The sequence below is a fragment of the Hydractinia symbiolongicarpus genome, chromosome 9 (assembly GCF_029227915.1).
Source record: "Hydractinia symbiolongicarpus strain clone_291-10 chromosome 9, HSymV2.1, whole genome shotgun sequence".
NCBI classification, from domain to species: Eukaryota; Metazoa; Cnidaria; class Hydrozoa; order Anthoathecata; family Hydractiniidae; genus Hydractinia; species Hydractinia symbiolongicarpus.
Genome location: NC_079883.1, coordinates 6,570,195 through 6,855,419, shown reverse-complemented (window position 1 = coordinate 6,855,419; position 285,225 = coordinate 6,570,195). Strand labels below are relative to the sequence as shown.

Here is a 285,225-nt window from a genome sequence, read left to right as displayed (position 1 = left end):
CTTATCGGACTTTATGCTTTTATTTGGTTTTTCTCTTTAATCTGGTCCGTCTTTTATCCTGCACGCAATCGTCGTATACAGATCATGCAACCTTGTCCCTAGCGCTTTATTGTTCCTTTCCACTCCTTTCACAATATACAGGGCATAAGAAATCACTGAGGTCGAGGTTGATAACCATAAACAGTTCAAGGTTAAACAAAGCTCTTACATTGTGATTAAGTGATTTTAAGTATTGAAAGACAACCCTGTCCAATATTGTATTATCACCTGCAAACTATGTTGTTTTAATTTTTTATTAACACGTATTTTAAAAGTTAAGAAAGTTAAAAAATTGTAGTCCGGTATTAAAAAATGCTATACGTATTTCATTTGTCTAATTCACTTGTCTGCGACATCCTTGTCCCCCGGGGTTTCCTTGTTCCCTTATCTCAAAGCTGCTTTTTTTTCGGAGCTAACCCAATTAAAGTCCACACTGATCATTCACAAGTGAATTTAGACACTTTTAAAATGCGTCAATCTTGTATAGAAATAGCCTACGCAATTACTTGTGGCGGCTAAAAATAGCAACCCTGTCTCAACATATTACCACTACGATTGTAGTTTGTACTTCATTTCTTTTTAATAGTAAGAACACAACTTTAGAGTTCTGCCATGTTTTGTTGTTATTGATGGAATTTTTTCTTTGAGACTTAGAGGTTGTATAAAAAAATAGACGTTTTTGTTATTAATAGAGATCTATAATTGTGTTCATTAACAATCGAATCAGGATAAAACGATCGCGATTATTTGCTTGGTTGCTTCATTTTTTCGTATTCAGGATTAAAAACCTCCTGAGCCATTTAGGAGTGTTTTTTCAATATTTTTTGGATAGGAAAACCGTGGATACAAAGAAGGAACAGACGTTGGTTCTTTAAAAGACCAGTCCAGGTTCGGTTTGAGCTGTTACGATGTAAACATCATCCAGTTTGATACAGAAAATGAAAGTAAAATACGTGTAAACTTTGGTAAGTTGTTGATCGCGTATCAGAATGGGAAATAGAACTGGCGAGAACTCTTCACGCATAAAAAGACAAACTTAGACTTGCTCCATAATTGTAAAAAAACAACAACAAAAAAACAAATATCTTTCAAGCAAGTCTCCAGATAACATAACTTAGAAAATATTGGAAGAGAATTTACATTGTAAAGTTTAAACTCAGCCCCGAAAACAATAATTTGAGCCTAAACTGTTCTTATTGTGTTTTTATTTTTGGCAAAATTGAGTTCTTTTTTAGACAAGCGTATTATGCTTTCATCAATATTTGTTGCATTCTTTTCATATGGTTAGCACAACATGTTGCCGAATATCTATAGCTCAATTTATCATTACCGAATGTTATTACCCTCATTATTTTTCAAAAAAAAAAAGAAAAAGAAAACCAACTTCGGATTGTTTTCCCACGATGGATAATAAATTTAATTCGGGTTAACAGTGAGAAATTTATGGGATTGTGTTATATAGCTCAAAAACATTTTAAGGGAGATTATTTTGCTGAAATTAACCATTATTGCAGAGTGAAAATATTCGCCGTGAAAACATCTTAAAAAAATATTTCTGCTTCTGTCATTCGGGTTTTTCAAATCACAGTTGGAACCTTGTCCCGTGGAATTGCGCTTTCGTGGTAATTCGCGAAGTATTGCTCTAAAAAAGAAACTTCCCTTAAGATAATCAGAAAAATCCTGCTTTGACCACAAAATTAAAAAAAAAAAAAAGTTAGCTACAAATCATTTGTGATCGAACATTCCGCAAATAATCTGTTTTGGCTGGATTCTAGTACACAGAATGTATGAAATGGTTTTAAACGAATTTATAAAGTTGTGGGGACCTTTTTTACGTCAGCTTTTATTCCGCCTGTCCCAAAAATTACTCGATGTAGAAGAAAAAACAACTACTATTGATGACATACGATTTTTCTTAACAGAATTGATAAATTAGGTCAATCAATTACATTTTGTTTTATTTTGTGTTTTTTTCTTCAATTTCGTTTTTTATGAACTTCTTTGAAACTTTGTTATTTCTGAAATTTCTAAGACCTAAAATTGCATGCTTTCATAAAGTTAGCGCCGTTGTTTTAAAAAAAATTTCTGTCCTTTTGGCGCCGGCCATTTTACGCTGATCCTTTATAACACCACCCATCGAAAATTAACACTATTTAAAAACATCGGCTAAGGTATTGGAGCGAAATAGAGGATGGAAAAGGCAAGTTTTTTAAGAAGAAAATCCTTCTGAATATTATCTTACAACTTAATCACGTACATAAGCGTGAAAAATTAATAAATAAAAATGAAATGAGTATAATGTAGATTTTGTTCTTCTTCTCATTGCAATGTTATTTCAAGTAGTTCAGTTAAAATTTTTTCTAAATCTTCGTAGAGCTTGTCACATAAAGGATCCCTACTGTTGTAACATTCTGGGAAACTTTTCTTCAGCTTCTGCACAAAGGATGTTTCCTTTTTTGTTTCATCGTTGACTTCGTCTTTTAGAATGTCAAAAATTGATTTTTTGTGCAGAAACGAATCCTGCATTCTCTTGCCATGGTGTCGCAGCCAGTCCTTACCCAATCGTGACGCTCTCCACTGTCGCTTGGTAAACTCTTCTTCAACTTTTTCCATCAAATCTCTTTTTAATGTGTGAAGAAAACTATCTTGCATGTCGTCATAATACGCTCTTCCTATTCTTGGGGGCATGGCACCTCTGTTGTATAACTCTCGGCCAGGACGTGGTCGTTCTCGTTTCGAACTAAGTGCTGAAATTAGATCTTCTATGTCATTATCATTTCCGTGCGGAGCCGCGGAAATGGTGACAGCCAAAACAAACGCGATTGATAAGGCTAGCATTGTCGTATCTAAAACGATATTGAGAAAGTTATAATAAAATTTAACGCCATAACAAAATTTTGTGTAATGTAACATCTAAATGATGCAAATTCCATATCAAAACTTTAACAGGTCTGGCTACTTTTTAACACCACAAGAGCAGAAGTAGTTAAGTTTTTCTAAATTACAAAATAACATAAAACATTTAAATCAAAAATTTTAAAAAATCTTACAATTTTCACCAGTATAAATGTATCCGATATGTTGCTGTGACGTTTGTTTCATATGTTATCACTCAGTGAATAATCAGTCAATTTATAGTATCCACACCAGCTGTGTTTAAAACTTTTATAAAGATTGTACGAATATCCTTTCTAATTGTTTTAAATGAATTTTTAAAGTCGTAAACATGCAAATTTATAGAAATCGATAATATGACCAATTTTTTTTGTTTCCGTAAGTACGCCCTTCCATCTGTGAAAATGTGTAATTTTTAGCATCTGTCTTGTTAGAGTCGATGTGAAAAAATCAGGAGCACAAAACAACTGGAAATTTGAAAAACACACAGAAGCTGAAATTGATCAAACAACATCTCAAATGTTCGCTTTGTTAGTAGCTGTTTGATTGAATCATAGACACATTGCAATAAAAAATTCTTAAAATCAAAAATATTCTAGTTATTTGGTATCCATCTTTTAAGATCTACTCATTTTAGAAAAAAAAATCTGCAAAGTTTTTAAAGAGGTTTAAGAAGACCTCATTTGATTACTCATTTCTCTTTTCACCTATGTGAAGAGAAATGGCAAAAATTTTATTACACCTGTCAATAGACAGCCAAAAAAAAGGGTTTCCAAAGGAAGTCTTAAAATAATATTTTTGAAACAAACTTCCTGAGGAAAAGTAAAACAGACAAAACAGAAAATAAAAGGTCGTAAAAATTATATATTCCAGATAAAAAAAATAATCATAAATGAAGAAGTTATACATTATAGTACTTACTTCTATTATTTTTATTTCCTTGATGCTATACAAAGGAAATAAGTATTTATATACGTTAAATGAAATATCAAGGAGGAATTGGTCAAAATGGGCTTTCTACGGATCGAATTTACACCTAAATTGTTTATACCAATTTGAAGATGCACCGGTTGAACTCAAATTTTCGCCAGATCTTAGACGATCATAGCTCTACATGTCCGTCGATACGATAATAAAAACGGAGGGCTATATTTTATTGACGTTGATGGGACCACTATGGTAGAATCTGACATAGCAGAATTTTTTTAACCTTTTACTTTGTTAAATGGAAAAACCCTTCTACCTCGAGGTGTTATTGTTAAAAATAAAAATTTGAACAAAACACGTAAAGAAATGAAAATATGAAAAAAGAACAATTTCTTTGTGACAATTTTAATAACAACATTGACGTGTACAAACACACTTTATATGAACTTTATACCCACCATATTAGCAACGTGTACTGATGTTGAAAACTTTATGGAAAATGTCCCCTGGCCCCCCATTATCAAAGGCCCTGCTCTAAATTCTATCAGAAAATACAATAACAAAGAATTGAGCGGTTAAAAATCTATAATTTATTGGCCTTTAAGATATTAGACGCGATAGTACTGTGTTATTTACTCTTCAGTTTTTTAATTCCTTTTCTATAGAATAGTGAGCAATGACCACTTTTCTCTTTTCAAATGTTTCTTTACTTAAATAGTCAAATAGTAATTCAATCAAGAAAAGTAAAATATTCAATTAATATGATATTTTTATATAAATCAAATAATACAACAGGCGGAACACAAGGGGAAGCTGGGTTAGCGGGGGTAACTTTGGTCTGTCACTTTGTTGACAGTTCTTTTGACAATCATGAAAGTTTGATATGAGATTGACCGTTTGTCAACTTCAATATAGTGAAAACATAGTCATAAATCAGTGAAATATTTAGAGAACTTTGACAACTTTCAACAGTGACAAAAACAAAGGATTTAATTGGTGCAAAAATATAACCTTTACCCACTAAAGAAAACAATTTTTTCTTTAAAAGGCAGTTTTATTTTTTCTATCTTAATTTCACAAACAATTTCATTGGACATAGTTTTGTTGAAAGCTGAAACTGTATCAAATTTTTAAAAATGGTAAGTGTGTTTATTGTTTTTTTTTTTAAAATACTTTGTTTTACTTTTGTTTCAAGTTTCTTGTGCCTTCAAATAAAAAAAACAATTTGCATTTTTGCCATTTTTTGTGAAGACAATAGAACTGGTATATTTTTGATTGATCAACATCACAGAGATATTTCGCCTAAATAAACATGAATACATTAGTTTTCAACATAAAATGTATGATGTTTAAAAAGATGGCAGAAGCAAGTAGAAGACATCATCATGTTTTTCACCAAACTTCTTTAGTGAGTAAAACAATATTTACAAAAACTTTACAATCACTACTCTTGAATATAAAAACAAAAAAGTGATAGCATGTACGTAAAGAAAAAGTCATCTAGAAGGTTGTTCCTAGAAGAATATAAAATTATATAAAATTATAGTTTGTGTTCTTTCACTTATAAAAAAGCATTCAGTAGGAAAGGTCCTCTGTGATTAATTGAAAATGTACAGTATTTTAGATATTTTTGCGGTATAGTGAAATTGTTTCGTGAATACTTTGTTGGTTGTTTGTGTTCAATTGGTGAGAATCAATTAGAAAATAGTTTTGGTGACATGCCATATTTTGTTTTATACAAGAATAATAATACCTAGTGGATGATTAGTTGAAACATCCACCAGGTATTGACGACAGTTTCCTGTACATAACTTACCTAATAAACCTTCTTTACAGAAAGTTTGCAAAACCTTCTTAAAACTGTTAAAATTTAAGACAACTCTTGACACCGTGTTTTTTTTTAAAATTTTTGTGTACTGAAAGAAATCCTTGTATTTGAAAGGCTAAATTAGCATGCGTTTAAATTTTCAGCTTAGTTGAGATTCATAGTATACCTTTTTTGGTGTAGTTATTGTCACGATAAAAGTCTCCATAAAGTCGTCTCATGCAAAACAAGCAAACATTATAAAGTCATCATAAAATATGCACTTTTCATTGCTCTACACGTTGGTATATATATTTACCTAACATTAGCTGGAAGGCTCAAAAAATAATTTTCTGCAAAAGTTTAAAATTATCTTCACATATATTATCTTCACATTTATTATCCTTAAATGTATTGTCCACATATACTACCTTCATATACCATCTTTACATAAAATATGTCCCTATATGCATATATGCCATTTCCACATATACTATCTATATGCAATTTATCTTCTTCAAATATACTGCCTTCATATATATCATCTTCCCATATAACCACATAACCATATTCATATACAGCATATGCATATATATCGCTTTCATATATATCATCTCCACATATACTTTATATATATCATTTCTTTATATATATCATTTCCATATATACTATCTTCATATAAATCGTCTCCACATCCCATCTTCACATACACCATCTATATACAGCATATTCACATATATCGCTTTCATGTATATTATATTTATACAACAATTTTTTTTTCATTTGTTTACTTAGTTTTTTTTACATTATAGCGTGAATGTATTTCGGTACACGTTGGACAAGCTGGATGTCAAATTGGCAAAGCATGTTGGGAGTTGTATTGTTTGGAGCATGGTATCCAACCGGACGGGCTAATGGCAGGCTTCGACACATCTTCAGACAGCTATGATGAGCCGTTAAACACTTTTTTTGCTGAGACCAGATCTCGTCATCATATACCACGTGCTGTTTTCGTTGACATGGAACCATTGGTAATTGGTAAGTTCATTCTCAGTAATTTTTTTTTTAGTTTCAGTGAGAGAAGCGACCTCGCGCTTTTTTTATACCGAACGACGAGAATAAATAGCCTCAGGTCTGATGTTTGTATGATTACAGGCCGTACAGGCGTGATAAACTAGCAGACAAGTTTGTCGAGTGTGCAATAGCACTTGATTGTTATGGTTAAGCCATTTATATACCTATTGAAAAATAAATTATATTTAGCTAACGTTATAACATTACATAATTTTGTGATTGGCAACCAGCGTCTTTATTCATCACATTTAGTGTTCGTTCGTCATGTTTCAAATTGCATTAAACGTGGACCCTCAGTGCAAAATTCCATGATTCATTAGATCTTTTTTGGTGTATTTCATTTTTTCATTTCATTTCATTTCTTCTAGAATTTTGCAGCAACTTTTTTATTGAGAATATTATCCACTACCGGTAAATTTTCATATTTGCAAAGTTTAAGCGATAAAATTGTTTTTATAAAATGGGCATGTAAGGGTGCATACATAAATAAATGGTAGCTACAACTGTACTATTCGTTTGTTTGATATTTTTCGATATAGATTGTATACTTTTTAAATGAAATATTAAAAATTTAACCACTTTACAGAATTAAAACGTGCTACTTACAACTACCCAGTGCAAGCCTCCCCCCTCTCCTCTTCATTGGCGATATTATGGAATAAAGTGTTTATGATATTCTTAATGGAGATACAATTTAATAACAAATGCAAAACAAAATTTCTTTAATATTAATTTACGAAGCTCGGGAACTTTATAGCATTTTTTTTAAATAAATAAATAGCTAATTTCATAAACGCTCAAATACGTACCGCCATTTTGCTTTTGCATTGCACACTTGTCGCAGGACAATCTTTGTAAAACTATTGGCGCTCTTTTTCTTTCTCGCTATCCCGCTAAAAAGGGTTCTGAAGTCGAGATTGTGCGAGAAGTGATCATCTTTTTATAAATATCTTATTACACAGAGAAGAAAAAAGTTACATACTCGCGGTTTCATTTTACTTTTAGATGAGATCCGAAATGGACCCTACCAATACTTATTTCAAACAGAGCAGCTCATTAACGGAAATGAAAACACTGGTAACCTTTACGCACGTGCGTATCACAATGTTGGCGAGAAACTAGTTGATCAAACCATCGACCAGATTAGAAAACTTACGGATCAATGTGGTTCCTTACAGGGATTTCTTTTGTTCCGCTCTCTTGGTGGAGGGACTGGGTCTGGATTTTACTCCCTACTGATAGATCGATTAACTGAATATTATGGAAGAAAGGTAAACATTGAATTCGCAGTTTACCCAACTCCTGAGATCAGTACCTCAGTTTTGGAACCGTATAATTCTATTCTTACTGCACATGCCTCGCGTAGGCTAGTTGATTGCATTTTTATGATAGATAACAAGGTTTTCTACGATATTTGTAACCTTTCTTTTCGGTGCAGATCTTATACGAGATTAAATCACTTAATAAGTCAAGTATTGTCAAGCATCACAACTTCGTTACGTTTTGGTGGTTCATTGAATGCAAATTTAGACGACATCCGGAGAAATTTGATTCCGCATCCAAATTTCAACTTCTCTAAGGTATCATACGCATCTCACACTTTTAAAGGTTTCACTACATTTGGAGATTTCACTAAAAAAAATTATTCTGTTACTGAGTTAACCGACCAATGTTTTGAAAAAACAAATCACGCCAAAGAAAAATTCATATCTTGTTGTTTACTTTACCGAGGTGATGTTGTATCAAAAGATGTCAATGCCAGTATCGCTGCAATCAAAACAAAACGTACCATACAATTTGTTGATTGGTGTCCAGCTGGATTTAAAATTGATATCAATTACCAACCAGTATCGTCTATTCCTGAATTTGGATTTCCTACAGCTTCGAGAGCTGTGTGTATGTTAAGCAATACAACAGCTATTGCTGAAGCCTGGAATGCTTTGGCTTTAAAGTTTGATCGCATGTATTCGATGCGTGCATTTGTGCATTGGTATGTTGGTGAAGGTATGGAGGAAAGAGAATTTTCAGATGCAAGAGAAGATTTAGCAATGCTAGAAGATGATTACTCAGAAGCTGAGATGCAATTGGGTGGCGATGATGAGAACGAATTGCGAACACGATCACGAACATCATCGTACTCTGGCACCAAGGTTTAGAATGTTGTAAAGCGATCGATGCAAAAAGACACTCACATTTTGTTTCTTACTTTTTTCACGAGTACATAACGTGCGTTAAAGTAATTATGATCAAAAACTGCCCTGAAAAGGGAATTTTGGGTAGAGAGGATTTGGCGAATCTTATTAATAATAGCCGTAGTTTGCCTGTTTGTCTGCGAGAAAAACATCGTGTTACGGAAACAAAAAATGCGTTATATAAAGGACGGGCAACGATGTTTATACAACAATCATCAGCAAAACAAGTGTTACAATAAAGTTTATTTTAAAATTTGTTATATTTTTATAAAATGCGTACCATGTAGTACAGTGCAACGTTCTTTTTCATTCAAAAATGACTTTTTGTAATTTGCATAGTTCGCATTGTTTTTCCTCAATTTTGAGAAGAAATATCTACCCATTTTATTTACTGCTTCATCTGATATTTTCACTCCTTCTGTCCGTAGAGTTTTTGGATGCCAAGATTTTCTCAAGGCCTGTTCTCTAATCTGATTTTCATGAGTACCAATGACAATTTGATCCCGAATAGATGTTTCTTCAGCTGTGCATGTCGGGCTTACAAACTTAAAATTACAATGTTTGACTTTCTTCTGGACACGATTGCAAAAGGCTGAAAAAGTTTCATCATTGTTTGAGTAAGTGCTCGGAAATGGAAATTCATTAATGTAGGATTTTCTGTAGATTTGTAAAAGTTATGCATGGTGTCTTTAAAAACATCCCAATTTACTCCTTTACATGCCTTCTCATTTGGCTGTGCAACTGTCCAATCAGTGTATAACCTGTTGGAAGAGAAAATACCAAGTAGCTTCACCACTTTTTCTCTTGAGCGCCATGGATCTCGTATTGCATCATATTGCACTAAGTTTGGTCTGGGTTTGTGTCTGTAGTTGATGCTCCACCTTCCACCTTTGTAAGGCTGCGTCCATAGACACTTTAGGGGGATCTGTGACCTGTGCATCATATCGCAGCTCACATATTTCACAGATACCTTCGAATTCGTGTATCTTCTGGATATGTATCTGGGTCAAAAAAAGGTTGTTGACCAGTATATCGGGGCTCCGTTATTTTTTGAAATTAATAATTGCTTCAACGAAATTTAAAATGTAAATCTTGTCTCACCGCAATAATCACCGTGTATTTTATTTGCAAAACCCGGTGTAATGTTGCTTCATTTTAGGAAGTAGGTGTAGCCAAGGTTGATGATACTTGGAAGAAATATAACCAAATAATGATGGCAGTGTGAAATTGTCTGAAATATCCCCTTGTTGGCTGGAGCAGCATTTTTTGGATAGTGAAACTGGAACAAATTTTCAATCTCAAACGACCCTTGTGGAAAGGGAAGAGGGAGAGGAAGAAGCTGAACGGGTTAAAGATTATGATTTAACCGATGCACCTGTTGCATCAATTAACAAATCACACGAAGTAAACGTATCAAAAGTGACTGGCCGAAAACCTTTTAAAAGACATAAAAGAAAATCACCGGAGCAATATGATATTGAGCTCATGGATACGATTGAAATTAACATCAGAAAGAGATGAAGAAACACTTTATGAAAATCTGCTGACGATCAAGTTGCGAAAATTGCCTAACGTCAACAGATTGCGAGCTAAGCATGAAATTGACAATATCATGTTTAAATACATGCTCCAGAATGAGAAAAAAAGACAGTTCCATCGTTAACTAGTCCTCCACTGACCCCATCGCCAATCATTCAGACCAGTGGCCCTGTGTATCCTCAATATCAGTCGCAAACACCACAGTCGTCATTTCAGTTCCCTGATATCAACTCCTTTAATACCCAACAAGAAATGAATAGGAGTTATTCAAACATGCTTTCTTCAAATACAGTAGCGACTTATTTAGGAGATTAAAGGAAAATAACTAGCCATACATTTTGATTGTCCATGATATTTTTCATCTTATATTTTGTTACATGTAGTATATAACATAATTACATGTATCACCATTATATATTAAGATAACGTGCAATTTGTGCATCACTGAAAAATACCATATAATAACATCCAAACTGAAATTACTAAACAAAAGAACAGAATTAATATCGAAGTGTCGTCATAGCAACAAGTTTTATTTGAACAATTTTAAATCTATCTCTCCGGACAAATAATTCTTTACGTCTTCCTTTTAACTGTTTTAATCAATTGTATTACTCTTCTATGTCTATGACTTGTGTATATTCCCACCGGATTTACACAGTTTTTTATAAAATTTTTGAAGTAGTTTATCACTGTACATTTGATAATCGTTCAGCGTGAAACTGACAGTTATGTACTTTTAACTTATCTTTAAATACATTGCATTGTAACATCACTCTACTTTATCTTTGTTGGTATTGAGCACTTTCTCAACAGAAATAACTTTTGAAAACTATATTAAGATATATAAAAACTTCTATCATACTTTGTCTTGTTGTGATACCATTACTTATCTCTAAATACCGTCGTCTGTCTGTCTCTGCGCAGACCCCCCGCTGAGTTAGAAAATCATGTTGCAGAAACACGAATATCAAATGCGACTTTGTTGCGACGGGCGGCTTCGTGGATTTTTTCACGGGCAACGACTAGTCTATATTATAATATCTGTATACGTCTGTTTATCTGTCTGTCTGTCACGCAAAATAGTAGCTTAGCTGCGCAAGTAGCGAGACGCACGCAATGCGGTATAAAAAGGGCGGGCGAACCCGTGGATTTTTCCATTGGCTACCGAATAGTAGTAATAAAACACCAGTTCTTTTCGCTATATGGAACATAACCTCGGCTTTTTACATGATTCTATTGCCATAGTGCACACCTTCCATCGAATTAACATAAGACATCATAGTATTTCGAGTGCGGATGTTGATGGTTGTGATCCTCGGACAGCGATGTTTCCCGATTTCAAAGATTGCGGGAAACAAAGTTTCTTTTCGGGATCTGCACTGCAATTAGTGCGTAAATTACGAGCATCATTGTTTAGAGCGCGTTTAATATATATTCAACAGTTAAATACTGTTCTTTCTCTCTCGCAACAAGCTGTTATCGTTAACTTCAGTACTTAACAATTGTTTTCTTTCTTTTATATACTAAATCCGAACTCGAAGAACGCGACGAAACAAGTCACCACATAATCAATTCAAAAACAAGAGACATCTCCCAAAACAGATCTTAGAGATAAAGGATGACACAACAAACAACGATAGTTCAATATTTATTATTCTGTCTTAACATTGTTAAATAGGAAATTACGTTAGTAATTGCTTGCGTCGTCATTGAATAGCAATCTCAAAGGTTCTCCCAACCGAAAAAAGCAATAAGAACCTCAAGCTCGGCTAATACAGAGTACGGTAGTTTTTATCCTGGAGTAGGAGGCGATTACAATAAAAGTAATCGTCTTCGTGCAATGATCTCACGTCGACGTTCTCCTTGTAAACTTTGCTGGTATTACTCCTACTAGTGCATTATTCACGATGGAGTCAACTATTCCAGCCAGCGCGAAATTCTCGGATTTCAGCCAGCGCGAAATACCAATGTTCACCAAAAAAGTAGTTTTTTGTGTTGTCAGGAAGATGTAAATCGCAGTTACTAAAAATACGGGACTTTACCCAGCGATGATGAATCTTCAAAAACTTCAAATTTGGTAAACTCATTTCACCTTCAAAAAAAGCTTTTCCCAAAGCTGAATTTCGAAAAACTCCACTATCATTGTTAGAACCAAAACTACCGTCTACGAGATGCCTACGAGAGTAAAGATCATTAAAATTGTGCTAAAAAAGCTTTTATAGTTAAGATACTGGGATCCACTGTTTGTCAGTGCCTTAATAGAAATGTGCTTTCCAACTATAGCTCCTATACAATGTGACAAATTCCATATATCTTCAAAATCTTTAGCTATACGCTTCCAATCACAACTTGTTCTTGGTGGTCATACTGTTCACATACAATCCCATATAGCTTTGCAAGTCTCGTTGATCATGACGCTTATTGTCGATTTAGCGATTCTGGAAGAAAAGTTCAATAACTGTTGACTACCTACATGGGCAAGATAACGTAATGTCAAAAATAGGCGTTCAGCTGCTGAAATTGCTTTGGGGAATCTTTTATCTTCTTTGAAAATGATGGGACTCATTACGTTTAATAAGTATTGGAACGATTAAGGAGACATACGGACATACCTATAAAATAACATAGAGTCTGTATTAGAAACATGTGGTCAATAACAAAACAGTACAGTGATCCTGGAAACTTACCTGAAATACAGCTCTCTATCCCCTAATGTTATCTCTTGAACCAATTAATGGTAAATTCCCTTTTCATTTCTTTGTTTGTAGATCTCTCTAACCCATAATTTTTTTTTTTCTAACTTCTCGTTCTTTTTTTGTACGAATATTTCGTTTTAGTAATAAATGACCAATGGCGAAAAAATTATTTTCTTCGTCCATCTTAGATTACTTCTTGTACACAAGTGTGAACGACTTGCTTTATTGCTTGCTTTATGCTTCTATCTAATGCGCATGCTTACTTCTGCTTTTGCTTCAAAAAATCTTCCGCATTAATTATCTTTTTAACATAATTTCAAAAAGCTGTACACACAATCTCATTGGTTAAGTAAGTCTGTTGTAGCATGGCCTCGTACGCGTTTCATCCTCATATAAAAAAAAACGCTACAGACCCTGGGATTGAGGTTGCCCAATATCTCTGAAACCGTTTGTCAAAGATACATAATTATATACATTCTCTTAAACAGCATTAAAAGACCTATACAATGATAGCAACAGGTATACAAACTTTTGTGCTTTTGCGTCCTTATATTTTGCAACACAGGAAAATATTGGTAAGCAACTCAAAACTAACTGACTCTTAGAGGGCTGTAAAGAATCTCTGTCACAAGTTGTTGTTTTTTATATCACTGTGGTGCTGACAATAGTAATACATTTAGAAGGAAATATGTTAATTTTGGTTCTATTTTTGAAGCTACAGTACATTAATTTTACACAATCTGAACCTGAGAAACTTCCCTGGATAAAAATTGTTATTGCAACAATTCTTATGTCTTAATTTTCTAGAATTTTAAATTTGGAAGGATAATGATACAGCAAATAGCCATTTTATAAACTTTTACGTGGTATTCTTTATGCCTATGATACTTACGAAGTTTTTATAATCATCTATTAAACACCAGCTGGGCTCCTGCACCCCTTAGAGTCTTGGATATTAGTCATTACTCGAAACTAACCCTTACATTTCTATGAAGTCCTTGTAATCGGGAAAAGTTTTACAACTTTCCTTAGGGATTATCCATATTGAAACGTGCAACGCAACTTTATTTCATCAAGAGGAATCGTTCTGCAAAAATTGGACTTTATTTTCCAATTTACTTCTCGCATTGTCAGAGAATTAATTTTAGTAGCTAGATTTAGCTTTTTAATGTCACATATATACGAAGTTCACTTTTCTTTCATTGAACAGTTTTGAGTTGTTACTTGTGCGATGTGCATGCTTAGGCTATAATCATTGAGTAAGGTAGATTTTCAAATTCACACGGACGTGTTGTTTGCTTTTTGATGTTTGCATGCCTGTTGCATGGATTAGAAGAGAAATACAATGGATTCGTCCACAGGTATATAGCTAGTCTATTATAATAATACAGAGACTGCTGGCGAAAAATTTATCTCTCAAATTCTGATCGGCAAATTAACCGTCACAACGTCAATAACATTATTTAACGTCAATAACTTAACTTGAACTTATAAAGCGATTACAATGCACCTATAATTTTATAGCCAAATAACGTTGAAACGAGGTGGTGGCGCCAGTCATTTCTTACCGAGTGGATAACTAGGAACAAACTGACACTAAGTGGAGTACGTTTCCCAAATCCCAAGGGTCTCCGAATCCGTTTCGGTGGAAAGGTTAATGACGTCATCAAAAACCCTTTAAACCCTACTATCACTGAAACCGTTGCTGCAAAGTGCACGATCCTATACTTATTCTTGATCAACGTGTTCAGCTCTTTACCAGGACGGCAACGAGTACCTAAATTTTATATGAAAAAAATTATATTTTGGGGGTCTTTCCTAACATTAGAAAATTTTTGAACCCTTATATTTCCTTAAACGTTCGTAAATAGCGCATGATACTATCCATTTTATTTATCAGCGTTTCAATCGTTACATAATACAGGCAATGGGTAAAGGAATATCGCAAAAAAAAATTTGTACATGCACTGCTGGCGTCAGAAAAACTCCTAAAACAACTTATATGTTTTCCATTGTTCTTCTGCCTACTTAGATTTTTTAGCGGGCTTATCCACTGATTGAGTGATATTAGAAGTTTCAATATATCATTTAAAGAAACCATCGCAGGGAAAGAAAAATGTAACAATCACAGATATGCTCGACATTAATGATGCGTAATTTTTTGCTATGCAGTCGTTTAATTTTTTTTCTATAGAATAGTGAGCAATGACCACCGTTCTTTTATCAAATGATTTTTTTACGTAAATCCTCAAATAGTAATTCAATCAAGAAAAGTAAAATATTTATTTAATATGATATTTTTATATAAATCAAATATTACAACAGGCGGAACACAAGTGGAAGCTGGGTTAACGGGGGTAACATTTGGCATGTCACTTTGTTGACAGTTCTTTTGACTATCATGAAAGTTTGATATGAGATTGTACCGTTTGTCAACTTCAATATAGTCAAAACATAGTCATAAATCAGTGAAATATTTAGAGAACTTTGACAACCTTCAACGGTGACAAAAACAAAGGATTTAATTGGTGCAAAAATATAACCTTTACTCACTAAAGAAAACAATTTTTTTCTTTAAAAGGCAGTTTTATTTTTTCTATCTTAATTTTACAAACAATTTCATTGGACATAGTTTTAACATAGAAAGCTGAAACTGTATCAAATTTTTAAAAATGGTAAGTGTGTTTATTGTTTTTTTATAATACTTTGTTTTACTTTTGTTTCAAGTTTCTTGTGCCTTTAAATCAAAAAATCAATTTGCATTTTTGCCATTTTTTGTGAAGACAATAGAACTGGTATATTTTTGATTGATCAACATCACAGAGATATTTCACCTAAATAAACATGAATACATTAGTTTTTAATATAAAATGTATGATGTTTAAAAAAGATGGCAGAAGTAAGTAGAAGACATCATCACGGCTTATCACAAACTCGTTTTGTGAGTCAAACAATATTTTGAAACCCTTCATTATCGCTACTGTTGAATATAAAAAATTAGTGATAGTATATAGTTAAATAAAAAGAAGAGTTATAACGTTATTACTTAAAAATATCTTTTATATCCGTTCTAATTTGTTCATAGCTTTAAAAAAAATAGAACAAAATTATTGGGAAGGTCCTCTGTAATTAGAAAGTGATATTCTCGCGTTATGGTAAAATAGTTTTGCGAATATCTTGTTTGTGTTTACTTGGTGAGAATCGATAAGTAAATAGCAGACATGCCATTTTTCGTTATAGACATATCATATAATAATTCCTAGTGGATGTTTTCAACGCTGTCCGCCTGGCCCATGTGTGTGCAGAAATAGCCAACCTCGACCCCAGGGCCTGTAAATTTTTTGATAAAGAATAAAACGCAAATAAAAAAAACGCTACAGGTCCTGGGATCGAGGTTGAAAAGTAGCGACTTTGCAGCATGCAGGCTGCAGCGCATTGATTGTTACACATTTTTCTCCATATTTAAAAAATGACGAGAGTGTCCTTTGTGTCAATATTGTTGTCTGGGTTGTAAATGATAAAGAAATTGAGTAAAAAGCAAATTACCGTGTTTTTTATTTTTGTTTTTTTTGCACTTATTCATGCGAAACCCAAAGACAGCCGACTTTTTTTCTATTTCACCTAAAAATAAAAATCTTGATAAGTCATACTTTATAAGAAAATCCGAGTTATCGAGACTTTGGATACCTTGCACATTTGCAAAGTTGAACGAATACCCACTCCCTACTGAGGGTCTGAATTAGAGGTATTCTACTGTATGTGTATTGAAAAAGCAAGGCTAAATCAGCTTAATTTACATTCATAAAATACCTTTTTTTGTAGTTTTTGTCATGGTTAAAGTCTCTATAGAGTCATAAAGTTATCTTTCCATGCAAAAACAAATGAATGTGGAAAGTACATATTATAGAGTTATGAAAGAATACACATTTCAATTTTCAGACTTTCTAATATTTCTCTAAATATCTAGGAATACAATAAATAGCTAGTGAATAAGAGTCGGCGGTGCATCTGAAGCCCCTAACGAAGACTCGTAAAATAATTTTCTGCAAAAGTTGAAGAAAAAATATCACATATTTATTATCCTTAAATATATCATCTTGTCATTTTCATATATACTATCTTGACATACATCTTTACATATATTATCTTCATATATTATCTCCACATATACTGCCTTCATATATATCACACGTAAATATCTTCGTAAATGTCGTCTTAACATATCCTTTTTTCATATATATCATCTCCACATATACCATCTTTTCATATATATCAACTCCACATATACTATTATATTATATATATTATTTCCAAATATACTATCTTTATATATATCGTCTCCACATCTCATCTTCACATATACCATAATCTATATACAGCATATTCACATATATCGCTTTCATGTATATCATATTTATACAACAATTTTTTTTTTCATTTGTTTACTTAGTTTTTTTACATTAAAGACAATTAATTCTGATATATATCACAACCAAATCTCGGTAGAGGTTAAGGGAAATAGCAAAGCACGGTTTTTTTGTTATGTGGTGTCATTCGTAAAGAGTGAGCCAATGCCATAAATTTTTAGGATTTACGTACAGGGCACTTTGATTACACTCATAAGCGCAAGAAATGCACACATAAATTTTGGTACTTATTACAAAAATACCACTGGGTTTGTTTACAAAAGAGAACAGCCTCGACGTTGTTTTATGTTGTTCCTACAGGTAGCTTAGCTACCCTATATAGCTACATTAAGGATTAAACTAGCATTTATTACTTAATACTCAGTAAAATAGGTCAAGTTTAAATATTAAATTTTTTTCGCTATAGCTAGCTAGACTAAGTATGAAAGGACAAGGCTGAGCTTTTTAGCTCGGTTTAAAATCAAAACTTAAGAGGAAAATTACATCGCAGTTTTTAAAATTATATTACACATACTACAGAACACCTGCGGGAAATCTCATTGTTCATCAAGTTACCCCATATGGGTAATATGGAAGATTTCTTCATAAAAAACCTCAGAAACCTTTTCAAGTGGATTACTTTCACATTAACAAAAACTGAAAATATTTAAGATGAACTTTTGCGATTTTGTCATTTATTAGTTTTCAAATTTCTCGCTGGAAATTTATAAGGTTTAAAACCCATGTCGCACAGTAACTTTTTCGTCCTTATCATAATGTGATATACATAAGCTATGGAACAACTTTTGCAGAAAAATAAAAACACATAAATAGAAAAAGGTTGTTATAAAAATAATATAAATTAATTTCAAACCGATTAGTCCCTGCAGCCATTTTGGTGTCAGCAGTATGAAAAATTAAGCTAAAACCATAATAAGTAAAAGTCCTATTACTTCAGTAAAAATTGAAATAATGACTTGAAACTTAGTATTTTATGTTTTTAGACCAGTTTGATGAAATGAACCCAAAAAATTTTTTTGCTACTATTATAGTTCTTGAGTTCCTGAATTTAGCCATTTTTGGGGACGCCGATAAACCTTTTTTGAAAGCATATTATTTTGACAAGCCATGTGTACAGATAACATTCAAAGTGATTCTCAGGATTTAAAATAATTCAAACAGATAAAATGTGTCCCAGGTTTAGGACCATATACCTTATCCAGCTCTATAAATACAAAGTTGTTAGAAGTTATTTTTTTGTCCACCTGGATCTGCAACACGTTTACTTGCACTAATCGCTCAGCCTGGTGCCACTCACAATTAATTTTTGAATATCTACAGGAACTTATTATGCAAAATGAAAAATGCTAAACAACTGTATTTGCTTTGCAGAAGTAACAATAGGCTTCATCATAAGTCCTGTGAATGTTGGTTTATGAAAAATGTATTATACCTTTATGCTATAAGCACTCCACTGGATTTGTAACACATTACACTAAGTGTCCTCCGTATGACACACAGTTTACCCTTTACTAAGTCTTAACCTGGACAGAGACTTTACGTCTTCCGGCTCCAAGCGAATATTACTTCTGGCTATACTTTCCAAAATTTTGTTATTTCATAAAAGAAACCTGAAAATCTACAAATATTTATTTATGAAAAACAGGTTTCTGTTCGATAAAAGAAACCTGGACATTTGCAGAAATTTATTTATGAAATATAGGTTTCTGTTTGTCGTGACAACATATTTAACCAACATGCAATGCCTTGCACACCTAACTAGCTATATACTCAAGTCTTTACTGTTCACTGTTATGGGAGGTCCAAATTGCTAGCAAGTAGCTATCTTTATTTAAAATGACAGAATGCCTTGAAAAATCTTTTGTATAGCTAGCCTCATAAAACTAATATATTTAGCTCTTGTACTTTATCACTTAATTATTTAATAACAAATGTGCCCCTCAAGTGCTGGCATGGTATTAGCTAGGTAGCTTAAAATCACAAAATAAATATTATCCAGATGTGACCATCCCTCATCATCAGACATCAGAAAGGCGTTTCTGTTCTTTACTTCTCATTCTGGGGTACCTCAAATTCTTGTAAATCCAATGAAAAAAAATTACTAAGACTTCCTCTCCTTTCTCTTGCACGACTCATGGCATTTCTCAGCATGTCTTCAGTTCGAAGCCACGATTCCTTAGCTTCCAACTGCGTCTCGTTCACAAATTTCAGCGCTAGCCAATGTGATGGACAACGTCGAGGAACCCTGGGTAACTTTGAAAAAATGTGGTTCTGCCTTATGATGTTCAGATTTTTGCTGCTGATATCAGCATATTTTAGCCCTTGAGTGCCACACCTCCGTATATATAGGAGTTAATTATCTTTAGCGTGAATGTATTTCGGTACACGTTGGACAAGCTGGTTGTCAAATTGGCAATGCATGTTGGGAGTTGTATTGTTTGGAGCATGGTATCGAACCGGACGGACGAATGCTATCTGATACAACTTTCTACAGGAATGATGAGCCGTTTAACACTTTTTTTGCTGAGACCAGATTCCGTCATTATATCCCACGCGCTGTTTTCGTTGACATGGAACCATTGGTAATTGGTAAGTTCATTCTCAATAATTTGCTTGTTAGTTTCAGTGAGAGAAACAACCTTAAGCCTTTTTTTATACTTGACGACGAGAATAAATAGCCTTTAATATGCTACGTGTTAAAAAATGCCCTATTTTAGGTGAGTGAGACAAACTAGCAGACAAGCCTGTCGAGAGTGCACTAGCACTTGATCATCTTATGAAGTGTAAAGATGTTGTAGCTGTTCTTTTTATATACCTACTGAAAAAGAAGAAAAATTAAGTTGAGACATCGTTAAAAACTCGCTTAGTTTTATAATTGACGATGAAATGTATTATCAGCGTTATTCAACACTAATCTATCAAACTTCGTGAATGCTGTTCAAACAACTTACACAAAGATTTTTAAAAATACTTTTAACTAGCTACAGCTCGGAGAAATGGTGTAAATAAATACTACTGTACACTCTGCTAACCTACATACTTGGGAGAAATGCTATACTATCGATATTATCAAACGTCTGGTGCAGTTATTTGTTGATACCTTGTTGGTAAAAAACCCATCGGTCCTTAATTTCGCCAGTAAAAATTTTCGTCACTTAACAAAAAAATCGTCATCTTTAAAAGAGAGGCGAGCTGCGCACTGAATAAAAGTTCATGATGACAGTGTTGATTTTTTGATGACTAGACCGACTGTTTTGGTCTGCTCAATATAAATCAGTTTACATGTTAGCCATCATAACAAAAAAATGTCCTGAAACAAAGACTAACAATGTTTTGATATTAAAAATGTTCGTACAGATATAACTGACGTAAAAACGGTATTTTCACTTAAAACTTTGCAGAACGACAACACACTAGACCCAAAGTATAAAACAGTCTGCTAAAAATACCAGTATTGTTTACATCTAAGCGAGTGCTGAATTATTTATAATTAATTATAATTGACATTTACCAAACCGGTGGCTATATTACAAAAACAATGGAATACATTTCTCCGTATTGTCATGGTTAACACGCACAAAATTAAAAGTTAAGTTTTTTATGACATATTTTTTGGCTTTGTCGAATTCTTTAGCATCGAGTCCGAGAGGATCTTTTAAATAAGTTTTTAATGATCTTCTGTCTTCAGTGCTTAGAAAATCGTCTATAACGACATCAAAATCTGATTGAGTTATCGCCTCTTCGATTTAAGCAGCTGTAAGTGTGCGCCCTTCAATAAAACACAACATTATTGTTCGTTACATGTCATTAAAATGTTGTGTTTTATTGTAGATGTACATGTGGATTTTTCCACGTGTTGACGACTAGTTATGGTATATAACATACCCCACAACTAGCTCAGTAGTATGTTGTGCAATTGGGGTGGGACTTAAAACATGAGAAAACTATTGTTGTTGATCATGACAACTATTTTTTAAGTTCAGAGGAGGTTAAACGAAATGCTGTTACTACTATAGTACGTATAATACTCTTGGTTATCTCGAGTCAAAGATGGTGCTTATTTTTTTACATTTACAGGTAAGTACATCCAAAACCTACGTATTAAAATTCTGTAAAAATGTTACTAAGAAGGTATATAAATACTTAGTCGTGAAATATAGTTATTTATTTGTTAATAAAGTATAAGTTTTTGTCCCCGCTTAAAATTTATTTTTTGGCTGCCACAAATAAAATCCTTGTCCACACATATGAAGATAAATTGAACAAGATTTAAAGGAATAGATATAAGTTGTTATTCGGAAGAAAAACTTTTGTTGTCTTTTTAGGGTAGCTTTCACTGCTACAATATATATGTACACAATATTGCATAGTTCATTGTACTGGCCACTGTATAACGATCGATCATAGGTTACAAATTGTGGAAAGAGGTTAATACTAAATATCTTCAAAATTCAAAAATGTTAAGAAAAAGTTCAAAAATCGTTTTTAGGTCAATGTATTGTGATCATTAAAAAGCAAATAGCAAACATGAGAATCTAGCAGGTTTGTAAAGATCTCATTTGTAAAAGAGGGATCATTTTTTATCAGTGTTTATTAAATAAATAATTTTTATACCATTAAATAGGAAATCACATAAGCTTTCTATAAATATAAACATTAATGGCTCAGAATTCGTGAATTAAAAGCATTTTAAAAGGTCACACCTTTATTGTATACTCACGCCTTAACTGAAATATTGTGGAACAGAAAGAATACCATATGATGAATCAAAGCATTTAGCCATTTTAGAAACTTATTTCTTTAACAAGGAAACACACAGGGTCCGCAGCACAGTTTACTGGCTCTGCACCTGTCCTCCAACAATAGGTTCCATGGGGAACATTTTTAACAATAAAAAATCTCTCAAAGATATTATGGGATAAAGTGTTTATGATAAAATTTAATAGCAAATGCAAGGCGAAGACTTCTTTAAGGTGGCAGTAACCCTTTTTTAGCTGTCCAAATAGTTAAATTATTTACTTAGTGTTTTATTTATACCATTTTTTTTTACTATTTCTCAAAATGATTTTAACTTAACACTAAAATTGCTGAGTCAGCAGAAATTTCCATTTACAAATGTATCATTACCGAGAAAAAAATCGGCTTCTACGAGCTCCAACTTTTTACAATCTCGTTATTTTTCATCAGCTTCTGTTTTTAAATGAACCTTGGGTTAAGCCTGTTAAAACGGTGTGCGGATTTTTTTTGTTCATTCTTATTTTTTTAACAATAACTTTTGTTTTTTTCAAAAGATTATTTGTTAGCATCCCTTGCTGCATCGAACGTTGTTAAAAGAATAATATTCCAAATAAAAAGATTTCCGCACACCGTATCATGGCTGCATGGTTCACCAAGCATGTCCAAAAATTTTAAAATAAAACGAAAATGCTATCGAAAGTTCTACACAATGCGCCATCTTTGTTGTTATTAACGTTTCTCTTTAATAATTACGTCATTTCTTTCTGTACAATTAAGCAAGCGCGTAGGCTTAAACTATATTCGGCAGAACTAATTAATTATTCATGAATTTTGTTTTAAAGAGATATTGTCGAGGCTGAATATTTTTGGTGAAAGATAATAGTATTTCAGCTATAAAATCGTGACAAATGTGTTATAACAAAAAAATATGAATATATAGTCTTAAAATAACCTTTCGTAACTGATTGTGCAAAAAAAATATTCCCGGTTTTTAAAAGAGTTACTGCCACCTTATTACTAATTTACGAGGCTTGGAACCTTTATAACTTCTTAGTTCAAGTTAACCAAAACGCGATTTTTAAACAAGTTACAATTTTATTATACGCTCCATAGCGTACTGCCATTTTGTTTTTGCATTGCACACATGCCATAAACGTTTCTCCCACCAGCCAGAGTCAGGGGCTTTTTCTTCTCGTCGTCCCAATATTAGAGGGTTCCTGAAGTCGAAGCTGTAAGGTCATCTTTTCAGAAATATCTTATTACACAGGAAAAAACACTCGCAGTTTCATTTTACTTTTAGATGAGATCCGAAATGGAACCTATCGAGACTTATTTCAAACAGAGCAGCTCATTAACGGAAATGAAAACACTGGTAATCTTTATGCACGTGCGTATTACAATGTTGGCGAGAAATTAGTTGATCAAACCATCGGCCAGATTAGAAAACTTGCGGATGAATGTGATTCCTTACAGGGATTTCTTTTTTTTCGCTCCCTTGGTGGAGGGACTGGGTCTGGATTTTACTCCCTACTAATAGAACGATTATCGGAATATTATGGAAAAAATAAAGTAAACATAGAATTCGCAGTTTACCCAAATCCTGTGATCAGTACCTTAGTTTTGGAACCGTACAATTCTATTCTTACTGCACATGCCTCGCGTAGTCTAGTTGATTGCATTTTTATGATAGATAACGAGGTTTTCTATGATGTCTGTAAATTTTATTCTCGGGGCAGATCTTATACGAGATTAAATCATTTAATAAGTCAAGTATTGTCAAGCATCACAACTTCGTTACGTTTTGGTGGTTCACTGAATGCAGATTTGGAGGACATTCGGAAAAATTTGATTCCCCATCCAAATCTCAACATGTCTAAGGTATCATATGCATCTGAAGCTTTCCTAGATCCTTCTAATAAAACACATTATTCTGTTGCTGAGTTAACCAACCAATGTTTTAAGACAGAAAATCGATACAAAGAAAAATACATGTCTTGTTGTTTGCTTTTTCGAGGTGATGTTGTACCAAAAGATGTTAATGCCAGTATTGCTGAAATCCAAACAAAACGTACCATACAATTTGTTGACTGGTGTCCAACTAAGTTTGAGGTTGATATTAACTACCAGCCAGTAACGTCTATTCCTGGTGTTAAATTTCCCAAAGCTTCAAGAGCTGTGTGTATGCTAAGCAATACAACAGCTATATTTGAAGCTTGGGATAGATTGGCTTGTAAGTTTGATCTCATGTATGCGAAACGTGCATTTGTGCATTGGTATGTTGGTGAAGGTATGGAAGAAGAAGAATTTTTAGAGGCACGAGAAGATTTAGAATATCTAAAAAAAGTTGAGAACAAAACTATCAACTATATGGGTATTCCTTTGAAGAGGAGCGAAAAAGTTAAATATCTTGGGGTAACATTTGATCAAAAAATGCAATGGGAAAAGCACATTAATGACATAAATAGAAAAATACTAATTAAATATTCTAAAATTAGAACCATTGCATCCTGTTTAACACCTCACACAAAAAACCTTTTAATTAATGCACTTGTCATGCCATATTTCAACTACTGCTCCTCGGCATGGGCTTGTGCCACCCAAGGTAGATTGGGAAAACTAGAAAAACGATTAAAATGTGTCCGTACCTTTCTTGGGAAAGAGAGGGAATATTCAATGAATAATTTACTCATCAAAAACGATGCCATATTAGTTTTCAAAGCCATGAATCACATTGCTCCTGATTACATGCGCTCAAAATTCCTTTTGACAAAAAACTGTCATAATCATCAAACAAGAGGAGCTTCAAAAAACAGGTTCACACTTCCCTTGGTCAACACGGAATTTGGCAAAAAAGCCTTCCCATTTAGAGCTGCAAAAGTGTGGAATAATCTTCCAGACCAAGTGACCTGTGATGGAAGTCTGCTTTCGTTTAAGACTTCCATCTCTAATGTATTTGGCAAATTCTAATGGAGATCACTTTTGAATTTTTTAATTTTTGTTTTTTATTCTTTTTCTTTTCAATTTTCACAGATTATAAATGTTACTATGTTTGATTGAGCTGAGGCAGTCTAAGGTTTATCATTTTTTGTTTCTTTTTTGTTCTAGTGGCCCCCAGTGGAAACAATCCACTAACTATAGGTTTTTGTGATTTTCTGGGCTAGCCACTTTAAATATTTATTATTATTATTATTATTAAGATTGGATTACTTACAAGCTTCTGAAGAGCCATTGCCTAAGGAAGATGAAAACAAATGGTAAACACGAACAGGGTTTAAAAAACATTTCCTTAATGTTTATGTAAAATTCCGAAAGAACTTTTGTGTGAAGGAAATTCCATGGTTGCGTATAAACTTTATGGGGGATAATTAATATTTAATGTATTTAAATTGCGTTCCTTTACTATTCTGTGTTAAGATTTTGTGGAAAAAGGCAATATGTAGAATGGCAGAAAAACTAATTTTTTGTTGATTTGGGTTTACTTGAAAATTCCTGCTGAACTTTTTGAAAGAAATGCTGCAAATGCAATGATGAGAGGACTGTTTTTTATAAATTCTTATTTTTAAAAAGCTTTCTGACAATTTGCTGGGAAACTCACTTGGATATTTGACAATTTGAGTAAATTATGTACAAAAGAGTATGGTATTAGTTAGGAAGGAATTCTTACGGATTTAAAGATTTTAAAAAATTTTCAAAATTAAAATTCCAGGGAATATACGGTAGGACTTTTTGTAATTTGGAAAGAAAATTCTGGGAAACGTATGAAAGTATTAAGTCACAAACTTTTATTCGGAAAAAATGTAAAAAGTTTTCACCAAAAAAAATAAATTCCTCAATATTCTCGAATCCTAAATTTTTCTTCCTGCTAAATATTTATTTTTGCTAGATACCCTTTGAAAAATCTTAAAATGTGTACTCAGATTATAAAAAATGTTGGAACATCCTTAAAATCCTTGCCAAAACTGATTTTTATTAATTTGAAAATACTTACACATTTTTTTTATATTTTATAAAAGTTATATGCATATGGCCATATTCAATACACCAAAGTGTAGAACCTATTTTGTTAATTTGTGGGCTTTTGTTTTTCTTTTTTTTAAAAGATTAGATCAGAATATTGTAGTAAAGTATTGAATTTTGGACATTTCTCTTTGACTGCTCAATTTTTACATTTTGTGTATATTTTTGTGAAAGAGGATGGTATAGACCGGAATACCTGATTTTAGTCCACTTTTATTCTATAAGATGTGAGTTTTGAAACTTTGAGATAAAAATTTTTGTAAAAGACATTAACTATACTAAAAGGATTGATCTGTTGTTTTAGATGTTATGATGTTATGATTAAACTTTTTTTTTTGACAATTCATGGTAACTTTTGTGAGAGATATCATATAGAATGTATCAAAAAACTTATTAAACACATTGCAAACTGTGTTTTTTTAATATTTTGTATATACTCTTGCGTATACCGACTGATTCTTCTTGATATAAATTTGATGAGTTGGAGATGATGTTTTTTTTTAAATTTTGTGTAAGCTTTTATGGGTAAAAACAATATGCAAAATGTCAAAAGATTTTCTTTTATTCGGGTTTACTCTTGCAAACCTTCTTTTTACATTTTGTGTAAGCTTTTTTAGAGAAAGACATTATGCTATATCACAGAAATAACTTTTTTTTATTGGTTAAGACCTAAAAACTGTTTTTCTTTGACATTTTGGATTGAAATATTGTTGTAGAGGGCACATGCAATTATACAACATTGTTGATGCGACAATACATATATACTAGTCGTTAGCCCGTGGAAAAAATCCACGGATTTGACCGTCCTTTTTATACCGCATCGCGTGCGTCTCGCTACTTGCGCAGCTTAGCTACCATTTTGCGTGACAGACAGATAGACAGACGTATACGAGTATTATAATATATATAACACACATCACATATCCTATACAACGTATTACTAACATAACTTTTCATTTTAAAGCATATTAACGATACTTAATTTCTAAAAAAAACATTACCAAATTATGTACGGCAGCTTGCCCCGTTTATAAACAGAGCAGAAAATACATAATCAGGGCAATATAATCAGAACTGGCCGGCTTATGTACAACACTTTTACGTTATTCCTTACTTATAGAACGAACATAATCGGGCCCACGGACTTTCATATCATTTGACATCACTTCTGACAAGCATATAGCCCCTGGTGGCAAAGTTGTTGTTGTTTTCAAATAAAACGAAATTTCGTGGAAAATAAATCTTCGGATTCGCAAGTTTAATAACCTTTTTAATAAACTTAATTCTAATTCTAACTTAAACTAATATTTCGGACATTCCCACAATTTTAGTTCCGTGAAATTTAGCTACTTCAATGTATATTATGTTGAAATGTACTCACAAGAGGAGTTTATACTAAAAAATTACGTCGAGACTTTTGTTTCACTATGCCCATTCTCGACCTCAGAGCTCTTTGAAAAAAAAATCGAAAGTAGTACTTTCGAGGTTTTAATCTCAAAGAACTCTGAAGACTAAAATGCGCTATGCTTAGTTTTTAATGGTGTTTTATCTTCCAGAAGTTGTTTTCTTGCTTACAAAAGTTCGAAGAAAATGCCAATCACAACCTGCCTGGCCAGCCATTATATCAGGTTAATAGTCCGGTCACCGCGATATAAAAAGGCGAAAAAAGCACAATCAGGCCATGCTACCTTTATCACTCCTCCCCCTCCCACTCCCTCCCCAATCGTAACGGTCCTGCTCTAAACTTTATCAAGAAATACAATAAAAGTAAAATGAGCTGTTGAAAACTTGTTCATTAGCCTCTAATATATTGGATGCGACAGTAGTAATTCGTGAATTTTATAATGTAGTCGTTTAATTCTTTTTCTATAAAATAGTGAGCAGTGACCACCTTTTATTCAAGTGTTTTTTTTTTTTGCTAAACTGAAATAGTAGCTAATTCAATAAAGATAAAAGTCAAATATTCAAACAAAACAATAATTTTTTATAAATCAAATAATACAACAGGCGGAACACAGGTGAAAGCTGAGTTAACGGGGGTAACATTTGGCATGTCACTTTGTTGACAGTTGTTTTGACTATCATGAAAGTTTGATACGAGATTGTACCGTTTGTCAACTTCAATATAGTCAAAACATAGTCATAAATCAGTAAAATATTTAGAAAGCTTTGACAACTTTCAACAGTGACGAAAACAAAGGATTTAATTGGTGCAGAAATATAACCTTTGCTCACTAAAGAAAACAAGTTTTTTTAAAAGGTAGTTTTATTTTCTCTCTCCTAATTTCACAAACGATTCAATTGGACCCAGTTCTGGTTAAAGGTGAAACTGTATCAAATTTTCAAAAAATGGTACGCGTATTTATTTTAAAGATTTTAAATAATATCATACTTTGTTTTAGTTTTATGTCCCTTCAACTAAAAAAAAATAATTACGTTTTTGACAATTTTTGTGAATGCAATAGAACTATAGTTGAATCTCTCTGTCTCGACTACTCTCTGTCTCGACTACTCTCTGTCTCGACTACTCTCTATCTCGACTACTCTCTATCTCGACTACTCTCTACCTCGACTACTCTCTATCTCGACTACTCTCTATCTCGAGCTTCTCTCTATCTCGAACTTCTCTCTATCTCGAACTTTTCTTTATCTCGAACTAAAGTCTGGGTCTCTTTGTGGTCCGCCTAAAGTATTTTCCTTTCTTTATCTCAAACTTTCTCTATCTCGAACAAATTTTTTGGTCCCTTACGAGTTTGAGATAGAGAGATTCCACTGTGGTAAGATTTCTCAACATCGAACATCTATCGTCTCCACATATATAACACCTTTCCCATACAACACCTTCACATATTCAGATATCTCATCTTCACATTTACCATCTTCACACAACCATATTCATATACAGCATATTCACATATCGCCTTCACATCTTCCACTATAACATATATCTACATATATGCTCTTCATATTTACAGGCTGGTCATTCTACTATGTAAATCTTTTGATGACAATAAGTATATGCTAGAAATTTTTATTAATCTAAGCAAAGCGTTCGACACTGTAGATCATAGATCTATTATATGGTTTGAAAGTTATTTATCTAACAGGAAACAATACATTCCTTATGACGAGGGAAGAACAAATTACAAAACAATCATCTGTGAAGTTCTGTAATATTATGACCACTAATATTCCTTAAATATATATATGATCTCAACAAAGCTTTAAATATCTTACATTCAATTCTATTCGCAGATGTTACCAATCTGTTTTATGTACATAAAGATATAAAAAGATATACATTCTCCATACATGATGCACCATTAATACTCCCTTATTTGTCTATTTATAATATAAAAGAGCACTATCCATGAAATTCTTGATATAAATCTTATTTGGAGAAAAGATATAAATGTCGTAGAAGAAATGTCGCAAAGAATATTGGCATCCTTTTTATAGCAAAGTTCGTATTAGATAGAACTTATTTAAAAACTTATATTTTTCTTTTATACACATTTAAATTATGCAAGCATTGCTTAGTGCAGCACTATCGTTGCAAAATTGACAAATTGAGAAAATCTCAAAAACATGCAATCAAACTTATTTTAAGTATTGACAGATACACTCGCTTCAAAGTTTTATTGCAAAAACTAAATATACTATATATATTGCCAGCTAAACATTTATCAGGTTCTTATTTTTATTTTTAAACTTGAGAACAATCTGATACCAAGAGTATTTAAACCAATGTTTTAGAAGATACAACATAAGTATCCTTCCCGATTCTCACGTAATAACTTCTTTCAACACAGAAGTAACTATAAAATCGTAAAGCTCTCTATTACTAGTAGAGGACATAAACCGGGAACAAATTTCTCGACAACGACATAAAAACTCTTTTAACTCTTGCCCAATTTAAAAAGAAAGTACTGACTATTAACTGCTGACAATGAACGACATCCTTTTTAGATAAAAAAAAGGATATGCTGCACCTAAGGATATGCAATAACACATTTCTAGGTTCTACAATGTGAATTCTTTAACGAATTCTTTAACGGCGAAATGACAATAATAGTAATGAGATATTATTGTCACCCAACCATCTTCATAATACATCACATTCACATGTATCGCTTTCATGTATATCATTTTCATACAACCATTTCTTGTTCATATTTTTACTTAGTTTTTTTTACATTATAGCGTGAATGTATTTCAGTACACGTTGGACAAGCTGGATGTCAAATTGGCAATGCATGCTGGCAATTGTATTGTTTGGAGCATGGTATCCAACCGGATGGATATATACCATCCGATACAATTGTCGACGAGGGCAATGACACGTTTAACACTTTTTTTGCAAAGAGCCCATCTGGTAGATATCGACCACGCGCTGTTTTTGTCGACTTTGACCCATTGGTAATTGGTAAGTTCATCGGCTATAATAATACGAGAGTTTTACCAATTAATACATTAGCTTGACGCCGATAACTGATTTTTTTATTATTATTATATAATATAATACACAAATTATGCTTTAGCCAAAAACAAAAACAAAAATTAAAAAATAAAAAAAATAAAAATATTTAACGGTACGTTGCGTTCTCGTTCACACGTTAATTCTACCAACTGACTTGGACATAAGGATGTTTCATGGATCAGTTGGCATGTCATTCCTTTCCAAAGTTCTCGATCCTCTTATACACAAGATTGCTGATTTCAATAGCGTGAATGAGATTTTCGTTCGTAACCAGCTCATCACAAACACCTTCTTTTGTTCCTTGTCTACGCGTTAACTTCAACGAAAGTTCCTTAATGACTCGTTCTGTCTCACGACTACAACCACCATGACTCGAAAACACCAAAGGAGTAAATGAGCCGTGCTCTATTTCAATCACTCGTTGGTTGTATTATCATTTCTTCTCCTTTTCATTGTTGAAAAATACCCTCTGAAGATTCTGATTAACATGGCTTGAAGCGAACGGGTTGAAAACCCTTACATCAAAGAATGCTCTTTGACCATGTTGCCAGAAACTTCTAACTTCAATATCTAGTCTAGCTTTATCCCCTTGAATAGCATTTGGTGGAAGAGCTTCTCCAGTCAGAGGGATTAGTCGCGGCTCTATCTCAACGTCTTTGCATGTTTCTTGCAAAAGATTGGCGATCGAATGTTTCATTTCATTGAATTACCATTAGTGAATCATTGCATTTCACAAGTTTAAGGCTTAATAACTTTGAAACGGGTTGAAATAATTGACGTCAATAAATTAAGTTTAAATTAACGAAGCCATTGTAATGCATCTATACCTTTGAGACTAAATAACTTCTCGTGATGGTCGGTCATTTTTCACTGCATGGGTAACTAGGGACAACCTGGGACCAAATTGGGTAAGTTTTCCAAACCTAGGTCCCAAATTCTGTTTGAGAATGAACGAATTGATGACGTCAACAAAAAACAATAAAACCCTAATATCTCTGTAACCATCTGTCAAATGCACATCATCCTATACGTTTTCTAAATTAGCGTTTTAAACTTTACAGAATAGGGGAAATGTGGAAACAAGGTTCTAAAAAAATTTTTGTATATGGACGGTCATTGCTGACGTCATAAAAATTCAAATACCGTTTTTTTTTATTTTATCCCACGATATTATCGACTAGTATCTGGTTGTTAGTTTCCGTGTTTTAAACAAACTCAACCTTTTCTTTATACTGAACGAAGAGAATAAATAGCCCCAAACTGGTGTTTGCCCGATGACAAGCCCTATTTTAAGCAGGTGAGACTAGCTACTAGGCAAGCCTGTCGAGAGTTCACTAGCACTTGATGATCTTATGAAGTGTAAAGATGTTGTAGCTGTTCTTTTTTATATACCCATTAAAAAAAGAGGAAAAGTTATGTTGAGCTATTGTTATAAGCCCACTTAGTTCTATATTTGGCAATATTACAATACTGTACACTCTGCTAACCTACATACTTAAAAGAAGAAACCTCAGGACAAAGCAAACAGACCTGACAATAGTTGCTGAACATGTTTAGAAACATCTTCCTTGCTGATTGCCCACAGACATGTATTGCGTTAGTAATATATACATTGACAAAACATCAAATTGTTTTACCTTAATATCTATTTAACCCTAACCGAGAGGCCTCTTGTTTTGGGGTGTTTTCAGACTAATCTATTGAAATCACTATGTAAAAGCATGCTTCTTGAGTCTTAGTCTTACTTCACGTCCCGATATTAAGAAGAAAAAAAAAGTTCTGTCATTCAGAGATATAATGTGACATAGAGCAGAAATAAAATTAAGCTACTCTCTGTTTCAATATACTTTTAGATGACATCCGAAGTACCAACCGTTACTTATTCTATTATCATCAGCTTCTTAAAAGTAATGAAAGCACTGGTAATCTTTATGCACGTGCGTATTACAATGTTGGCGAGAAACTAGTTGATCAAACCATCGACCAGATTAGAAAGCTTGTGGATGAATGTGATTCCTTACAGGGATTTCTTTTTTTTCGCTCCCTTGGTGGAGGGACTGGGTCTGGATTTTACTCCCTACTGATACATCGATTAACTGAATATTATGGAAGGAAGAAAGTAAACATTGAATTCGCAGTTTACCCAACTCTTGATGCTACTACTACCGTTTTGGAACCGTATAATTCCATTCTTACTGCACGTGCCTCGCGTAGTCTAGTTGACTGCATTTTTATGATAGATAACAAGGCTTTCTATGATATCTTCAAGTTTTATGATGGCTTTTACAGTAAAACTTATAGGAATTTGAATGGCTTATTAAGTGAAGTATTGTCAAGCATCACAACTTCGTTACGTTTTGGTGGTTCATTGAATGCAAATTTGGAAGAAATCCAAATAAATTTAATTCCCCATCCAACACTCAACTTTTCTAAGGTCTCATATGCATGTCAAGATTTTGAATATCCTAGGATTAAAACACTTTATTCTGCAGCCGAGTTAACCAAACAATGTTTTTTTTCAACAAATCGAAACAGAGAAAAATACTTATCTTGTTGTTTGCTGTACCGAGGTGATGTTGTATCAAAAGATGTCAATGCCAGTATTGCTGAAATCAAAACAAAACGTACCATACAATTTGTTGATTGGTGTCCAACTGATTTCAAAATTGATATTAACTACCACCCATCAACAGCTATTCCTAATTTTATATTTTCCAAAACGCCGAGAGCTGTATGTTTGTTGGGCAATACAACAGCTATGGCTGAAGTCTGGGGTAGATTATTTGATAAGTTTGATCTCATGTATGCGAAACGTGCATTTGTTCATTGGTATGTTCGTGAAGGTATGGAAGAAGGAGAATTTTTAGAAGCACGAGAAGATTTAGAAATGCTAGAATGGGAGTACTTACAAGCTAACAAAGATTCATTTGATAGCGAAGATGAAAACACACAGGAATATACTCACGGAATGTTTCGCCAAAGAAGTGGCAAACAGTGCTTTGACGAACTGCGCTGTGGCTCGCCGGACAGATACTTATAAAGTTCCAAGAAGTAATACAAAATGCGGGTGCTACAGTTGTATGTAAAATATTTTTGGTTATCGATCTTGGAAATCTTATTTTTGATGTTTACTGGAAAATACATTTAATCTGAGTAGATTATAGGGTTTGCCACAAAATGGTTTATTGTTTGTCTCTTCTTTACAAATTTGTAAAATAATTACTGCAAACACATCTTCTTAGAGTTTTCCACTATATTCTTTATTGTGAGTTGGTGCGTGCGTTAAAGTGATTGGTGAATAAAAAGTACCCTGAATAATATAGATATTATCATTTCATGAACAGGCGAGTTTATTCTAGGCTACGTTTCGACAGCTACAGCTCACATTGACGGGTAATGATCGTAATCATTTTTGGTTATTTATTAGTTGAGGAGATAATAAGAGGATCGAAGTTAACTAATCAGATCATATCAATTAGAGTAATTAACTTTTTTACGGACCTAGATAGACGCAATAGATTGAATAGAATCTTTCCTTTTTTAAAAAATACCCTGATTGGATAACTTTTGAACTGCAGAGCGAGAAAGTTCGACGTGACGAGAATTTGACGGATTAAATTAAATCTATTTATAATCTATATACGAATGCCAGCAAAAGTAACCAAAAATCACTTTTCGTGCTTTTTCTTATCTCAAACGCACATTAATGCGCAAATATACACGTTTTTTAATTTGCTGTCTGGTGTTTCAGTTTTGCGACGTACTGACGTGTTTTTATGTTTTTGCATGTTTAAGCATCCTTATATTGTGTAACATAGGGCAATATTGGTAAGCACGTCGTAACTATGTCTCTAATTTGCTATATTGATTAAAATTCTTTGTCATAAGCTGCTGTTAATTTTTCTACTGTGCGGTGCAGACAATAGTAATACATTAAGAAGACAATCTTTTAATTTGCCACAAACAGGACCTGAAAAAGCTTCCCTGGTAAGTGATTGCAATTGCAACAATTTCTGTGTCCTAACTTTTGGAATTTTGGATTTGAAGGTAAATGAAATTTGGGCCAGCAATTAACAACTTAACCAAACCTAAAAGTGAGACTTGTATATCTTGTTGTCCCCAAGGTTTGTTGCCCAATATCAAAACCGCTAGCGTTTACTTGACGCCTCTTTACGGTGCCAGCCTCGATGTCAAAAAGTCCTGAATTCCTGAGGACGCACTTTTGTGTTGCTGATTTCCGCCGACCTCAATGCGAAGCGGAATCTTTAAAATCGTCTTGACGGATACAGAGAGAGAGACTTTGTGATATTTAGGCTAAAACATTTGCGCGAACCGTGGTCCTTGTTATTATTGATCTATTTATTAATTTTTGATTGTACCTAAAAAGCCAATAGGAAAGCTTCGTTTCGTTTTCAACTAATAAGAATACATATTGTAAATAATCTTTTCTTCACGAACTTCTAGTATTCTACGTTCCTTGGCCAAATCATAGTCGCTTTGAACATGACTAAAAGCACTTTGAATTCCGTTTGAACTGAATCGTTCTTTGGCTATGGGGAACTTCTTTTAGGATTGGCTTGTTGGTGAGGATTCCAGAGTAGCTTATATTATAATAGTATACTTGACATGATATTATCTGTTCAAAATCGAGTAATTTGATCACCGAGACTTACCAGGTGAAAATATATTCTATTTTGAATAGCTAAGTGAGAGAAGGTTAGCTGATCTGCACATGTCTTTATCTAGTCATCAAGGTAAACAATAGTTAGTAGAGAGTTACCAGAAAAGCAAAGTTTTTAGTTGGGTTAATAGGATTTTAATTATTCATTTGGGTAATCTTCAGGTCTTTCATCTGTAAGCTTGGGCACTTTGTTAAACCTGCTTGGTAAATTGCCTAACCCACGACAGGCATTCACAAAATATTTTTCCAGGCTTCGATTAAATAAATATATACTTGAATTTTGTATAAACTAGTCGGTGGCTTGTGGAAAAATCAACGGGTTCGCCCGTTCATTTTAGGCCGCATTGCGTGCTTCTCGCTACTTGCGGTACCATTTTGCGTGACAGACGGACAGACATGTACGGGTATTATAACATAGATCACTTGTCTTTAACTACACCTAACCCCGTCATATAGTTGGTAACTAGCTAGACATAAGCATTGTGCCACGGTGGTGTTTTTATTTCCATCCCTAAACGTAAATTATAAATGTATTAATTGTTTTTACAACTATAATATAACTGGGATCATGTTGACTCTAGATCATGTATTTATACGTTCTCCATAAGCTGATAAAATATACCACGTATGTGCATTTAGCCAATCCAATTCACGTCGACACTCGGCAATTACCTAGGTGAATGCCTAGGTGTAAACAAAAATTCATGTCGGTATGTAACTGCCAACATGGTTTTAATTGCAGTTGGATGTGACTTAAACTTACAAAAGTTTTGTTCTCATTTTCTTATAAATTTAACTGGTATTCGGGTAATAGAACAAACGATCGCAAACAAAATATAAATTTCTTACGTAAAATACAAGTTTGCCGACGTAGAGCAGGCAAATGGTAGTTCATGTCGGCAATTTTTCCCGACGTGAAATAAATTGAATGAGAAAGGCTGACGTTTGACTTTGTATAATTTATTTGTTTATAAGAAACTAGTTTATAAGGACACGAGGTGAAAATAACTTGGTTTCCTATGTATTTTACCAGAAAAAATAAGGTAAGATCTTTGACTTGAGATAACTATTAAATATAGCTAGCTAGATGGCTGAAAACAACCATATGTACAATGTAATGTATGTTTGGCTATGGCTGCAACAAGGACAACCAAAAAGAATTAGAGCTAGCTAGCTTATTGTTGCAAAATTAAAAGAAATGGATAATCAAATATCAAGCTAAAAGAATCAAGATATGAATAATTATCAAAGAATATTTTTAAATTTGGACGAAGGGTTATTAAAAATGCCACAACTGCATATGTAGCTTATATATACTGTCCTTATTACGTGATTATCTAAAAGCGAATATTTAACCCGCCAACTGCATAATTTTATGGTTTAGCATCTCTAAAAAAAACTTTGAAAAATTTGTGATTGAATTGGAAGTCATCGGATGAAAAGCGAATTAGTAAAAACATTCAAACATCCATTTAGCTACTATAATTTTGTTATTTTGATGTAGAAAAGTTGTGGATGCCGAAAAGACGTAAAGGATGAAATGTTGGACTGGTTTGCCCCCGCCTTAACAGATTCATTGTTAATCCCCTTGGGTTTAAAATAGAATTTTTCTGGCTAACGTTTTTTTTGAGGAAAAGATTTTGAGGATAAAGGTAATCTTCAAAAGATAGATTTTTGCAGAAAGAAGTTTTCATGAGTTTTTTAGGTTTTTTTTCTTTAGTTTACATATTCACAACAAATTTTAACAGTCAGTCATGTGTTTGCATGTGTTTACAACTTATTCGCTGAAATAAATTCTTGTCAATAAGTTTAAAGAGAGCATTTTCTTACTTGCATGTAATTTTGCTATGATATCTTTCCAGCCTTTTCCTATCCTTTGTCAGAAAAATTTGACCCACCATTCCCCTTTTAATGCTAGATTCCTAACCAATTATATATATGCAATATTAAATTTTAGCTAATCTGGCAATTTTGGAGTTTTTTGCAAGAATTAAGAAGTATTCACAGTGATGTTTTCCTTGTCCCTGCACACTGGCCAGGCTAACTAAAGCTAAATGGCTTAAACTACACCTTTCACCACACCTTTCGTCAGCTATTTACCTAGCTAGTTAGCTAACTGCACTTGCTTTGTTTTGAAATATAGTGGTAGTAACTATTGGGGACAATACTTTTTAAACAATAAAAATTAGCACTGTGGTGCCAACAATAACATGTCTTTCTGGTAACACGTTGGATACTTGACTTTTAGCTAGGCTAACCTTCAGACGGAATCAGCAGTCTTTAGTCATTTAATAACCTTGAATTTTGTGCTTTTTGGACAGAATACAGTCCATAAACTATTAAAGAGTACACTTCTTTAATTTTAGTGTTATAATAGTAAAGCAGGGAGGTATAACAGTTATTTATGGGTAAGCCTCAAGTTAAATTTTCTGTTAATGTTGTTGTTGTTTTCCTTTTGTTGCGCTACCATTATGAAAAATTTGTCCCTACAAGCGCTTTACTCGTGCCCAGACTGCGCTGTATGAAAGTCGGTAATAACTTCAGTTGCATTTGTTTCTTTTCATGTTTTATTAATACCCCATTCACATCTAACATAACTGGTTTTAAGTTAAACTGGTTTTCACACCTAAAGTTTATAACACATTTTCCACGATCAAAAATAAATTGATTCTGCTCAAGAATTCAGATTGAAAAGATAAAAAAATATTCTCTGGCCAGCTCATGAATAAAGATTACGAAGAAACGCTCTGCTGCAGCTGAAGCTAGGTTAGACCATAATAATGTTCCATAAAAGATATCTTCAGATGTACAGTCTCATGTTTTCTTTGAGCTAGCCAATACTTTTTTCGTGTGTCTCCTCTTGGTTACATAGCAATTACGCAACCAACACAAATACATCAAAGAGGATTTCTCCTAAATAACAACTTAATCCGAATATATGTGATTAATTACGTTAAATCCTTTATATTTTGCCCCCCCCCCTATCTTCTAATGTTATGAACAATTTTTACATTTTGCACGAGCACGTCAGTGATTCGCCATATTTGTTTATGTTTAACCAAGAATACGAAACACGAATGTTTTCCCGCGATAATTTTTATTGAGCTTTATTACGTTAAATTCAATGCATTAATGAGCATTAAAACTAGGTTAAATTGTCATCTATGTACAGAATTTTTGAGTCCTCAAAACTGACATGTTTTGAGCATTCTTCTTTCTTACATTGTGCTTTATATTATTAACATTCTTTCTGCTTGTTCACCGCAATTTTTTTCGCAGTTCTCGCGCGCTAATTCACATACAACTCGTGTTTTCATATTTGTTTTCTTACGCGATGATTTGCTATTACACAGGATTTTTAAGTATTGTATCTTTGTGTGTACAAACTTCATATTAAATCGTTTATGCTTCTAGACATGTTTTCTAAAATATCTTTTTCACATAATGTTGTAATCAAGTTATTGTCATCATCTATTTTACCATCTAAGGTTTCACTTTATTGTTTTGTCAACTTTAATTTGGATTACACAGCTAAATTCCATGTAGTTCAAACAAATGTAAATGAAAATAACTTTGTGCTAACAATAAAAAACAATAAAAAATCTTTCTTTCTATTTGGAACGCATGTGGACAAAAAATGTTATTAAAATATGTATTATAGATCGCTATACTTATGAGGCCGCTCATAACTTTCGCACTTAAGTTGAGAATGATTGTGAAAAAAAGGAGAAGGGAGAAATTCTCCTTAAAAATATATTCCTCATTTATTTTGTTTTTTGTTTTTGATAAAAGAAGTGTCCCTCTAATTGTAGGTTATCTTTCCTCTAATTGCCCACCATTTCGACATTAAAATTAAGCCACCAGGGGGGTTAGTAAGATAAGATATACGGTGGCATCAGGCAAAATACAGTAGAAGTTTTATTGACTTGGGTTTATTCCACAAATTATGCGCAAAGACTTTTTTGGACCATTTCGTGTACTCTTATCAACTGGTAACTTTATTTTTAGAGAGGGAGGTAATCGCTTCCTTATTATTCAGATAGAAAACTGAATTTTAGAAGAATTGGTGAATGGAAGCAAATGACGTTTTTTCCTTAAGTAACACAAGTACCCAGGTCAGGTCACAAGTACCCAGGTCTCTGTTGACACACATTGATAATAGTAAACGTTTGAAGTCAGCAAGCTTTCGAGTTTCAGGGGTGGCAATGCTTTTTGTTTGTTGTACAAAGTCATTATTTCATCACTGACGAAGTAATTGTATTGAGTAATGCTAATTCTAATCCAACCGCTTATCTGATTAAGAAGGTTAAAAAATGATCAATTAAGCTATTGTCTTCTATCCTATGCTTTGACTACCAAGGCTTTACATAAATATGTTGCTTTGACCGTGTGATATGCAGTACACAGATAACTAAAACAGTGAACGCTTGCCAGTATGAATCTACTGTTGTTGATTAACATTCTTGCAAGTTTTTCCAGTCTTATTGTCGCTGACGTGCACGACTGGTTTTCGAATACGACATGCGCAGTACGATTTGATCAGGTGGCAAAAGTAAAGAAGTCCATAAATTGTACGCTTGTAAAAACGTTAAATCACATGTGTAATAAGGGTTTAACAATTGGTTACTCAGACTTACCACCATATGTGTTCACCAGAAAAGATGGCACAGTTGATGGATTGTTACCACGTAAGCAACGCTTTTTTATTTATATCTATGCTAGAAAATCTTTTTTATTCTTCCAGCTGTGTGTTAACGCCACAGAGCATGGGTATGGTTGAAATAATAGATATTTTTTTTGAAAATGTTTAGCTAGGTGTGAACTATATTGGGAAGGCTCTTCTATTCGGTAAACATATGACCTGTATTTCTTACTTTCAAATTGAAAGAAAAGAAAAATTTTCACCAGGGAGGAAATAAATTATGGGACAGCGCACATTTTCAGAATGTTTCCATGCTCATTCTAGTAATTTTTGTTCCAATATCGCAAGCACCAATAAATAACTCTTTTAAATCTAACTTCTAAAACTAGTTAGTGACCACGTGTAGATGCAGCGGTGGTCACTGTGGATACTGTTAGTACCCATAGCCTAGTTGTATGCATAATTTGAAGCCTGGACTAATAAAAACTAGGTTGCTTATAAAATAATTACTTATTTTGAAGCGCCATTGTTGTTTACATTGTTGCGTCAAAATTCGATAATTATGTGATTAAAAGTTACATAATTAACATAATAAAAACATATTTAACATAATAAAAGCGTTAGATAAGACGGAGTTCTATAAAAACTCATTACTTTGCAGGTTCTTTCTTCTAAACCAGCTGGAACCTCCTTAAAGCGGAAACCTTTTTTTTTGCAAGGGACGATTCCTTAATAAACCCTTGTAATAAAACTTCTCTAAAGCACACAGGCTAAGGCGGACATTTACTTAAAGGGAACATTTTTCTTAGGTCCCGCACGGCTATCTATAAAGCAGACAAAGAAAAATTTTGACCAAAATATCAAAATTCAATATTCTATTTTCTTTATTTTTTTTTTTGTCTGAACGTCTGTTTACAATACTTTTGTGTGACAACCTAAAATGTCAAACTATGTTTAGAAGAATTTCTTCAGACCAAATTGTTTTCAAAAAATCTTTCTGGGGAGGGGTAAAGGGTAACATGTAATGAATTCCGACTTAGGAGTAAAAATCTTTTCACAAATTTCTTATAAAAATATCTGCTTTGAAAATTCGTTTCATTTTTATTACATCAAATTGCTGCTAATTATTCACGTTTGTGGTATTTCAGGTATTCTCAAATCCGTCTTAGTTGATACTTGTTGTCTTGGCTGCACAAAAGTGACGTATTACCCGTATGATGGCTACAAACTAATCTATGATGCAATCATTCCGAGAGAGAACGGATTGAACTCGGAAACATATTATGGATATCCCTATACAACATTAAGTCAATTAAAAACTGTAACATTTTTTGGAAAAAATAAGAAACATGAACCAGTAAATCTAATTTCGGAACTGTTTAAAAGTATAGGAAAGACTTGGTCTTTACTGGTGGTAGCACTCTCAATGGCAGTGTGCTCTGGAACTCTCATATGGATCATGGTAGGTTTAAATTATACTGAAAAAATTTAATCAAATTTCAAATTTTTGCATGTCTTGTTTAAGCTAGGTTCACAGCAGTGCGAATGATGTAATTCTCATGGTATTTCGCATGGAATAAGAATTATATTTTTTGGTGTGAACAGTTCTCTTATTTGCATATCCTTCGCATGTTATTTGTACGAATTACATAAGAAGAATTAGCATGCAAATTAATATAAATTTTTTTTGATTATTTTTTATGCAAAAAACAAGTGAATTGGGAACATCAAAGCAACGCCCTGACCTTTCTTCATCTATTACATAATCAGTGCCGTAGCCTCCACCCAAAAAATAAATAAATAAAAATAAAAATAAAATGAAAAAGTAAAAGTAGTAAAAGAAATTTGATATTAATCATTGACTTAACGTCATATACAACGATATCCATATGCTGCAGCATTAATTTTTTCTCCCCATGTTTTGTTTGCAGAATATCTATGGTTCTTTTTCTTTTTGCAATGAGCTGTGTATGTTCCAGGCACTACAAGCCCATTATAGAACTTCTTCTGTTAGATGAAGATGATGATGAAACAGATGAAGTTAACATTATGAATTAATTTGAAAAATAGATTTGTGTTTGAAATTCTATTGTTTATTTAGCCCCCCAATACCTTCTATTAAGTCCCCCGCCTAAAACCCCGGGGGGATAAAAAGAGGAATTACGGTACTTTTGTTTGAAAGTGGGAAAACTGATGTTAGTTATGCCTACTACAAATGCTGTTAGCGAACGATGTTTTTCAGCTTTGAACCGCATAAAAACTTACCTTCGAGCTACAATCACTGATACACGGATAAATAATCTGATGGTATTACATATTCAAAAATCATACACTGTTCTTATCATTTTTTTATATTATTGTAGTCATGTAATGTAAATATGTATCTTTTTCAATCTTTTGTTTCTGATAGAAATTTTTATCTAAGCCAGTTAAACAATGCAGCTTTTCTAAATTACAAAAACATGTAAACATTCACCGTTGACGTTTGAAAGGGCATTTTCCGCCAATCTGGAAATGTAAAATTTGAAAATTTCCCACTCTGCGCCCACCATGGAGGCGCCTCGAGAAATTCATATTTTGATTGATCTTTTTTTTATCATACGGATCATAAAATTGTTGCACAGAGCATGTCCTCATCGGAAAAATCCAAAGTTTAAAGTCGACTTTTTATTTTTACGAATTCGTGTTCCGTTTGATGTGAACACATGTTTCCTGTTCCGTTTGATGTGAATACATAAGCTTAAAATCGTTCCGCATATTTTTATTTCCGGGACTTCTTATTTGCATGCATAAGAAATAATTTTTCCCACAAGAATAATCTTAATTGCTTTGATGTGAAACTGGTTTAAATTTTTGTTATCTGTTTCTTGAGAAGCGGTGTATGAAATCCAATTAGAATATTCTCACGTATGTTAAAATTACAAGGACTCGTTTTAGCGTTTTTCTTTCGTCCGCTAAAATGCGCGTTCTATATGTTATAAAACTGTAATTAAACTTCTTTAGGACACTTGGTTCAATAAAACTGAATTTCCAAGACCTTTCATAAGAGGATCTTTCGAAGGATTTTGGTGGGCATTTGTTTCTATGACAACCGTAGGGTAATTACATTTATAATCTTATTACCTGATAAGTGGAATTATCTTTTTGGTTTAACCACAAAACAAAATGACATCCAATAAACCTTAGGAACTTGTCTTCTGCTTACTGCTTTAGATATGGCGACCGCACTCCACGTTCTATTTTAGCAAGACTTTTCGCCATCTTCTGGATTCTGCTTGGGATCACCATCTTTAATATGTACACCGCTGCAATTACGTCATCCTTAACTGCTGAAATTACCAAGTCCGCAGAAATAGATCTGCATGGAAAAGAGGTTAAATGATACAATTTTATAACTTATCGAATGGATAATATTTTTGTTGCCGCAAGCGTGGTTAAATATGCGTATATTTTGCTGTGGTAAATCCACTAGGGATTGAGAGGACATAAGTCTAAAGCACGGAAGAACCTACAGTCTTATCTTAGGGGGGAGTGGTTGGTGGGTGGTTGTAGATCCAAGGAAAAAAGAACTAAGTTTCGTTGTTAAAAACTTATTCACCGAACAGCGTCCTAATATGTTCGTGAAATTCAAGCTTAAGTTAATTACACGACTTACCCACTCACTGCGTTTAAAATTGAATTGATTGAAAGTAACTTGACTATTTAACTTGACCAGTAATTTGACCCCAAGCCGGTACTAAAATTCTCCCATTTTTACGGTCAAACTCTTACAGATATGTATATGACGCCTGTCAGCTTTAAAACCTCCACAGTGTAATGAGCACCAGCAAAGTACTGCGCCCCACTATTGTGGAAACTAACCATAGCAATATCCTGCTTGCAGGTTGGTGTGCTGGCTAATTCGACGGCGCCATACTCCGGAGTGTTGTTAAATCAAGCGCATCCAAGAGGTAGGAATACACGAATCATTTTATCTCGGTAAGAAAATATAATCCTGCATTTTGTGGATAATAAAACTGATACTGAAAACTGACAAGAAAATACAAAGAAATATTTTCTGGAGAGAATTAATTTTCCTAAATTTTGTAAGTCCCTAAAGTTTAGATTCACATATTATATGGATAAATCAGAAGAAAAAATTCATTTTGAATCGTATTTTTAACAGAAAAAAATCTATATTTCGCGGGTAATAATTTTAGCAAGAATTAACTTTAACGAAATGGACAAAAAAGAAGTAATTTCCTTAGGGTATCATTTTTCATATGTTATAGCTTACAACTCAATCGAAGAACTGAAAAAAGCACTGAGCTCCGATAAAGTTACTGGTGAGTATACACGTCTCTAAGTTCGTTTTTTTGACTTCATGAGCGTTGCTATCTTAGCATTTAATTATCTCAAATAAAAGATGGCTAACGATTATATTTTTTATGTCAGCGAGACGTTACAACATTATGGTCAAGAGACTTTGGGGACAAAATAAAAGAATGTAACATATAACTCTAATTGTTACATCATTTGGTCTTTTTCCATTTTGAATCAAAAATGATTGCGTAGGCGACGCCCAGCCTACAACAAATTGAAATAGTATAACGAAATCAGTTTTGTTGTCTTTTAGCGGTTGCTTTTGAAGGGTATATGGCGATGCATTACACTGACGAATTCAAACGCATCAGTGATGAAGTCGCCGTAATAAAGAAGACATCATTGGTAAAGAATGGAATTGGATTGGTATCGACAGAAAACATTATACAGCTTATCAAATCATTCGCGGTACATAACGAAGACAGTATAGATGTCGTGATCACGCAAGCGATGACAAATATTGTGGTAAATATATTACTTTATATGACCTTGTAAACTTTACAGGCTAGACACGAAAATATATTTCATGCTTTTCCATGATTTTACCAGAAAATCTCAGTGTGTTAACAATGAGGTCCAGTAGTTTTTAGATGTTTCCCCCGTGGTTGTAATATTAGCCGTATTATCAATATCCATCTTACTAGGAAGATAACCATGACTTTGAGTTCACGACTAAAAAATAGAAAGTGCAACCTCTCTTTGAGATGTGCAATCACTCCTTCTGGAGAGTTGAAATTGAGAAAATTTGAGGATGTTAGAAGAAGCGTGGAAACCCTGTATCAAACGATCGAACGTAAAAACCTTACCAAAAATATATCTTTTTAGGAATTTACCAGGAGTGAAGAGGTTGTCAAAGATACGTACTCACCGACCAACGAAGCTTTCTACGCGTCTGTCATCATCACATTGAGCGCTGCTGTAATCTGCATGCTGATTGGTGCAACTATGTCCTACTTTAAAGCGAGAATAAAGAACAAAGAAGGAAGTGTTCAGAGAAATGAAAACGCTGAGAAAGATGTCACACAAATGAACGACTACACAAATAATTAATGATAACCGATGTCAACTTTTATGATGACTATCTATCGTAGTCAATAAACTCTCACTCCTTATTCATAATATCAATTTTTTTTTAATATTAAAATAGCTACTATTAAGCGTTAATTTTGATTCCATATTTGAAGATTATGAAAACCAGCAGCTCTAGTATCCGACTTTCTTGTGTTGTACAACAAATAAAAATACAACCACTTGTGTAATTTCTTTGATAAAAAAATACATTTTTATCAATACAATGGCTTTTACAGTGCGTTTACGTTAACCAATGAGAACTCGTGGAGGTGATTTTAGCCAACATTTCTTCAATTATTTTCGCCGACTAAATTTAGTAAACATACCATCGCGAAAAATGTTTTTCGGACAAAGCTGTTACGATTTGTCACTCTCCGTGAGTTTTCTTTTTGAGGCCGCCCGGGGAGATTCCTTTACATCAGCTTTTCGTTTTCTACTTTCGCTGCTCGAATATGTCGCTGATAAGTCGTCGGCATTCGTTGATGACGAAGGTTTCTCTTCTTTTTCAAGAAGTTGCAACACTGTTTTCGGTATGTGTGATCGCTACATAGGGAAAAATTAAGCTTGTAAGTTCCGATTAGGAATTTTTAACTCAATATTGAAATCATAAAATTTTAACTTTCTTACTTGATTAGATGTCAAATTTCCAACGTGATTTTCAAGTTGTTCTTTTACATCTGGAGCAATCTAAAATAAACACCAATTTTTAGTCGTTCGTTTCAAGGACATCATATTAGTTTATTTTTTTTACTCACTTCAAAAACGCTTTCCAATTGTTTTGGTGGAAGTTGAAGCAATACTGGAAATGATTGAGGCTTTGTCATCTAAAAAATATTTAACTTATTCAAGTATGTTTCGTGACCAACAACAATCAAATTGCAAGAAAATACAAGACTTTTACCTGACAACATTTTACAAAACCTTGCCAAACTTTCGGGTATTTCCAAACCTAAGTTTACAATGTAAATTTATTTAAGTAGTACCTACATCTTTGACTGAAACTCAACCAATGAAATTATAAAAGTTTTCTACAAAACTAATAAATATGAAAGACATAAAACAGAGAAAGGTGTTGCTTATACCAAAAAATCGTGTTTTAGTAAAATCATAATGTCCCAACCCTATACTACGCATAAGTCGAAAGCACAATGTTAGATGCGCAGTTTAAAACGAGCGATACACGACATGTGTATCGCTCGTTTACATGTTTTCAAATTCTAACTTTTTATTCACAATTAATTGAGGGATACACAGTCAATGTTTTTAAATTTGATTTATCGAATACAACCAATTTAGTTCGTATGCCACAATTTTTATCGTCGTCCAACTTGTCAAATTCGAATTTTATTTTAATTTTATTTCGCTTTAAATAAAACCAATTGGCCAACGTTTCTTTCGACAAATCTGGAAATATAAATATGTCCAACTTTTGAAATCTCGAATTTGACAAATTGATTCGACAAGATGAATCGTGTATTCATCTTGTCGATGAATACACGATCCGTGTATTTATCGACACGGATCCGCTTTACGAAATATACTTTTCAATACCTTCACAACAGAAGATAAATTTTTAGCTTAAACTCAGGATTAACAAAAGCAAGCAGGCATTTTGGGGCATTTTCTGAAGCCAAAATGTATTTAACATGAGGTCATCGTAGTTAATTCTGATGGATATAATAACATTTTAATACCTGTTTGTTGATTAACTTTGATAAAATGTTCATAACGAAACCAACTAAGCGAGGACACATTCCGAGTGATTGTATAACCTTGTGAAACGAAATGAAATATGAACATTAAACAACTACTACTAACGTCGAAGTAAACAAAAAAACAGAAAATAAAACGAAACAGCACAGCATAAGTTATAAAAACAACGACAACAACAACAACAAAGACACACTTACAGTTCGCATAAATAAGGTAGGTAGCGGTGAAATATCCATCAGTTGTTGGATAACAACAGCTAAAACTTCTTGTGTGTAGATGTTTTTTTCGCCAAAACATATGTTAATAGCTAAATAGAAAATATGTAGGTATTCGATGATGGAAGATTTAAACAGAAAGTTGGGCAATAAGTGATCCACATTCTTACCTTTCATGACGGCTTTCACATCACTTTTCGATTCCACAGAATGTAAAGCAACAAGCAACTCAGAAGGTGACAGTGGAGGATTCGCAGCAGCTGCGTTTGCTGAAAAATAAAAATATTTAAAATCCTTCATAATTAGAGCAACATCTTTAGAATGTTAATATTACACAAAGAAAAAAATTTAACAAAACATAAGAACACCTACTTTGAGTCGAACCAAGTAATCGATTAAAAACCTCCTTCACTACATTTGGTGTTTGCGAGATGAGTTTGGGTAACACATCTATAATCTCATTCTTAGCCAGACCATTTAAAACAGGGATTAAAAATCTAACATCAGACACACGTTTATGATACAATTCTTTCACCTTTTGTACAAGTTCTTGAGTCGGAGGACCTACACGGAAACATTATATGAATTAAAACCAGAATACACATAATGAGAAAATCATTTCGTTAACGTTCAGAGATTTTTTTAATTCTAATTCTACCTACTAAAATAACGTAACCTACTTTTATCTGTTACAATGTGCAAGACACGAGTAACTAAAGTTTCAGCACCAGTTGGACAGTGTTCAACAAGTCGTAACAACTCCGGAGAATTCATACCAATTGCTCGAACCTACAAGAATAATACTTTTGTGATACACAATTAATGCGACTATGTAAAGAGAAGAAACTTCGAAGAGTGCTATCTGCGAAGTCTTTCAAAAATTTTATAAAATGAAGCTAATCTCGCATGTTAAATTTGGTTCAACCTTGGTTATTTTTAAATAGGTTTGCATATACTGCACTAACTTTCTTTTTTCTTGAAAAGGCAATTTGTTTCACTTACAGGGTGTTCTAAATGACGAAGGACTGTTCTTTTGATGATAGCTGATGCGTCAACATATACCTCTGCAAGACTAAAACAATAAATGTCAGATTCCTTAAGCAGTTCGTGTTAAAAATACGTTTTCTTCCATCTTAATTGTTTGCCTGCAAGTAACTTACTTCAAAAACAGCGCGTGATTCGTTGGAAGAAGAGCTAGGTATAAGTAAAGATACGATTTGATGGATTCTTCTGACCATTCAGATGTTTCCACTTCTAAAGAAAAGAAGAAAACGACACCATTACAAGGAAGAAGGTTTAGCTAAAAATATATATATTTTCAAATAAACATACCAACTTGATTTTCGTCTGAGAACGTTTCCTTTATAGGAGGCGTATCTAGTAATAATCGCTGTAAACTATGAAGCGCGAAATCCTTAAAAAAGATAAATTTCTTAGAATTATTTTTCTTACCACATGCGTTAAAAAATAAGACTAGTGATATTCACCTCTATACTGTCTGCAAAATCAGGTCTGCTGTGCAATTTTTTTGCTGAATGGATTGCTTGCACACGCACCTAAAGAAAAATACCATTAGACTTCAAAACACTTTTAACTCTCTGTTGGAAATGTTTTTATCACCTCGTCGGAGATCACAATACACTACATTTCAACAAAAATGGTCTAAGGAGTTAATGCATCCGATAGGTTTGGTTGCATATAACTTACCTGTTCTTTCTCAGCAGTGGTCAACTCCAACAACAATTGTAACCATTCTTGACAACGAGCTGGTGTTTTACTGATCAATTCACGTAATGTTGAAAAACCAACCATAATCCTCTCCTGGTGGGGAAGTAATGGAAGTTATAAAGGCGTTACTTACATACGACAAACGTTCCTTACATGCGACAAGCGTTTCGTACATGTGATACAATATGATTAGCGAGTTTTTTCAATGCAAAGATCAGCAAAAATAAAATCTTCTTACCGGATCCATACAATATTCTTTTATTATTTTCCGAACACCATCTGACAAGTATGGAGCTTCTAAGATAAATCTAGTGAACAACCTAAAAATAAGCACTGGCAAATTAACCACGCTTTATCACACTGAGCAAAAAGAAGACCAACGAAGAAGAACGACGAAGCACGTACTTGTCACGTGGTTCTAAACAAGTTTTCATCCCATTTATGATACTTTCTAAACATTGCGTGTAACGAAGCATTTTTACATCTCCTTTTGATTCTGCTTTTACGTACTCTTGAAACAACCACAAGATACATAAATCTATTCTTGATCGAAAATCTTCCATCACAAATTCTATCAAATCTATAAAAGAAGTAACACAAATTCAAATTTTTTGACAGATAAGACAAACACAAATCTATTGATGGAATAAGTGAGACGAATTCAAATCTATTGAAGGAATAAGTGAGACAAACTCAAATCTATTGATGGAAGAAGCAAGACAAACACAAATCTATTGATGGAATAAGTGAGACGAATTCAAATCTGTTGATGGAATAAGTGAGACAAATTCAAATCTATTGATGGAACAAGTGAGACAAATTCAAATCTATTGATGGAAGAAGTAAGACGAATACAAATCTATTGATGGAATAAGTGAGACAAATTCAAATCTATTGATGGAATAAGTGAGACGAATTCAAATCTATTGATGGAAGAAGCAAGACGAATTGAAATCTATTGATGGAACAAGTGAGACAAATTCAAATATATTGATGGAATAAGTGAGACAAATTCAAATCTATTGATGGAACAAGTGAGACGAATTCAAATCTGTTGATGAAAGAAGTAAGATGTATTCAAATCTATTGATGGAATAAGTGAGACAAATTCAAATCTATTGATGGAACAAGTGAGACGAATTCAAATCTATTGATGGAAGAAGTAAGACGAATTCAAATCTATTGATGGAATAAGTGAGACAAATTCAAATCTATTGATGGATAAAGTGAGAAAAATTCAAATCTAAAGATGGGATAAGTGAGACGAATTCAAATCTATTGATGGATAAAGTGGGACGAATTCAAATCTGTTGATGAAATAAGTGAGACGAATTCAAATCTATAGATGGGATAAGTGAGACGAATTCAAATCTATTGATGGATAAAGTGGGACGAATTCAAATCTGTTGATGAAATAAGTGAGACGAATTCAAATCTATAGATGGGATAAGTGAGACGAATTCAAATCTATTGATGGATAAAGTGGGACGAATTCAAATCTGTTGATGAAAGAAGTAAGATGTATTCAAATCTATTGATGGAATAAGTGAGACAAATTCAAATCTATTGATGGAATAAGTGAGACAAATTCAAATCTATTGATGGAAGAGGTGAGACAAATTCAAATCTATTGATGGAATAAGTGAGACGAATTCAAATCTATTGATGGAAGAGGTGAGACAAATTCAAATCTGTTGATGGAAGAAGTGAGACGAAATCAAATCTTAGCAGACATAATACAAGTATTTTCAAGAGACAGTCACACTAAAGTTACCTGCAGTTAGTTCTTCGTAAAACTGCATTGCCAATCCAACAATAATTTTATGTTGTTCCTAAGGTGATAAAGTTAAATTTTGTACAAACATATTTTACAACTTTAAATGGAAAGATTTTCATCTAAATACAAGCATTTTCGGCAGAACTAGAATGTGAAAACGACTAACAAATAATGGAGCCTCCTTAATCCATATTAATTTTACCCCTCCCACATCCACCCCCCCCTCAAAAAACAACAACAACAACAAAAAAAAAAACAAGTACACCATAAAAGCATACCGCACTAGATCCACTTATGGACGCTTTCTCTAAGAAATAAATGAAAATAGATTTAAAGATTTGCTGGGGTGAATTAATTAAATGTAGGGAGAAAAAAACCTACTTGTCGCTCGTAAAATTCTTTTATAACTTAAATGTAACATTTTTTTTCGTCCATCTGATTTGAGATTTTGTACTGCGTCTTGTAATCTGAATTGTTTTATCTTCCGCAATCGAGTTGAACTCGAATCTGCGGAGGAGGACGATTTTGAACCTACTTTTAAATCCGATGCGATATCTACAGAGAAGAGTAGTAGTACTTAAAGATAAACAAATAGAGTTCTATTCTGGCCAGTCAATATGGTACACATTCATTTGTCTTACTTCTAAAAATGATTATGACAGATATTGCAGCACATACTTAATTATTGAGGGAAAAAAGGTTTACACCACACCTGAATAAGTTAATCTAGGCCAGTTTCAAATGACCTTATATAAGTTTAATTACTATTTCATTTTGAAGACAACTTGACAGTAAATCTGACAATGTAAGGAGTCAGTATAACTCAACAAAATTAATTAAGGTTTAATTGTTTATATTCTGGGTTAAACATGCATAGTTGAAATCTAGTTTGTATTTCTACAATAAATAAGTCAAAATATACACCTATTCCTCGAAAAAACAAAATATGTTATATATATTACCATACCACGTACTGATCGAGGTTGTTTTGAAGAACTGCTTTTAGTTTTCGTTTGTTCGCCACCTGCTTGTTTCGTAAGGGATGTTTCAACCTTGCCAGATTTTTTTTCTTTCTTCTCTGTTGCAGCTACCTAAAATTATATACTATATCGTAAACATTGACAACAAGACAAATCCCACCCATACTCCATCTTTTGTAACGAAGATTAAATTTTATTGAATAAAAAAATAATACTGAAAAAGAATACATCTCTTTCTTCAAAAAATTCATTGTTATATAAATCTATATAAAAAAGACTAATATATGCAATACCTCTTTGGCCATTTCAACACCAACTCCCACACCAGCGTTTGTCATCTGTGTTGCCATCAACCTACCTAGATGTTCTGCTTGTGTGCTGCTTCCAGCTGCAGCGATGGGTGTGAACGTTTCTTGGAAATGAGATGGCATATTTCGTGGTAGAAACAACATACTAACAAGGACTAAGTTAGTCACTGTTTCTTTTGTTAATCTCGGCACGATGTCAGCTGTAGTCAGTTCTATTGCTTTAGAAAGACTGAATTGGCCGGAAACATCCATTTTGTCTTCCTAAACGATTTTAATAATAAAATCCTTACTGAAAGTCCTTACTGTAAGTCAGTTCATAAAGTCTTTATTGTTAGTCCGTTTAAATATAACATTGCTATATTTGAAAGTATTATTTTTACCGTTTTAATTTTCTTTTTTGACATAACATTTGCGTCTTCATCATTGGTCCTGTTAAAAAATAAAAGGCCTGTCAGAAAAAAAAATGGTATATTTTTTAAGTTGATTAGCATTTGCATGGACTTAGCTGAGTATCAGAATTTAATAGCAAGAAAAAGCTGCGGCGTAGAAACGTACTGTCAAAATAAAAAAATTTTTTTGAGGAAACATCAAATAATGAAAACGCTCTTTTAATTCTATTCACACCTACTATTCAACATGATCAATGACAATGTCAAACATCAAGAATATAGTATGTTTAATTTTCGGATATTCGTTTTATTTTTTGTATTCTTGTGAGTACTATTCAAAAATTTACTTCTTTTTCAGAAAGTTTAGTCTGAATTTGACACATTTAAACGTAAGTGAGAAAATATATATTATTCTGGAAAGGGAAAACAAAGATTTACCAGGACCTGTTAAAATTTCAAGGCAAGAAAATTTTGCAGAAATCATCATAATTTTTCGAGAAACAATGATGCTAAGCATTTGGGATGACACTTCTTCCTTTTTTTTGGCTGGTTACACCTCAAGGAAACATAACCAAAGGCCTTACACTATATTTAAATATGCGTTATGATGCTGTGAGGCGAAACTCTGCATAAATTTTGTTTACATTTCTTTCTTATTTGTGTTCCATTGCATCTACAAAAATTTAAGTAAAATGTTTTTTACAGGACAATAACTAAGTTATCCCTAACCGACCAAGCAATGACACATTTCAAATACATTGTTCTCACTTATAAGCTAAGCAGAATTGAACTGAACAAGACTGTCGATAATTTTAACATTCCAGTTTCTCACCCAGTACAAACAAATAAAAAAATACTTTACCTTGGTTTTTGTGAGCCAAGTTTTGGTAAGCTTTTCTGAATCTGAAAAAACACAAAAAGAGACTGTCATAAACATTTTTAGTTAAAAAGAGCTGTACGGATAAACCATAATAAAGCTTACATTTACTAAAAAACACAGTTAATGTTAAAACAGCATCGGAAGATGTATACGTAGCAAATAAGAATTAAAAACCTCAGGGCCTGTAGCACCAAGATCAGTTAGAAGCGTACCAATCTGTGTGATGTAGGGTTCTATTATAAAATGCATTTTTACTTTTTAGCACTGGTGAGTACGAAAGTCTGCATTGCTTAGTTTGACATGTGTTTAATATATTGACTTACCAGCAGAGGAAAGCCTAATAATTGAAAATAGCTGCAACTAAACATGTAAAAAAAAATAAAGATGATATCATTAAAACTATCATGAAAGTGCTTTTAAGTACAAAATACAAGGCAATTATTTTAGGCAAAGGTACGCAATCACTTGAAGTTCATTATGTCGACGCATGCTGAATTAGATGCCAATAAAATCGAGCAATTCTTGTTCCTTGTTACTTGCAACATTTTATTGCAACCACTAACAATAATCAAAATAGATTTAAATAAGCTGACACATGGCATTATTTTCTAATATAAGATTCTGACGAATAAAAAATGTAAACCCATAGCTTAACAGATACTTCACATAAAAGTAAAATAATTACAAATGTACTTTGAGGTTTTTTCGGACACTGCTGACTTGCGATTTTGATAAAGTCTGTGGAAGATTCGCTGCAATGACAGAAATGTAACATAAAAATTTAGGAAAAACTTTGAAAAAATAAATGTACAAATATTTACATGACCAACTCACCATGTAATGATTCAAATGATTTGACAACAGTTGAAAGAAACATTGGTCTTTGTTTACCAATACTTGCAAGAGAGCTCAACACAGCCATTAGGTTAACACTGAAACAAAAATGTAACAAGACTGCTGCAACATGTCGGAGAAAATTTGACAGTGTAATAAAATTAGTACATTACACCTAAACTTAATGTTCTAATGAAATTATTTAGTTCTATCACAAGCAAGTTCAGAGAAACAAAAAATAAATGAACAAACATGTAACAAAAATATTATTCCACAGAGTTACTGCAAGAAATATGCTTTATCGATCATGCACATGTGCTTATATTGTACAAAGTAACTGTGATATAGAGGATAATACTGCTCATAAACTACACATACCTAGAAATATTGGATGAAGCACACAAAGCAAGTAGAGCTTCTAAAGTAGTAACACCTTCGTCTACCAAATCATCGTACGTCACTAATGGATGATTTTTAGGAACCTTGACAAAAATAGCAGATTGTGATTTACCCAATTTGATATTATTGTGTAGTTAATGATACATCAAATAGAAGAAGGTACTCCTCTATATTAGGCTGATGGTAAACTAAATTTAAAAAAATACAAAATTTCAAATCTTACTATGTCCAGTGAGATATCTGCATCTCTTCTGCGGTCTTCGTTTTGTGATCGAGGAGAATGAACAAGTATTAACATCTCCATAAATTTAATGGCATGGGTACGAACACTGGGTAAAAAACATGTTTTACTATAACTCAACATCGCAATTGATTTCAGTCTTGTCATAGGTCTACTAACAAAACTTATTTGCTCCAACATTTTTTGTCATACATGACGACACACATAAATGTATAGTCTACACAACCAATCATCAACCAGTCTTCTTCTAGTATTTCAGTATTTTAGTATAGTATTTTCTAGTATTTTTACATTTAAAAATGAATGCAAAAAGAAATAATGGACTTTTTAAAAAGCATAATAAATTTTGGACTACATTTTTGCCAGTTAACCAAAAACAAATCTTGGTTTAAAAAAACTTTTATAGTGTTGAGAACAAACCTAGAATATTATCATGCTTACTCTTAAGAAATTAAAAATGTTTGGTAATAAATTAAAAACGTTTGGTAATAAATTAAAAATGTTTGGTGATAAATTAAAAATGTTTGGTGATAAATTAAAAATGTTTGGTGATAAATTAAAAATGTTTGGTGATAAATTAAAAATGTTTGGTGATAAATTAAAAATGTTTGGTGATAAATTAAAAATGTTTGGTAATAATAAATTAAAAATGTTTGGTGATAAATTAAAAATGTTTGATGATAAATTAAAAATGTTTGGTGATAAATTCAATGTCTAATAGATCACACAATGTTATTTCTTGTTGATCCCTGAATCCTTACTGATGTGTGTAGGCAATTAAATAAAATCATACACTAAATTCACAACAAAAAATATTCGATTTTTATTGCATACATTGACCAGTAAAAGGCAGTCTAAAATAAATAGGAATATCTAAAAAATTTTTCTTACCCATCATTATCTGACTCAATCATGCCACATATATGTCTTTTAAGTTCATTCATGTTCTAAAAAATTTCAGAAAAATTTAAATTTCAACTTGCAGTCTTCTATTGCTACATGTTAGAGTTATCAAACAAATATCATGTTGAAAATATTTAGGTATATACCTCCCACATTTCTCGAAGGTCATCTTTAATAGTTCGTACTTTGCAAATAAGCTAAATAAAAAAGATAAATCAATTGCTGCTAGCTGCAAACCACATTATTCTGATGCAAATATTTGTGGTAATATTTTTAAAACAAAATTTCACAGCAACCTTTATGAAACATGTTAAAACTTGTTAAAAAATTGCACAAGATGGAAAAATAATTTTCCTAAAGCTAAATAAATTGCATAATGGTGGCATTATCACTGTTATTAAATTTTTAAAAATAAAAAAGTATGCAAATATATATTGACCATAGTATTTCTTTTTTAAGTTATATTTATTGCATGGATTACCATTTATTGTATGGATCACCTTTACAAGGATACCAGAATCAATTTTTTGGAAAAAAAATTTAAATGTCCCATGAATCCTAAGTGATTTAATAACTGTTTTGTAGTAATAGACACATAAAAAACCTATCAATATCAATAACAATGACGGGTTGAATATAAATGATGAAATTTTCATTAAATACATGTAACCTGTTTATTAGACACATAATACGGATTGGTAAAACATATCTTCTTACCTGTAATGCAAGTTTATATAAGGAATTACAAGCCAACATTACTCTTTTTGATACAGTAGTATTTTCATCACTAAGCATGTATGATAAACAACCAACAGTTTTTGATAACAGTGCTGGATCTTTCTTGCTACAAAAATTAAGGATTTTTTTTAAAAAAAATACAATTGTATTTTCTTTTATATAGTTTTTTGTAGTCTCCTGACCAAAAAAATAGAAAATTTCAAAAAGGGCATAACATGTGAGAACTGAGACGGTTTTCAAGGATGTGTAAATGAAGAATTTACACAGCTTTCCTTGCATCTTTTTTTTAAATAAAATATTACAATATGTCTTTTGTTCTTATATCTTATGCACTTTTCATGGTGGCTGTTTCTATATGATCTTTTATAGGTTTTTCCCTCGCATCATTAACTTACAGCTCACCTGGTAAAAATAAACATATCTTTTTTAAGGAACAAAAATTTTCCCTAGTACATTGTAAGTAATAAGTTCCCTTCCCAATTCTAAACCACTCAAAGGTTTAATTTAGTTTAAACATACCATGCTTCTTCAATAAAAACAACAACAAATTTTCGTATGTCACCAGAACGATCTTGTTGAAAAATTAATATTTCCTAAAATGCAAGTGGAAATACTTTATTTTGCAAGAACAAATGTATCTGATGCTAATTTCCAGGGCTTTGAAACTTAGGTACGCACTCATAAGCATGCACCTAAACGTTTCTCAACGTGTAAATCATGCACATAAAAATCAATTTAGTCATTTTAATTCCATTTACAAATTGGTAGTATGACTTACAAAGTTCAGTGGTCAAATGAGTTTTCTAATGATGAATCAGATATAAATTTCCATTGAAATGTGTGTACTTTACATTTTTAAAAGAGACTTTAAACAAAAACAACATTGTTTATCTTGTTTGAAGGGGAAGCTGAGGGACTGGTAGGAACAAAGTGGACTTACATCTAAGAAATTGTCTAACAATGTAGGATCTTTGTTGACAATCAATTCTTGAACCTATGTAAACGTTAGAATCAAAACACAAAAGATATTAAAGCTGCTAAAATAAAATACAGTGTTCAAAAACAGAATTGAAAACTATAACAATTTTTTTATATATATACTAGTCATTTTATGGAAAAAGAAGTTTATCTAAATAGACTCATTATAATAATCTCTTTGTATAGTTCATGGGTAATCACTCATGCTCAAGGTATAAGACAAAGTATATGTTTCTCACAACATTTGAATGGAGCTGACAGAGTGGAGTTTGTAAAAAACCGAAACATTTAGAATTAAAAATTACATATTTGGAAGTTTCCAAATAAATACTCATGCAATGTTGTTATTTGAAGCAAATCTAATATGCCAGCAGTCCTAGTCAGGAAGCAGGCCTGAACGTACTTGAATTAATTTTAGCCTACTATTTTGCTCACCTCATCTTTGTCATGGTGTGTTTTAAAATGTTAAAATTCCACACTTTTTAGAACACTGCAGCAATTTTGTAAGTCATGTTGGCAAAATTTTGTCAAAATAGTTTTCAAACTTTAAAAACACATTGGTAAAGCTTTCGTCAGCAATCTATATACTTTCACACATTTTATAGCCACAAATTTCTAGCATTGTCACTTTATATAATATAAAGACTTTTGACAATGTAGTATTTTAATTTTAGCCTAATGTTTAATTCGTAAAATGCAAGTTTTTATGTCTCAGCCTCTGAATTTAAAACAAACAGGAAAGTGAAATAGCTTTTCTAATTTTTTTGAAAAAAATTTATCTTATCCTGTTTATAGTATGTTGAGTATTAGCAAATTAACATTTAGTAAAATTCAAATATAAAGTCAAATTTTCTTGTGTCTACAAGATGCTTTCTTGTTAAAAACCTTAAACATGTTGCGGCAAAACTCATGAAACAAACTTAGAGAAAGAGAAGAAGAGTAAATTATTACAACTAAGTTTAATTTTGAGAACAATTATTAAATGTCTACTTTGTGCTATACCTTAGTAGCGCTAAAAAGCATTCTTTTTCGCCTTTTAATACGTAAGAAACAACGAGCAGGGTGGACTCATTAATATAGTAGATGCTCTTCTAAAACAAGTTTTAATATAAAATAAATATCTTTCACCAACTTTTTTGATCATGGCTGGCATAAAGCCTGTGGCAATTTCTAATTTCAGTCCACCTACTCCTGCGCAAATACAGGTGTAGAAGCTTGCTCTTCTTTTCGTTGCGCCTAAGGCTTCTCTTTATACTAGTACAATGCAGGAATTAACAGGCTTCTATTTAGTTCTACTCGCTATTTTCGGCTTGTCGTATGGTGCAACTGCTGCTTTAAGGGATGCACACTCGCTGTTGTTTCCTCTTTCTTTCTTTTTATATTACTTTCTATTTTGTCTAATTTTTTTATTTATGTGGTCGTAATAATTAAGGCTGTTGATAGTCCAGTGATACACTTCCCGAGTGAAACTGTAAACTACAAAATCTCTGTCTATGTGGGCATTTCTGTCCTTTTGCCGGGAAATAGCAAAATAAGTTATTATTCATCTTTAGTAGCTGTTTCAAGCTCATCTTTAGTGAAAACAAAAACAAAAAAAACAACTGCTTGGTATATATAAAACTGCTACGTTATGAGTGATTTAACAAAAGTTTTGTGGTAAGCAATATATACTGTCATTATTTTCTTATAACTGCGAGTTTTACTTATTGAAAAACTTATTGAAAATAAAATCTCCCTTAGGTATTAGCCCAAGTATTAAATTTTATGACTTGTTAACTCCGTGAAGATTAAAATAAATAGCGCAAAAATTGTTTTTAAAAATATTTTTTCACGTTTTTTTATATCTTTTAAACTTGGTCTGTTTTAAAAAAAAAAAATTTTATTATAGGCTTTTTTTCAACAACACATTACACGAAAGAAATCGCGAACAAAACTATTGTTGTTAAAAAAGTTTCATTTAAGTTTGTTTAAAAGGCTTTTCAAAAAACATCCTTTCGAAAATTTTATTGCAATTTTTTTTCTTAACAAAACTTTAGGAATAACTTTAGTAGCATAACTTTAAATACTCTTTATGCATAAAAGTAATTTTTATATTTACTCAGACGCTCTTCCACCTCGTTTTCTATGTTGTCAAGTTTTCAATAACTGTCATATAACAAGCATATTTTTTGTGTACTTTCACATCACGCACACAGATAATTAATAAATTTTTCGTTGCAATAAAAACTTAATAAATTTGTTACCTAACAAAATAAGTAGTTATGCAGCAAGAAGTTTTCTTCTGTTGGTTTGAAAATTATGTGGCAAGAATTATTCTTTGCTGTTTCAAAAGGCAAACAGAATATGTTGTTTCAAAATTTATACCACAAGTTATTCTCCTTTCATTTGTAAAAAACTGAAAAAATTATTTTAATAAAAAATGTTGTTGTTTCTAATGTTTATAAAAAATATATGTCTCACATGGTAAATTTTTTTAAGGAATATAGTATAGGCAAAAAATATGTTATATCATAATGGAGAAGGGTGTTACGACACACATATCTGCGATGTATTTTTTATATTATTTTTTCTAAAAAGCAAACTATTTAAGCAATAGTCAGCAATATTACATTTTAGCTAGCAAACATATTTCACCATTATATAATATATGATCATAATTATAGCGACGGAGGGAGTTACCACAATAACGCGTACAGTACCACCTGAATGTAATATTACATGTGCACGATAGTTATCACCTTCACATGAGCTTTCGGTTAGGTCAGAACTTTCGTTTTATTATATATCCATTGTTAAATAAAGTTCATGTCCCACACGTGAAATTTAACAATCGCATGAAATTTTTGTCTGGCTTATTGTTTTTTATAATTACCGCAGCTGCTAAGGGGATTAACACAAAAAAATGGTTAAAAAGTTAATTACCCTTCATGTCTCTATTGTTTCAGCACAAACATCTTTTATTTACACATGAATTTATTTGTTAAAGTATCTCCGATTTCGTAAACTCGTAAGCAATGTTATTGTTCTGCACACAAAAGAAATGTTATATGTTTTGTCTATACATGCAACGAGTTATAAAAATTGAAACCATATCAAGATGCTAGAATTTTAATTTGTTTTTATTAATAATAAACTTTTGATTAAGAGTATGCAGAGTGTTTGGTAAAGTATGTACTTCTAGTGTTTTACGTCTTGCTTCTTCAGCTACACTTTTCTAGACACTCTGTATATTGACTTCTTTATTTATTTTTTAACCTTTTAACATTTTATTGATAATTTTTATACATTTATTGTAACTTTAAAATATACATTTTTAGTCCAACATTTATAGCAGAATATTACTTTGTGAAGTTTGTAACCAAGTAAAATATTGAATAATAATATCAATTAAAAATTTAAGAATGAAAAGCGGTGATAGAAATGCTTTTTTAAGATCGCATTTTAAAAATTTAAGAACAAAGTTTTTACTAAATATTTATCTTAAAAAAAATTTTTTTTAACGTGATGAAAAAAAAATATTTCTGAGAATATATAAATAAAACTTTTTAGCGTGATAAGAAAAAACACTTGCAAAAAAAGTTTTTTATTTTTTATGATTATAAATATCTAAACTTTTGAGCACAGTAAAAAGAGTGTTAATATTATTCCCGAATATTATAGTTGATATTTTGTGATTGTTAATAATATGCATGTCTTGAATTCGAACAAAAGTTTTTAGTATATATTATTGTTAACACACGCACTTATAGATAATAATAGAAACATGCAAAATACGTGTGATAACAATAGACACAAAGTTTTTTATGTAAACATGACATTGTTACGCGACATCGCGAAATGCGTGTACATGTAACATTACATTCAGGCGGTACTGTATATATCTTGTTTTTTCTTGAGTCTTTTCAGGTTGGCATCACAATTACTCACGTAAGTTACAGTTTTACAAAAATTTAAGGCAATGTATGTAATGAACGATGTATTGAAATCATGCTCCGAAAATATAAGATATTTTAAATCTTCCTTCAAAATAAAAATCAAGATAGTACAGTTATTTTTATTTTTTTGCTTTTGTTTATAAATTCTATAGACTTCGCACCGAAAGTATTCTCAACATTATCACACACAGATTATTGTTATTTATACAATAAGTTCCCCTGACCTTTTCAATTTCTGGCGGTGTAATTATTTTTTCTAAAAGACAATAGTCTATTATGAAAGTAATTATTTATGCGAGTTGTCTCATACTGAAATCATAAGATTGCTTTGTTTTATTTTTTTCGGGAAAGATATTCCTTAGTAATGTTTCAGTAAATAATCTAATATAAAATGGAATTATTAAATCATTGCTTAAGAATCAATTTTGACTCTGTTTCATTGATTTGTGTGATCATTAATCTTGTTTCTGCATGATCAACTCTGCTTTAAGCTACATTAAATAATTCCACTCTGTCACTCTCTGCAAGGAAATATTGTGGACAACTTTGAGGGAACTTATCTGGTAAACTTTCAAGTTTTGGCCAACTAATGTGAGCATAAGCTTTTTAAACATCTTTTGAGACAGGATTTAACATTAAAAAAAAAAAAAAATAGAATTGAATTTAAAAAGCAGATGTTATCATTGATTAAAAATTAAACAACATCAACTTATCCACATACCTGTTTTAAATAACTAAGTTTGTTTTCTGATGATGTTAGTTGTGACTGATTAAGAAGATCAACAACCTAAAGAGTAATTTTTTAACATGACAATAGCGTTCCTTTAATTTTTAGGCTGGAAAGACATGTTTTTGACTTCTAGTTAACAAGATTAATGTACTTGTGGCGCCGTAGATTAGTGGTTATAGCTCTCGTACTCTGTGGGGGAGACCGGGGTTCGATTCCTCTTGACGGTGATTCAACATGGGCGAGTGAATGTTACCATAGCCCTGGGTTAACCCAAGCCATGTGAGGGAAATTGGGAAGATGGCACACTGTGTGGGCCGTTGGATGTTGCCGGGAGTTGTCTAGTAGAGCGCGGGCTCTAATTGGGTCTGCATAGCTCAAAATGAGCATTAAATACTCTAGGACTCTCCATCTACGCCATGGCCCCTCCTGGAAATAATAGACAGAGTATATCCCTCGATATTTGTGAGGCTAGCCATGTAAAATATGCACATCTATCTATCTATCTATCTTGTGGTGCCATAGCTTAGTGGTTATAACTCTCTCACTTTGTGCAGGAGACCAGGGTTTGATTCCCCTTTGGCAGTGATTTAATATGGGTGAGTGAATGTTACCCTTGGCTTTACACCCAAGCCATGAGGGAAATTGGAGAGATGGCACACTGTGTGGGCCCTTGGATGTTGCATGGAGTTTTCTGGTAGGGCGAAGACCCTATTTGGGTCTGTGTAGCTTAAAAAATGAGTATTAATCACTAAGAGGACAATAATAGACAGGGTATTTCCCTCCATATTTTTGAGGCTAGCTAGCTAGCAATGTAAAATGTGCACATCTATCTACCACCTACTGTAGGAAGAAGCCTAGACAATGAACCAAAAACTTCAAAATTCAAGCGAGTACTACTTCAAAAGTTATCTTTCAGTTATCTGGCTGTTAATTTTAGCATTGCTGCTAGCAAGCTAGCTGCAGATGTTTGAAGCACGTAGCCTTAAAAATATTTGTTTCACCTTTTCTGCTGTTGCTTGCAATGAAGCATTTTGAGACTCAACGTCTTGCCCACTAAAAAACTGGGCTGCTTCCCCAGAAGCCTGCTTACCACCTTTCAACGCCATACTAAAATTTCTTCATGTGCCATACGCACGAAAAACATTTAATCGAATTAACGCCCACAATTTTTACCGCCTTTAGCGCCAGGTGCAAAAAGCAAAAACACAAGGTTAACGCATTTAACCTCTTCCCTTTTGTCTCTCTTCGGCGTTGCACTAATAGATATAGTCTGACGAAAAGTGCCTGGAAGAAGCGGGTTTTATCCTGAGCCGTGATCGGTCGAGACTTTTCACCTAATTATGCGGAAGATAAAACGTCACCTACTTTTTATATTTTTATATTTATTATATTATTTTATTATAAATATTTTTATATTTATTATATTTATTATAGAATATTATATATTTATTATAGAATTTGACGGTTAAAGATGGCGGACGTCTCCAATGCCGATTGATCGGAACAAAGTAAATGATCCGTCATGCAAGTTTCAATTAAGTGTCAAAACGCGAAGAATTAATTGAAGTAACGACGAAACATCATTTTCACAGTTTATTGGATAAAAATGGTTAAAAGAGGTCATAAGCAACCATCGTCATCGAATTCAAGAATTGATAGTGTTGAGCAGAGTCAAGAGACTTTTCCGTGTATGAAATGTCACCGAAAGTTTAAAACATATAGAGGTTTGGTACAGCACTTGAAGTATTGTAAAGTGTTGACACAGAACATTGCACAAACAAAACAGGATACAAATCAACAACGTAACGTTCCCGAAGACGCAACTTCATCTCAACATCATTTTGCTGATGCTCCAGAGAAGTTTTATTGGAGTAATGTTAAAGGAAGTGAAGCAGTCAATGACATCGAGGAATGTTACAGCAGAATTGTTTATTGGAAACGAAACTTGTTTATGCTGCCTAATGGAAACGCAGGTAAATCCTACATACGTGATACCACAAGATTGCTCAATGCGTGGATTGAAAACACACCTTTAAGAGCTATAGCATTAAAAGCTATACATATCATGCCTGCTCTGCTGCTGCAAAAACCATCACAAGCATCGAAATCTAAGGAGCACGTAGAAGCATTAAACAGACGTCTAACACAATGGTTTAAAGGAGATTTTATGAGCTTAATGGATGAGGCACAGACGATTCAAAGCCGACTACCTAAAGTAGTAAAAAAGCAAGATATTGCAGTTATTTCAAGGAAGTTCCGGAACCATATGCAAAAAGGAGATGTTCATAAAGCGATTAATGTGGTGACGAACAATATGTCTGGAGGAATACTTCCTTTGAATGACGAAACTATTGAAATGCTAAGACAAAAACATCCTGAAGGAAGTGAATCATACGAAGACACGCTGATACAAGGTCCGATCAAATCAGTTAATGCCGTTGTATATGACGTCATTGACGAAGACATGATAATGCGAGCAGCGAAGACAACAAAAGGCGGCTCCGGACCATCTGGAATGGATGCGAATGGATGGATCAAAATCATAGCGTCTAGAGTTTATGGCGACACTGGAACAGATTTACGGAAAGCGATAGCTAAGTTTGCAAGAAGACTTTGCCATGAAGAAGTAAACGATAATTCTTTAGAGGCGTATTTAGGATGTCGTCTTGTGCCTTTAGACAAGAACCCTGGTCTTAGACCTATCGGAGTAGGAGAGGTTTTAAGACGCATTATTGGAAAAGCCGTGATGTACGCATCAAAGAATGATGTTATTGAATCTTGTTCAAAAATTCAAATGTGCTCCGGTCATGAATCTGGGTGCGAAGCTGCTATACATGCAATGAAAGATGCATACTCTAGTGAAGAAGCCGAATGTGTCTTATTAGTTGATGCTGCAAATGCCTTCAATAGCTTGAACCGTAGTGCAACACTTCATAATACCAAGATCATTTGCCCGATTCTAGCAACATACATCAACAACTGCTACATAAAGCCTGCGAGACTTTTTGTGATTGGTGGAACTGAACTGAGTTCAAGAGAAGGTACCACCCAAGGCGACCCGTTGGGATGGCCATTTACGCAATAGGACTCACACCATTACTTGATAGAATGAAAAACATTGCTGATATTGATATGAAATTGGTAGCTTTTGCTGATGACTTAACAGCTGTTGGAAATTTTTCCACCATTCGGAAATGGTGGGACGAGCTCATTGTGGAAGGCCCAAAATTTGGTTACCAACCACAGCCAAAGAAATCATGGCTAATTGTGAAAGATAAGAACATTGAAGGAGCAAAAACACACTTCAAAGAAACAAATATCCAAATTACATGTATAGGAGAACGACACCTCGGAGCAGTTATTGGCAGTGAGACTTTTCGAAAAGAGTACGTTGATGACATTGTCGCGAAATGGGTGAAAGAAATCACACTAATTTCAGAAATAGCTGTTATCGAACCACAAGCAGCTTACACATGCTATGTTAGTGGATATCAACATCGCTTCACATACTATTTACGGACCATCCCAGAAATATCATCATTACTGCGACCAGTGGAAAGTGTAATAAGACACCAACTGTTGCCGGCTATTACTGGTGGTCATATTGTAAACGATGTAGAGAGGGAGCTAATGTCCTTGCCACCACGTCTCGGGGGTCTAGGAATAAAAATCCTTGAGAATGTTTCTGACACAGAATACGAGAATTCTTGGAAAATGACGACGGAGCTCGTAAATATTCTTCTCAGACAAAATGAAAATGCGAACGAGATCAGCAAAACGAAAAGCCAAATAAAGTCTGAGAGAAATAAAAGCCATCAAAACATTCTGCAAGGACTATTGTCACAAATGGATGAAAGTGCTAAGAGGCAGAACGAAGCAAATCAGGAAATAGGTGCGTCAAAATGGTTGACGACTCTGCCAATAAAAGAGAGTGGTTACTACCTCACAAAGGAGCAGTTTTTCGACGCATTGAGAATTCGATATAACTGGGAATTACCCAGGTTACCATTTGAATGTGCATGTGGCTCAAAGTTTGATCTTGCTCATGCGTTATCCTGCAAAAAGGGTGGGTTTGTCACACAACGTCATAACGAAGTTCGTGATATAACTGCTCAGCTTTTGAAAGAAGTGTGTAAAGACGTACGAATTGAACCGATGCTTGCTCCACTACAAAACGAACGCTTTGAACAGAAAAGTGCGATCACATCCAATGAAGCTCGATTAGATGTTAGCGCACTTGGTTTCTGGATTCCTGGCCAACGGGTATTCTGCGATGTCAGGGTCTTTGACCTTAACGCCCAGAGGTATAGGAACACAGAAATCAAACGTTGCTATGAAAGAAATGAGCAAGAAAAGAAAAGGTTATCCAACGAAAGGGTTTTGCAGGTTGAAAATGGTTCTTTTACACCTTTGGTGTTTTCTACACAAGGTGGGTTAGGAAGAGAATGCAAGAGATTCTATCAACGTCTTGCTGAGTTGATAGCAGATAAACGTGGTATACCAACGTCTATCGCTACGACGTTTGTCAGAACGAAAATTTGCTTTTCGTTACTCCAATCGACATTGCTATGCCTGCGTGGATCAAGATCATTGCGGCGGGATGTTAACATATCTGATATCGACATGTCTTTGACCAACACACTATCGGAAATAAGGGAATTCCGATAGCCGAAATAGTATTATATATATATTATATATTTTGAGCGGCGGTCTCTCGCTATAGAAATAGACCAAAACAAAATTATATAAAATAACGTATGTTTGAATTTTCAAGGTATCAAGCCGAATAAACGGATGATACTATGTAATTTTATAATTTCTAAATATAATATATACCAAGTAAAAAAAGATAAAACGTCACTCGGTCTATGAAATATTCACGATGAAACTAACTGCAAACAATAAAGATGACTGTACATGCATCAGAAAATCTACTGAGACTTTCAATGGAGATGCGTTACAACGTGATGATGACACTGAAAAAATAAGTGACGATGCAGCTTTTGAGAATCAACATTTAAATCTTGCAATTAACGTTACAGTTAAAGCTGTTGCGCAATTTTGCCCTGATAGGAGTTTTAATTTCCTAAATGTCTTTGTTGGAATCGTGAGCCTAAGTATCAATGGCTTCTTGTGATTTCAAATGGTTACATTATCACGTTGAAAAGGACAGTACACTATGTTATTACTGTGTCACACGTTATGATAAACTTACAGCAGAAAATAACAAGGACTATGCTTACATCTCCTCGGGCTTTCGAAGCTGGAAAAAAGCACCGAAGTGTTTCGAGGAACAAGAGCAAAGTAAGTGCCTTACTGCTGCATTAGCATATAAGGAAGTTGTACCAAACTATGGTGATGCTGCTGTCATGCATAATGATGAAATGGAAAGAAAGAGAGAAAAGGAACGTCGTTATATTAAGGTGGTCATGGCAGTACTTCAATTATTGGGAAGGCAAAGAATAGCAATCAGAGGTATTAAAGATGGCAATGATAAGTTCACGTAATTGTTGTTGTTACGCAGAAAGGATAACACCCGGTCATAGTGAACATACTGGGGTCTAATAAACAAGGAGAAAAGAAGTACACGCGTCACGATTATCAAGACGAGTTGCTAAGCAATATAGCAAATCAATTATTACGGAAAAATATATACATAAACATTGTTCTCAATCATGTGTGACGAATACACTGATGTATCCAAGAACAAAAAAAAGCTGTCTTACTGTGTACGTTGGATAGATAGCAACCTCAATGTTTGTTAAAATTTTTTAGGATATTATGAGATTCCTTATTAAAGAAACATTGTTCACGTTATCGGTACGTTTTTCATGTTTTATGTCAAACTTACGAGGACAGACATAGGATGACGCTAGCAACAAGCTTGATTCTAAGTGGCAAAACAAATAAAAGATGTTCAACCAAAAGCAATGGAAATACATTGTCACGGACATTCATTAAACTATCTCTAAAAAATACGACGAAATCAAATAGGCTTATGAATGATCACGGTTCTTGTGAAGTATTCCCAAAAAAAGGGAGAAACTTTTAGTAATATGAGCATCTACATATTTTCAGTCTGCATTTATGTTTACTATTTTAACTGTTCATAAAATATCTTTTACACGTCATTTGTCTAAACGTCTGTGTAGAAGTTTCTTGTCAATATAACTGAAGAACGGACCGAATAGTGAACATCCCGTGGCTGCAGTCACCTGACGATATGAGACACATTAAGAACAATAATAACCATAATAGAAACAGATATTTCATGAACTAAGAACGATAAAGCTCATGGAAAAATTGATTGATATTTGTAAAAAATCTGAATACACACCTCTTTGCCATCAATAACTTTTATAATCTCCTTTTTTCTATCCGGGATCTTTCCTTTTCTAGTTTTACAAACTTTCACTCTGCCAGTTGTTTTAATGTCTCATAATCTGCATCAACAGGATTTATGTATGCAAGAATATCACTCAACAGAGTCAAAAATAGAAAGAAAAAAAAGAAAATGAGAATTATTTTCTTTCTCAACAAGATACTTTAACTATAGTTGTCTTTATAGATTAAATCAGCAATTAATTAAAGGGGCTGTTGGTTTTCGACTTTAGTGACTTTCACGAAAGTCGAGCTGTACAATTATGGAGCTGAAATATAACCGTTATTATTTTTATTATTATTTTTCCGTATGTATGTAATTTACAGACTCGAACATATAGATATATCTGGAATTTTTATCTTCCCTAGCCTTGGTCATTTTTTGTAATATATTTTCCAAAAAAAAAAAAAATTGAACCAGCGAGCAAAGTGCACTGGTCTGTTCATTGCGTAACACGCGTTTGCCTGATTTTTAATATTTGCGCGGGATATACGGAATGTTAGCATTTTAACCGGTTCGTAGCCCCTTAAATAGCCATCTTCGTGTTAAAATTTACGCAAGTATTGTGACTACAAAGTACGCGTTGTATCATCAATCATAGCCAGAGGGAATGAAGAGCCAGGCGTCGGGATGAATTTACTTCAATGACGTGAAACATTTGGTTACTAACTTTACATTATTTTAAATTATCGCTTTAATCAGCTGCAGTAATGTAAAAACCTAATAAGAAATGGAAATGTCACCTGTTAGAATTTATTTCTACGTGTAGTGTAAACTGAAAACAAAACGTGTAGCTGAACTGTCCATATACGAGAGTAATATTCTGTAGGAAAAACCGGAGATTACAAAAGCGTAATGATTACTTTTAAAAGAGCACATTAGGTTTGACTTTCGTGTAAGTCATGAAAGTTGAAATACAGCAATTTGGTAGATTCTAAAGAACGAACGAACTTGACTTTCTTTTGTCATGCGGGTTGCATACGTGCGCTAGAAACTCGTTTTCTATCGAATTGAAACGGGAAATGAGACTCCAAAGAGCAGACACCTCTAACTAGCGGATAAAAAAGTGATTACATCAGAGGCTTGAGAGTCGACTGTTTACCTCGGAAACTTTCAGAAAGTTTCGCGGTAATTTTTAACCCCATTTTCAGCGAAAGTTTCTTTCGCAAAACACGATTTTCTTGAAAAAATACAACTCGTAAGATTTTAGTCAATAAATTAGTATAAAGTTTCGATTTTTATAGTTAAAATCGCAAACTTCGAAAATTTTCCCAGCAAGGTATACGGATCTCTAGAAATCTGCAAAAGTTAATTCCCCCGAAAATTTTTCATAAGATATTGATACTGCGAAAGTACACCTTTTTTGGCAATCAAATGGTTAGAACTTAGACTAAGATTTTTAAAGTGATCAAGCTAAAAAACAAAAAGATAAGCAACTCAAGCTTTTGAATAATCTAACAAACTGAGAGAGTTTTTCAAAAAATCAAAAAGAAAAAACCGAAAACTAACGGGGGTTTGTGATTCATCTAGACAACAAGAGGGAAAGGGCACAGTAGAAACTAAAAAAGGGGTAGTCCTCCTTGGAGGTCAACACACATTAAGGAATGTTTTGGTTAAAAATAACAATGAAACTGCCTATAAGGAGTTAAAGAATGTCAATTCTAAAAATATAGTGAGAAAGCTGAAAACTATACAACTATAAAACTATATTATAACATACAAATTGTATATATATGTCTATATATAAGAACAAGTTGCAGAAGACTGTGTAGGCTTATCATCTCATGCCAAAATTATTTTCACAAAAGCTGATAAATATGGTATATATACATTCTTCAATATTTATAAGTTTATTGCTCCCGCATGAAAAAATAGGATGTCTGCTGCAGCTTTTTTGATGTTCACTTTTCTAATTTGTGTCTTCTCATGCAATTATTAACTTAGACAATCCATATACAACGACTACCCTTTTATCATCCATATGATTTCCAGTTTTAATTGATATCATGACTGAATCTCATAGCTAATCAAGATATTAATATCAATCTTTCTTAGAGTCTGTTAGTTGCTTCATATTTATTTTCCAGATTGGTTCATCAGAATTTGCTGCTTCTTTTAGCGATGAAAAAAGTCTCCTGTTTTGTTCCTCAATTTCTTTCAGTTTGTCTTGTGTCACCATGTCAGCAGGTAACATCTGAAAAGATAAAATTTTAAGCTAGAGAAAAAGAATTGTTTGGGGGTTGGTGTTGGTCATCATTTTGTGCATATTTATCTCTTAATAGCACGATGCTCTCCCTTTTATACAAACGATTGATTTCTTGTACTTGTCCCCAATATTTTTTAGCTTCTGAGAAAAACAATAAAAAAAATCAGAATTAGAATACCATCTTTAAATTTTCTAACACAGTGGGCTGCTTGGAAAACTTTAGTTACAAGAGTCGATTGGTAGGTCCTATTTTTTTTTTATCATGTCGCACTTGCACTGGAGACATGCCGAAGAACATAAAGAAAACTGGAAAAATACCGAACACAAAACAAAACATCAACATAAAATTTTGCGCACATGCTTTTTCTATTTAGTAGAAAAATGTGAGAATTGCTATTTATACAAAATTGATAACTCGTGTTTTTTTAATTTTATTTCATTTCATTTAAAAACGTATTACGATCGATTCGCCTTCATTTTCGCGTGGGGAGGAAAACATATTGGAACGGAAGCACAGGAAATTATTTTTCAACATGAAAATAATACTGACTGGAAATATTCCATCTATAAAAAAGATAAGCTATTCAGCACGAGTGAGTGCAACGTCTATACTTTAAGTATATTCCTGAGAACAATAAAACCTTTTACTTTATTAGGTATATTTTAGGTATAGGTATTAGGTATATTGTTTTATATTTATCTCAGAAAAAATAAACATTGTAAATCACAAGATCCAATTTAAAGACATAGACAACAGAAAAAGGTAAACAGCTGACATTTAACGGAACCTCATTTGTAATCTTGGGTGCAAAATACATGAATTGTTGTCATGGTGTATTGAACGGAATACTTTTCAAAAACAAAAGCGAATGAAGCATTGCGGATGGAACAAAGTCAATAACTGTTACGCATATCTTTCTAAATCTGAAAACAATAGTGTTTAATTTAAAATGGAACCCTTTCCAACCGTTAAATGTTGCGTTGCTGAAGAAAATCTACAACGGTTAAATTATTTTTGCCATACTGCAGAAATAATAACAATAAAGACAAGAATGCAACAAATGTCTAGAATGGTTTCAGAGAAAATGCGAAGACATGCCTTACATGTTTTGCAGTATACTGGCTGACCTTGAATTATTATTTTTCAGCAAAATTTTGAACTTACCAATCGACTCTTGTAACTAATGTTTTCCAACATTCTTGGTAGCAAAGTGCTGGTAGATTTTGATGCAAAATCAAAACATTAAGTCACTCTGCAATCCCATCTATACTCAAATTTAGTATTATTCTAAACAAAGGAGGGTACCACAGGTATCTAAGAATACTAAAAATGAACTAAAGGATGCATAAACGTTAATAAATCTAATTTAACATAGCTAAAAAGTTGACTGTCCAATTTCTAAAGTTGGATGTCCTGAAACGAAATCTTACTCTAAGAAAGTGCGGGACTATTCACCTAAAAAACTTTTATAAGAACTATAATAATAGTTATTACCTGCATCATCTTTTCCCTGTCCGGAGTAGTCGTTTTCATAAGAATATAACCAACAACAGTCACCCCGCCAACAACAGCTGCCGTTCTTGCTACTCCTGCTGCCATTTTATCTGGGCTAGATCGTATTCCTTGCAGTGAAACTAGAGATATGTACATATTTCACATGACTAGCTCACAAATATCAAACATCAAGGAATTTTACCCCGTCTGTTATTTCCAAAAGGAGTCATAGCTTTAGATAGGAAGTCCTACAGTATTTAATGCTCTTTAATGCAATTAGGGTGCTCGCTCTGCCAGACAACTAACTCCCTTCAACATCCAAATGGCTGTGGTTAACTCGAGGCTTTGGCGATGGCTATTCACTCGCCTATATTCAATGATCGCCAAACTTTTAATTTTGTTTTTGTGAATGGTCTAAGAAAAAGTTCAAAAAGTTTAATGATCAAAAGAAATTATAACTACTCACACCGCAGAAAACAAGTCGTTAGAAAATTTAAACTAGAGTCGTTAACCGTACTTTTGCGGCCAGACTATTACTGTCTATACGAAGTAACCAGCGTCTGATTTCGCAGTTCAATCTACCTTTATGAAACTTGTTGACGCATTGCAATTTGTAAACATGTCATTTGAGGTCTTCTGTTTTATCTTATCGCTCTTAATATCAATTGGATTGATTTTTTTAGTAATATGGAATGTAAGTAAATATATTGCGAGCTAGCATGTTTTCTCTTAGTTCCATAGCTAGCCAGCTATAATATAATAAGTAGTAGCAACCTAGCCATTTAGCTTTTCCAGCCATGTCAAAGATCTCAATCAGGGCATATGCAGATTTTTGTAAAATTCTTATCCACATGTAAGGATGGGATTTTATTTACTTTCGTAAGTCCAGGGTTTGTTTCACTTGTCACTTATACTTATTCACTAAAAGAAATCAACACGCAATTCTGGTATTACTAGCTACCTAGCTAGCTACACATTTTTTTTATAAAAAACACGTTTATAAGAAACCTACATGTAGAATCTTCAAAAATTAAGAAACTCTTACTACTACTATTTTATGTCTATTTCTGAAATAAGATACTTGTTTCTAATTAATTCTTACAATTAATTGAAGAAGATGTTACAATCATCACTAGGAAGTAAGTAGTTTTATTACGTTACTGTGTTCCGTACGAAATTGACCCGTTGTACGAGGTTGGTCATTTTTCGCACTTGTACGAAGATGGGCAATTTTGTACGAAGATGGGCATTACAATTGCTGTACAAAAATTATGCAACGAATAATTTGGTTTAGAAATGAATATCTAAGCATTGCTAAATACATTCAATAAACATTATAATATCTTAAATATTCTCTGAACGTTAATTTTTGACCATTATTATCTAACGATTTACCAACTTCGTACAACCTAAATAACTGTGTACAAGGTTGGGCAACGTCATTGCTCCCACTTAAAAATTTATTCTTTTTATCCATACTAACTTCGTACGACTTCAAATACTATATACGAGGTTGGGATTACTTAACTTCTTTTAATTTATTTGAATTTTTCTGATTCGAACCAACTTCATACAACTGAGATAACTTTGTACGACGTTGGGCCTCCATCACTTCTTCTACTTAGGTTGAATTTTTTTTAACAATACCAACTTCGTACAACTTAAATAACTGTGTAAACTTTAATAACGAGGCTGGGCCTACTTCACTTCTTCTACTTAAGTTGAATTTTTTTTAACAATACTAACTTTGTACAATTTGGAATTTTTTACTGCAAAGTTTTCGTTTCATAGCACGTGGAACGTTGTCTATTCTTCCACATAAAAAATACATCATTGTTTTATAAGTCTGTTCGGGTATTATTACGGAATTCCGTTTAGTCATTCCTAAAATGAACATAAAAACACGCGTTAAAAGTTTTAATGTAAATTTAAAAATGTGCGTTCGAAAAAGTACTCGAAGAGGATTCGATATTTACCTACCTTTTCCTATCGTAATAACTTAAAAGGTTAGAAAAAATAATATATTGAAAGTTTTTGCGTTCTTCTCCGTGCTCACTCAATTATTAACAAAACCATGCTTACAAAAACAGTTTCGTACGAGCCACGCAAAGGCACTGGAGACAAGGGTGATTTACAGTTTTTTTGCACGAAAATTCAATATAGCATAAAATTCAAAAGTCACTACCATAAAAACCATGAAAAGCCTAATAGGTCCTGGGGACGAGGTTGATGAGATCCAGACAGGAGTCTAACCTGCTCGCCTCATTAGTATTTTTTCAAATAGACATCTAGATCGTAAAACAAATGTATTCTTTTTGAAAACGAAATAAAAGATAAGAAGATATTTTAAAAACGTTATTATTTTATTATAAAAGTTTATATTTTGACGATGTTCGCCGCTGTACGAAGATGGTCAGTTTTGTACGAGGATGGTCACTCTCAGCGCTACGGCAAAAAAGCCCAACTTCGTACAGTGAATGACATCGTACGGAACAACTGTACCTAAGTTTCCAATGTTAAACTACTTTGAAACGAAAAATGCTATATATTCATTTTGAAACCAACTAGTCCAAAAATTAAAGAAACTTTGGAACTAACTATTTATTTGATATAAAGAAACTCTTATTTTACTAGGAAAATTAAGAAACTAAACAAGAAACTAAATAAAAAACATGGAATTTCAGCTTACAAATAAGAAACTTTTAAAACTTGGACCTTCACCAGGTTTTTTTAAAAAAAAACGTGTATCTTTTTACTTTTTGACTTTTACAATCATTTAGCACATATTTTTGTTTAAATAATCGAGGTTGCACATGGACAAAATCTGAAACTGTTCTTGAAGAAGGATAAGTCATCTATCAGAAGAGATTATTATGGTGCACAATTGTATAAATTCTTGCTGAAGCTCCAAATACAGTACTCATTGTTAAGCCAATCGATTAATTTTCTTGTCATGTAATACCATTCTATGATAGGTTTAGTTATTTAGTTCAATTTTAAACTCAAGCAAGGTTTGTTTATGTTGCTAATATTGTTGGTGATTCACAATTCCGTTCTACATTTGCAGACCCGCACACTAATGTTGAATAGCTGGCTAGTTGTCTGGTATTGAATATGCTATTTTGATTTTTATTCTTTATTTATAAACAACATTGTAAAGAAAACAGAGTTTGGTAAACCTCTATGGCAGTTTAAAAATAGAAATTCAAAATGTCCAACGCAGCCAATCACATGAAAATATTAAAAAAGCAAATATAATTATGGCAGAGCTGATTTTTAATAAAGTTCAAAAAGAGGAACATTTTACCTCTTAATAATGTTTTTCATGTGTTTCCGTAAATGTATTTGTTATCTTTTTAGCATTCTTAACAATACATATGAATTGTTTAAGCGGAAGTTTTTATGCCTAAATAAATGCAATAACAAACATAAGCTACTTCGCTTTCACCTTTGTCACTCTTTCCTGTCAAATTTAAATTTGTCATATGTCACAGTTAGCAATGGGTTGTACAATCTGCATGGGTCATCAAGCAATTCCACAACTCAAAATTTACCTATTCTCATATATTCAGATTTTTACAAAATTCAGGGAATCTATATAATAATACGCTAATGTGTCTGTGTGTCTGTGACAGGCAATGTGGATGTGTTTATTTTCCTTTGATGTTGCCGAAAAATGCATGTCTAATATGTTAAATTTTCTGACATTACGGTGTGACGAAAATAATACTACTTCAACGTCACTATCCTATATTAAATTAATGAATTTATTACAGTGCACCTAAAACTTTAAGGCCAAATAACTTGGAAACGAGGTGGTGACGTCAATGATTTTTCACTGCGTAGGTAACTAGGGACCACCTAGGACCAATTTGGGTAATTTTCCCAAACCTGGGTCCCCAAATTTGTTTTGGAATGGTCGGGTTGATGACGTCATCATAAAACCTTTAAACCCTATTATCTCTGCAACCGTTTGTCAAAAGTACACAATCCTATATATTTTCTTGATCGGCGTTTCAAGATCTACACGATAAAAGCAATAAGTGTACAAATTTTGGGTTTTGACAGGTCATTCCTGTTGTAAGCAAAATATTTAAGCCCTTATATCTCAATAACCGTTCATCAAAACCACACGAACATATACATTTTCTTGATTAGCAGTTTAAGCTGTGGATGGGTTGCTGCCGTCATCAAAACTTTTATTCTGCTTCAGTGGATTTCTCCACGGGCCTTATCGACTAGTTAATTAATAATGTATGTATCCGGATTTCTGATTATTTGAAACTCCATTTATCTCTTATCCATTTTTTTGGCCCACCAACTATGTTTTTGCAACATTTTTTGAAACAAGTTCCATGCTGTTTTGCTGTATCGTTGTGGTTTGTTTTGCTTTTCTTTACATACTAAGCTGAACGAAGAACATTAAATTACCATTGAAAAAGACTTTGGGGAGTAAAAACATTGCAAGCTTACCACAGGCAGTTTTTTTTTTTTTTGAAATTGCTATGTGGTTTTATGGTGACGCCGTAATAATTTCAGCCTGAAACCAGGAATCAGTGGACTTGTACTCAATAAAGTTTAACACATAAATCTAATATCTTTGTAATCATTTATTAAATACAAGTTATATTTTTCAATTATTTCATATTTTTATGATGTTTTTGTGATTTTTTGTAGGTGATTGCTTTTGATGATCTGAGAACTGACTACAAAAATCCGATTGATCTCTGTAATACATTGAATCCAGTAGGTTGTTATTTCTCAAATTATTTCATGCCCACTTAAATGTATAATTTTTCTCAATTTGAAACATAATATTTATTTATACTTTTAGCTTGTTATTCCAGAGTATGGTATCCATGCATTTTTATGTGTGTTGTTTTTATTTGGTGGATTTTGGGTCATGCTGTTATTTAACCTTCCATTATTAGCTTACCATATCCACAGGTAAGTTTGTGTGGAGATGTGCTAACTTTGTTTAGTTCCTTTAACCCTAATTTAGTGTTTATTTCTTCACAGTCGTTAGCCCGTGGAAAGTCTTTTATATATCATATTTCGTGTTTCTGTGACACAATTTTTTGGCGTACAAACAGACAGACGGAATACGGCTATTATTAAAGAGAGATATTTTTCTAGATATCTTTCACGTCCTGTTATGAGTAACGTTGGTATTTACGATGCAACTGAAGTGATGAATTCTGCAGAACTAAATCGATGTCAAAGAGAGGGCTGGGTGAAGCTGGCATTTTTCTTGATTAGTTTTTTTATTTACTTATACAGGTACACACTATCTATTTTTGCTGTCTTGTTGTCACTTGTTTTGGAAGTAAATTAAGCATAGCTATTATTTTTTTATTCGTAACTGCACGCTAGAAACCTAAAACGTTCAACCTTATTTCTACATCAGAGGGGCATTTTGTTTATTTTTTTTACAGAAGGTAATTGTGCAGAATGTTTTTGTTAGTGTTTAGATCATATTCGCAAAATCGTAAAAATACAATCGCAAAAAAGATGTGATTCATTTAATTTTCCTGATTTTCCTTATGCTTAGTAAAAGGCTAGTTAGTTAGGCTACATTAGTTTTTTGGGATATTTCACAACAGTATGTAAATAAATAGACATTAATAGCTATAGAAAAAAAGGTTAAAATAGAATTTTCTCGATATATAGGCCAGGGAACAAGCCGTAGTGACGCCATCTCAAAAGTGCTAAATTCCTTTGGCATATCTATTCTTTGCAATAAGGTGTAATGCCATCCTGTTTTAATATTCAACATGAACGTTGTGTTTTAGAATGCTGTACGCCCTGTTGTCGTGAGAAGCGTCAAGACAGATCTTCAATACTGGCCGTGTATTTTCTTCTTATTGTAAAATTTCTCTTCACCTTTATTGCCTTTAAAACCAGATTTCTCATAAATCTTGTTTCTCATAAATCTTTTTTCATGAAAATTCTCCCCAAATTTTTTTCGTTGAATTTTTACTAACATATTCTTTGTATTTATTTTAGAAGGCTTTGTTTAGAAACGAAATTATTTCCACATTGTTCAACCTTCGTTGTTTTTATTTTACACCCACCACACATCAGTTATTTTTCACCCACCACGCAGCAGTTATTTCATACCCACCACACATCAGTTATTTTACACCCACCACACATCAGTTATTTCATACCGACCACACATCAGTTAGTTTTACACCCACCACACATCAATTATTTTACACCCACCTCACCCACCACATCAGTTAGTTTACACCCACCACACATCACTTAGTTTTCACAATAACAACTACAGTGGAATTGCCAATAGCAATATTTCTAGTGACGGATGTAACTGGTCGTTAATCGGAGGTGACTGTTTAGTTAAATTTTCAGTCCAGGCCGAAATATTGATTACAAGAATTCTGAAATTCAAGCTGTATTTTTATATTTTCACCTTAGTTGCAATGAAATCTGAAAGGTTGTCGCTGTTCTTCCGCCATATTTGATTTTAAAACAACTTTCGCCAAAATACCGATTACATGGAGTTTCAGGCCGATTTTCTTCTATCAACTTGACGTTTATTTTTTTTACATATAATTGAAATTTAATTTCATAACCATAACGCATCTCCTTCCCCCTGTCTGATACCAAGGATAGAGACTAGATGAGGCGCGAGTTGTCAGTTACTAGTTGTCCGTTATGAGTTTTCCGTTCGAGTTATGATTTGCGATATTAAATCAACGAGTTACAAGGGTTTTTTCAGTTTTAAACACGAGTTGTGAGTTGAGTTTCAAAAGTTGGTACAATTTTACGCATTGGTACATAAAATCCACGAGTCGCTTTTAAAGTGCAAGTTGCCAATTTAAAGTACGACTTGAAGATTTAAAGTGCGAAACTATGTTTTAATCCTTTATGTTTCACCGTAATCATTGAGGTTTACCAAAATCTTTTTAAAACAAAAAAATTGAAAAATTCTTTTTTGGCACTCTTACCAGATTAATAATAAATTTGAGGGGCGCCTTCAAAAAAGAAATGTTACGCGGATGTGTAATGGTGTAATATTAACAAACAATTGTATTGCTTTACTTTTCAGGCGGTATTTTTGCGCTAGCTTATAAGGGATACATCTCTACCATTTAAAAACTTTGTCGCTCGTCTGAAATGATATAATATGATAATGTAAAAAGTTTGTTTGTATTTTACTTCAAAACGTTATAAGTTTAAAATACTAAAATGTGTGTCCTCAGACAAACCAAAACCTTAAAGTTTTTTGTAAATTCTTGAGTTTGGTTTACTATTTAAATAAAAGTATTATTTACAATACAAGTTGTCTTTAGGCTCCTTTCCCAAGATCACCCCCTTGACACAACTTACGCTCGAATTTATTTGGCCCTAACACGAGTTTTTTGGCGCAATATAAGCCAATTTGAGAAAATAATCCTATGTAGCGGACATCTTTTTGTGGTCTCGAAGCCTCCCCCATCTTTGTAGAAACCGTGAAGATCATAATATAACTGGTTTACTGAATAATCTGTTTTTCTTATCAGATTTTTTGTATCTGTCTGATAAGATTCCAGTTAATCTTATTTTTGCTGCGTTCTCCCATTACAAATAATTTACCAGTAGAAGTGTCTAAGTCTTATTAGTAAATGCCACTTAGACAAAAAATGCCGATCGGTAAATGCCAATTGGTATGTTGTGTAACAAAAAAGCTAAAACATAACGATGATTTTATGTTCCTTCCAATGGTAATTTTTGCCATCGGTCGTACACCACGTTAAAAATTATTATCTTTTTTGACCCCTGTCAGGTTAATCTACAAGAGCTCACGCTACCTTCTTCAGTTATGGCGCGCAAAACAACCTCGTCCCCAGGTTTTGTAGTGTCTGAGCCTTTTTTAGGCCGCTAGCTATTAAATTTATTAAAAAGGCAAAATGACTTGGGAAAAAGATTGTGCAAACTAAGTATTAAACAAATTTTTGTATTAGACAAAAAAAACATGTGTATTCATATTCACGTGAAAGCTTTCCAACGAAAAAGTATGGCCGTTATAACAATGGTGTTTTTTCACCTTTGCTTTCGACTCTGCTGTCGAAACAGGTTTCGTTGATGGAACAATTTTCAACAACCTCTGAAAATATTCGTCTTCGTTGATCCCGTGGTTTCAAAATATCCTGGAAAATTTCGATTTCATCTTGCCAAGCCGCAGCCATAGTTCGTTGCAAAGGAAGATTTAAACGATTTTCGAGCACTGGGTACACATCCATCATTCGTTCTCTTGCTGCCATAGCGTTTACATACGTCATCAGTGTGACATCATCAGAAAAATGTGTTAGTCGCCCTGCATTGATACTTTCCATTATAAGTTGAACTTTCTTCTTTGCAAATTTCTGCGCAGCATTTTGAATGATTTGTTTGAAATAATAGCGCGCTACTTCTGCTTCGTATGTTGTAAACGTTTCTAAGCTTGGAAGATCGTCAATGGCTATATAAACATATAAAGAAATTTAGGAATTTAACTATTATCCTATATTTTTATAAGTCATTTAAAAAATGAATATCCCTTTATAACAGTAAATCTGAAAGTTAAAAGGTAAGCTTGCTAAAGTCAACGCGATGTCGTTTCTAAGAACACAAATTTTGACCAAAAATGATTATAAGCTACGAATATAGAAAACTTACGATTTTTAAAACATTTCTTAAAGGTCGTAAGTATTGTAAAAAATAGGACAGAAAGAACTACACAAGAAAATCCAATTGTTTGTGATTCTGTACCAGCTGTGGCTACCGCTTCGTAACGAGTAGCGTTTAACCGCCCAACGAAATTATTTTCATATCCAACTTTTGCACATACGTAAAACTTTTTTCTGATCAGGGATATCACGATCCAAGTAATAGGCGCAAGTAAACATCTGATGTAAGCTTTCACAATATCACTATAAACAGACTTCCAATTTAAACGCAACATTTTCTGATTTCTTGAACTTTTCTTCGTAAAACAACCTCTTGCAACTCCTTGTATGTTGTACTGCAACGATTCGTTGTTCAAAATGGCCAAGCAGTAGAACAGTATAGGAGGACCAAACATAGAATACATTGAATATCTGAAGTGAGTGGCATCGTGTGGACAGTGAAAAGCAAATTTTTGATACAGATATTGCAAAACAATCGTTAAAACCATCGCCAGAATTTCAAGAGCATACTTTTTTCTCGCTTCCTGTTTTTCTCCTAAACCTTCTTGAATAAGTGAGAAAGCCTAAACAAATATAAAACTTACAAATTTAGAAAGCAATTTAAAGATGTCTTTCTAAACAATTTTTAAAGTTTATGTTGTAAAATAAAATTATTTTGGATAAAAGTCGAAGCAATTTCTTTATTCAACTTTTTGACATTCAACTGCCTATTATTTCCCTATAATGATATTGAGAAAAAATAAACCTGCTTTCATCAAACATCTTCGATTCAAAAACTTTTTATCTTTTTTACATAAAAAAACCAAAGGTTGCTTTGATACAATTAGCTTTTTTATAAGGATTTTGTCTGGTTAGAAATGTCTCAATAAACGTCTTAATAAACAGATGTTACAAACATAGTGACGCGTCATCCGATTAGGGAATTTCACTTCTTTTTTTTGTTTTACCTCTCTATTTATGTTTTTTTGGAAAATTTAAGTTTTTACTTAAACCAACGCTCTTGTTTCTTTTTATTTCTATCTATCGCAGCAGCCAGCCTCGACTCATTCTCGATAAAAAATGTGAAAGCCCTGAGATCAAGGTTGTATCACCGCAGCAATAGTTTTGCAAAGAAATTCTCTCTAACTACTGAATTTGTGGAAATTGCTAGTAAAGTTTCTGATTCAAACTGAATGTTAAGATCGTTTCAACTTTTCTTACGGACAGAAACGGAAAAAAGAAAAATACAAAAGAATAATTAGACCATAGCTAATTAAATTTAAAAGCATATTTTTCTTGTTCCGTTTCTGATTCGTTTGCTTTCGAGTGGAAATCCAACTGTACGTATATAAGGCAAGAAATTTCTACCTGACTAAATTCTTTCGACATTTTAACTTCTTATTTTCGTCTCTAGAATTTGTTTCTGGTTTATATGGATATACAAATATTTATATGTTATTAACATTGTTTTCACACAACACAATGAAAACATTGAGATTTTCTTCAAAAGCCCGACTCTAGTTGTGAATATAAATGTGTTTGCGTGAAAATCGTAATCATCAAAACCATCGAGAAGTTAGTTCCTCTTTATTGTCTACAGGATTTTTTGTACAAACATAAAATCTTAATTGCAGAAATCTCGAATCGGTTCAAATTTCATTCGGAATAAGATTATCCTCTACGATATGAACCCCACAAAATATCTGATTCATACTTCCTCCCTAGCTTTTTTCCTCTGGCTGGTAATTGCTGACTTCAGAAAAGGACTGGGAACACAAGAGAGGGGGTTGGTGGCAACGAAGGCGCGGGAGGGAACAAGGCCGGAGTCCAATAATGTTTTTGCGTCTTTCGCGCCCGATTATAACTTAAATTTTTTTGTTTTGTTCGGCACAGAAGTTATGCTGGGTCTCTTGGTTACCCAAAATTTTTTTGCACACAGAGCAGAACAATTACAATATCTGATGCTAAACTTCACTCTTTTAACTATGTTAGCGGTAGCTAGCTAACCTGTTGTAGCTAGCTATATAGCTATAATTTTATTTGGTCCAGTTTATTTTTTTCTTACGTTTTATTTTACTAAAAAATGGGTGCCTCCACATGCTAGCGCCATAGCCAGCTACATAGCTAGCTATAGCTACATTTTGAAAAGACTGACTTTTTGAAGAAGATGGAAGAGGAAAAAAAGCCATCTGTATTTCTTGATGCTTCTGCACACTTTTTAGCAGGATGGGTATCAGGTAAGACCTTCTAAATTGAGAGGGGACCCTCCCTTGAAAACACGAGGGTGGCGATAAGCTGCATACGCTGTAAAAAGTGCGGGCGTTTTTGGCTGAGTTCAGTGTTTTGAAAAAAAATCAAGTATTTGCCTGAAAACCCCTGCATAGAACCGAACAATGCCAAGAAAAACAAACACTAATGATTCAAAAAACTATAAAGATTTAAAAAAACTTACTATGTGGTAGTGAAGCTTTTGGACAACAACCGCCAATTTAATTAAAAAATTTGCCCAAACTCGCCTTGATATATGCATGTGTTTATGGCTTACCGGGCGACCTCTTCTGAAAACAACCAGTTTAGGTGATTTTATGGACAAGTAGCTAGGGGAGGGGGAAAAGGGGAGGGGGGAGGCATGCTAACTCTTCCTATTTCCATAGGACACTCTGTACTTTTTACCTCATTCCTAATGATTAAAGGGATTTCTGCTTCCATCATTTTTAAGGCTTTTTAAACCCCTCTAACTATATTACAAATAAACTTAATATTCTCTTGTATATAATTTGTCTTAATAATTATTATTTACATCTATCTTCAACCTTTAAATAAAACCATCTAAAGTTGTATATATCCAACCTGTCTGACATATCAACTACCTACATTTTGCTCCTTGTAGAAAACATAAATTGGCGCAATAAATTTGCATAAATCCATTGAATCATTATGGCGGACTCGTAAAAGCTTGCAACATTAAAAATAAAAACATTTGCCAAATATATACAAAAATGCTTGGTGTACTTAAAGAGCATCTAGGACCATGAAATTCTATTTTTTCCCTAACAAAGGTTTGGCTCCTGATAGATGGTATAATAATTGTAGAGTCTGCCTATGGGGGTTATAAGCAATTCCATGAAAAATCTATTTCTGTTGCGAAAATCTATTTATTCGGACAATGTCAACAAACATGTATCTTTAGATGCTCCAGTACATTTCTTTAAAGTTTGCACCTAAATCATTTGTCCACACATAATTTTTCTGCGAAGAAAAGGGGTGCGTAGAGGGTTGGCCTTCATGGACAAAGTCTGCAAAGCATGACAGCTATTTGTAGCCAGCCCTGAAGAGCTGTCTACAAAGAGATTGTTTTGTTTCACCTCTGCCAAATCTATAGTTATTAGGTTTGCAATGTGTGCATTAACACCCTTGTCAATGATGGGAGAGGATTAAAGCTACTAACACAATCCCACCCACCCACATCAAAACATCAATAACTGACAAATGCAAAACATGTATGAAGATGACAAAATTGTAAAAAAATACTATCACATTATAAAAGTATCAAATTGTGGTACGTCGGAGGCGAGCCTATTCCAAACTTTATTCCTGACTAGAGCCATCTTTCGATCTTGGGCTATCAACAATCGAAATGCATTTTATATTCATATATATTAAACTTCATTACATATATTTACATATATAAGCATATATAACAAATTGTGTTTATAAAAGAGATTTCAGTTTACATAACGATAAAGTTCTTATTTATTTTTCATGTACCGTTATGCAACATGGTTTTTATTAAAGCTCAAAATGGGAAAATCACTTTCCTTCACTATCACACATTTAAACATGTTGTTTTTTGCCAATTTTTTTGTACCAATGTCTTTCTTAACTAAACTGTGTTTCTATCAGCATTTGTAGTTTCTAACCACATCTAACTTTGAGAAACATTTTACTAGCATGTAACTTATACACTTTATTCTTATAAGAATGAGTGATATGTACACATGTAAATGTGGCCTCAGGACCATACCAAGCAGTAAGGAAAAGATAGAGATTATTGGAAGTTTTGCTAAAGCAACAAGAGTAAATAAAATAGTAATAGTATGTTCAGGTAGAATAATCATGTGCTGATAAAACATACCTGCATGTGATCTAATAAAAATAAAGATAACGTCAATTCAAAGACTAGAGTCACTTTAATCCGTCTTGGTTAAAGCAGCATTTTTACTTTACTATTTCCAGGTTGTGCGGGTGTGTTGGTTAGTCATCCATTTGATACAGTCAAGGTATATTACATTGTGTCAAACTGTGTTTTGAGATCATAAATAAATACATTTGTGAAGAATTATTAAGGCTGAAATTTTTGTTAAAAGGTCAGTGTAAGGAATTTTCCAATAACAATGTGCAAAGGAATTCTTGAAACATTAAAAAATTCTTTTAATTAGACTTAAATGAATTGCTTTTATTAAAGATGCATGTGTAAGAGAAATATTATATCTTTCTGATTGATAGAAGAGAAGTGTTCTACTAAGAAAAACATCTGTTTCATTTTTTATAAAATTTGAAACTTTTTTTAGGTGAGGCTTCAAACTCAAGGTGTCGTCCCGAATGTTACTCAACATTATACTGGAACATGGCACTGTTTGGTAGACACCATCAAACGAGAAAGTGTAAGTAGAGTTCCGACAGAGTACTTTTATTCCAAGTGGATTGAGAATTCTTTGAAATAACAATAGACCTCTTTGTTGTTTTTAATATTACAGAATGCATTTCATGTTACTATTGCCGGGTTTGATCAACTATACATCAACTGTATTCGTACTCTGTGCGTGTTTGTCAAAGTGGAGGGTTCTTAAGGAAAAAAAACTTTTTAAGATCTGTTTTGAAATTTTTATGTCCTGGTAAGGATGGTGTCATTTTGGGGGATCACACCTAAAATATCTAGGCAATATTGTTTTTAGTTGTATGGACTTTTTAAAGGGATGTCTTCACCTCTTCTTGGTACAGCTCTTTGGAATGCTGTTGTGTTTGGTACCTATGGAAATACTGTCCGTCTGCTGTCTGGAGGAGACCTTGAGAAACAACATCATATGAAAACTGTGTTTTTAGGAAGTTTAGCAGCAGGAATTGCGCAAACATTTGTCATCTGTCCACTGGAACTGACAAAAACCAGATTGCAGATACAATCTAGTGTAGAGTCGACTGTCTATAAGGGTAAGATATTAATTAGGTAGAAGGTGGTCAATAAGGTATTTTTTCTTGAATTCTAATTAAGATTATTTCGAAAACTATTTTTAGTGTTGTTGGATTTCACTGAAGTTTACATAATCTTCTATTTATATTTGTGGTGATACAAATCATTTTTTTAGGGTTGATAGATTGTGTGAAGAAAATATATCAACAAGATGGCTGGAAAGGAATATTCAATGGATACCAAGCCACTGTGTATCGGGATATAATCGGGTTTCCAGTATATTTTTGTGCTTTTGAAGTACTGTGTCGAATGATGTCAGAGGAGAAACCACCATACAAAGACTTGGGGCCAGTGGCTTTAATTTTGGGGGGAGGATTAGCAGGGGCTTTGTCATGGGCTTGTGCATTTCCCCCAGATGTTATAAAATGTCGAATTCAGGTAGACTATTCTGGAAAATATACTGATTTTTCTGATTGTTTCAAGAAATCATACAAAGAAGAAGGAATGCAGTTATTTCGACGAGGTTTTGCGCCTTGTGTTATTCGTGGTTTTCCAATGAACGCTGCTATATTTAGTATTTATCATCTGTCAATAAGATTTTATGAAGAACGATGGACAGGTACAGATCTTTCCAAAAATTATTCCTAGTATTTTTTGATAATTTATACTCTGTTTTTTTTTGCTGCACTCCTACACCAAGTTTTTGCCGAACTCAACCAAATGATATGTCTTAACCGTAGTTTAGTGAAAGTTGAAAACCTCGGAAAATTTTTTGTGCTTGTGGCGCGGCTGGTACTTATCTCAATCAAAATTAATTCACTAATTTTCCGTCATCGCAAAAGTTTTCGTGGAATAATGCTAAATCTTTTCCAATTTATTTAGTGTAACTGCGAGTGTTGTATCCGGCATAAATTACCTGATACAATTTTTTTCGCGCAAAATTTTTTAAAAATTTAAAATCGGTACGGTCAATACGCGCAAAGAGAGCGAGTGTGTGCTTAAAAATTAAAGTTTTTTGGGGAAAAATGTTATCAAATATTCCCTATCCTCCAAAACTAATTTATCTTTTCTATCGCGATTATCAATAGATGCGAAGGTTCGAAACAGGGCCACGGGTCATTAAATTATGCATGTGACAAAATTAGGGGAAAAGTCATAATATTTGGGGGTAATTCATACAATTTATATATAGCGTTCGTTTATATTTCAAACAAAATATAGAGTTATCATAAATATTTTTCCATTTTAAATGAGAATATAATAATTTTCATAATCGGATATGTGTAATAATCATAGCAGACTTTTAAAATATCAGCTGTTAGTAGTTTGTCTAGAATCCTGCAAAAAGTTTAAAATATATATTTAAAGATTTCAGATTTTTCTTATATATATTTCTTTCTTTCTACTTGAATATTTATACGTGCCAAATTTCCCTATTCCCCTGTGTATAAGTACATACAGTCTTTCCCCTCCGTGCTATATGCTCCGTGCAGAAATCGGTGGTTCATCTTAAAAAGAATTACAATCAACTTTGCTTTATCTAATTGCGTAAATTTAACAAGAATTTCAATCCGTTTTATTGTTGGTTTTTTTCTTTGTTCAGTTGCACCCGTGGTCTTTCTTACACCCACAAAGTGGCAAACATCTAAAATTCAGGTATATGGATATGTAGGAAAATAGTGTACAATTTAATCCGTTGCACAAAAACTGTTACAAGTAATAAACATTAGAAATATTTTTTTAACGTATTATTTGTCGAAAATGTTTTCAGAATTATTGTATAATATTTTAGCACGTAATTTGATAGATACTGTTTTAAAATTTGATACATACTGTTTTAAGCGCAAATAATGTATTTTATTTCTTCTTTTGCAGATCAATTTGTGGCCCAACATAGTGGTTGTTGCGATAATTTTGTAAAACCTGGCCTCCCCTTCTTGAACGCTTGTGTTTTGAAGAGTTTATTAAAGACAAAGTATGGAGAAACTCGCTGAAGTAGACAAAAAATATTATCGCATAAAAATAAACAATTAAAAAAAAATTGATATACAAATTATATTTCAATTGATATCTTAATTAATTTTTTAAGAAATGTGAATTATTTTATTTAATCTCCTTATAACGTCCGATGAAAACGCGTCTTTGAAATTTTACTACCTGTAATAGTACTAAAAAACTAGCTGTTTCCCGTGGAAGAATCCACTGTATTCCATTTAATTTATGTAGCAGATATATGTCCATCAAAAAACAAACAATACAGCAGTGCACATCTTACATCTGCATTATTATATAAATGACCAAAAAAATTAAAGGTTTTCAACAACTGCAGTATTTATGTGACATTTAAAATCTAAATCTACTAAAATTACTTGCTCTGACCATCTGACAAATGCGAAAATTATTCGGAAAGAAGTTTCCAAAAGCATTTCAACATACATCTCACCCATAAAATTTAAATCACTTAAAACGCCACATATATACAAAAAAGCTGATCAATGTCAAACACAAATCTCTCATTGTATATGTTAAAATCAGTTAGTTTATTGCAAACCCTGCCAAAGGTTGACACACAATGTGAAAAATAAACAATAAATTGTGCCTCTGACAGAATTTTTTATCTAAGGTGTAAAAAAAGGGATTTGCAAGGACAAATTATAATGCAATAAAACATTATTTGATATATTGCATACAGTCCCTCCTCACCAAACTTTAGACAAAATGCCAACAAAATAACGGTGTTTAAACCTAAAATTAATAAAGTCCTTTTAGCAATTTGCATGCTGTTTTACCATCAATAAAGTAAACAAAATTTCAAATCTCACATAGTATTCTGTCACAAATTTTCATAAAATATATATATAAGTCATAATGAGTCAAACAACAGCAATCAATCTGTATATAAGTTCATTTTATGTCAATTTTTGCACCAATTTTGCAACACAAAATACAAATTCTAAATAATACTAAAATCTCTTATTTTGGTCCTTCGCATACCGACGGTCTCCCACAAAAGTTTAATCAAAATGTAAAAAATGAGAGGTAACGACAAAATCAAAGTTTGCAAAATTTCACTATTTCAGTACATATATCTACTGCATATGCCCTCTAAAACAATATTTTAATCCAAAATGCCAAAGAAAAACAGTTTGCAACAAAAATCAGTTATTTCGATAATATTGCATACACTCTTTCCTCACAAAAGCTTCACAAACTGTAAAAAAAAGAATGGTTGTAGGGAGTGCTTCTGATTCAACAAAAAAAGTTTTTTTGACACATTGCATCTAGCCCTTACCCATTAAATCTTACACAAAATTTCCAAAACTATATATATACGATTTAGAACACATCAAATTTAAATCGAGAAGGATCAGTCATTTCGATATATTGCACGGAGTCCTCCCCAGTAAGAATTTATACGAAATATAGAAAAACAAAGCTTGCAAGGTGTAAAATTGAATTCTTCTTCTGTGTATATATATATGGTCCTTCCTCGCAAAATTAACATAAAATGTCAAAAAGGTTCAGATATAACATCTAACACAACAAAAATCAGTTCTATCAGTATATGTCATGCCATTGTCTTCAACCAAATGTTCCCCTTAAAGTTTCACAGACACAGCCTGTAAATTAAAAACAACTAAGATCAGGTATTTTGGTCTATTTCATACCATTCTGTTCCAAATAACTTATAAAATGTAAAAATTGAGTGGTAAAACAGAAATTTGCAAAATTCTATTTTTTTATATGCATGTATATTATATGCCTTCTACAACAATAAGTTAATTCAAAATGTCAAAAAGAAGAAAAAAATAGCTTACAAAGAGTATAAAATTGAAATCAACAAAGTAGCTCTTTTGGTGTATTAAATATAAGCCATACGCACAAAAGTTTACACTAAATGTAAGAAAATGGTTGTGTTTAGTAATTCTAAATTAAGAAAAGTCAGTTCTTTTAGCATGCTGATTAAGGGGTTTGCCCACAAATTCTTACATGAAAATGTCAAAACCACAATTTGAAAGAAATTAAATTTACATTTTAAAAATAAGTAATTTCTGAACTTTATTTTCAGAATATTTGGAGGAAAAGAACTTCGCAAACCAAAAAAAACCAGGAAAATGTTTAAAATCTTCAGGGTTAATAACGTTTGATGGGTTTTGTGGGAATATATATACTGGGAATCTTTAGTTTAAAGCTAGCATTAGCTAGCTACAGCAGCTAATAGCTAGTCACTTAAATATAAACTGGAGACTTAGCTAGGTATAAAGAACATGGCTACATATATATATATTCCTAGCTAGCTAGCTAGTTGTTGGTGGTGGTTGGCTTTTATGATGCTAGCTATAAAACATGTCTGGCAACAATAATATAATCAAAACTGAAAATAAAACATGAAAAAACCTTACAGAACCTTGCTATGATTAGTTTATAAAACCATGCTCTTCTTCAAATGTTTTTTTAAAGATTTATTTTGAATGAAAGAGTAGAGAATACTCAAAAAGAACAGCCATCTTTTTCGTAAACACAATTTCCGTTTTATGCTAGGAACTTCATTTAACAGTCCGTATGCTTTGTGAATATCTAATACCGTTTTGCACCCGTGGTCTTTCTTACACCCACAAAGTGGCAAACATCTAAAATTCAGGTATATGGATATGTAGGAAAATAGTGAATATCTAATACCGTTTTGCACCCGTGGTCTTTCTTACACCCACAAAGTGGCAAACATCTAAAATTCAGGTATATGGATATGTAGGAAAATAGTGTACAATTTAATCCGTTGCACAAAAACTGTTACAAGTAATAAACATTAGAAATATTTTTTTAACGTATTATTTGTCGAAAATGTTTTCAGAATTATTGTATAATATTTTAGCACGTAATTTGATAGATACTGTTTTAAAATTTGATACATACTGTTTTAAGCGCAAATAATGTATTTTATTTCTTCTTTTGCAGATCAATTTGTGGCCCAACATAGTGGTTGTTGCGATAATTTTGTAAAACCTGGCCTCCCCTTCTTGAACGCTTGTGTTTTGAAGAGTTTATTAAAGACAAAGTATGGAGAAACTCGCTGAAGTAGACAAAAAATATTATCGCATAAAAATAAACAATTAAAAAAAAATTGATATACAAATTATATTTCAATTGATATCTTAATTAATTTTTTAAGAAATGTGAATTATTTTATTTAATCTCCTTATAACGTCCGATGAAAACGCGTCTTTGAAATTTTACTACCTGTAATAGTACTAAAAAATACATTGTGGTTCAGTTATGTTTACTGCAGGTTTGCGTCTATATATGGACAAAAAATGCGTTTGTTTAATTGTGGAAAAGGGATAAAACTAGATAAACAATTTAATGGGTAAAAAAGCAAGGAAGAACTAGATTTCCAAAAAAAACGGCGTTAGGGTAGAGCTAATCGGGCAAAATAATGTCGGACGAAATTTTCTTCGCCTGAATAAAATCTCGTCACCGTCCATTTTTAAAAATTTATGTGTACACGGCTACACAACAACTAAGTAAGTGATTATGCTAATGCATATTACTTAACAAAAGTCACCCTTGAAAAATGTCGATATTTTTCTCTGATATTCTCACCAGTGGATAAAATTGCAGAAGGTCTGAAGGGGGCGAAGAGACAATTTTACAGAGAAGTTTAACAAAGAGGGACACCTGCGCCATGATATTTGTAGAGGAGTTTAGCTCTAAATGTGAGATTACTGTGAATGGTACCCGCAAAAGAATCAGGTTTAGTCTGTATTGTCATATGCATTATAGATTTTTGTTGAATTAGCTGATCGTTACACCTTGTTCCTGATGGTGATTGAAATCAGTTTCTTTTTCTATTTTTTAATTTTTTTTTTATTTCATAAATCGTACAGATAGTGAATTGATTGGTCGAAGTAAATTTACCATACCAAATCTGTTATGTTTCGCTGAAGTGCTTCGTCTTTTGGGCCTGTTCTGCAACTATTTCTGGAGAGATAACTACTTTATTACCGCAATACACTCATTTTACCAAACTTTTTATCATGCCTGCTAAGAACTGCCCTGCAAATATTCCGTCGTATGCATGCGTTTTTTTCATTACGTAACTTATAAACTTATAGGACTTTTGATAACGATCATGTAAATGTGTTTGTTTTTAACTGGTTTATTAATTTATTAATGGCCAATTTTGTGGGGTGTCTCACATGACCAGTGTTATGCAAGCCCTTGAAACTAAAAATATGAAATTTTAACACATGTCAAAAAATTTGCTTTGAAAGTTGTCGGGTAAATTAACTCTCCTCCTCTTTCCAGTTGAAATAAAGAGATAAGTAGCAAAAACCTCCCAGAGGAAGGGCGTACAAATGTTTTATAGGAAAACTTATCGCATATTTTCACATGCTTCAGAAAAATTGCGTTCCGTGAACAAGATAGCGCCTTTTTTGTTGGTAATTTAGTTTGAATAATAAATCCACGAAAAAATAAATTCTTTTGATAATTCATTCATAAAGAGAAATATTTAGTGAATAAAAAAGTTGATTTGTTTTCGTAAAGGTGCTTCATCTTCTTTATCACTTTCAAAACAAACTAGAGATGTTATAAAGATATATTAAAGTTTTTTATAAGAAGAATATTTTAAACCGATAAAATATGGCGTGCGAGAACTATTTATAGTCGAAGAAAGTTGGTATGTAAACAAAAAGAATAAATAACAGTGATGTGATGCTAAAAGATGACCTCAAGGTCATTCTTACATAAGAAAATTCGTGCTGAGCCACCCATGATTTAAGGAAGTGTTCTGAAAACTTTGACCATTTGTTGTACGAAATTAATACTTATTTATACCTGTTACCAAACCGAAAATGTGAAATGCACAAGAAGTTAACATTACTTGGTATCTTAATAAATTTTATGTTTTTATTTTTGGGCAGGCAGATTAAAGCAATTTAATTAGCCAATAATTCTTTTAGAAGATCTAATTGGTTAAAAAATTGGGTAAAAAAAGTATTTGCCTGCCGGAAAAAATGTAAACAAAGCTTATAGCAAGTCATCTATAAGAATTACTTACATATTTCTTTAAATTTTAAGAAAGACCTTCTCATTTACTTTCTAAAAGCAGTTAAAGGTACTTATATTCTCAGCCTCATATTTCTTATAACATGTTTCTTGTTCCTAAACTGCTTCTTGGACTAAGCACACTTATGAAACCCAAAATTTTAGTAGGATCTGAAGGGAAATCCCTTTGATGCAATAGTAGGCTGCAGACTCCAGTTCATCGGATCATAACAGTTATAATAGAGATGCGCAATTGCCACATAACATCACAATTTACTGACCTGGTCTGCAAAATACACGCATACTAGCGAAGGCTTGTCAATCATAAATTACTGGGAAGCTTCAGATGCTTCGTTAAAATTGACGTTAAAAATTATAGTCTAAACTGAGGGGTTGTGGGTTGGGAAGGAACACACAACCACCCAGCCCCACCCACAACCACCCAGCCCAGTTACGATTAACTAGCCACCTTTTAAAACACATTAAAACTGAGAATATAATATAATATACGTATAAGGGGATTGATAAATGATCATGAAACTCAACACCGTGTTGCGTGACTTGTTTTCATGTCACGCAGAAGCTGAAAGATTAACGTCTTTATGAAATATTATGCAAAATATGTGATTTCACAAAGTGGATAAAAATATTGACAGAAGAAACTAAGTTGTAACAATAATACGATTATAAAGGCTTCGTAGTTAAATTGAATTACTTATGCTTGCGCTGTAGTTTAAATAACATTAAAATTATTATTATAGGTTTGGGAATAGTATGCTTTACGAAACTAAAATGAAATGAGAACTTAATGAGCACAAAGTTTTACGTAAACGCCATCTTTTCAACCTCGAATCCAATTAAACAAAAAGATTAATGTTATTTATAACGAGTATTCGTTTTATCTATTTGGCAGACATGCTTATGGTCGCCATTATTTCAGTTGATTGCAATTTGTACACGCGTATTGTTTATAAAAGCTGTGTATTATTCTAATTTGAATTTACTTTTTAAGAAATAATCAACGCCAAAACATGATGGCCGCTACAACGCAACAACAACATGAAAAGAAGAAGTGCGATGAGGAAGAAGTCGTACACTACAATCAGCAACGACGAAAAAGTGAAATTGAACTGCACGGAGGAGATTACAACGCTTCACCGCCGAGAGTAAAACAAAATTTTATGATTAGATGGAATTCTGAAGTTCCGCAAAATCAAACTTCCCGCATTCGAAATTTTAAAAAGCAAAAAAGTCTTTGCACAGAGAACTATTTCAGTACCGACATTGAAAATGCATCGAAATATCAAACACAAAGACGTGCTTCCGCGTCTGATTTAGAAATTAAACATTTTCAACATGCTTTGAATGTGGGTGCGTTTAAAAGTGAAGCTGAGAGGAGTCGAAAGCAAAGAAGAAAAAGCTTTGAAAAATCAAAAAGAAAAGGAAGCCAGGAGTAAATCGCATGGACTAGTTTCTGTGCAGCGATCTTCTTAGTTGAGTAAACGATATATTTAAATATCAGAAAGACATTATTATGATAAACAAACCGTGTTGGTCAGCCACACTTTTGAGCTAAATACATATCGTTGCTGCATCTGATACCGTTAGAAGTCTTACTTTTTGGAAACTACATTCCTACTCTCCTTTTATATAAATCATGACAATATAAAGAATTGTATATAAGATAAAAAAAAACGAAATCAATTTTGCATTGATGAAGTGTACAGTGTTCAAGTTGTAGAAACATTTATTTTCATTTTTTGGTTTAACTTTTATCAACAAGTGTTATTTGAATAACCTTCTTTATTGTAGAATGCAGTCGGATTTCAAAAACTACCGCTTTTTTCTGCAATCATAATTTTTTTGTGTTTTTAACTCAAAATCTCCAGTTTTTACGATAAATAACTCCAGACTGTTTTGGTGTGTTTGTTTTGGTTAGTTTTATTTGTGTTTTGTTTTGCTTTGTTGTGTTGTGTTTTGTGTTTCGTGTTTCGTGTTTTGTGTTTTGTGTTTCGTGTTTTGTGTTTCGTGTTTCGTGTTTTGTGTTTCGGGTTTCGTGCTTTGTTTTGTGTTTTGCGTTTTGTGTTTTGTGTTTTGTTTTGTTTTGTTTTGTTGTTTCTCTCTGGTTTGACGTAAATTATTTTGTAAGCGTATTAAAGTGTGCTTCCAGCACAGTTTAAAACGCAGCATACTTCACCTGCGCCTCTGAGAAAGAACTGTGGACGCTTCTTTCGAAGTTTGAAAACGTTGCTTCAATATTTTAGTGAAGGGTTGCAGCATGAGATGTAAGCTACTAATACATTTATATATGTTTGTGTGTTTATTTTTGAATCTGACGTGCTTCCTCTTCAGTTTACTCTTTCGTGTGACATTTGACCGTGGATTTGTCTAGGTACATCACAAATCATGCGAGCAACTTGTCAGGTATGTTGACCAAATTAGCCTCATAACTAGTCAGAACTGCATTGAAAACGTTTCAAAATAATACACCTGCACTGTATATTGTATAAGCGCCCCTACACGATAGAGCGCCCCTGCAAGTGAGCGCCCTTTCTCAATTTTAGTGGAAGATATTTAATAAGAATTTTTACGAATGAGCGCCCCTCTATTTTATAAAAGGTCCTAATTTGCTCGGAGGGCCGCTTATTTGGAAATTATTTAATTAAGTCAAATTAATTTTCATTTTCTAATGGTACCCTGTTACAAAGGTTTTCAGACATGTGTTTATGCTCATTTTCATCTTTATTTGCGTAAAAACATAAAAAAAATTGATGTATATTATTGATGTATTAATAAGCGCTCTTGAATTAAGCGCAACTTAAATACAAAGCAAAAGAACCTACAACAGATTAATGCAAATTCAATGAGGAGATTGGCACTTACAATATGGTGCTATCGGCACATCTGGAGTTCTCTACTGACCACGAATCTACTTGTGTGACAGGCAGGCAAGCTAGAGCAATGCTGTACCTAACTCTGGTCGTAGGAAAGGGAAGAAAGAGGGGAGAGTCAGCCGTTAGAATGGAATCTCAAAGAGCGGAAACGACGTTCTCATCGGAATTTGGTTGGTCGTCAAGGAATCAGTCAATTTTATCAAATCATGGTTTTAAAAAATACTTTTGTACTGTAATAGTTTAACCACGTTGAATTATCTAACCTCCTTAATTCTTTGTGGGAAATTCTCGAACGAGACATTAGAAAAGAATCTATCTGTGTACCAACCAATCATCGTCACCTGATTCACAGTGTACTGAAGTATAAAGAAGTCCATTATTAGCGCGCTCTTTTATGATCCCACCTTGGACGAACTTCAAGTGAGTAGTTCTAACCTTGGAGCCAATGGTGAAGAGACATACTACTTTATATTTTTAATTAACCATTGACAACAATAAAAACAACAACAACAAATAAACTTTCTTGTAATATATTGTTATTCCGATTACAAAAAAAAAAGAATTGACAGCGACAATGCACAGCATTTCTTAAATTTATATCATCTTTTCTCATCGTAATATTTTGTAAACTGTAAAGAAAGCGATTGCAATGTTTCCTGATTTCTAAGATTTCGGGAAACAAGGTTTCTTTTCGGATTCTTCAGTGCAATCAGTGCGTAAATTACGCGCATGCACTGTTTGAAGCGCGTCTAATGTATATTCAACAGTTAAATACTGTTCTTTCTCTCTCGCAACAAGCTGTTATCATTAACTCGTGTGAATCAACATGGAAGATATTGAGAATAAGATTCAAAGCATTGTGGACAATGCCCTCTTAAAATACCAAGAACAAACACTGACGGTTACTTCCAAAGTAGCTGAGAAGATTGCCAGCGACCTCCTGGCCAAACAAAGGAAAGACAATGAAGCCCTTCACGATGACATGGAACTGTAGACTCATACTGTGGACCAAAAAAGTAAAGGTAACAGGTCACAATTCCACTTTAGTCGGCAACTTAATTCTACCCTAACTAAGATCGATCGTTAAATCCAGGAACCTGGAATTCACTCAAAAAACCTAAGGAAAGGTAAGAAGTTAATACGCAAACGTGAGAAACTGATAAGATTGGCTGGCAGAGAAAATTGGGCTACAGTTAATGAGTACTTCTTAAGCGACGATATGGCCTCAGACTCTGACGAGGAGAAAAGGATAAACAGGACAATAAGATCAGCCAACGCAAAAATAAAAAAGAGAAAGAAATCCAGAAGTGATAAGAGACGATAATGAGACGATAAGTATAATGCGCATAATCCTTTTAAGTGGAATTACAAAGGTTATTCTAAGCAAAGTTGTTGGGGTTGTGGTAGGATAGGACATTTTTATTTGCAATGACCAGTTCAAGTTCCTTCAGACATCCTGGTTCTTTAACCAGGATATATAAAAGTGAACTAATACTTTTTTGTTACATGTTGTTGTAATTTTTGTTGATTGGATATGCGTTGAAATTTAGATATATATACTCCGAAACGAGCAAATCGCATGTTTTTATTAGGGATAAAGTCGGAGCATCAGGAGACTACGGAAAGCGTGTTATCGGAAACTATCGAAAAAAATACAAATTCTGGCGAAGCGACTTCGTAGCATCACATCAGTAGCATGGTTAAACATGGATATAGATTACCCTTTTCTTCAAGACAAATCCCCTCTTTCTACACCAATAACAACGCGTCTAGTCTAAAACACAGCGATTTCGTTGAGACCAGCATAAACGAGCTTCAACATCAAGGTTGCATCGAAGGGGTGAAAAGTATGACATTTTGCTGCAACCTTTGACAGCTGCTGAAGAGGAAAAGTTGGGATTAGTAATAGATTTGAGGCATGTCAAATTTAAATTTTCAAAGTTTAAATATGAGGATCTAAAAATTGCTAGACAGCATCTCGAAAAAAAAATACTATTTTACTACTTTTGATTTAAAAAGTTTCATTATGACACTTTCTTATCACCATGTTTCTCTATTCATGACGAAGACAAAAAATATTTGGAATTTGCATGGACATATAAAAATGGCACAACAAGACTTTCTTAATTCAAAGTTTTACCTTTTGGCTTAGCCAGCGCATGCTACTGTTCTACTAAGCGTACTAAACCTTTTGTGAAAAAATGAAGAAAACAAGGAATATGGAATGCTATGCACTAACATGACGGAATTTAGTCAACAAAAAGTTTTTACTAGGCAAAACTGCACCCTGATATTGTAAAGAATGATTTAAGAAAAGCCGGACTAACAATAAACGTAAGAAATCAAGCCTTATTTTAAAACATAGCTTGACTTTAATATAGATACAAGCACGATGAAGTTTTCTGTATCTTCAGAAAAAATCGAACATTCGTTTATCTTACATCAAAATTTATATAAAAGAGATTTCGCTTCTCCTAAAGAAGTTTCTAAGGTTTCAGGCAGAATTATCTCCATGCAGATAGCTATCGAACCACTATTGTTTACACGTCAAATGTATGCTTTCATTGACGGATTTCAACCGGCGCGAAATACCCATGTTCACCAAAAAAGTAGTTGTTTTTGTGTTTGTCAGGAAGATGTGAAAAAAGAAGCGGTGCTTATTTGAACGTGGCGCATTTTCGTTCCCAGACCTCTTTGAGGGCGTCTACTAAAGAGAATTGAGAATGAAAAATGCAATTATTTAAAAAAATAGTGCGCTTAATCGACCATTAGCCATTTACCATACATAATGACCTCATCCTAAGCCTTTGTATAAGGATCCTGGGACGAGTTTGTATATATAAGAGATTGTGATGAGAAGAGACAACAGAACGAAGGAATAATTTATTAATTTTACTTATTTATTTTTAAAAAAAAAATTGCTTAAATATTACTTAAACTAATCAACAAAAAGTTAAAAGAAAAAAGTTTGTCGATTTATATTTTTCTATTTTTTCACATTTTCTTGGACAATTAATTTTTTATTTCAAGTTTTCGCCGCTCTAAATTCTAAAATTACGCGTCCTGTTAATGATGCCGGAACAAAATTGATCTCAGTTAACACTTAGAATTATAATGATTGTAACATTTGCCCGGAGTTAAAATTCGTCCCGGACTGTGTCATCTTGATTTCGGAATCAGAGATTGATATATATATATAATAACTATGAAAAGCTTGAGTAATTATTAAAATTTTACACTTAACATTAGCAAATTTTCCAGTTTGTTCATTGACAAGTTCCGGGAGAAATTTTACGGGAAATTCCCATTATAAATTTGATGAAATATGTCTGCTTTATTTTACAAACAGGAAGTTACGTGTACACAAAATGTGCCCAGTCATGCGTAACGTTATTTATTTTATTTTAGATTTCAAAAAGGATTTACAGATTATTCTGATGCAATCAACACGCTGGAGGTAAGTTCTTGTGTGTAAGTGGTCGCAAATAAAAGGTGTGAAAAGTGAGAGCTTAATAAGAATTTAAGAGAAAATGGATTCAGTAAAAAAAAAACTTCTCTTGAAACCTAATTCTGCTCCCACTATTAAATAAATGTTGTTTTAAAATTAAATGTTTTTTAAAACGCGTTTGCTGTTCAGCTATTGAACCGTGACGAAAATCGAGTTTTTCAGTAAAATAATCTACAGTGTATTGAATTTGTATTTTTAAGTATTTAAGTCTTATTTCCTCCTAAAATTAAAGGTTAAATATTTTTACCCTTATCTCAGGATATATCAGGCCTAAAATATCTGTCGAGATGAAAAAGGAACTGAAAAGATTTATACTGTTTTTGTATTTTGTATACAAAAATATGAACGCAATCCAGAGCCGAAGTTAAATCAGGGGAGCATGTCTCCAGAAATTTTGCTATATTATAATTTTTTTTATGTTTTTAAGTGGAAAAATTCCTTGTTTGTCATACACGTGTAGCTAATAGCTTGGTGTTATGGGGCTGTTTTTATAGCAAGAGAACGCTTTTTTACATTTGTTGAGAAAGATGCTTGAGCTTAGTCATTGTTATATTACATTTACGCAGAATGACAAATTTGTGAAACATACTAATATTTGGAATTGTGCGCTCAATGGGCACGCCAGCTAGGCATGCTCGAGATAAATTAAAAACAAATCTTTTTTGTAACTCGTGTTGAGAATGCTTATCGCTATTGTCCACAAAAGTCGATATAAAAACACGATAATGTAAAAAAATAAATTTTGTCGTGCTGGAAGTCTCCGTTGATAATACGAAAATATATTTTTTTAAAACATCCTATGCATTATTCTAAAAATTAATCAAAATCGTATTAATCAAAATCATTTAGGGCAATGTTTAGCCGTGAGGCTACGGTTAGCCTCGATGAGACGAAAATTGCGGATTTGACAGGTCAGATCATCTAAAAACAACGCAAACTACTGGTAGCTTTGTGGTAAAGCATTCGCTTCCAGTCCGGGTTTTAACCCCAGCGTTATGCCAGAGACAATAAAGTATGGATCTATCCTTTCTGCTTAGTGTCCCGCTATTGTGGTTGCACGCCTTTTGTAACTCAAATAGGAGCTTTAAATGATTAGGGCAGGACCCTCGTTGATAGCAGTTATCGACAGGAATTGAAAAGATTATTCTGGGTAAACAATTTCAATAATAATAATAATAATAATAATAATAATAATAATAAGTATTTTAAAATTTAATTATAAGTTTTTAATGATATTTTTCCTAATTATTCAAGTAAGGTCGAATGCTCCAGCTAAACATGTTTTCTCTGAATATAAGCAAATTTATCAAAAAAAAATGTTATTTGTAACAATTCTGTTACAAGTAAAAGTTTAAACTTTTTTTAATTAAACTTTTTTTAGCTGTTTTTAATTAAATGCTAAAAATTTATTCAAATTTTAAACAAAAAAATTATAAGAAAAGTATTTGTTGATGAATATTTTTCTATTTGCTTTACATGTTCATAGTCCAGTTAGGTTCATTTTTATATCGTTCGGATAGCAGACTAATAAAAAAATTCAATACAGCCTGGAGACGAGATTGATGTTATGTCAATTTCCCGGATGCTTGTTACTTATTTATGAAATGAAAATTACTAGTCTTGTTACCAGCTTCTAAATTAAGTGTTTTCTCGATTTGTACGGAGGTACTAATTTTAACTATTTTATACCCTTGTACAATTTAGTCGTTCGTCTATCTTAGTGTCAGTGTCAGTTTAAAAGTAGCCGTCTCAACAAGTGGCAATTCGCTAAGTGCGAGAATATTACATTAACTTCACAAATCTCTCAGTTTGCCTTCATTTGGCGCATTTTAAAACTTGAGTTTTAACTGGAAACTATATATTCCAAAATGTTTGGGTTATTTTTTTTTATTCAAGCTTCTTTCCTGGTGTCAAGTAATTGATGCATGAATATTTACCTAACAGTTTTCGACTTTTAAATGTGTCTTTTATAAAAGTAGGGGAGGTCCTGAGGTGTGTGATGTTGAAGCAATGTCGAAACCAGAGCCTATAGCTACTTGTTTTTTTATATTAGAAACTAGTTTATAATAATGTCGAAGCAGAAGTTTGGACAACAATTAAAAAATAAATCAAAAACGTACTCGGTCTGAATTCCTTCGTCATAGATTAAGGCTGTTTTTCACTTCAATAAATTTTTCCACGGAACGAAACGGACAGGAAAAAAAGCTTCTGAGCATGCGTACTTAATTTCCTAAGAATTGCTCAAGGTATGTTTACTTTCTGTATGGAAATATGCGCAATACTATGAAGTGGAGATTACCAGGAGGAAATGTTTTGTTCTGTCCTGTTTTTGTCTGTTTCGTTCCCCAGAAAATTTTCCTGAAATGGAAAACAGGCTTAAAGAACAAAGTAATGCGATTTTAGAATTACTAAAAAACAATTAATTCTAACAGTTTTACAATGAGACAACTTCAGCACTACCTTTGAGGTGAAGGTGGTGTAGTGGTAGCGCTGTTGACTTGTAATCGAAAGGTTACAGGTTCGAGTCTACATTCCGCGCAATTTAAATGTAGTGTTGTTAGCCCATTACAGAACCATCTACTAACCGCTATCCGGCTTGTGTGGCACGCAAGCAAGTTGGAGCTATGCTTTAAGTATCTCTAAGGGGTAATGTAGCTAGTTACCTTCGGAGGGGATGAAGAGCCAGCTGTTAGAACGGATTACTCGAAGACCTTAAACTTTCCGTTCCTTACTTACGCTTACCCCAATGCTTGTTGAAATATCCAGTGTCACAAAATAGAAAGGGCTCTCATTGTAAATGATCGATTAAGCTTTTGGACTTATTTTTAAAATCACTTTAGAGAATATGCTTATTCTGAAGAAAGGGTTTATTAATTTTTTGCAAAAATATAAATGAATATTTTAAAATAATACCTTGTATTATTTTTTAAAACTAAAGTTAATTGTATATTTATTTTCATCAAATGACTGGAGTATTTGGTCAACAAGTTAGACAATGTTCAGTAACATATGCTTGTTGAAATCCAAACTGTTTTTCATATAAAATGTTATGCTCTAAAAGAAATTTATATAATCTATTGTACCTGATTCGTTCAAGTAATTTTGAGAACCAGAGTAATACGGATATTGGTCTAAAGTTTCTTGGTAACGAGTCGTCTCCAGTTTTAAAAATTGGAGATACTCGTGCTATTATATTGTTGCTTGGGAAAAATACCTTCTTTTTAGAGATATCGAAAAAATGTGTTTTAGTGGTTCAAATAGTTGATCTTGACAGTTCTTAACTACATTTATACTAATATCGTCATACCCTGGATTTTTGTTAGTTTTAAGAGAGAGGAAAGCATCAGTTATTTCTTTATCAGTCAATGTTTCTTGCTTCATGTTTTCTTGATTTCTGTTTACATACGCGTCAAATTTTCGCTGAGTGTTTGGAATTGCTGATGCAAGTTTAGGTTCGACATTAACGAAGAATTTATTGAAAATTTCAGCTATTGTTTTAGCGTCTGTTATTTCTTCACCATTTGAAATCAGTCTCCTTGTGAATGAACTTACTGTCTTTTTATTTCCAAAACTTCTTTTATAATTTTCCATGTTTTCTTAATGTCAAACTGATACTGTTTTAGTCGATCTGCATAGTGTTGTCAAATTTTAGTTTAATAGATTCGAATAAGGTTTTATATGCTTTATAATTATCCTCGTTCAACATAGTTCTCTTTTTAAGAAATTTATCGTATAATTTTTGTTTCCGCTTTGACGACTTTATGAGCCCTCTTGTCATCCACGGACATAGTAAAGAATTAGATTTTGCTTTTATTTCTTTTATTGGAAATGTTTTATCATATAATGAGAGAAATAATTTAATAAATTTGTTGTAGGCTATGTTTGCATCACTTATATTTTTGATATGACCAATCTACGTTACTTAATTTTTCTTTGAAAATTGCAATTGTATTGTCATTTTTACTTCTTTTATATTTTAATTGCGAGGTTTACTTTACGATGGCCCCTGTGGCTCACTTCTCTTCTTAGTCAAAGCGCTTCTCTTCTTTCCTCCAAAATCTTCCTTCTTCCGTTCGAAACGCTTCTCCTCCAAAGTGAGAAACACTTTTCTTCCATGAACTCAAAAAATTCCCAGACCCAATTCCGGTCCGGAATATTGATTGAGCTAGATTTCGCTAAATCACGTTTTTTGAATAAATGACCGACCGTGACCTCCAGGTTTTTTTGCGTTTTTCATATATTAGGGAGACGAGAGTGAATAACTGACGTATCCGTTTAAGGCATTCGTTTATCTTTTTTAATACGCACTTTCTTATAAGAATACCAGAACTTTAACAAGGCTGGCCATTATTTCCTTATTGTTCTGAACAAAATACGGATTGTTTTAATCTAAAATCCTAACCTGACATTTTTGAAAGGAAATGTGCTTTGCTTAGTTGACACCACCATGATTTTGAGGACTCTCGGTAGCCATCTATTTTGCCATTTATTGTGTTTCTTGATAAATAAAATTAATTACTTTGCTACTGATCTGAATTGATTTGTGATATTATTTTATTCATGCACAAGATTCGGGACCTGCTACAGTATTTTAACAACAATATTTTTATTTGTAAATTGAGCACGTGTTAGCCAAGTATGCTTCTTGCGAAAAATGAAAAAAATTATACAGACCATTGGTGTAAAATTGCGGACCAGATTTTTAAAATTACTTGTGAAGAGAAAGTTTGGGGCCACATGCAGTAAAGTGTTAAATGCAGAAGAGAAGTGTCAAAATGCAGTAGAGAAGTGTGAGAATACAGAAGAGAACTGTTCGGATCATAGAAGAGAAGTGTTTTTAAATTGGAAGAAACGTGAGCCATAGGGGCCATCGTATTACTTGCTGAGATCGCGTGATCACAAAAATTGGAAAATGGTCCGGGATATGAGTCTTTATGATACCTGCACTTGTTTTACCATCTAGATTTATATTAGATAACACGTGGTTAATTAAAGTGACACTCCTTCTTGTTACTCTAGTTGGCTTGTTAACCAGAGGAAAATAACTTCTTTCGAAAATAAAATGTATAAATTTTTTAACTTTTGCATTTGTTTCGTGATCTAAGAAGTTTTAGGGGGATTTTCACGAAGCGAATTAAACTGCGAATTCGATGGTCAATTCGCTTTTTAATTTTCACGAAAAAATAAATTAGGCGCCAAATTCATTGTTTACATTAGTTAACCGCGTTCCCTTAAGGTTCAAGTCACCTACAATATAGATTGGTTTGTTATTCAGAACAGCAAGTCTGAGTAAATCTTTCAAGTACAGTTGACTCTCTCTATCTCGACTACCCTCTATCTCGAACATCTCTCTATCTCGAACCAAAGTCTCGGTCCCTTGGACATTTGTGTAGGCTCTAAGCTATTTTCCTCTCTTTATCTCGAACCTCTCTATCTCGAATACCTCTCTATCTCGAACCAAAATCTCGGTCCCGTCTGACTGTTTCTCTCTCTATCTCGAACTTTTCCGGATTTAAGAACCTATTTCCACTAAAAATCGAATTAAAATGTTCCATTTTCGAACGGAAATGTTTGACGTTCGAATTCTAAAGTCACTCACAAAACATTGTTTACAGTGTTTTGAACCAGAAACCTTCTTGAGGTGAAGATGTCGGCTTTAAAAAGAAAACTCAATAACGTTTCTTTAATTCAAAAATGTCAAATAATTCGGGAAATCGAGAAAGGAATGTCAAACAAGGAGGCAGCAGAAAAATACAATTTCAACTTGGATGAAAAAAAAACATAAGATCCTACAAAGCTTGGAAGAACAAAAAACCGCGTCTGGTTCGAAAAAGGTTCGAGGCTGTGATTATGAGCAGATAGACAAGGCTGTTTTCAAATGGTTTACTGTTCAAAGTAGCCAAAACATTCCGATCGATGGCAATTTGATAAAAGAAAAGGCACTCAGTTTTGCTAAAAACTTTGATTGTTCAAGTTTCAAGGCAAATGGAAAAAAAGGTAAATAACATAGTTATAATTTTCATTTCGTGTATAAAAACAACGTGATTACATATCAAACACTAAAATTACAGCTTCTGTTTTTTCAAAATCTCTACCATTGACTTTTGCCCGGATAAGCTTAGAACACAGGGGACCTGCATTCCATCACCATCTCCAAGATCAACTGCCTTTCCAGTAACAGTTATATCACATCTCCCAAATTGATCAGCATGGAGAAAATAAAATATGGTTTTAGCAAACTTTCCATTTTCTCCTAACGGCAAATGTCCGACTAGTTTCCCATCTTTTTTAACGGCTACAGCGTATTTTTCGACAGGGTTGTGAGGTTCCATTTCTCCTTGTAGTTTTTCTTGTTGGACTGGTGTCCATAAACTTTTGTAAACATGGTACCCTTTTATGTAAGATGTAATGTCAGTGGAAGACAAAACGACGAGTGGCATATTTTCAGTTAATTCAATTTCTTGTCCCAGTAAATTTATAGCCATATTGTTCATTACAGATTCTACTACACTCCACGTGTTCAACAATATAATTTGTAAACAGATAAGAATCGAATCGAACCAATCTTAAAATTTATGTTCGATTGTGTTATGTTCGATTAATATTAAGGGCTGCTTTACACAGCATTTCCTTGAAAGTTATCGGTGGTGAATGTAAGTCAGTTACAAATCAAATGACAAGCTCCTGGAACGAAACCACGCTCCCAACCATTCTGTCGAATTACAAATTGGAGGACACTTTCAACGCAGACGAATTTGGTTTGTTTTACCAATGTCTTCCCGAGAAAACATACCACCTCAAAGGAGAAAAGTGTTCTGGGGGGAAGAAGAGTAAGTTGAGATTCACTGGAATGGCCGCAGCAAGTGCTACTGGAGAAAAGTTGCCAATGTTCGTCATTGGCAAATCAAAAAAACCTCGCTGCTTTAATAACATCAAACATCTCCTTTGCCAATACACATCACAAAAGAAAAGTTGGATGGACAGTGAAATATTTGAAAACTGGGTCCGGAAACTGGACCAAAAGTTTCGTGTAGACGGAAGAAAAATTGTTCTTATAATCGACAACTGTCCAGCACACCCATCGATCTCGAACTTAACAAACATTCATCTCGTTTTTTTGCCCCCTAACACAACGTCTGTGTTGCAACCGATGGACCAAGGTGTCATACGAAGTCTAAAAGCGCATTACCGAAGGAGAGTTGTACGTTTGCTGTGCAGTGCTTTGGAGAACAACAAACCTTTGCCAAAGATTTCAATTTTAAGCGGAATGAAGATACTGGCTGATTCTTGGGAGGCTGTAACTAAACAAACCATCATCAATTGTTTTAAGAAATTGGAATCTCTTCTACAGGACAACAGGATGCTATTGCTGATTCGGATGACCCATTTAAAGATCTTCAAGAAAGTTTGGATGATTTAAGAGAGGCTGATCCATCATTGGTACCAAATGATCTCAGTGCTAATGATCTTGTGACCTTGGATGATGAGGTTATCGCAACCGCCCCTCAAATCTCTAATGAGGATATCATTGATGAATTTCGGAAATCTCAGGACGACGAAGCTGAAGACGATGGCAGTGACATGGAGGATGATTCATTTGATATAGTTGTCGAAAAACCATCAAGATCAAAAGTCGAGTGTAGTATTGATCTTTTGAAAGATCTAGCAATGTGTTGCGAAAAAGGCAATGAAATGCAAATGCTTATCTCCAAATTCGAAAAAATGTATAATGAAGACAGAGTGGCATCACTTAAACAAAAAGACACAACCGATTTCTTTAAATGAAGCTGTAAATTTATTTTATGTATTTATTTTAAAAGAAGTCTTGTGCATTGAATATTAACATTTTAACATCTCTCATTGACCTCTATCAACTCCCGATACACTGAAGGTTAAAAATACGTTTTTTACGAAAAAATCCAATTTTTGTCAATTTTTCTCTATCTCGAACTTTCTCTATCTCGAACAAATTTTCTGGTCCCTTGCGAGTTCGAGATAGAGAGAGTCAACTGTAGTTATGAAATGGTTTATATTTGCCAGCAGGTTTCCTGTATGCAGCATTAATAATAATGTTTTTGGTGGGTTTATTGATTATTTCTACAGAAAATGATTCAACATGCTCATTATTAATACTCAACTCAGAACGCACTTTGAACATTAGAGAATTGTGAATAAAAACACTAACTCCTTCCCAAACACTTTTATCTCTAATTTATATTTTGAGGAGTAATTTGGCAAACTGTAAAGAGAGCTTGTCCAATTATCTTCACGACACCATGTCTTTGTTAAACATATTATTTCAAATTCATGTTCTAAATTTGTCAGAAAGTTTTTAAATTTTTCAAAGTACTTTTTTATACTCTTTATATTTAAATGTAAAATAGAAAAAGAAGTTTTATGATGTAGATTTTGTTTTGCATCATCTACGGTGAAGTACTTTGTATCTGATAAAAGAGTTTAGATTTACGTCCGGGTCTGTTGAATTATCTAAGAGGATATTTTGCAAATTAAAAGATTCAAAAACTAATTTTTCAAAATTTTCTCCTATGTTTTCAGCCATCTTGTGAAAAAGCAAACCATTATCTTGTTGCGTAACGGAAACTTATTTATGTTTTTGGTTTGAAATCCCTAGAAAATACTTTTTCATATTTTAAAATTGCATATTTACCAAGTTCCCTAAGTCTCTGAACTTCAATCCATTTCTCCTTTCTGATAAGCCTTGTTGACGCAGAGAAATCTTCATAAATATAAATACCAGTATTTCTGATCTTCTTTGCATTCATTAATATTGCTTCCTTGTCTTCAGCCACTATAGTTCTGGGACCTGCTTTTTCCGTCATCGGTCGCACTCTGTGTTCTTTCGATTATTATATTTTCCAGATTCAGCTTCTGTTTCAAAAGATTTTTTACCATCTGTTTGCAATCTTCCCAACTTTCTTTCTCATGTTCTTTCAAACTGTCAATTCGAAGATTATTCCTTCGTGATCTATCCTCCATTTCACGAAGTTTTTCCTTCAAATCCTTCAGCTTTTCCTCCCGAGTTTTTATATGTGTTTTCGAGATTTCAAGTTTGTCATCCACCATGTTTTTCTGAACTTGAAGACTATCTGCAATTTCTGTTTTTTCCTTGGAAAGCAACTTAACTTCTTCCTTTAAGTCCTCGAGCTCTTGATTTAGTTTGTCCAGTCTTTGATTCATAATAACTGTGTTGGGGCTTATTTTTTGCATTAAGCCTCGTCTTACGTGCTTTCCTATCTTCATCAAACATTTCCTTAAATATGTTTCTAACCAAAGAAATTGACACGTTCATATCAACCACATCCTTTTATGCCATCCTCATACAATTGTGTTATGTAATATAATATAATATAATATAATATAATATCATGTAATATAATATAATATAATATAATATAATATAATATAATATAATATAATATAATATAATATAATATAATATAATATAATATAATATAATATAATATAATATAATATAATATAATATAATATAATATAATATAATATATAATATGTATAATATAATATGTATTATAAAAAGTTTTTTTTTTATTTTTTACTTTCTCTTACGAATTATACTCAATATACAATAGGTGTATTCATAGACTTACAAACCCTTTGACACCGTAGATCACGAAATTCTAATAAAATAACTCGAATCTTATGGTATCAGAAACATATCACTCAATTGGTTTCGTAGTTATCTCTCTCAAAGAAAACAGTTTATAAGCTATGAAAAAGGTAAAACTGACTATGAACACATACGTTGTGGAATACCTCAAGGTTCGATACTTTAATCTAGCTAATAGCAACAAGGATCTATTCGATTCTGTAAATACAGAACTTATCGATATAAATGAGAGATTCCGTGCAAACAAATAAAAAAAAACGAAACATTCCATTCCGAAATCACATTCCTTTGAAACTACCAAAATTAGCGATAAACAATATAGAAATTGAACGGGAAACAGAAAGTAAGTTTCATGGAATAATCCTAGATGAAAATATTACTTGGAATAAACATATTAAATTGGTAGAAAACAAAATCTCGAAAAATATTGGTATTCTTTGTAGAGCTAAATCTATTTTGAACCAGATGTGTTTAAAAAACATATACTTCTCACTAATTCACTCGTACATAAACTATGCAAACATTGCATGGGCAAGTACACACAGGACCAAATTAAAACCAATTCTGAGCAAACAAAAACAAGCAACTAGGATAATTTACCACCAGGATCATGGCACTCACTCAAGGCATTTAATGAAGAATTTAAAGGCGCTTAACGTTTATCAAATAAATACCTATCAACTCTCAATCTTCATGTTTAAAGTTAAAAATAAGTTAGCACCACAAACATTTCACAATAGTTTTGAGCAAATAAATCACAATTTTCCGACTAGATTTCGTGAAAATAATCTAAGGCAGCCAAAAATTATTACGCAGCGAACTAGTTTTGCTATATCTAAAAGAGGACCACGTCTATGGAATAACTTTTTATACAGAGATTTAAGAAAGTTAACATCATTATGTGTTTTTAAGCAGTGTGTGAAAAATTCTATTGCGAAATTTGAAAACGAAGTTACTTTCTTTTAAACAACACCAAGGAATAATAACTCTTTACCCCAACGAAACTTATGATGGGGCTTGGTGATAAGGCAAAATTGCTTTGCGCAAGCTCCAGTCAGTCTTTTAATTTTTTTCGTATGGTTTAAGATCTTTATTTTACTAGCTGATGTATGTATATATTTTCTATTTACTTTTAAACGATACGAGGAACTTGTATATATAAACGAACTTGTAACTCTCTTTGACGAAAAAAAATACACATTAATTCTTCCACTACTAAAGACTAAAAATAGAAAAGAACGTAACAACAAATATAATCAATTTCAATCAACGTAAATTTTCATTTCCATAGACTATAAACATTTGTGGTGCCGCTTCCGTTATTTCTTCTGGGTTTTAGCCATTTCCCAATTTAATTTGTTTTTCTCACAGTTCGAGATCAGCATAACTAGGTTGTTGTTTTTTGAACCAATAAATATCTTTATCGTCACTTCCATCAATGCCTTAAACAATTTAAATGCAGATCATGTTAGATATTAATTGATTCCATGATATAAGAATCCAGTTCACTTCTGTTTTAAAATACTAGTTGATTTACGTCTTGAACGGTTTGTTCTAGGTTACATCTGGTGCCTGAATATACTTGAAAACAGTCACCGGGGACAAAGTTCCATCTTTTTAACCTGGAAATTTTTGAATAATTTGGCAATAAAAACGACATTATATATATTCCCCTACTCTTTCTATAACTTCTCGACATCACATTTATCCTCTTGAATAATATGAAAGATTTCAACTACTTTTCTGTTAACACAACACTTACACAACATTTCACATATCCTATGTTTTCATACCAATAAAAACAACAACATAAAGCTATCGCTATATTGGAATCCATATCCGCAACAAATAGGTTTTTCATCAAATGTTATAATATCAAGTAGTTGGTATGAACACTTGATTCGTAATCTTCTTGCGCGTATTATATAAGACATATTTGTCATTAAATATCAGTGTCTTTTTGCGCTGGTGTATTTTTACTTCCTTCCAATAAGTTGTGTCGTTTTATGAATTTTATAAACCAAACATTGGTTCTTCAAACGTTTTATCATAACAGTCAGGATCGATACGTTTCAAGTCTCTTCATCAATTAAAACTTTTTTTTTATTTTTTTGACGATTTTTCTTGATACACGTAGTTCCTTCACGGGGCGTTCATTGATTCATTCTAGCAATGTTTCCTGTTTTTCTCGCTTTATTCTTGCGAAAAGTATGGTCAATCGCAAAAAAAGAATTTCGCTTCTTTTCATGAATTTTGTAGAACCACAATTTTTTTGGTAGGGCAAAAGTTTTTCTGCAAGCAGTTATAGTTGAATCCGTTTTAAAAAAAAAATTAAATAAAAAAGTGCACAGAACACCATATACTAGGGAAGAATGTTAAGAAGTTTACTAGAAACGTGTGACTTGGATTATAGAATTGAGTTTCTGACAGTTATATCTATGATCACCCTATTTATTGACATTTGGATATCATTCATTGGACAGAAATTGATATGTAAAACAGACACTCAAGAAAAAGCGATGGAATGATAAAAAAAATATCGGTGTTTTTAAATCAGACGATCCTAAAACGCTGGTTGAACATCTTCTAATCGAAATCACATTTTTTTAGAAACATATTTCTTAGAAACGTCTCCTGAAATTAAGCTCATTGCGATTGTAAATGGACAGAGGAAACTGGAAGTTGAACTCATTGTTTCAGTGAAATATGTTGCTCTTACAACAAAACATTTGCATATGTGTTTTAGGAAAGTTACTCGAAAGAAAACATTCAAAGTTTGATTTACTGTATTAAGAAATATCGCAAACACTGTAAATATGAAAAATGGATTCAATACTAATCAAAATCATGTGTTTTAGTATTTTTCTCTTATCTCCTTAGCCAAAATCAAAATTGCCCATGGGAGGCTTATTTAGGAGTGGAGCCGATTTTTCAAAATAACTTTTAAGATTTATTTGATAGAAGAGCTTTACCGATCATTTTCGGTATGACTGTTTTTTTTTAAACAATTTTTCTTTCGCGTCCGCCTTCTTAAGTTTGTGTCGAAATTTTTGTTTTGTTTTTGTTTTTGTTTCTACGCACTTTCACAAGCTTTACGTGGATAGTACTTGTTATGTTTTGAAATTGTCAAGCATTCTATGATTTATCATGTTTACTTAGAAGATTTCTACAGAAATAAAAATACTTTTTTTGTTTTTGCAATAAAGTAAGAATGATTTCTGATAAACTTAAAAATGCTAAAGGTGTATTTGTTACAGAAAAAAATGAGTGTTGTGGAATTCAACTTTTTTGGCAGTGTTATGCATTTGCAGATGTTCATCGACTTTATATCTATTTTGTATTTCAACTTTTTGTTGTTTTTGATGTTGTTATTGTTGTTATTCTCATTGTTGTTGACGTTGCTTTTGTTGTTGTTGTGGTGTACTTTAGAAAAGTCTTTCTCCTAACATTTATATGAACATATCGAGTGACACGTCTATGTGTATTTAGTTGTCATCCCGCTGAAATGAAACATTTAGTTCGAAAATGTATCACCTTAACGACCAGCATCATGTGTGCTATTCTTTTGGCTGTTTCCATGACAACTGAAGAATGGGTGGTGGGTGAAGATGACTTCAAGAAAGGATTATGGCTGACTGTCACTAAAAATTTAACATGGTTGAAGTACGTTCAAGCTTTTATGTTAGCTTCGTTATCCATGTCAATCTTAGTGAATATTTTGATAGTAGTGGCTTTTATAAAAGATCATCATTGTCTGCTGAATATGATTACAATTTTGACATGCTTTGCAAGTAAGATGTGTTTTTTGTTTCTTATTTTGTTTTACTGTAACAATATTGATTATTTGTACTCCTGCTAATCACTTTTTATTGGTCTGCAAAAATTTCGTTTTAAAGTAAAAAATAATTCGAAATTTCACTTTAAAAAATCTAATCTTTCTGCTCCGAGAACCGAGCTAATGAAGGTCCAAAATTTATGCAGCACCTTACTTTGTTATTTTCAACACCCTACCCAACAAACCGTAACAAATTCTTGACCAGTATATGTAACATTTTTAATACCTCTCCCTCCTCTCCTTAAGTCAATGTTTTCGTACACTGATTTTTATTTCCCATACAATTTTTTTTAAATTTTTGCATGAGCCAGACACGAGACACATTCGAGATACAGTTGACTCACTTGGAAAAATAAAAATGTGAGTATACTTGGGATCGTTCAAAATAGGCATGTCTTCTATATTGTGGTACATTTTATATCTTGCATGGACAGGACACAAGACACAAAAAAGACTGTTGTCGTTTTGTTACTCTGTCACTGATCCTCTCTTTTACGTCCAATACACGTTCGGTCGCAAATCTCAAAAAAAAAAATTTTTCTGTTACATAACAAAGGAGATCTGTTCATCCTCCACACTCCTTCATTTGGCCTGGAGACCGGGTTTAATTTTTTTTCTCCACCGGGAAATCGGAATAGTTGAGGTGAGAAAAACTACGCTGGGTCGCAAAAGAATTTCCTCCTGACTGAACTTTTTGAAATTCGGGAAATTCTCTGTTGTTAAAACGCGCATGGCCTCACTCACCCAAGCAAATATAATTAACTCCTGTACATTTTAAGAGGGTACGTTGCGACCACGCTGGCTTTGTGCTTATCTAGCGAATTATTTTCTGTTAATTTGTTGGATTTGAATTTTATGAATTTGTTCTGGCACATTAGTTTGCGTCTAAGCTTTCGTATGAGAGAAACTGAATTTTAATGTCCTCAAAGTAAGCTCAGTTAACTAGACTAGCTTTCATTCCCTACTTCTATTTTACACCAATTTATTGTTTCATTATTTTAGGTTCTTTGTTAACTGGCTCCATCTTCATATACCGTGATTACAATGATTGGACAAACCAAAAGAATGCAACGTTCGGAATTTCAATGCATGTTGCCATGGCAGCAATGATATTCTCATATTTACTGTTGCTGACATTGGTTTATGTGTATATATGTGGCAGTGGACGTGTGACGCCATTACATCTGACGCACTTACATGCTGTCGAAGACAGAAATGACGCGAATACAGATTTAAGTACATTAAGAGAATATGGCACGTAAATACAGCGACTGAAAACTGTTGCGAATTTTTTTTTGTTACAATAATGTTAGATGTTGAAGAAACATGGCTGAATGGATCCACTTATCAACCAAACAGATGTTGTAATAACACGGCAGAAATCTTTCTTAAGGACAGAGTTCCTCGTTGAAAAACTATAAATGAAATGTACATATTTGTTAAATATTATTTATCAAGCTGTTTTGTTTATGGATCATCTTTCATGGAACCTCAAATCTCTTGACCCGTATCACCATAAAAAAGAAAACACGATATTTTTTTATTCGTGCAATTATTCATTTTATTCGCATACACTATCAATTTGATTAATATTATTATGGTTATTATTAACACGATATTTGGTTGCACATGTAGAGGCGTTGGCTATATGGTGGAGATAGACGAGAAGTGAAGGTGGTTACATTGTGGAGATAATTAAAAAGATAAGGTGGTTATATTGTGGAGATTTTCAGAAAAAATAAAGTAGGTTACGCTGTGGAAAGCAAAATGGATTGTTTCCAAAGGAGAGGATTGATCAAGCAAATAACAATTTTTAGGTTCCGTTGGAGAGTGTATAGTTTCATTCTCGGTGTAAATTGGTTGTTTTGGGCGTATATAGAGTTTGAAATAACAGTATCAAGTTATAGTTGGGGCGGGAGCTAACTGACTGTATCGTCTGTCGAAGGTTGGGGAGTGACTATCTGGTTTAGATTTAGGTTAGGGTGAAGGTTTCGTCTATAAAATCAGGTTTAAGTTTTATGTAGTTGGGACAGGACTTTTGGAAGAAAACATTAGAGGTAGAGGTAGATAATAAAAAGGTTTATATGCGATGATAATTAGGGATTATATGAATTTGGACTTCGAGATCTGTGGCACTGTGTAAGAAAGAAAAAGGAAGGGACTGAAATAAGGCATGAACATGTTAAATATGTGGTAAGGTTTGATGAAAGTTTAGTTGATGAAAGAGGTCAACATGCAACCAAAATATCTTACAAAATTATTTCTGCTTTCACGCCAGTAGAATCCTGAATATCAAGCTTGTTGTTTTGAAGGCTACACAAACGAATTTTAAATTTAGCTCTTTCTTGAAGTTGGAATAGACACTGCAAATTTTTTGATAAACATGGCTGCTACGGCTTTATATTAAAAAAAAATTTAAAAATGTGCATAAAAAATGTAAACTAACGCAAAAAATATTAAGAATAAAATTCTCAGTTGTTTGTTTTGATACTTCATACTTCTAATAATCCACACAGTTGTAGCTTAAAAACGTCTGAATGTGATGTCAATTATGATATCAACGATGACAGTGACATTTTGTCCTTATTTAGATGTCAGATTATTTAAACCGTTTGAAAGATAAACTTTAAACCATTTGAAAGATAAACATTAGCATCAAAAAATTTTAGCAAATTTAATAAACGGTTTGCTGCATGCTGTAGCTTTGTTGGTAATCAGTGTCCATTTCATTTCTTGCACCTGGAAATTCTTTTGATTTTCTTAAAAGTTTTGGTTTAGAATGTTTAAAACTTGTGTCCGATCGATTTGATAAAACGCTACTTGCTTTTGATTCGCCGTCACTATCAAATGACGCGTCATTATAAGAGCGGTTGTGTCGGCGATTTTTGTCATGTGATCTTTTAGTACGGCTATAGGCTGAGTCTTCAAACTCTTGTTCACGTGATTCCATTGTGTTATCGCCGTAATAGATTCCTTCGTTGTTTGACGTTGCATGGTATTTCGCGAGTAACTCTGGAGGTGGGACTAACTTTTGAACTGTTATCTCTTCCCTATCAGGATCATAGAGATGCAACCAGAATACACATCTTTGAGAATGATCCACTCCTACTGGTACCTTCGTCTTTCCCATTCTGTGGATATTGGTGATCCAGTCGTTATTTTCTGGCTGGAAGTAACGAGTGCATACGGTGTAGTAAACGGACTCAGTTTCTTGACTGCTGTTATTTTTCGCGCTAACATTATTTTTGCTTTGGATTCTGTTGTTGTTGTTAGTGGAGGAGATATATTCTTCGTTTTGGTAAGAATTATTTTCTTGTTCGTTACTGCGCATACGCTGTTGTTGACTTGAATTTGATTGGTATCCATATTGAGAATCTCGGCTTTGTGAGTAATATGAATTATTGTATTCATGTTCATAAACCGATTTTGTTAATCTATTTTTTGCAGTGTCTGTTATTTTATCATCCTCTCCTTCTTCCATGCACAAAGTGATAACTCCACCTTTCGCCGTCACTTTTATTGATTGATATATGTCTTTCTCGTCCGGTGATGCAGTTTTTGTTTCGGTTCTTTGTTTAATAACTTGCTTTCGTTGTTCCAAATTTCTCTGATCTTTGCGCGATAAATTTGTGTAAGCTTTTGATTGAACAACATCCCTGCTCTTTCTCGATTTCCTCGATTGATTGGCCTGATTGTATTTTGCATCCCTGACCACGTGACTACCGCTTATTATTTTGACATCTGAACCGTTATGGTACTCGACCACGTGACTTTTTTGAGGCTGTTGGTGCGTGACAGGCAGGAACGTTTCTTTAAGCTGCTGCTCCTGGATAGGGTAGGTTTTTCTCGCGTGCTCAAGAAATGGCTGCTGCTGGCCGTATTGATAATCAACTTTGCTTGCGTGCCTTTGTTTTGATTTCTTACTGTCAAACTCGTGAGCTGATTTTGGTCGTTGCACAATTCTTCTTGAGTTTGAATGAGTTTGCTGCGTGGAGGTTTGAATAGCAGAGATGTTTCGTGTGGTTGTTGACGTGGAGTAGTTCTAACGTATGATGAAAATAAAAGTGAAAAAAATATACATTAATTTTTAACATAATAAATGTTTAATGTTTTTAAGAGCTATCTATAGTTAATTTTTAAGACTTGAATTTACATTCATAATTTTTTTCTTTCTCCGATGCAACGACTTAATAATTTTTAAAAATGTTTACATGACTCACCTGACTTCTAGTTTGATTGTTTTGCTCGTAACCAGTAATCCATTCTTGACTTTTTGCTCTCCCAAATCCTCTTGGCAATGTCTTACTTTGGCGTGTGATATCAACAGATTTTGGCCGAATTAATTGAGAAACCATTCTTTTTTCGCCCATCTCAGTGCGACCAAGTATTGTGTTCGAGTTGTGACTGGAAGTTCTTTTGTGAATTCCATCATGCTCATCATTTTCATGCTCGCAAGTGTAACAACTGGCTGAATTCTTTTGCTTTCTGCTGACTTCAGGTGTGTTTGAAGCAGACATACTGAAGCCTTTGTGAAATTTTCGTTGCTGAGAAACGTTTGGTGTGTTATTAGCTGACAAACTTTCTGATGGGTACTGTTTTTTTATTTTCAGATGTCGAGGAAATGTTGACATGTCCTGTTGATAGTCACTCATCTGATTTTCGTTGTAGTACTTTTGAGATTGACTTCTCTGAATACTTTTCTTGAATTGCTGTTGCTGAAATATGTTTTCATCTTTAAATCGTTTCTGTTCTTCCCTTAGTCTCACTTCTTCCATTTTTTGCTGTTCAGACTTTCTTCTTAGTTCGTCTTCAATTCTCCTTCTTCGAATTTCTTCTTCTCTCTTTCTTATTTCCTCCTCTTCGCGTTTTCTCTTCTCGATTTCTTCTCTTCGTCTGATTTCTTCTGCTTCTTTTCTTTTTTGTTCTTCCCATCGTCTCTCTTCTGCCTGTGCTTCTCTCCATCTTCTTTCCTCTTCCTCCCTTCGAATTTTTTCTTCCTCTTCACGCTTTTTTCTTTCAAATTCCTCTCTTTGGCGTATTTCTTGTACCTCGCGCTTTTTTCTTTCCACAGCTTCCCGTCTTCTGTATTCTGCTTCTTCTTCTCTTCTTGCTTGCTCCATTTGTTCTCTCTTTCTTCTTTGTTCCTCTTCCCTCTTCCTCATTTCAATTTTCTGTTGACGTTGATATGCCTCCTGTTGTCTTCGTTTAACTTCCATTTCTTCTTGTTCAATCTTTTTAAGTCGAGCACTTTCCATCCTTTGATGTTCAACACTTCTCCTTCTTCCTTGATCTACTTTTTGCTGGTTTTCAATTTGTCTTCTGTTTCTGTTTGACTCACTGTTGTGTCTAACACTCACATGAGTAGCACTTATTTGGTTTTGTTGGTCTTGATAAACATCATAGCCTTCATTTCTGACATCAAGATCGTAAATCTCTTGAACATGTACCGGCTCTGCGACTATGTTTTTCACTTTAATTATCTCTGTCTTTTCATGTTGCTGCCTGTACAGATCTTTATCGATATCTTGAAAGCTGTTGTAAGCATCGACTGCACTCATGTTTTGTTCAGAGCTTCTTCGTGGCTTTGGTTTGATCTTACCAGATCCTTTCTTGTGTTGTGAAGTAACATCTTCTTGTTGTACACTATAAAAATGGTGGTTTTCATGTCGATGTACCGGTACAAAGCCTACTTCATTTTGCTGTGGTGTTGGTGATACAAGAACTCGAAAGGCGTTTGGTTGTTGCAAGTGATCTCCGTCTCTAGCAATAGTGATATCAATTGGCAGATTTTTTGGATGCAATGGCTTTCTTTGTGGCATCGGAGAATAAATAACATCGACAGGTGTTTGTGGCTCAAAATGAGAGTTGCTATACTCTGAATCAGAACCTGCTTTCAATTGGATGTTTCTTACTTGCCTTTTTTGTTGATAATCCGGTAAATTTCGTGGGGAATATGAATTATTTCCAGATTTTTTGTGATGTTTTATTTCAACTTGTACAGGTTGATATCTTGGATACGGATTTTCATCAACACTAATCGTTTTTGCATCCTGAGAATGTTGGTTATGGTTCGGAATTATTACATTCACTGGTTCGTACACCTGTTGATTTTGTTTCTGTTGATTTCTTCTTTGTTTATTTGAGAATTGTTGTTGCTGGAAATCTTGGCCTTTCTCTTCCTGTGTTGATATCACCATATTAACAGGCTTGTATTGTTTTTTGCTTCGCTGGCTGGGAGGAGTGTTATACTGTTCCACTTGTATTTCAGGGGTCTTTCTTTTTGTGTGGATATCTTTGTTTTGTTTATAGTACTGCCCACTTCCATATTCGTCAGGATTAGCCATGTTGAATTGAAAGTTGACGGGTTGTCCTTTCATAATGTAAGGAGAGGATTGTTCTTCTTCCTGCTTTTGTTGCTCTTCTTTATACATGTCTTCGAAGCTTCGCTCACCAGACACGTCGTACTGAGAAGCATCAGTTGCAACGATTTGAGCTTCATCTATGTATCTTATGTTTTCATCATCATCAACAAACACACTATCTTCTTCATCATCTGAGAATGTTGCACTTTTTGAAAAGTGGTCAATCTTATTTGAACCAGAGCTGACAGTAACCTTCCGGAAACCATCTTTGACAGGAGATTGCATGGATTTACGGTTTGGACCAGGACTCTTCAACGATCTGATAGTAATTGGATTATTGTTGTTAAAATCTTTATTCTGTTCTGCACCGAGATAATTGTTATTGAATCTTGATTCATCAAAATCAAACGATCTATCTTGTTGATTTGATTCAACACTTTCAGCTGCATAACCACTTCTTAATATATTCTGGTTGCTAGACATTGAAGTTGTTGTCTTCGAGCTGCGACTGTAGACACTACTGCTAGTTTTTTCACTACGTCCATAGCTGAAAAAGATACAGACACTTGCATAAGTAAAAGAACAAAAACATAATTAAACACAAAGTATGCTGGTGCCATATTTTTATAAAAAGATTTCCTAGGGAAAACTAAGGAGATACCACGCCTACTCACAATGGTGTTCATTATTATTTATATGAAATTATTGGTCAGTTGAATCAAGTATATCGGTATTGAATTAGTGAAGTTTCACCTAGCAAAAATTGTTTTATTCAATATAGAATACAAATTAAGTATTTAACTCGATTTAAAAATTAAAATGTGACAAATCAAAAAAAATATGAACTTTGACATTGTAACATCGCAATAGAGTCCACTATCATAAGTTCAAAGAAAAAAGAAAAATTAAACCTTCTTTAGCAGGCTTCAAATGTGAATTTAAATAAAAGAAATTTCGTGGATGAAGCAATTTTACTATCAAAAACTTAACTTCCAGGTAGCATTTATTTTTTCGTCAGGTTGTCCGCCTTCGAATAAGAATGTAAATGATTTTCTCTGAATTTATTTCTTATTTACCAGATTTAGTTGGTGTTTCATAACGAAAAAATTTAAAAAAAAGAACACATTTTTTTATTAAATTTCTTACATTGTCAGACTTTAGTCGTAATTGCATCATGAAAAACACTTTCTGGCAACGAATTGGATGAAAAAAGCACTAATTCAATGTTCCAAATACGATAATTTGTTTATTGTGTTTAAAAGTCATTTGCCCTCTTATACGAACATTAACAGTGATGTTAAATCCATAGTTGATCAAAAACATTGGTGTAATTCTTTAAAGTGTTGAGGTAGGGCATTAAGAGTAAAAAGAAATTGACAGTTTGACAGTTGTTAGTAAATAAAAATTATTTAAAAAAAGTTTCCTCACCTCTGACTGTTCGATTTTATGTACGCCATTGCAAACAACTTTAGATGAAGTCAAATCGCTGCTTTGCTTGGAAAGGGCTTGCCTGTAATTTTACAGCTATGCCCAATCTGATGAAGTTTCGCTAGTTGCAAAAAGTTTTCCGAACAGATATGAATTAAACATGTGGAACTTTTTTACGGGGGTGAATAAGTAATATTGAATTGCATTAACACCGAAGGTAAGTCCTCACAATAGTGATTTAATACCCCCGTTCAATATTCACATCATCTCTATATCGATTTAGTTTCATTCATGAATAAGTAAATTTTCACAGTAAAAAATCCGAGCTTAATCATTTTTTCTTTTCCATCAATGACTGATACAAATGTGTGGTTTCTTCGGTTGATCGTGGTACTATACACAGTTGCTAGGATACCATCGCATCCATTGAGAAAAGACAACGAAGGAAGTCATGTTTATTCGAAGCATGCGTAAGTGGGAACAAAATAGATATGGTGTCAATATTAACCATTTGCAGTTTTTTTAAAGTTTGATGTGCTTATAAATATTTGAAATTCTTGAATCGAAGAAGACTCGCTATAATTAGAAAACACGCGTAGCTATCGTAATGTCAAAAATTATCACGATGTCGCTCACGAGAAACATAAGTACATAGACTTGCAAATTTCCGCCGTTTGGATATGTCAGTTTCTAGTGGTCTGTAAAATCTTAAAGTTTTGAAGATGGAATCGTAGAACAGGGATTAAAAATGGTTTAAACTTTCTAAAACAGAAATACAACATCGCTATGCGCTCGCATAATACTGTCTTCTCATCCACGTGCAGTTTTAACCACAAGGAAATCATTAATTTGTTTGAAATTAAACTAGAAATGGAATTTTGTTATTTTTTGGCTGCAATACATTATAGCATATGTACAAAATATTTTTGCGCAGTGAAGGTGATTCACACAACTTAAGATCTATACTGTAAATTTTATAAATGATAAATTCATAAGTGATTAAGTGTTAGTGCTGGCTCAAATTTTCAATTTAAGAAGTTTGGACGTTCTTTAATTCCGCAGGGTTCTATTTTTGCGGACTATACTGTTTTCCATTTCTTTTTAACGGGGATTTCATTTCGCGAAATAACTTGATTTGCTATGTTTATCATTTCACATTTTTATCTTATAACACTTATGCTAATAGAAAAATCAAAGGAACTAACTTTCGCGAATGGCCCCTTTTAAAATTTTTCGCGATAAGTAACTTTGACTAATGTTCTTTTTAATGATTTTTCGCTATGATTAACTTTTGCAGTTGACAGAAACAATATTTTTTGCGCAGAAAATTTTTTTCCAATAAAGTGAGTTCACCATTAAAAATAATTATTCAGGGAGGTAGATATGGGACAACCTCGTCCCCAGGACTACTTTCTTCTCAACGGCGCGGTACGGTACTACGGTAAAAGATGCTGGGGTCGAGCTTAAAGATGGAAGTGTGTGCTGATACTTTAGTTCTAATCACCGTAGAGAAAGCACTCACATAAAATATACAACCCTGAATTGTCGCAATCTGAATATGTTGAAACAAGCGGAACAGCGAAATCTGACGAGTGAAAGTTCAAAATGTTAGTAAGTAAGTAAAGATGGTGGTTATTGAAGCACTTATGGTATTTAACATAGCTACCTGAAACATGAAAAAAATTAATTCTCCTTGTTGACAGCAAACTTTAAACTTTGATTGGTTGGCTAAACCCAAAAATTTTAAAAGGGTAATAAATGTCGCTGATGTAAGCAGCATAATCCCTTTTCCATCTTTCTAGACCTTTCCAGACCCTGAATTAGTTATTTTTAAAGCAGAATGTTAGAAAATGCAACTAGTTTTTCATCTAGCGAATCTATCTGCAAAAGGAATTCTTCCGCAGCATATGAGTTGCAGAGTATTGGCCAATTGGCCAATCAAAATAGTTATAATCACCAGAGGAATTTAAGCATTCTCAGAGGACATCTTTTTCATATTCAATTTTCTGTTTCCCAAACGCGCCTTTAAAAACGCAAAATTAACTTTACGTATATAGTCTAAGGTATGGGCTTTTATTTTAAAAATATTACCACTTATCTGTTCAGTCATTGAATAATATAGATATTATCATGTCATGAACGAGCGAGTTTATTCTAGGCTAGTTTCGACAAAAGAAAAGTTCGCTTTATGGCTTTCTAGATTTCTATGATTCTTGCGATTGTAAAAAATGTGTCACTAGTTAAGAAGTATTAATTATTAAAGTTCAGAAATTCTAACAAAAGGGCGTTTAATAGTTGTCTTATTTGAATGACGTCATCTTTCAGCGCAACAGGGCGCCAATTTTTCTGAGTAAATTAAGAAGAAATAGTTATAAGTGTTATTTTAATTTGCAACACCCTTGTTTGCCAATAACCTAGTTACCTTGTCATTTAAGTGCCACGCAACCTCTTTCTTAGCGCCTGTTGTCTCTTTTTATATTTAGACGGCGAGACAATCGCCGCTCCGATGTCAGAAGAGATATAATATGCCCTAGGAAGAGGTTGTAATATCACGCTATTCATTATACCCGTATTTTGTTTGTTTTTGCGTGGTCTCATAGTCATGCTATGGACACACGTAATATTGATACACCAAATAGCAAATGCGACATATATATACTGTATGGAACAGAACGATATTATTTCAACATTTCATTTCTATATATTCTTGTATACTTTTATTTAAGAACTTTTCGCGGGTGTTATTGTACATGCACCCTCGTCCACAGAGCTTATTCTCTTTCTTCTGGTTCATTTCAGATTCTCAAAATCATCTTATAGGTTACGTTTATAATCCGATATACCTTACTCGTAATATTTTTCAGGAACACTAATTTTTGCACATTTGCAAAGCAACTAAAAACGTACGACCCTAGTTGTTAGGTCTGCCTTTCGCTCGGGACATAAAGGAGTACACGTGCTTTTTAAAAAACAAACCTGTTTATAAGAACTTAGAGGCTGGAGCTTCTTAAAAGTAAGAAACTTTCAGTACTTAATGTTTGATTACCTCTAAATTTTAACGAAGATTTTAAATAACTTGGTCTTCTTACCGTTGTAAAACTTTTATTTATAGCACTGTTACATTTGATTGGTTGGACGAAGGCGTCACTCCTATTTTCTCTTTCACTTAATATTTGGAAAACAAAAGTATTTTTATTTTTCTTCCCGCCACCTCTTCTTTCTATTAAATGAAAATCATCTCATGATAACTGATCTAGCGCAAAGCTTTTCCCGCAAAATAATGCACAAAAAACATAAAATAAGGATTCTTTTAACATATGGTAATCGATTGTCAGTTACACTCTCAATTTGCAGAATTTATAGTTAATATGGCGCAAAGAACAAATGAAGATGCAAAATTAAATCGCGCAATATATTTTCGATTTTTACATGAACGTGCGAGTTGAAGCGAAAGATACTACAGACTTTGTATTATTTTCGCAAACACAAACCATTTAGACTTAAAATAGTCATGTCGAATTGTCAACATCATAAGTAATTTTTTTTAAGAACTTTCCACGACGGCGAACAGCAATAACGCCGACTTGTTACACACCCGTGTGTCAAAATTGTGAATTGACACTACAATGGCATGACAATATGGGTGTTGGTTAATTGGAAACATATGAGTCAACCTTTTTGACAATGACATCTTCAAAAGCCTTTAAAAGCTCACCCAGACCGATTTCGCATAAACTTCTAATCTTCTCTAGTATTGCCAGCAGTTGGTGAGTTAAATTAAAATGATATATATTCTTTACTTATTCTTTGGGGGTTTAGTCACAAGATCTTTTGTTTTTATTTAGAACATGGCGTATTTATCGATTGCAATTCTTCTTCTTGCAACATGCTTGGTGTCTTCTTATAAAACAGAGGATATATCACCTGATGTTGCAGAGAACGCTCTCCCAAAAGAACTAGAAGAAGAAGCTTTTGAGATAAATGGTCCTCGTCTGCAAGATGCGGAATATCAAGATGAAGTATGGAGGAGAAAATGAACTAGCTCGGAGAAGTGGCTTACTGCGCGTTCGCATACCGCCCGTTCGCATACCGCCCGTTCGCATACCGCCCGTTCGCATACCGCCCGTTCGCATACCGCGCGTTCGCATACCGCGCGTTTGAATACCGCGCGTTCGCATTCCGCCTGTTCGTATTCCGCGCATTCGCATACCACGCGTTCCTTTTCGATTTGGCAGAAGAAGATTTTTTTTAAAAAAACAAAAATTAAACGCATAAGTTCTCAAAACAAGAATTTTCGAAATGGTAAGAGTCGATAGTCGTTATTATATACACGTTTTGTTTTCAGTTTTCCTACTATTCATTTATTTTTTGTTCATTATGTTTAGTAAACGTATGAAGACTTTTTTTATTTTTTATTTTACCTCAATGACAAAAACTAACATTCTCGTCCCCAGAGCTCTTTGAGGGAGCATATTTCGATCCTTCGTCTCTCCCGCCGCCATATTTGTTTACAGTTTAATGCAAAATACAATCTTTCGCGGAAAATAATAATAGGCCAATCAGAGTTCATCACGTGACCATACGGGTCTAGAGCTACTTTCGAGTTTATCTCAAAGAGCTCTGGGGTCGAGAATGAAAAACTAAATAACGATAAAAATAATTCTCTTTTGTTTGTATTGTAATTCAGTAGATACTTCTTCTTTACGCAAAGAATATTTATTTGTACGATTTTTTAGTCGTTTTTTCTTTTGTAATATTTAATATGTAAAGAGAAAAAATGAAAGTTATTTGGCTGCATACTTACAGATAAAATAATTTACTATTGCAACTACTTTATGCGAATTTCACGATTTCTTCTCTCGCAGAGCTTTTAAAAATAAAACTTTCTAAATCGTTGATTCGCGAAAGTTTATTTACTAATTGGTTTAAAAAGCCTTTACCTTCAAAAGCCTTCACCTTCGAAAGCCTTCACTTTAGAAAGCCTTCACCTTAGAAAGACTTTAACTTCGAAGACCTTCACTGTCGAAAGCCTTTACCTTCGAAAGCCTTCACATTTGAAAGCAAAAACCTTCGCTTTTCGAAGTTAAAGTCTTTCGAAGGCGAAGGCTTTCGAAGGTAAAGGCTTTCGAAGGTAAAGGCTTTCGAAGGTAAAGGCGTTCGTTAGCGAAGGCTTTCGAAGGTGAAGGCTTCAAAAGTCTTTACCTTCGAGAGCCTTCACCGTAGAAAGCCTTTACCGTAGAAAGCCTTCACCAAACTCTGAAGTATTCTTGATCGCAGCATAAGATATTTTTCTAGTCGCAGCACACGTATTTTGACAGTTTTGGAAGTCTACTTTCAAGCGTGGGTACTTTCTACCATCTTTAACGTAATGGCAATTGAGTATATCTTGCTACTTGTAGTACCATTTTGCGTGACAGACAGACGTAATTATAGATAAGGCGCTGACATTTGAACGCAGGGAGCTGGCGACGTAAAAGTGAAGCGATGATGCTTTATACGTTTTACACCCTTTTTCTTTTCTAAGAATATGCTTTATAAGAAAATCAGGCTGTAGGTGTATTATTTAGAACAATAGAGAAAAAGCCTGGTCAGAATTTTGATATTCTTATAAAAAAAGCGTGCAATGGAATAAAGCTGGATTTCCAATAGAAAAAATCAATACGCGTACCGTATTGTAACGAACAAAAATACGCGTACCGTTATACGCTGTCCAATTTTCAAAAAAATATGCACTTCAATTTTTTGTGGGAAAAAAAGTAAACAAATAAACATGGCGATGTTATGCAGAGAAACTATCTTGCTTTATCTATATTTGAAAAAACGAAATTTATCAGGAAAAAGAAGAAAATTTTAGGTGAGAAAACTGTTTCTAGAAAGAAAAGAAAAACGAGAATGCCATCTTTTGGTCAAAGACATGCTCTTACACGATCAAGAATATTTTTTTAAATATTTTTGAATGACTCCCCATCAATATGAAATTTTGTTATCAAAGGTCGCCCCACGAATTATTAAAGTTATCTTCATAACTTTGATGTTGATCTTGTGTGTTTTCATCAATACCAGTTGTATCACAAGCGAGAAGGTTGTATGGAAGATTCGACGCCATTTTGTTTACAATCTCCAAAACAAAAATTGCTGAGCAAGCAAAAAAGTATTTAACGGTTTTGATTGGTTTAAAATATTTTTCTTATTGCTTGGTACGTCGTATCTCTAAAATGATTTTAACTTTTTCTTCGGTACGTCGTATCGTTTTCCGATACGCATTTTTTTACAAAATATATTCATTGCGCATGCTCATCGACACGATCCGTGTCGATACGCGTATTATTTTTTCTATTGGAAATCCAGCTTAACAAGTATCCACAAATGACTTTCTCCTTTTTTTATTATTAATAATATATGCCACCTTTATCTCTAATAACACAAAAGAAGTTGTTGCATTATTTATAATGATAAGTGTAAAAACAAACAAACAAAGCATGTCTCTCCTTACGATGAATCCTTTGACTCAATTTTCTTTGAATTTGAAAGCACCTCTTTTTTACGCGTTTTTTTCTAAAAGAACCACATCTTCAAAAAAGCCTTCTAATTTAAAGCCTTAAAATGTTCTTAAATTGTTTTTAATAGGGGCCATCGTATATCTTCTGTCGGATATAAACTTTCCTCCTGAACATTTTTCAGTTTGTGAACTTGCCAAAATTTCTCCGATTAATAATATTCGAGGACATGTCATCAGTAAAGAACAAATTATTGCAGTATAAATGCAGCACTTGAACAGACTTTTGATGCAAATGCAACACTTGAACGGAGTTTTGAACAGACTTTTCAAAATTGAGGAGTTTTTAGGAAACATGTTTAAAAAATAAGAAATTTTAAAGGAGGTGCGGCAGTCCTATATCAAGTGGAACAACGATGCTGAAAGATGGTGGATTTGAGTTGTCGACTTCGCGAGTGCGTTAAACAACAACAACATGAAAAATTAACAACTTAATTATTATAATTGTTTAAAATAAAGTTAAGTTTGCATCTCAAATAAAGCCTTTCAACTTCTCACCAGCAAATAATATTATCAAGCTACTAACTCTATTAAAACGCTGTTACTTTCACTGATTTCTGAAATTTATCCCTTCGCAAAAAGTTCACAAACAAACCCCCGTCTGCAATTTTATTTAAAGCAATTGAGATAAATACGTTATCCTTATGGAATGTTTCGTTTAAACACGTATTTAAACTGTAGTACTATTTAAAAAGTAAAACGAAAAAATATAGCTAATTAAGGGAAGAAATTTTGTCGGGAAGAAAGTTGGCGGGAAGAAAGTTGGCGGGAAGAAAGTTGGCGGGAAGAAAGTTGGCGGGAAGAAAGTTGGCGGAACGTAAACTTGGCGGAATTTAATTTGGAGGTTTAAGAAATCTCCTTTTGAAAACAATAGCATGAAAATTTATAGTGTTTTACAATATCAACTACAATTTTTTGTAAAGAAAAAATCAGTCAACGACAAATACTAAAACTTAAGAAGAGCGAAATTAATTTTGGCGGGGATTTATTTGGCGAAATCTAGTTTGGAGTTGAAAAACCTAACTTTGGCGGGAAATTATTAACGGATTTTCGTCAAATTCACCAAATTTTTATTCTGTTAAATTTTTTTGTTTTGAGGTAGATTTTTTAAATTTACATGATACTATCTTCAGTTTCGAAACCCGCGAAATTAAATAAACCAGAAGGTTTTGATTTAATTTGATTGAAGGAAAATAAAATAAATAAAAAATAGGTATTTTTTAAAATCAAAATAAAAATTATAAAAAATATTCGGATGAATATTGTTTTTTTACACTCTCCGTAAATTTCCAACATAATTCTAAATTCTAAAACGAACTGGATATAATCAAGCAATTAATTAAAACCTTGGTTGATAGAAAGAAACTTGACCACCCAGGCAGCCCGAAGCAAGAATTGGAAGCGTCGGTGAAAATCTGGTAGTCAACACGGAATTCTTGTGACTTGTAACGAAACCAATCTCAACCAACGGTGATGGATTTTGATAACATTCGACTAAATCGTTGCAATTTCTGTCATATGCTAAAAGCCGTATGCTGTTTCCAAAAGGCGAACATATAATTCGTCCATCTTGATTATAACACAGTTCTTTTATGAAGCCTGAAGCTAAATTAGGTTCCTCAATGTAACTTTGAAGTCTTGACATCTTAAAAAAAAGCGGACCTGAAATAAAAGTTATCTTAAGTATACCTGGCCAAAGATTTAACAGAGTAATAATATAGTAAAACAATTTTAAAATAATTAAGGATTAATTTTCATGAAAAAAAAATTGGAGCGAAGGTTATTAACAAAATTAACACACAAACTTTCGTGAAATTCGCAGAAGTTAATTCTCTCGAAATTTATTTTTTTCTTAAAAAAACGATATAAACCAATTTTTATTATTTGCTGCTTATACTTGCCTTTCTTATTTTGATAAGTAGTAGTTATTGATGAAATAAAGAATGGACTTCAACTCAAGGGAAAAACAAAGTTCTTTCACATCCATATAGCAAAAAAATTCAAACCGACTTTGACCAGAAGAAGAAATCCCATTATTTACAAGCAGGATACCGGAAGTATTAAAAGACAAATGGAAGATAAAAGAGATGGAGATGGTGATGGGGACTTAATTGATAAAAGATTTTACTTAGTAACCTTCTCAAGTGGACAGTGCCCCTGAAGAAACATAATTGTAAACTCGTGTTTAAACAGCACTATACAAGAGATTTTACTTGTATGTGGACTGTTAATGCTCATATAATAACATATCTACACCTGAAAGAATGTCTGTCTCATACAATTCTCAATTTAAAAAAGAGTAAAAGCCTAAGAAGATTAAAGAATACAAATCTAAACAGGATATGGGAGCTTTTACAGAAATTAACACTTTGAACCTTAATGTACTATACATTAAGGTTTAAAGTGTTAATTTCTGTAGGTAGGTAGAATGTTCCATAAAAAAATTGTTCCTACAGTAACCTGAATTTAATAGCCATATGTTGAGTTAATTTACATCATGAAAGTTCAAACTACACAGTAGTATATATGTATACAGTATATATATTGTGTAATCTAACATGAGTGAAATACAAATAAGCATTAAATCTGTATACCTGTATCTGGTTGTGTGTCATGAATGACTGACCATTCTGAGGAAGCATTCTGATTTGTATATCTCGATAGAATAGTGTTTCCAGAAGGATGTATTTGTATTGATGCAATACACCAAGGTTTACTGTCGCTTGGGTAGTCATTTAAAAACTCAATAGTATTGGTATTTCTTACGTCTTTGAACGGCACTTTTCTTTTTCTTGGGTTAAAACTAGCTGCCAGATTATGAAGTTCTTCCTTTGTATCTAACTTCAGTGTCTTTAAATTTAGATTATGTATTATGAAAAGAAAACCAGTTGTTGTTGCAACAAACAATTGAGATGCATCATTTGAAATTTTAGTTCTCGTAAGATAGGGAACATTTAAAACTTTGTTGCTTTTTACCTCCCCGTTCTTGTAATTTTCGTTCACATTCCATGTTCGAACAGTATCATCAAATGCAGATGAAATAAGCTGTCCTGTTTTGGAACAATAATGAATACTTTTAACCCAACTACTATGTCCTTTAAGGTTGACAATATTTGTTTTTAAATTTCTTACATCCCATAATGAAACAGTTTTGTCGTCTGAACAGCTAGCAAATGTTATTGTGTCAAGAAATGAAATACAATTTACACTGTCTTTGTGTGCATTGTTGACAGAACGCAACTTTTTATGAATGCAAGGGTCAAATAATGTAATATCTGAATTTTCACAAGCTGCAACCAAATATTTACCATCTGGGGAAAACTCTAAGTTAAATATAGCATCTGTTGAAGCATATTGGATCTTATTCAATAATTTCAAAGAAGTGTACCATTTCTTTGTCCAACTACTAGGCACATCGTAAAATCCTAGGGCTCTAAGAGATAGTTGATACTTTAAAAACGTAGGGCATGAACATGTATCTTCAACAAACTTTTTACTTTCAAAAATCTTACGTTCTTTCACTTTTAGCTTTTTTCTTGGTGGTTCAGTATCCGCCATATTGAAAAGAATGTTCACATATTTTTACCGCCGGCAACCGGCAGTTCTTAATCGCCGGACACCAACCTTGCTCCCATCATATACGGCTGCGGCCCAAACACATGTCCTGGTCCCTTTGACTCAATTTTTTTCGAATTTAAAAGCACTTCTCTTTTACGCGTTTTTTCTAAAAGAATCACATCATCAAAGAAGCCTTCTAATTTAAAGCCTTAAAATGTTCTTAAATTGTTTCTAATGTTTCTACTATCTTTTATTACAGCTAATTCGGTGATAATTGCTACAACCATTCATTTTTTCACTCTCCCTTGCGAAAAATATCAACGAATTTAGTTTGTAAGAGTCTTGTCGCAAAATGTCCTGGGAACGAGGTTGCATCTAGACACTAATCTTTATCTTGTGTTACTTTATCATGATGAAAGTCATTAATGGTTTTAGCAGTACCTATAAAAACTCTACAACTGCTTTGATGAATCTTTAATCCCTTGACGGTTGAAAATGTTTTACTGCAGCTTTTGCAGGTGTAGAAACCATGCCGTGGTTGTTTTGTAACTTATGTTCACATGAATATTCTAGCAAAACTTTTTTGAAAATCCAATATATCCGCTAGTATTTGTCACCACAAAAGCTCAACCAAATCAGTTAGCATCACTCCAACGAAAAACGTTGTTTTTTTTGCAATGTTCAAATAATATAACCAAAGAAATCGTTAAAAACAATTATCAATACTTCAAACTTAAAACACGTCAACACTCTTCATAGCTATTTAGCAGCACCTATTGTGTTTCAGTGTAAACAGACCTATCTCTTTTTCAGGCGATCTTGTTTCTTTGATATTGAAAGGGCTGGTGAAATAGAATCGTGAAATAAGCGGTAGTGGTTTGCCATCAAGCAACAAACCCTAGGGTCGAAAGTGACGACCAACAACCCCGAGACTGTCTTGAACTGTTTAAGCAAAGTGTTCGGGCTATCAAGTAGAACACACTGATAAAGAAAGAGAGAATATACTAGTGTTAGGTTAAATGTTGAACAAGTGTGGTTGAAATCGTGCAACTACTGTTGAAGCTTCGCACTCATCCATTATTTTAAGCCTCAATTAAATTATGTTTTTTGCCACTGTCATTTGATACAGACAGCACGTCAATATTTTCTCTTTAAATACAGGCACAAGTTCCTTACGACCCAGTTCAATAAGTACGTATATCTATCGCCGCTATTTCGGCTTATGATAATGACACGATTTAGTGTTAATTTGAGGAGTGTCAAGGAGCATATAATGAAAATTTGCATCGTATAATAATAATTGTTAGCTTAATAAGTTCGTATCGTACAAGAATATCAAGGCTGAAATCCCATCCTGATATTTTTTATAAAGTATATTTTTATAAAAGAAAAAGCATGTAGTGTAAAGTTCGCACCGTATAACCATATTTTGAAAAAAGGGTAAATAGCAATTGTTATTAATGGAACTGCTACACACGTGTGTTTTGTTCAGGATGAAAGAGAAAAACCGAAAAATATAATTTTTTTAACTAATTTCGCGAAAATTTTGTCGAATAAGTCTTTTTTAGTAAATTAGCGACAATTTACTCTAGCGAATTAATCTTTCTAAAAATTCGCGAAAATAAGGTATGTGGTTGAAAAGCCATGTTGAAATGTTTGTAATTTTTTTAAAAGGCTGACAGAATAGTTGGTATTCATTTTTCCCATGTTAAGTAAAATCTTTACGTACATGGGATATTCATATAACAAGCGAGAGCCTTGCTTTGCAGGAAAAAGAGAAACGTTAAGACGAAGGTACCACTGCGAGTTCTATTAAGATTTGTAGGTCTAACCCATGATCTCTTTTTACGACGTGCTTCATTTGCTTTTCTTTGACGACTACAAGCCCTCCATGCTCACACAACAAGAAGATTTGGTAAAACGTGATACTTTCTGATTGCTGTTATGTTTAAGAAATGAAAAACAAAAACCAAGAAGTAGATTTACGTGACTTACGAAGAGACTTATGTGAGGTTTTGTTCACATATACGCGTGTCTCTCACGTAGGGTTCCTTACGTAAAACTACGGGTAAACAAAAAAGCTGCATTTACATGTACGTAAAAATTTACGTACATGTAAATGCAGCTTAAATGATTGTATCAGGAAAATATCATCTCATAAAACTTCTTTTGACTGCTCTAAACTTTTAGTGAGTAGGAAAGAACTTCTTCGTGAAAGAATCCTCCTCAATTAATGTTAAAAAAGGAAAATCGTTGATTTTCCTTTTTTAACATTAATTGAAAATACTTTCGCGCCATACCAACCATTTTTAGATTTAAACACACTCATGCCCCAACCAAGGGTTGACAAAATTTGCTCTTAAAATTTCATTTTTTCCTGACATTTCATAAGACCAAATTTTTCTGACATTTTGCCTATATTTTTAAAGTTCATGACACAGTGGACATCCTGTTTCATGGAGTTTCAAGATGGGAGAACTGGGATGCGGAGGTTTTTACACTTTTTATGCAACAGATTTATAAAAATGTTGTTAAGAAACTGGGTAGGAGGTTGTGGCGTTTGTGTTCTGTTTACATCGTTGGTGGCATGTATTTTTATTTGTGGGTTTTTTCAAGCTTTTAATACAGTGTCCGCGCGGGCGAACTCCCATTTTTACAAAAAAAATATATTAAATTTAAACAATGATTTTATCTCTATTATCGACATATGTTTTTATACGTTATGATGCAAAAATACACGGAAAGCTAAAACTTTTGATTGCTATGCAACGTCATAATGAGGCTGGCGGGGTGTTATCGTTTATTTTACGTATTATAGAACTCTTCTCCACAATGTACAATAATAACGCTAACGGGAGAGACATGCTCATAAAACGTTTTATCGATAAAAGACATCGTAGCAATGTAAAGAAAAGAAGTACTGAATATCATAAGTAGAAAGTGAGATAGTATGGCGAATTTCACCGCTTGTGATAAATTTTTAAAGCAGCTTAAATTGGGTAGTGGTTTCTCCGTCGAACTAACTCATTCGATGATACCTGAGTTGTGCAAAACTATACCTAACAAAAATGGTAGCTTTCAAGAACAATATTTCCACTACGTTTGTTGTCATTCTGCTCGTCCCATCGTTCATCAAAATAAATACGAAATTGTACATGCCGTATGCGCTTACTTGTATCATTCCGAAAATCGCACGGCTGGAGAAGACAACTTTTTACAGGAACATTGTCAGCGAACAAATCTAAGTGAAGAACAGGGCTTGCGTATGAAATTGTGGTTATGCATACTGCTAGTCGTGTTAGCCCTTCTTGGTTTTCTCTTCAACGCACTTTTTGTATACACACACAGTCAGTGCGGAAAGCTGCAAAATACAATAACATTCTTCGTTCGAGGCTTGTCTATCTCCAACATATTCACTATTCTTCAGATGATTTTCTTTTTGATTTATTTTAACAATAAAGAAGTATTGATTGATCAAACGAAGACTTGTTTGCTCACTTCTTTCGATATTTTTTCTGCGACAGCATCGATGTTGTTTGTGTCCGCAATCTCATTCGAGAGAGCAGTTGCGGTATTATATCCAGCAGAGCATGCATTATACTTCAGTCTTGGAAACGTGTGTAAAGTTGTCAAAATGTCGTGGTCATCAGCTGCTGCGTTATTCGCATTATCCATGTTTCAACTATGGATTAGGGATCATCTTTATAAGAACGTCACTTTTTACCTCGCTGTAGTATTATGTTTAGTCGTGCCATCCGTTTTCGTTGCTTCCTCATTCTCCGTTATATCGTATCTCGCAGCAAGGATGTACTTCAATACAAAATATGGAACGAGTGAGGCTCGTGCCAGCAAAATCAAAGCTGGATGCGAAGTATCGTTGCTAACTTTACCAGTTTGTGTTGGGTGGGGTTATTTCATTGTTATGAATGTACATGAGGTAATGGAAGGGAAGCCGACTGAAGGGTTAATAAATTGGTCTATTATTTTGGCACCATTTCTAACTTCGTGTTTAAATGTAATACTATATTCCGTGTTTGTGCCAGCGGTTCGTGCAAACACTTGGAAACTGATCAAAAAACAACTGCGTTGCTTCAACAAAGAAGTGGAAAACTCTGTAAGAGAGAGTCTATCAGAGCAAGATGGAGTTTTTATTTTGTCAGATGTAGACGAGGATGTATAGAATATTAATTTTAAGTTGTAAAATAAATTATGTAAAAACCTGAAAAATAATTTGAGCAATATTTGACCCAAACAAAGTCGGCCTAATTTTTCGTCACCACCGAAAATTTTTGTTACTTAAGGTCGACTTTGTTTGGGCTGTAAGATAATCAATGAATTGTGTATAAAACTCTAATAAACGTTCAAATAAAAAAAAAAAAAAAAACGCGGTTCATCGAAAACCCATGAAAAAATAAAATATCACAAGTTAGTCCCTTCTACTTTTCTTGAAGTTGATTGTTCAATGTTTATACAGTTGTACAAGTCATTCGACACTAACAAAATTGTATCAGTATCGACAAATTTTGATTACACCAACATACTTAGAATATTCACTCGTGTTAAAAACAAAGCATATTTATTTGAAGACAAATTTCGGCTATAAATGACACCAAGCGCAAAAAAGTTCAGCCACTTTCATTTTCGGTATGCTTAAATTTTTAAAAGAAGCCAAGGTGTGACTCAAATCGAAAATTGTACACTACATAATAGAAAAATAAAGTATTTCAGATTCGTGGATTCCCAAAATCGCAACAACTTTCACATTCAAAATTATCGGAAACTTAAACATTATTAAAAAAGAAACAGAATCGAAAAAGTTTCCTTGTTTCTCTTTTAATAACTCTTACTAGCGCAGACCCTCCTGTTAAAATTATTCTCCAAAAAACCATGCTTTACAAGTGATGTTTAGTGACTTCTTGATTTGTAAGTCATCCTTTAGACCTCAAAATATATTTTCGTTTCAAACAATGACTACTTATCAAGTGGCTGAAGACCATATATTGAAATCGAAAAAGAAGATTAACAATTTTCACACCTTTTCTTTTATAAGATTATCAGGCTGGAACTTCAGGATAGAAATGATAGATCTATTGTTAGAACAATAAAGAAATGAGAATAAAGACCAATTTGGTTAAAATTTTGATATTCTTATAAAAAAAAACGTGTAATGCAAAATGTTTTCTAAGTTATCTTATGTTGTAGATATTGATGTTTGTAGAGATAATTGAGTGGAAAAGAAAACATCACCAGTTTCATCAATTAAATATATATGCACGGATTCCATCTTTTACGCGGCACTATTGTTTTAGAAGCATATAGTTAGGCTGAGATAAAAAAAATTGTTTAATCATATGTTAAGCATATTGCACAGACTTAGTGAATCCTTTCAGTGTTTTTTTCTAGTGCTATCACTATTTTAAAAAACACAAACTAGTTCCTTGTACACAATAAGTCACCACTATACAGCTTAAACTTGTCTTGTGTAATTATACCTTTAGTTTAAAACTGTATACCTGCAGGTAAAAACAGGACCTTTACATCTTATCCATAACTTACAAGGCAACGTTTAAGCTTTTAAATTGATTCTCCAATAACAAGGTTGCCACTCTTTTTATAGAATCAAATTTGAAATTTGAGATTTGAGGACATTTGGTGAGAATTTTCAGACTTTTTTGAGAAGACGGTATTTTTGTAAAAAAAATTGAGATTTGGGGAGATTTTTAGCGTAATGTCACGAGTAAGGAAAATTTTTTTGCATGTAGCATTTCTGTGTATTTACAATATAGTTTTGTAAAATTAAGATTGAAAAGATTCGAGGAGGATATAAAAAATCTAATTTTTGAGGAGACATTTCAAAACTGAGGAGAGTTGAGGATTTTTGAGGTGTGGTAACTCTGAAGAGGGATAACATAAGCATGCTCTAAACCTGATATGTTTTCGCGTGAGCATATTCCAGCCTGATTTCGACCTCAAAAGAACTAATTTCATATAAAAAATAAAGTTTTGAATTCTCAACATTATCTTACAAATTGTTCTTAATACACACAAGCTTGTATGTGCTTTCGTATCACAGGCGATAAAAACTCTGTGAAGTTATCAGTACAAATAATATTTTTTTTCCTTCCCAACTAAACTTCCATCTCATGCAAATTTTCATCCAATAAAATTACGCCGTCTTCAACAACAGGTACAATATAATTCTCGATTTTTAATAAGTATATTTTTTTGCTCACGTGACTTCTTCTCTCTATGTTCTCGTGTTCAGGCACCCAATGATAAAGAACATCGCCCACCATATTTTTCCGAGGATACCATCCAAACCAGCTCCCCATGTTAGCACGATCTTTCAAAGCAGATACGTTAGTCCAATTTAATTCAGAAAAAATTTTACTGTTCAGTGCTTCTGTAACGCGGGTAATGTCGCGTAAACGCGCTTTACCTTCGATAGGATAATACACGGCTTGTGTCTCGCTTTGACTCGATGTAGACGTGCAACTGTTATTTGAGGATGTCGGTATTGATGCATAGCTACCAGTTCTCAGATTTAAACCTTTTAATGGGACTGGACCTAGAAAATTGTTTTTTTTAGAAAATTAAATTATGAATTAAGAACATGTTTTGATTGGTTGTTTGCGTTTACTGTTTAAACGATCGAAAATAATAATCATTAAATGTTCGAAAGGCTTTAATAGAGGTAGGCGTTGAAAGAAGGGATTTTCATATTAAAATATTATTTCGTTCATCTCAAATAGTTAAAGTGTGCGTTTGTAAAATAATTGGGCGCTATTTGGAGACGTTTATAAAATATTTTTGAGTTTTAGAGAGGCCTTCCTTATACACAGTAGTATAAACATATGTTCGAATGTTCGAAATTTGTATTCAAATTAAACTGTTTCCCGATTTTTAAAAGTTTTCAGACCTTTACCAGCCCGTGATGACGAAGATGTTGGTTTTGCTGGTGGATTGTGAGGTGTTTCTGTCATCTCGATCTCTATTTCGACGTTTTCACTGCCGGTGCAATGACCAGCATATTGATCTACTATGGAACGATAACAGCTTTGGAAGAAGCTTCTAATAGCTAGAAAAATGATGAAATGATTTTTACATGAGAATCGTTATTCCACATTACTATTTTCAAACCAAATTTTTTGCGTAGCCACACAACCATCTCTCAAACGTTTTAAATAATTTTACTTGCATTACGCATGCACTGCAAATAAGTCACGTGATACTTACTTCTTCCGTTGACACTTCCGATGGAAATGCTGCTAAAGAACGGGTTAGTTTCTGTGTATGACGTCGTGAGAGGTGAAACATAAATGGGGTAACCAATTGGTTGGTCACAAGAAGAATTGATCATGTTACGTAGTGCTTGTTTAGCATTTTGTATGGAACCTCGTTCAGGGTTGCGATTACGAAGAAATATTAATTCTTGTAGTTGGCCAGCCCATAATCCTCGAACACACTCCTTGTTCACCTGCAATTGGAAAAGAAAACAGCAGTCACATTCGTGTACTTCACATTATATTTGTGTTAAAGCTATGATTTTTTCGCCTCGCTCTCCCTTTATGCAGCAGCCACAAATTGTCACCTTGATGACTCGAAAATTTAACATCTCTACCTTGATGACCCGAAAATTTAAATATAGTGTTACCTTGATGACTCGAAAGTTTTAACACTTTACCTTGATAAATCATAAATTTAAACATCTTTACCTTGATGACTCGAAAATTTAAACATCTTTTATTGAGCATGATAATCTTGTAATCATCTGTACCGTCATCCATCACATACCTAAAAATAAACCAATCACAAATGTTTACAGTTTAGCTTTGACTGCAAAAACGTCACAAAGTTAAAAACAACTTATACAATTTTTCGAAACCCAGCACCAAAACTCTTTATAGTAAATGACGATTTAAAAACCCTTGAACAATTCGATTAGAAATAAATTATTACAAAACCTCAGAGCTAGCAAGTTTGGTTTATTATGCAGGACAGCTTGTCTCCATGCAGGATGTCCTTCGTGACAAATGACGAATTGATTCTCGTGTTGTGAAATGGTATCGTACAACACATTATTGTCTTCAAATTCATCGACACATGTGAAATGATCCTAAAATAGGAAATACAACGTTGTTCAACGAACAATCACTTTTCCTGTTGATTTTTTTTACAAGAACAAACTTTACAAACTTAAATTGGAAGACTTAATTTCCCTTATTTACGCTCATTTTTCCAAATTTTGAATTTTTTAAATCGGCTAATTTTTGATGTAGTGAACTCATTACAAGCCTACGTTTTCGACATTTCGTATACGATGTTTTTACCTGATGTAATTTTAACGCCATCCTAACGGCCGGTGCAACGACCATTCTTAATAAAGCTAAATCTGGATCGGAGAAAACCCATTCGTCTTTAGCTGCAGTTACGCGAAAATCGCCCTTGAACAGTGCGTGTAGTCCATGTAGAAATGACTTCAAACTAAAAGAAAACAAATGAAAATATTTAAAAACGTGAAGGGTTGTTTTATTGCAAGTTCTTCTGTTTAACTCTTCAAACAGAACAAAATAACGACATTTTATCTGTTCTTTCAAACAACATAAACGTCATCCAGTGAACTTACGCGGGATTCCATTGGTTGTTAGAAGCTGTAGAGAGAAGTCGTCTTCCAAGTAAACTTAACGCAAAACATAGGGTGACAAGTTTACTCTCGACGCCATCTTCTTTCACTTGCTAAAAAGAAAGATGCAAACTGGCGTATATTTTGTATAGCGGGCGTAAGATAAGAACAAATGTATTGTACGTAAAAATTATTTGCAAAAGCGTAATACAAGATTAACAATTATACGATAGTTTAGTCAACGCCAAGCTTTCAGAAGAATAGCTTTAATGACTGCATACATTAATGATTTTGCGTTAGCTTGGATGTTTGTTGACTCCCACATTATTTCTACGAGTGTCTATGGAACCCATCCCCTTTTTATAGTCCAAAATTGCCTTACATTGAGCGCTCTATCGGTAAGTAAATAAATTTTGAGACAAAATTTGATATTTTTTATGCTAACACCAATCAAATTATCTTTCCATACCGGTCCTGAAAATATGTAAATATTATATATTATAAATTAATGTCCCACTTTTCCGCAGATAGGGCTATAGATCAATCAATGCCAACAATATTCAAGAAAGTCTTTTATATGCTAACATCATTTAAATTATCTTTCCATACCGGTCTGAAAATGTGCAAGTTCCCTGACTCTTGGAAAAAAATTCACTGACTCTCGATTTCCCAGACAGTGCAGAAAAGATTGATTAAAGGTACTTACATCTTCAGTCCCTCGATGTTTGTTACAACACACCAACCACTCACGATAGTTTTGACAAAAAGAGTGTCTCGAAATACCACCACGGCCCAAATCGTAATCTTTGTCGGTTACCGGTCGAAATATAGTATCTAAATCCACAAATGATGGACTCACAAGTTCATTCAGTTGCTCCATTAAAGCTGAATCATCGAGCCAAGTCTTTAATTTCTTGTTTCTTACGCAGTAAAAAATTATGGACTAAAATAGTGAAATTAAAAGAATTATCCATTAAAACATTTTGGTAAATTGACCAAGGGCCAAGACCGCTCTAGCTTGGTCCGCAACATTGACCTTAGATGTCTAATTAATTCTAAAAAATTTTTCTTTTTCTTGACAATTAATTGTTTCTCTCATTCTCTTACCGATATAAAAGTTACGTGAATTTCAATTTAAACAGTCTTTATTTTATGCCTCCTACATAAACCCTTTAAAGTGGTATGAATTGATAAAAGAATATCACCAAATTAATTTTTTCGTGAAATATCAGGACTTGTAAAAAATGTAATCTCTTACAGTGTTCTAGGAGGGCACTCAATCAAAAGGGTAGCCTAAACAATCCATTAAGGTTTAAAACATAAGATATGTAAAGTATTAGATTGGATCATCGCACTATTACAGTATTATATGTGGATCATCACACCAGCTTTATAGGTATTTTAAACAAATACGGAAAACAGGAAAAATTTTCTTCATGAAAAACTTACCGTGACATAATACGTAATGAAGATCTTTCTCAGGTCAAACATTTGAAACATGGTTGTCGCCGTGTTGTCACTCACACTGTAACCTTCTAATATATATTTACTTTGCGCGACTTCCCATGCTAACCATCGCTGACTAAACGCAGCATTCAACGACAACATGTTGTTTAGGTGGCCCGGATTTAAGCAGCAACAACCTGAAAACAACAAAAATCTTGACTTCACAACGTCGTTATAAGGGGAGTGCAGGAATAGAAAAATGTTCAGGTTGGTTGGTCTTTACCTTTATCGTCGTTCACGTTTTCTGTGATGGCTTCCACTTCACGTTGTTGGCAGTATGTACCTACGAAAAAAACGTTTAAAATGTTGTGAAAAAAATTTAAAAAAATATTTTATACCAGTGCAAAGAATCCTAGCAAATTGTCACAGGTTGTTAAGTGGGGACAGTTTTAAGTCACGTTTGTGGATTAATCACTATGGCAACAACTGGGATGACTAATGCCCATTCTTTTTGTACTCTTCAAAAGTTTTTTATTAAATAGATGGAAGAAATTGTCAAATATATAAAGATAATTTGTTTTGGTGTTATTTTTGTTAACAAAACCCACACAAACATGTTTCACAGTTTTAGGCTCACTGTAATTTGTCTTTCATTAATAATGCGGTTTTACCACGTACAGGACAAAGACTTATCTTACAATATCGCCGTATCCCTATTTTTTCAAAATAATAGTTGAATCGCTGCTTTGTGCGATAGATGTACGGCAGACGAGACCGTGAGTTCACACATGCTAACAACTTGTTTCAATAAAAATGTTACCTCGAAACTCTAATCCTCGCAACTGAAAAGTGATATATCCATTTCCAACTTCTATGATGTGAACCAATGCATTTAAGTAGTCCGACGCCATTATGAAACAATCTCCACTGGAGAAATTCCCCCATCTTCCAAGCAGTAAATCTCCACATAGACTATGTTGCAGCGATCGTGTCAGGTGTTCGTAGAATATCGAATTTAAATTGTTATCGTCCGCACCTACATCCAATACAAATCAAGAAAAAGTAGACTTAACAAAATCTGAAGTGGGTCAAGAAGTTTTACTAGAAGTAATATCTTTAGAGGAGAAATTCTTTCTAAGGAGCTGATTGTTTTAACTCAACAGCACAAGTGTTAAGCTTGATAGTACATAAACAAATTACCTGGGTTGCTTTCTATATGTGAAGATAATCGAGTGTTGGAATGGTCGACTCGCTTAGTACTAAAAGTAAAGAGTAGGTAAGGTAAGAACAGTTTCACATCAATTATGCAACCTCAGCAAAAAATACTTTTACTGCGTTTCTAGAGGATGTTGAAAGATGAAGATATTATAAATAAATAATAGCGTGCAGGATGAGTTTTATATTTCAGATATTTTTGCGAACCAACGTCAGAAAGTTTAAAACAATTATATTTTCTAAAAATTCAAAGTAATACTGCGAAAAAGAACAACATAAAAATACTTTAAAACACATATGCTGGCGTACAAAGGAGGATCGGGCGAAATACTGTGATACGATAAATTAAGCAGATGTTGTGTTCCCACTGTTTCAAAAACACGATTTTTTTTACACTTCATTGCTTAGTAAGGTGAAAGAAAAGAGGAGAGGTGAAAGGATGTTATCAGTGCTTCTGTTATGCCCAGTTGTTATGGTTGTTAATATCTCTGTTGTCGTTCTGATCCGTGCAGAGAAAAAAACGAGCACGAATCGATACTCCATTACGAAACATATATCGTGTTTAGAAGTGTTTATCGTCAGCACGCACGTGGTGATATCATTATGTGAAGAAAGCATGTCTACTGCTCACTCCTCACGTTTGAGAAGCGTGGAATATATTTGTTTCGGCACGCTGTATTATTTAGTGTATTTAACCTTGGTGACAGATCGTTTGTTAGAAGTTTACCTAAATATTAAATATCCCGTTTACATTACAGGAGGACAATTTTATTTTGCAGCTAGCTTATATTGGATGATATCCGTTTTACTCGGGATTGCAGTCGGACTAACAGATGACAGCAAATTAAAGAACATTGGAGAAATCTTTATGACGTTTATTTATCCCGCATCAGATGCATTCTCCATCATATTCACAACAAGTGTGTATACATATATATTCTGGAGATGCAGTAAGAACACTATTATCCCAGACTACATGAAGCGACAATATACCAGAAAAATAAGAAACCGAACTTATTTCCGCGCTCTACTGATTTTTCTAACCACCATCACGTCATTGCTACCAATGTCATGCTTCATCTTTTATGGTGAAGTCAAACCACAGATGGTGTTATGTTTTGTTATACTATTTCTCAGAGATGGCATTCTTCACATCATTCTACAGGAACACGTGAGGGAACACGTGCACAATTTTTTAAAACGAAACAAAATTCTCCCTGAACAAGAAGCTATTTTCACGCTTTCTAACAAAACCTTAGAGCTACGACAGAAAATACGAAATAAAAATAGGACACTGGTGTCCAAAGACATTTTGCCTTTCTGATGCATGTCTCCAAGTTTCGTGACACTTCTACAAAAAAACTTCTGCTAATGTAACACAATTTTTTAAAACTTTAAATACATTTTCATACTATTAACATTGTTTTTCACACTGAGCTAGTTATCACTTCTTCGAGTAGAATATTTTCAATATTCCATTTTCTGACACATCTTAAATTTTAACTTTCAAAAATTATTCTTAAGAACCACTTTTTAACTTTGGTTTTAATAATTACCCAGTACTGTTATATTTTTTTAAAAATAGATTGAGACTTGTTAAAAATAAAGAATTTTCACACTAATAGACTTAGGACTTGTGACGTACTGCAATTTTAAAGACCAAAGGTCCCACAACACTAGTTTTAATCTTGGACTTTTTAAAATTACATATCCATTTTTTTATCAAATTTGAGGGCAAGGGTGATTTTTATTATTTTCTGGTTCAAAAATGTATGATATATACATAAAAGATGCTTCAAAGAGACTTTCAGGTAAAAACCTACTTGTAGTCTTTCTCCCAGAATTTGATCGGTCTCATGTAGGAGGTAATAAAGATTGCGCTACCCAGTAAAGGATTCAACGGAGAAGAAAAAAATGCTGACACAACAGCTTGAACGAATAACATACCACAATCTATCATGTAAAAGTTAAAGAAAAAAAACAACAGAAAAATTTTAATTACAAAAATATTAAAAAAATGCTAAAAATATGAAAAGATACGTGGAAGACTGACAGGTTGAGCAAAAGCATGAAAGGCTGAACCCCACGTTATTTGCCACGGTGCTGAGTATGTTAAAATAAATTTGAATTTCAGGAACAGTTCCAACATCTGTAAAATAATATCTTATATAAATATCAAGTCTGAGAAAAATAATAAGAGGCAAGTGTATACACGCGAAAGACAGAATAAAAAAGTGTACAAGTGAATATTCGGAAAAATTTACAATTAGGAGAAAAAAAATCATGAACTTTCGTGAAGGTAGGGAAAGAAAAATGTAATACACAAAACAAAAGAGTTTAGAAGTTAGGAGGTCCGACCAATCTGGGTTGCAACCCACCTTATCTACGAATATTGACATCACAAAATAATCCACCAAAAACGTTTCAGAGTATCCATCATAGTCAAAGTTGAAAAACAGCACAGTCCATATAAGTATGATGTGCTGACGTGGTGCATTCGTGAAGCATGATCTCAATAGCTTTAAACTAGTTATTGTAATCAGGAAAGCAGCAAATCTAAACCAAATAATTTGCACAAATAACGTAAAATAGCAACCTGCTTCAGGATAACGAACATTTCAGAAACAAAGAGTAGAGATCGGTAATAAACAATAACGCAAACTTTGATAAATTATTTACATTTTAAGGAAACAAAATCAATGCACAAATCTCAGAATAGTTAACTAGATGAGCTTCCTAAGCCAATAAGGTGAGAAAGAGTTTTTTTCTAAGCTATATGAGACATATACCTAAAAAAGAGTCGAGTAAAAAAACATATATATCACATTGCACTCACAGTGGGCCGAATTTCTCCACTATTTCATCAGCATGATAAGTCATTGCACTCATACAAACCATTGGATAGAGAATATTCTTCTCGCCAATAGACAACCATACATACATTTTTTCAAACCACATAATTCTAGAATGTTCTAGAAAATAATTTTAGACTAATACAATGACTTCAGCACCATTTCTTATACGTAATACAGTTTATCCTTTTCTAAATGTTGCATTTTCCTACAGATTCTATACCTATTTATTATATGAGATTTATTGAGTTAAAAAAACTCTTTAGGGAAACTTTTTGGAAGATTTTATAACAGTTTGTACATATAACAAAAAAGTTGACCATATTTTCAAACCTTGCCATTCGTAGAGATGATGTTCGTACGATTTAAAAATTGGAGAAGCTACTAATAACCATGGCAACTGTTTCCGGAGTTGTGGTATGACGTAATGTATCAACACGCCTAAAGTACCAGTAACGCCAAACAGAATGTAACTTAGCATAGGCTGAAATAAAGAAAACAGTAGCAAAAATCCATTTATATAAAGACCTACTACCACAACAATTGTCAGAAATTTCGCTGAAAGAAAATTTGCAGTATTATCACTTTTTGATAGGTGAAAATTTGTATCACTTGTAGAAATTAATTCTGTGACTGTGCGAAAATTCCTTCTTGCAAAATTTCTGACATCTAAGTCGCATGTTGCTGTGCAAAAAAATATTGATGACATGCAAATCACTATAAATGTAAAAGAAAAATAAAAAGTAGTGAAATGCTGACAATACATTGCAAACTAATCTGGAAAAGTTCAACCACTTGTGGTGTCTTCTGACTATATAACCATTTATGAAGATTCAAGTGTTTTTCTTACTTGTAGTGAAGTGAACACCGTACTAACATGTACTGCAAACACAACAAAAGCGACAACAATACACACTATCCCATCATGCACTAATCGAGTTCGCTAGAACAAAACAAAAAAAAAGGTTTACTCAATTTTTTATACAATTACAAAACGAAGTGAGAAAAAAACTGCTGTTTATTATACAGCTATCATTTTAGCACATGCATATAAACACGGATTTCTAATGATAACAAAATAAAGCACAGAATAAAATCAATACTTACTACAGTTTCCACTAGTTTTTCTGGAAGCGGGTCATCAATTTCTGCGTCATTATTTGGTTTTGGAGGTTCAGTACAACAAAAATTTCTTTTTAAACCCAGGCTAAAAAATTTATGCATACGTCATTTACATTGTTATGACTTTTATAAAATATAAACTTGAAATAGCTTGAAATCTAAAGAAGTTTGCAAATGTAAAGAAGAAAATTACATACAACATTATTTCAGGATTGCTTGTTGATCGGCTCAAGTGATAAGAAACAGACATCAACACGCCAGAGAAGACAGAAAACATGACATGCTGCCCTTTTTCTTTTCCATCTTCCGTGAGCTAAAAATGTATTATAGTGTTACTGATTTTTAATACTTACAGTTGTTTAACCATTTTCAAGTATGATTCAAACCTGAACCTTAACACAATTTTCCCACAATTTGTTTTCAATGTTAATTATAGCTAGTGCATGTATTTTAATTATTTTAAACATTGACTTTACTGTAAAAAACAGATGAAAAGTTTTTCGGTGAAACTAGATATTTCAGTGAATAAGAACATTGCTTACTTTAAGAGGGACATAGCAGATTGTTGATAATACGGTAACACATAAAATGCTTCTCATGATAGAATAGAATGAAGATAACATGCTGGTCATTGCTAAAATAACATTTGTTAACAAGTTCTTGCTTCACAAAATAAAACGCACATAACGTTAATAAACAAAAAAATATAAAGAAGGAAACACAAAATATGCATACCACTCCCTCCAAATATGTGGATATCAAATTGTTCCAGCACATGCATTGTTAATGTATTTACTTGTGGTAGTAGACCAAATACAAACAACAACGGGAATCCCAACATAAAAGCTATACAAAAACATATTGAAGCATACAACTCAGTATTTACACTCTGTTAAACAGCCAGACTTCAACCAACTAACATCCAGGAGGGAATACAACAGTTAAAATTATTATATTCTTCTAAATACGCTTTTTTAGGAGGGTTTTTTGGAACAGCTACACTTTAAGTTTCCTATTATGTTGAGTGCATTTCCCACATTCTAAAAATAAAACCAATAAAAACTCACCTATCAACAAATCTTTTGCAAAAAGCAAACTGGACCTTGAAAACAATGGTATGCCGTACAATGTATGGGAAATTGGATCCAATGAAGCTGCTTCGTCTATACCAATGATTAATACTGCTGTAATGCAGAAGTATATGGCACGGCTGAACACTATAGTATTGTTGTGACCCTACAATAGAGAATCTCGTTAGATCTAGGGGAGCATCTCAGGAAAACACAATAAAAGCAAAAACTAACAACTATTGCACTTACATGTATTGGTGATGCAGAATCTGGTTGCACACTCTATATACAAATACAAATTAAAATGGAAATAAGAATGTGTTGGTTAATCTTATAAAAATAAAGATAGTACCTTCAATAAAGAAAACTGACACTTTGCTATCACGAAACACATCACAAATAACCAGAAGTCATAGAAGTAATCTCTTGACAGCAAGATGTAACCAAGTAGAGCAACTAAGGTAGCTAATACCACAGATAATATTGATTGAGTCACATTCTTGTTTCTGTAAAAACAAATTAAAGAGTTTGTCACATTGGTTAAATTATACCTGTCCACTACTTCGATTTAAAAAAAAAATTATATCCTATATTTGTTCACTTAACTGTCAGAGTTGATTGTCATAGTCAAGCGAGGATGTCATATTTTCCATTTTGGAATACTGTTTAGTGTCATATCGTATTTTCGTGCCATCAGATATCAAAAAGACAAAAAAAGCCATAAAAGCGAGGTTGGTGAAAATGCTACTGTGTAGAGCTCATCAGAATTGATCGTGGGAAGCTTTAATGTTCTTAGAATGTGAATATTTAAATATATTTTTATGAAATCATCAAATTGAATAAAAACTTATATTGTCATATTTTGTTGTAAGATAATCAATTCATAAAGTTTAAAGTTTTTTTCTTATTAAAAAAGATAAGGCTGTAGTTTTCTTTTTACTTGTAGCCACAAGTAAAAAGAAAAAAAGTGTTTGGTATTTACTGACTTTCCCAGACTCTATTTACCTCATTATTGGGTCCTGATTTTATCAATTTAATCTGTCTCTTGTGTTAATTATGAGCGAAACATCTTTTTTCTTACCTATCCAAAATCGCAAGTAAAGCAAGTCGATCAAATGAAATCTTCACTGAATATGATTTTATTATGGGTAGCATGTAATACTTCTTTGGAGTTGGTTCTTCAACACGAATAACTAGTTTATTTTCCCCAAATTGTCCAGTAAAAAATGGATTTGAATGATTTCGCCATCGCAGTGGTGTGCCTGAAAGTTGACTTGTCCGCTCTCGCAATACAAGCTCTAAATCTTGTTGTGATAAACTACTTCCAATAGAATCCCTGAATGATTAAATTAAAATTTTTTATCACTTTCACTTTTATTTCATCATTTTAATGCACCCCACAGAAAAGTATTATACGCAGTATATTGTACATGCGAAAAATCATTACATTTTTAGTGTGCAGAAATAGGGGCTGTGGAATTATTATTTATGAACTGAAGAATAAAGCATTCCAAATAAACAAATTATAATTGAAAATGTGAAATTAAATACTTTAAAAACATTTTTTCTGCAAATTAGATTGTTCCATTGGATTTACTACAAGATTAATAAAAAACTTAACATAAAATGAAAAATATGAATGCCTCTTTCTCATTTTTGTAGCAATATCTTCTTCCTCATTTCTTTCCCTAAGATACTACAAGGACCATGTAGTGTATGTGTTGAAAGTCCTCTACAAGTATTAAACTTACCTCCTTTTTGGAATAGTTTCAACTGACATCATATCTGGTAAACCATCTGCTAAAAATGATCTTGACTGCACTGGTTGTGCACCAGAATCTCCAAATGCATATGAATACCAGCATCCTGTACAAAAACAACAGTTTATAGCAAAATTCCATTAATCAAACACTGACAAAAAACAATAAATCTTGCCATATTCATCCTGGAAATAATGAACAGCTCCAGAACTTGTGTCTTCATGTGAGACTGCAAAATGTCTGCTGTCAGATGTACCCTCAACAGGTTCTGTTTCACTTTGTAACAAGGAAGCACCAGGGGATTCAGAATTTGCACGATGACGAAAACGCAGTTGAGGACGATGGTCACCTCCGCTAGCTCTGAATGCTCCCATGCGTCTTGGTCTGTTTGCATGAATTTCACCTGTCTTATTACTCAGATCTACTTCTGTATCATCAGTGATAAATTCCAAATTATCATTTTTACCATCCGCAAATGCATTATCAGATTTCGATAAATCTTCAGATTCGAGTTGCAAAGAAACTTTATTATCATCCATAGTTGATGCTTCAATTTCTGGCAGTGAAAACCCAACATTTTGAGGCATTCTTGGTCTAGCTCCACTGCTGTTATATCTATTTGACTGTTCTTTTCGCTTTGTATTATCCTTAGTCTCTAAAGCTGGAAGCGATACAGTTTTATCAGTTTCAGACTCAAATTCATCCATTTTTTTTAAAGTTGACAACGTGTTTTCAGATTTAACTTCACCTATGTCACTGTCCGCAATTAATGATTGAGGTCCTGAAGCATCCACAGGCATAAAGTTGGCTTTTACATCCACAGCTTCGCCTTCACTTGAGAATATGCTACTGCTTGCCCAAGATGAATCACCACTGCTACTTTCAACAAGTTTATGCAAATTTAGAGGAAATTGTTCTCCTGTGATTTTTACATTATTAGAACCAGGATCAGAGGTGCCCTGAAAATCTGAAACAGTTGGTTCATTAGCAATAATAAGATAGTTGTCATCATCATTTCTGGTCAAATATTCTGGTGGTACTGGTGCATCATTCTCTATTTCTAGAAAAAAACAACATTAAATAGCAGACACAAATTATTTTCTTGTTTTAGTCAAAAAAGGGCATGCTTAGAGTCATTCAAGAAAAATAATCGCATTGACATTGCAATCAGTCATTCAGTTAGTTATGAGATGAAAAAAAATTTGATACGGTTTATGCGTGAGTTAAAATTGGCATATCAATAGTAATTTTTGTTTCCATTAGGCCGAAACACCCTTTTTTTAATAAAAAATTTAGCAAATTTTGCGGTGCAAAAGCTATTATACAAACATTTTTGTCCAATCAGTGGACAAAAAAAATTTATCTTTAGAAGATTATATTAAATCTTCTACAAGATATTAATATTCTCCATAATGTCCTCCTTTTTTAGTAGACATATTTTATTATTGAAAATAATTAGTGGTAATTTTACTTAAAGACTACTTCCTCATACTTAATATGATTAACTTTGGGGTCAGAAATTAGTGTGAAAAAATGACAGAGCGAAATGAAGCATCACAGGTGGTTGGGAATACTGATGTTTTTTTTAAAACTATATATCACATATATCATACTCTCTGTCTTCCAAACCATCTTTCAGACTTCACACCATTTTTACATGCGAATCCCAGACAAATTCTAATATCATACTTGTCAACTTTGTCAACTAATGTTGTTTTTATAGGCATTATTTTACTTAAGAAATGGATTAAAAGTATCAATTGCACTTGTTCGACAGATAGAGTTCTAGAATTTTATAATCGTTGCATTAATCCGGGAAAGTTATTAACATAGAACAATAATCAATGGGCAGAGTATATACCTGTTTCATCACAGCTCTTAGCATTATTCTGCAACTCCAGTTCATCTTTTTTATATGGTAACTTAGTATGGTGTAAATCAACAATGCATGCCTTCTCTTGTGAATATTTGTGAGGCGTAGTAGCAGTTACAAGTTCTGTATAGGACGACGAACTATTATCTGGTATTTCAGGTATTGGACATTCTTCCATTTCATTATTTTCTTCCTTGCTCTTTTTTAAAGCATCGTCCATCTCTTCTTTCAAACTAATGTGTGGAGTTTCCACATCTACTTTTGTTATGTTACTTTGGGATATAGAGGGATCTATAAATTTAAAAATATCCAGTTCTACATCTCGTTCTTCTTCACTTTTACTTAGTTTTGTAACCTTCTGAAGATTTCCACTTCTTTTCTTTGATATTCTTTCTTCCAAAAGCTCTTCACCATCAAAGAGAATGTGAAGTTTATAGTTGATAAATTTTATAACAGAAAATATTACACATATACATATTGGATAAAGGATAAGTGGTAAAACAGTTGTCTCCGCTGTCTAAGAAAAAAAAAAGTTAACAAATCAGAATTAGTTTTTTTCTGTGAAATGCAAGTAAAGTGTGGGTAAAAAAATATGGAATCAAACAAAACCATACACACACTAACCAAATAGATTACAAATGGTGCCAACAGCAGACACAGCCATAAGTACATGTGAAATGTGTTACAAAATATCTCTTGGTGTGGATCAAAAAACCAACCGCCAGTGAAAGAAGCCCAAAATCCTTGTCTCATAATTTCTAGAGTTTGTGAGCCCATTTTTTATGTGCTCTTTGTGTGCCTAAAATAAAATAATATTTAAAGACAAGCTGGAGTAAGCTTATATTGTAGATGTTAAAAAAATTTTATATGTTTGCCTTTTCATAGTTAATTAGAAATTTTTTTCTTGGTTTTAGGGCAATAAAAAACAAATTAAATTTGATAAATTTTCTCTCTTTGTCAGAGCATCTTCAGATCAACTAAAAAATTCTTTCAAAATTCATGTACAAAATGTTAAAAATTCTCTTAGGGTGACTGTTAATTAAATGAAATGTTAATTTGAAGACGCGTAATTTCATGACTCGTTAATTATAACAGTGTTAATTTAGAGATTTTTTTGTAAGATATGAAAGCCTAAAAAACACAAAAACAATTTTTTTTACAAATTTTTTACTTTTCCCTTTTTAGCAATCTTTTTAAAATATCTTTCGTATCATCTTCATACTCTGATCAAAGTGGAAATTAACTGAAAGCACTTTTTCTTCCAAAATTTTAAAATTTTTAACATTATATTTACAAACAACGAAAGCTTCTATATTCAATTTCCAAACCGCCTTGTAATAAAGAAGACCGCTTCACTACCGAGGATCCGACTGTTTCAGTAATTTTTGATTTGTGTGATATCGCATACCAAATATATCTGCTGATCTCCCGGATAAATATTACCAATGACGCACACTGCTAAACGACCCGGTAGTTTTGTATATCCAGCTACTGCACAATTATCAAATTTATTGTTTCTTTCTTTCTTGAACTAGATCATTTACTTAACATATGATTTCATTGAACCGCGTTAATTTCATGAGCGTTAATTTAATTTGCGTTAATTTCATGGAATAAGGTAAATAAAAAGTATAAAAATCGTTTATTAACCATAAAAGTTGTTAAAAATTATGTTTTTCCAAAATTCAGATAATTGTCTTGTTTCCTCTTTTTTGTTTAATAAATCAGATTGCTAATGCCTCTTTAAATTTTCTTTAATAAAGTTGTTTTTTCTGGAGAATTTCTTTTTTCTCAAAGTTCATTTCGTGTTTTGTTTCTTTAATGTGTTTGGACATTCCAGAGACGTTTTCTTGATCATTTTTTGTGCCATTTTTGTGTTTTTTTATTTGTGTTGTCAACTGTCTTCCTGTTTCTACTATGTAACAATTTCCACAATCTCCACACATTACTTTATTTACAACACCTGATTCATTGTCTTGGTTTCCGTTTTTGAATATTTTGTTGCCTTTTTTAGCGCTTTGTTTTTCGTGTTTGTTAATTGTTAATAGTTAAAGATCAGGGAGAAATTTTATCAAATTTAGTTTATTATTCATTGCCTTAAGCCCAAGAAAAAATTTTCTACCTAAAAAATTATTATTGATTTCCGCCAGCAAAGGCGGAAGTCAATAATAATCTTTAAAATCTTAAAAAGCGAAATCTTTAAAATTGCCTGGGAAGATAGAGAGATAGAGACAGCATGGACACCTAAAACTTATCCAGACAGATATTTTTCTGAGAACGAGGCTAAAATTAAGTTTTAAGGCAATAAGAATCCTAAAAGCGCAACAAATTGTTTTATTATCCAATGAACAATACTTTATTTTAAAGTTTACATGCTATCAAAAGTTAAAGCTCGTGCGGTGTAGCATAATGAAGATCGTCTTATAATGCGCCATCTTTAATGTTATTAACATTTCCCTTTAAAATTACGTCATTTCCTTCTGTACAATTTTCGCAAGCACATAGACGTAACTATATTCAGCAGAACTAATTAATTATTCATGAATTTTAATTTAAAGAGGAATTGTTAAGGCTGAATTTTTTGGTGAAAGATAATGTATTATAGCTATAAAATCGTGACAAGTGTGTTATAAAAGTTGTAACTGATTCTGTAAAATTTGCTGCCACCTTAAATGATATTTTCTCAAGTTGCTTTTTAGAGAAAAAGAGAATATCGATAAATTTTCTGCCTTGCCATTGTTCTTATTTTGTTTTTATTGTTCATCAATTTTCAGGTTTATTATTTTTCTTTTAAAATTGTTCTTATAGAGAAAAGAAGTTTATGTAAGTTAAGTTAGATTACGCTTCTCAAACATTGGAGAATACTCAATCTTCACAAACACATAGGAACAGAAAAAGTATAGTGAAACTAACAATGCATACTCTCGAAATATAATTTACTTGCTTACACGAAACCTTTTCATTTCAGAAAACTTTCATGTTGAATTTCAAGTTTAAAATGTTCAATTTTTGCAGTCACGTCCGAAACGACTTTTAAATGCTCATATATTTTATGGAAATACAAAAGATAAATAGATAGATGGGCATATTTTTCATGGCTAGTCTCACAAATATTGAGGTATTATTTCCAGGAGAGGCCATGGCTTAGGTTAACCCAGAATATGATAACATTCACTAGTCCATGTTGAATCGCCGTCAAGAGGAATCGAACCCTGGTCTCCCGCACAGAGTACGAGAGCCAACCACTAATCTACGGCGCCAAAAAATAAAATTTGTTTCAAATATTGAAAACTCATTGGCCATACAGTACCGCCTGAATGTAACTTTACATGTACGCGATAGTTATCATGAGTTTTCGGTAGTGTCAGGACTTTCGTTGTTATTGTTAACCTATAGTTAAATACATGTGCTGTTTTTGAGTTCATGTCTTGTTCACGAAATTTAATTAGCTCATGTGCACTGGGTGTGTTCCATTGTTATATTTAATTGCTACAGTTGTCAAGAGATCAACGAAAGAGAAAAAAATTTACCCAAGATTTAAGTATCTTTTGTTTTTACTCACGAATGGCAATGTTAAACCATTTGTTTATAAATTTTTAAGACGCGATATAAATGCTTTTTTTAGATCGCGTTTTAAAAATTTAAGAACGAAGAATGACGATAGAAAAGCTTTGTTAGATCGCATTTTAAAAATTTAAGAACGAAGAGCGGCGATAGAAAAGTTTATTTAGACCACATCTTAAAAGTTTACGAACGAAATTTAATTTGTCTTTGCAATCTTATCATGAAGGGAAAAGTCCTGAATGTAGGGTTTTCCGTTTGTGTTGTTAAACGTTGCTTTTTATAAGAAAAACTTTCAAAAGTTTTGCATGTTAAAAAATATGCTTCGATGATAAATAAATACTACTAAAAGTTTTAAAAAGTAGCAGCATTAGTTTTTTTTTAATATTTAGACCATGGATTTCAAAAACACAAAATCAATTTAATGATTTAATTTTAACGTGTCATGTTCATTCATTTTTTCTAAAATAATATATTTTAATACCCATCGAGATCTTTAACACTTTTAAACAATAACGTGCATGTTACATGTGACAACAAAAGGATTTATCAATTCTTATTGTTATGACTCGCGCACAACGATAACAATGGAAAGTAATTTAGTTTGTGTGTAAACAAAAGATATGTGAAGGTTCTTTTTGTAGACATGAGATCGTTACATGAGGTCGTAAAACGTACATGTAAAGTTACATTCAGGCAGTACTGTATCTTTGAAAATCAATTTTAGAGTTTTCTATTAACTATGGCTATGAAATATATTAATTTTGCTATGCTTATGTCACATACAGAACAAAGCAAATATAAGGCCACATTTTCTTGTGTTCACAATGTCCTCCCTCATCAAAACCGCCATTTTGTGGTAATTTTATTTTTGGATTAAATTCAGTTTGATGTCACCTGCTGGATGGCAAAAAGGCCCCTTGAACATGTTGCCACAAAATTCCCTTAAACGAAACTTGAAGTAAAAGAAGTAGAGTAAATTATTACAACAAGATTTATTTTTCAGCCTTACAAACAGGTAAGAAACAACTAGCTGCTTGGACTCATTAACAGAGTTGATACTCTTCCAAAACGAGTTTTGGTATAAGATGAACATTTTTTACTAAATGCTTTGATCAATTCTGGTAGAAAGCCTGTGGTAATTCTTCTGATATACAGTACCCCTTAAATGTTATTTTACCTGTACGCGAGTTTTACGACCTCATGTAACGATCTCATGTCTACATAAAGAATCTTCACATATCTTTTGTTTACACGCAAACTTAATTGCTTTCTATTGTTATCGTTGTGCGCAAGTCATAACAATAAGAATCGATGAATCCTTTTGTTGTCACATGCAACATGCATGTTATTGTTTAAATGTATTAGAGATTGTGAAGGCTATTGAAATATATCATGTGTATTGATTTTGTGTATTTGTAAAATCATGTTCAGGTGTAAAGTCATTGCTACCTGTTTTTTTTTTAATTTTGAAAACATTTTTGATACCCGTTTCGATAACTTGCGCATTGCTACTTGTTTATTTTCGGAACGCTGTTTGTACTCACTTTCCTTAACTTTTGAGCATGCAGTTGAAAATAGTAGTTTCTTTTAGTCAAATTTAAATTCGACTGTACTGTAGGTGTACTTTTACCATGCGCTTTGCGTAGAGCTTCTCTATTACATGTAATAGAGTAGCTCTAGGCACAGCATGTATACTTTTTTATAAGAAAATGAAAATTCTAACCAGGCTGGTTATCTATATTATAATACCGTATACGTCTGTCTGTCTGTCACTCAAAATTGTACTGCAAGTTGCAAGACGCACATAATGAGGTATTAAAAAGACGGCGATCCCACAGTCTAGTTATTCTCTATTGCTTAAACAATATACCTATTGTCTTACTTTAAGTCCTATATTCTTACACAAAAAAGTGTTTATATTGGTACAATCCAGGAATTTGCTGGGTTTTTTTGTCCCTAAGCTCAGTTCAGCACACCAAAACAGTACACAAACAAACAAAACTAAAGTCCAAGCAAACCCTCACTACAAAACGTGATATTCGATGAATAAATCAATAAACTCTCATCAAACTCCTCTTCTGGTCCTGATGGCTTCCCATCAATACTACTGAAAAAGTGCAAAAACGTCATAGCCACCCCACTCAAGCTGATTTGGACGAAATCATTTGAAGAAGGAACCATTCCAGACACACTAACCAGTGCTATAATAAGCCCAAAACACAAGAGTGAAAGCAAAACTAAAGCTGAAAACTACCGCCCAATTGCCCTAACTTCTCACATCATAAAGGTCTTTGAAAAGGTTGTCCGAAATCAAATTGTGTCATTCATGGAAGAAAATAACCTGTTCAACAGCTCCCAACATGGTTTTCGTGGTGGATGGTCATGTCTGAGCCAGCTTGACCATTTCGACAACATTCTACAAATACTCTGCAACAACTCAAACACTGATGTTGTATACCTGGATTTCGCAAAAGCATTTGACAAGGTGGATATAGACATAGCCCTTAAAAAGATAGAAAACTTAGGTATCAAAGGCAAAGTACTCAAATGGCTGAAGTCCTTCCTAAAAAACAGAACCCAGTACGTCTCAGAAAACGGTCACCACTAGCGTACCACAAGGAAGTGTGCTTGGACCGCTCATCTTCCTGATCCTTATGGGGGATATTGATCTTTCTGTAACGGACTGAACAGCATCAGCACAAATCCAACCAAAAACACAAACCAATGATGATGCTACCTTCAAATCGCATATAAATAAAATCGTATAAAATACAAAACAACTTACAAGCTGGATTCTTCGAGTCTTTCAATCGCGATCACCAGAAGTTCTCCTACCACTATGGAAATCCCTTGTCATCCCTAGACTCTAGTACTCTTCTCAAATCTGGTCTCCTGCTAGTAAAGGACCAATCAAGGTACTAGAAGCTCTGCAATGGAGCTACCTGAAACAGATCAACTGTGTACACAGAATGACTTACAACAACGCACTGAAACGGCTCAAATTGTACTCGTTACAACAACAACGTGAACGCTATCAAGCCATATACAGTTGGAAAATAGCTGTAAGCATTGTCCCGAACCTTCACCCACTCATGCAAACCCATGCAACACAAAGAAAAGGGCGTCTCTTTCAACTACCATCGGTGCTGAACAATTTCACAAGCATCGCTAAACTACAGCTTCCATTATCAAGCTCCAAGAACCTTCTACGCCCTGCCCAAGCCTCTAAGAAGCATCACTTTATGTCCAGTTTTAAAGTTTAAAACAGCCCTCGACAAGTTTCTCAAAACTCAGATGAACCTCCGATCCCCGGGACAAATGAAGCCTCAGAAAACAGTATAGTCACTGTAGTTCGTCTAATCCTCATCCTCTTTAGAAATGGAGTAGAAGAAGAGGAAGAAGTGACTGACATCGGTCGTCCACGACTGACGTGAAGCTACAACTTCAAAAGTTAACATAAGTAACACAAGTAAGTAACCAACGACGAAGGGGCCAGGCAATAGAGATTTATGTCTACCTAGTTCTTTTAACGAAGTCAGGAGTCGGTGAATTAGCTAGGATGGTCAGGTTGGCTTGAATAGGCTTGCATTGTGAATTAAAAGGACCAGGACTATTCAATAATTTCTGAGATCAAAAAGTCTCCGACCAAGATGGAAATTTATCGGAGATTTTGTGTGATGAGTCTTCAAAAATTAAACAACCGCTTGGTTAAAGCTATATAAAAAACGCTTTATATATATATACAAAATCCTGGGCAACAGTTAAGTCAGCGAAATTATAATTAGACGTCACAAGTTCTCTTGTGAGGGAATTTATTTACATTCGCGGCCCTACCAACACAAAGCTTCTTCCCTAGCTAATATTTTGCAACTTTAACAAACAAATTAAAACAACTATATATAAAATAATATTGTTTTCATAATTAGAAGCTATATATACAGTACTTTGAGTTGATTTTCAATTATATACTTTTTTTAATGAGAGGTGAGATTTAAACACTCTAACTGCCTTTGTGGTCCATCATGGAAACTATTGACAGGGTATATCCCTCATAATTTGCGAGGGTAAACACATAAACGAAATATAAATCACTACTAGTTAGAGCTTTATTGTTTATAAAATTGAAATCTCCTTGTAGTTTTAGAAAGAAATGAACAGTGGATTAGGGGTATATTGGCAGATAGTAAGAATAAAGAAGAGGCAGGCAGGCAGAACAGAGTAATTTATGTGATGTGACAGATGATCCAAAGCTGTCTTGATAGACTCCTGTGCATAGCAATTTCAGTAATATTGTTACGTACAAGAGACTAGCGCATTATTGTACACAAAAAATTAGCCGACCCATCAACATCGAGTAAAATAAGGTTTCAAATTATTTTAATTTATGCGAATAATATTCTTACCATTTACGCGTTTTTAAATCGAATTTGATAAATTGTAACGGTTTAGTGAATGGAACTTTAAAATAAAGCACCAGGTTTAGCTTTTCCAACATTTTTATATCTATCTCGTCTCTTGCTAGTCATATGTCAGAAATCAAAAAAGAAGTGAGAAAGACTCAAGCTCTCATCGTGGTAGCGGCTCATGTTTCTAAGTTACTGGGAAACGCTGAATCATTCGATTCGTCAATTCAATTACGCGCTAAATTGCTGTGGTTATGATATAAAGTCATTCGATTATGCGATGATAATTTCATTCAATTATGCGACCTTTCTATTCGGTGAAAATTCATTCGCTAAATTCAATCGATAAATTCATTCCATAAATTCATCCGCCAAAAGTCATTCGCAAATTCATCCGAAAGTCACTCGATAATTTTTTTTAAAGTTACTGCAACTGGTCAACATTTAGCACAGCAGAAGAAGACAACCTACGTGAACGCGTTTCATCCTTGTTTAATAAAACGCTGGGATCGAGGTTGCAGAAGTAGGAGAATCAGTTATGGACCTTCCCTGATCTTTGTGTTCCCCTTCAAGTAATCCTTTAACGCCTTCATTTAACTGCTCTGTTGTGTCAAATCACAACCAGCTGGAGAATTAAGTTGACCAGACACCAGTTTAATTGGTGACGTTCTGATAGTGCGAATTCGATGCATAGACTAGGCATATTATATATATATAAGATTTATATATATAAGAGTCTATAAGATTCAAGCTTTTTATTGATCAGTTTAAAAATATAATGAAGAGGCCGCAATATTAATTTCACCAAAGAGGTCGAGAATCAAGTTTTCTTCCATGAAATTATAAAAGAAGCATGAAACTGTATATTACAGAATGGAAATGACTTTATCGAATGCAACCTCGAACCCAGGGCCTATATCGTTTTTACGATATGAGGATAAACAACTTTTTTAAAAAAAACCTGCAAGCCCTGGATTCGAGGTTCGAATGAATTTATCAAATGACTTTCATCGAATAGAAAGATCGCATATATTTTTCCGTATAATCAAATAGTCCATATTGCATAATCGAAAGACTTTATTCATAATCTCAGCAATTTAGCGCATAATCAAATTGACGAATCGAATGATTTTGAGCAAAAGGAAGATACGGCGTTCCATTGTTTCTATTCTTTCGTAAAAGTTATTTAAATTAAACCATCCTCGTCTTCAGGGTTTGTTGCCCATGTCAAAGCCGATAGCGTCTAACGGCTAAACAAGATCCCTGGGATGGGGTTGAAATTATACCAACTGCATTTCTATGGTATTTTGTATCCTTTCTGTAATTAGGACAACGGTGATGCGAGTGCTTGGGATGAACATAGGAAAAAATATACTATTACATGCTAGAAACGAAGAGGTCAAGGGCGGCGCCACAATTTCCAAAGTGCCCCCCCCCCCCCCCCCCCCACTTTGGAAATTGTGGCTAAGACATAGTAGGATATTTTGAGATTTTGTTGACAATCAAAGAGCAAAGCGAGTTACTGAAACAGCCGCGGTCCAGGTGGCTTTCAAAATTTTTCGATTGCAAACATATAGGGGACTCCGTTCCGCTCACAGCCCTTTATATTTTGATGCAGAAAAATTTAATTTATACCGATACGTCTACACATAATTAAAATAATTTTAAATTGTTTTGCGTGACCTTAGATAGATAGATAGACAAACGACAAGCTTTTCGTCTATTCTGTGCATTACTATTAAATTTCGGGCTGAATAATTGACAGACTAATAATGGCTGTTCTGCTTCACTTAGTCCTTAAGAATTTTGTCTTGTCTGAACATGACCCCAATTTAGGTAGTGTTTGCTACCTACAGTTTAGGTAATTATTAACTAGCTAGCTTAAAAATTATAATGTGATTACTCTTGGTACTTTAGGCTTATTTATTCATGAAAGGCTACCGTTATTGTGGAATAAGCTGTCTTTTTATTAGTTGAGTCTATGTTGCTTAAGTGGTGTATTGCGTTAGAAATGGTAAACACTTCTATATTATTATTATTAACATTAGGTTAACACTCTTTCACAAGGAACTTCCCTATTTATTTTAGTGTAGTATAAACTATGGAACCAAGTCAAAAAATGACATGTTAATAACGTAATGGAGTCCATATTGTAAATATGGTACTCTGGGTAAAGTTAGTAAAACCATTGCAGTGCACCTAAAGTTTGAGGCTAAATAATTTAAAAAAATCATTCCTGTTTGGGTAAGGCCACCCTCAAAAATATGTTTGGTTAGAGTCATTTCTAATTACAAAAGTGAATCAGTCGGTCGGTCGATAAAAATTTTTCCCGAAAAATTACAAAAATACTATCTCGCAGCTGTATTTTGTTATTTGTTTTAAATGTATACGCCAGCTGTATTTTTAGCCTCCTTTAGGTGCGATTTTTGTCACTCAACATCGTTCCCATGGTTTTCGCTTGTATTGCCGTATAAATCCGAAGCATGAGAATATAGCACTGAGTAGCGCAGCGCTGTCCCCTATCGATATAACATTCGGGTGTAACAACCGTATTCGGAGGACCGCTAAAAAGGTAAATGGTTGATTTTGTTGCGTGTCGAAGATTGTTTGTGGATGATTTGGTTTATTTTTTACAAATTTACCGACTCCCTGACTAGACTTTTGCCTTTTAAAGTGAGTCATTTGGGTGACGCTAACCAGTTATATTTTGAGGGTGGCCTAACTAGGAACCACATGGGACCAAGATGGGATCAACTTCCTACAACTGGCTCAACTTGCATGTTTTGTAACAGTTTTCACGAAGAAACCTTTAAGCCTTTGCCAAAAGCTCATGATCCTATCAAGCTACATTTTCTTGATCAGAAATTTGAGGTTACGTGGTACCTTAAGTGGATAAAATTTCCTGAGGATTAATTATTGCGAGGTCAAAAAAAGTACATTCCATGAGGATTAATTTTCGCAAATCGGTCGTTTCCAAATATTTCGCATGGACAAATTTTTCTGAATTGACTATTCTCTAATCGCGAATCACAATCTTTTAGAAATAATTTTTATTGAGTGTGGGTTCGTCAGAAGTAATAAATTGTTTTTGTAAAGAAACTATGTATTCACTGAAGTCACAAAGATCACCATAAAAAAAGACAAATCAAATAAATAAATAAATGCATGTGAAGTGACGGTCACCATTCCAGTATTAAAGGACATTTGCTGTTGCAACGCTATGAAGGAATGGTATAAGAACTCTATTGTGGACTGAAAGATGAAGTTATAATGGGTAGTTTTATTGAGACGAATGCTAATGCCAACGTTCAGTTTGATGTACAGCCAAAAGCAAAAAGAAAAACAGATCCTGCTTAAAACCCCCACAGAATGCAAAAACATTCGATTTTTCTTTCAGAGACTGTAAATATTAATTTATGTATACTGCAAGCACGAGACAAAAACAAAAAAGATCAAATTTCTACGTGACTTACAGAATTCTATGAAAAAAGAAAAAAAGATGAAGAAAAAAATGTTGTTCTTAAAATTTTCGTGTGGATTTATTTTCGCGAATGAGCCCTTTTCAAAATTTTCACGAGGATTAAATTTCGCGTAGTTACCTTATTCGCAATTTTCACTACTTTCGCGAATTTGGCCAAAATTCGCGAAAATCGCGAATATTTAATCTCCCCAAAAATTAATCCACTTAAGGTAGAAGTAATGGCTAAACAAATTTGGTGTTTGCTGACACTATCAAAATCTCTAAAATGACTTATTTTATTCCATTGTTCTTCTGACTAACTGGATTTTTGCTAAAGTTCGTTGCTTCTAGTAGTAATCAACTGTTTTTTGCCGTAATTGTTTACAGGACTAAGTTTTACATAAAAAAATGTGCACTACAGATTTTTTAAAATCTTAAAATGAATTTTAAAATAAAACTACCTCAACCGCTACCCTGATTGGAGTACCTCATGTTTTAAATTAACCTTTTATTTTAATTTTGTGAGAAATATTTTACTTTTACGAGTGAGTAAAAAAACTAAATTTGGATTTTTGCGTTGAAGTATTATAAAGCCCTGAGGGCCTTTATTTTCATTAGAATTTTGACTAGTGAAATATGTTTCTACTGTCCTGCAATCATGGAATCTAGTTCCCAGTAAGTATGTGTTTTAACCCAAAAGAAGGTTAAGATCAATATACATTTATGTCGGGGCTCTGGTGAAAATTTTGCAATTGCATGCTCACTGTTTTTGTTTTTGCGTGTGCTAATTTGCATCAGTTTAAAATAATTTTTGTTTTCAAATTAAAAAAATCGCTTTGAATTACCCACCTGGGTAGTAACATAAAATCTAAAAAGTTATATTTAGAAAGTTTAATTAAATTTTTCACAAAATTTTCAAACATATAATATATCTACTTTTGTGTTAGTTAGTGACTATTTGTATAGCCTTGATCTATGTCTAAAGTAAACAATATTAAAAGTACATATCAACGAAAGGAAATAAAAACAAACATAACTATTACAGTATAATACTGAAATCAGGACATCTAACATTGTGAGCAACACGCACAATATAAAGATGCTGTCATGGTTTTCAAGATAGAAAAATTTGCGATTACATTAATAATGCAATAGCATTTTTAGAAACAAATGGTCACAATGTGCGTATGTTGGATCTAGGATACATAATGATTTATCATGGTGTGTTTAGCATAAAAATATAATCTTTGTACTTTTTAATTTGTTGTTTGTTGTTGTTTAATTGGTTCATCATTTGTTGAAATTTTTTAAAACGGAGAGTAGTTTTAATGTTTCTTAGCTAAAATTATTACTGTTTTCGCTTTCTAAAATCAAAAATGAGCATCATCAACATCAAAAAAATCAACGGCATTGTTTTTTCGCTATGTACAGTACCGACCGAATGTAATGTTACATGTACATGCGCTTTATAATGTCGCGTAATCTGGGCATGTTTACATAAAGAAACTTCATGTGTCTATTGTTATCCATGTATTTTGCATATGTTTCTATTGTTGTCTTTAATCGCATGCGTTAACAATAGTATATGTGAAAACTTTTGTTTAATTTTAAGACATGAATGCTATGTTGAAAATGACGCTTTTAATAAATTCAACTTCGACAAAATCAAGGGCCTCTTTTGTCACAACTTTTCCGTCCTTTAACACACTTGATCCTTAGACGCTTTTTCCTTGTCTTTTCTGTAGTGAAAATATTCTTCTCATTGAACATTGCGAAAAATGTTTTACAGAATGAGAACTATTCTTTATCGCGCTAATTTTTTCATTACTCAACCTCCAGTCTTGATTGTCGTTTTGAAGCATGTTCATGTGTTGGAAAGCTGATGTATTATTAGAAAGTGGAGGTTGAGGAAAGTACGTTTGAAAATTTTGTGGAAACATCAATGGCTTTTGAAAAAAATGTTGTTGTGGTATGACTGGCTGATTTTGGTATGGTAATGGTGGTTTTATAGTTGTAGAAGCAAAAGTAATTTCATGTGATTGTTAAATTTCACGTGTGGGACATAAACTCTTGTTTTTGACATGCAAAAATAGATCATGTATTTAACAATGGATATATAATAAAAACAAAAGTTCTGACGCTACCAAAAGCTCGTGTAAAGGTGATAACTATCGTGCACATGTAACATTACATTCAGGCGGTACTGTATTGGATCTGTTTTGATTGTTATAAAACCTTTTTTCTGTCATGTTATATCTCTACGGCCCAAGAACGATCTTTTTCAATTAACAAAGACGATTAGTAATTAATTCACATTTGCACATCACAATAAGTAATGATTTTTATGCAACATTATGTGTAGCTGCACGTTTGTACAGAGAAGAATACACTTTAAATGACAGTTGATACTATTCTTATTATAAATTTTGTTTTCAATGTAGTAAACACTGTTCTCTACAAAAAACTCACTCAGTACAGCCTGCCTATTAAATTGAGGACAGCCAATATAAACATGGTTACGCACAATTTACAGAGAGACAATACAATTAACACAGGCATGAACAACACAAACATCGAGAACAGTTCCCTTATATATAATTCTTTACAACAACAAGCCACATGAGACAACACTGCACTTGCATACAACGATGACATGCCGATCTGACATAAATATATATATACAATCAGACTTTATCTCATCATTCAATACACGCATGCATCCCTCGATTTCCAACATTCCACCAAACAATGTTTTTATTGTGTTAATTACGGTATTACGCCAGCAAGTAAACCTCAAAAACCCAATAGGGCCATTTCATTATGGGCATGAACAGTTTTTTTACTTATTTAATAAAAGTGCATAAAGTAAGGGCTAGTTTAAAAAATAATTGTCTTAATTTATATATTTTATCGAAACATTTCTGTATATACCATTTTAAAAAAAATTTTTTAAAAAAATTCTTTTTAAATTTTTTTTAAAATTGTTTCCAAATAGTTTCTCATTCGTTTTCCAATCATTACACAAAAATTAAAATTAATTTGTTTTAACACTTCCTTAAATTTGTTTCAGTTGAAGTCGTTTTAAAATAGCTTCTAATATAACATTTTGTTTATCTCACATCACTGATTTCTGAAGAAATTTACTATTAAGTTTGAAAATATCTGCATTCTTCTTCACAGGAATAATAAAACAAGATTGTAGAAAATAAAATGGTCACAGTGGATTTAAAAACAAAACAGTATCATAGATAGCGAAAAGATCATTGTAGATTGTTTAAAAATTATGAAAACACCATCCTAAAAAGCAAAAACTTCAAAGCAGAACTTCATTACCTGATTTGGTTGCCTGCGAAGGATGGTACCATTGCTTTCTAGTTGCACTGGCATTGTTTGGCAGATAAAATGTCTTTTTTAGGTAAACTACACACTGGCAATCTCAAAACAACATAGCTGCAAGACAAGTCCAGTTGTAGGATGTAGTTATTGCGATAGTTACATAGAAGGTGTTAAACAGCTTCCTGTTCAGACATTTCATAAGGTTTTTACACGGCTTGATGCAAGGTGTAACGACAGAATTTTTTGAAGCTAGAAATCACTTCTTGGGCGAATTCTTCCATATCACAGGAATTAAAAGGTGGTCCATTGTCAGACATTTGACAGTCTTGGTTTCCGTATTTGTCACAATTGCTATTTAGAAATGGCAATACATTTTCTGATTTGGTTGATGACACCAATTTTGCTGCTGGATATCTAGATGCCATTTTACAGACAGCAATGTCGTGTGATAAAGGCATCCAGCCAAACAGGCAAATGTCGAACTATACCCTTCTAACCTGGATGGCTTCCGCAGTTTGTTAATTAAATAACCCTTTTTAAAGTGATTCTGGTCAAATGTTGTGTTCACCTTTTAAGATTTTGCCATTACAATTTGTTCAAAAAGTAGTAAAATTTGTTTCATTTTGTTTCATTTTTAGCTTGCCAATCAAAACAAAACACGTGCTTAGATTTTATTGTCTCAAAATGGGATAACAAAGTTAAGGTTGAGATACTAGCTCAACCCCTTCCTTGTGTTTAGACTTTACAAGTTTACTCCCCGCTGATCTTTAACATAAATGAAATATTAACAGCACAGAAAAAAAGTAAAGAAAAAAATAAAAATTAGGTTCTCAGGAAAATTGGGCAAAAGATATGCTGCTGTAAATTCTTATTTTGCAGTTGTGTAATGTAAGTACTAAATCATTGTAACTCAAGCAGTAAATCTTTCTATTATCATGAAAATTTGTTGCATTGACTTGTTTATCCATTAACAGAATGGATAAACAAGTCCAAAAATATAAAAGATATTTATATGCTTTCGCTATAACCCTCTTCCCCTGTTTAGGTAAAACAAGGTCCTCGTATCTCAATGGAAGGATCCCCTAATTGACTGGTTGCAAAGTTTTTTAAAATTTTCAGTTAAAAAAAATGACAAATTCGTATCATAAGAGAGACGGTGGTTAAAAATTGGAATTAATACACATATAATAAGTTTTAGATAAAACAGTTTCTAAGATAATAATAAACAAAAAATAAAGGGTCACCACATACTAATGGTCGCCTAAGCAGAGAGGGCAAGATATGTTGTTTTTGTTTTTCAAGCCATAGCCTAATTTCACGAAAGAGTTGCAGCTGAAATTTTCATCTCTGACATTAAAATATATATCACTGCTGAGCACAATTTCTCATTATATATAATTTTAAAGTTTAGAATGAATAAAAACTTTTTACCTTTTTATTTTTATATATACTTATGTATATTTTTAGATATAGGTGATGTCTAAGCAAAAATCCTACCCAAAAAATAAAGCCAAAGTTCCTCGTGACTTAAAAGAAAATCAAGACAGAAGACTGATGTCAAAACACATTGATACTTTAATGAAACTGGATGACACTGTTATTGAAAATGAAAAACTTAAGAGTAGAGTTGATGTTTTAGAAAAGGAACTCAGTTCGTGTGCTCAACTTCATAATTTTGCACACGAGGCAAAACAGAAGTTAGATGATTTAGTGAAAGATTACGATGACAGGATTAGTTTTTTAAAAGTGGAAAATTCAAAGAAGATACTTGACAAGGAGCAGGATCTACAAGTTTTGATTTCTGAAATTGAGCAGAAATGGAAAAGAAAGCAGGATAATTTGATGGAGAAACTGGTGAAAGCACAAAAAGAATTAATTGATCTAAAAAATGAGAACTTGTTATTGTTACAAAATGTAGAAGTTCAGAAAAAAAATATCAATGAACTAGATGAAAAAAAATCACTAAGTCAAGACAGAGAAAGAGTAATTGTAGAACTTAGGAACCAACTACAAATTTGCAGTGAGGAGAAAAGTATATATACAAAGAAAAATAATGAATTGAGTAATGAGGTTGAAAAACTTGAAAAGCATGTGTTTGCAATTTCCGCAGATCTTAAAAATGAAAGAGATACCTCTGCTAGACTTTCAAACCAAAATAGTCTATTGCTTGAAATTGAACAACTAACATTAAAGGTGGATGAGTTGTTAATGAAACAAATTGATCATGAATCAGCCTACGAAAATTTGCAATTGATAAATACGAAAATTTTAACCGAATTGGAGGAACTGAAAAAGAAATATAAACTTTTATTGATGGAGAGAGATGCTACTAAGCAGTCTTCATCTGACTTATCACTTGAAGTGGCGCATTTAAAGAAAAAACTGTCAAGTCCAAGTATTTTGACTACTGTTACAAATGAGAGTCTTTTACCCACTAAAAAAGGAATTAAAATGCAGAGGTCTTTAAATAAAAAGCATAGGTAACATGTAATTATTTTCAATAAAGTAAATAATAATTCAGAATAAAGCTGGAAAATCTATTCTAATTTATTGAGTTTTCTTTTGATCTAGATAGCTGCATTCAGTACATGCTTTCCTAATTATTGAAGTTAAATTTCGCTTAACTTGCATTTCTTTTTTCTCTTAAAAATGGAAGTATGAATCTAAATATCGATTTTGAATGTTCGTGTTGTACCAAAAGTTATTTATTTTTAGTAGTAAATGTTAAACTATCAACTGTTTGGTTTCTATTTTAATATAATTAATATATACATGATATATATAATTCTTAACATATTAATTTATAATATTTCCTAATACTGTGAGTGTGTTATTACTTTATATTTGTTTGAATCTGTTTTTTTTTCTGTTGATCTGAAAGATAATAACTATACTATCTTTTATAACAGCATGGTAGAGATGCTAATATTTTCCTTCTTGAAGGGGTATTGTTGTTAGTCATTATCACTCTATGTAAGGAAGTAGTTCACAACTTGCAGTTTGAGATGTCTCAAGTTGTTTCCAAATGTCCCAGGTCTCTAGAAGGCTTGAGATAAAATTTTCTTTTATTCGCAAAGCAAAATAGTTATCTAATTAAATATTTACTTGTTAGATTTTTTCTTTCTTTCTTTAAAGGAGAACTAACAAAAAAATATATGTTTTTTGCAATGAGAACATTTTTGCATATCATGAAAACAACATGGCATAATAATTATTAAATTTTAGCATTTTTTTATGTCCAAATTTTAAACCGTTAGGCGACCTTTTGGACAAATATGTTCAAACGGTCGCCACCATTATCGAAAAAAAGTCAACTTGGTTCATACATATTTTGTTGATATGTTACATTACACTGCATGCATAGCTCTGACTTGTAAGACGATGGATGAAGTTATACGAACATTGTGATCTTCTTGGAGTGATTTTAATTGTATCCTAATCAAGTGCTGAGTAGAATATACGAAGGAAGTATTAAAAAATATCCATGCCAACCAGTACATTGAAAGGTTAAATTCCAGTAGAGCAAGAAATTTGCGCTAGTGCAATGTGTTGTTCGTTCAACCTTTCGTTAGTGTAAATGTTGGAAGGAAAACTTGCTAAATAAGATTTTAAATGATTGAATTTTTACAACTGTGTACTTGTAGAGAAGACAGTTACGAAAAAATACAATAAATAAGAAATGTTGGTACCTGTTACATTTTACACTGCGATACAACATTTTTCTCATGTTATTGCTAAGACCTGTTGACACTTCAATATTTTATATTTTTAGATAAAGTAGTGCAAAGTGCTGTTTAAAAGAACACACTCATAAACTTAAAATGTCTAGCCACTGGCAAACCACAAAAACAAATGTACGAGAAAGAAATGAATATATGTTTGGAAATAAATTGATCAGTGATATACAATTTAACGTTGGAAAACAAGGAGAAACAAAGAAAATCATTCCTGCACACAAGTATGTATTAGGAACTTCAAGTCCTGTTTTTTTTGCCATGCTCTATGGAGATTTTGCTAAAGACGAGACGATATCTATAGACGATTGTGAATCTGAAGCCTTTTGGGAATTGCTGCGGTTTATCTACTATGATCAAGTGAATTTAAATTCCGGAAATGTTCTTGACGTGTTGTACTTAGCAAATAAATATATTGTCCCAGTGTTGTCAAAAGAGTGTGTTAATTATTTATTAGAAAATGTTCAAACTGAAAACGTTCTTGATGTTTTAAACGCTGCAGTGTGTTTTGGTGAAAAACGTTTGGAAAAGCATTGCTGGTCTATTTTATCACGAAAAACGTCTGAAATAATACTGTCTGACTCATTTGCTGATGTGGATAAACAACTATTAACAAACATTCTTCAAAAAGATTGTCTTGACGTTTCAGAAATTGATGTGTTTAATGCAATTAAAAAATGGGCTGAAAAAGAATGTTCAAGACAATCCTTAGAAGTAAATACCCAAAATCAAAGAAGTGTGTTGAAGGATATTATTTATCTAATTCGATTTCCTGTTATGTCTGCTAAAGATTTTGCTTTAGGACCAGCAAGATCTGATCTATTACCATTAGAGGATATAAAGTTAATTTTTATTTATTTAAACTCAGGATTGGCAATCAGCAGTCTAAAATACCCTTTAAAAGTTCGCTCGTTTAAACCTCATAAATGCTCACGTTATGTAAAACCTATGAAAAATTATTTGTGGAGGTATGATGAAAAGGATACTGATGCGATTCGCTTTAAAGTTGATCAAGAAATCTTTTTAACTGGTATTGGATTATACGGTTCTCCAAGCGGTGGAGAGTACTCTCTTCAGTTGAAAGTTAGTATTGACGATGATACAGTTTACACAAACTCGTCTGTATTTATGTGCCCACCAGATCCAGATTTAAATACCATGGACAATCCACCCGTACATGAAATATTACTTGAAGATCCTCTGCGAATAAAAGAAAACACCTTCTATGACATATCTGTCTTGCTTGATGGTCCACCATCATTTGCTGGTGATGATGGAAGACAAGAAGTTACAGAAGAAGGGGTAAATTTTGTGTTTGAAAACAGCAGTGATTCAACAAATGGCACAAGTTATGATGAAGGACAAATACCAACTTTGTTATTTTATTTTTAAGTAAATTCTAACTATCTGTTGTTTTATTAAATAAAAATTATGTTTCAGTCTGAAATAAAACTTAGTTTGTATAACTAGCTAAATCAAAGAACAATTTATCCAATGTAGTGGATCATCAGTTTAAAGTTTTGTTGTTGTAACAACAATTAAAGTAACTTGATAGATCTTTGCATGCGTTTATAAATGAAAAAATTAATATTTTGTACTTAAATTTAATAAAGCGCACTCTTGTTTTTCGTATATGCAGTTATTATTTTGTTAAATGTGTGGAACATAAATTCCACTTGTTTATATTTAGATGAGAACTTGTAAAGAATACCTGTTTACAAAAAATATATTGTAAATTAGTTTTGTTATATTTTTCTATGTTGTGTTTTATTTCAGCTTAAGAAGTAGATTGTATTGCAACCATTTTTAGTTTAGAATATAAAATTAATTTTTCACTTTCCTTGCATGTTGTTTCCCCAGAGGGCATTTGCATATAAGGCCTATACCATATTCAATCTGTATGCTTACATAAGAAAGTAGTGCTATTCTTATTTTTCACTCATGTTTCCTTCTGACTTCTTGTTTTGACAAGAACGGGTCTTGCTAAAGTTAAAAAATTTCTTAGTTTTCGAAATTCTCCTCAAATCTCTAAAAAGAATATAGGATTGTTACATGACAGATGTTGGTTGTTTTTTTATTACGTGCAGTCATGTTTAAGTTGATTTACAGATCAAATGGACTTAAATCACATTAAAGATCTTTTCACATTTCCTCAAATTTTGCTTAGGTTTCTGACAGGTCACCTAAATTTGAATTTTTTCGAAATAACTGCTGCTTGGATTTTGGTCTGGTTAATTTTGGTTAAAAATTTACATGTTACTGGAATTTTAATCCTTCTTATTAGTTTTTAAAGATGGCATTGGTTGATAAAGACATGGGATGGACATGCATTCTGTCCAGACAATGTTTACAAATGGAATCAATCAAAGTTGAATTTAGTGAAAAATATAATAGAAAGGCATGTCCAATGCTTGATTGCAAAATAAGCAAAATGTGGGAGAAAATATTAGCAAAGAATCCAAAGCTTTACAATGCTAGCAAATTTCGTTTTCATGATGCAATTTTAAATCCAGATGGAGAACTGGAAATGAAGGTTGGGATGACTGACTATAAAGACACTGTATGCACCCACATTGAAGCAATTACAGAAGACATTATTGATATACGAAAGTATGGTGTAGAACAATATGGGGATCAATGTGCATGTTTTTCTAATCCAATTGGTGTGACAGCTGCAGTCTTAAGTAATGACAATCATATTGTTGTTATTAAGAGAGCTGATTGGGTTGCAGAGTCAAAAGGAAAGTTGGATACAGTTGGAGGACATTCTGAGCCTGGAGTAGAAATTTAATTTGTTTTTTCTAAAACTGATTTTTTTCTAAAAGAGCCAGTAAATCTTGTTGTTATGTTATTTTGTCTGAGTTCAAGAAGATATGTGGTAAAACATACTTTTGTGAAAGCAATTTTGACATATTAACAATCTCTAGGCTTTGTTTACAAACTTTATTCCCATGAATTATATATTATCTACATCTACCGTAATTCCTCTTATTAGCCCCCTCCCTTTATTTAGAATTTAATAAGCCCCCCGGGGATAAAAAGAGGAATTACGGTATCTAAAATGTTCTGTTTCCAATTATTTATGGCCATTTTTATTTGCTCTATGTGGCTAATAAAACTCACTTATAAATTCTTTGGAAATCAATTTCGTCACAATTTTGTTGTTTATGTTTGTTAAAATTAATTGTATTTCTTAGGAAATGTTGAAGAAATTGAACATGAAGGAATCAAAAGTGTTTGATGTGGATAGTACACATGTCTTGTATGAAATTTTTCATTCTATAATACGAGAAGTACGTGATGAGGTGTGTGAGTATGCTAATGAAGATGTTATTAAATTGTCGTTTTGTGTTAATTTCTGTTGCATATTGAATGGTGTGTGCTTGTTTATAGTATGGAATACTTAGAAAAAAATGAGAATCACTTTATTAATTACTGCACGTTTGAATATGCAATTCCTGTTATTTATTGAAACCTTACAAGTTGAAATAAAAGTCCACAATGTTTTCGGATTATGTTAAAGCTTATACCTTCTGTGCAAAACCAGTTAAACTCATATAAAAAGCATGGAAAGTTGTCAGGATTTTTTTTTAAATATTTACTGGTTATCGAGATATATATAGGACTTGGAAATTTTGCTAGTTATGTGAAATTATGCTGAGAAACAGTTGCTGGTATACATACCAATCAGGATAACTAAATATTTATATTTATGTAAAAATATCAAAATAAATTTCTAAACACATATTTGATAAACCACTAGCATAATTAGGAAAACTTTAAAGTCATAATTTTGGAGAAATGGCTAAGATTTTTTATAGGAGAACTAACAACAAACCCTACATATACGTTTTTTGTAATAGAACATTCTTACATATCACAATAACAACATGACATAAGAATTTATTTTTTTCCTTTTTTTATGTCTAAATTTTGTCTTCCAAAAACGATAATTACATTAACGATCGCTGCCATTATCGAACAAAAGCCAACTCGGTTCATACATATTTTGTTCATTTGTGACATAACATGGCGTACATAGCTTAACAGGACTCACTTTATTGCACATATTCGTTAAAGTTTTGTTTTTAATTTAGCAAATTAAACAAAGCACCTGTTGTCTTTCAAAACTATATTTGTAATAGTGAAACATCATTTTATTCTGCAGAAGATATTTATTTTAAAACATGATAAATCAAATTGCTCTTAGACAATTGTAGGAGGCACAGTTTAGCATTCCCTCACTTCGTTAATTCAAAATGCGTTTGTTTACATCCCTGCGGACAGACAAGTAGTATTTTTCCGAACAGAATGATCTAATTGACATTGTCATAGCAGCGACCTTGGGACTACTTTGACCTTAGAAATATCTCAAGAACCAAAGCTTACAAATATATAAAAATTAGCACCGTTCATACTCACACTATAATGACCATTTTAAGCACAACTTGTCATCAATCGTTAGTTCTCCTTTAAAATTAAAAAGATTCATAGAGAAATTTTTAAATTGTATCAGCGTGTTAAAATATGCATAAATATATTTTATGTAACAAGGTATCTTATTTTGATTTTACTTATACCAATATAATAAATTTACAGGTGAATGTTCCTGAATCGTCTTTATCCTGGCCTTTATTACTTGGAATTATTCGTAATGAAGAGACTGCACTAAAGCCATGCTTCATATTCCTAATTTGGTGAATTTATCAAATTCTGTGTTAATGTTAAAAACAGATCTGTTGTTTATCTTTATTCATTTTTATTTTTATTTTTTTAGTTGTAACCTGTCTAAAGATGAAATTGCACATTTGTATTCGCAAGGTGGACCTGAAACAGATGAATCAACAGAGCTCAATTTTATCTCCAAAAAGGTTAGCTGATGAGTTTTTGTGTACATCTTTTTTTCACAAGTTATCTATTTTGTTATTGGCATAAATTATTCTTTTTGATGATTTTTCAAGCTACAAAAAGCTAAACTCTGAGTATCTACTTTGTAAGCAATATCAGGAATTCTAACATTGTCAAGATGTCAGAATTCAGGAATGGTAATAATTTATTTTAATGTGTCAGGAAAATGGTAGATTTTTAAGGTTATTGGTCAATCAAAATGTTTTAAAGATTTAAATCTTTAACTGTTATTAAAGCCCTCACATTAATATTTTGACAGTATGTTGGTATGCTTGTTAAAGTAATCCAAGGACATCAACCAAGTTTTACTGAACTTCATTAAGGTCTATCATCAATGAAAGTCCTGAACTGAGAAAATCCCAATTTTTATTTAATACTTTTAGACCTATTTTAGGGATTTGTTTTAGGGCATGTTTGGGTTTTATAGTAATTTTGCCACCCATGTTCAAGGAAGGATAAGTGCTAGGACTATGAAACTTTGCACAATAACTAACAAAAATAGAAGTAATTTGACATCATAAAATCAATGTTTCCGTCATATTTTTCGGTTACTTCTGTCCTTTCTTGTATGAGAGTGGCATGCATGGTTGCTTTTGTGGAAACATTTATGAGTGAATAGAAACAATATTTTTACTGGGGATGTGAGGTACTGTACAAATACATCGAAACATATATACCACTGGCAGATTAATATTTTAATTTCTGTTCACTGAAAACAATCAGGGGAGAGTGGCATTCATAATTACGATCGCCAAACATTTGTTTCTTTTCAACGTATTTAGACGACAGTGCGAACAATTTTTCTTACAAGAGCGTTGTGTTTTATTTTTGGGGGACGGGGTTAAAATCTCATGCATGTGCGTATTGGAAGGCAAAAGGGAAGGGGAAGAAGGTGTCGAAAATTGTGAATATTTTGGTGCACATACTTTTAGAATCTCCACAGTACACAGTTTACTTAAAAGGTGTACACGTTTTCTTCCTGTTAGAAAAAATTATCTCGCATGCACTGCGCTGTACAAAGGCTAAGAGCAAGGGTAATCAGAAAGCATATTTTGAATAAATATCCATAACATATAGCATCCATTATTTGTTGATGTTATAATTATTTAAATCTTGTTTCTTTCTTTTAGAACATTGAATCATACTCAAAGAACGATTTTTCAAATATGAGGAAAAGTTGGTCTCCATGTGGTCTTGCTACACTGTTTTATTATCATCAACATTTAATAAATGAACATTTAACAAAAATAACAAATTAAAATGGAATAAAAATCTGCGTGTCCTACAATGCTATTAAATCGCTTCCCTTATAAATTTTTGATATCTATAGGAGGATGGATGTATTTTAACTAATGCTTGTATACTATTATATCGTGTTTTTTTTGTGGTATTAGTCACCATAAGTATACATCAATTGAATTAAGTACTAATAATTTTGAACTCGATCAGTGCTATTGAAAAAGACGATCAGTTGTTTTTACTTATTGTTGTTAGGATAAAAAATTGCACTTACTTTTTCTTTATAGTATACTACACCTTAAATATGCAAAATGAACTAATTCATAATAGTAAAAGAGCTAAAGCTAGATGGAAATTATTAGCCCATGCGTTAAAACAACAAACATCTAGCAATTTGGAAGTTTATCAGCATTCTGTGCGCCGCTTTGCTGGATTTAATTTATTTGATGTTAAAAAAGTGACAAGTTCTGAAGTTGAAGCAGCATGGTATCAGTATTCAGCAAAAGGAGAATCACAGGGTGTGAAAATTAGGTAACAATTTTTTCTTTATTTGTATCCAATTTTCACAAAAGAGATACACTTATTTTGTCACAACCTTAAAAACCTTAAAAAGACTTCTCATCTGACCGACCTTAAAACCCTCGTAAATCATTCTATTGGGAAAAACCTATTATTTGCAGTAATTTTTATGCCTAGTTATGATAACTTGTCCTGCATTAGATTGTGTTTAGAGCGTTTAAAGTGCTTCACTTCCTATAAGCTTAAATATTTAAAATGTAATTGTGGTTCTTTTGTAGTTGTCTTGTTCTTAGGGATCTTGCTTGTGTCTATGTTTATGAGCCAACTAATTTTACAGGCATCCTGAATGCTTACATTCACCTGTGATTGTTATTTTTTTTCCCTATCCCTTTTTAAATTTTTTGTTTCTAGTGACCTAAGGCAGGGAGATTCAGTGATCATCAAAATAAATTTGTTCAATTTTAGAAGTTTGTTAATGGAGGATTGTTACTAGTAAAAAGCCTTTTTGTATGAAGCATTATTTGTACAAGATATCATAGGTTACTACGTTACCCGTTACCACTGTAAAGATGCCCATTAATTTACCTCATGTTTTACACAATGCCAGAGTTACTATTTCTAAATAGTTATTGCTTGTTTGACAACTTTTGAAAAAAAAGTTAGAAAAATCGAGGAAAAATGTGATACAAGAAATGGCATTAAAAGCTGAAATGTCCAAATCAGTATCAGTAATTTTAAAAATGTGATTTTTCCAAAGTAGAATTTTTAGGGAAGTTGAGATTTTCTTTGGATTGGTTGCGTTATGACAAACAATCATTTAATAGCCTAAAGCTTAAAATAATTATACATTCTAATAATGTTTGTCTTGTAAAATATAAATTTGTTTTTAGAGTGTTAAATGTACCAACTACGGCAGCCGAATTAATGGGATTTAATAATACTGGCAATGTTTGTAAGTATTTTTTTAAAGACATGCAGCTTGTGTAAAAAATTGAAAATTTCTAAGATCTTCAACTAAATTAGCTGTAGGATTTAAAAAAAAAAAATCATAAAAAATTATTGCATTATCTAACTTAGTTGATGTATTTTCTTATCATTATTATTGACATACTAGAAAAGATGACAGGTTTGTCAATTCGAGAAGCTTCATTGCATTACATGCAGTTATGTAATGCAAGGATTACATAACAGGATAGGCTCTTCAGTATTGGTACTTCTATCAACGAGAGTCCTGTAAAAGGGTTCTGCATTTGAAGCTCTCATTGAAACATAGCAATTGCTTAACCAGACTGCCTAAGATATCAATCCTATTTCCGTGCTGAACGTTAGGAAAAGAGGATAGATTCGCACTTTTATAATCTCTGACATAAATCAGCCGGGGTTTGAACCCAAGGCCTTCTGTACTGGAAGCTTCTACTACAAGGCTACCAGTTAGTTATTATTATTACTACCGGTTTAGCTAAAAAGTGATTTAGAAGTTTTTGATATGCAGTTGGATATAAACGTGCAGACGTTAAATAGGCTAGCTTCTTTGCCAGAGATATATATCTTATAATAATAGTTATAATTTATTTTGTAGTTGAATTGCTACATTTTGCTATGTATGTTTAAATGGGAATAAATTTAGTGCCCGTATACACAGTCTAACGACTAGTATAAAATAATATCACTATTCACATACCATATCTACAGAACTAGTGAATTATATTTCTTCAAATACAGTGTGCACAATTGTATACAACAATTTATTTCATCACTTGATATTTCCTTGATTTTATTAGTGTTATGTTCCTTTGTGTATTCAATCATCATTGTCATTTTTTATCCATATTTTGACAAACGTATGTGTTATTTGATTGCTATTTCATCCAACATGTTCTCGAGTTCTGTCAGATTGTCATTGAGTTCTTCTCTTAAAGAAATAATTCGCTTTTTTAAATGTATTTGAGCTAATTCTAACTTCAATGCAGATGATTGATTCAAATTGAGCTCAGCTATAAAAAAGAAGAAGAAAATAAATAAAAATAAAAGCTTTTACAATAAATCCTTAATAATTTATACTATCCACAGAGAATGACAGGCTGTATTTCCCTTTAATAGAACTTGTTTCCTCAGAAAATTATTTTTTTCAAAACATCGGTCTAGGAGGGCCCCATTTGGGTGCTCTAAATTGTCTTAATAATAAATATTTTCCATAAAAAAATTATTCTTGTGTCCAATAAAAGCAAAACACAAAAAAAGAAGATCAACAACAAAAACTTTTCAATAGCATGACTTCAGCGTTATGTGATGTTTTTTTGTGTTGTAGGAATTGTATAATTTGGTATTTCACTATTGTTGATGTTTCATAGTTGTGCATTTGTTATCACTTATTTAACATGGTCACTCAGTTAGTATCACCCATTTTGACATGTTTATTCGGTTGTTTATTATCACTTAATCTAAAATGTTGAACCAGTTATTCATTTATGTTCACTAAGCTATTATCACTCATTCTAAAATACCTGTTTCTTATCAACTTTTAAGATACCATACCTGTTCTTTTTTTAGTTTTCTTTAGTATGTATCTGACTATATCATACATACATCCTAACAAGAATATTCCACCTATACATAAGCTCATAAAAAAGGATGTGTTGGTTTCCAAACTTTCTATTCCATCATCCAATTTGTTGTAAGTAATCACTGATGTATATTCTGCAAAAATAGTTTTTATATCGTGTCTTCCAATCCTCTCTAAACAATCTTCAACAACACTAACATTGGTTCTGTTATGGGACAGTTGAAACACCCAATCAAATTGACCGCTGAAGCTGCTGAGTAGTCTGATATTTTTTTCTCTGATTTCCTCTTGAGTTCGAGAGGCTCTGGTGTAATCCATTAACCCAACATAATCGTCTTTACTAACTTTATTTAGTACATCTTCATACGTTTCTTCCACTGAAAAAAGTACATTTTGTATTAAAAAAATATTTGTAATTAAGAGGATATAACTTAGAGGGTGACCACATTCTTAAAAAAAATTGGGTTGTGTTACGGAAACACAAAATGTGATATAAAAAGGATGGGCAAACCCGTGGAATTTTCTACAGGCTAATGTTTAATAACATCTGTATTGTGTTTGTTTGAAATTTATTCAAGTTTCCCTGCAGAGTAAACAACTTGATGACAGAAACATGCAGATTTGGATTTTTTCCACAGGATAACGACTACAATCTTCAATAAACTACTTAAGGGTGGGGCGAAGTCTCTATGCTACAAACTGGTTTTAGAAAAATCATAAATCATTTATTTGAATAATGATCCAGGTTTCCAATCGAGTTTTGATGATTACCTATTTCAGGAAAACTAAAATTAAATACAACTCCACCTGAAATTTCTTCTGGGATTTTTTTTATGACTTGATGTTCCCATGAATTATTAAGCACGGCAACCTAAATACAAATTACAATAGTGTTTCTGCGAAGACTGGAAAAATCTGGAATCCTGGATGATGTAGAAGCATTAGTATGCTGAGCATGTGATAGGCTTCTTTTTTCGAGGTTATATTTTAAATGCAATTTTTTGGGTATATTAATGGTACAGTGTTTATTATAAGAACAGAATTGACGCTTAAACTTTTATTTTGTAATGTGTGACTCCATGTTGACGTTATTTAAAGTGAATTTAAGAATCCTGCTCATGTCAATGTTAGTCTGAAGAAGGTCAAAAAGAGTCACGTAAAATCATGAAAGTCGATACCTTGATTATCACAGTTGATTAATAGAGGTAACAGTAAAATATTCTTTTGTGTACTTATTTATTTATTTATTTCATCTCTGTATTTTCTGTTGCAATACATTACCTTTTCTTCTTCCAAATTAATCGGCAATGATAATGAATTTGTTATTGTGCTTGTCATGCAAGCAATTAAGAGTACACTTAACCAAATCCACATAATTGATAAAAGTCGACCCAGTAGAGACTTAGGTACAATATCACCATAACTAGAAGAAAAATATTTAGCTTCCTATATAATCCTTATGCAATAAAAAGAGATCGTTCTAGGCAATACAATCTTTCTGTTCCATTTATTAAAGGCAACAACTAAAATAAAAACAGGTGGATTTTGTTTTTTTATTTCACATCTCCACTGATAGATTGATTTAAAACTTATTTTTTTTTTAAAAAAAAAGTTTTTCTGTCCTACTTAACACTACCAAATACTTTTATGCAGTAGGATTATATAAGCTTTTAAACGTTCGAAAAATTACTTGTTAACAGAAAAAATACCTAGCATTAAGAATAGAATATCAACAGGTGAGTGAAGAATAAAAATGTGGGATAAGACTTGAATAAAAATGTTGATAACAAAACGTTAGTTAATCCAAGAGAACTCATTTGAACGTTAGTTTATTGAGCTGCCTGAGTGGAAATTAATGATTACTTTGACAAATCTTGTGAAATTCATATTTTAGTTATGGAAAATCCAGAGAAAATAAAAATGGACTGGCCACTCAGTTAATGTAAGATTAAAAAAACGATATTAAGGACAGCAATCAGTTGAGTCAATCATAAAGACCCAATCATTGGGCGTAAGTATAAAAATACCCGACAGTTGACATTGTTATTGTTGACCACCATATTCCGTTTGCAAAACCTGTAATGAACGATGAAGGGAAGTTGCTTTTATTTCTCCAAACCTCCTGAAATAAAAAGTTCAGGTCAAACCTTAAAATGGAAAGTAGGAAATGACTTAGTTTTTGGTTCAGTTTTGAGAAAAACGTGTATATATTAGAGATCATTATTGTGTTTGAGAACAAAATTAACATACCACAAACCAAATGATGAATGCACTCAGCAGTGTATAGATGAACATTAGATATAACAGCACCCAAGACTTTGTGATAGCTCTGTAGAGATTTTGTGGGAGCGAAATGCGACCTCGAGCAACCATAATCACTAATGTTGAAGATTTACCAAGATAAATATCTTTGAAGCCATTATGCGTGTTCAAATATTGTTTGTGTGCTCCAAACATTACAGTATCATTTATTGATATGTTGTACTGTTGTAACACGTCCCACGGTGTGTTTGATTGAAACAGTTGAAATGCTTCAGCCGTACTCAGCAATCTTTTTTTCACTTCGAAGTTTACACCTTTACAAGCGTTAGCCGATAGTGCCTCTGGGAATATTCCGTCTATTCCATCCTCCTCATTCTTAAAAGCATACGGTTTGTTGTCCCACAGAATAACTTGAACGCTTAAGTTCGTGTCAGGCTTCTTCAGAGCTGATGAAAACGAGAGAAGATTAACTAAACATTTTAATGTAATCAGATGTATGAAGGTTTTCATCTTCAAGAGATGTTTAAATGTCTGACTTTCTTTTGCAACTGTGATGAATCTCTCTTTAGTTTCAAAAAATTTGATTTTTTAGTTAAATTATTTCTTTATTACAGTTTTTTCTCCTTGTTGTTTTTGTTGGAACAAAGACATTTTAAAAATATAATTTTCATCTTTTTGATTCATTTTTTTTTCTTTAAAAGAATTAATTGTAGTGCAAGCCAAACCAATCCTTCTTTTGTTTTCGTATTACTCACGAAAACAATGTAACATAAAAAAAAATTTATTGTGTAGGTATATGGCCATCAGAAGAGATACTGGCTACTTATTGTATCAAACATAAAGACCTCTTTCTGTAAGTGATAAAAACAAAATGTTCATTCTTCTATTTTTGCACCTAAATAATCTCCAACATTCTTATAAAAATATCGACGTTTAAAGGAGCTAACGTTTATGAACAGATGGAAGATTTCTTGTCATTTTTAAAGTTTTTACTTGTTTTGCTGACTTGTATTTCTAAACATGGGCGACTCTTCTATTTAAGTTGGTTCTTAGTGAATTGGATTTCTTAACGAATTGGGTTTCTTTCTCTGTTTCAATCTTAAAAAGTATTTCTGCTCAAAATTGAGATTCGTTAAGAATATAGAGGCTGAGGCTAAAAAAAAAGGATTTATGAAAAAGAAGCATATTGATGCGTTTACAAGGTTTACTTAAGCTAGGTCCCCACTAGGCATCTAAGTGCGTATATCCTAGTGGGAATATCCAGGGGGTATCCTAATGGGAATCAAGTTTTAAGAGCGATTGAAAATTAGTGTTGTCATCCTTGATTCTTTTTTGTGTTGCGAGCCTAAAATGTAGTACTGTATTTTTCGTATAAGCAACTAGTTAATCAGCAAGTAAAATCTGCAAAATTGCTGAGAAAAATATTATTGAATGTAAGCACCAATTTTCAATGTTTGACCCATGTTTTGGAACTACTTAAAAAGGGTTCTGTTTTTCCTTACACGATTGTTTACACTCATTGATGGAACAACGTACTTTAAAACGGAATAATTATTCACTGTCTGCTTTGTGTAAAAAATTAACATCAAAGAGAATAACTGCGAATAACAGGGTTTTTTATAATCTATTAAACTGTTTGGGTTTTTTCTCAAAAATAGTAAGGCAAATTTTTGACCAATTTAAAGGTGTTAGCTTTCCAACAACTTTGGTCAAAAGTCAAATTGTTTATGAAGGAACACGTGTATGCCGTGGGTATTGGTTGAATATTTGGTTAGATGTTTCATAATTTCAATTTTTACAATTTTTGGTGAATGAAGTTATTATTAGTTAGTTAATAATTTTCATTTTTTTAGGAACAAATCTGTATGTGAGCTGGGTGGAGGTATGACATCATTAGCAGGACTTCAGGTATGACATCATCAGCAGGGCTTCAGATATGACATCATCAGCAGGACTTCAGGTATGACATCATCAATAGGACTTCAGGTATGACATCATCAATAGTACTTCAGGTATGACATCATTGGCAGGACTTCAGGTATGACCTTATCAATGGGACTTCAGGTATGACATCATCAGTAGGACTTCAGGTATGACATCATTGGCAGGTCTTTAGGTATGACATCATCAATAGGACTTCAGGTATGACTTCATTGGCAGGACTTCAGGTATGACATCATCAATAGGACTTCAGGTATGACATCATCAGTAGGATTTCAGGTATGACATCATTAATATGACTTGAGGTATGACGTCATTAGCAGGACTTCAGCTATGACATCATTAGTAGGACTTCCAGTATGACGCCATTAGTAGGACTTGAGGTATGACATCATCAGTAGGACTTCAGGTAGAACATCATCAGTAGGACTTTGGGTACTACTCACATGTTTGCTGTTCCCAAATTTCAACATTTTTTAAACTCAGATGACTGGACCAACCATCTTAGACATAAAAGCTTTTACGTCACGAATATATTTTCGTCGAAAAGCAATAAAAAATGACAGTATGGTCACAAAAATTTATTTTTCAGGTTGCATTTCATACGAAAGCCAAAAGCGTTGTTTTGACTGATGGTAATACACAGTCTGTCAAAAGTAGGTTTTTATTGACTTCAGTTTTTTTTGGTTTGGGAAAACGCATTATAAGTCGTTTTGAAGAAATAGTAAATTAATATTAATCTCTAAGGTTTTTCACTGCAAAAATCTTTAAAATTAGGAAATATTCAGACAACTGTATAAGTACGTTTATAAAAAGATACATCTGCTTCAAGTGTTGTAAGATGAACTTCTCTACGATACTTTTGATGGTTTCAAAATATTGTGGTAGAGGGCACCATGCTGAGATTATTCAAGTTTTTATATTCTCATTCTGCGTTGTGAACTGTTGATTTCTTACATTTTGTGTCAAATTTGGGAGGGTTGCTGTATGCAATAGATTAAATAGCTGAGTTTGGTCTGATGTTTTACATACTGAAAATTGTCGAAACTTCGTAATAACCTATTGTGTATGACTTACGATGTCGGAATTACGGTGTCGGAGTTTTCTTGTATACTTTTTTCCCCTGGTGTACTTCTACCATACGCAAAGCAAGTATATAGTTTTTACCAGATTCAGCTTTATACGTAACTTTTATTATATACCTTTGGTTTTGTTAGACATTTTGCATTTTTGTTTTATTTGTTGTTGCACCTGCCTGTATTTTCAAACGTTTTGGATTTAACGGTTAATATAAAGTAATTCAGACTGTGAGCAACCTCGATCCCAGGGCCTTTTTTTCTCTTTTTGCCGTCCCGTTATAAAAAAGGGACAAAGAGCCGAGGTTGGATTGTGAAATTTAAAAATTTAAGTTTAAAGTTGTATGTTTTTGTTTGATATCCCTTACATAAATTCGATGAGAGACTAAGTGGATTCTTCCACAGGAACTCGGCTAATTGTGTCGAATTTTCAACGTTGTACGATATACATTGTAATAACTACAATTTATGTTTAGATTTAGAAGTCATTGCTACGGAGAACAAATCTATGTTTGAAGAAACCAACCTGTCAGTAAGGTGAACCTCTCATTATCATATTGACGATATTATTGTAAAGACTAACATTTTAATAAATAGTTTGCTTTTTTAGAAGTTTTTGGAGAAAAAACTTGTTCAGAAGTTACTGTACAAATTAGAATATATTATAAAACACACTGTTTTTCATTTGACCCTTTCTTTTATCTGTTTTTTTTTTTTTTTTTTAGTAAAAAAAGTTAATTTGTCTTCATTTCAATTAATGTTTTCTACTTTTTGTTAGACAATTGGTTTGGAGCAGCAAACAACAACACGAACTACGTAATTCATTTGATGTTGTGATATGCGCTGACTGTTTGTTTTTCGTGAATGTCCACCTTGATCTTGTTCATACCATTTCAAATCTGCTGAAACGAAATGTAAGTATCCTCCGTTGAGTTAAAATTAATGGCATTATGTGAAGGTGTTTAGTGAAATTTCAAACCAGTATAAGTATTTCTTTTTTTCTTTTGCTTATATTAATTTTTATTTTTTTATACATCTATTAAAGGGAATATGTATCATCTTTGCACCAAAAAGATCGGAAACTTTATCAAAATTTGTCGAGTCAGCATCCGTCACATTTGAAGTTATAATCGAAGAAAAATATGATGACGAAATATGGTCATTGCACGAAGAGTTAAAATTAAAGGACGACCTTTATTCACCCGATATTCATTATCCGATTTTAGTAAAAATATGGTTTCGAGATATGACTTAAATGTGTTGTTTAAAAATATGAAACTTGACGAATTTTAGAACAGACATGTGAAGCCTTGTTAAAACTTTATCCGAAGAGTATACGACCCTGAATACTCTGTGGTTTTGAAAGTGGAGATATTTCTAATAGTGAATATATTTCTAATAGTGGAGATATTTCTAATGGTGGAGATAATTTCAATAGTGGTGAATATGACATTTTTCCAACAGTGTAAAATAATTTTCTGACTGTTTTATACAATCTTGTAATTGAAGAAATAAAAGTTAAAAAACAAGAATTTTTTTTTCATTAAGCTGATGCATTGTGGATGACATTTTTTGCCTGCATGTTACATATGGTTGTCATAGTAGAAATTTAAACATTATATTCATTTCTCATTTATAACATCGTGAGGTATATAGTTATGAAAGTTTTATTTTTATATAAAAAAGCTTAAATTATTTAAAAATTTTTATTCATCAAAAATGAGAGAGTAGTGATATGAAGAATGATGTAACCATAGCAACATCCTAGATTTATACAATTTTTGAAACATGTTTCGAGCTAACAATAATAAGCGTGTGATGGGAGCGAGATATTCGCGTCAAAATTTTGGGTGATTTTAAATGACGTATTACGCGCATGCGAAGGGTGGGATACCTTTCCACAAACGTGAAGAAGAGAGAAGATGGAAAGAACATTTGAAACATCATAAACGTACAGTAAGATACTCTTTGCTTTCACTGAAAAATCACAGGTTGTCTGTTGGACTTTTAAAAATCTAAAAATACCTATTCTCCCGAGATAAACCTTGAAAACCTTAAACGAAATAAAGTAAAATAAAGAAAAATCTGTTAGTTATGAGAAAATCTAAATCCAATCTGGGATCTTCCTTATTGTACCGACGTATTTCCTTTGTCTATGTGTTATGAAGCTTAAATGTGGCTAAATAAATACCTTAAAACCGTTTCAAAGAATGGCAGACATACTAAAGCGTATTTCAAGTAAGATTTTTAAAATGTTCCTGTGGACGTTTTGGTAATGCTGAAACAAAATCGTTACTCTAGTGATGGATCAAAGCAAAGTCGATATAAATAAAATAAATTGTTTGACTCCTTTGTTTTAGTTGGATCGGTCGAAACCATCCATAACAAGTTTGGATAGAAAAGTCGAGCATCAACACGTTCAAATAAAACTGAAGAAGTTACAAGTAAGAAAGTCTTTTCGCAGAGTTTTGAAACTTTATCACGTTTCAGTATTTTTAATGTAACCTTTTGTTTTCTAGTTGCAAGAGGATAGACTGTCAACGATTGAATATCAGAATCGCAAGTTACGCGAAAAAATCGATCGTATCGAAAATAGGAAGAAGAAAGAAACATGGAATGATATTTACACACCTAGGTTTGTATCGATTATTCCAGATATAATAAACAGGGTGTTTAGTTTAGTCGAGAAAAATGTTGACTTTATAAAGTTTTTTGGAGGGAAGTGGCAGATGGAAAATGTAGTTATTTCGAAAGAAATGCTTACCACCAGACCATTATAAAATTAAAAATATCAAATAATTTTTAAAACATTCTCCTATTTTCTTTTTTTGCAGAGAGAAATCAGGAAATCTTCCATCATTATATGTGAGAGACGTGAGTACAATGTTTTTTTTAGTTATATCGTACGTAGATGTTTAATTTTAACTCTATACAACGTGTTACGCGTGTTCTGTTATGATTTCAGTCATCTATGGGGGAGAGCAACGCAGCAACTTCTAATAATGAAGAAAGTTCAGAGGATGCAGACAACGGGGATGACGAGGCTATGTCTTCAGAAAATTCGGTAGGATATTTTTTTATGCATTGTTAAACATGGAAAATCAATAGAATGAAAGAACTGACTTTTCATGAATTATATATACACTAGTCGGTGGCCTGTGAAAAAATCCACGGGTACGCCCTTCCGTTTTATGCTGCATTGCGTGCGTCTCGCTACTTGCAGTACCATTTTACGTGACCGATAGATGTAAAGGAGAATTATAATATAGATGTATCTTTAGTCGGAAGAGGTAGATTCTACAAGAGAAAATGATGAGCCAAACGAAGAAGAAGAAAATGAAGATGATGGCGATGACGAAGATGATGAAGGAAAGAAAGAAGAAGAAGAAAAAGTAAGTTTTTTGATGTAATCTAAAATTTAATGAGAACTAAAACTCGCCTATCCATTAATCAACCTGAAAAAACTCTCCGACGTCTGAAATTTGGATGTTTAAATAAAAAGCGTAAAATTTTTGGAGCTTAGAATGAAATTTATTTTTGTTGTTGGATACTGATGTATGTTTATTTGTTTGTCTTTTCTCTTGATTGAAAAATAATGCAATAAATATATTTATTTTTTTAACATGAACATAGGAGTCACAATCTCGAAACAGCAACGCCCAAGAAAACACTGTTCCAGACAATCCTCATATCAAAAAAAGGTTGAGACATTTAGAATTCACGGTCGTCAAAAGTCCTGATGAAAAGTAGGTTTACAGTACGATGAACAGTAGGTGTATAGTGGTGAAATTAAAAAGTAAACAACAAAGGCTGGACATTGTCTCAAGACTTTTAATTTATTGTTGCAAAAAAGAAGTGTATACAGAGAAAACGATTCGTGTTAATTTATTTCCTGCTACGTTTTTTTGAAAATTTTCGTTGATTTTTATTGTTTTTAAAGCAAATTTTTACGAGTTAAATTTCTACGAGTTAAATTTCAACAGGCTTCTGAAGAACGAGAACGATATTTGTCTTTTTACCACTTCCACGTTCTGTGGCATTGGTATGCCACAGAACGCATAGCGCTAAATTTTTTTGTAAATGTGTAAGGAGTGCTACTTAGCTTATCCTTTTGTAGAAAAAATAAGTTTTTAAAAACTCGTTTATTATAAAAAAAGAAAAAAATATATAAGAGAACGGTTCATGGATTTAGTATTTCATTTATGCTTATCAGCAAACTTACTGTTGATGCGCCTAATCATTGTAACTACAAAATCCTATCGTACAGAACAATCGAATTGTTTCGTTTGACTAACGCGTTGTAACGTTGATTTTAGACAATCAGAAAGAAAAAGACTTATTGAAGAAGAAAGGGAAGCGCTAAAAAAAGAAGCTGAGGTAATAACTTGTTTGAAAACGAGGCTTGTATATTTAAAAACATTTTTTTAAACTAAAAAGTCGAATGAAAGACTTAGAAATTTCTGTAAAATTTATGTAATAACGAATTATTTTTCTGTAATTGAAAATGTTAACTTGCACTTGCTTTTGTTCCTCTACAGTCGCTGCGTCAAAGAAATCAATATCGAAGAAGATTTATTCCGATTGGAAATGAGGAACGTGTGATGGAGAACAAACGGTTGCATCGAAAAATACGTGAAATCAAGGAGGGAAGAGGGAGACCTCAGCCAGATGCTCCTGAATATAACACACACGATAGATGGTAGGTCGTTTTGATTAAAAGTTATAAAACAAAAAATATACTTTTTGTTTAACTAACTAACTAACTAACCATATTTACTTTGTTAATGTCCCGTAAAAAGTCATTCTATGCAAGAAAGTAACGTACACTAAAATAATTCGGTTTGAATTTGTTGAGAGGGTATATCAATGTTTAAAATAGCATACAAATAAAGCTTCTTCAAATTGTTGTTAGGTGGGTGACATCACCTCGAGGACATGAGAGAGCAGTCTACGAAAAAGAGAAGGAGAGATTATTAAAAGATATGAAAAAGCACAGAGAGCGAAGAAAAACACAAAAAGCAAGAGAAGAGCGAAAGGTGTGTACTCTCCTACGTAGACGTCAGCAATGTATATACAAAAAAGCTTGAAACGTTGATTAAAATAATGGATAGGATCATCTGCTCTAAAGGGTTTTAGTGGCGTCATCAACCCGTCGGTTCCAAAACGGATAGGTTGAACCGGCTTTAGAGAATTAATCCCATTTTCGTCCCAGGTATCTAGTTACTCACGCTGGACATGACTTCGAGTATTTTCAATCCGATTTTAAGTTATTTGGCCTCAAACTTAAAAAAAGTGCAATGCATTGGCTTCTGTGACGTCCGTCTAATGCATTGAGGTCGTGCTGTAACGTGTGATAAAGTTAACAAATAAGGCATAACTTTTCGGCAAATTTAAAGAAAAATGAAAGCGTATTAACATTCCCGTTACTATATACGTAATCAATGCTTCTGCTTTTTAGATTTTGAAGCAAAAAGAAAAAGAGGAAAAACAGAAACAAGAAGCAATCGTATGTAAAACATTTCATCACAGCAAGACTGCCTGATAACATATCTCCTAACTAAATCTGTTTACAAAACAAGATCAAAAAAATAAACTGTGTATTTTGTTTTTAGCCACAAGGTTACCACAAGAAAAAAAGAAAGAAGGCGAAACATTATGAAAAACAACCGGAAGAATTGCCTGATACTAGCATTGTTACGAATGATCCATATGAGAGAGCTGAAGAGTTTCATAGTGACGGATGAGAGAGTGGAAGAGTTGCATAGTGACGGAATGTGACCACGGGTCATCATAAAAATTTATTATCACTGTTGCATGATTCGTCTTTTTAGTTTATTAATATTTTTGAAGTTATTTACAGAATTATATATTTTGACTTACTCAGTTACTTTGTTAACTGCCTACCCACTGTGTAACAGTATTTTTGCATAACCTTCATGGAGAACACTTTTAGTGGTATAAACTCGATTGCCAAAAAAAGTATTAAAAGTTATGACTTTATACTCCAGCATGCCAATCAAGTCAATTGTATTTGATAATATGCCACACAACTTTTCTCACGAAACAACAAACTAAACAAGATTGCTGGTTTGTTGATCTTTATCCTTAGAAAACATAAAAAGTTGGGGAAGAGCGTTTCAAAAGAAATCTCGCTTCATAGCAGCTTCTTTCCCATGGTATTTTGTCTTCATGATAAACATCATGGTCTATGATAATAGTTCTGGCAGGAGACTTTTAGAAGAAGGTTTGCTGTGTACTAGGGTCAGGCAACCTCGTCCCCAGGACCTCTTTTCGCTTTTTTGATATCGGGATGGCGCGAAGAAGAAAAACGCCATCCCCGATATCAAAAAAGCGAAAAGAGGTCCTGGGGACGAGGTTAAGGGTCAGGGTGTGGAGGTAACAATAAATTTGTGAGTTCTTAAACATCTGATATTTTTTTACTGCATATGGACGTGATGGAATTTGATTTATTTGTTTTTGGTGGCAAGAATTATGAATATTTGTTGGTTTTGTAACGAAATATCAGTGCTACTGTCGTGGCGGTTGGCTTGTATCCAAAATGATTTTGTTTCAATTAGTACGATCTTTAAGTCCCAACTTAAGAAAAACGGTTTTCCATAAAGAAAATCCGCGAGTGTATTCTGTTTGTTTTCGTGTAGTGAAAGCCGTGCGTTACAAGAACAACATAAATTAAAAATCAAGAACTATGTCAAGAAAATGTGTCATCTCATGAAATAAGTTTGTTTTTCTCAATTCATAAATAATACTTACTTGTCTACCATTGATGATTATGTAACTATATTACTGTCATGTTTCATCACTTTCCGACATGTATAAACAGTATATAGTTGTCAGTTAAGAAATGCTTGGTTTAAGAGTAAACTAAATTTTACAAGTAAGTTGTTTTGTTTGTGTTGTCGTTGTTGTTATGGTCATTCTCAGTGAAACAATAACCCATCAAGTTAAACGGTATAGTGGATTTTTAGGAACGGATGAAATGACGGTCATAATAGAACCATATGTACCCATGTAGATGGCATTTCTTAACGAACTGTTTTATAAAACCTATTGTTGGAAGTGTCCGCTATAGAGATGTCAGTGGTCAGAGGTAATGTAAGCAGAGACCTTGGACTGATGTTTTCTATAGAGAGTGGGAGTCAGCTTAACAAAGAGTTTTCTGTAGGGATTGACCATCAATTCATCTTTCCTGAGAAAATTGTCCGCCGTAGATATGAGCCCGCTCAATAAACGATATCCACTATAAAGTTGATCGGATCAAAAATCTAATAATTTTAAGTTCCTCTTCAACGAACTTGATTGGTTATTGTATTCTATGTTTCTTTCAGAAAGCATCAGAAAAAGTTCCGAGTTTGAGTTCAAGAATTGTATTTTGCACGCGCAGAATTATTTCGTTTTCGAACTGACCTGATTACGTGGAAAAAATGCAAAAAAAATTAGCTTAACCTTTCCTGTTAGCCCGATATCCTACAATATATGTCTTTATTAACAAAAAAACCCACGAAAAACAAAAGCGACCTCAATTTGGTAGCACACTGACGACGGAACAGGCAAGGAGTTAACCTTGCTGGGCCTTCTTCTTGGTCACTATATTGACCACTTCACCCTCAGGAACAATTTGTCGACCCTGTAACAACTTGGTACACAAGATGGCTTTATAAAATCTAGACTTTTTATGTTCTGCAGACCAGATTTTTAAATTTAGTTGTAAAGAGAAAGTTTGGGGACACATGTTAAAGGGGCTACGGTTTTCGACTTTAGTGGCTTACACGAAAGTTGAGCTGATGGCCGCGAAAAACGAAAATGGCTATGTTTCCGGCATGTATGTAATTTACAGACTCGAACACATAAATATATCTAGAATTTTTATCTTCCCCAGCCTTGGTCATGTTTTCATCCAGAATGAGTCTTGCTGAAATATTTTTTGTAATATACTTTTCCAAAAAAAAATTGAAATGGAAGTGAGCCAATTTGGAATGTAACCTTCAGTTTTCAACAAAAGGCGCATCATATAACCACCGCCATGTAAAAAGTCTGGGTACAAGGTTGATTTCCATTCGAAAGTTCCTTATCACGTGACCAAATTAGTTTTGATGCCGCCATAAGAAAAATAAACACGGTCTAGGGTTCAAAGTCTGAAAAAAATTTAACGAGAGTCTTTTCAACTGAAATCCTGCATATGCATTTTATGAAATTTTGATCACCACCAACGGTAACAAAAATTAATAATTTTTCATGTATCAAATTAATTATAACATAGCTTGTCATCATACTAAATAGAGTAGTATGTAAGAGAACATTTTGAGCTAATTTTAATCCAAGAGGAAATTGCTGAAACCAACCTTTCGTATTTTTTTTTCATAGTTCAAAGTCCATTTTAACGTTGGACTTTAAACTTTTAATATATTTAAATTATTAATCTTTTTTCTTTAGATTAGTCTGGCAAGGTACTAAATTGGTGTACTTGCCCAAATGAAAGCTTGACACTTCAGGCCTTGCCCACAAGTTGCTCTTTATCATTTTGCAAAGTATTCAGCTAGCTAGCTATATGACTGGTTGTGCTGCATAATTGGGTCTTTTGATTACTTACAATGGCTGAGGCACGAGCTGCTGTTCATGAACCAAAAGTACGATATCATGAAGAAGGAACCAGTGAAATTGAACAAGAAACAAAAGTAGCTAAAAGTTTTTTCCAAGATTTAAAGATCTGTGCATTTCGAACAAGGTATGTTGGGTTAGGACTTACCTCCCATTCTTAAATAAGTTCGTTTTAAAGTAATGATTCCATGTAAAAAGAAATGAATGTGAATAAATTCATATTATAAAACAATCAAAGAAAATATATTTAATTTGTCTACTTCTTAAACGATGACCCTTATAGATTTTAAATACTCCCCTTTACAGTTGTAACATAAGAAAGATTTATATAAACAATGGTTTGCAGAAACTGTGAACTCGTGTATTCAATAGATATAGATATTTTACATGGTTAGCCTCACAAATATCAAGGAATATACCCTGTCTATTATTTCAAGGAGAGACCACGGCTTAGATAGGGAGTCCTAAAGTATTTAATGCTCATTTTAAACTACACAGACCTAATTAGGGTCCACGCTCTATTAGACAACTTCCTGCAACATCAAACAGTCCACACAGTATGTCATCTCTCCAATTTTCCTTACATGGCTTGGGTTACCCTAGGCTATGGTGAAATTCACTTGTCCATATTGAATCTCTACCAAGAGAAATCGAACCCTAGTGTCTCGCACAAAGTGTGGGAGTTACCACTAAGCTACTAAGCTATATGTGTCTGACGTAACGGCCAGAAAAGATATTAACACAAAAGGTGAGGTGGTGGGTGAAAAGATATTAACACAACCCATCATTCTGAGTACGCTTCACAAACATTAAAAAAAAACTAGTTTTTCTTTATTTTTAAAAAAAACATTTTTCAACTTTCTAACTTGCTTCATGAAAAAAAACACCTTAAAATGTAGTTATCAATCGACCGAATGAACTATATATAATGATGTTATAGTTTGCTAAATACGCATAAAAAGCATAAAGTAAGTAAAGTGCGTACCCAGCAGCGCTGTAGATTAGTGGTTATAGCTCTCGTACTCTGTGCGGGAGACCGGGATTCAATGCCTTTTGACGGCGATTCAACATGGGCGAGTAAATGTTACCATAGGCCCAGGTTAACCCATGCCATGTGAGGGAAATTGGAGAGATGGCATATTGTGTGGGTTGTTGGATGTTGCCAGGAGTTGTCTAGTAGAGCAACGGCCCTAATTGGGTCTGTGTAGCTCAAAATGAGCATTAAATACTCTAGGACTCTCCATCTAAGCCATGGCCTTTCCTGGAAGTAATAGACAGGTTATATCCCTTGATATTTGTGAGGCTAGCCATGTAAAATATGCATATCTATCTTTCTATCTATCCATCTCAGGCCTTGCCATGAGTCGCGAGCAATTGCTCGCGCCCGCATAGTGCTCGTGTAAATGCTCGTTACCCGAGCATTCTATTGCTTGCGTAAATATTAACATTTTGAGATAATTGTAAACGTTTTTCTTAAGAATTGATTGGTCTTTTAAGTGAAATTCCTGCACGAACGCTCAACCTGAAACTGAAAAGATATTTGGTGTGATTATTTTCCACCCATCGTGCAAAAGTTCATTCACCATTTTGTAAAACACTTGCGATACGGGCATTAAGGTTAATTTTTGTTGTGCATTTATTTTGCAGTAGAAAAGTAATCCATTAAATTTGGACCTGCTATGGTTTCCAATTGTTTCGTCAAATGAAGAAATTATCTACAATTAAATCCATGATAAATTGTCTGTTCCGCCTGTAAGTGCAGTTTTGCAGACTTGCGTCATCCGTGCTCGGTCGGCATTCACCTCCGCATTAGTTAAGAACCGCATGGCTGGATTTCTTGTGTAAGACCTGGTTACCAACGACGAAGGGGCCAGGCAAAAGAGATTTATGTCTATGTAGTTCTTTTAACTAAGTCAGGAGTCGGTGAATTAGCTAGGATGGTCAGGTTGGCTATGAATAGGCTTGGTCGTTGATTTCAAGGACCAGGACTATTCAATAATTCTGATATCTAAAAGTGTCCGTCCAAGACGGAAATCTATCGGACGTTTTAACCGACGAAAGTTCTAAACAAGCCACGGACATGTCCGATTAAACTGGAAATGTGGCAGGCATTTTACGCCTGAAACGATTTAGGTGTGTGCCAAGGCGCACGCCTCTCCTGAAAAAGATGCCCTGAGAGACTAAATGTAAAGAGCCTGTAATACTCTTAGCCTGTAATACTCTGAGCTTGTGGAAATTGACTTAAGACCTAAGTTATTTGTTAAGGTCCAAAAACTTAAAGGTACTACTTTTTGTCTCACTTAATCCATCATCTTTTTCGAACATTTCTGGGTCGTGGATTATTTAGAAATTGTGAAAGGTGGAACTCAGGGCATTTTTAACACCCTTGCCAAAATAATATTTTGCAACACATCTGCTGCAGAGTACTGTTCAAGTAATACCGTTTTGTCATTTCAAGAAATATATTGTTGAAATATTATGTCCAGGGTTTAAGATGCCGTAGAAACAAGGTTGATTTTTCGTATTATTGTCAATTTTCAACTTTTCAATACTTTTTTTATATATATTGATAGCAAAACACCCTTACTCTTTTTGCCTTTTGTTTTGAGAGGGTAGATATTAGAAACAGTTACTGTGCAGGGTAGATATTCTCAGATCCGGGTTAATATGCTTGAAATTTTATAATCATTTTTAACAAATGACCAAAATATTTAAATTCAGCACCAGAATTTATGGAAACATGCAAATTTTCAAGATTATACACTAAGTACAACTGCCTCTATTAGTAGCCAATCGTTCAATATTTTCTGAAGAAATGACCACACAAATTAACTGCAGTAAAAATTTTTCACTGCAGTTAGATATTATGGTCAAACTCTTACAAAATTTAAAAACTTTAAATTACAATAAATCCTGTTCTAATAATTTTTTGGTAAAAGCATCTGGATATATTGGAGTTGAGCTTATTACAAGTCTTGCTAACCAAATTATAAAGGATGGTGCTATACCAAGTGAGTGGCAATCGAGTGTAATAGTGAATTGTTTCAAGGGCAAGGGTGATGCATTAGAAGGGGGTAACTATAGAGGTTTGAAGTTGGTTGATCAAATAATGAAAGTTATTGAAAGAGTGATTGATAAGTTACTTAGAGAAAGAATTGATATAGATAAGATGCAATTTGATTTTGTTCCAGGGCGTGGCACTACAGATGCTATATTTTTACTCAGACAGCTTCAGGAAAAGTATTTAGGAAAGTGAAAGTTATTGAAAGAGTGATTGATAAGTTACTTAGAGAAAGAATTGATATAGATAAGATGCAATTTGGTTTTGTTCCAGGGCGTGGCACTACAGATGCAATATTTTTACTCAGACAGCTTCAGGAAAAGTATTTAGGAAAGAGGAAGAATCTCTATTTTGCCTTTGTATATTTAGAGAAAGCTTTTGATAGAGTGCCACGTAAAGTTATTTGGTGTGCTATGAGAAAATTAGGTGTGGATGAGTGGCTAGTTACGATGGTTCAGTCTATGTACAGCAATGCTAGAAGTCGTGTCAGGATTAACGATTCACTTAGTGATGAATTTAGTGTAAATGTTGGTGTACATCAGGGTTCTGTACTTAGTCCTTTGTTGTTTATTCTAGTCTTAGAAGCGCTGTCGATGGAGTTCAGAACAGGTTGTCCATGGGAGTTATTGTATGCAGATGATTTGGTTCTCATAGCAGAGTCGATGGAAGAATTAGTTGAAAAGTTTGAGAAGTGGAAGAAAGGACTAGAAGAGAAAGGGCTGAAGGTAAACACAGCAAAGTCTAAAGTCATGATAAGTAGCATCGCAGCCAAGTGTGACCTTGTAGTTGGAAAGTGGCCTTGTGGAGTTTGCAGGAAAGGGGTTGGTAGTAACTCAATTTTTTGTCAGACTTGCAAGCATTGGGTACATAAGAAGTGCAGTAGTATTAGTGGAAGGTTAAGAGCTGGCATACAGTTTGTATGCAAGCGTTGCAAAGGTGAGATTATAGAGAATGAAGTATTTCCAGCTTTAATGATGTACAACAGTGGCTCGTTAGAGATAGTTAAGAACTTCTGTTACTTAGGTGATATGTTGAGCAGTGAAGGGGGTGTTGGAAGAAGTGTTACTTGCAGGATAGGTTCTGCTTGGAAAAAGTTTAGAGAGTTACTTCCTTTATTGACTAGCAGAGTCCTGTCAATTGAGGTAAAAGGAAGGTTGTATGAGGCCTGTGTAAGAAGTGTTATGTTGTACGGTAGTGAGACATGGGCAGTGAAGCAGGAAGATCTTGACCGTTTAGAAAGGAATGATATGAGAATGGTTAGGTGGATGTGTAATGCCAGTCTGAGAGACAGAAAGAGTTCAGATGAGCTAAGAAGTCTCTGTAGAATTAAAGATGTTATCCAGATAAGAAGATTGAATTGGCTGGGGCACTTGGAAAGAATGGAGGAGGATAATTGGGTAAGAAAGTGTAGAGACTTGATAGTTCCTGGGGCAAAGCCCAGAGGCAGACCGAGAAAGACTTGGCAAGAGGTTATAAGGACAGACTTGATAGAGAGGAAGTTGAGTTTAGATCTAACACAGTCTAGATCAGATTGGAAGAGGGTCATTAATATACCCTGTCCAACCCATGCTAGCATAGAAAACGGACGTTAAGCTGAGAATGATGATGATGATGATGATATCATCTATACCTATTCCTTATTTTTTTTTCGTTTTTATCCTGGATGTTATGTTATCCTGTTGTCTGTATAACAATAACTAGACCCATAGTTCTACAAAAACACTTTACCTTTAATTTTAAATAAAATATTCATGAGTTATTAATTATTCATAAAGTTTAAGTGGGTGTAACCATGATTTTTGCAGGTAAAAGCAAAGTTCTTTGATTTGCTTTTTCTTGAAATAAATTTTTTAGCCATAACGGTATATATTTTTGTCGAACACTCCCCTCCATCTTCTCAAAATTGTACGAAAGCAAGTTTGTTGCGACAATTATATCTTTGGCTACAAAACTTTGCTTTTTCTAACGCAGAAGGTGACGAAATATCTAGTTATTGATCTATCATGCTTAAAAATAGAAAAATCAGTCATAAAACAGCTATTGTAACACAAAATATGCTATATTTTTGGAACTATGTGTTGTTTTAAGTGAAAAAAGCAAAGTTTTTTAGAGCTGAATAAGAGCTTTGCAGTCATATTTTTTTCAACGAACAAAAATTTTACTGAGGGGAGTGTTCAACAAAATGAACTGGAAGGGTGAATTTTTGTACAAAATTTTTTTCTCCTTTTTGGATTTTTTTTGTAGAAATACTTTATCATCACTCTAGAGATGATTTATTTGGCTTTCAGAATATATATATTTGTTAGGGTTAATGTAGCGAGCAGAGGAGATATTTTAAATATGCTGAGTATGTGCCTTAGGGGGTTACCGTAATTGTCACTTTAAAAGAAACAAAAGATGGGTAAAACAAAAAATAATAAATGCTTATCAAACACCTTTAAACAATGGTTTTACAGGTACCATATAGGTGTGAAAATTATTTCTGATAAACTGGCAATTGTTTTTTTAATTTATTTTTTTCATATCATCATGTGCCTGTGGGTAATTTTGGAACTGAAATACCAACATTGTCCCAGGGTCCTTTTAGTCTAATGAAAGAGCAAGTTGAATTTATGTGTTTATGGTGCTGCATCACCAAAAAAGGCTACCAAAATCATTGCGCATGTTGAACATTGAAAAATATTAAAAGCAAGCTAAAAATATTTGATTATATTTTGCCCTGTGACCTGTGGAATACACCAGGTGGCTAATAAGCTACAAATGCATGCATATAGGTGAGTTCATAGAATATGTGGTTCTGGATAACTTATATAATTTGCTAAATTCACTCTGATTATTCTCAAAATGCACAACAATGCTTCTTCTATTCCTATGCAGATAAAAAATACCAAATATGTTTTCTATATAGTTATACACCTTTCAGAATATAAATGAGTGACCTTAGAGCAAGGCCATTTTTTATTTATGCAAATTAAGTTTTGTGGGAAAGATCAGGTAGCAATGGTAATGATCGTTTGTAAACTTACTAAAAACCATCGGCAATATTCTATGGATATGTTATAAAAAATGTAAACATGCCTTAAACATCAACGATTCCTTTTCTTCATTCCACTTTGGACAGTAGACATTTTACCAAAAAAATGAAAGTAATGACATTAGATCTTAAAAGTGGAAGAAGTTGTAATGCAGAAATGATTCATTATTATCATCCTTTTTTGATGATTGCTTCTATTATTGAAGCATTATGTAAAGCTGACAAAATCATTTGAATTACAAAACTTATTAGGAAGGTTTTTCTTTTCAAGATGCTGAATAGTAAGAAACTCATTTCTCCAGTGATTTTTCAAGCGTGTCGCATCAAATGTTTTAGGAAACTGGATGCCTTTTAGATGCCAACATTGCGTCATCCCAGCATAAATGAGTTCTGCTGGTAACAAATTTTTTGCAGCAGTAACACTGAAAGTACCAGTGATTTGCTTACCCTTTCCTTTTCCCTTTGATTGGCATTGACTTGACACCTGAAAATTAAAAAGTTGTATTACTAAATGTAGATTTCACTTAAAAATGAACGACCCCACAATTTATTTATCAAATATGAGCCTTATAGCAACAGTCTTCATAATATTCTGAAGTCATACATACAAGTAGTACCAGGTAGTGATTGGGAAATAAATTTTCTCTAACAAGTATTTCTGGGTTTTTATTATAAAATTAAAAATGTCATTTGGTTACGTGGAATATTCATTTTGCATTGTTCAGTTGCATTAAAAAGAGGGTATTATGGCATTAAAAATTGCATTTCTGCAGCTAAGTACATCGTTTTTAGCAGGTATTACTTTCAATAGGTTTCTAACACAACATTCAAGTTTGACTGCAGGATACTATTGTATAGAAAATAAACTAAAACTTGTCACACAATTAAGATGTGTATTTTACTTTATGTAGACGGCAGATTTACAATGGGTTGTGGCCAACCACATGGGACAATCTGCTTGCAGCACTGGCAGTTGTATTTCTAATGATGTACATTGATCATCCAAAATTGAATGTGATTAGCAAATACTTTTGGTTGGTTGGTGATTACATGTATTTAGATGACTCGTACCCATACTTCTTCAGATTGTTTATGATCTCACTTATTTCATCGATTGTTTATTTCATTGTAATTTTGTATACTCGACAATACATTTTGAGGTTTTTGCTGGCATATAAAGGCTGGCTTTGTGAGTACTTTCTGATGTTCTTTAGTTTACTTTTATTGTACTTTAACTACTCAATAAAGCCCACTCCTTCCTATTTGCCCCCCATTCTAAATAAAAGTTCTGAAAAATAAGCCTGCACCTTTAAATAAACCCCCTTCCCCCCAGTGAAGTTTACATGAGTTGAGTTCAATACTTATTTTAGAGAAAAAGATTGCATCCTATTGTAATGCTTCTATAGTAATATTTCTATGCCAGGAAACCTCCTACCCACTAACTTCTAACAACTGTCCTTCCTTCCTATAAACCCCCCACCTTTAAAATTGTATCTGACATATAATCTACTAGGGGCTGAATCGGTATTTCCAGTACTGAGTAAAAAGAAATTAATGAGACTTAAATTTTCATTGTATTGTCCCTTAGATCAACCACCTCGCTCACAGAGTATAATAGTCATTATCTGGGCCCTTATTGTTCGAGTTGTAAGTGGTCGTCACCCAAGATTGTATGCCTATCAAAACAGTTTACCACGCATGAATGTTCCTCCACTAAAAAGTACTGTTAAAAAGTTTATGGAGTCCGTAAAACCAGTTTTGGGAAGAGAAGAATACGAAGAAATGGAAAAAAATTCAAAAGTATTCCTTTTATCACTTTTGTTATTGATATTTTGTCACTGAAGCCAGCTTTATGATGTTCATCTTTTCTGATTTACTTCAGGAGTTTCTGTCCACAATTGGCCCAAAGTTGCAATGGATTTTGCAGTTGAAATCATGGTGGGCACCAAACTATTGCACTGATTGGTGGTAAGGGGTTTGGACTTCTTTATTTGCGAGATTGCTTTTAATTATGCGAGGATGGCGACAATGTAACCCCTGAGGATGCAAGAAAAAAAAATTCTTAATGGATCAGGAATCAGTTTTTGATTAGCTTAATATGCAACTTAGTTGAAGGACATATTTATGTAACAAGAAGCATTTCTTGATGATGCAGGAGAAACACTTTAACAAAGTCACAAAATTTTATTTTTTAGGGAGAAGTATGTTTACCTGATGGGTCGTGATCCTATCAGTATAAACAGTAACTATTATTGCTTAGATCAAGGAAACTGGGTTCCAACACCTATTCAAACTTCTCGCGCAGCTGGAATCACATGTTTAATGTTAATATTTAAGAACCTTCTGGATACGGAAAAGTTAGATCCTCTTGTTATAAGGAAAACTATTCCCTTGTGTATGTGGCAGTACCAGAGGATGTTTGGGACAGCAAGGTAACTAAAAGTAACCTGATTTCTCATGTTGGTTTGTTTTCAGTTTTTTTTCTATATTTTGTATTTATTTCCTCTTTAAATTTTAAATTCAATGTATTTTTTTATTGGCATTGGATTGTATTAAATTTTATTAACAACAAGCATTGGCAAACAATTTACTGCACCAGTTCTTGTTTTTTTTTTATTATCAGTTTATAATTCGTGCTTGGTTTATAATCTGTGCCAATTTTTATTTTATGTGAATTTGCTTTCGTATTTAGGGTTCCAAGAACCGACCAAGATAAAATTAAACATTGCCCTGGATCAGAGGTGCTGTTTAACTAATGAAATAATTTTCTCCTTGATGTTGTAAATATATTTCCAACATTCCAGGTGTTTTTTTTCTTTAGCATATTGTTGTGTTATCAAAAGGACACTTCTATAAATTATACGTTGTTGACGCGCATGGAAAGAAATTAAATGTGTTGGATTTACAGGGCCAATATGAATGGATATTGAAAGATGCAGAAACTCAAACAAGTATGGCTGTATTCTCTTAACCTATTTAAAAGTATAAAGATAGTAAAAAAATTGTTTTGAAATCGACTGTTTTTCAATTGCGAAACACCATCGCCTAAAAAATGCTCTGCAGCGAAAATTCTACTTGGGCACATTTGTAGGCTGGGCACTTTTATAGGCTGTGCACATTTATTTAGATGGGTAAACATGTTGAAAATGCGCTAGTCACAGCTTCGGCAATTTCTCAATTATGGAACAAATAATGGAACGACCCGCAAAGTTTTGGAAGCGGGCAAATAGGGCATGCTCACGTCTGCAAAAATTAGTATCTGGTTTTAAGCAAGTAACATTTTCTGTCATTTCATTTTGTTGTTGCTTTACTTTGTACGCTACTACTGAAAGTCTTAAGTCCGTTTGCGAACATGGAATGTTCAATGTGCGTTTGTCTAATATAAAAGGGTGTAAATGATTGCTTGTGGGTACGATCTTTGAAATTTGACCTTAACTCTGCAAAGATAAACTTTCTAACGTTGCTTAATTTTTCTTTTTATGTCAAGCATCAACAGAAGCAGAGTGTCGAATCCCAGCACTTACTGGCAGCGAGCGTAACAGTTGGGCACGAGTACGTCGTGAACACTTTACATCTGGCATCAACAAAAACTCCTTACAAGCCATCGAAGAAGCATTATTTTTGGTAAGACAATTCTACCATGTTATTACCATTATTCTACGGTAAGTACTTCAGCAGCACAGCAGCCAGCAACATCTGGAACATTAAAAGACTAGTCCCTATATCATACGCAAGACATTTTTTAAAATCAGAAACCCTTTTTAGGTCGTGCTTGATGAGAATGAATGTACGGACATGTCAACACGTGGTAAACATTTGATGCATGGTGACGGAGCATCTCTTTGGTTTGACAAAACTATGAACGTTGTCGTCTTCAAAGATGGGCGGATGGGAATGAACTGTGAGCATGCGTGGGCTGATGCACCTGTTATTGGACATTTGATGGAATATGTGTTAACGCACGAGTAAGTTGCCTACTCCAATAATCAATTTCTCTCTTTACGGTTTTTACCTCTATGACAAATTCTATGTACCTATTATCAGGGAAATTTTTTGCCATTGAGCTTTTTTTTAGATATTTGTATCGTATGTACGATGATCAAGGTAATTGTAAACCGTTCTTATCAACTGACACTAAGCAAGTGTTTAAAAGATCGAATGCTGTCATCACTCCAATGAGATTGTACTGGGATGTGAATAAAGAATTAGCAAAAAGTATTGACGAAGCGTACAAATTTTCTATTAAGGTAAGTCAGTGCTATCACATTTCTATTGGTATTGTTAATAACTTATCACTTTCTGCATTGCGTAAAAAGAACCTTGTTTCTTTTACACTGTGTTTCTTTTATCATTTAGAATAATAATGATTTGTCGTTGGCAGTACGAAAACATGACTTGTTTGGGAAAGGTTTTATTAAAACTACCAAGGTAGGATTCCTTATGTCTCGCTGCTCTCTAAACGAACTTACTTACTCAACTCTCAAAAAATACAGATTACAATAATTAGTTTGAAATAAACAAGTTATCCAATTACTTTAGATGAGTCCTGATGCGTATATCCAAATGGCGTTGCAACTGGCATATTACAAAGATTCCGAGCAAAGCTTCGCTTTGACTTATGAATCGTCGATGACAAGGTTGTTTTTACAAGGTCGCACTGAAACTGTACGCTCACTAACTGAGAACGTTAAAGAGTTTGTTATGTGAGTAACTTTTTTATGCGTTTTATGTTGTACGCAATTACTATTAGCCGATGTTTTCTTGACAACAACAACACGAAACAATGATATAAATTCCTTTGTGTCAGCATAATAAGAATATTGGTTTAAGGAGTTTGTGACCACGTAATTCTATAAGACTATGAACTTTTTTATCTATAAAAGTGTGACCACGAAATATTTGGTGGCGAGGTGGCGTTCCGTGAGAGTTCAACTGTGCCCAAAGTAAAGCGAAATCGCTTTGTTCTCGGAAATATTTAACGTTTAGCTTTTTGACAGAAGTGACATTTCAGAGGAAGTCAGTGCAACTGCGCATGTGCAGTTTATCATGTGTCGGCGTAAAAGATGACCGCGACCCGAAATTTTAAAGGCATTTTCCTTAAAATTTCACTTTACTTTAGACGTAGTTAAAGTTAATCCCAACCTAAAAAAAACGCTAGTATAGGCGGACATAATGGGGGCATAACAAGGGTAATGTATGTGATTTTCTCTGTTTTCATTTAGCGCCATGAATGATGTAAACGTATCCGCTAAGGAAAAATACCGACTCATGCAGGCAGCTGCTTCAAGGCATCAGGTATGTATATTTGCGCTGTAAACACCCATTTTTTTATTTCAAACTGAGTTAAACTGTTATGAATAATTATAGAGGCTGTATCGTGATGCGATGAGCGGGAAGGGAATAGACCGGCATTTATTTTCGTTGTACATCGTTTGTCGTGGACAAGGATATGTGAGTTTGGTCCTTTTATTGTTTTACTTCTTATGAACTGGAAATAGGTATATTTTTTGTTTCTTTTTGTATAGGAGAGTCCGTTTCTAAAAGGAGCGTTAACCTTACCGTGGACTCTATCAACCAGTCAACAACCTCAACAGCAAATGGATAGAGGTTTCGATCTCAATATACCAGAAGTACAAGACACGGTATGTTTTGAAATTAATTTCCAATGTAGTCGGAATATCGGAGCGGCCACTATGATATTTTATACAAGGGCGGGGATAATACTATGGCGGTTTAGATTTTTCTTTAAAAGTCATTAAACAAGGGGTTATACAACAGAGGTCGGAAATTTGTCTCGGTCCATGTGTCGTATATCTTGAAGCAGTAATGTAATTCTTTTTAGCTTTCACCTGGCGGAGGTTTTGGACCAGTTTCAGATACAGGGTATGGTGTATCGTATATGATACCAGATGAAGAACTTATATATTTTCACGTTTCATCCAAAAAGTCTGCAAAAAACACGGATAGTCAGCGATTCGTTGAAAATATATTTTGGGCATTATCCGAAATGAAGAGGGTGGCTTTGGAAGCAAAAAGGTAGTGGCGTAGTTCGTTTTAGTTGCCTAGTTATCATGTTTCGTCTGATTTGCACCGCGCTTGAAAACAGGTACCAATTTGGAAAAAAAGTTCCAGCAACTTTCCTCCTTATGGGAGCGATAATCAGAGAAAATATGGTATTTAGGATGTGTAAGTATAATATTGTTAAATTTTTTAAAAATTTGAGAATTAATAATCACTGTATGTATGTGTATATATATGTAGCCTTAAATGTCGGCTTCCGTTAATATGAACAACTGTTCTACAACCGCTGTACAGCAGTAGTCGTTACGAATATAATGGAAACACATGTTGTACAACAGCAACGCAATGTTACACAATAATTGTTGTAGAGATGGATTTTTCGATCTCCACAACAATTGCACAATATTTACTGACGTTAATAGAAACCAACCTTCGAATTGTAGCAGAATTCATTCAATTTGTTTTTGCGTAGTTGAGCAGGAATTTGTTTTATTAGGTGTGTGTTTCACGATTTTATTTGTACCGCTTGTTAAAACCATTTTTTGCTACGAGCTGTTAAAGGTTTTGTAGAAGATTGAAAAGTTTTTATCTGTTTGTAGATTTTATCGCACTGCGTTTGTAAGTGTTTTACTTATTGTACTCATAATAAAAAACGAAATCTCCAAATCGATGTGTTTTACTTTACCAACTATCCTTTGCGAATAAACCAACCTTACAACGATCAAATCTCCTACACAGGTGCACCTTTAGTGACAAAATTTTGAGAAGGAGATGGGAATCAGGGCCGACAAAAAATTAAGGCTGACGAAAGCCGTTGGAACGAGGGTCAGAGAATGTTTACATATGATCAGTTAGCCAATACCAGAGACGCGACAAATGTTTTAACATCTAACGTCATTTTAAATTTTCGAATAAAGTCGACGAAGTTTAAAACCTAAAAAACTTTTTTAAAAAAAATAAATAAGTTTAAAAGCCAAAGTTCGTACTGAAGAAATCCGTTCTTTAAATTATTCATACATTAAAGTATCACGCAGCATCTCTTTTTAACCAAAAATAAAACACTAAGCTGTGTCTCAACAAAAGGTTAAAAATGTTCTTTTTGCCATCGCATTGGGGAAATGGGGAGTTGGGTGGGACGAAAACAAGATCGTAACCACCATGCTGTGTAAAAGTATCCATTTGAAAAAAAAAAATATTGAAAATAAATTCTATTTTGATTGCCATAAAAAATAAATTTAAAAGAAGAATTAAACTTCGAGCTGTTTAGCATTGTAATCGTGTATACACAGTTCTTTTGTAAACAGCTGCAAAATTATTATTTCTGATAAAAAATTTATTTCCTTCCCTATTTTACTTCCTGAGAACCTGTATTGGTAGTTTTTTCAGAAAAAGTACACGTCTAATCACAACGGTCGTGCGAGTTTTTGCGTGAATATCAGCGACAAAGACCTAACAACTCTGCGTCAACTTCTTCATACACGAGTGAAAAACATCTGTTATGATGAATATCACAACTACTACACACGCTTTCATCAACAGCACAGCCACGACAACAGTCGCTGCTTCTGTTGCAGCAGACACATACACTGATGTCCAAATGGTGTTCATATATGTTGCCATGGTTTTGCTCAGTGCGTTTACAGTCATCGGAAATATAGCAGTGTTCGTGGCGTATTTCAGGACTCCGGATTTGCAAAACTCGACGAATTATTTCATTCTTTCTCTGGCGACAGCAGATGTTGTAATTGGTCTTATATCAGTGAATTTTTACACAGTCTATCTTGCGTACGGTTACTGGCCACTAAATGAAGTTTTATGTGATTTTTGGTTATGTGCGGATTATTGGTGTTGTCAAGCTTCTGTTCTGAATCTTGTTGTCATATCCGTTGACAGATTATTCTCAATTAAATATCCTGTCGCTTACCGTTCTCGTCGTTCCGATGCCATTGTAAAAAAAGTCATCGTCGTTATCTGGATCTTCGCTTTTTTGCTGTGGGTGCCATGGATTATTTCTTACCAATTCATTCAAGGCGAACGTACCGTCCCAGTGGATAGCTGTTATATTCAATTTTTGTATGAGAGTTGGTACATTACGATCATTACGGCATGCTTCGGCTACTACGGTCCAATCCTCCTTATTTCAATTGTTTACATAAATATCTACAGTTTATTGTTACAGCGCAAGAGAAAGGTTAGTGCTATCACTGGTGCTGGCTCCATACGCGATAAATCATACAATTCTGTGACTGCAGTTACCGACCTCAAGACAGAACAGTCTGTAACAGAATGCAACACGAGTAACTTTGCGGCAACTAAAAACACCGAGAATGATACGACTGTTTCTAAAGGTTATTCTGTCCGAAGTAAAAATGGTTCTGTTGTGAACCAAAAACGAAGGGGTCTTTCGGACCACGAGAGAGCAGCGACCTTGTTAGTGTTAATCATATTAGCATACGCTATCACTTGGCTGCCGTACGATTTGTTTGCAGTGATTGCGCCATTCTGCGATACATGCATATCAGCTGATTGGTGGCATTTCGGATATATCTTCTGTTATGTTAATTCACTCATAAATCCAATTTGTTATGCTTTTGGTAATAAAAAATTTAAAAGAGCTTTCAAGGAGATTTTGTGCTGTCGTAAAACTTAAACATAAAGAGACACAGTTGAGGAGTAAGGAGATGATGTTTTTGAAAAAAAATGTGCAGAGTATTGATGAAAAAACAAAAAACAAATAAGATATTTCATCGTAATTAACTCTTTATTAATTTAACGGAACCGAAGACTTGATCAAAGAAAGAAAGTGAAGTTGTTCGTAACTTTTAATAAACACGTTGCTAACACATTTAAAAAAACACGGCCTGTTTACAGTACGATTTCACTCACTCAAAAAAGGTTGTATCTTTTAAATATATATTACATAATATATAGTGCAGCCAAAATGTTGGCTGTTGCTTTGTGGGACCATGTTTATATAACAAATGGTAATTATACCAAATGTACGATTTAAATCCTCATTCGACTGGAATAAACGAGGCAATGGATTTGTTGCTTCGTTTATCCCAACCTTTTTATAAGGTTTTGCAACAGGTTTTGATTAAGTATTTGTTACTTGATGTGTTAGGTCTATCAGCGAAATGGCAAAGTGAAGTTAACGCCCATCATATGAGCTAAGAGTTAAAACCGCTTAACCAAAATCTTAACCAAAATCTAAAACCGCTTAACCAAAACAGAAAATACGTCTTTGAAATAAACAAGTTTGACGGGATAAAAAGGTTTTAAGCCCTGTAAATTAGGTATGATACCCAAAACCCACGGAATAGTTTGTCAGATAGGTTTTTTTTTGTTGTCTATATTATAATACCCGTATACGTCTGTCCGTCCGTCCGTCCGTGCAACCAAAAACTGTGCAACCAAAAACCGTGCAACTAACATGTTGTGGAAAACTACGTGTGTCACTCGCAATTGTTTCATTCATTACATAAATGAATATGAACGATTATCTTAGGAAACAAGAAGAAAGTCACAAATAGCAAAAAGCAATGCAAGCACAACAATGTGATATTTCAACAACAATTAATTTGTTACTTTGTATCCGATATGATTGAATTGAAAATTGGTTTCTAATGTTTACTTATTTTGATTTTATTATTAGCTAATAGTGTATGCCTATAAAAACTAATTGTCTAGAAGGTATACAGCATCTTTATTTTAGATTCTCTTTGCTTAAAATATTTTTATACTTTGGACTAATTCCTGGCCGTCGTAAACGCAATAGGCTGTGAGATGCACGATGAAGAAAGCAGAATTGTAATAACTGCTTATTTTTGAGGTTGAAGATGCGGAGCCAAATTCATGACTTGTCCTAAATTCGTGCTGACGTCGGCAACTTTTAAATATCTAGGAACTAATCAAAAATCTTTTAAGCTACGGAATTAAACACCGCACGAAGTACTGAACTCGTAAGGACCACTCCGTCCATGAACAGAAAACCTAATAAAATGCCACGTTTTCTAGGGGCGTTTTCAGGGTACCCCAACAAGTTGAAAATTTTCAACTTTTGATCTAGGAGGTTATAGTTAAAGTTGAAATTTAGGAGAAAAAACTATAAATAAGCCTCTACTAAACAAAACATAATGCAGGATAAATAACCTTAATTTTTTGGTCACAAATTTCGGCAATTTAGGAGGTTTTAGGTACGGTCTGGTTTTGGATGATGGAAATTACAGTGTTATAAAGTCGTCTTAATTTCACGGTGGTACATAGTTCGTGAAAAGCTGTTTTGTAAAAGTGGTTTTACCGCAAGACATATAGACTAGACTACCACGAAACTTGTCTGCTTTATAAGCAAAACAAAGAACAGTAATTGAAAACGCTGTTACTAGAACGTAATGCAGTAAAGTTATGTATGTTCAAACTCTTGTATCGACGGCGAAACACCTGTTTTTTATTTAATTTACATAAATCCTCGTTTGCAGTTGGTAAAAACGTTAGAAAAGTTATTTGGAAATATTTTTTTCAAACCTGCGATTCTACATACTACGTAATTTATTAATTTTTATTTTCTAAATAAAAACTATTAAATATATATAATGTCTAGTTTTATTCAAATAATTTCACTAATCATCTACCTGTCATGCTCGACTGTTTAAAAAAACGCGCATGTGTATTGGTGATTGCATTTAAATACGTTTTAATAGTAAAGTCCTTTCATTCCAATTACGCAGCAATTAATTTTTGTAGTTCACCAGATTGTTTCATTGCCTTGGTTTCACTACCTCCACCAATGCACTTCTTGTTTATAAACACTCGTGGCACCTGAAACACAAAAATGTATTACGTTAAGAAAAGTCATAAAAACTATTTTTTTCATCAATTGATGGGATGAAAACAAGTGTTAGCATCGTTTATGAGGATTGGAATATCAATATCAACTTCTCAGTTTTGTTGACAGCTCACATAACTCATTATATGGATATATTTTGTATGTGGAAAGAAAAAAAAATGTCAATTTATTTCATTATGGATATCAAGTCTGTAAAGGAATGGAATAATAATAATAAAAATAATAATAATGAGCGCAGTTGTGAAATGTTTTGTAGCGTATAGATACTTACACTTCTAGCACCAGTCATTTTTAAAAGCACGTCTTGTATTGCATCACAATCACTTCTGTTTTCTATCTCAATTAGGTGATAATCAGCTTTAATCTCCTTCAACGCTTCTTTAGCCATTGTACAGTACGGACAATAACTTTTGGAAAAGACCACCACTTTATGCACAGCTAGCTGTTCATCAACAAACTTTTGAGCAGCTTCCATTATTTCTGGAGATGTTTTAGAAGAGAAGATACCTATTTTGAGTACCTGTATGAAAGGAAAAAGGGGAATGTGAATTCTAATTGGTTAAAACTATGCAGGCATCAAAGACGGTTAAACCAGATAATAAACATATCATGACATGCTTTTTATTTCTCTTTGAATTTTTATTTAAAGTAAAATCACAGATTGACAAAGCTATTGATGTGAAAGCCAGATTATATGTTCAAAAGATCTGTTGCTATGTTACACAGTGGTCTTTGTAATCAGGAGAAAAACTAAGATTGCTATATAATAGGTTTTCAAAGCATTAACATCTAATTTCGACAGTTTACCACTAGGTTTAAAAAGGAAAAGAAAGGATTAGCTTAATTGTATTTGATACTACTTTAAGGTTGTAATTCACTCATAAGCAATCTATAACCAATGCCATATATAACAAATATATTAATATAAATATGTATTTTCTCATTATTTTGATTTTTGGGAAAACCTATAGGGCACTATAATTATTGACGTTTCTGACTGGATGGAAAGGAGAAAGGAACCTTTTTTCATTAAAATTCGTAATCACTATTCTTTTTACACTTCCACATTGCTTAATTTGTTTGGTGATTATGTACAGTAGTGAGACATGGCCAGTGAAGCAGGAAGATCTTGACCGTTTAGAAAGAAATGATATGGTTAGGTGGATGTGTAAAGTTAGTCTGAGAGACAGAAAGAGTTCAGATGAGCTAAGAAGCAGGCTAAGTATCCGTAGAATTAAAGATGTTATCCAGATAAGAAGATTGAATTGGCTGGGGCACATGAAAAGAATAGAGGGGGATAATTAGGGTAAGAAAGTGTAGAGACTTGATAGTTCCTGAGGCAAAGCTCAGAGGAAGACCAATAAAGACTTGGCAGGAGGTTATAAGGACAGACTTGATACAGAGGCAAAGCCCAAAGGCAGACAGAGAAAGACTTGGCAGGAGGTTATAAGGACAGACTTGATGCAGAGGAAGTTGAGTTGAACACAGTCTAGATCAGATTGGAAGAGGGTCATTAATATACCCCATCAAACCCATGCTAGCATGGAAAACGGACGTTAAGCCGAGAATGATGATGATGTAGTGTTTGGTTATAGCTCTCGTACTCTGTGCGGGAGACCGAGGTTCGACTCCTCTTGACGGCGATTCAACATGGGCGAGTGAATATTATCATAGCCCCGGGTTAACCCAAACCATGTGAGGGAAATTGGGACGATGGCACACTGCATGGGCCGTTGGATGTTGCCGGGAGTTGTCTAGTAAAGCGCTGGCCCTAATTGGTCTACGTAGCTCAAAATGAACATTGAATACTCTAGGACTCTCCATCTAAGCCATGGCCCTGTTCTGCCCAGATTGCGAAAACGACCTGTTTACAACCGGGACAGCCGGATTATGTACGCACGGTCCGATTATGTTTTTTTTGCACTGTTATGTCGTGGTGACCGGATTATGAACGCTGATATAAATAGCTGGGAGACACGCTGTGATTGGCATTTTCTTCAAGCTTTTGTAAATTAAACATTCTCTGGAAGATAGAACACCCCTAAAAACTAGACATGGCGAAATAAAAAAGTGTCGACGTAATTCTTAGTATAAACTACCCTTGTAGTAAATACATTTCAACATAATATACTTTGAAGCAACTAAATTTCACGGAACCTAAATTATTCTTTTTGCGGGAATTAATTTTGGTGAAAAGTTATTAAACTTGCGAATCCCAAAATTTAGTATTTGCCACGAATGATATAAAAGCAGTCAGCCCCAATTATATTTGTGTTATTTAAGTCCTATAATTGTCGAATAATATTTGACTGTCATACATAAGTCGGCCTGCCCCGATTATGTTCGTTCTATAATAAGTGAGAAATAATATTACACTGTCGTATATAAACTGCCCTGATTATGTTCCTTTTATAAGTGCCAAATAATATTTTTTGAGTAATAAGCCGGCCTGTCCCGATTATATTGCCCTGATTAAGTATTTTCTGCCTTGTTCTTAACCGGGGCAAGCTGCCGTACTTAATCAGGCCAATGTTCATTATCCGGGCAGAACAGCCCCTCCTGGAAATAACAGACAGGGTATATCTCTCAATATTTGTGTAGCTAGCCATGTAAAATATGCACATCTATCTAGCTAGCTACCTAACGATTCAAAAAATTTTTACTCCGCCCTCTTACCAACCAGGGACTCACAGAATTGGTACAAATTTTTGTACCGCAAATAGGTTTGTCAGATAGATAGCTAGATCTATTTCACATATTTTTGATGGTGACCTATAGCTAGGATATAATGAAGACGTTTATATGCGTTTACAACCTCGTTTTGGACAAACTATTTGTTTGATAAGCCCATAATGTCTCAGTGAGACTTTAAAAGTGTATATACTAGCTAGCTAGCTGTCATTCTAAAAAACTAAACCTACATTGTTTTGAAAGCTATACCCACATTGCATAAAAATTGAACTATATTATCAAAAGTCAAGGTAAAATCAACTCACCACTTGATCAAGCTTTTTCTTCTTTCTTCTAGGCAATTTTAATTTTTAAAGTTCATCGATTTCGTTTTGTAACCCCTATTTATAAAGGTCGGCTTGAATGTTAATCTGTGGCCTCTTTCTCTAAAATTAAAATACTGTGTTTAAATGATCTCTTTAACAAATGGGCGAAGTCACAATCAGTCACCAAAGGCTTCGTCATTATTGGCATTAGCGTAGACGATGATTAAGCATTTTTTTGCGTAGATGTTTCATTCATTCAAAGTTCATTAAGATTTTCAAGAATGTGGATTCTAGATACAATTACATACTATAGTCTACAGAAAAGTCACGTAAAGACTATGCAAAATAACGCGATCTCGTTCCCAGGGCTTCTTTCTTGTTTTTTACGCGTCGGCAGCACTTGTCAGAAAACGGAAAAAAGGTCTGTGGACAAGGTTGTCCGTTCGTGTAAAAAAAATTATTGGCGGACTAGTCATGAAAATAGAAAAAAATCTTTGTACAACACTAACAAATTTAAATTTTTTAATTTCATAAAAATCATATTGCATCAAATAAATATAATGGCGCTGATTTAACCATTTTGTTTAATGGAGGCCTATCTTTCATTGTGAATTTGATTGAGTTGGTAAAGTGTTGTTCCCAAAGGCCAAGATGTCAGAGTCCCTGATGTTAGTATTATATTTTACTATCCTATGTGATCATTTATCGCCGATTTAATTTTAATAGACTTACCTGTGAGTGGTGAAATGTCGTATGTGCACCCGTCTCTTGAGGTGAGTGAGCACACAGATGGGCAACCTCATCCCCAGGAGCACACAAGGATGGTGTACTGCTGACCTGAACCGTAATGTGTAGTCGTTAAATTCGATAAATCAGATGGTGTAAATGAGTGCTGATTTAAAGTCTCCTTTTGAAGTAACCTTTTTGCCTTTTTGATAACGAGGCCGGTAGCGACTTCCATATCAGGCAACAAACCCTGGGGATGAGAATGTTAAAATCATCCAAAATTAAAACACTGGCTGGTGTAACAAATGAGATTCTTGATTAAATGTTGTCATTTGACGTTTTCCCTGTGGCTGCAGGTTAGCGTCTTTTCTTTTGCTTGTAGATATTGTTGAAATAATCTTGGATTGCGACCTGTTTGTGAATATATAGGGTGTCTACGGTGGCTTTTAAACATTGTATTTAAACATTGTATTACCCATGAAGAAATTAAATTTTCGCGGAAAGAAATTTCTTCAAAACTTATTTTTGCGCTTTTGGCCCTTATACACAAAATAAATTAAACAAAATTACCATCCTAGTCCCCAGAGGGTTTGTTGCCTGAAGTCGAAGCCACTAGTGCTTCGCCGCTGGCTTTGATGTCAACAAGGCAAGAACTCTGACAAGGTTTCAAAATTACACCTTTTTTATAAGTCCCCAAAAATGTCTCGCAAAAGTAGTTATAATCGCTAAAACAACTATAAGTGAGTAATGCACTGTGCTCGAGATTTGCACATGTTGTGCAGAAACACCTTTTTTTAATTATCAATTATTATGAAATACTCAAAAATGGAAAATTAAGGTGTTCATATGTACAAAAACATTGTTCTGATCACAAACATTAATTTCACAATTAATAGCAAACAATGAATAGCAAAAATCTTTATCTCAGATATCCTAATCGCAAAAGTTCCGCAATAAATTTCTTCCCTTTTAAGTGCACTCTCGATAAAACGAACCTCTAAGGGAAATAGAAAAACGTTCGTTATACAGAGTTCATTGTATCGAAATGTGAGAAATAACTGAATTTTTTTTCCTGGACACTATTTTTCTTCACATCACAGTCATCCGCTATGCTCTTGTTTGTACTTTTATCCTTTGCGATTTTCTCTAGGGTTTTATACTTATCTTTTATGGAGATATTAACTCTTTTCATATCACTGTCCGTCTTGCACTTCACTTTTATAGATCTGGTATTATCAGGTTTGTGCATTTATGATTCGAATGGTCTGATCTGAATCGTTCGATTCGGATGTCATTGCTATATCCACTGGAAGAAATAATGCGTGATAATTTTATACCTGCATTAAATGGGGGCATTCTATGCTCCGATAATGAAAGATTGCTTATGTCATTACCACCACGTATGGGTGGTATGGGTCTCATAGTATTTCATGAGGAATCCATTCATGAGTGCGCAAATTCTAGAGAATTAACGGCGACAGTTAGAGACCCCATCCTACAACAGAATACGTCATATGTAACAACATCCACAACGAGGACGAAGGAGAAATTCAGAGCCAAACGTGAAAGTCGCCACAATGAATTACTTCAAAAACTAACTCTGTCACTAGATGCAAGAATGCAAATTCTGAATTGTAGCAACAGAGAAAAAAGATCGTATAATTGGTTGACAGTTTTACCTTTGAAAGATCACGGCTTCGACCTGAATAAACAGAATTTTTGGGATGCTGTTAGAAAAAGATATGGTTGGAATTTATCTAATGTCCAACAACAACATGTACATGCGGTGCCAAATTTGATTTTCAACATGCTATGAACTGTAAGAAAGGTTGATTTGTTATCATCCGTCACAACAATGTTCGGGACATCACCACAAATATGGTTTCACAAGTTTGTAAAGATGTCGAATCGGAACCTATGTTGATGCCTCTCACTGGTAAAAAGTTTGACAAACGATCAGTGAAAACGTCGCACGAAGCTCGTTTAGACGTAAGAGCTCGAGGATTTTGGGAAAAAGGGCAAAATGCATTTCATGATATAAGGGTCTTTAATCCAAACGCATCGCGTTATTTTAACCTAAAGCGATGTCATTTTAGGAACGAGGGTGAGAAGAAGAATCGATACAACGAAATAGTATTGAAAGTTGAGAACGGATGCTTCACACCGTTGGTATTCTCGATTTATGGCGGAATGGGTCGAGAGTGCCAAATATTCTACCATCGATTTGCTGACATCGCAGCGAAAAAAAGCAAAACCTGGGCAATGTGATATCGTGGATCCTAACGAAACTGAGTTTTTCACTGCCGAGATCGTGCCTTTTGTGTATTAGAGGCTTCCGTAGGGTAAATCTCAGGTCAGTGCAGTAGATTGGTTGCTGAAAACATTGATGTCGATCATCAACTGGCTAAAATTTAGATTTTTTCCTTGTAAATATATATGTATTTAATGTAATTTTTAATGTATTTTTTTATATCGGTATATCTCCATTGGACACCGGTAATCTTATATATTAATGTCGTTACTTTGCATGCATTTAATATTTTGAATCGTTATCCTTTTTAGTTTTCGTTATTGAGACGTTTACTATATCTGGGGTTCGTTGTTATATCGAGAGTCACCTGGTTCGATTATTATTACAACATGTTACGTTTGTCTTATATCATTTTATTTTATTTCCACTCTTATAAACGTTGTTGTTTTCATAAGAAACATGTTTATAAGAAACCTACATGTAACCTTCAGAAATTAAGAAACTTTTACTATTGCATTCTATGTCTATTTCTGAGATAAGAAACTTGTGTCTAATTAATTCTTACAATTAATTGAAGATGTTACAATCATCACTAGAGTGTAAGTAGTTTTATTACGTTACTGTACCTAAGTTCCCAATGGGAATAATACACACCACAGTAAATCATCAATAAAACACGCACTCAATTTACAAGAACATTTCATCACATTCGAATTTTTGTTTTTGTTTGCTTTGACAACCGTCGGGCAGTTTGTTACCGATACTGCATACAAAACAGATATTACTTATATATATAAGAAACTAAATAAGAAACTTTTGGAACTAAAAACATGGAATTTCAGCCTACAAATAAGAAACTTTTAGAAGTAGGCCCTTTACCAGGTTTCTTATAAAAAAAAACGTGTACTGTATATTACAAATGCTAAGTCATAATGTCATTACTCGTTATCGGCCTTGTTTTTAACAGCTGATAGAAAAAAATTAATATCTTTATTCATCTTCTGTTACCGCAAAATTTTTTTAAAAGATCTGTTGCTTGCATTTATATATAAACCTATCTATTACAGATCACCTGACTTGTTTAATTAACCGCCCAGTCCAACACCATGGCCGCTTAATCGTTATTCGGGCACTTGGCGCTTATTAAAAATATTTAACCTACGGGTGGGAACTAATTTCGACCTCAGACCTTTTTGTCCTTCTGACAATCTTAGACCATCCAAAAGTGCCAGAGAATGAAACGAAGTTCAAGGGTCGAGGTTGGGTGGGTACTTTTTTGGAATGGGCGATTAATCAGGCGCTGGTTATTTACGTTGATAGAAAATTGGTCTTGATATAAAAGCCCCCTCAAATTAAAAAAATAATACGCGGCCTGGGTTTCAAGAAAAATTCTGAGGGTGCTAAAACGCTAAACAAACTTTTCAGCCGGACATCCTAAAAATCCCAAAAACCTTCTATGGCTTTTTCAACAAGAGTCTTTTTTCCCTTGCATTATTGACAACGGTAAAGGTGATCTTTTAACGATGACACGCTGTAAAAAAAAGCATCTCACTGACGCATAGCAATTAATTATTAGTCAGTTGCTAAGTTGGTCATTTTTATCGTTAGATATTTACGACGTTTCGGCAGCCATGATTTTCTCAAACGAAAGTTAACGTCAAATAAATATCATTATTACTTTAATCAGAGAATTCAATAAACAGTTTCGCGATTTTAATCTTCCACTGAGAAAAAAAGTTTAAACGAACTAAGATAAAGCATATTTTCACAAAAAAGCGTATTAATTAGTCTTTTGGATATATATTTATTGTTTTTAAGTAAAAGGCTTGGGTAGGAATTCTAAAATTTTAAAAGGTAAAAAATTATAAACTCGAATCTACGGTAATGATAATTCACCATAAAATACATTAAAATTCACAAATCTGCCATCACATCGTGATGCGTTCCTTGAACGTCCCGAATAGATTTCGGTCTATGCGCCCCTCTATATGGATCAAAGTATCTTGTAATATCTTCGCCCTTGCTTTTACTTTCCAGTTCTATTCTTCGCTTCACAGCTTTTTCAGAAGGTGTGGCCACGACAATAGGTCGGCTGCCTTGCTCTTCTCGATACTCAACAACAAACTTCCCAGTGCGTTCAGCTAACTCTTCGTGGGTTTCCTAAAAGATGGCATAAATATGATGAGTAAAAAGGCATACCCGAAAGGTTTTAGCGATTCCCTTTCAACATATATTGTTTTTTATTTAGCAGAAAAAATATTACACCTTTTTATAGTTATAACTAGCAGTATATCCATCTATAAAAATAGATATTACTTCAATTTTTAACTTAATTTTGCAAACACCCGTGCTTTTGCGTGGAGTTGGTTAAATTTTTACCTAGCAAAAATTTATTCTACACAAAAACTTATCCGCTTAAGAAAAAAAAATTTGCTACTTTTACACGCTTTTTTTTATAAGAATAGTTTCTACTCGTTTTAACATAAATATTTTTAACTTTTGGGCAAAAATCATCCTCATATATTTTTAGCATATTCTTAGCACAGTTAAAATTGAAACATCATAAGGTACTGTTGTTTAAGCGGACTAATTCATTTGACAAACAGACAACTAGATTTTGTCGAGAAAAAATACTTCAAAAGGAACCTGAGAAAATTCACTTTACACGAGTAATAGGATACAAGTTCATATGAGTAAAAAAATGAATAACAAACGAAACGTTAATAATCATTCACGCAAAATTTTGAGAAGAGCATAAACTTATGATATTTCAAACATTTTGTGTAAATTCATCTTTAATATTCTTATAGAGTATATATTCGTCTAGAGGGATCGGCGCAAAAAAAGGTGTCAGAAATGATTATTTCGGATCAAAAAAAAAAAAAAACTGAACACACTTACCTGCATTTGTAAACCTTGGAAAGTAGCTCTTACAACTGTCAATGGGGTTGTTCGACCAACTATCTTGCAACGAATATTTTCAATTCCAGCTAATTCTGTTATTGCACGAATAATGCGCTGTGCTCTTCGACCGTATCCTAAACATGGAAAAATAAAGATCGAACAAGCAGTCTAACAATAAAGATCGTAAATTTAGAAAAAAGTTTGTTAAAAAGCGAGCACAAAGAGGATCTGATGACTTTCGTGGCACTGTTGTTTTAAAAATGATAAACCATGTACAGTCGTCCATATTTCTATTTCTTTCAAATCTCACTGTATTCACTTTACAACATCTGAAACAAGGATTTAAATTCGGTTGTCGTAACTTTAACAACTATTTCATACCTGGTACTTTTCTCTCAAACTGAACTTCAGTACTTTTGATTTTTGTTCGTATATTATGATAAACTATAAAAAAAATTGTAATGTTTATTGTCAACAGGAAAAGGAAGTGTGTAACACAATAACTTAAGGAAAAAAGTGTAATCTTAAATCACTTTCAGATCAATGGTCTGCGTATTTTTTCACTTTCGCCACACCCTATTTGGTTGCAAAAAAACCGACCAAAATTTTATGTGTCCTGGAAGTCTAGACGTGCTTCGTTTTATCGTGAAATAAACTGCTTATTTCCGTCCAAAGAGTTTATCCTTTGGGTAAGTTCAAATTAGTTGTGCTTTTGCAATGGGGCCTGTTTTTATGACTGATTTTATCTCATTTTAATTACATAATATTACTGACCACTGCAGATATTTCGCTGTTATAATATGGATACTTAAAAACAAATCTTTTATTCTCAACGGAACGGAGTTAGGCCCGTACCTAATGTTATTTTTATAATCCCCTTCTACTTTTTTGACACTAACAACTCGAGCTTGTTCGTTAAAAATTTAACGAAGTAGACATGCTTGAAATATTTAACGAAGTAGACATGCTTGAAATATTTACCGTCAAAGACAGCATTGCAAGGTTGTTAAAAGCAAGACGAATTAAACAACAATGCAAAAACAGCTCAACTTGAAAATTTTCTAAAGTTTTTGTTTTTGAATATAAATGGCAACAATCAAAGCCCTTTGTGCTACTCACTTGTGTTCCCTTCACAAATAGGGACATAGTGAAGATAGTTGACCGCTTTGTTTCGAGCCTAAAACAAACAGCAACAAAAAAAAACACTTTATACATGTTTAAGTTTCCATAGAAGAGTTGAAAAGAAGCACGCGCGAGCCAGCTAGCTAATTAATTTTAATCATTTTAGTTCTAATAAAAATGTGTTGTCTTCTATTTTAAACTGTTTGAGGCCCAGTTCGATTCTCAAATTTCAACACCACAATTTTCTTTTCTATAAGCGAAATTTCTAAGCCTCGATATTTCTCAATTTTCCACTGCGAAAGTCGTGCAGTTTTCGAGATCAAACTTGCAAACTTTAAATTTACAATATTTTTCCTGATAGCTTCATCACATTCTCCAACATTATTGTTAGTCAGCTACTGTATAGATGTTGATAGAGAATATATAAAAAAGAAGTACCTTTCGGATAGCAGCTGAAGCGAACGTTCCTTTTCCTATGGCCCACCCTTGGAAGAAAAAAAAACTTACAGACACTACGCAGAGGTGATTTAAGTTGACATATAAAACATAACAATACGATACAATATAATATAATAAAATGAATTTGATAAAAAAAACTCTTTTTGACAAAACATTTCAGTACGTTACTAACAATGCTTCAACAACACAACGGCCATTCTCAAGTATAAAGTTCAAACAAAAACTCCATTAAAAAAGAAATTTTGTGACGCGTGTGTGACTTTTGTAGTAGGGAAGATGTTACGAAATAAAATCCGAAAATAGATATCAAGGCATAGAAGCAATGTTTCTATTGAGGATAGGCTTGTCCCTACGGATTAACAAGCTTTCTTTTAGTTCTAAATCAAAATTAGCATCTGCAATGGAGAGTAAACTACTAAAAAACTTTGTACGTTATTGCAGTATTTGATATATAGCAGCAAAGCATTAGAATTCTAAATCTTGGCGTCTTTTCAGTCAAAGGGAAAACGCCTATATGTTGGAAAGCTCCAACCTTCATATGTCGCATGGTTCTTCACCATAGATGACATCGCAACCATTGCATTTAAAGCGATAAATGACTTTTTAATGCAGAGCCTTTGACGGGTCCTTAAATCTGAGAAAGACACCAATCCTGCACCTGGATTTGAAATACAATATATACCTTACCAATTGATCCCTGTTTATTTCCCACCACAACCAAAGCACTTGTCCTTTTTCTTTTTCCACTTGCTCGTGTAACAGATACTTTCTTTACCTAGAAAAATTTTTTAAAACTTGACATGCCATTCTTAAGTTCGTCTGGCTTAACCCGAAGATTACCTCGATAATTCAACAAAAATTACCTCAATAACTATTGAATCAAAATCTTCCTTGATATCTATGTAACAAAAGCAAAATAGTTAAATATTGAAAAAAATTAAAAAACTAAAAGATTTACGCAACATATATAAAAAAGGTGTGGTCACCTCCATTTGGTAACTGCGGCGCACCAGCATGCCGTCCCGGCCAAGTAGTACCCGTCCAACCACGTTTTGTAGGATCCATTCGGTTTGCACGACTAAATTTCCCTCTATCTTCCATCTCGCGCTGGTGCTTCTGACGTCTCTCGCTGCCTTGTCCTAATTTGATTGGTTCATTCAATCCAGGCCACTTCATATTAGCACTACCTGAATTTTAAAATTCAGAATAAAGATTAAACTTTACGGAAAGAGGATAAACTTTATGGATTGTCTTCAAAGGCTTAACAAATTGGTTTAACTCAGCATGCATGAAACATTAGCCCTTGATGTTGAGAAAATTCTCAGATTCCTAAGTACTGCATGTCACCAGAGTGCTCAATGCGCCTAGGAACAGAGCTATATTTATATATTTTTTAATATCTGATAAATATTTCACTGAATAGACATAGATGCTAAATTCTTGTAAAATGTTCAAAATAATTCAGATTATAAAAAAAAGTTACAAGCAATATTCTTTTCCTGTTTTTCTTTCATATTCCTTCAAAATATATATTTACGTTTTTTTATTCAAATAAATATCTTATAAATCTTTACCTTTTCGATGAATTAAAAAATATTATTTTAAAGAAATACTTAGGTATCTTTAAAATTAAGGATCCTTGTTTATTGAACGAAGCAAACATTTTCCTTTCAGAGTTATCAAAATATCTATAAGGTAATGAATCAAGTCACATTTGTTGTTGGCCACAAAAATTGTCGCTACTAATACAAATGTCCTCAAAAAATTCCACACTAAACGTGAAAAATACACAAAATAGCTAACTCACCAAACTTTAAAAATTCACCATCAATGTCTTTAGGGCGTACTTTCTTTTTACCGCCACGACCTTTTCCACGCCCACTGCTAACTGCTTGCCACAATTTATCGTATTCACCTATGCACAAAAAGATTAATTTGTCTATATAGAGAAACTAAAGTTACCAGCAGAAACAATGTAACACAATAGAAAAAATATATCAGTTATTGTTGCATCAGCAACACTTCGGAGAGACTAAGGAGAGAAACGCAGTCAAAAAATCCTGCAGCAAGAAAATGACAAAAGAAATATTACGGCAGCAAGGCGGAGAAGAACACGCCATGCAGGAATACCTCTTATCACCCATTTGATAAGAAGAGCATGCTACGCATAATATATTCTTTATCACATTATTGTAATAGTTTTGTAAATATGACTAATTATTGTACAACTTTAGTTTGATCAGTAAGTGTGTACATGGTATAGAACTTGTGATACATAAAATCACTTTTCGCTCATGCCCCAACATTAAAATGGCATACAAAAATAAAAAAATGACAATAAAGGTGTAAGCAGTTTAGGGGAAGAAAAAAGGAGGATGAGCAGGAATGTGTAATGCTATAGGAAGGTCATATCCCATAAATATATATTCTGTAACTACATTACAAATATGATATATTGATATTTTGTAACGTGTGTTATACAAATTTATGGAGATAGTAATTTCTCAGTAAAATATCAAAAGTATCTTTTTTTTAATTTTTTGTTAATAACAACAGTCAGCTAAAGTTATGGTACTTAGCTGAATTTAAGGGGAACAATTAGCTTCAAATCCATCACATACCGATACTGTAACTTCTCTTTTGATTGTGTGAATTACAAAGAGGTGCCATCATTCCGCAGTAAGAACTCCTTAATTTAACTAAACACAAAGATTTGTTTACATTCATAATAAAACATTATCATTATCATGCATTGGTCAACAAATACAAAATTGAACTTACTAAAACTTTTTGCTCTACATTGATGAAATACTAGCCACCCTTCTTGAATGTGACGCATCAATAATGGCACAGCTCGAAAACGTAGTATGAAGTGAGACATGTTTTTAATCTTAAAATAATATTATGAATAACATATACATTTTAAAAGTTAACACCATATAGCAGACCCTAATGCATAAAATTTTTATACATGTTTAGTTTCACAGTGACTTGTGATCATGCGTTTAATTCTCCTGCATACTTAAAATTACTCTTTTACATAACTGGTTCCTTATTTACATAAGGGGTAAGGTGTCATTATGTTCATTATATCTTTTAGGTTTATATGTACAACATTATGCCATAATTAAGAATAAAGATCTGTTCACATTCTGGTAGCAGAGGCTAGTTAAGAAGATTGCAACTGGAACAATCACGATGGCACAAAAGTATGGATTATGGATGGGGATTTTGATTTAAATTCAAAAGTGCATTGGGCATGTTCAGCCTTAACGAAAGAAGAATTGAATGAAGACGATGGTTTAAATAAACTTGTTAATAAATTAAAAGAACTTTACGGTATTACTGAAGATCAAACAATGTTCAATGCTTACGAAAAATTTGAAACCTTTCACCGTTCCAAGACAATGTTGGTTGGTGATTATGTAAATGAATTTGAACAGCTGAATCAAAAACTTAAGAGTTTCAAAATTGAGTTATCAGCTGCAGTTCCCGCATATCAACTTCTGAAAAACGCAGATTTACTGAAAGCTACACGTAAACTAACATGTGCTACGGTTCATTCCCTCACATGACTCTATGAAAAAACAGATAAAAGCTATTTATGATCAATATGCTGAAAGTGAAAGTAGTACAGACAGTAATGATATTGGTGTTGAGCAAGAAGTATTATATGGTCAAAAGTTTGACAGACGTCGTTTAAACAATTGGAACACTCATGGACGTGGCAAAGGTGGTAAATATTACAGTGCTAAAAGAAGCCAGTACAACCCTGATGGACATCCATTGCCATGTCACCATTCCAAATCTATAATGCATTTTATTAATGACTGTCCTGATAAGAATAAAGGAAGCAAAGGGCAGGATGAAGTACATGCGCAGTTTTTTGCAAAGGGTGTGGAACAATGCTTTGGAGCAAGTCGTGTCTGAGTCTTTGAATTGTGCTTTAGTAGACTCAGGATGTTCATCGACAGTTTGTGGTAAAAATTAGCTTGACTGTTAGATAGACACTTTGCCAGAAGCTGAAAGTAAGGGTAACAAGTCCTTTAAATTTGGGCCAGGTGGAAGCTTCCCCTCAGTTAAACAAGTTAATATCCCTGTTAATATGGCTGGAATCCAAGCCCATACTCTTACTGATGTTGTTGATTGTGAATACCGTTATTGTTATCAAAACAGAGTCTGAAAGCAGCTAATAGCCAACTTGATTTTGGTAATGATAAAGTCACTATGTTTGGAAGAGACATTCCTTTACAACACACGTCAAATGGCCATTACTGTATTCCTCTTACACCTAAGCAAGTTGCTGTTAACAAAACATCTTAGTGTGAAAATGCCACCAGAGTTATATTCACAGTCAATGATCTCACTGTAAAATCACCTGAAGAAAAATGCAAAATAGCTACAAAATTTCACAAGGTGGACTTGTTCTGCTACTGCATGGTGAAAGCAAAATTGCGCCACTTATTTAGAGATCTCACAAGTTAAAACGTGTAGTTAAAAGCGCCATGGGTACGGAAACCATGGCTCTCTTAGAAGGTGCAGAACATGCTATGTTGATCAGAGCCTTAATTAAAGAGATTTTTTCAGTTGATATACCAATTATCTGTATATCAAACAATAAATCGCTTGGGGAGGCAGTCAAAAATACCAACGTCATAGAAGATAAACCATTGTATATTGATATTTATGCACTTCATGAGATGGTCGAAAAAGGAGAAATCGGGGAACTCATTCTTACAAAATCAAGTGATCAGATTGCTGACTGCCTTACGAAAGGCACTGCTTCAGCTTTAAACCTGCTTCGTATACTATCCGGCAGAGAACAGTTGAAATACCCTTAAGTTTTGGTTAATTAGAACAAATAAACAGTATGCCATATGACACTTCCAAATGTTTGACAACATTGTCTTTCAAAACATTCTTACATTGTGTTCCTGCTTCTTGTAGTTTCTTTTGTTGAACATTTTGCTTTATTAAGAGAGAATGTAGTGGCAAGATTGTCATTATGTTTATTATATCTTTTAGGTTTAGATGTGCGGCTTTATGCCATAATTAGGAATAAAGATCTGTTTACATAACGTACATATTGTATGTCTAATTTTCCACAGGTAAATAACTTTTAGCTTAGATTTAGGGAAATATATCAATTGCATTATTAATACAAAACCTTTACTTTTCAAACTTACTCTTAACCATTACTTTTTACAATTAAGATATTAATTATTAAAAATGATAACTATTATGATATGGCTTGGTATCAAATTCTTGGAAAAAGTCAAATAAACCTAGTATAAAGGACAAAGCACAACTTAATTAAATATTTTTGTTCAAATTAGGTATTAAATACCTTTTGCAAAACATTTTTTTTTTATAACATTATATAGGAATATTAGGCTGGTATTTCAGGCTAAAAAAAGATCTAATGTTTAGATCAACTGAGAAATAAAGAATACTAACCATCCTGGTTATAATTTTGGTATTCTTATAAAAAAAATGTGTAGAATAAAAGCATATTAAACTTGCCAGATTATGTAACAGAAATTGGCAATTCGTAAGAATAAATTATATCTTCTCAAAACTCAAAATTCAGTATTCAAAAATTCGATTTGCAAAATTAAATTCCATTAAGTTATATAGGTGAAACAGATAATTTCAGCTGCCATTATATAGGTAATTTGGTTTTCATGACACGCCAGGTTATAGGTGCTATGAATTCTTATTAATTAACATAGTAAATCAATTGTGTCTTCATTTCTAAATTGGTAAATGGTGGTGGGAAGTGACTTTGTTACATCTTATTTAAAATTAATCTGTTAGGCCTGGATATAGCATATCACGCATATATCATATAATTAGCTAATTCAATTTATGAATGCTCATAAAATGACAACGCACTACCCTGAGTTTATGGAAAAACATTGAAAAGACATAGTTGGGCATAAAGAAAAAGTGTGGAAAATTTAGCAAAAAATATGTCTACCATATAATTAGCAATATGAGCGTCGAATTGTACTGAACGTACGTATAGTTATCCTGTATTGGCTAATAGCTATCTTTCTTTTCTTGCTTCAAATTTTATGTTTTAGAAAAAGGGAATTTCTGAAAACAAAATGTACAGACAATACTTTTCCATAAGAAAGTAACTGTTTAAATGAAGGACCACTATCAAAAAGTAAGGTGAAAGCGAGGGAAAACTGTCTTCGAATACAATGTCAAGAGGTATAGCTGTGTGTTGCAAAAAAAACCTGCTGTGAGTAAGTTAAAACATTTAATTTATAGGGAATAACCATAGTGGGAACTTTGTTGATATATTTGTACAGCTAAACTAGAAAACACCCACCTAAAACTACACAATATGACAGGTTTGTAGCTAGAGAACAAGGATTCTGCTAGCTACAAAAAATCCAGCCGCTATTTATAGAGTTGAATGGCATGTTTTCCCTTGATTCTTGATTGCTGCCATAAAAAATATGGACCTGTAATTGGTGTAAAAGTATCATGTGACATTTGCTGATCTAAAGAATGAAATAGGGATTTTAAAAAAATGCCAATACAGTGGTTTACGTGGCTTTAGTGTTTGCTAATTGGCTAAATTTTAAGTGCATTTTTTTGTAAGTTTTGTTTTTGGTTCAGGTTTCAACTGTAAAGGTTTGACCATAAAAAGTCTATATTTCACCCCCATCTGAATGGAGCATGGTACAATATACATACAGGAGCGACTTAAGAATATCCCCTGCAATAAGTAAGAATTCTTATAAAAGTAGCCTACACGACCTACGTGACTAATGCATGCTATGTATTAACCAAAGTAACCTACACGACCTATGTGACCTACGCTGGAGTTCTAATTTTATAACGACGATCAATTTATATAAAAGTAACCATTGTGACCTACACCCGGGTGCTATTTGTATAACGACAATCAAATTTATATAAAAGTAACCTATGCAACCTACGTGGTCTACACATTCTATTTCTATAACAAGGATTAAATCTCTTTATACCTACGCCCAAGTTTTATTTTGTCGCCGTTAGTCTTCGCCGTTAGTCTTTGCTACGAAGGCTCGGGTCAGGACTGTAGTAGGATTTTTTCACAAGCTGCAAAACTTTTAGCATAAATGCGAAAACATCATCATAAAAAAATGAATAATAAGTTATTATTACTATTATTGTGTTAGCCGCTCAATAAAAAGGCATGTTTAATGTATAGCAGAATTATATATCTATTTTTAAAATAAAAACAAAAAACAATCCATTAAACCTCTCGTAATTTTAGACTTTGCTTTAACTTAACGAGTGGAAAAGGGAGAATAAGATAGCAAATGTTATTGATTATTTACATTCTTTGTTATTTGCGTTACTTATATTACTTATTACTTACGTTATTTGTTACTTATGATCGAAATTGATCTAGGGGGTGTTTGTGTGATTGAGTACGTCAATTTACTTGGAGACTGTGCACAAAAAATATCATAAATTTTTTTTTTATATGTAGAACTAAAAACCGAATAACTATATAGTAAAATTTATTTTTTTACTGGTTATAAGGATTTATAATGGCAAAAACTTACATAATTTCCAAAATAATATAAATAGAGGAAGTGTCTGATATAATTTGCATAAACAGATCTTTGTCCTTACTTGCATATTGCCACATAAATTTTCCCGAAATGTGACGCAATTTTTCCTGACACTAAATTTTGGCGTTACTGCTATTGCTTGTTGCCAATGCCCCTCTATTTTGTTGGTATGATCACCAGACTCGTTTGCAAATTCAATTGAATGATTCACTTTTAAATGGTGATAGTCTAGTTCATTGAGAATGTCATAGGCTTTCCAGCAGTCACTGACAATTGTTGTTCCTGGTAAGACATATTTTTTAATGATGGGTATTGCGATCTCGCTTTTCCAGAGGAATCATAAAAATTTTTCATGATTTGGATTTTATCCCTCCGAAGACCCATTGTCCTTCTACTTTATAACTGAGATGGTACTTTTGCTTTCCAAATTTCGATTCGTCAATTTGCACTTTGACGCCTTTTCCACCAATTGGTTTTGATCGTTTTATCACGATCTTATTGCAAATTCCTCTCAAAAAGTTTGCTCAGTCCACAATAGTTAGTTGCCAATGATAAACCCATTTCTTGACAATGTTTACTTGTTCGGCTCCTGTTTACAAAAGAAGATCATGTTTTTATTTTAGAATTAGAGTATCAACAAAGTAAGGTCTGCAAAATTATAAAAAAATGCTTTTTTTAGCTAAAATTAGAAGAGATTGTCCATCCAAAAAAAATATTAGAGAGTTTGGTCTTTTAAAAAAGTGGTAAAATGAAAAAGACTGAATAAGTTAAAGTTTTTAAGATGTTCAAAATTAAAAGTTTTGAATCACAGTAATATTTCCATACCTGTGCTCCACCAGTCCGTCAGTTCAAATACTTCTTCTAAAGTCATGCTTCAACCTTCAAACCAAGAATTTCTTCGTATAGATACATTTTTCGTGTGATCTAGCAACGCCACTTAACCCCATGAATATGTTGATGACAACATGTATTTCATGTCACAATAACATACTGGACACTTTTTTTTTTTAAATAGGTACCTAAAATGAAATCAATATTTTTATTAAAAAGTGATATTAATAAGAAGTTAATATAAGTCAATATGATACAATTCATGCATATATGTATGGTACCTGAAATTAATGTACGATGACTTCGTAGCTTTATTGTAACTACTTGTGCCATATCCACATTAAGTGGAAACGTCTGATGTGGATCCAACTTTTTGTATTGTTTGGCTAGCATGCTCTCCTGTTCATTTCATTGTTTAGTAATTAGTAAGATTATTGAAATTATTTCAGTGTGAAATAGATTTCTACGTTCAATAAATGGATATAATCAACGTCATATAATAATGCCAATGTCTTGATCTGAGTTGCACCTGGAAAAAAAAGTAAAATATTGCTGTAAGGCTGCAAGACTGAGAAATTTATATTGTGGTTGTATGGGTACAGTACTAGAATCAGGACACCCAACATCGTGGATCACGTTTTGAGCGGGTCGCGCACAAGTTGTGATGCTGCAGCGATAGTAAAATTTTTAAGCATCGTGAAAGTCACGGATCCATCGCGTGATCGACTTTCACAATGCATCATGACTTTGGCATCTTTAAACATTATAATAATCACTTAATTAATGTCATGAGAGAATAACACCATTAAGTATAAATATTTTTTTGTTTTTTTTTTGTTTTTTAAAATCAAAAATATTTTGTCACCGTAAGCTTCTTTCTTGCTTAGACAACTCTAACTTAATTAGTTGTTCTACGGGTCCGACCGACACTAATTATCACAATCAAACAAACAAATAATAATATCAAGCAAAAAGTAAAAAAAAAAATGAAAACAAACAAATATTTTCTTATTCCATCTTGCAAAAAGAAGATTATTGTTGTAACACCCTCCTTCGTTATGATTATTATATATGTTTAAAATTACGCTTGATAAAATCTAATATTGCAAGACTTTTAGTCAATACTATTTAGTTAAAATAATATAAACAAAGTAGAATAAGCTTGTCGTAATGCCCTCCTTCATATGATTTTAAATATTTGCCACTAATCTATAGCCCGTATAAATATTTTGCACTTAAATACACACTAAGCTTTTTTATTAAAATAACTTATGTTTTTTTTCATTGGTGCTATTCACCATCCATTGCGACAATCACAAAGTTTTTAGTTAACATTTTTTCTATTGCGATGGTCACAATTAGATCCCGTTAGATGTTAGGTATCCTGATTCCAGTACTGTATACAGCAAGTTTGACACAATTCATTATAACGTAATGTAACTGGTGATGTGTTTTTTAGAAAATACAGATTAAAATGGTGTTTTTATATTGTCATAAATTTCATTCTTTGAGATAGATATATTGCTGCATACTTTGGTACTGTTTGGCTACATGGTTTACATGAATTACGGCTCTTGTCAATGTACAATGCATTGATGTTAAAGTAAGTAAAACATGCATCTGATACGTATATAACCTAACCCTTACCATGACGCTTGCTTGTGGTAATCTGTAGTTACATATTAATAGTTGATGCTTACCTAATATACATAGTGTCTCTTCTGTTTTCAGTCCCATAATTGAAGATGCAAGTTTCTCCACTAAAAACTTGCATAATATTTCAAGCTCGCTCACTCTTTTTCGTCATATTGTTTCATTATTTTCAGCAGATATTCCTGAATCTCGGAATTAACAAATGTGCTCTTCGTAATTTTGATAACTCTGTTAAGCCAGATGATGAAAGAGAGGATATTAATTTGTTATGTATACAAATCCAGACCGGCTTGATGCTAAGTAATTGATTGCAGTTAAAATTGAAGGTAACATGAATCCAATATTTGTTCCGGCAGACTTAGCGATGACATCAATAAACTGAGACACAAAGGTAGGTATATACTGTAAAAAATTTATTGTAGTTTATTTCATGCCCCATCAGTTCTTTATTTAGTTCTGCCCAAGTTTTATACAATTGTGATTTTATGATTGTTTTAATAGACATTTTAATTTTTTGTTTATACAGTGAAGAGGCTAGCTAGCTAGCTATTGTTACGTCTGTCAACTCTCGCTAAAACTATTGTAGAAATAAAAAACGTGATTGCAATGCATTGCTTTTATGCGCAAAGAAACCTTTGCATTGCAATTTTACATGTACGCGTTGGTTGCGTTGGTGTGTAGCTACATGCATTTTCTTTTTCTGGTTTGGATTGTAACTGTATAGTTATTATTTTTACCTGGTTTTTATTTTATTTTTTATTTTTGCTGACCTACACGTTGTCATGTAGGTTAATTTGATGGAAAATTAGAAGAGCAGGGGGTATTCTAAAGTCATGCCTACACACGTGACGTCGCATCCCAATCGCGTCCGCCAGGCAACAAATTTGCCAAATATTTGCTGCTAAAAATCAATTCGTCCACAAAATTATTATGCTAACGAATTACTGGATATATACTATATAAATTTCAGAAAAGCATCTCGATTACCTAACTGTTTGGGAGCAAAGCAAACATAATAAAAAAAAATCGCGTTCTCAACCAAACCGACCAACGTCTTCTCTGCCATTTTATTTTTGTGCAATATTGCAATGTCAGCAAAATTCTAACATAAATTCTAAATTCTAAAAATTGCGCCCCTAGTTCCCGTGCCCTATCCTAAAGCGGTGTGTCACGCACAGGGAGGGGGGAGGGTTGCTGGGGGGGGGGGGGGGTGCGTTTACATGATTTAAATCTGAATGTTTTACTTTTCGGATGAATTTTTGAATATAAAATCTTTAGGATACAAAAGCATCCAAAGCATTAAAAACTGTAAACAACCACCTAAACCACTTCGACCACAAAAAGAAAATTCGATTAAAACATTTATGTACGTAAAATACCAAGCATAAACAGTAAAAAATCAAAAGATTAAAATATGAGAGAAGCTTTTCGCAAAAACTATTTATATCATCAGTCTCTATGTAAAATCTTTATGTGTTTACGGACTTCTTAGTTTTGGTTATGACATTACCTTCGACACATTCCTTCGCAGAAATCCAAAAATAATTTTGTTTCAAATTCGTTATTTACAATTCGTAAACAGTCAATGGTGGCTTTTAGTATTCTTCACATGTTGCTATAACTCCAGACATAAGACAGAACAGCGATGATAAGCAGAGCATCCGCAGTTAAAACAGTCCACGGTATTCTATCGTTGAGCCAGACCTAAATTATGCCAGAGACTTAAGCTTTCACCCACTGCATCAACGTTTGTCGGTTATTAACTAGAATTATAGTCGGTACTCCAGTATAATATTGTCGAGAAAGATTTCCCATTTCTGCTTCCACATTTCCATTAACGAAAACTTCTCCAATTCATTAGGATTGCTATAACTAGAGAGAAGAAAAGTACTCGAATACGTAACATAATATTCAAGGACGTTGATCACAATTTAGTCAAACTTTAGTCCATTTGCTAATGGTGCTACTCAAAATACGTAAAAGATAATTGAATTTAAGTTTATTGGACAGAAGTACAAAACAGAACGAAGCCTTTTAATAACTACATATCTGACTTATTTAATACTATCAATAACGATTCCTATCAAATTTTGATCAATATCCTTCCCTTTCTGTAGTTTAAGTGTTGGACCATAGAGATATATTTCTATGGTTGGACAGAATCCCCAAAGTACTAATGCTGAGCGAGAGTTTCAAAGGAGGCACTTCTTAGAATATACTTTAGGTGTATGGTACGTTTAAAAAGATGTTTGATAAAAAAATTTTATGCTTGTAGGGCATTTTCTATCAGGGAAAACCATTTTAAGTATCAATTCAAATTTGATTTAAGATAGCGCTAGATAAATATGCTCTGGATAAAAAGCCGATCAAATGAATAGGCGTTGTGAGATATCAAATACCTGATAGAGTTTAAAGCCAACTTCTTTAAAACTGCTAGACCAGCATGTGCAGGTGTCATAGCCATAAACACTTGATACAAATCAAACGAGACTCCAGAAGCTTGCCAGATGGCTGGATCATCAGGACTAACTGTGATTGGCTGGTTATCACTAAGAAGATCAGCAGCTGGATGATCTCGTAAATCAGAAACCAGACCAAGTATCTTAATTAAAAATAATTGTCACTTTTATTCTGAAACAGCGTATCTTTTAATAAAAATAATAATATTATTTTATGAAAACCATTTTCTTTTTTTCCTTGTAGGACAGCTTTTAGTATATAAACTCCACCTACAGCTACACAGTGTGAATACATCCCGTTTTTGGTGGTTTTTACGATCCTAAGTCACTTTAGTTTATTATTCTTAACATTATTTGTACTTCTAGTCTCTTGAACAATATACAAAACAATATAATTACCATATACTTACATTTTGTCTAAACAATATCATGGTAGTTGATATTGTAAGGAATTTGGATTAATCAGGAAACCTTGGACCCCGAATTCCGTTGTTAAATATCGAGAAGTTGGCTTTGACCGAGTTTAACAATTGTAATACTTACTTGATTAGAAATCGGACAAAGTTCAATTGCAACCTTATTTTCTTTCGTATATTTTCGTAATGTTGGATGTTTCGTGATAGCGTATCCATGTCCAATACGAGATGTGTTTAATAAGATGGCGTCGAAGAGATTTTGATCAATAAATCTTCCTTCCCAATCTGTTTCACCTTGACATGAAGTATGTTTATCATACAAAAATGAGAAGCTCTTTCTTAAAAGGCTACTTTTTTTATCAGAATAAATAAAATCGGAAGTGAGACTGGCCGTTCTTATCTTTTAATTCTTTTTTTAGCTTAATTTTTCCCTTTCGCTCTTAAGGTAGCAGTAACCCTTTTAAAAATCTGAATTTTTTTTTTCACATAATTAGTTACAAAAAATTGTTTACAGACTATGTATTCATTTTTTTCTGATATAACACACTTGTCACGATTTTATGGCTAAAATACTATTATCTTTCACCAAAAATATTCAGCCTCAACAATTCCTCTTTAAAACAAAATTCATGAATAATTATAGTTTAAGTCTACGTGCTTGCAAAATTGTACAGAAAGAAATGACGTAATTATTAAAGAGAAACGTTAATAATAACAAAGATGGCGCATTATGTAGAAATTTAAGACGATCTTCATTATGCTACACTGCACGAGTTTTAACTTTTGATAGCATTTTCGTTTTACTTTAAAATTTTCAGATATGCTTGGTGAACCATGCAGCCATGATACGGTGTGCGATAATCTTTTTATTCGGAATATTTTTCTTTTAGCAGCGTTTGATGCAGCAGGGGACGCTAACAAAGAATCTTTTGAAAAAAACAAAAGGCTATTGTTAAAAAACTAAAAATGAACAAAAAAATTCAGCACACCGTTTTAACAGGGTTATCCCAAGGTTCATTTAAAAACAGAAGCTGATGAAAAATAACGAGATTGTAAAAATTTGGAGCTTGTAGAAGCCGATTTTTTTCTTGTTTATGATACATTTTTAAATAGAAATTTTTTCTGACTCAGCAATTTTAGTGTTAAAATCATTTTATTATGTATTGCCTATATTTTTAGGAAATAGTAAAAAAATGGTATAAATAAAACACTGAGTAAATAATTCAGCTATTTGGACAGCTAAAAAAAGGTTTCTGCCACCTTAATAGTAAGAGCTAACTTCAAATTCAGCTTCATTTTGGTCTTATTTTTTAAAGTTCATAAACAATGCCGCAATCGCACCAATATTAATATTATTTCCAAGTTATTATAGGTGAACATAAACGTCCACAAGTAAAATCTATTATCAGTGGGTGTTAGGAAAGAATTCGCATTCTGCATTTCTTTCATTTGATAGCAAATCATAGAGAAATTAAAGAGCGTGTTGTCCTTAGTAATAGCAATAATTTGAATCCACGCTATGTTTTTTTTTAAAAAAAGTCTTCATGAAAAAGCTTGTACATATGAGACAAAGGAACATCTCCAGCATTACAAAGAATGAATACTTACCAGCATGGAAAATGTAAGGCAGATGTTTTCCAAGATGTTTTGGTGTAAGAAGTTCATCAATATAATAAAACAATGATCTTCCAGTGTCCTCTTGTCCTACTAGATCAAATCCTATCAAGTGATTTGGATATCGCTCAACCATATCAATCGCATCCAAAACTTTTTGTTTCATTGTTTCTTTTGGTAGAAAGCGACGCACAGAGTAAATATATTTAGCTGCGAAGAAATGATCTGAATGTTCAGATATAAATTTGTTTGCAACTTTAATGTATGTTTCCAACGTTTCTCTACCGCCTTTAGTGGTTGTACCATTTAAAAAGTAGAGTGGTGGTAACATTGCACGAACTTCTACAAACTGTACGTTATCTTCTACCAGTTCTTGCATTCCACTGTAAAAATAATCTTTGAATATTTCTTCATATCTATAAGATGATAGTATATAATGTCGGGTATACTTTTAAGGTCTATAGATTGTACCTTGGCAGTACTAATTTTCACGGGTATTTATTTTTTGCGAGTCAAAAAAAGTTGTACTTCGTGGGTATTAATTTTCGCGAATCGAAGAAATTTTGAGTTTTGTGGGTAGTAATTTTCACGAATTGTTCGTATTTCGAATTTTCGCGGGAATTAATTTTCGCGGAAGTAGACTTTAAGTAAAACAATATAATTTATTAACTTTGCATTCCACGAAGAACCTTCCGAAATGGGAAATTGAAGCAATTAAAACACATGTTCTAACAAAATTGCCACTTTCTTACTAATCATAAGCCATGGTCGAATGCATCAAATGCATTTCCATCATCATCTGATTCTGGTGCTGAGTAATTATCAGAGTCACCGTCAGAATCCCATTCTGAGTCGGAGTCATCTTCACTTTCCTGGATTTGCAAAAACAATCAAGCTCTTCTGGAAAGGGAGTCGATAAACTCATGTTTTCACGTAACTGGAGAGATTCAATCAGAGGGCATATATCTGCAAATGGCTCCAATGGCTTTAACCAAGTTTGATAGCTTTTTTTCAACCATTGGCAACAGTTTCATTCCCTTCATCGGTGGACATATGATTATATAATGCAACGAGCCATTTCGCGTACAGTGGTTTGAGAACTGAAGGACGATAGTCCTAGAGGTATTTGTCTTGAAAACCATGCAGTAAACGTTCTCTTCATGAAGTCTTTCGCGAACTTGTTCACAGTTAAATCCAGTGTTTGAAACACATGTGTCATGTTCGGTGGTATCTTCGTTGACAAAATGTTGCTATCTTTCTGCACATCTGGAAACTTATCAGTTGTTTGTTCTCGAAAGACGTCATATGTAAGCAAAGCTGGTTGTGTTTCAAGCCCCAACCTTTCCCGTTCAGTATTTACGTACAGCAGAATGATCTTCTTAAGAAACTTCAAAGACTCCGTCTCGTTGCTATAATGCTTCAAATTAGTGCTCAAAGAGAATCCATTCGGAAACTGAAATTTCGGGAGACTCTAGCTCGTCTTTCCCTTGTATATCAGCTGCATTGGGAGAAATTCATTTTCCATGGTGATAGAAAAGGTGGCAGTGATGGATCTTCCATCATTTCACAAACGTTCGAACGTCCCTATTGTTTACTGTGTCACATTCATTCGAAAAATGAATGGGACTCTTGATATTCTAGAAAGAAAAAAATGTTCGAAATATGACTTCAATTAGAACTCATAAGCAAAGTAAAACTCCGACAGGATTAAAAACGTGTCTCGGAAACAACATTTATCTCTTGCGATTTCAGAAATATGACGCATTATCGACGTAGCCCTCTTATTCAAGGTCGACTCAAGGTTCCTTGCCTTGTCACCGTCACAATGCCCAGCAGCAGCATAACGAACCATTCATTGATTGCCCGGTATGAACAGTTGTTAGAGGAACTCTATCTCTAACCAAAAGATGAAGAGATAATGGGGACGTTCTTATCCGTCATTCAAGAGAACGATTTCGTGGGAATCAGCAAATGTACGCCGTGTGTGGCTTCGTCAAGCATAAAAAGTAAAAAGAAGGCAGAAGTTCGGTCAAGAGACATTCGAGATATGTTTGGGGAGAAAAACAAACGATGTGATAAAGTTGTAGTCGATTAGGTTTTGGGAATATATGCGTGGTATTTTTAAGTTGTCTTGTTTATCATCTCTACCTGATAAAATTAGCTTTTTTCGCGGGTATTAATTTTCGCAATATTCAATTGAAAAAGGAATTTGCGGGTATTAATTTTCGCGAAATTAACATCGCGAAATATTTCGCAGGCATTTAATTTCGCGAAAATGGTCAAAAAAAAAATGCGAAATTCGCGAAAAAATGTACCCGCGAAAATTAGTACTCCTAAGATAACAGGTTATCTCAAAGAATATATTTAAAAACTGCATATAAGGGAAAGACGAACTCACGTCATTAAACCAGAAAACGTCAAAAACAAAGTTTCAAATTTATTCCACAGATCGTTTTGGTTTCTTATATCATTTTTTTGAAAAGTTAAAAATGATAAAAGCATTGCGTCAAAGTCTTCTGAACTTGTGTAATTCATACGAGCCTCTGCAACCAATATCCACTGGCAATTATCGCCGGGGCTATCTTCAGGCTTTGTGTTGGATATTTTGAATTTTAAAATTTTTAAAATGTTATTGTAACACATGAAACAGATGTCATTATAAGTCCACTTCTTGATCACATTCTCATAACTTGCCATTGACATATCATGGATATGATGCACTGCTCCTTTGAAAACAAGAAAGACGATAAAAAATTATTTATACATATTTTGTCGGATAAAAACATCTGTCATGTTCTAAGCGCAAGGAAAGATAATCATAAAGCTACAATCATAACTATGTTGAGAGAAGACAGCTAATTTCAAAGTTCACCAACGCAAGCATAAGCTATTTCTATATGGTCATGTTCACAGAAACTTAGGACAGTAGGCTTAAGACAGCAGATTGAGAATCTTATGTTTATTTGGTTAAATTTAAAATCTTGAAATGTACTAATTGTTAGCATGGCAATTTGTCACGTATTTCGTGCCGTGGTTTATTTCGTTGTGCAGTTGTGTTATAAATGCAACCAGCAAATTTTAAACGCTGTCTCTCTGGTTTACGTGTGTGCAAAAGTCATGACTTTGCAGTCTGACTACTGCAGATCATTAACCGTTTAACGCTTTTACCAAAAAAAAGAAACAAATGCCTTTCTATCAATGTTTCTGACCGAGATTGTTACTATAGTAACTAAGCAAATACATATTTCTGCTAAACCACTACAAAGCGAGCTGATAATGTAGAAAAAAATCACTTTACCTTTTGGCATCTTCCTTATAAATCTGTATACATCACTTTGTTTAATTTTCTCACGGGCAAGTACGAAATTAGCTTCTTGTAAACTTCTACCAGTTGAAAACGCCAAATCAAGTTCCCTCTTTTTTAAGGCGACAAGCAATGCGTTCACTTTTAGTTCTTTTTCGGATAACTTGATGTCAAATCCGATCTGTGTTTCACTGTCTTCTTGAAAAAGTTCTGATCGTCTTCTTAAATAATCTCTATCCATCACATATGAACTGACTTCGTATGACATTAACAAGACAATCAGTAGAATATTCATGATTGATCACTCTGTCATTACGAATTCAACGAAATCTAAAAGAAAGCCACTAGTTGTAGTGGAAATTTCAAAAATTTGTTTTCTTTCTTATTTCGTATTTTCTTGTTACAATTTCAAGTCCCTATCACATCGATGACGTCACCCGGCTGCGTTAGTACCAAATATTAAAAAGGGAAAAATATTGTCAAGATAAACACAACCAATGAATATGTTTGATATATATTTCGATCTTCTAGAGTTCATATCAGTTATTACTCAACATATTCCTTTCTGTGGAACCAGTTGTTATGACGTTGGTGACAAACCTTGAAAAAAGCAAATTCGTGCTTGTCCACTTCTGTTGAATCAAAACAACAAATATTTTATGCCAAATAGTTCGTTTCTAAACAATTAATCAATTTATTATAAACAATGGGTTCCTAATCGGCGTTGGTAATAAAAGTATTATAAAAAGAAATGACTATTTGGTTTAAAAGCATGCTTAATCTGGAAAAATAGTCCCTTGTAGTTCATTGTGCATTTTATGTAATATTTTTCAGTTTATGATATCCATCCTTAACGAAAATACGTCTTTTTAAGTTCGCTAAACCTACAGCATGAATTTGCTATTTTTTTGTTTGTTGTCTAATATCGATAATAAGGTAGCTACGTTTTGGGAAGGAAGAAACATTTAGGGTGTTGTCTAGTTTGTTTACACTTTCTTAATATTTGTATGGCTTCATAAAGTATTTTTTAAACAATTTCTTGTCAAGAGGTGGAGTGAATTTCAATTTTATGAACTTTTTTGGAAATTTTTTAATACTTCTATGAACGGGTCATTGTTTCCAGTCTCAAACGGGAAAATATTACCAATTGACGTAGAATTTTGTTGCGGAAGATAGTGAATATGAAATTATGAAACAATTTCAACAGGAAAAAAAACTTGAGGAAGTTTTACAGTATAATGGACCATTCATTTTGGTTAATTTCTGACGTAGCATTGTGTTCATATTACACGTAGGTAATCTCAATGAATCAAATATTTAGAACGGGTAAGAAAAATCTTTAGGCTTAATGGACCTGTTTCCAAATCGAATACCAAAAATTGGTTTTACATAAAAAAGTAATTTGACTCAGAGATGACGTCATTGAATAGATGTTTCCTTCAGCTGACCTTGTCGTGCCGCGCGGCTTGGTCCGACTATATAAAGCCATATTGTCCATTTTTTAGCTTCTTCTCGACAGGGGCAAACGACATCACTTGGCTGGAGGCATCGAAAATTTACTTTGGAACACGTGTAGGGGCGATTAACCAACGTTTAAAGTGCACCAATCTCCGCATTACGAAACAATTCACCCCACCACCCATAACGGTCTGAAATATCGTGAAATTGGGGCGTGCTGATGTCAGCATAAATGAGCACCCTTTAAGATTTTGAACCTACATAAATACGCTGTGAACATAAGATTAACATACGCCTTACTTAAATAAAAACGACGTTCTTAATTGCTAACGGTTGCGTCTTTGAAATTCCACCCTTTTTCCCGATAGCTATATTATCTCCGCGGTTGTATAGATACATACCAGGCCACAACCATCCCTGGATTTTTTGCTTTGTTAGATTTAGCAAGGAACGAGGCTTACTTTTATAACAAGAAGAAATATATTTTTAATTTATTTATTGTACAATATTTTATCATAAAATGTTCGCGTTCTACAAATTCCCACATCTAGCAATATATAAATATGTACACATTGTGACTACATTCATTAAAAAAAAATTACTTCGTTACCAGACTGTTTATAACAAAAGACAGTTACATATCTCGTCGTTAAATACAAAACATGGGTAGTGTCAAATGTTTAAGTCAAGAGAATGAGAGCAGTAATTTTCATGCTATACATTCATATTCAGGATGTTCACCTAACAGTCATCTCCTTATTTTCGTGACATTCCTCATATTTTTTGTTAAGATTGACGCCACACGTTTTATTGGCTGATTTGTGAGAGATAATTCTGCCGAATAAAACATACCTGAAGCCAAATGGAAGCACGTTTTGTTGTTTATATAAATTTATTTCAATTTGTTTTTATTAAAAAAAATAACCTTTTCTTAGTCGCGGAAAGGACAAAATAAATTCCCGCAAACTAACTGAATTCGATTAATTCATAAAAAAAACCGTCTTGCGCATATTTCTGACAGTACGTTGGATGGATAGAAAGCGCGATAAAAAATGCTATCCGTATACCAACCGTCATCAACCCAAAGTGACGTAAAGTCGTCGAGGTTAAGAAAAGTGGGTCGATAAACATTTCAGACGAAAAAATCTGTGACTATGGTTTAAGGTTATTGTGTAGAAAGTGATTCTTTCGCATGTAAGCTTTTCACTTGCGCTGTGTTGCACTCTTTTAGGTTGCACTGTGAGAAAACAGATGTGATACGTCATAGTCGGTACTCCAGTATAATATCGTCGAGAAAGACTTCCCATCTTCGCTTCCACATTTCCATTAACAAAAACTTCTCCGATTCATTAACACTGCTATAGCTGAAGAAGAGAAAAAAATGCGAATGTTAAATGCGAAAGAGAGATGAAATCACTTATTAACAATACTTTCTTCGTGTACGCAAGGCATGAATTCTATGTAGGATAGAACAACCTATAAATCATTCATAACATCCACAAGAGTTTTCGCTAAAAAAATAAGAAATTACCTGATAGAATTTAAAGCCAACTTCTTTAAAACTTGTAGACCAGCATGTGCAGGTGTCATAGCCATAAACACTTGATATAAATCAAACGAGACTCCAGAAGCTTGCCAGATTGCTGGATCATCGGGACTAACTGTGATTGGCTGGTTATCACTAAGAAGATCAGCAGCTGGATGATCTCGTAAATCAGAAACTAGACCAAGTATCTGATAAAAAACAAAAATAAAAACATTGGATTTGTCTTTCAAAAATATGGTTAAGATATAGAGCCTAGATTCTATAGTCTTCTTATGTCTTGATGTGCTTTCTAAAATAATTATGAACAAGAAAAACGAGCATTCTGGTATTACTGAAAAGATCTACTAGCCACGGTGCACATAAAAACGACTTTATTTTAAATGAAAATCCCTTACTATTTTAAGATTTTAAATTCTCATGTTGGTAAACCGGTACTATTATTGGTACTATTGGTATTGTTGGTACTATTATTAGAAGAAAGGGCCAAATACCTAGTCTTTGCTGATGTCAATACGCCCAATTTTACGAGTTTCCGGACCTCAAAGAACCGTGTTGTTTATTGTTCCACAATGTAGAGATTGCCAGAAACAGAGACTACCGCATTTTTAAACATTGTTTACCTGATCTACAATTTTTAAATATTGGTCAGGTGATTAGTAATTTCAAGCAGTGGCCAAACGAGAATTTTCTACAAATATTACGTCCGTGGTTGTGATAATACTTACTTGATTAGAAATCGGACAAAGTTCAATTGCAACCTTTTTTTCTTTCGTATATTTTCGTAATATTGGATGTTTCGTGATAGCGTATCCATGTCCAATACGAGATGTGTTTAATAAAATGGCGTCGAAGAGATTTTGATCTATAGATCTTCCTTCCCAATCTGTTTCACCTGAAGAAATGTGCAGAACTCATGCTAAGAAATGCCTTTCTCAAAGATTTACTATTGAGTTCTTTATATCCCTTATATTATCAAGTTAAAACTCCTAGTATCACATTTTTGTGAGTCCTAATCTTACCAGCATGGAAGATATATGGCAGATGTTTTCCAAGATGTTTTGGTATGAGAAGTTCATCAATATAATAAAACAATGATCTTCCAGTGTCCTCTTGTCCTACTAGATCAAATCCTATCAAGTGATTTGGATATCGCTCAACCATATCAATCGCATCCAAAACTTTTTGTTTCATTGTTTCTTTTGGTAGAAAGCGACGCACAGAGTAAATATATTTAGCTGCGAAGAAATGATCTGAATGTTCAGATATAAATTTGTTTGCAACTTTAATGTATGTTTCCAACGTTTCTCTACCGCCTTTAGTGGTTGTACCATTTAAAAAGTAGAGTGGTGGTAACATTGCACGAACTTCTACAAACTGTACGTTATCTTCTACCAGTTCTTGCATTCCACTGTAAAAATAATCTTTGAATATTTCTTCATATCTATAAGATGATAGTATATAATGTCGGGTATACTTTTAAGGTCTATAGATTGTACCTTGGCAGTACTAATTTTCACGGGTATTTATTTTTTGCGAGTCAAAAAAAGTTGTACTTCGTGGGTATTAATTTTCGCGAATCGAAGAAATTTTGAGTTTTGTGGGTAGTAATTTTCACGAATTGTTCGTATTTCGAATTTTCGCGGGAATTAATTTTCGCGGAAGTAGACTTTAAGTAAAACAATATAATTTATTAACTTTGCATTCCACGAAGAACCTTCCGAAATGGGAAATTGAAGCAATTAAAACACATGTTCTAACAAAATTGCCACTTTCTTACTAATCATAAGCCATGGTCGAATGCATCAAATGCATTTCCATCATCATCTGATTCTGGTGCTGAGTAATTATCAGAGTCACCGTCAGAATCCCATTCTGAGTCGGAGTCATCTTCACTTTCCTGGATTTGCAAAAACAATCAAGCTCTTCTGGAAAGGGAGTCGATAAACTCATGTTTTCACGTAACTGGAGAGATTCAATCAGAGGGCATATATCTGCAAATGGCTCCAATGGCTTTAACCAAGTTTGATAGCTTTTTTTCAACCATTGGCAACAGTTTCATTCCCTTCATCGGTGGACATATGATTATATAATGCAACGAGCCATTTCGCGTACAGTGGTTTGAGAACTGAAGGACGATAGTCCTAGAGGTATTTGTCTTGAAAACCATGCAGTAAACGTTCTCTTCATGAAGTCTTTCGCGAACTTGTTCACAGTTAAATCCAGTGTTTGAAACACATGTGTCATGTTCGGTGGTATCTTCGTTGACAAAATGTTGCTATCTTTCTGCACATCTGGAAACTTATCAGTTGTTTGTTCTCGAAAGACGTCATATGTAAGCAAAGCTGGTTGTGTTTCAAGCCCCAACCTTTCCCATTCAGTATTTACGTACAGCAGAATGATCTTCTTAAGAAACTTCAAAGACTCCGTCTCGTTGCTATAATGCTTCAAATTAGTGCTCAAAGAGAATCCATTCGGAAACTGAAATTTCGGGAGACTCTAGCTCGTCTTTCCCTTGTATATCAGCTGCATTGGGAGAAATTCATTTTCCATGGTGATAGAAAAGGTGGCAGTGATGGATCTTCCATCATTTCACAAACGTTCGAACGTCCCTATTGTTTACTGTGTCACATTCATTCGAAAAATGAATGGGACTCTTGATATTCTAGAAAGAAAAAAATGTTCGAAATATGACTTCAATTAGAACTCATAAGCAAAGTAAAACTCCGACAGGATTAAAAACGTGTCTCGGAAACAACATTTATCTCTTGCGATTTCAGAAATATGACGCATTATCGACGTAGCCCTCTTATTCAAGGTCGACTCAAGGTTCCTTGCCTTGTCACCGTCACAATGCCCAGCAGCAGCATAACGAACCATTCATTGATTGCCCGGTATGAACAGTTGTTAGAGGAACTCTATCTCTAACCAAAAGATGAAGAGATAATGGGGACGTTCTTATCCGTCATTCAAGAGAACGATTTCGTGGGAATCAGCAAATGTACGCCGTGTGTGGCTTCGTCAAGCATAAAAAGTAAAAAGAAGGCAGAAGTTCGGTCAAGAGACATTCGAGATATGTTTGGGGAGAAAAACAAACGATGTGATAAAGTTGTAGTCGATTAGGTTTTGGGAATATATGCGTGGTATTTTTAAGTTGTCTTGTTTATCATCTCTACCTGATAAAATTAGCTTTTTTCGCGGGTATTAATTTTCGCAATATTCAATTGAAAAAGGAATTTGCGGGTATTAATTTTCGCGAAATTAACATCGCGAAATATTTCGCAGGCATTTAATTTCGCGAAAATGGTCAAAAAAAAAATGCGAAATTCGCGAAAAAATGTACCCGCGAAAATTAGTACTCCTAAGATAACAGGTTATCTCAAAGAATATATTTAAAAACTGCATATAAGGGAAAGACGAACTCACGTCATTAAACCAGAAAACGTCAAAAACAAAGTTTCAAATTTATTCCACAGATCGTTTTGGTTTCTTATATCATTTTTTTGAAAAGTTAAAAATGATAAAAGCATTGCGTCAAAGTCTTCTGAACTTGTGTAATTCATACGAGCCTCTGCAACCAATATCCACTGGCAATTATCGCCGGGGCTATCTTCAGGCTTTGTGTTGGATATTTTGAATTTTAAAATTTTTAAAATGTTATTGTAACACATGAAACAGATGTCATTATAAGTCCACTTCTTGATCACATTCTCATAACTTGCCATTGACATATCATGGATATGATGCACTGCTCCTTTGAAAACAAGAAAGACGATAAAAAATTATTTATACATATTTTGTCGGATAAAAACATCTGTCATGTTCTAAGCGCAAGGAAAGATAATCATAAAGCTACAATCATAACTATGTTGAGAGAAGACAGCTAATTTCAAAGTTCACCAACGCAAGCATAAGCTATTTCTATATGGTCATGTTCACAGAAACTTAGGACAGTAGGCTTAAGACAGCAGATTGAGAATCTTATGTTTATTTGGTTAAATTTAAAATCTTGAAATGTACTAATTGTTAGCATGGCAATTTGTCACGTATTTCGTACCGTGGTTTATTTCGTTGTGCAGTTGTGTTATAAATGCAACCAGCAAATTTTAAACGCTGTCTCTCTGGTTTACGTGTGTGCAAAAGTCATGACTTTGCAGTCTACTACTGCAGAGCATCAACCGTTTAACCAAAAAAAGAAACAAATGCCTTTCTATCAATATTTCTGACCGAAATTGTTACTATAGTAACTAAGCAAATACATATTTCTTCTAAGCCACTACAAAGCGAGCTGAAATTTAAAAAAAAAAATTATTTTACCTTTTGGCATCTTCCTTATAAATCTGTATACATCACTTTGTTTAATTTTCTCACGGGCAAGTACGAAATTAGCTTCTTGTAAACTTCTACCAGTTGAAAACGCCAAATCAAGTTCCTTCTTTTTTAAGTCGACAAACAACGCGTTCACTTTTAGTTCTTTTTCGGATAACTTGATGTGAAACCCGATCTGTGTTTGACTGTCTTCTTGAAAAAGTTCTGATCGTCTTCTTAAATAATCTCTATCCATCACATATAAACTGACTTCGTATGACATTAACAAGACAATCAGTAGAATATTCATGATTGATCACTCTGTCATTACGAATTCAACGAAATCTAAAAGAAAGCCACTAGTTGTAGTGGAAATTTCAAAAATTTGTTTTCTTTTTTTTTTCGTATTTTCTTGTTACAATTTCAAGTCCCTACCACATCGATGACGTCACTCGGCTGCGTTAGTACCAAATATTAAAAAGGGAAAAATATTGTCAAGATAAACACAAGCAATGAATATGTTCGATATATATTTCGATCTTCTAGAGTTCATATCAGTTATTACTAAACATATTCCTTTCTGTGGAACCAGTTGTTATGACGTTGGTGACAAACCTTGAAAAAGACAATAGTTAAAAGCAAATTCGTGCTTGTCCAAAACAACAGAAATTTTATGCCAAATAGTTTGTTTCTAAACAATTAATCAATTTAATATAAACAGTGGGTTCCTAATCGGCGTTAGTTATAAAAGTATTATAAAAAGAAATGACTGTTTGGTTTAATAGCATGCTTAATCTGGAAAAATAGTCCCTTGTAGTTCATTGTGCATTTTATGTAATATTTTTCAATTTATAATATCTATCCTTAACGAAATTACGTCTTTTTAAGTTCGCTAAACCTACAGCATGAATTTGCTATTTTTTTGTTTGTTGTCTAATATCGATAATAAGGTAGCTACGTTTTGGGAACGAAGAAACATTTAGGGTGTTGTCTAGTTTGTTTACACTTTCTTAATATTTGTATGGCTTCATAAAGTATTTTTTAAACAATTTCTTGTCAGGAGGTGGGGTGAATTTCAATTTTATGAACTTTTTTGGAAATTTTTTAATACTTATATGAACGAGTCATTGTTTCCAGTCTCAAACGGGAAAATATTACCAATTGACGTAGAATTTTGTTGCGGAAGATAGTAAATATGAAATTATGAAACAATTTCAACAGGAAAAAAAACTTGAGGAAGTGTTACAGTAGTATAATGGACCATTCATTTTGGTTAATTTCTGACGTAGCATTGTGTTCATATTACACGTAGGTAATCTCAATGAATCAAATATTTAGAACGGGTATGAAAAATCTTTAGGCTTAATGGACCTGTTTCCAAATCGAATACCAAAAATTGGTTTTACATAAAAAAGTAATTTGACTCAGAGATGACGTCATTGAATAGATGTTTTCTTCAGCTGACCTTGTCGTGCCGCGCGGCTTAATCCGACTATATAAAGCCATATTGTCCATTTTTTAGCTTCTTCTCGACATTGGCAAACGACATCACTTGGCTGCAGGCATCGAAAATTTACTTTGGAACACGTGTAGGGGCGATTAACCAACATCTAAAGTGCACCAATCTCCGCATTACGAAACAATTCACCCCACCACCCATAACGGTCTGAAATATCGTGAAATTGGGGCGTGCTGATGTCAGCATAAATGAGCACCCTTTCAGATTTTGAAACTACATAAATACGCTGTGAACATAAGATTAACATACGCCTTACTTAAATAAAAACGACGTTCTTAATTTCTAACGGTTGCGTCTTTGAAATTCCACCCTTTTTCCCGATAGCTATATTATCTCCGTGGTTGTATAGATACATACCAGGCCACAACCATCCCTGGATTTTTTGCTTTGTTAGATTTAGCAAGGAACAAGGCTTACTTTTATAACAAGAAGAAATATATTTTTAATTTATTTATTGTACAATATTTCATCATAAAATTTTCGCGTTCTACAAATTCCCACATCTAGCAATATATAAATATGTACACATTGTGACTACATTCATTAAAAAAAAAATTACTTCGTTACCAGACTGTTTATAACAAAAGACAGTTACATATCTCGTCGTTAAATACAAAACATGGGTAGTGTCAAATGTTTTAGTCAAGAGAATGAGAGCAGTAATTTTCATGCTATACATTCATATTCAGGATGTTCACCTAAATGTCATCTCCTTATTTTCGTGACATTCCTCATATTTTTTGTTAAGATTGACGCCACACGTTTTATTGGCTGATTTGTGAGAGATAATTCTGCCGAATAAAACATACCTGAAGCCAAATGGAAGCACTTTTTGTTCCAAAGTTTATATAAATTTATTTTAATTTGTTTTTATTAAAAAAAATAACCTTTTCTTAGTCGCGGAAAGGACAAAATAAATTCCCGCAAACTAACTGAATTCGATTAATTCATAAAAAAAACCGTCTTGCGCATATTTCTGAAAGTACGTTGGATTGATAGAAAGCGCGATAAAAAATGCTATCCGTATACCAACCGTCATCAACCCGAAGTGACGTAGAGTGGTCAAGGTGAAGAAAAGTGGGTCGATAAACATATCAGACGAAATAATCTGTGACTATGGTTTAAGGTTATTGTGTAAAAGATGATTCTTTTGCATGTAAGCTTTTCACTTGCGCTGTGTTGCACTCTTTTAGGTTGCACTGTGAGAAAACAGATGTGATACGTCATAGTCGGTACTCCAGTATAATATCGTCGAGAAAGACTTCCCATCTTCGCTTCCACATTTCCATTAACAAATACTTCTCCGATTCATTAACACTGCTATAGCTGAAGAAGAGAAAAAAATGCGAATGTTAAATGCGAAAGAGAGATGAAAACACTTATTAACAATACTTTCTTCGTGTACGCAAGGCATGAATTCTATGTAGGATAGAACAACCTATAAATCATTCATAACATCCACAAGCGTTTTCGCTAAAAAAATATAAGAAATTACCTGATAGAATTCAAAGCCAACTTCTTTAAAACTTGTAGACCAGCATGTGCAGGTGTCATAGCCATAAACACTTGATATAAATCAAACGAGACTCCAGAAGCTTGCCAGATGGCTGGATCATCGGGACTAACTGTGATTGGCTGGTTATCACTAAGAAGATCAGCAGCTGGATGATCTCGTAAATCAGAAACTAGACCAAGTATCTGATAAAAAACAAAAATAAAAACATTGGATTTGTCTTTCAAAAATATGGTTAAGATATAGAGCCTAGATTCTATAGTCTTCTTATGTCTTGCTACTTAATGTGCTTTCTAAAATAATTATGAACAAGAAAATCGAGCATTCTGGTATTACTGAAAAGATCAACTAGCCACGGTGCACATAAAAACGACTTTATTTCAAATGAAAATCCCTTACTATTTTGAAATTTTAAATTCTCATGTTGGTAAACCGGTACTATTATTAGAAGAAAGGGCCAAATACCTAGTCTTTGCTGATGTCAATACGCCCAATTTTACGAGTTTCCGGACCTCAACGAACCGTGTTGTTTATTGTTCCACAATGTAGAGATTGCCAGAAACTGAGACTACCGCATTTTTAAACATTGTTTACCTGATCTACAATTTTTAAATATTGGCCAGGTGATTAGTAATTTCAAGCAGTGGCCAAACGAGAATTTTCTACAATATTACGTCCGTGGTTGTGATAATACTTACTTGATTAGAAATCGGACAAAGTTCAATTGCAACCTTTTTTTCTTTCGTATATTTTCGTAATATTGGATGTTTCGTGATAGCGTATCCATGTCCAATACGAGATGTGTTTAATAAAATGGCATCGAAGAGATTTTGGTCAATAGATCTTCCTTCCCAATCTGTTTCACCTGAAGAAATGTGCATAACACATGCTAAGAAATTCCTTTCTCAAAGATTTACTATTGAGTTCTTTATATCCCTTACATGATCAAGTTAAAACTCCTAGTATCAAATTTTTGTGAGTCCTAATCTTACCAGCATGGAAGATGTATGGCAGATGTTTTCCAAGATGTTTTGGTATGAGAAGTTCATCAATATAATAAAACAATGATCTTCCAGTGTCCTCTTGTCCTACTAGATCAAATCCTATCAAGTGATTCGGATATCGCTCAACCATATCAATCGCATCCAAAACATTTTGTTTGATTGTTTCTTTTGGTAGAAAGCGACGCACAGAGTAAATATATTTAGCTGCAAAGAAATGATCTGAATGTTCAGATATAAATTCGTTTGCAACCTTAATGTATGTTTCTAAGGTTTCTTCACCGCCTTTAGTGGTTGTACCATTTAAAAAGTAGAGTGGTGGTAACAATGCACGAACTTCTACAAACTGTACATTATCTTCTACCAGTTCTTGCAATCCACTGAAAAAATAATCTTTGAATATTTCTTCATATCTATAAGATGATAGTATATAATATATAATTAGAAGTTATTAAGATTCATTTTCGCGCTATCTTAAATTGATTATTTTCACGCACTGTTTCTCATTCACTAGCAACCACAACGCATAAGTTGGGGAGAATCCATCATTATTCGCGCAATTTTGCGCATTGGGCTACTGTCCTGCGCAAAAATAAAATTTACAGGCAACTATTTTTCAGTAAAAAACGTTGCAACATAACAAACTTTCTTGAAAAACTCACGTCACTAAACCTGAAATTGTCGAGAAAACATTTTGAAATTTTTTCCACAGATCATCTTGGTTTTTTAATTTTAAAATATCATTTTTTTGAAAAGTTAAAAATGATAAAAGCATTGCATCAAACTCTTTCGAACTGGTGTAATTAGTACGAGCCTCTGCAGCCAGCATCCACTGGCAGGTATCATTAGGTATATCATTAGGTTTAATGTTGGATATTTTGAATTTTAAGATGTCCAAGGTCTGATTGTAACACACGAAACAGATGTCGTTGTAAGTCCACTTTTTGATCATAGCTGCATAACTTGACATTGACATTCCATGGATATGATGGACTGCACCTATGGAAGTTCGATTATACATTCATTTGTAGAAAACAATATATGAGGATAGAAGAAGCCGTATCGCAGATACTTAGGTAAAACAATTTTCAAAATTAAATAACGCAAAATTTCTATTTTTTTCTCATTTTAAATTCGATCTCATAGTAAATGCAAACAGAACCCAATTGAGATATTTAATTGTGTTGAAAAATACGTTCTACTAGCGCTTTTTCACCTAAATTCACTTAAATTTTCCGTTCTTTTTAATTTTGCCGTTCTGTTATTTCATTATTTTTTGTAGTTTCAACTTTTTATTATTATCCTTTTTCTTATTATTGAAATTGTTTACCAAGGATAGCCTCTTCAGTTCCTATTGGTACTGCTGTCAATGATCCTTCGAAGTCCTTCGAAGGTGGTCCTAGTGCATTTAAAGCTCCTATTTGAGGAACGGAAGTCGTGCAAGCACAACAATCGCTCAAGTAGAGAACCGCCAAAGAAATCAATCATATTCTCATGCTAAACGCTAAGCAAAAACGATAGATTCACACTTTCTTAGTCTCTGGAATGACTCGGTCAGGGATTGAATCCAAGACCTCCCGCACTGGACCGTCTACCACTAGGCTACCAGTCGGTTTGTTTACATTTATTTTTGCACGTTTTTAAAATAAACTTGGGAGGATATTTCTTTAGCACAAACTAAAGCAGAGGTATAAAAATATAAATGTTTAATATGGGACATAAAAGCCCAATATGGAATATAATCCTGACTTAAACAAGAAGACGACGAGAGAAAAAGAAAAAAGTTTTTAGCGAATACAGAATAACTAGAAGTACAATAGACGTCCGTTAATTCGAATGCAGCTTAATTCGAACTTTCCGTTATTTCGAACAAATTTCAAAGTTCCTTGAGTTTGGTTTAATAAAGTCTTATATTTTGAGCTGCTTAATTCGAACTTCGCTAATTCGAACATTTCGCTAATTCGAACAATTTTTTAATCCCAAGGCTGCATTATGCTCGTTAATTCGAAATTTTGTGTATCGATATATAAAATCTTATGGAAAAATAAAAAATGTTTTCATTTTTATTCATTTTTATTGCATCAATGGTGGTAAAATTTCTTTCAATTTATCAATTAAATTGGCATTTCCAATAAAATGAAGTTTACAAGGAATTTGGAGGCCTTTCCCATCGCCAAGCAAAAAACGGTAAAAGTTTTTTATAAAAGTTGTACAAAAGTTGTAATAAATTTATATTAGCATAAAACCTTTTAAAGGCTCGAATACACGGAACAATTTTGCAGATCAATTTTCAAAATAAAATATTGAACTAAAATTGATCTAATATTGTTGCGTATATATCGTAGAAAAATAACAGAACGATAATGCCATAATGACGTAAAAACACTCAAAAAGTGATCTAATAAAATCAAACCGGTTTGATTTTATTAGATCAATTTTTCGTCGGAACAATATTATTTCAAAGGAAACCGCCAGCTGCTCACTTTTTTTCGAAACTCACGCTCGGTATTTCATTCATTTCAAATGTTTTTATGCACGTAAAGAGAGTAAATGAAGAGAAACGCGACTAAACATGTCAGATAATTTTGTTTCACCAAGTACGTTTAGATCGTATCAAGCCGCAAGGCAAACTGAATTAAGGTACTTTGTATTTCTATTTTTTGTCTCTACTTTCTTCGTGATTACACGTTGCTCTCTTCCACCTAACGTGCAACGTCGCGAAATGACGTTGTCGCGATTCCTATTCGAAACTTGAATTCTTCGTTCACTGGGAGGTTGTTACTACCACAATGCTGTGTCTCCTGAGAGGTTTTCAATGTACAAAAAGCTTTTTGGAACTTTGTTTAGATCCTCAATTCCTGACAATGACAATTCGCAGGACACGCAAAAACGGAGTGAACCAGCTGAGGAGATTGCACAACCTGAAACAGCTGTGGTTGCAAAAAAACGTGGCAGACCTTCAAAAAAGTCATCCGAAAAAAGAGATTGGGATGATGACGAAATCTTTGTTCTTATTGAAACTTGGTCGAATCACGATAATCTCTACAACACCAGAAACAGCCAATATTTTAATCGTGATACACGACAAAAATCTCTTGAAAAAATTCAGAAAGAATTAGCAGACCAAGGTATTTTTGCTTCAGTGAAAGATATTGCAGATAAACTCACGAATCTAAAGACATACTATGGTGGTCAAAAAAGATCTGTCGAATCTTCAAAGGCCAGTGGCGCTGGAGCTGATGATGTTTACGAGAGTAATTGGAAGTTCTTTCAAGTTTTGCACTTTTTAAATGATTCGTTTACTCCAAGAAAAACTTTCAGCAATGCCGATGAAAATTCAACGTACGAGGTCTTGAATCCACCCTCAGCAAAAAGCGCAAAGAAGATTCGCGATTCGAGCATGGAGACAGCGCAAAAAGTTATGCATTCTGCGGCTGCAGCTTTGGAAAAGTTAAATGAGAAAAGGTCAAACGGAGGAGCTGAAAGGAAAGAAAAAACGGAAGATGAAGTTTTTTGTGAATTGCTGTGCAAAATATAAACAAGTATTCCGAATGGCGAAGAAAAAGACATGCTTAAATTGAACATGCAACATTCCGCAACGTCACTGAAGTATAAACGACGTCACTCTTCCTCGTCAAGCAGCTCTGTTTCTTCTTCACCTCTCGGATCACCTGTGTTTATGAACAACAGTTACAGCAGTCATAACAATGGATTATTCCAATAAAATATTTTTGTATACGTGTTTCTTTTTCTAGTACAAAGGTAAAAAAAATAACCAGCAATAGTTTATAGCTGATTCCATTGTCCTGGTCCATAAAAGTGGTCTGCGAACACTTCTCTGATATACTCAGCTGAGTTGGTCGCTCTATTACTTCTGTTCACTGGCAATTTCTGAATAATGGATTCGGTGTAGCTTCCTTCTCTCCAGCGCCCAAGTTCAACTTCTCCGTTTTCGCATTCAAAATCGATGAACCCTTGAGGTGTATAGCTAACTCTCTTTCGACAAATCTCGTAACATATTGTGCAAAACGAGTGAGGCAAGCATAATGATAGTTGCTTTTCAGGACTTAGCATGAGCTTGGTGGAGAATACTCTGAAACGGTTCACCCATATTCCAAACGCGTTTTCACTAATGCGGCGAAATCGTGACAAACGGTAATTGAATATTCTATTTCTCGGTGTAAGTTTCCTTTGTGCGAAAGGTTTCATGCAGTTGTTGGTTAATGGAAACGCATCATCTCCAACAAAGACGTAAGAAATAGGCTCGTTGTTCTGATCATGAGCCCAGTTTGGATCAGGAGACTGTGGCAGGGGCTTACAATCGGGAAGATTTAAGTCACCATTTTCTAAAGCTTTGTAAAAATAGCTGTTTCTATAAACACCGCCGTCGCTTATTCTTCCCTGGCAGCAAACATCCACGAAGCAAAACTTATAATCATGATCGACTATAGCGAGAAGTACAATTGAAAAGAATCCTTTATAATTATAGAATTCTGACCCAGAATCCTTAGGATGTAGAATAGATATGTGTTTCCCATCAGCAGCACCAATGCAATTTGGAAATTGCCAACGCGTTCGAATCTTTTCCTCTTGCGCCATCCATTCCTCTTTGGTGTTAGGTAGATGTAAGTATTGATCCTTGAAAGACAAATAAATTTCTTGGCAAACAGTTGGTATGAACTGAGAGATAGTTGTTTTATGAATTCGAAATTGATACATCAAACTTTCGTAACTGTCACCAGTTGCAAGGAATCGCAAAGTGACAGCTAACTTCTCTTCAGGTGAAATTGGATCTCGCATCATTGTTCGTTGTTTTTGAATCTTGGGTCCAACGATGTCGATGAGTTTCTAATATGATGAATGATTTAATGCTGTCACAGTGGAGTGATATATCCTTGATATGCAAAATGAAGTAATCAAACTTACCTGAAAAGTATCCGTGTTCATTCTTAAATAGCTTCGGTAGCTCTCAAAATCCGTTAATTTTAATTCGTTCAGAATTGTATTATAAGCTCCTCTTTCATTTCTGTGATGGAGCCAATCTTTCACCCATACAGTTTTTTTTCCTAACTTTTCTGCCATGTGAAAGAATGACACTGCTTGAAAAGATCAAGGAGCACAAAATTGTTTCTTCTTCGTTGTCGCTCATGCCTGATGTTGTGGTAAATTAAATTCAGATTGTTCTTTATATTGTCTCGTGTATGTATACAAAAATATTAAATCAATTTATGAATTGAGTAATTATTGACCTAAAATTTTTGTGTGTATTTTTTTCAACAATATTCCGAAAAATAATATTTTTCGAAAATTGATCTGTAAAATTGTTCCGTGTATTCGAGCCTTAACGTTTATTAAAATTGTTGTTTTTTCTGAACTTCCGATTATTCGAACATTCGTTAATTCGAACAAATATTTTAGTCCCTTGCGTGTTCGAATTAACGGACGTCTACTGTATAATTGAACTCATCCACTCGCGAAAAAAATAGTACATTTTACTCTATTACGCGAGGTTGCAAAAACTTATTTCGCCATTTTGTTGTTTATGACCTTTCGCAAAAATAAATTCTGCGCAAATTACTACACTGCAATTAAGAAGTCTGCTCACAGAACGACCAGAACGACACAATTTTTTTGCATCTAACCTTTTGGCATTTTCCTTATAAATCTGTATACATCACTTTGTTTAATTTTCTCACGGGCAAGTACGAAATTAGCTTCTTGTAAACTTCTACCAGTTGAAAACGCCAAATCAAGTTCCTTCTTTTTTAAAGCGACAAGCAACGCGTTCACTTTTAGTTCTTTTTCGGATAACTTGATGTTAAACCCGATCTGTGTTTGACTGTCTTCTTGAAAAAGTTCTGATCGTCTCCTTAAATAATCTCTATCCATCACATATGAACTGACTTCGTATGACATCGACAAGAAGAGGAAAGTCAGAATGATATCCATTATTAACAAAAACCTAAACCAAAAAAAATTTTTTATCAAAATAAAATTACCGAAAACTTAATTATTATTTCCTTAATATAGAATTTAAAAATAACCATTAAAAAAGCTGTTTAAAACATATATAAACACGCGCACACATAAAAAAATATGAAATATATGAATATAAATATAAAAATATAAAACACTCTGAAAAGCTTAAAGACCTATTAATTATAGTTTACGACAAAAAAAACGCACATTTTACGCGCATTTGGTTTGATCGTTTCGTTAGTGGATAACTAAGGAAGCAATTTTTTCGATACATCATTAGTTCCAGAAAATGTGGACTGAAATATGCACTTATCATGTTATTCTTTCAAAGCAACCTGAGAATCATGTTATAACTTAGCAAAAGTAGTAAAAATCTGGTCTATCACTTCATAATATTATTACGGGTTTTGTTATTCGATGTTAAGATGAAAGTAGCATCGCTTTAACTTTTGTTTATGACTCTAATTATGTTGTACGTTGCTTGGTCTAAAATGTTTATTTATTTTCTCTTAATAGGTGGGCAAACGCCTCTTTCTAAATAACTTTAGAAATAAAAGTGTGAATTTTAGAATTTTTCGCGGAAGTTTATTAATAATATTTTGCGCAGTTCTGGCTGAAATTTTGTCCACTTCGTTTTCAAAAGGCGGGAAATATTCGCATGAAATTGACAACATATTATGAACGAACAACACAAGTTTGTTGCACGAGCTTTATTTACAAAAATTGCGGTGAATGTTTAATAATTTTTTTGGAAATACAAAACAAAATGATAACGATTCTAAAGAAATAAGGAAAGCCTAGTAAGTATGTAACTAAATCAAGTTTGATGTATATAGCTAAAAGCATCCACAAAATATATCCAGACAGAGGGCAAATTTCGAAGTTCGTCTTCACAAGTAATTACGAAGTTTATTTCCATACTAGGTACACGCACGTTTACAGCGGACTTAGGACTGAAAATGTGCTAATTATTGCTGATGTCAGCGCTGCCATTTTTCTCAAACCTTTGGGACGTGAATGATTCCGATATGCGGACGTGTTACAAAGTTCGACCAGCGAAATATAAACACTGCATACGCAATAACCTACACATTTAAAAAAGTAGCACTCTAGCAAGTTGATGCTTTGACAGAAAAAATGCCATTGTCTCAATGATTTTGCGTGGGTTTGTAGTTTACTACACTTTTGTAATGTCAACATTCTCAAAAGTTTTACTATGTCAATACTTCTGGGATTCTTTAGCTATTCTCAGCGAATAGCCTTTTTAACCGAACGCTATAGGGGGCCTGCAAAACACAAAACAGATTTATTATAAATTTTAGACCCAACCTTTCTAAAGAAAACAAAAATATTTGTCCTGCAAGTGTTCACGTTAGATTGTACTACTTCTATTCAATGTGCGTGCATTGACACAGTAACAAAATTAGAATTTAAGACAGGTGAACTGCGGCTGCTCTGAACTACAGATAGATTTAAGCAAACGCCTTCGAGATTGACAAAATAGTGGGAAAATAAATGGTCTAAAATTAAACAATTTGCTTGGTTTAAATAACAAACAGTTTCCATTGTGCGAATTTAAGTCTTAAATATAGTTTGTCAGAGATATTTTGCAAATTTTTACTTTCGGACAGTTTCGACTTATCTTAAAATAGTTTGGAAATAAACAATTCGCCCATCCCAGGTAAACAATGACTATTTTTATTTCTAAGTAGCTAAACAATGTTTGGGTCAAAGTGCAAAAAATTACGTGTTTATATAAGTGTACTCATTTTTACTTAAAACTTAGAAAATTTATATTATCTTACCTAATGGAATAGCATTGTAGTATAAAAGATAACTTGGAAAGTTTCGCGGGTTTTCATATTGTTAAAAGGTCTTTTACGAGCACAGGTTAAGTTGCCCAGTCATACAATCAATTCAAATATTCAAAATTATAAAATTTTAGCAAAAATATATTTCTGTTAATTTCAGTGGATAATTGTCACATAAATTTTCTCATAAGAAATAACTTTTAGAATCACATCATTTGCAAACTTGAGCAGATTTCGCGAAGATTTATTTTCGCGAACTGATCGATATCTGATATTTCGCGGAATTCAGCCTTTTCGTTATTAAATAAAATGAAAGTTTAAAAGGAGAACAGATGTATTTAAGATGATGTATGGAACAAAATATACTGGTAATTACTAACATAAAGCTTTGGTAGTTTTCCTTCTGCAGAATAGCGAATCAGTCACTAAACACATCGCGAGAATTTCCTTTCGCCAATCAAGAAAAAAAATCTTTTTCGCCGTAACTTAATTTTGCGAATAAGATGTCAAATAGTCATGACTCAATAGACCTTTCCCGAATTTCCTAATTATGTCAAACTCAATTAAAGATGTCGATACTAAAAATGATTCTTATCCCTAAGTTTCTTAGCAAAAAAAATAACAAATTACCTAATTTCGTAAATATTTCTTTTCGTTAAGTGTCTCAATACACCTTTCCCGAATTTATATTCTCTAAAATTTGCATACATGAAAACGAGGCAAATCTTAGTAAACATATTCGCGTTCTTCACAACATGGAGCAACGTTTAAAGCGATATTTTGCTCGACAATATTGAAGAAAATATAGACTTAATCTTTAATGTAAGTAAAGAAAAAGTCTGGAGAAAGAGTAAGAAGGGAATGCCACCGTTTACGATTAAAGAATTCGAAGTTCATAGGCAAAATAGTGGGAAAAAAAGTGGTGTAGCGATAATCAAAACTTTGGAGCATGGCAGAGGATTTCAAGATGAGCGGTATATTACTGCTGACAGTATTTTCACTGCAACAATAAAACTTTCATTTTATGCCAAAGCAAAATGCAAAGCAAGTATGAAAAGAGAATTTCGAGATATTGAAGCTTGTCTTGACAAAATAAACGGTACAATGATATCAGCTGTGTGTACATGTCCTGCAGGACAAAGTTCCTATTGTAATCGTATAATGGCACTGTAACTTGAACTAGCAGACTATATTATATGCGTTAAGAAAGGTTCCAGAAAAAATCTCGTGCACAAGCAAGAACAGACAGTGAGGTTTACCTAGTGAAAATAGAACTTACAAAGACCCAGTTATGCTCAGTCCCGTACGAAGCAATGCTGATAAAAAAGGCATACATTCAACCTTATATGATCCACGAATTAATGGTAGTTTTTGCAACCTAGATGCAAGGTTAATAAAACTGAAAGAAGATATGTTGTAGGTAGACAAAAGATTTGGTTTTGCTCATTGTATTGACAGCACAAGAAAAAGAAAAAAAAACACAATATATGGAAACTTTGTTATAGGATCTACATTGTCACATCAGCTGTTACCACTAGAACATAACATTAAGTTTATCACAAATATAAAATTCTCGACTGTTTACAATTAAACAAAACATATCAAAACACAATTGATGTTAATTCTGTATTAATCCTAAGAGATTGGGGCAACTTGACATACAAGGAAATTATGTTTTTTGATCAAATGAGATTGGGTAAAAGTGATTCTTGTGCTTTTGAAGTAATTGCCTTGAATGGTTTTATTCAAGAAAAGATAGAATTATATCAAGCAAGGCGCATGCAATCCACATTCGTAAAAAAACTTTCAATCCCTTCTCAATTAAATATTACACCCAAAGAGAACTAAAGAAATGCCTCGAATAGTGCAAGAAGCGTTGAAACATGGGAAGATGTATGAATCAAAAGCGAGAGATTGTATACCAATTATTTGAAACACACTCTCCAACATGACATTGATGTGAGAGAAACTGGCATTGTTATTCAGCCTAATTTGTTTTGGTTGGCTGCAAGTCCTAATGGATTAATTTCTGACAAGTCTGATGGACAAAAAAATGGGCTCATAGAAATAAAATGTCCAAGATCTAAAAAATATAATACACCACGGAAAAATAAGAGTATGTGGTCTGAAAATAACCTTTCGTAACTGATTATGTAAAAAAAAAATTGCTGCCACCTTTAAAGATATTTTCCAAGCTGTTTTTCAGAGAAAAAGAAAAAATAGAGAAATTTTCAGCCTTGACATTGTTCTTATTTTGTTTTTATTTCAATTTTCAGGTTTATTATTTTTCTTTTAAAATTGTTCTTATAGAGAAATGAAGTTTATGTAAGTTAAGTTAGCTATGATTTACAGTTACAATAATAATCAAAAATTGAATTTTAAAATTTTAGAATATTCAGTGATTATATTTCCCATATTACTCAGTCCTCTTCAAAGTTCAGATTATTGCTAGTGGAGAAGATCTTTAAGCCACAGGGCTTCTTGTTTAATGTTTCTTGCTGCCTAGAACTCGCCACTACGAAGTGCATACTTTATTTTTACACAGGACAAACATCTTCATAATAATATCAACACTTGAAAACCTGCATTTCTTTGAAAAAACAAACAAAACTCACCAGCTGTATTTTTTAATGTTTACAAAGTTTATTAAGAAAAGCCTCGTTTTCATGTAGATGATGTAATCGATAATTTGAATTCGGGAAAGGTGTATTCCGAACTGAAAGTTAAACCCTTAGTATAGCCAGGCTTTCCAAGAATAGCCTCGTTTTCAAAATAATTATTTTCTTCAAATCTAAATAAAATCCAACCAGAATTTTATATTGCTCTAAAAACTTTATTTTTGTCATGATAATTTAATATTCTATCTGGATATCCTTATTTGAAGAGCACAGAACCATTATAAAAATTTGGATGACGTCATAATTATTATAATTTATGAAATTCGGGAAAGGTGTATTCATGTCACGTTTTCACTTGCGAATGCCAAAAAAATCATTCATTCTGACTTCGATAACGTAGGAAAATGTAATTACAAAGTTCAATACGCACGTATTTACCGTTTATTTTCTTTAGCTACAAAAAAAACAAAAAACACAAAGCTCTTGTTTACATTACCAGCCTAAACATGACTTTTAAATTCTTTTTTCTGTAGTCAATAATATTTATTATATCAGAAAGTAACAAAAACTTTCAGCAAGAGATAAACATGCGCATGCGCAAATCATAATTTCGGACGGATCAAGACTTTGAAAAATATTTACATTTCGATATCTTGGAATGTTGGATCGGAGTTCACTCCCACATGTGAAAAAACAAAAAACATTGTGTCAACATTTTGACATTGCTGTGGTGACAATTGCGTCAGAGTGTTCATCTAATGTTGCTCGCACTTTTTAGACAAACTGCTCCAAAATTTTAAACAATTGCTAAACACTTTGCATAGAGTGAAAATATGGTCGGAAATTAAACAACTTTTTGCAAATAATTGGTCAAATAACAAACAATTTTAATGGTGCGACCCAGGTAGACAATGCCTCAACTATTTTTTGGGCAGTTTCCCTGTAATTGAACGATCTTTGGGATGAGGTGAAAAATGATTGTTATTGCGCCCCACCGAAGGGGCGCACATTTAGTGGACCGCGGGTATATAGTGTTTGTGTTGTGTATGGCAAAAAAATTTTCCACTCTTTACTTCGCGGGGGAACTTCGGCTCGAACATCCAACCTAGGTTTGATATAACACAACCTGTGTGTTTGGTACCATCAAGACAAAAATAACACTGATCGAGCAAAACTTATCTTGTCTCGGTTTCTTTGTTGTCTCTGAAGATTTGACTGCCATAAAAAATATTAATCGAGATTCTTTTGTTATGTTAATTTAAAGCTTTGTAATATTGTCTCGTTTAATATGCTTAAATGTCACTGCAGCCCACGTGAATTTATCTTCAAGAAAAGGTTTGTTTTTCTTTGTCCAAGTTGTTTCGAAACTTGTTAACAGTAAGTAGAAGGATTACTTATATTTTATATGAAATTTAACTCAGAACGGTTTATGGCGTTGATCCAAAGGCCGCAATTTATAAATGCATCACAATTTAAAGTCAATCAAGAACAGAACATTCCGTGTATGGCCATGACTAAAACTGCTTGCATTTTGTTGGTCTTCCCTTCCCGATGGTCTGGCTTGTCGTAATAGCTTTAATGATGTAGCTAGGGAGCTAAATACTTATTTTTAAATTCTTGCATTTTATAAGTTAATAGTCGTAAAACTACTCTCACTTGTACTACAGCTATCAAGCTAGAACTGCACAAAATAGTGCTTTCATTAGAGTCCCTTTTTTCAGAAGGAACAAAAAACTTTTATCCTGCCCTGTGTAATTTTATCAACGAGGGTGCTGATAAGCCACATACACCGTAAAAAGTATAGGCGTTTTGGGTGAGTAAAATAACTTCTAAAGGAACCTTTGTGAGGCTGCTATCATGTATTCTTGCTGTCAGAATGTTCTCCTTCGTTGCTATCCGATGGAGAACAAAGTGGACTTTTCACGGTCAAACCTTCAAAGTAGCAACCTTACTTAAACAGAATTTACAAGTAAAACGTCGTTAAAATGTCGCAAAATGGCAAAAATTAAGCAGTATCTAAAACATATTAAAGATTTGACTAAAAAAAAAAGAATTCCTTGAAAAATCCAGTATTGTATTTTATAAAGACTTCACCACAAAAACATTAATTACGGCATTTGTACCCCATTTCATAATGGCTGCCCGTGATTGGTTGACACGAATCCGACCGCATGAATATATATAAAAAGATATTTGTTGAATCATGAAAAAATATTGTTGTTCATTGCACGGAACAGTCAAGTTGAACTGATAAATTAACCAATAACATAACATAGTTAGCCCTTGCAGTACAACTAGACGCTACCCACAGTATGTTACAGGTTTCTTTGTTTTCTTCCCTTTTTTATGTTTTTTCTTGAAATTATAAATAATGTTGTTGATTTATCAAATCTGACAAATTTATTGAGTGTCTACCCTTTTTTGTATCAACTTGTTCAATTCAATTCGAAAACAATGACCAATCAATTTCCTCGATAATAAACAATCAAATTTGTAAAATTCAATAAATCGATTTCAACAAAATAAGTCCTGTATTGTCCACAGGTTTGAAAATCTTGTATCGCCTGCTTAATATTATACTTGTTTAACAATGATATCAAAGCCAGCTTGACTAAATTTATATATATATTTTTATTTATATAGTATACCTTTTGTGTATCACATGGCATTGATTTGTATTTTTTAATAAATTCTAACTTTAAATCAGATAAGTAGACAATAATTAAACAACCTAGTATTAATTCAGTTCTGGTAAAATTGTATTCTTCTTTCTCAATTTTAAATATACTTTCTTTTTCAGATCATTTGTTATGAAACCATGCACCATCAGCAGTTTCGAAAAATCTTCAACGAGAGAAATTTTTAAGGATTTTATTGGTAACTTAACAGAGTAATAATTCATTGAAATTGAAATTGTTCAGAAGTTATTATATATATTCGAATCGTGAAGTTCATACATAGCAATCCTGCATCCTGGAATTTTCGAGATCAGTTATAAAAAAATCCAGTTAAAGTTTTAACTATTGTTTTAGAATATATACTATATATATGTAAAAAAAAATTATTTTTTATTTATCAAGTTGTATTTTACCAATAATAATTGAGAATTAGGATACTTATGATGTGTTTATATACCCCATTGTTCTCCGTTTTAAAGTCTACTTCAAATTTCAGAATCTTTTAGGCTAATGACGGAAATCTTCAAGTCGCAGGGCTTCTTATTTAAAAATTTTCCCCTGGGCAATAAGCTTATTCACAAGCCTCTATGCAATTCCGTACTGCATTTCTATCATATTCGTCATATTTGGCGGAAAATGTTTCAGCAGAATAGCTTTCAGACACAATTTGTTATTACAGCACAAGAATTTTTGGAGATTTGATAAGTCAAAAATGTATGCGGAAGTCTTTTGAACAAATTTTAACCAAAAATCAAAAGCAATGATTACGTGAAATTACACAACAAGAAGGCTAGAGGCGTTTAAAGTGTACATATATTTAATCAAGATCTAACTTTATAGATAGAGCCTTAGCCAAATGTGAAAATAACGAAAATAATAAGTTCTAACACTGCAGTTTTTATAGATTTCAAACGTCCACCATTTTCCATTTTAATTTTAAATCCCGTTCTAAATTTGAATGTTTGAAATCGTTATTAGTAATTCGGGGCGCATTAGTGGTAACTATGGCTAGTATAAAAAAGTTTACAAAATTTTTACGTTTCGTGTGAAACAAGCATAAATACACAAAGAAAATTAACGCGCCCTCCACCACACGTTGTTGTTGGTGTTTATAGTAAAGCAGTAATGGCAATGAGAAGAAGCGCAGAAATAAGCAAGCATTGTAAAAAAACAAAAAAAAAACATAGCGCTAAGTTTTAAGATGTTAAATTTTGCGGTTGGCTGAAACATTTTTTGGCGGAATTTAATTTCGCCGATTGTAGGGATTGTAATCGTAAAACCCGCAAAATTTAATTTCCGCGAAAATTCGTTTTTTGTTACGGTAGCACAATAGTAAATACAAGCGATATAAACCATATTATAGATATGTATTTCATTTCAAAATTACATCCATTTAGCATAACGTATCGTGATATCGTTATACACAAAAATCAATTTCACTAGTGGTATCATTTTTTTTCACCTTCGATAGAATAGATTTTCAAAAGTGGTAATCTGTAGTGGAATTAAAATCGAAATTCAAGGTTTGTTTTAGAAAACTAACTGCGGATTGGTGGTTGTTAATTTCAAATTTAGATGTGTCTGGGTAGGGAGGAGAACTTACGAACCTTAAAACGCACTACGAAGGCGAAAATAAGTAACTTAAAATATGTGAATTATGTTAACTTTAGTTCGTAAAATTATAGATCAAACATATTTTTAATATAAAACAAATTATCAGAAAGAAAGAAAGAAACAATAAATTCTTCCAACCTAATATCAACAAACAAACAAACTCTTTGTTCCAAATTACAAAGATAAAAAGATATTAAAAAATATTCAACAATTGTCACCGTACGTTTTAAAGGAAAATATTATAAAGTAGTCGGTACTCAGGAAGTTCTTGACAATGCTAACTCGCCTGACCAAGTTGTTTTTAAAACTCAGGCTTATCAACAATGAATTAAAAATAAACTTTAAGAAGTAAAAATGTTTGTTTCAAATTAGGTTGTTTTAAATTTTCTACAACAACGTGAACATGCAAAAAATAATTTTGTTACAATTATAAATGTTAAAAACAAACCAAACAAGATGGCTGGTAGCGACAAAATAATGACTTCCATGTATATAAAAAGAGGACCCAGAAAGTTTTCCTTTCTTGCTGCCAAAAGGTAACTTTCTGCCCAAAATATATTTATAGCTGCAAAACATATCAATATAACCAGTGATATAGTTTCCAACCAATTCAAAACTTTTCCTTTGTATGGTTTAGTTCTCAAATGATCAAGCAAAATAATACTTAGGATCAATATAATGAGATATAATCTCTCAACTGGGTTTATACCATAAACATATACAATTGATAGCACCATCCTTCTCATAATAACAACAACTTCCCAATAACTTTTCTCGGCACGATAAGGAGCGATAAATGTATGCAGCAAATGTTTCGCTTCCTCTACCTCCTCTTCAGAAAGTTTGGGCACATGTTTTGCTCTGTTAGATTTTATTTGGTAAAACACGGTCCGTAATGGAAATAAAATACGTTGCAGAAACTCATTGGGTCCAATTTTACTCTCCTCCAAATATCTGATATTCCAATACAATGTGAAACAAAATGGGAAAACCCATATGACTAACAAAATAATAATCACTAGCTGCCACCATGTCTGTCCTGTGAAGCAATCATAATGTGCACAAATGTAAAGCGATAGTGTTTTTTTAATGGTGCTGATCTTCTTAAAATCTGTATAGTTGTTGCTTTTCTCAATATCTGTGTAGTTGTTGATTTTCTTAATATCTGTGTAGTTGCTGATTTGTTTAAAAATATGGACACAATGAAGCAGTTGGAACATAATTGTGACAGCTGGAAGAAAACAAAGTAAGATCATTTGTAGAAATCCACACTTTAATCGCAGTTTGAATGATAGCTTATTTAAAGGCAAAAGCGGAGCATGGCAATCATCACCATAATCTTGACGGTTCTTTCCTTTCATTAAATACTTTCGCAGTGAAAGGAGAGCAAAGCCACAACCAATGATCAGAAAAATAATTCCGATAAACAACATTTTGATGAATTCTTTCCCAACAGCGTTCATTCCTTCGTAAGGACACATAGGCGAAAATGATTTGAAGGAACCCACATATGCTATAATCTTCTCCACAACACTAAATTTTTTAAATAAATTGTAATCATTTTTTGAAGATGCATTGATATTTAATAGAAGTTCCACTTGATAAAAGAAAATGATTACTTTTAAAAATCCAGTAGTCGACGTACTGTTAGCTTTGACAGCAGGCGTTGCTTGATCCCCACTTGTACAATTTTGTAACAACACAACATTTTCCTCCTTCTCTTCCGCACGAAATATTTTAAACAAAAGATGTTTCGTGGGAATATTTAAGGAATCTTTCAGTAAGTAATTAAAAAAATGAACAATTTCTTTGAAATACAACAAAACAAAAACGTAACAAAATGCGGTAAGGAAGCATATAATCCAATAGACGTAAGGCTTGCAGTCATCATTTTTTAAGCAATCTGAAGAATATATGCTTTCTGTGTGGTTTTTACTACAATTACCACAAAGGTAACCAGTTCTGTTGGGTGCACAAGTGTTGTATGATGTGCAAGTGCCGTTCGTACAACAATAGCCTGAAGGACAAGAAATAAAATTTACGGTTTGGCTTCCAGTTACACTCCCCCAAAAATTATCACGGCTTTTTATGCCATGATTACACACCCCTCCTATTGGACAGTTTCCACATGTAATATTCTTGCTGTTTTTATGAGATTCATTATCCGTAAAAGAATTAAAGGAATTGGAAAGATTGTACGTTCCTATTTCACAAACAGAACAAAAATATATAAGCGAATCAGAATGCTTGCCGTTTTTTACTGTTCGATTCTGTAATCTGTAATTAATTGGGCATGTCATATTTAAATTTAAATGCGTTTTACTGCGAAGTTCATCACTTTTATGCACAACATTATAGTAATAAAACAATGATCCATAATTCATAGCTGTTTTAGCAACCAGTTCAAGACCGTTCACATCAATTAAAGCATTTGCATACATCAAACCTCCAACATAAGATAAATTTAGATCAGCAGAAGGTCCAGTTATGCTACTATTTACTATCTTTAATAATGTATTGTCTTTTGTTGCAGAGTGGTAGACGGCTCCTCCAAAAGCAGGAGCAGTGTTGTTGATAAAATCAGAATTCAGAAGTGTAAGGTTGCCAATGTTGTAGACAGCACCACCATCGTTTGATGACGTCTGTGCAATGTCTGTCTCCAAAGACGTGTCAACAACATTGTATATAAAATGACTATCTTTTATTGTGACATCGGAATCAAAGTAACAAGCTCCACCCATAACTGCTGCTGAGTTATAACGAAACCAACATTTGTCGATAGTTACATTTTCTGAGTTCTTCTCTATCCTTAATGCACCGCCTTTTTCCCCAATGTTATTTTTAAACTCGGTACCTGATATTTGTACATAAACATTTCCTGAAATGAACACGGTTTCATTCAATGAAAGCTTATTACCTGTAAAATTACAATTGGTGACAGTCAGAGAACTTTTGTGTTTACAGGAACTGTTCCAGTGCAGAGCACTTGATAAGCCTTCAAATCTACAATTTTGAATTGTTACATCGCATACCTTATCGGTCTTTAACACTAATGCAAAAGGCAGGGTATGATTAATTATTTGGGTATAATTAATTATTTGGGTATGATAAAGTATTTGCCTATGATTGGTACATGACTGATTATTATTGATAAATGGTTGGGACAAGTTGGTGGGTAATTGAAAATTTACAATAATAAAAACGTGACCTTCAAAAGCACTGTTGGCTATATTTATATTCCATGAACCTTCTGTAATATTAATTGCATATGCGAAGTTTATAAACAAACAATTACACACTCTTAGTTGATTGTTTACTTCACTGTTATTATTAAATTGTAGGAGGGTGAAAAAATTTTTAAAAATGCAATTCTTTAAATGAATGCCAACTGGTACATGGAAAGTAAAAATTGAAATGTTTTCGTGACTTTCTATCATACTATTATTACAATTCAACACGATATTTGTAGTATTGACTACGATTGTTTTGTTAATCACCAAGGGAGTTTTATTATTGATTATGATTATTTTGTCATTGGACTTGGCTTTCATGGTTGCGTTATGAATGTTGCATGGGTGCGTATGGCTGCAGATGTTTCCAGTGCCAGTGTTGTTCGCATACCATTTTTTACCTAGCGCTGTACCTAAATAGTAGTAAATAATATGTTTTAGTTTAGAAGAATATAAATTAAACAACATTTTCAACTTTGCATTAACATTTTATGTTGATACTTTTTTAAACACTTATTCTGCATTTCAGCATATAATAAGATAGCAGAAGTTAAAAAAATATTAATACAAAAAATAGGGAATGAAATGAAAGATAAACTACCTGATGTTAGTATAATTAATGCTATGGTGAAAATGCTCTTCACATACATCATAGCCGAATCACTAAAATAAAATAGCAAGGATTTAATGTTTTAAGTTTTTAAAAAACTGGTTCAAAAATAACAAAAATATTCTTACCAATTTCACTTCCCATTAACAGCTTCAGTGTCCAAATAAAAATATTCACGTAAGAACTTAGTATAAAACATCGATATTGTCATCATGTGATACTTTTTAGTGTAAACAATAAAAAACTTGCAAAAAAACAAGGAAAACCAAATACACACAACCTTAGCAACAATAACAACAAAACAATGACTGTATTTACATTTCAACCCCATTTTAATAGCATATTTTTTTCACATGATCTTTTGAAGTTAAAAATATAACTGACCTAAAGTAATCTGCGTTAAAAATGTGAAAAGCAGACATATTAATGAAAATCTAACTTCATAACCACCTTAAAAAGTGTATCATTGCAAAGTTTTTTTGTAAAAATAAATCTCATGTCACTTTCTTATAAAAAGGTCATATCTCATGGCAATAAAATCACAACTTTTAACGAAAATTTTCATTAACCCAAGGGGTCAGAACATTTTTGAATTTTAGTGATTTTTGGTAGCTTTACATGATTTAGGGCATTAACAATAGTCCAAAACTCAAAAAGTCTTTTCAGTAAAAGACATTTAAGGGTCAAACATGGGAAATTAAGTAACATTTTAGTTTTAAATTAATAAAATTGAAGAAATCAAAAAAAGCATGGTCAATGTCTGTGGTCGGTTTGTGTATGTAGTGATCCAATCTCCTCTTCTCATTGTCTATCGCAGGGTTGTCTGGCATAAAGTCGACCTGTATTTATATTTTTTAATTTCTAGTATAGTAAATTAGTTAAATCGGTATGTTTTCGCTGTTCTTGTTAGTCTGTTTTTATCTGTATTTTGTATAGGCTCTAGGTTAATGTTTTGCATTTCTTGTGTTGTAATTTTTAATGCCAATTCATTTTTAATGTTTGTTTCAGTATCTTTAGTAAGTCAGGTAGTTCTGTATATTGGACTTTCATTGTCTCAAAAATATCTTGTAAGTGTAAGTCTGTCACGCGACTGACATAAATTTTGCCACAGGGTTAAAAAACATTAGGGTATCGTGGACCCTCGGCGCTGCGACTGTTAAAATTTACTTTATGTACCTTTTTTTTCTGTGACTGAGTTGGTAGACACGGCAAAAAACGACTGAATTGTGATCGATTTTCATGCTATTTAATTGGCTGGTTTGCCAAAATAGCGTATCCTGATTGGTTTATAAAAAAACTGACGACTTCGTCCTATATGTACGGTATTCAAAGTGTGGCACAGCATGCCTTTTTTGTAAGCGATGACGTGTAATTTTATGTTTCGGACCAAACGAAAGCATTCAGGAGGGTTTTTTCGGATCAGACGAAAGCAATCAAGGGCTTTTCGGACCAAATAAAACAATCAAGGGCTTTTCGGACCAAATAAAACAATCAAGGGCTTTTCGGACTAAATGAAAGCAATCAAGGGCTTTTCGGACCAAATAAAAGCATGCAAGACTAATAAATAACCAGGCATGGTGACTCACAACATGTGTGCGCTATGAGATGCAATAATTTTTTAAATGTGCAAGAAATATACATAAAGTTATTACATTAAATCAAGTCTTTATGTCAAAAAGATATTAACAGTTGCTTTACAATGGGACAATATGTAGGAAACTAGAAATTTCAATGTAGTGGGTTATTCTTTAAAGTTGTTGTTGTTGACGAAAACTTAAAGAGTTCTACAATTGCATTGTGGTAACATAATAATTTATTATCCTTTTTTATCTTAAACACTTAGGTAATAGCTAAACACTATTAACTTTTGTAATAGCTAAACACTATTAACTTTTATATGGGAAATCCTTTTTATACTTTCACGGGCACACATAGACTGATAATAACTTCCTGCAGATGTTAAATACCTTACTACTAGGATATATCATCCTAAGACTTTTGATATTAGTACAACTGTGTGAATTTATGAAAAATTGAATAATTCCAAACCGATTAGTCAAAGTGGCCATTTTGTATTTGGTTAGTAGAAAAATAGCATACTTTTAGCTAATAGTAAAAGTCCTATAACTTGAGGCAAAAATTAAAACAATGGCTTAAAACTTGATCTTGCATAGTTTTAGACCAGTTTGATGAAATATATATTGACCTATCATCATAGTTTTTAATTTAAGCATTTTCGGGGATGCCAATAAGACATTTTTACAGCATACCTTATTCCATGAAATTAACAAGTCATAAAATTAACGCGGTTTTTCGAAATTCGCGTTAATTTAATGACTGTTAATTAAATGCAGTGTTAATTTAAAGACTGGTAATTTCATGACTCGTTAATTAAAATACTGGTAATTTGGTAACTTTTTTATAATATATAAAAGCCTAAAAAACATAAAATATATTTTTTTCACAAATTTTCTACTTTTCCTCCTCATCAGACGATAGCTCAACGGTGTTCTGTTTTTTCAGCAATCTTTTTTAAAATAGCTTTTGTATAATCATCATACTCTAATCCAAGTGGAAAATTAACAGAAAGCACTTTGTCTTTCAATTTTTCAATTTTTAACATTGACTTTCCAAACAACGAAAACTTTTATTTCGATTTTCAAACCGCCTTGTAATAGAGAAGACCGCTTCACTACCGTGGATTCGACTATTGCCGTAATCTTTGCTTCGTGTGATATCGCATATTCTCAAATTCGCGTTAATTAAATGCATTTTTTAAAACAACCTTGCTCAACCGTGTTAACTAAATGCCTTTTTCAAATTAATTTTATTGAACTGCGTTAATTTCGTGACCGTTAATTTAAAGAGGAATTATGCCTCAAACTTAAATAGCATTATTTCGGTTAACATTATGCTCATTTCTCAAATTCTGTTTAAAATTTTGAAAAATAAATTTTATTTGGATTGATTTTATTGCGTTATTTTCAATTCCTTCACTCTTGTGTAATGCAAGTGTTGTTAAGAATTTTCTAATTTATTGAATGACAAGTTGAATAATAACAAGTGCATCACGATGCAAAAGGATTTTGAAATTTTATGTTTGAACCGCACAGTGTTAAGAATTGTATCTGAGCATGCGCAGTTTTGTTTGTTTTGATTTTGCATCTAACTGCACATGCTCAGATACAATTCGCCGTCGAATTCGCCGCTCAATTCGCTTCATGAAAATCCACCTTTAGAGACAGCCAGCATACGACATCGACGATACCAGAAAAATGTAACAAACTCTCCACATATACTAATAAGTAAGTTTTTCTTTAAAATATATGTTTCTCGTAAATATTTTCAAAGACCATATTTTTTATAGTCACACCAAAATAAAACATTCTTCGTATCTTCTTATCATCTCACTTATTGCTTTATAATCTTACAAGTCCACGCGCTATGAAAATACACACCATCGCAGATTATTTAATTAAATTAATAGCAATGCCAATCCTTGAATATCAAATAAAAAAGGAGAGGAGCCATGTGCCTCAAATAACAATTTGTTTCAAAGAAGTTTTGATGAATGAATAATTTCAATACCTTTGATTCATTGTACGGAAATGAGGTACACCAGTTACTGACAGTACATGGCCTGGGTACATGATTATGAAAGGCTTGGAAAAGGATGTCGCGTGGTGATTCCAGCTTGCATTGTGCGAAAAATAAGGGAAGAATCTCCTGATCCAAATGGAAAGTATACTGGTTTCAAAGAATTTGTTGAAATATAACGGGACTAGCATTTTCAAACAAACAATAACAACAATGAAAAAGCGAAATAAAGTACAACGGACCAGAGTTATTTTTTTTGAATCGTTACGTTAGTTCACATTGTGTAAACAACTTTAAAATAGACGAAGAGATAAAAAAATTGAAATGAGCGTAAAATACGTCATAGATCTCCATCGCAGATATTGTTTTGATTTAAAATGGCGATTACTGTTGTCAACTTTTATGGTAGAAAAGGGATGTAAATTCAAAGAATTTCAATTTTTTTTATATACCATCAAAATATGTAGGGTTTGTAAAAGATATTTCCGAAGAAAAAAAAATTGGGCTTAATTCCCCTTTAATTCGCATTAATTTCTTGACTCGTTAATTTCATGGAATAAGGTATCTGTTTTAACGAAGATACAAGTGCAAAAACCATTAAAAGCAAATTTCATGGTTGAAATAAGTCAGATAGGGAATTAATAAAATTGGTATCAGCCCAAATTTTTTTATCCAGTCCAAAGAATATTTGCACAGCACCGGAATGTTTAACTTAAATTATATTTGTACAAAGGCGTAATCATTATTTCGACTACAGTTTTTTTTTATTTATTATATTATCAATTGACTAATATTTGAGCAAACAATTCTGCAGAATAGGCAGTGACCAACCAAAAGAGTGCATATATGTTTTTCTTTCGGTGGGCTACATCCTACATCTTGTATAATACTCTTAAAATCACTGGAAATTTGTTTGTACAGCTACATGTCCCGGCTACATGTTCATGACAATACACTGGTTGACATGCTGCAACATTCCATTATTAGGGTTTTTCCTTTACACTGAGGTATATATATAGTAAAAATTCTGTTTTAGTTTCTTGCTATGAAAAATTCTGTCAAGGTAAGTTATTTAATTTTTTTTTATTATTTCATCTTACATATGAGAACGCCTTTTACTTGTACCACCAGACTTAGTTTAGTTTGTTTTGGTAGACTAGTCGTGGTAGCATAGTTAGTATTCTGAAGACAGAAAATTTTTGCCACCTTTCACCAACTATTTTGATTTCCCAGTGATAAAAAATTTATGCTGGGTCTGGTCTGTACTGTTACATCAAAAACCAAATTTCCTATTTTCCTGACTGTGATGCAAAGTACAAAGTTGAACCTGTATTTACATCATTAGATGCTAAAAATACTTATGCTCAGGCTCATATTCTGTTTTGTCTACAAGGTGTTGATGAAGGATGTGATGATAATTTTAAAGCCAACCATTTTTGTAATTCTGGTTAAAACAATTCAGCTTCCCTTAGTTCAGCCTACTTTAGCATATAGCAGACTGTCCATGTATGGAATAGCTAACATTACGTTATTAGCCATTTCCTAGACATGCTGTTAGGCCCTGATATTGGGCGAAACAGTCTTAAAATACCCGAATTAAATAGTTGTTTTTATTATCCCTAAATATTTCTGCAACCTTACACATGGTTTGTTTCTTATATATCGATTTAAAATTGTAGTAGAAAAAACGTGCATAACTGAGCTAACAATTTGGACCTTATTATTAAGTGAACAGCCCGGACCGGCAATGACCCCCGCTGTTTTGGGCACAGCAAATTGCTGCGGTTTATTTTTTCTTTGCAAAGAATATGACTGATATGTTAAAAATCCTGGATCCGCCCCTGTATTGGTATATCATAATTCAGTTTCGTTTGGAATTTTGTTAAGGAACTCAATCCTTATCATGTGACGTTTTTCGAACGTGTCGAATTCTTTTACAGACAGACAATAAAGTAATAATGTCATATTTTTTCCAAAAAAATTTGATGTGTTCCATACTGTGTTTTTGAAATTTCAGGTGAAAACAAAAGGACTGATTTTTATTTATTTAGAATTACTCTACACAACCATACCTTTTGACATTTCGTGTAGATCTTCATTTTATTACAATGTTCAATACACTTCTAAAAAACCTATTTTTGTTGTCTGAATTTACTCTTTACAAGCCTTTTTTTGACATCCATCCAATAAATATAATAACGAAATGATTGAATTTTGCAAATATTTTTTATCTGCTTATTTTCAAACTGTTTTTTTTTTTACATCTTGTTTAAGCTTTTGTGGGAAGGAACTGTATGCAACATTGCCAAAATGCTGATTTGGGTTGTTTTAGAATTATTTCATGCAAACATATTTCTTTGATATTTGGGATAACATATTGTTTCAGAGAGCATATATATGCAATTTACCGAAATAATTGAATTTTTAAGATTTTAAATTTGTCTACATTTCGAATCAGAACAGGGTATTTTCAAATTACCTTTATGAGGATGATCATTACCGTCCTGAAAAAAAATGTACTTTTCCCAGAAGATTTTACATCTTTTAAGTTGTTATTTTTTAAAATTTTGTCTCAACCATTGACCTATAGAGATGTTGCAAAGAGTAATTTTTGGGGAATTTAGTGATCAACCTGTTTTGTGCATGGCCTATTAAAATATGTAAAAATAACATTCTTAGTGATTTATATTTTACGGGTTGGATGTATTTTGAAATGTTTTGGTGAACTTAACTTTCTTATTTATTTTTGACGTTGTCTGGACAAGTAATTTTAGCTTTTAAATGTCACACATAAACGCAGAGCACTTTCACTAGTTGAACAGTTTTGAGTTGTTATTTTTTTGATGCGCATGCTTAGGCCATAATTATTGAATAATGCAGATTGTAAAACTCACACTGCTGTGTGAATTTTACAATTTTGTAAATGTATGTCTGTTGCGTTGATTAAAAGGGATATACAATGGATCCTTCCACAGGAATACAACTATATAGTCTCTTTAATAATAGCCATACTCTGTGTGTTTAAAATGGGTGCACACATTTTTTTCCGGAAAAATAGCGCAGAACCTGATTTTTACGGACCTCTGTTTTTCGATTAGACGCAGCTTAATATCTGAATCACAGCAGAACCCGAATAAAACGGAAACATGCTGCGAAGGCCATGTTAGTTTGAAAGTGATGGTGTCAGGTTTGTAGGTCTTCTTTTGACCTTTGTCTCTTTTAGATACTTTGTATCTATAGAGATGTTTATTTTCTGCATGTTTTCAAATGTTAATATGAATATATTAACACTCTATCCTTATATAAATCTCAAACAAACCAGTTCTAAGATTTTGGCTGCAAACGTAGATTATTAGGGAGCATCAAAGCCAGCCAGCTACTAGCTAGCCTTATTTATTTCTATTCTTTTAAAGTTATTACTCCGTTTGGCATATTATTATTTACTTGTATTTGGGGTTGTGATTATCTAGCTAGCTCTTTAGCTAACTCTTTAGCTACCTCTGACTAGAAAATGAAAGTAGCTAAATACATTCTAAATAATTCTTAATAATTCTTATGCTGAATGCAGTTAAATAGCTACAACTTTTACTACTGTTATGAAAGCTTAAGTTGCTAAATAAAACTGCTAAGTAATTTTTTTAACAATTGATACTTTTTGAAAAGAGTATTATGCCTATACAGATTTGCAGCATGGTCTACCTGTGCTAAGCACTCAGCTTTGTGTTAACAACAGACTGTTTCCTGTGTTTTTATTTAAACCAAAGCTGCAATAAATTTTATTTTTGTGAAAGGTATAATGCCCATACAGATGTGCAACGCGGTTTAGCTGTAAGCGCAATTAATTTTTGAACTTTTGCAGAAACTTATTCCGCAAAAGGAAATTATATTGTCAAGTTTCATTTTGAAAAAATGTTACACTGTATACCTGTTTTAAAGCGTTCCACCCCAGTGTGTGGTACAGTTTAAGGCTCTTATTAAGCAGTCTATTAGGTGTTTAACTGCGGGTCTTTCATCTTCACTTCTATAGGAATGTTAAAAAAGGATACGTTTTTGTACTCTAGTATTTGTGTAGAAAATTGGAGGTCGTGGTTTTGAGTATTTATACCTTCTGCGATAATTTTCAATTTTGTGTGTTCATCTTGTGTGTATATGTGTTTTTCTGTTGGATACTTTTATACTATCTATTCTGTTGCACAAAATTGTATCACAGTAGTGATAGCTCTGTCTGGACCGATTTAAAGCTGTGCTACAGACACACGAAATGCGATATATAGAAGACAGGTCAACCTTTGATAGGCTTTGTGATTGTTTTACTATGAGCAAGCAGTCAAAAGATAGTTTGTAAAATTATATCATATTTTTTATATAGTTTAAATATTTTATGCATAAATTAGCATCACCTGCTTTTGGCAGTCAATGGATAAATAAAGTGATTAAACAGAAAGACAATAAAAACAACATACCTTTCTCACGACTTCTTTATGATGAAGTTTATGATCAACAACTTAATATTTTGCAACCTTTACTCTAAAAAATAATAAGTAAAAATAATATGTACATATAAGTAAAAACACTTGTAGTCATTTATCATTCCAAAACTAGTATTACTTACAAAATTTACTTAATAATTCTGGTATGTTTAGTTTTTTGAAGAGCAGTTTTGATGTTAGTTTGTTGCAGGTTTTCATGCTGGATGTTTGAGTAAAAAAGAATTAAAAAACAAGAAGATAATTAGTACTATCAGGTGACACAAATAAAACACAATATAGAATGGACAACTTATATTAGTGGTATGAAAAGTTTTAAAATAACAAAATGTAAATTCAAACCTTTTTAAAAAATACAATCATAAAATATTACCTTAAAATTATAATTTATAGTGTTTATAGTGTTCTTTAAACAATTTAATATACATTGTACAAAACTATACTAGTGCATTCCTTAAGTTTTTTAGAACTTCTTTAATAATTTAGGGCAGAAGCAGTAAGGATTCCTCTTATAAATATATTGAAACGAAAACATTATTGTAAAGGAGTGAAAAAAAGTATTGGAAAAAGCAAATCTTAAGAAGAGATTAGATATTTTTACTTATGATAAAAGATAGACACAAAAAAACAAATGCTCAACCAGATTATTGACATACATGTGAAGCAAACACTTTCCATACACTTCCATGAAGATGCATATTAATTATTAATCTGATATATTTTAAATCAAATGAAAAATATTATACAAACATAAATGTTAAAATTACATAAATTATGTATCATAATTGTGTATCAAAAATATTTGTGAGGAGAATTGAGGAGGGTTTATCAAAAACCTTGTTTCAATAAAACGTATTTTCGGGTTGTCCATGTCTAGCAACCACACTGAGAAACACTTCAAAGTAAATTTATAAAATAATAGGATATTGAAAAAAAAGTATATATAACAAATGCATTAAAGTAAATTTATAAAATAATAGGATATTGAAAAATAAGTAAAAATATATATCAAAATATACAATACATATAAGAAATGAGTTATTCTATATATTACTTCTTCATTCACTAAACACTTATGGAGCCCTTGATACATGTAACTGATGAATAAGAAACTTTTAAGACAGATAAACAATATATGCTACTACCATTTCTAAAGTAGATTTGTGTTTAGTGAAGTTTATGCTAAGCCAGGTATTATTAATGCATCAAATTTTGGCATATATACATACCCTCTTTGGTAAATAATAACAGTATATAACATATTAATGCTAATAAATTATAAATTAAAACGGCAAAGCTTTCTGTGTTCAAACAAATCAGTATGATGATTTGATAACTGGAAAGCTGATTACAAAAACACTATTTAGGGATGTTGGCAAAACTATCGTTGAGAACTTGGTCTTCAAATAATACGTTATGTGACAAAAAAATAAACAGTCTGCTTCTGCATAGAGGAGTTAAAATACAAAAAGACAAACCAATTAAATGAACCATAAACAACCAACTGAAATAATACTTTTTGTATTACACCACGTCACACAGTTTCAAGACTACTACATAATGTGTACAAACCAAAATATCTAAAAAAAATTCAATTTATAAACGTAACTAAAGGAGATAATTAATATTATTACAAAATATTTTTTTTGTTATAACAAAAACAAAATTTTTAAAAAAGTATTTTTAAAAAATAATTCTCATATCTGTACAAATTCTGAATTAACATCCAAGATACAGAATACAAAATTTTTTTACACCTTACAAACAACATAACATTTTTAACAACACTTTTCACAATGCAATAAAACTTTTTTTATGCATTTAAAAAGAATTGCTATTGTTAGCAAAATTCCCGGTAAAACAAGTACAGTCACTTCTACCATCAAAAATACCTCGCCCAACATAAACGACTGCGGAACAACATCATACATGTAACTTTCAGCCCAAAATAAGTTGACAGCAGCAAAGCAGTTAAGCAATATTAATGATATGGTTTCTAACCAGTTTAAGAATTTTCCTTTGTATGGTTGAATTCTTAGATGGTCAAGTAAAAATACTGTCAGAAAGAAAAGCATCATATACAACCGTACAACTGGGTTAATGATAAATACATACAATATAGTCAAAATAACTCGTCGCAACAAAATCATTCCTTCCCATTTTGCATATTTATGTCTGAAAGGTTCACTAAATACTTGTAGCAAGTGTCTGCTATCACGTGCTTCCTTCATAGAAAGAAAACCATGATCTCTGTACATCCTTGATTTGATAAAGTAAATGAAAACCAGTGGTGGAAACATGAGAGCTTTTAAAAATTCATTTGGTCTGATTTTGCATTCCTTTAAAAGTGTTATGTTCCAGTACAGTACAAGACAAAATGGTAAGATCCACATGCATAATATAAAGCCATTTAAGTATTGCCACCATGTAAAACATTTTACTTCAGCATTCATGTACAAATGTTTAGAATCATTTATGTGTACACAATTCATAAATCCAAACATTGACGTTGTTATTGGAGTATAACAGAACAGTAATAACTGTAGAAAACCACATTTTAATCGCAACTTAAAAGGAATTTGCTCATACAGAGATACAAAAATATCAATTACTTCAACCTTTTTCTCATTCTGTTCTTGGGGTGGATCGTGCTTCTTCCAATTTATTAAAGTAACATGACATACAATGAACACAATGAGAAGGATTCCAAATATACATCCAATAAATAGTAATTTGATCAGTTCTTTCGTTACAGCATCTAAGTTCGGTAAAGGACACAAAACCAACATGTTGTTTCGAAATGAGGGCTTGACGTTAAAAATAGAAATAGCTAAATCCTTCCAAAAAGTAAACATTTTAAAATGTTGTTTTGATGCAGCATTTACATGAAGCAATAACTCAACTTGATAAAAAAACAATACAATTTTTAAAATACCGGAGAATGTGAATGTATTTTTTTCTTTGCTATAGCTGATTTGTTGAGGTACGTCTAATTCAGTACCCAATTCATCCTCTAGCAGTGATTCACTACTCATACTTACTCTCCTGGGAATTAACAACTCCCTATTTGATCTTACTGTTTCTTTTTCACTTTTTAAAATCTTTTTAAAAAATTTTGTAATATCCTTCAAGTAAACTATAGCAATCAGGTAACAGGCAGCAAAGAACAAAAATAAAATCCAAAACCAAATCTGGCCACATTTTTGATTCTCAACACATCCTGGTGAAAGTAAATTTTCAGAGTATCCATTAATACACCTTCCACACAACATGCCCTGCCTGTTATAAGCACAGGTATCATATGATGTACAATTATTTCCGTATTTTGAGCAGCAATATGAAGGCGGGCACTGAATAAATTGAGTTTGGTTCTTTTTATCAACATAGCCATAAAAATTATCATTACAAATTATTCCATAATTGCAAATAGCCCCTGTTGGACAAGGGTGGCATGTTATTGTGTTTCTCGTAGACACATTTTTGTCCTTTGAATTAAAAATTTCATACTCATATTCCAAGCTGTATGTGCCTTTATCACAAACAGAGCAAAAGTAGATTAATGAAAAGAAGTTACCAAATCGATCATCAATCTTTTCAGTGCTAAGTTTATAATTTGGTGGACACACTAGTGTAAAATTAAGGAGGTGGCTTCCTTGCTGGGCTTCTGTGTTTACAACATCATAATAATATAAAACAGAGCCATAATTTTTTGCTGCTAAAACATTAAGTGTTGTATTTTGTAAACTAAGTAAAGCATTGGAATAAACAAGACTACCTACATATGACAAGTTTGTCTTGGAGCCATTTATCACAGAGTCTTTTACAGATAAAGCATAGTTCCCTCTTCTGGAAGATGTATGGTACACAGATCCTCCAAAAGCTGGTGCTGTGTTATCAAAAAAAGAACATTTTATAATAGTTAAGTTACCACTATTCCACACAGCCCCACCATCCTTTGAAGATGCATAAAATTTTGATTTGGCAGCTGGTATGATGGTTCGATAAATTGATGGATTTACAAAATTATTTCTAAATATGTTGCTTTCCATATGTGCATGGTAAGCATTTAAATGCACAGCTCCACCTTCATGAACAGCAATGTTGTTTTCAAATATGTTGTTGATAAGGGATATCTTTGCTTTTGAGGTCACTTTAATCGCACCACCTTTCATTGCCATATTGCCAAAAAATGTGGAGTTTGAAATTGACACAGTTACTCTGCCTGCTATGTACATGTTTGAAGTATAGTTCTCAAATGGAGTCAGATGACCATGCCATATTCTAAGGTGGTTATGTTTAAATGTTGAATTTCCAATGGAAATATGTCCTTTTACACACCTTTCCATAGCAAGAGCAGTGGAACAATTCTCAAATGTTGTTTGAGAAATTTGGATGTTAAATGCATGCTTCTTGTCATCTTCTAATAAGGAAATGGCAACTTGAGCAAAAGATTGGGAACAAGCTTTGTAACAGGTGCTTGAGCCATAAAAATGACTTGACTGTATATTGAGTGCTACGGTACTATATACTAGAATGGCATGATGGTAATTCTCAAAGTGTGTATCTTTTATTTGAAGAAGAAACCAGTTGAAATAATTTTGGTTATCTAACAAACTAAAAAAAGTATGGAATGTACAATTAGTTATTGTAAACTGTGTTGTGTTTTTGTATATTTTAAAACCATGTTGAAATTGGCTTAATTTCACCTTTTCTAAATTTAGAGTATTTGAATACATTGCAAACATTGGTGACACATTGCAAGTTGTTGTAATAGTTGGTATTCTTTTTGATTGGCTTTTGATTGTTATAGATTTTTTTATTGAAATAGTTCTTGTGATGGTATAATGAAATGCATTTTGTGTTCCACCATCTAGTAAAACGGTATCACCATGATATACAATATTTGAAATGGTGTATTCTAATGTTCTGCAAGGTTGTGATTCTTTGCCACATGTCGACATATCTTGACTTTCTTTTGTTTGGGATATGAATACATCTTTAGCAGCAACGACATCTATATATAAACAAGTAAATAATGAAGACACAATAAACTTTTTAAAAAAATAAACTGTGATATAAAATGATAATCAATTAAAATATCATAATGGACATCTTTAACACAATTCAGTCCAATTTGCGTTTTTTTTAGATTGTCATAAATAGTTAATTCATTTCAATTATATATCTTTACATTGTATTGCAGACAAAAATTATTACAATGAATGCTCATTTACCCTGAGCCTAAAACAAATTTTCGAAGTTACAGGATAGGCATTGGATAAAGCCTATTAAGAGAAGGGTAGGTGTTTATTAATATTTAGAAGATTTTACATTTTCTCCAACACTGAAAAACTATAACAACAGACTATAACAAACATGTAAAACAAAATACAAGAATTAAAGCACCAATACAATAGGGTTTAATTAATTGGGATGTTAAGTACATTATACTTGCATTTAAACTGCTTATATCAAAATTCTTATTAATGCATTAACATAACAGTACACATATTTTATATGGTTTGAAGAAGCTGTATAATTAATTACCTTGGAAATATATTACAAATACCAAAATAAAAATTTGTTGCACCATTATGATTTCAGTGATGATCTAACTAAAAAACAAGATATTAAAATTTTGGTACTATAAGCCACCACAGAGCACAATAAATTTCCTTTATATTTCTTTGTTTATGGTGCATACAATAAAGATACTGGAATACTGGAACAGCTCATTTGTTTTAGATTTCAAGATGTACTTTTTGTGCTTTTCCAATTTTTATATATTTTTATATATCTAAGGTATATATATTTTGCTTTTTCAGTGTAAGGCAGTGAAAAGTGTTTTGTGATATGTTTCATATTTAAATTTTGAGACTCAAAATGGCAAGAGGCCATGTCACGAATTGTAAAGTCATGGCATTCTAAGAGCCAGAAAATAATTCCAGTTTGTATGTTATTAGGTGTCAACAACAAAACCTGTGGGGTATGCAGAACAAAGTTTAATTTTCCCAGATGTAAGATCGCACAGTCAAGCTACAATAATTTAAATACAAAGAAATTTTAAACAAAATTTCTTTTATACATGTACAGCACACAAAGGCTCCATATCAACGCCATACAGATTGATGTGTGAACAACTAATTTAAACTCGAGAATTGATAAGCTTGTGGAAAAATCCACTGAGGCAGAAAAACAATGCAAAAAATAAATGTTGAGTTAGAAGTTGAGTTGAGTTTAATGAAATTAGCAGTGCAATTTCTTTTTTCTTCAAAATTTGTTTAGCAAATTGTTTTAACAAAATTGGTTAGGGAGACAAAAGGTTTAAAAATTTAAAAGATATGTATTAATTGTTAACTTTTTAGATGTTACAGCACAAATGCCAATGAAATGCACAATAAAGCACACAGTACAATACATCATCTTAATCAGCGTTTTAAAGTCCACACAGTGTTTGTACACATTGGCGAGTTTTTACTGACATCAGTAAAAATTTTAAACCTGTATACCCTTAACAGTTCATCGAAAGCATGATGGTTATATACATTATTTTGTTTCAAGCTTTACACAATAGACACATATATGAGGGCTGATCCAGGTCAATTTGGACATCGGTATACATTCAATGGGGACATCCAATTTGGGTGGCCAAAATAGAGACACATAATTTTAAAATCTCTTATTTGCTGAATATATTTTAGAGTGTTGGAACAATGTTCTAAACTTAAAAAGAATATGATGCATATCCTAAAACCATGATTTTTGTGGTCCCCTTTTTGTAAACTTCCTGAGTATTTACACAACAAAATGACAACAAAATACATACTCTACAACTCAAAATCAATGTAATCAGAAATACAACAGACACGTGCAATCTAAACATGAAACCATCTACATAGATATACCATTATGTAGCCTATTTATTTTGCAGAAGGCTTTGGCGCTCCCAATAGGGGCCATCAACTCCTAAAATAACTTTCTGGACCATCCCCTGACATAGTAAGCACATTTCCAAAAAAAACTTTGGTGATTATACTTGCTGATGTATAAGAAAAATTCCATTGTTTTCCAGATAAGGTTCACGTTTTCACAAAATAAGTGTTGGTATTTTTGTAAACGAAATTGAAATGGACTGAATGACTTCCCATATTGATATTTTTGTACATGTTTTGGTTTTATACTGTTTTTTCAGCACCTTACAATTCCTTTAAAAAAAATTCATGATCAAAAGAATTAAAAGCTTTTTTAAGATCAAACAATAAGCACAACATAAGAATAAAACCAGAGACATCGACTATCTTTTATAAATTTTATTGATTTTATTCATGTTTATTATTCGGCCTAAGTTTATTAAAATGAAAGTATTGTAACACAATCATGAAATATAGTTTGTTCACATAAAGTCAAAGGTTCTGAAAACAGGCTAGAAGGGCATCTGTCCAGAAGTCCTGCAAATTGAAAGTTTATTAATTTCTGTCGTTTCCTGGTAAATTCTGGTCTTTTCCTGGTTGTTTCTAGCTGTTTCTGGTTGGTTTATGTTATATCATGTATGGTTATTGCAGAGCTAAGCCAGTGAGCGAAGCCCATTCACCTTTTAAGCGAGCGAAAATATTTCCTACCAAATAACTTTTATAAAAAGTTAGTCATGTGTCCACCTACGACCTTTAGTCCAGTTGTGCTTATGACCTCCAGATTAAAAAGCATCTTACCTACTGGAGTATTTCAAAGATACATACTGAGTCTGAAGTGACATTTCGGCATGAAATGGGCAAATCAAAATTAGAAATCAATTAAAAAAGAAGAAAAGATGAAAAAAACATAAACAATAAAAAATGGTAGGGAAAGTTATAAAGTTTTATCTGAGCAGATGAAAATAAAAGAATATTAATAAAGTTTATAATCTTTGTGTGCTTTATGATGACTCCTTGCATTTAAAGTTACCTCCTGCGAAAAATCAAGTTGGGTAAATAAGAAAGATCTTTGAAAGTTCTCTAGAAATCTTTTTACTTTTTTGAAAGATCTTTATCTGCTCTCATGATATTTATCTCAAAAGTTGCACTAATTATGTGAAATTATGACGTCATGAGTTAACTCGAAACGATGTTTATCCTTAATGTTCTAACTTTCAAATGTTTAATTTAGCATTGCGCTTCAGTGTGTGCTGTGCACTTGTGCACTGTTCTTTATGTTGTTGTTATTAATATGATTAAAGAAATTTTTTTGATGTTCATCGCAAATACACTACTGCAGGAAGCCTAACATCGTGATTGTGTATCAAGCGTGACACCCACGATCCACAATCCTATCGTGTCTGTCATGATTATAAAAATATTAGATAGTAGATTGCGAAACTATTGTGATGATCATGTTCATCCCGATGGATCATGAAAACCACGATAGTTTCGAGATGGAAATCATGATTCATTTATGCAAATTTCTGTTTTTCTTTGATCTGCAAAAGCTCTCCTAAATTATTAGAGTTGCGAAATACGAATGATTTAAGAAGGCTTTGCAGCCCTTAGAGTTAACCCAAATCTTTTTTAGAAGCCTATTTAATTGATTTGTTTTTACTTATGGCTGCACTAATTATTATAGATATGGTTAAAGGAATACGGCGAATTTATCTTGCGCTCAGTAGCTTTTTAGTACCTTTAAAATTCAAGCTTTTTAACTTTAAGCTTTTTATAGTCGTTTTTTAAAAAATTAAATTTAAAAAAAACTAAAACAAAATAATTAAAACATAAAAAGAATCATTAACAAAACAGAATATTATTTTAAGTAATGATTTTCATGATCCATCGCTAGCGTTGTTATCAGCCAATGTTCAACTCCGTAGCTTATTTACATTAAATATTTTTAGTTGCACAAGTAGTAACAAAGTTTAATTAATAACTTGAATACTGAAACACTCACGATTTTTAGGACAAGGGTTTGAACAGAGAGAGAACATACCCTTCAAGTGTTCCCCACGCTGAAATTAATAATTTCTGTGCGGTGTACAGAAGTAAAGGAATTGTGTTTTTACTTCTCCTTCTTAAATTTTTTTAAAATTTTTAAGATTGCACGCGTGGAAACTTTGATTTATCACCTGCGTAAAATTTTAATTTCCCGCTTAAATTTTTTTCTCTTTAATATGGCTATAAGTCAGTATTTTTCAGTGTAGTGCACCAGCCGAGCATGAAGAGCCGAGCATAGGACTGTCAACATGAAGGAAAGGCTCCATAACGTTCATGTTTTTGGTGCCTCTTACTTAGTACATTCGGTGACGGCAAACATATTTTTAAGTCCAGCCTGACAAGAAATCATG

The 285,225-nt window shown here is 33.1% G+C and overlaps 30 protein-coding genes, 1 long non-coding RNA gene and 2 pseudogenes across 34 annotated transcripts; 16 read left to right on the top strand and 17 right to left on the bottom strand.

Annotated features, from left to right (window-relative positions):
* Positions 1–2,329: 2,329 nt before the first annotated feature.
* LOC130656802 (uncharacterized) lies at positions 2,330–3,251 on the bottom strand. Its single transcript, XM_057459729.1, has 2 exons — positions 3,090–3,251; positions 2,330–2,885 (listed from the first exon to the last, which is right to left on the bottom strand). The coding sequence occupies exons 1-2, from the start codon at positions 3,139–3,141 to the stop codon at positions 2,359–2,361; spliced, it is 579 nt and encodes a 192-aa protein (XP_057315712.1). The 5' UTR covers positions 3,142–3,251; the 3' UTR covers positions 2,330–2,358.
* Positions 3,252–5,943: 2,692 nt separating this feature from the next.
* On the top strand, positions 5,944–9,106 carry LOC130657759 (tubulin alpha-3 chain-like). The gene is made up of 3 exons (XM_057460764.1): positions 5,944–5,970; positions 6,478–6,703; positions 7,745–9,106. The coding sequence occupies exons 1-3, from the start codon at positions 5,944–5,946 to the stop codon at positions 8,893–8,895; spliced, it is 1,404 nt and encodes a 467-aa protein (XP_057316747.1). The 3' UTR covers positions 8,896–9,106.
* A 6,907-nt stretch (positions 9,107–16,013) lies between these two features.
* LOC130657758 (tubulin alpha chain-like) lies at positions 16,014–27,614 on the top strand (annotated as a pseudogene).
* A 1,754-nt stretch (positions 27,615–29,368) lies between these two features.
* Positions 29,369–33,870, top strand: LOC130657757 (tubulin alpha-3 chain-like; annotated as a pseudogene).
* Positions 33,871–44,783: 10,913 nt separating this feature from the next.
* Positions 44,784–45,640, top strand: LOC130657219 (uncharacterized). The gene is made up of 2 exons (XM_057460193.1): positions 44,784–44,980; positions 45,341–45,640. The coding sequence occupies exons 1-2, from the start codon at positions 44,789–44,791 to the stop codon at positions 45,563–45,565; spliced, it is 417 nt and encodes a 138-aa protein (XP_057316176.1). The 5' UTR covers positions 44,784–44,788; the 3' UTR covers positions 45,566–45,640.
* A 117-nt stretch (positions 45,641–45,757) lies between these two features.
* Positions 45,758–63,476, bottom strand: LOC130657215 (symplekin-like). Its single transcript, XM_057460189.1, has 36 exons — positions 63,336–63,476; positions 62,326–62,391; positions 57,632–57,685; positions 57,211–57,284; positions 56,671–56,797; positions 56,100–56,150; positions 55,942–55,997; positions 55,033–55,138; positions 54,789–54,892; positions 54,411–54,508; positions 54,270–54,328; positions 53,900–53,936; positions 53,751–53,809; positions 53,559–53,599; positions 52,688–52,736; positions 52,293–52,568; positions 51,987–52,110; positions 51,401–51,574; positions 51,298–51,326; positions 51,017–51,074; positions 49,648–49,822; positions 49,481–49,562; positions 49,222–49,335; positions 49,002–49,070; positions 48,847–48,928; positions 48,675–48,768; positions 48,517–48,586; positions 48,195–48,303; positions 47,887–48,078; positions 47,685–47,783; positions 47,497–47,606; positions 47,281–47,358; positions 46,488–46,535; positions 46,342–46,410; positions 46,214–46,273; positions 45,758–46,129 (listed from the first exon to the last, which is right to left on the bottom strand). Exons 1-36 carry the CDS (start codon positions 63,438–63,440, stop codon positions 45,944–45,946), a joined length of 3,384 nt encoding a protein of 1,127 aa, XP_057316172.1. The 5' UTR covers positions 63,441–63,476; the 3' UTR covers positions 45,758–45,943.
* A 6,931-nt stretch (positions 63,477–70,407) lies between these two features.
* On the bottom strand, positions 70,408–72,738 carry LOC130657220 (uncharacterized). The gene is made up of 2 exons (XM_057460194.1): positions 72,418–72,738; positions 70,408–70,910 (listed from the first exon to the last, which is right to left on the bottom strand). The coding sequence occupies exons 1-2, from the start codon at positions 72,571–72,573 to the stop codon at positions 70,758–70,760; spliced, it is 309 nt and encodes a 102-aa protein (XP_057316177.1). The 5' UTR covers positions 72,574–72,738; the 3' UTR covers positions 70,408–70,757.
* A 215-nt stretch (positions 72,739–72,953) lies between these two features.
* LOC130657218 (protein cornichon homolog 1-like) lies at positions 72,954–78,464 on the top strand. Its single transcript, XM_057460192.1, has 5 exons — positions 72,954–73,111; positions 77,095–77,163; positions 77,252–77,364; positions 77,554–77,697; positions 78,210–78,464. Exons 1-5 carry the CDS (start codon positions 73,004–73,006, stop codon positions 78,232–78,234), a joined length of 459 nt encoding a protein of 152 aa, XP_057316175.1. The 5' UTR covers positions 72,954–73,003; the 3' UTR covers positions 78,235–78,464.
* Positions 78,465–80,361: 1,897 nt separating this feature from the next.
* On the bottom strand, positions 80,362–82,584 carry LOC130657216 (uncharacterized). The gene is made up of 3 exons (XM_057460190.1): positions 82,437–82,584; positions 81,079–81,652; positions 80,362–80,881 (listed from the first exon to the last, which is right to left on the bottom strand). The coding sequence occupies exons 1-3, from the start codon at positions 82,455–82,457 to the stop codon at positions 80,445–80,447; spliced, it is 1,032 nt and encodes a 343-aa protein (XP_057316173.1). The 5' UTR covers positions 82,458–82,584; the 3' UTR covers positions 80,362–80,444.
* A 330-nt stretch (positions 82,585–82,914) lies between these two features.
* LOC130657217 (mitochondrial basic amino acids transporter-like) lies at positions 82,915–88,107 on the top strand. Its single transcript, XM_057460191.1, has 5 exons — positions 82,915–83,305; positions 85,305–85,348; positions 85,640–85,732; positions 86,024–86,276; positions 86,432–88,107. The coding sequence occupies exons 1-5, from the start codon at positions 83,236–83,238 to the stop codon at positions 86,902–86,904; spliced, it is 933 nt and encodes a 310-aa protein (XP_057316174.1). The 5' UTR covers positions 82,915–83,235; the 3' UTR covers positions 86,905–88,107.
* An 11,504-nt stretch (positions 88,108–99,611) lies between these two features.
* LOC130657212 (uncharacterized) lies at positions 99,612–115,434 on the top strand. The gene is made up of 3 exons (XM_057460187.1): positions 99,612–99,654; positions 112,844–113,145; positions 114,192–115,434. The coding sequence occupies exons 1-3, from the start codon at positions 99,635–99,637 to the stop codon at positions 114,449–114,451; spliced, it is 582 nt and encodes a 193-aa protein (XP_057316170.1). The 5' UTR covers positions 99,612–99,634; the 3' UTR covers positions 114,452–115,434.
* LOC130657213 (uncharacterized) lies at positions 107,479–109,074 on the bottom strand. Its single transcript, XM_057460188.1, has one exon. It carries the CDS (start codon positions 108,964–108,966, stop codon positions 108,508–108,510), a length of 459 nt encoding a protein of 152 aa, XP_057316171.1. The 5' UTR covers positions 108,967–109,074; the 3' UTR covers positions 107,479–108,507.
* Positions 114,725–121,127, bottom strand: LOC130657211 (trichohyalin-like). The gene is made up of 3 exons (XM_057460186.1): positions 120,980–121,127; positions 117,410–120,098; positions 114,725–117,231 (listed from the first exon to the last, which is right to left on the bottom strand). Exons 1-3 carry the CDS (start codon positions 121,006–121,008, stop codon positions 115,864–115,866), a joined length of 4,086 nt encoding a protein of 1,361 aa, XP_057316169.1. The 5' UTR covers positions 121,009–121,127; the 3' UTR covers positions 114,725–115,863.
* Positions 121,128–128,353: 7,226 nt separating this feature from the next.
* Positions 128,354–131,165, bottom strand: LOC130657160 (DDB1- and CUL4-associated factor 10-like). The gene is made up of 2 exons (XM_057460125.1): positions 130,130–131,165; positions 128,354–129,197 (listed from the first exon to the last, which is right to left on the bottom strand). Exons 1-2 carry the CDS (start codon positions 131,091–131,093, stop codon positions 128,875–128,877), a joined length of 1,287 nt encoding a protein of 428 aa, XP_057316108.1. The 5' UTR covers positions 131,094–131,165; the 3' UTR covers positions 128,354–128,874.
* Positions 131,166–137,094: 5,929 nt separating this feature from the next.
* On the bottom strand, positions 137,095–159,162 carry LOC130656240 (pecanex-like protein 1). 2 transcript variants are annotated; one of them, XM_057459075.1, is made up of 31 exons: positions 159,022–159,162; positions 151,679–151,853; positions 151,043–151,571; positions 149,357–150,241; positions 149,173–149,287; positions 148,503–148,757; positions 147,774–147,927; positions 147,671–147,703; positions 147,419–147,587; positions 147,087–147,197; positions 146,894–146,985; positions 146,549–146,664; positions 146,337–146,436; positions 146,080–146,172; positions 145,563–145,713; positions 145,214–145,349; positions 144,756–144,933; positions 144,418–144,526; positions 144,201–144,330; positions 142,363–142,421; positions 141,983–142,198; positions 141,446–141,505; positions 141,166–141,359; positions 140,423–140,659; positions 139,720–139,829; positions 139,424–139,577; positions 139,058–139,209; positions 138,809–138,887; positions 138,330–138,570; positions 138,013–138,171; positions 137,095–137,661 (listed from the first exon to the last, which is right to left on the bottom strand). In XM_057459075.1, exons 2-31 carry the CDS (start codon positions 151,829–151,831, stop codon positions 137,222–137,224), a joined length of 5,610 nt encoding a protein of 1,869 aa, XP_057315058.1. In that variant the 5' UTR covers positions 151,832–151,853; positions 159,022–159,162; the 3' UTR covers positions 137,095–137,221. The 2 variants fall into 2 exon arrangements, with proteins under 2 accessions (XP_057315058.1, XP_057315059.1); XM_057459076.1 differs by lacking the exon at positions 159,022–159,162 and having other exon boundaries at positions 151,679–152,006.
* A 1,849-nt stretch (positions 159,163–161,011) lies between these two features.
* LOC130656944 (putative leucine-rich repeat-containing protein DDB_G0290503) lies at positions 161,012–168,670 on the top strand. Its single transcript, XM_057459889.1, has 2 exons — positions 161,012–161,035; positions 167,285–168,670. Exon 2 carries the CDS (start codon positions 167,294–167,296, stop codon positions 168,299–168,301), a length of 1,008 nt encoding a protein of 335 aa, XP_057315872.1. The 5' UTR covers positions 161,012–161,035; positions 167,285–167,293; the 3' UTR covers positions 168,302–168,670.
* A 141-nt stretch (positions 168,671–168,811) lies between these two features.
* On the top strand, positions 168,812–171,582 carry LOC130656940 (BTB/POZ domain-containing protein 6-like). Its single transcript, XM_057459885.1, has one exon. It carries the CDS (start codon positions 169,639–169,641, stop codon positions 170,941–170,943), a length of 1,305 nt encoding a protein of 434 aa, XP_057315868.1. The 5' UTR covers positions 168,812–169,638; the 3' UTR covers positions 170,944–171,582.
* A 173-nt stretch (positions 171,583–171,755) lies between these two features.
* LOC130656945 (uridine diphosphate glucose pyrophosphatase NUDT22-like) lies at positions 171,756–175,747 on the top strand. The gene is made up of 5 exons (XM_057459890.1): positions 171,756–172,330; positions 172,749–172,856; positions 174,151–174,248; positions 174,329–174,422; positions 175,590–175,747. The coding sequence occupies exons 1-5, from the start codon at positions 171,845–171,847 to the stop codon at positions 175,716–175,718; spliced, it is 915 nt and encodes a 304-aa protein (XP_057315873.1). The 5' UTR covers positions 171,756–171,844; the 3' UTR covers positions 175,719–175,747.
* Positions 175,748–175,857: 110 nt separating this feature from the next.
* LOC130656946 (calmodulin-lysine N-methyltransferase-like) lies at positions 175,858–185,591 on the top strand. The gene is made up of 8 exons (XM_057459891.1): positions 175,858–176,229; positions 177,108–177,169; positions 181,835–181,895; positions 182,896–182,950; positions 183,576–183,639; positions 184,536–184,596; positions 184,838–184,973; positions 185,105–185,591. The coding sequence occupies exons 1-8, from the start codon at positions 176,003–176,005 to the stop codon at positions 185,312–185,314; spliced, it is 876 nt and encodes a 291-aa protein (XP_057315874.1). The 5' UTR covers positions 175,858–176,002; the 3' UTR covers positions 185,315–185,591.
* Positions 177,855–184,248, bottom strand: LOC130656938 (potassium voltage-gated channel subfamily A member 2-like). Of its 2 annotated transcripts, XM_057459884.1 has the most exons (7): positions 184,061–184,245; positions 181,031–181,488; positions 180,808–180,902; positions 180,062–180,203; positions 179,588–179,651; positions 178,753–179,157; positions 177,855–178,211 (listed from the first exon to the last, which is right to left on the bottom strand). In XM_057459884.1, exons 2-7 carry the CDS (start codon positions 181,235–181,237, stop codon positions 178,066–178,068), a joined length of 1,059 nt encoding a protein of 352 aa, XP_057315867.1. In that variant the 5' UTR covers positions 181,238–181,488; positions 184,061–184,245; the 3' UTR covers positions 177,855–178,065. The 2 variants fall into 2 exon arrangements, with proteins under 2 accessions (XP_057315867.1, XP_057315866.1); XM_057459883.1 differs by having other exon boundaries at positions 181,031–184,248.
* A 257-nt stretch (positions 185,592–185,848) lies between the features above and the next one.
* Positions 185,849–189,938, top strand: LOC130656941 (glutamic acid-rich protein-like). The gene is made up of 12 exons (XM_057459886.1): positions 185,849–186,015; positions 186,420–186,503; positions 186,579–186,694; positions 186,894–186,933; positions 187,025–187,123; positions 187,341–187,451; positions 187,693–187,805; positions 188,376–188,436; positions 188,598–188,758; positions 188,972–189,095; positions 189,518–189,565; positions 189,672–189,938. Exons 1-12 carry the CDS (start codon positions 185,920–185,922, stop codon positions 189,801–189,803), a joined length of 1,185 nt encoding a protein of 394 aa, XP_057315869.1. The 5' UTR covers positions 185,849–185,919; the 3' UTR covers positions 189,804–189,938.
* Positions 189,939–192,158: 2,220 nt separating this feature from the next.
* LOC130656937 (carnitine O-palmitoyltransferase 1, liver isoform-like) lies at positions 192,159–205,457 on the top strand. Its single transcript, XM_057459882.1, has 17 exons — positions 192,159–192,289; positions 192,511–192,802; positions 199,682–199,959; positions 200,359–200,570; positions 200,653–200,738; positions 200,966–201,202; positions 201,463–201,511; positions 201,592–201,721; positions 202,258–202,394; positions 202,536–202,735; positions 202,846–203,017; positions 203,127–203,198; positions 203,310–203,473; positions 203,993–204,065; positions 204,138–204,221; positions 204,296–204,412; positions 204,613–205,457. Exons 2-17 carry the CDS (start codon positions 192,669–192,671, stop codon positions 204,808–204,810), a joined length of 2,343 nt encoding a protein of 780 aa, XP_057315865.1. The 5' UTR covers positions 192,159–192,289; positions 192,511–192,668; the 3' UTR covers positions 204,811–205,457.
* A 381-nt stretch (positions 205,458–205,838) lies between these two features.
* Positions 205,839–207,755, top strand: LOC130656943 (muscarinic acetylcholine receptor M3-like). Its single transcript, XM_057459888.1, has one exon. It carries the CDS (start codon positions 206,290–206,292, stop codon positions 207,439–207,441), a length of 1,152 nt encoding a protein of 383 aa, XP_057315871.1. The 5' UTR covers positions 205,839–206,289; the 3' UTR covers positions 207,442–207,755.
* Positions 207,756–209,290: 1,535 nt separating this feature from the next.
* LOC130656948 (uncharacterized) lies at positions 209,291–212,791 on the bottom strand. Its single transcript, XM_057459892.1, has 3 exons — positions 212,634–212,791; positions 209,909–210,157; positions 209,291–209,609 (listed from the first exon to the last, which is right to left on the bottom strand). The coding sequence occupies exons 2-3, from the start codon at positions 210,110–210,112 to the stop codon at positions 209,511–209,513; spliced, it is 303 nt and encodes a 100-aa protein (XP_057315875.1). The 5' UTR covers positions 210,113–210,157; positions 212,634–212,791; the 3' UTR covers positions 209,291–209,510.
* A 4,603-nt stretch (positions 212,792–217,394) lies between these two features.
* Positions 217,395–223,058, bottom strand: LOC130656942 (28S ribosomal protein S5, mitochondrial-like). Its single transcript, XM_057459887.1, has 11 exons — positions 222,877–223,058; positions 222,717–222,794; positions 221,903–222,010; positions 221,082–221,282; positions 220,959–220,993; positions 220,783–220,870; positions 220,075–220,121; positions 219,634–219,691; positions 218,896–218,958; positions 218,512–218,648; positions 217,395–217,770 (listed from the first exon to the last, which is right to left on the bottom strand). The coding sequence occupies exons 1-11, from the start codon at positions 222,974–222,976 to the stop codon at positions 217,525–217,527; spliced, it is 1,161 nt and encodes a 386-aa protein (XP_057315870.1). The 5' UTR covers positions 222,977–223,058; the 3' UTR covers positions 217,395–217,524.
* Positions 223,059–231,488: 8,430 nt separating this feature from the next.
* LOC130657537 (adenosine deaminase 2-like) lies at positions 231,489–236,477 on the bottom strand. Its single transcript, XM_057460524.1, has 4 exons — positions 234,643–236,477; positions 233,162–233,328; positions 232,559–232,761; positions 231,489–232,031 (listed from the first exon to the last, which is right to left on the bottom strand). Exons 1-4 carry the CDS (start codon positions 235,025–235,027, stop codon positions 231,929–231,931), a joined length of 858 nt encoding a protein of 285 aa, XP_057316507.1. The 5' UTR covers positions 235,028–236,477; the 3' UTR covers positions 231,489–231,928.
* Positions 236,478–239,871: 3,394 nt separating this feature from the next.
* LOC130657756 (adenosine deaminase 2-like) lies at positions 239,872–245,571 on the bottom strand. Its single transcript, XM_057460762.1, has 8 exons — positions 245,271–245,571; positions 244,380–244,707; positions 243,069–243,411; positions 242,758–242,853; positions 241,976–242,429; positions 241,682–241,848; positions 240,942–241,144; positions 239,872–240,774 (listed from the first exon to the last, which is right to left on the bottom strand). Exons 1-8 carry the CDS (start codon positions 245,569–245,571, stop codon positions 240,672–240,674), a joined length of 1,995 nt encoding a protein of 664 aa, XP_057316745.1. The 3' UTR covers positions 239,872–240,671.
* A 1,626-nt stretch (positions 245,572–247,197) lies between these two features.
* On the bottom strand, positions 247,198–275,976 carry LOC130657530 (adenosine deaminase 2-like). 2 transcript variants are annotated; one of them, XM_057460519.1, is made up of 7 exons: positions 275,895–275,976; positions 254,937–255,256; positions 249,957–250,293; positions 249,286–249,707; positions 248,992–249,158; positions 248,276–248,478; positions 247,198–248,106 (listed from the first exon to the last, which is right to left on the bottom strand). In XM_057460519.1, exons 2-7 carry the CDS (start codon positions 255,241–255,243, stop codon positions 248,004–248,006), a joined length of 1,539 nt encoding a protein of 512 aa, XP_057316502.1. In that variant the 5' UTR covers positions 255,244–255,256; positions 275,895–275,976; the 3' UTR covers positions 247,198–248,003. The 2 variants fall into 2 exon arrangements, with proteins under 2 accessions (XP_057316502.1, XP_057316501.1); XM_057460518.1 differs by lacking the exon at positions 275,895–275,976 and adding an exon at positions 259,700–259,928.
* LOC130657534 (uncharacterized) lies at positions 251,940–252,847 on the top strand. Its single transcript, XM_057460522.1, has one exon. The coding sequence runs from the start codon at positions 252,110–252,112 to the stop codon at positions 252,830–252,832; it is 723 nt and encodes a 240-aa protein (XP_057316505.1). The 5' UTR covers positions 251,940–252,109; the 3' UTR covers positions 252,833–252,847.
* On the bottom strand, positions 252,609–254,937 carry LOC130657531 (uncharacterized). Its single transcript, XM_057460520.1, has 2 exons — positions 254,221–254,937; positions 252,609–254,142 (listed from the first exon to the last, which is right to left on the bottom strand). The coding sequence occupies exons 1-2, from the start codon at positions 254,374–254,376 to the stop codon at positions 253,081–253,083; spliced, it is 1,218 nt and encodes a 405-aa protein (XP_057316503.1). The 5' UTR covers positions 254,377–254,937; the 3' UTR covers positions 252,609–253,080.
* Positions 260,690–262,817, top strand: LOC130657536 (uncharacterized). Its single transcript, XR_008985160.1, has 2 exons — positions 260,690–261,079; positions 262,503–262,817. It is a non-coding gene; the product is annotated as an uncharacterized LOC130657536 (long non-coding RNA).
* Positions 263,729–268,105, bottom strand: LOC130657528 (uncharacterized). Its single transcript, XM_057460516.1, has 3 exons — positions 267,963–268,105; positions 267,826–267,887; positions 263,729–267,637 (listed from the first exon to the last, which is right to left on the bottom strand). Exons 2-3 carry the CDS (start codon positions 267,875–267,877, stop codon positions 264,363–264,365), a joined length of 3,327 nt encoding a protein of 1,108 aa, XP_057316499.1. The 5' UTR covers positions 267,878–267,887; positions 267,963–268,105; the 3' UTR covers positions 263,729–264,362.
* On the bottom strand, positions 270,109–281,662 carry LOC130657529 (uncharacterized). Its single transcript, XM_057460517.1, has 3 exons — positions 281,466–281,662; positions 276,044–280,932; positions 270,109–275,958 (listed from the first exon to the last, which is right to left on the bottom strand). Exons 1-2 carry the CDS (start codon positions 281,509–281,511, stop codon positions 277,697–277,699), a joined length of 3,282 nt encoding a protein of 1,093 aa, XP_057316500.1. The 5' UTR covers positions 281,512–281,662; the 3' UTR covers positions 270,109–275,958; positions 276,044–277,696.
* Positions 281,663–285,225: the final 3,563 nt, after the last annotated feature.

What these genes read in the sequence shown, in the direction of transcription:
- LOC130656802 (XM_057459729.1), bottom strand. Translation starts at nt 3,141, where the DNA reads ATGAAACAAACGTCACAGCAACATATCGGATACATTTATACTGGTGAA. An exon ending in CATTTATACTGGTGAAAATT is followed by an intron (nt 2,886 to 3,089) that starts GTAAGATTTTTT and finishes ATATCGTTTTAG; the next exon opens with ATACGACAATGCTAGCCTTA.
- LOC130657759 (XM_057460764.1), top strand. Translation starts at nt 5,944, where the DNA reads ATGCACTTTTCATTGCTCTACACGTTG. An exon ending in TTTCATTGCTCTACACGTTG is followed by an intron (nt 5,971 to 6,477) that starts GTATATATATTT and finishes TTTACATTATAG; the next exon opens with CGTGAATGTATTTCGGTACA. An exon ending in CATGGAACCATTGGTAATTG is followed by an intron (nt 6,704 to 7,744) that starts GTAAGTTCATTC and finishes TTTTACTTTTAG; the next exon opens with ATGAGATCCGAAATGGACCC.
- LOC130657219 (XM_057460193.1), top strand. Translation starts at nt 44,789, where the DNA reads ATGGCGATGCATTACACTGACGAATTCAAACGCATCAGTGATGAAGTC. An exon ending in AAGCGATGACAAATATTGTG is followed by an intron (nt 44,981 to 45,340) that starts GTAAATATATTA and finishes ATATCTTTTTAG; the next exon opens with GAATTTACCAGGAGTGAAGA.
- LOC130657215 (XM_057460189.1), bottom strand. Translation starts at nt 63,440, where the DNA reads ATGGCGTTGAAAGGTGGTAAGCAGGCTTCTGGGGAAGCAGCCCAGTTT. An exon ending in AAGAATATTGTATGGATCCG is followed by an intron (nt 49,336 to 49,480) that starts GTAAGAAGATTT and finishes CTTCCCCACCAG; the next exon opens with GAGAGGATTATGGTTGGTTT. An exon ending in CTACCTTATTTATGCGAACT is followed by an intron (nt 47,359 to 47,496) that starts GTAAGTGTGTCT and finishes TCGTTTCACAAG; the next exon opens with GTTATACAATCACTCGGAAT.
- LOC130657220 (XM_057460194.1), bottom strand. Translation starts at nt 72,573, where the DNA reads ATGTACATATCTCTAGTTTCACTGCAAGGAATACGATCTAGCCCAGAT. An exon ending in ACAGGGAAAAGATGATGCAG is followed by an intron (nt 70,911 to 72,417) that starts GTAATAACTATT and finishes TTATCTTTTCAG; the next exon opens with ATGTTACCTGCTGACATGGT.
- LOC130657218 (XM_057460192.1), top strand. Translation starts at nt 73,004, where the DNA reads ATGAAACTTGTTGACGCATTGCAATTTGTAAACATGTCATTTGAGGTC. An exon ending in TCTGTAATACATTGAATCCA is followed by an intron (nt 77,164 to 77,251) that starts GTAGGTTGTTAT and finishes TTATACTTTTAG; the next exon opens with CTTGTTATTCCAGAGTATGG. An exon ending in TTTTTTATTTACTTATACAG is followed by an intron (nt 77,698 to 78,209) that starts GTACACACTATC and finishes GTTGTGTTTTAG; the next exon opens with AATGCTGTACGCCCTGTTGT.
- LOC130657216 (XM_057460190.1), bottom strand. Translation starts at nt 82,457, where the DNA reads ATGTCGAAAGAATTTAGTCAG. An exon ending in TGTCGAAAGAATTTAGTCAG is followed by an intron (nt 81,653 to 82,436) that starts GTAGAAATTTCT and finishes ATATTTGTTTAG; the next exon opens with GCTTTCTCACTTATTCAAGA. An exon ending in TAAGAAATGTTTTAAAAATC is followed by an intron (nt 80,882 to 81,078) that starts GTAAGTTTTCTA and finishes ATGTTTATATAG; the next exon opens with CCATTGACGATCTTCCAAGC.
- LOC130657217 (XM_057460191.1), top strand. Translation starts at nt 83,236, where the DNA reads ATGGAAGAGGAAAAAAAGCCATCTGTATTTCTTGATGCTTCTGCACAC. An exon ending in ATCCATTTGATACAGTCAAG is followed by an intron (nt 85,349 to 85,639) that starts GTATATTACATT and finishes AACTTTTTTTAG; the next exon opens with GTGAGGCTTCAAACTCAAGG. An exon ending in ACACCATCAAACGAGAAAGT is followed by an intron (nt 85,733 to 86,023) that starts GTAAGTAGAGTT and finishes TATTGTTTTTAG; the next exon opens with TTGTATGGACTTTTTAAAGG.
- LOC130657212 (XM_057460187.1), top strand. Translation starts at nt 99,635, where the DNA reads ATGCAATCAACACGCTGGAG. An exon ending in ATGCAATCAACACGCTGGAG is followed by an intron (nt 99,655 to 112,843) that starts GTAAGTTCTTGT and finishes ATGTGTATTTAG; the next exon opens with TTGTCATCCCGCTGAAATGA. An exon ending in AATTTTGACATGCTTTGCAA is followed by an intron (nt 113,146 to 114,191) that starts GTAAGATGTGTT and finishes TCATTATTTTAG; the next exon opens with GTTCTTTGTTAACTGGCTCC.
- LOC130657213 (XM_057460188.1), bottom strand. Translation starts at nt 108,966, where the DNA reads ATGAAGATAGGAAAGCACGTAAGACGAGGCTTAATGCAAAAAATAAGC.
- LOC130657211 (XM_057460186.1), bottom strand. Translation starts at nt 121,008, where the DNA reads ATGGCGTACATAAAATCGAACAGTCAGAG. An exon ending in ATAAAATCGAACAGTCAGAG is followed by an intron (nt 120,099 to 120,979) that starts GTGAGGAAACTT and finishes TATCTTTTTCAG; the next exon opens with CTATGGACGTAGTGAAAAAA. An exon ending in ACAATCAAACTAGAAGTCAG is followed by an intron (nt 117,232 to 117,409) that starts GTGAGTCATGTA and finishes ATCATACGTTAG; the next exon opens with AACTACTCCACGTCAACAAC.
- LOC130657160 (XM_057460125.1), bottom strand. Translation starts at nt 131,093, where the DNA reads ATGGCGGATACTGAACCACCAAGAAAAAAGCTAAAAGTGAAAGAACGT. An exon ending in TGACACACAACCAGATACAG is followed by an intron (nt 129,198 to 130,129) that starts GTATACAGATTT and finishes CTTTTATTTCAG; the next exon opens with GTCCGCTTTTTTTTAAGATG.
- LOC130656240 (XM_057459075.1), bottom strand. Translation starts at nt 151,831, where the DNA reads ATGGGCTCACAAACTCTAGAAATTATGAGACAAGGATTTTGGGCTTCT. An exon ending in ACATATAGAAAGCAACCCAG is followed by an intron (nt 142,199 to 142,362) that starts GTAATTTGTTTA and finishes TATTGGATGTAG; the next exon opens with GTGCGGACGATAACAATTTA. An exon ending in TCATTACGTATTATGTCACG is followed by an intron (nt 140,660 to 141,165) that starts GTAAGTTTTTCA and finishes TCACTATTTTAG; the next exon opens with TCCATAATTTTTTACTGCGT.
- LOC130656944 (XM_057459889.1), top strand. Translation starts at nt 167,294, where the DNA reads ATGTCTAAGCAAAAATCCTACCCAAAAAATAAAGCCAAAGTTCCTCGT.
- LOC130656940 (XM_057459885.1), top strand. Translation starts at nt 169,639, where the DNA reads ATGTCTAGCCACTGGCAAACCACAAAAACAAATGTACGAGAAAGAAAT.
- LOC130656945 (XM_057459890.1), top strand. Translation starts at nt 171,845, where the DNA reads ATGGCATTGGTTGATAAAGACATGGGATGGACATGCATTCTGTCCAGA. An exon ending in GAGGACATTCTGAGCCTGGA is followed by an intron (nt 172,331 to 172,748) that starts GTAGAAATTTAA and finishes TGTATTTCTTAG; the next exon opens with GAAATGTTGAAGAAATTGAA. An exon ending in TCAATTTTATCTCCAAAAAG is followed by an intron (nt 174,423 to 175,589) that starts GTTAGCTGATGA and finishes TCTTTCTTTTAG; the next exon opens with AACATTGAATCATACTCAAA.
- LOC130656946 (XM_057459891.1), top strand. Translation starts at nt 176,003, where the DNA reads ATGCAAAATGAACTAATTCATAATAGTAAAAGAGCTAAAGCTAGATGG. An exon ending in TAATAATACTGGCAATGTTT is followed by an intron (nt 177,170 to 181,834) that starts GTAAGTATTTTT and finishes TTTATTGTGTAG; the next exon opens with GTATATGGCCATCAGAAGAG. An exon ending in CATCATTAGCAGGACTTCAG is followed by an intron (nt 182,951 to 183,575) that starts GTATGACATCAT and finishes TTTATTTTTCAG; the next exon opens with GTTGCATTTCATACGAAAGC.
- LOC130656938 (XM_057459883.1), bottom strand. Translation starts at nt 181,552, where the DNA reads ATGAAAACCTTCATACATCTGATTACATTAAAATGTTTAGTTAATCTT. An exon ending in ATAACAATGTCAACTGTCGG is followed by an intron (nt 180,204 to 180,807) that starts GTATTTTTATAC and finishes TTTTTCTTCTAG; the next exon opens with TTATGGTGATATTGTACCTA. An exon ending in GAAAACTAAAAAAAGAACAG is followed by an intron (nt 178,212 to 178,752) that starts GTATGGTATCTT and finishes TCTTTTTTATAG; the next exon opens with CTGAGCTCAATTTGAATCAA.
- LOC130656941 (XM_057459886.1), top strand. Translation starts at nt 185,920, where the DNA reads ATGACGTATTACGCGCATGCGAAGGGTGGGATACCTTTCCACAAACGT. An exon ending in AGAAAGAAGAAGAAGAAAAA is followed by an intron (nt 187,452 to 187,692) that starts GTAAGTTTTTTG and finishes ACATGAACATAG; the next exon opens with GAGTCACAATCTCGAAACAG. An exon ending in CGCTAAAAAAAGAAGCTGAG is followed by an intron (nt 188,437 to 188,597) that starts GTAATAACTTGT and finishes GTTCCTCTACAG; the next exon opens with TCGCTGCGTCAAAGAAATCA.
- LOC130656937 (XM_057459882.1), top strand. Translation starts at nt 192,669, where the DNA reads ATGGCTGAGGCACGAGCTGCTGTTCATGAACCAAAAGTACGATATCAT. An exon ending in GGCATATAAAGGCTGGCTTT is followed by an intron (nt 199,960 to 200,358) that starts GTGAGTACTTTC and finishes ATTGTCCCTTAG; the next exon opens with ATCAACCACCTCGCTCACAG. An exon ending in AGGATGTTTGGGACAGCAAG is followed by an intron (nt 201,203 to 201,462) that starts GTAACTAAAAGT and finishes TTTCGTATTTAG; the next exon opens with GGTTCCAAGAACCGACCAAG.
- LOC130656943 (XM_057459888.1), top strand. Translation starts at nt 206,290, where the DNA reads ATGATGAATATCACAACTACTACACACGCTTTCATCAACAGCACAGCC.
- LOC130656948 (XM_057459892.1), bottom strand. Translation starts at nt 210,112, where the DNA reads ATGGAAGCTGCTCAAAAGTTTGTTGATGAACAGCTAGCTGTGCATAAA. An exon ending in AAATGACTGGTGCTAGAAGT is followed by an intron (nt 209,610 to 209,908) that starts GTAAGTATCTAT and finishes TTTGTGTTTCAG; the next exon opens with GTGCCACGAGTGTTTATAAA.
- LOC130656942 (XM_057459887.1), bottom strand. Translation starts at nt 222,976, where the DNA reads ATGTCTCACTTCATACTACGTTTTCGAGCTGTGCCATTATTGATGCGT. An exon ending in TATTTGTGAAGGGAACACAA is followed by an intron (nt 218,959 to 219,633) that starts GTGAGTAGCACA and finishes TTTTTTTTATAG; the next exon opens with TTTATCATAATATACGAACA. An exon ending in TCCAAGGTTTACAAATGCAG is followed by an intron (nt 217,771 to 218,511) that starts GTAAGTGTGTTC and finishes GCCATCTTTTAG; the next exon opens with GAAACCCACGAAGAGTTAGC.
- LOC130657537 (XM_057460524.1), bottom strand. Translation starts at nt 235,027, where the DNA reads ATGCAAGAACTGGTAGAAGATAACGTACAGTTTGTAGAAGTTCGTGCA. An exon ending in GCCTTACATTTTCCATGCTG is followed by an intron (nt 233,329 to 234,642) that starts GTAAGTATTCAT and finishes CTTCATGTCAAG; the next exon opens with GTGAAACAGATTGGGAAGGA. An exon ending in TTTGTCCGATTTCTAATCAA is followed by an intron (nt 232,762 to 233,161) that starts GTAAGTATTACA and finishes TTTTTAATTAAG; the next exon opens with ATACTTGGTCTGGTTTCTGA.
- LOC130657756 (XM_057460762.1), bottom strand. Translation starts at nt 245,571, where the DNA reads ATGAATATTCTACTGATTGTCTTGTTAATGTCATACGAAGTCAGTTTA. An exon ending in GCCATATATCTTCCATGCTG is followed by an intron (nt 241,849 to 241,975) that starts GTAAGATTAGGA and finishes ACATTTCTTCAG; the next exon opens with GTGAAACAGATTGGGAAGGA. An exon ending in TTGGCTTTAAATTCTATCAG is followed by an intron (nt 240,775 to 240,941) that starts GTAATTTCTTAT and finishes TCTCTTCTTCAG; the next exon opens with CTATAGCAGTGTTAATGAAT.
- LOC130657534 (XM_057460522.1), top strand. Translation starts at nt 252,110, where the DNA reads ATGTACAAAAAGCTTTTTGGAACTTTGTTTAGATCCTCAATTCCTGAC.
- LOC130657531 (XM_057460520.1), bottom strand. Translation starts at nt 254,376, where the DNA reads ATGGCAGAAAAGTTAGGAAAAAAAACTGTATGGGTGAAAGATTGGCTC. An exon ending in TGAACACGGATACTTTTCAG is followed by an intron (nt 254,143 to 254,220) that starts GTAAGTTTGATT and finishes TCATCATATTAG; the next exon opens with AAACTCATCGACATCGTTGG.
- LOC130657530 (XM_057460518.1), bottom strand. Translation starts at nt 259,752, where the DNA reads ATGAAAACGAGGCTTTTCTTAATAAACTTTGTAAACATTAAAAAATAC. An exon ending in TATAAGGAAAATGCCAAAAG is followed by an intron (nt 250,294 to 254,936) that starts GTTAGATGCAAA and finishes GAACTTCCATAG; the next exon opens with GTGCAGTCCATCATATCCAT. An exon ending in GCCATACATCTTCCATGCTG is followed by an intron (nt 249,159 to 249,285) that starts GTAAGATTAGGA and finishes ACATTTCTTCAG; the next exon opens with GTGAAACAGATTGGGAAGGA.
- LOC130657528 (XM_057460516.1), bottom strand. Translation starts at nt 267,877, where the DNA reads ATGATGTATGTGAAGAGCATTTTCACCATAGCATTAATTATACTAACA. An exon ending in ATTAATTATACTAACATCAG is followed by an intron (nt 267,638 to 267,825) that starts GTAGTTTATCTT and finishes ACTACTATTTAG; the next exon opens with GTACAGCGCTAGGTAAAAAA.
- LOC130657529 (XM_057460517.1), bottom strand. Translation starts at nt 281,511, where the DNA reads ATGGTGCAACAAATTTTTATTTTGGTATTTGTAATATATTTCCAAG. An exon ending in ATTTGTAATATATTTCCAAG is followed by an intron (nt 280,933 to 281,465) that starts GTAATTAATTAT and finishes GTTTATATATAG; the next exon opens with ATGTCGTTGCTGCTAAAGAT.